The sequence below is a fragment of the Meriones unguiculatus genome, chromosome 8, assembly GCF_030254825.1.
Source record: "Meriones unguiculatus strain TT.TT164.6M chromosome 8, Bangor_MerUng_6.1, whole genome shotgun sequence".
NCBI classification, from domain to species: Eukaryota; Metazoa; Chordata; class Mammalia; order Rodentia; family Muridae; genus Meriones; species Meriones unguiculatus.
This window is the reverse complement of record NC_083356.1, coordinates 3410006-3690735: the sequence shown is the minus strand read 5'-3', so window position 1 is coordinate 3690735 and position 280730 is coordinate 3410006. Positions and strand designations below refer to the sequence as shown.

Sequence of the window (280730 nt, the reverse complement as noted above, 5' to 3'; positions counted from 1 at the left end):
GACAGCAGTGAGCATTGCTGAATGGAAGCCCTCGAGTTCCTCAGTTGACCCCAGTAACTCTACCACGCAGGGCCAGGGTCCCAGGGCCCCTGAAGCCACCCTCGGCTCCAGGTGATGGGAGTTTCTTTCCAGCTGGGGTTCCTGGGAGAAGGTGAGCCTTAATGGCTTACGGGTGATTAACTGCAAGAAAGCCAGCCCAAGACCTCTTGCCTTGGAAATTTGTCGCAGGCCAATCAGTTGTTTTCCATCCAGAAGGAAGACCATCCAGCCAGCCAAGAAGGAGAGGTAGCACCCACACTTCCTCGCGGCTTTGGCTGAGGCATCGCCCCTTCCTTGACCAGTCTTTCAGTCCAAGCGAAGGTCTCCTCTTCGGTAACTGACGCTGGTGGTCACTGTGGGGGCTGGGAAGCCCTGGGGCATCTCCCCGGGGTAACTGAGGGAACAAACAGGGAAAAGTGGGGACGTCAATCCTTATCTGAGCTCATTAATGAGGAGAACATTAGTCAGCTGTGAAGCTAAGATGGGATGATAGGCCTTAGGTGGGCAGGGGCAGGGCGAGGGCAAGGCCGCCGTCCCAGTACTCGGTCTCCGCAGGAACGCCCCTCTACCCCACGTGCCCGAGTCTAGGAGTGAAAGGCCCTATAAGTGCCAGAGGCCCAGCCTCCCCAGAGGCCCAGAGAAAGAGAGAAGAGAGAGAGGCGAGGGAGGAGGCGCCGCTGTGGCCCAGACCCCTGGCGGGCAGCATGTGGGAGCTCCGATCCATCGCCTTCTCCAGAGCCGTGCTGGCCGAGTTCCTGGCCACTCTCCTCTTCGTCTTCTTCGGCCTCGGTTCGGCCCTCCAGTGGGCCAGCTCCCCACCCTCCGTGCTCCAGATTGCCGTGGCCTTCGGCCTGGGCATTGGCACGCTGGTCCAGACCCTGGGCCATGTCAGCGGGGCCCACATCAACCCTGCCGTGACCGTGGCCTGCCTGGTGGGCTGCCACGTCTCCTTCCTTCGAGCTGCCTTCTATGTGGCTGCCCAGCTGCTGGGGGCTGTGGCCGGGGCCGCCATACTGCATGAGATTACTCCAGTAGAAATCCGAGGGGACCTGGCTGTCAATGCTGTGAGTAGCCTGAGCTTTGTCCCTTCTAAGAGGGCCAGATGCTGAGAGCCCTTGCGAAGGATAAAACAGGCGGGACAGGCCCGGAGTTGGGGAAGGAGAGCCTGAGGCCGGGAACACGGCTACCCTAGGAGGGCTGAGGAGAGGGCCGCTGAGGCACCAGGCGCAGGGGCCACCTACAGGGCCTTCCACCTGGCACCACCAAGGAAGAGTGGCCTCGAAGTTTTGTTAGACTCCGTGGGAGGACTAGGCTAGAGAATGCAGCCGGACACAGCGCCCTAGCACAGACAGGCCGCCGGGGCCTCGGGAGGATGGAGAGACAAGGGGTGAAACAGCCCAGCAGCACTGGCCGGGCGAGGACTGGATGGTGCCCTTCGAGAGGCAGACACTGGCAGCTCTGTAAAGTAGGCGCAGCCCCCGGGGGGGGGGGGGAAGTGCCACTAAGCCCCCAAATTCTAATTCCACCACAAAACCCATGATTTCTTCCCAGGCAGGATCTGGGCTTTGCCTCGGAAACTAAGAAACAGTCGTGGGGCTGGGGGCAGCAGTGGCTGAGATGGTCTAGAGTTTGTTAATGTCAGAGCCGCAGAGGCCTGCAGGAGAGGCTCCTGGAGCTCACCGGCCTGAGCTGGCTCTCCAGGGGACTACAGCACCCGAGGCACTTTGAGAGCTGAAGGTGAAGCCTGGTCCTCTCTTCTCCAGCCTGTGCATGCCTGGGGATCTAGGGATCCCTTCAGCACAACTACTCTGCACCCCTCCCCCAAACCAGGAGAGCAAGCCCCTCTCAGGCCTCCTCCTCCACTTCTCCACCCATTCAATCCTGGGCCCTGCACACAGTCCTCTGTAGAGGTGACTTTCCTCATGAGAGGGACAGAGGTCCCCCAGTTAGGGAGCACCCTTCAAAATGGAAAATAAGGCGAGGCTGGGCACCCAGGGCCAAAAAGTTTAGAGGGGCCGAGGTGAGGAATGAAGTGTGTCTATTACCATTGTTTTTTAAATCAATCTATTTACCTTTATTTTATGTGCATTGGTGTTTTGCCTACACGTAGGTGTGTGTGAGGGTGTCAGATCTTGGAGTTACAGACAGTCTTGAGCTGCCATGTGGGTGCTAGGATTTGAACCCCGGTCCTCTGGAAGAGCAGCCAGTGCCCTTAACTGCTGAGCCATCTCTCCAGCCTCCTATTTCCATTATTACATGAATTTGTTTTACAACAAGGAGACATCCAGCTAGAGTCAAAGAACTTGCTGAGAGCTTACCTCAGGCTCCCTCATAGCAGCAAGGCACTGGGGAAGCTAACGCCCTGGGAGCAGCCAGCCTCATCTTCTACCAGATCCCAGCCCTCCGGGCACTTGGGGTCAAAGGCTGCTCCTCTGCGTTGACCCATCTTGAGCGGTAGGGAGAGCCCAGCTAGCCTGGAGTGAGGCAGCCTAGGGCTCATTTGCCCTGAGGTAAGTGAGAGATCAGTGCTGACCACCCGAGCCTGAGAGCCTGAGGAATCAGCGTGGACCCCAGGAAGCTGTCATTGGTGCCCCCAATCTGCCCTGGGCCCGGCCACACGCTGTCTTACCCTGGGTACAGTGCTGTGAGTTTGGTTCTGCAGTCTCCCCACCTTAGGGTTTTAACCCACCTCAGTGGATCCACAGCACAGAAGCAACAAACTGTGCCCTGGCTGTGTGACACAGACCCTCTGAACAGCCATTGCCAGCAGGAGTGGGGTAGAGGCTCCCCCTCGTCACCCTCAGTTCCAGAGCTGGTTTATGTCACCCACGTTGTACAGACTGGGACACTGAGACCAAAGAGTCTCCTCCCAGTGCACCAGCGGCCACCAACGTGGAAGAGCCGAGTCCCTGCTCCTGTCTCTAGGAGCTGCAGCATAGCAGAGGCTAGACCCCAGAAAGACCTTGAAACACCAGGCTAGGAGCTCGGGACGTAGAGAAGGAGTGTGGGAGTTGAAAGGCTGTCATCGGGCCACCCTGTGCAGTGCTCAGCCCCAAAGGGCAGGGCGTGGGGTGCAGGATGACAAAACCTGGAGAGAAACCCAGCACTGGGTGTGGCCGGGTTATGAATGGCCTCTGAGCTCAGCCCCAAGTTCTCTCTTTACCTGGGACAGGGGCTGCAGGGACCATGGGCACCCTACGTGGGTACATGGGTACGAGGCTTCACCTTCAGTGTTCCAAAGCCTGCCCCCCTCCCTGTGCCACCCCGACACTGCCCCCAGCCTCCACGGGAGGCGCAGGGAGTGGCCCTGGGGAGAGAAGCAAGGCCTGAAATGCAATAAGGGAAGGGGGAGGCAGAGGCGAGGGGACCCAAACTCTAAGTTCCTCAGCCATGTGAGCACAGGAAGGCTGAATCCTCGCTGTACTGTTACAGCAGTGTGATGTAGAGATAAAGGCCTTTCTGGTGCCAAGTCCAAAGCTTCCCGCTGCAATGGGAACCTCTTCCCCAAGCACAGCGTTTCTTTCCTCTTGCAAACCTCAGCCCCCTCATCTATTAGGTTCTGGGATCCACATCCCAATCCCAGGCGGTCTCAGGCTCACCGCTGCCTGGAGCCAGGATCCAGAGGGAGCAGTGATTACAGTTAAGGTGGAGGAGGCAGGGTTGTGGGTCTCGGCCCAGAGGCTCCCTGTGGAGCCAGGAGCAGGGGAGCGGAGGCAGCGGGCAGCTTCCCGGCACTGATCCCCTCCCCCTCTCCCCAGCTCCACAACAACGCGACGGCGGGCCAGGCCGTGACTGTGGAGCTCTTCCTGACCCTGCAGCTGGTGCTCTGCATCTTCGCCTCCACGGACGACCGCCGCAGCGACAACCTGGGCAGCCCCGCCCTCTCCATCGGCTTCTCTGTCACCCTGGGCCACCTCCTGGGGGTAAGTCACGGCCACAGGTTCCAGCTGCCCTACAAGAACCAAGACACACGTGTCCCCCGAAGAAACAGCCCCTCCGAGCCCTGTAGAGACGGACACACACACCTCCCCACAGGGGCCCTCTCAGAATCCCAAGGAGCTCTGGTCCTAACGGGCGGGTCTCCTGAAACGCACTTCGAAGACCAGGCTGGCCTTGAACTCACAGAGGTCTTGCTGGTGCTAGTCTCACCTTTCCTGGGCTCACTTTAGGCTCGGGCTTAGCGTCCCCAGCACTGGGAAGGAGGATGAGGGCGCCCTGCCCTGCTCTCACCCCTCTTCTCCTCTCCCCCCTCCCCCACAGATCTACTTCACCGGCTGCTCCATGAATCCAGCCCGCTCCCTGGCCCCAGCAGTCGTCACCGGCAAGTTCGATGATCACTGGGTAATGGCCAAACCCCTGCCTCCCCGTTCCTAGAAATCATTCCGGAGAGACATTAGGGGCTATAACACATGCGTGTGTGTGGTGTACGTGTGTGTGTGTGTGTGTGTGTGTGTGTGTGTGTGTAGGTGGCCGGGAGGGGGATCCAATCCCGCTGCACTTGCCCTGAAGTCCTGGGAAACCTTGTCGCAGCCCCCAGAGCTGCGCCAGAGTCTGTCTTCCCTCGTCCCTTGCTATAAATGAAACCGCCAGTGAGGGTTTAACCGGCTTCCTCGGGGGAATGAACTAAGTCCGTCTCTCCATCACACAGCGCCTGGCATGGGGGCCCAGTGACCGTACTCCTGCTCAGCCAGCAGAGCTTGCTGTGTGCTGGGCATCTTGGGCAGGGCGTAGGTAGCAAACCTTAGCCCATTCAACGGCCTCAGCTCCACAAGAGAGCATTCTTGTAGGGAAAGGGAACGGGCTCGGGGAGAGTGACTCTGAGTTCGCACTAGCGGCGGAGTCAGGACGCGGGGCGGGCAGCGGGCTTGAGAAGGTGTCCCTCGCCGCGCACTGCCGTCGCCCCGGGCAGCTCGTGACCTTTACGTCAGTCTCTCCTGAGCGGGTGCTAGAGCTTCTCCTCTCCCCTCCCCCCAGGTCTTCTGGATCGGACCCCTGGTGGGCGCCATCATCGCCTCCCTCCTCTACAACTACCTGCTGTTCCCCTCGGCCAAGAGCCTGCAGGAGCGCCTGGCGGTGCTCAAGGGCCTGGAGCCGGACACCGACTGGGAGGAGCGCGAGGTGCGGCGGCGGCAGTCGGTGGAGCTGCACTCCCCGCAGAGCCTGCCGCGCGGGAGCAAGGCCTGAGCCGCAGCGCGCCAGCGCCCTCCCCGCCGCCGCCGAGCCCCGGGCGCCCGCGGGCGCCGAGCCTCCGCCAGGGGCGAGCCCCGGGGCCCGGCAGCAGGCACCCCGCCCCAAAGCCTCGGCCCCGACCACCCTCGGGCTCGCCTCCTGCAGGGCGCCGGGGAGGCGAGGCCCGGGGCGGTGGGGAGGGAAGGCGGGCGGGCGGGCGGGAGCCGGAGAGCTCCGGAGAGCCCGCGCCTGGGGCCGGGGCGTGGGGGGAGGGCAGTGCGTGGAGAGCACCTTGGGCTCTGCAGTTGGTGCGTCTGGTTTTGTTAGGGTGTGAAAGTGCTCGTCCACCGCCGCGTGCGCCTCTCCCCGCGTGCGGGGCCTGCGCGTGCCTGAGTGTGACCCCAATGCCCGAGGTGGTACCAGGCCGGGGACTTCATCCCGCTTTGGCCTCCTCCTCCTCCTCCTGCACCTGCAATAAACCCGCCCCCTCTGCTATGGCTGAGTCCTCCGTCGCAGCCGGCCCGAGGGGCTGGCGTCCAACCTCCTCTCCACCCTCTGAGAAGACTCCACAGCCCTCGGCCCAAGGACCTGCCGGGACTCACGGCGGGAAGGAACGTGTCAGCTAGAAAACAAGTCCCCTAGACGTGGCAAGGGAGGCCAGCCTGGGTATCCGAGGGCTCTCTTTCTGCCCCGAGGGAGGGCTCTTCCCGGGGAGCGGGGAGGCAGTGCGGGCGTGCTCGACTCCCCTCCCCCGGAGCCCACACGCGCTTAAAGATTAGTCTTCCTCCTGGGCGAAGAAGAAAACAAAAGCCCTCTGTGGGGCCCCAGCTTTTGTCCCCGGGGAGGGGGGATCTGCAACTGGACACTGCGTGAAAGGAGACACTCGATTTCGCAAGTAAGCCCTAGAGGGTCCCCCCTCCCCCCCGCGGCACAGGCCTAGGGCTGGCGGGACAGGCGCCCGGGCGTGCAACCACAGGCACCAGGCCACGCCCCCGCCGTCACCTGTCGTCCTTCCTCCCCGGGAACCTCTGCTCCCTCTCGCCTCCCTCCCGCCCTGTGCTCCACCCTCTTCCAGCGCCCACTGCCTGACACTGTGTGGACCTTGCAGCCCGCAGAGAAAGGAATTGACTTGACTGGGCAGAGACAGAGCCGAGCCTGGGGGCTGGGCTTCTAAGTGTCTGGGTCGAGGCAACGTTTCTCAAGTGAGATTAAGCTGGGATCAAGTGAGCCGATGCGAGGGAGTGCGCACCGTGATTCACGTGATTCTTCATGCCATTGTCGCATGTCACACTCTGTCAGGATAATTTTCAAGGCAGAAGAGGCCGGACCTCTAACCTCCTCTGCTTCTGGGAATTGATGGTTAAAGCAGAGGAGAGTCCTGGGGCCCCAAGGTCCAGACAGAAGGACATGGGTTTGCTGCTGGCCCCAGTCCGGCCTCTGAGCCCTTCCTTACTGCCTGCACCCGGGCAGTCTTCCGCTTCTTCCTTCCTCTCTCTTCAGCCCCTCCTCCATGCTGTCACCCCCACACTCTCAAGGCTTCTGACTCCATTTGTCCCCGTCATGAGCCCTGTGCTCCAACGTGTGACCATGCGTAGGGAAACCTCTGTCACCGACCTCTCTGTCTCCTTGGAGGCAAGAAGAGGGACATTGGACCTGGCGGCCACGGAGAGGACCTCCCCAGGCTCCGACAGCTGGGCGCAGTGGCTTGACCTCACAGCTGCCGGAAGGGCGGCACCAGTGCCCTCTGGGGCTGCCTCCCAGTCATTGCCCTGAAAGTTCAAAGTGTCAAGGCACTTTAGTCCCCAACACGCCCCTCTTGAAGGTCGAAAATGTGTCCGAAGCACTTTCTGAGTCACACCCTCCCTGAGAGTGAGGACAGAGGTCAAAGCAAGATTCTAACTAATGGGAGGGTAGGTGGGTAAAAGTGGTTACGCTTCTCTGTGCCCCAGCCACGGTGCTGGCCTGTTCAGGAAGGTTACTAGCCCTGGCCGTGTAAGGCCTCACCATTTCCAGACAATCTTCCTTACCTTCCGAACCTTGTAAAACAAGCAGAGCAAATGCTTCTTTCCCCATTTGATTCCGAAACGGAGGCCCTGAGGCTGGTCCAAAGACACACGGCTAACACAGTAGAGCCAACACTTGAACCCAGGACATCTTATGCAAAATGCCATCTTTCCACGGAGGCAAGCCTGCGCTCCTCCTGAGAGCCCCTGGCAGACGCTAGAACACCCAGCAGGGCTGGTCCAGCCCAGTCCAGACCCCTATAGCATAGTGGACAGAGAGCCTGGAAGAGGGTGCTGACTGGGTCAGGAGGAAATGACACAAGAACTCGTGGTCCCTGCCCTTGAAGAGCACCCAGCCAAGAAGGTGGAAGTCGGCACACCCAAACCAGACAGACACAGGACAGCATGGAGGCAGGTGGACAGGCTCCATCTTCAGGCTGGGCGCGCGCGGCTAAGGGGCTGGCAGGAGGACGTGGCTCACCACTGTCCCCGTAGCATCCCTCCCCACTTCTCAGAACTCCACAACCCCGAGAGTTGCTTCGGTGTTTGTGTCTCTAAGCTGTGAGCCTGTGTGTCTACCGTGTCTCTCTGGCAGAGCGTAAGCTCTCCAGGGGCGAGGCTTTCTCTTACCTACTTTCCCTCTTGATCTTATCTAACGAAGTGTTCTGCATGTACTCAACTCCCAACAAACGCTCGTTTGTCAATAAATCAGTGTTCTTCAGAGGGAAAATGTTAGTGTACAGGCATTCTGCTTCTGGGTTGCCTAGTAACCTATGACGTCATCATGTGTCTCCCGCCAGGTGTGTGTCAGATGCACCTGCACCTGGCAGAAGCCGTTCAGCTGTGCACTAGCTCTCTCCCCTTTCTATGTTGGGGTGCCCCTCCCCCGTCTCTGTCTCTCTGCCCTCATGGCCCACTGAGACCCTAACTTTATTCTGCTTTCCTCCCCCTGAATAAACTCTTTCATAAGATCTGCTGTGTGTATGGCATTATATAAATACGAACAGTAAACACTCAATAAATGTTCATTTGTCAATAAATGCTTTCTCCCATAACTTAGAAGTGGTCAGTACGGTCCAGGTGCCAGGGACAGTCCCAGGCCGCTAATATTTCCACCCCAGGCCTCTCCTCCCAGGGAATCCAGAGGTCCCTAATTAGGAGAGATGGGAGAAGGGTCTTTCTCTAAGAGCTCCTTTGCCACAAATGGAAAGGCGTTGTTCCCAGCCCAAAAGATCCCAGGGACTTCCTTTGAGCAGGAAGGCCAGGATCTTGAGTGCACAGGGCAAAGACAGTTTTTTTTTCTTCGACACAGAGTTTCTCTGTGTATAACCTTGGCTGTCCTGGAGCTCACTCTGTAGACCAGGCTAGCATCAAAGTCACAGAGATCAACCTGCCTCTGCCTCCCAAGTGCTAGGATTGCAAGTGTGTGTCACCATACTGCCTGGCTGAAAATTCTTATTATTATCACTTTTATCTTGTGTGTTATGAACATTTTGACTTCATATATGTCTCTGTACCATGTGTGTGTCTAGTACCCATGCTAGCCAGAAGAAGACATCCCTCAAACTTGGCTACAACTGTTGTGAGCTCCCGTGTGGACCCTGGGAAACACACTCAGGTCCTCTGGAAGAGCAGCCAGTGCTTTTGACCATGGATCCATCTCTCCAGCCCTAATTCTAAAATATAGTACCTATGAAGGCAGTCACAGGGAGAGAATCACAGTCTCTTTGTCACCCATAAGTGCCCGAGTTCCTTCAGTGTTTAGTTTAGCTTGGATCCTTGGCTTTGGCACAGAAAAGAACTCCTGGAGAAGCCAGAATAAAGCAAGTTGGAGTTCATTAAAAGACAGTTTTCTTGAAAGAAATGTAAGAACAGCCTGAGTGTATGGGCGTGTGCTTCTCAGTGACGAGCTCCAACGAAATGGCTAAGCATTAGATATATATAACATTGTGCTGACTCTCAGGGCTGTTAAGAAACTGTTTTTCTTCAATAAATGAGATTCCAGGGTGGCTCTGGATAGGATTACAATCTGATAAAATAAAACCAGAAACCACTAGGGTTATGCAAGGGGTTTTAGGACGGATTGTTTTATTGTAAAGGCTGTTTCTGGTGAGATTCCTAGAAAATTACAGGTTGACAACTGGGAAGGAAGAAGCCTTAGGCAAATGTGAATTGCGTTGGAATTATTGACTCTGAGTCCCCCTTCTATAATAGACTATAAGGCGGCTTCCGAGGCATCCTGGGTGGGGTTACACCAGGTAAGGAAAGGCCAACGGACACCAGGACTTCACAAGCTGGCTTGAACATCTTTTCGTGGTGTGTGGAACCTTTGCTTCGAGATCTAGAAACTGAGGGTTTACAGTCGGGAAAGGAGAAAGGGCGTGAGCAGATGTTGGAAATTCACAGTTCTCCGACGGCATGAGCCCCACCCACACTCCACCCACACTCCAGGCTGAGGGGCCCTTTTGTCTTCCCTTATCTTGCCAGTGATTCTATCACACCCTTTCTCCAGTAAGGGACCGAGCGACCTTGATGGATAGAGATGGAAAGGCCTCAGACACGGCCTTGGAAACAGAATCGGCTGCCCCCTGGGGCAGAAGGGACCTCCTCTGATCACACCATTCCTTGTGCCCAAATCTGTGTGACAAGCGCGGTGTCTATTCCAGGCTTCTGAGTTCTGGTTTCCTCACAGAGTTTCTTGGAATTAAATCACTAGGAAAGCAGAGAAAGGTCTGGCCTACATTTTAATCCATAAAGTGGCGAGAACTAGTTGTTTTATTTGCTCTTGAGACATGGCTGACCTAGAACTCACTCTGTAGACCAGTCTGTCCTTCAACTCAGAGATCTTCCTGCCTCTGTTCCCTAGAGGCTGGAATAGAAGGCTACCTCGCCTGGCCAAAACTAGCTTCCCCACTCCCAGCACTGGGAATTGATCTTAGGGCCCCACATATGCTAGGCAAGGGCTCTACCACTGAGCTACATTCCCAGCAAGAACAAGTCTCTGGCCTTTCCAATCCTTCCTTAGCTGGGAAAGAGTAGGCTCAATTTTTCAGGCATCTTCCTTTGATGGGTCATTCTCTAAGGGGCATTGAGCCCTGCCCACTGTATGAAGAGAGAGATTGTGAGACCCATGGATTCAGGAAGACAGTGCCTGGGCAGAGAAGAGGAATGTGTGTGTGTGTGGGGGGGGGGTGCTTAGGGAAGGCAAGTTAAGCGCAGCTGAAAGGAAGATGTCTGACCTCAAGGTCTCTGAGCCGATCCTGGCCATTCTCCAGTCTGAGCCCCAGGCCTGGAAAAAGTCCTGAATGTAACTGCCATGCCCTGCTGGGGGCGTAGCCTTGCAACTCCATGGAGAAAAGAACAATTCGCCTGACCAGAGCCGTTGGGGAGGAGTTGCCCAGCAGGAAATGCCAAGCAGAGTGGGGAACAATAGCGGGGTTTCTTTGGACCCTGTTTTCTTTGGCCTCTTGGCTGCCACCTGGCCCAGAGGCCCCCCTCCAGGTTCTTGCCTTTCTGTAGGCCCCTCCCCACACACACCTTGCTGGACACACGTATCTTGTCTCTTCCTCTGCTGCACCCTAGGGCTCAATTGCCCTGGGAGGCTTTTAAAATTGGTTATGGAGATGACTTTCCTGAGCCTTGCCCTATGGCTGGCCCCGTGCAAAGCGCTCCAGTGCAAATGGGGGGGGGGGAGCACGCATGGTGGGGGGCAGAGGCCTTGCAGCACCTTTTCCGGGATCCTGAAGGTGGGTCCTTGCCCTGCCCCCAAGCCCTGGAAAGCCCACCAGCCTCCTTCCACACATACCAAACCTGGGGAGGGAAAGATGGAGGGCTGAGAGGCCATGGAGAGGGAACTAGAAAAATAATGTGTTGCCCAGGCCAAGAGTGGAAGGACTTGGTGGGGTGGGGGGCGGGGGCCGGAAAGACAGACTGTGTGAGAGTCAGCCATGGGAGAATGACTGAGCCGGGCAGAAACAAAGACCCACAGAGTAAAAGAGACTAAGGGAAGGCGGACGGACTACCGAGTAACTACAAACAGTCATGCATGGATTGAAAAAGAAGAAAGAGGCAGAAACCAAGAGTCAGAGACTGGCAAAAAAAAAAAAAAAAAAAAAAAAGAGGAAGACCTAGGACACGAAGAGCGATGGAAGGAGAGGAGGCAGCAGAGAAAGGACTGAGGAGAGAGGGGGCAGAGAGAGAGAGACATGGGAGAAAGACCAACAGGGCTAAGAAGCAGACAGCCACTTGGAGAGCGATCAAAACTAAGTATGGGCGGAGGCTGACTGAGGGGGAGAGAAGAAAGCCGGGGTCTAAAGTGAGGGCGCTCTGGTGGGAAACAAGAGAGGCCAAGACCCTTCCCAACCCGCCTCCGGGCCTCTTCCCTAACCCAAGCAAGTCCAGATGGGCCACCTCCCCAGGGGCTGCCCGGAGAACGCCACCTCGAGCCTGCCACCTAGAGCCAGCACTGCCACACGCGGCGTCGAGGATGGCCAGGCGCAGGGCAGGCTGGCACCGTGCTCCCTACCCAACGCCCCCGCTCCCGCCGGGCCGGCCCGGGGAGAGGCCCACGAGGGCCGGCCCGCCCCCGCCACGGGCGGCGGAAGGGAGCTAAGAGGCGCCGTCCTCGGAGAATCGCATCACTCTGGCCCGGCCGTGGGTGAGGCCGGGTCAGGATGCTCCGATCGCGCGAGGAGAAGGAGCGGCTGGACCCAAAGCCCGAGGAAGAGAAAAGGGGCAGTCTGCCGGGCGCCCCGGGACGCTCGTGAAGGTCGGCCGGAGAGGGGCTCCCCGAGCCCGGGGCCACGCAGCACCGGAGCCCCGGGCGCGCACGTCGGCCAGGAGGGCGCGGGAGCAGTGCCGAGCGCGCCATGCGCGCGCCCCAGACCGCGGGGCCCGTCTACACCGCCGCGTGGGTCACGTGGCCCGGGCGGGTCCGCCGCTGCGCGGGCGGGGGGCAGGGGGCGCGCGGGCCCGGGGGTGCCGAGCGCGCGCCCGCCGGGCTCGCTCCCCGCGTGCTGCGCTGGCCCCTGGGCACGGGAGCCGCCCCGGGCCCCCCCGCGCTCTGCCCGCCGCGGGCCGCGCGCCCTCTATATAGCGCGCCCCCGCCCGGCCCGTGCCAGGCCGCCTGCGACCGAGTGGGCGCCGCACCGCCCGCGGGGCCCCGCAGACAAACAGACGCCGCCGCCGCCGCCCCGACGGCCGCCCCGCGACGCTGCCGCTGCCGCCGGGCCCCCAAGGCTACCATGAAGAAGGAGGTGTGCTCCGTCGCCTTCCTCAAGGCTGTGTTCGCTGAGTTCCTGGCCACCCTCATCTTCGTCTTCTTTGGCCTGGGCTCGGCCCTCAAGTGGCCTTCGGCGCTGCCCTCCATCCTGCAGATTTCCCTTGCCTTCGGCCTGGCCATAGGCACCCTGGCCCAAGCCCTGGGACCCGTGAGCGGCGGGCACATCAACCCGGCCATCACTCTGGCCCTCTTAGTGGGCAACCAGATCTCGCTGCTCCGAGCGCTCTTCTACGTGGCGGCGCAGCTGGTGGGCGCCATAGCTGGGGCGGGCATCCTGTACTGGTTGGCACCGACCAATGCCCGGGGCAACCTGGCCGTCAACTCGGTGAGTGTCCGCCACCCCGTGGAAGGGTGGGCAGGACCCTGGGGACGTCTCAGACCAGACCCTCCGTGCTCCTCCGTCTTGAGAATGGCTACAGGCCAAAAAGCTGGTGCACAACTTTGGGGTGGGGGGGCGGGCGACCTGTGTCCCCGGGTCGCAGCTTCTCTTCCCACTCCTCCCCCTCCTCTCACACTGCTTGGCCTGTCGCTCCCGTGGCTGCCGCAACATCCCTTCAGTGCGTAGTCTCCCCTATGGGTGCTTGTCAGCCCCTGGGTGCTGTAGCTTTAATGGACGGTCAGACGGCAGTGGCTGGTGACCACGGTCTAGGGTAACCTTGACATCCCCGGCTTCCAATTTACTCGCCAGTCCATGGAGGTGGTCATAGCACAGCAAAGGTCATGGGTTACACCTAGAAGCTATGATGTGACAAGACCCCAGCCCCATACCGGCTCCCCCCTTTCATAGCCCCTGCTCCTGCCCCCTGCTGTCTCCCCATTTTTGCAGCCCTAGATTCAGCCCCCTGTCCCATGTGAACTGGGTTCATTAATTAAACACAGAGGAGGATTTTCTCGGCCATTGTCAAGCCGTGAGTCAGCCACACCGGAGAGACGGGTTTGGGGTTGGCACCAGCAGTGGTCAGGCTCGGATAGGAGGCCAGGGGCTGTTTGCAGTAGGCAAACTGGGCAGCTGCCCACAGGAGGGAGGGTAAATGCCAGCTCATGGGGGCTGGGGATTGGGCAGAGCCGCTGACAGGATGGTGCCCAGGAAAACTCGCTGACACCCTAGCCTCTGGCGACAGGCCTGGCCTTCAGGCTTGTACACACTGAAGGACAGATTCCCCAATGAAGGGCCTGTCTGGCTTGTGCTCCAGGCTTGGCTTGCGAGAGCTTAGGCTCTGGGTGTCCTTGAAGACCAGAGCCTCTCCTGGCTGGCCCTGTCACAGTGCCTGAAGGTTGCGGGGTCCTAACCCAGCTCTCCCCTGCAGCTCAGTAACAGCACGACGCCGGGCAAGGCCATGGTGGTGGAGCTCATCCTGACCTTCCAGCTGGCCCTCTGCGTCTTCTCCTCCACCGACTCTCGGCGCACCAGCCCGGTGGGCTCCCCAGCCTTGTCCATTGGCCTGTCCGTCACCCTGGGCCACCTTGTGGGGGTGAGTAGTGCTGATCAAAGCTAGGGAGTCATGGAGATGAGCAGTGGGGCCCTGAAACACCACCACCTCCGGATGGGTGGGACCCAGCAGAGTTTAAGGCCTGGTCTTGGGGCATCTAGGCTGTAGCCTTACACGCGCACACGCACACACACACACACACACACACACACACACCCTCTCTCAACTGAGAAACCATGTGAGGAAGTGGAAGGGCGGGTGAGGACAGAGACTCCAGCCCAAGCCGAAGCTGAGAGGTCCCGGTTAGGAGTGCGAAGCCTGGGGGTCAGCTGGGCTGTGTGGACGAAGCCTGGGAGCTGGGACACGGCTGGTCCCTGCACTGTGCGACCCTGAGAGAGCCAGAGTTCTGGGGGTGGGGGGGACGGCACCCTCCTTGCTGTGACCCCCTCCCCCCAATCTACCCAGATCTACTTCACCGGCTGCTCCATGAACCCAGCCCGCTCTTTCGGCCCCGCGGTGGTCATGGACCGGTTCAGCTCCTCCCACTGGGTGAGTGTGGGGAAGGCTGGGAACACATAGTGCCCAGGACTGAAGGTCCGGAAGTGACTGGACTTCCTGGACGTTGTGGGCCCAGAACGTGGGGGTTGGCTGTAGAAGGGAGGGCAGCAGGTGCTGGAGCACAGCCGGACGCGGGTGGGCCGGTCACGGCCTCTGCTGAACTGCAGTGGGGATCTGTGGTCCTCTGTGAGGATTCTGTCTGTCCATCTGTGTCCCTGTCCTCTGACGCTGGGAGCGTGTTCTTCTGGAACTGTGTCCTCGGACAGTGTCTCCATACGCCAGCCGGGCTCGGAGCTCCAAAGAGAGGGGCAGCCCGGCTCTGCACCCTGGACGCGTGTGTCCGAGGCTCTGTCTCCTCAGGGTGCCCACTGGCCTCTCTTTCGGGTGGGGCTGGGAAGCTGTCTCTCCTCGGCTCTGCCTCCTCCTCAGAGGCTCTGTGTGTCTGCAATCCACAGCCTTGTCATTCAGCACTGGCTGGCAGTGTCCCTCACGGTGGAAAGTTCTCCTTCCCTCTGCAGACCTTCACGTCCGCCTCCTCTCGGGCCCGCGGGTCTGTGTTCTGGGGAGGATGACTTGTTCCCAGGACCTGGGCTCACCCCAACCCTGTCTTCACAGGTCTTCTGGGTAGGGCCCATCGTTGGGGCCATCCTGGCTGCCATCCTCTATTTCTACTTGCTCTTCCCCTCCTCCCTGAGCCTCAGTGACCGAGTAGCTGTCGTCAAAGGCACGTATGAGCCGGAGGAGGAGGACTGGGAAGAGCATCATCGTAAGGAGCGGAAAAAGACCATAGAGCTGACAGCGCACTGACCGGCTCCGGCAGGGGCCGGCCCCTCGGCGCAGACGGCGAAGAGAGACAGACCTCCACAAAACGGTCCTCTCGGCTGGGGAAGAGGCGCCGGACCCCCGTGCTGCAGATAGGAATGGGAGCAGAAGCCCGTGAGAGGACACTCGGGGGTAGGCCGGGGCCTCTTTGGGATTAGGCGGAATATCTGCTGCAGGCCAGACTTCAGAGACTGTGAACGCAGTGCCAGCCTCAGGCTGCCCGGGACCACATCAGGGGAGGCGGCCTATCTCACCCAGCCAACCTCTCAAGTGCCAAAGCCAGCCCCCCGGTGGGCAGGGGAACATTTCCCTGAGCTCCTCAGCAGAGAGATGATTCAGTGTATGCCATCTTATCTATTTCTGGCGAAGGGGTGGGGGTGGGGGGCGCTGCTGGTATTTGCACTGGGTGTTCCCCAATAAACCACCCATCTTCATATTCCGCCTTTGTCTCCCTCCAGAAGCCTCTTGGGACAGCGGCCTATCAGGGACCCCCCTTTGTAATGCCCACCCTCACACATGTGCACAAGAGGGTACTAAAAAGGCCACGAGGCAAGTCCTCTGAAAAGAAAGGGAAACTGAGGCTAGAGGAGGCTGAGAGGACCAGAGAGCTGCGGTGGGGTGAGGGGGAGACCAAATGCAGAAACAGAGGGGACCAGGAGAGGGCTGAGGGCCAAGAAGAAGGTCTAGATCCAAGTCACGTGTCCCCCATCCCCTCAGCGAGGTCAAGTCCCTGCCACGTGAGGAGGGCCTGCGAGTGTGGGCAGGGTGGGGAGTGGATCAGCCACAGCCCCTTGAGATTCCAAAGGGATGACGGCCAGGTTCAGTCCCGAGAGTCCTCGCCTGGAGCTAGCCCTCTGGGTCTCCCAAGCTGTGTTGGGAGCCTGTGCTGAGGGTACAGCGCCGTTCATCCGCTCACCCAGCTCCGCCTCCCCAGGCCTTCTCTCCTCTGCCCTTGTGATGCCCCTCGTCACACCCGTCACACCCTCCTCCCCTCCTGTCCTGTCCTTGCCTTGCTTGTCCAGTCGCCCACGACACTCAGGAAACTTCTGAGCCTCCACTGCTAACCTGTAAAATGGGTCACACCCTTTCTCCTCACCGGGGAATGAGGAACCAGATGAGCTGAAGGGGAGAGGTGCTGGTACCCACTGCTTCTCCGTGAGGAACAGGGTAAAGACACGAGCAGCTCAGGACCCAGCCCAGAGGCGTGGTTAAGGAGTCCAGAGTGGAAACTGGCCACTGGCATCCAATTTATTTTATTTCATTTTTATTATTATGATGTTTTACTTTTCTGGTTTTTCGACACAAGGGTTCTCTGTGTAGCCCCAGCTGTGCTGCAACGTGCTCTGTAGATCGGGCTGGCCTCGAACTCAGGTCTGCCTGCTTCTGCCTCCCAAGTGCTGAGAGACTGAAGGCTGCACCACCATCGCCAGGCCCCACGTCCGAGTCTTGCTGCAACTGCAGTGGTGAATCCTTCAGTTGGGATGTATTTAGCCGCCATACAGTTGCCCTGAGGAGAGAATGTGATCACGACTGAGGGTTAGACACCAGGAAGGACAGCACCTCTGAGAGGTGAGCCGGGAGCTCTGCTCTGTAGCTGCTGCCAGGCTCTCCCTCACTCCTCAGCTTTGCCTCAGAAGAGCGTCGGGAAGAAGCTACAGACCCAGACCGGGGCCAGGCCATCCAGGCCTCCTCCGGAACAGCGGGGGTCAGAGGGCAGTGAAGACTGCTGGACCCACGCCTACCTGCCCCACCCACAGGCGTTTCCACTCAACACCAAGCAGAGAGAGGGGAGGACACCTGTCCCGCCGGTGCCAGCTCTGGCCAGCAGGGGGCAGACTTGCCCAGCAAATACATAGTCGCCACTTGTCAGGCACTGCGCTCTGGCCAGGCAGAATCAAGAGCACAAAAGGTGTCTCAGGCTTAGGTCCCTGAGGCCACCGGGGAGCAGCCCCTCACTAGCCCACACACCTCACTGGCCAGGAGGAGATTCACAAGAGAACAGCCTCACTCCTGCTTCCAGATTTACACCCCTCTCTCAAAGGGACCCCAAGGGGTGTGTGACAGGATGCACAGGGGCCCTGCGAGGGGCACAGTTTCAGCACGGGTGGAACATCTAGCCACAGGGATTTACACACAGGTCTGCAGCTTCCTGCAGGCGGCATCTTCCCTGGCATCGGGTGAGGACGCCACAAGAGCTTTGGACTGGTTGCTGTGGTTGGGCCATTTGGCCAGCAGGGGGCACTGTGGACCTGCAAGTGATGGTCCATGGCCTGACAAAGACCCATGCCAGCACACTCTAATCCTGCACACCTCTGGGGCTCCCAGCCCTGGCAGTGGCTGTTAGCTATGCTTAAAGGGGTTATATCTCCCCTGTGTGTCCCCCTCTCCCGGCGTGGACGCGCTCATTCCAGAGGTGCGGAGCCTCGGCGTTGCCGCGCCCCCCCCCCCCCGCCCCGGGCCACCACGCCCGTCAAGGCACACACACGCCCTGTCAGCCCCCTGACACACTCCTCTGCCAGAAGACGGAATTCGAGAAGAGCCGGGGTCCTTCATTTGAAGACTGTCCCCCGTCCGCCACCTGTTCCTCCCTCCAGAAGCTGCCAGTCTCCATCGGGGGTAGGGGGAAGACGAGGTGCTGTGATGGAGGAGACAGGGTAGAGCTGAACTCGGACAGTGGTGGGCAGGGTGGATGGGCAGGAGGAAGGATGTGGGGGAGGATCTCATCGTAGGTCCTGTCCCCCTCCCCGGTCAAGGGTGAACAAGCCCATCTCCTCGACCTGGCTGCCTGCCAGTGTTCCGTTGGAGTCTGGGGGTGGGGGTGGCACAGAAAGTGTCTCGAACCCCTTCCTTCCGGTTAGGCTGTTGTGTCTTGCTGGCCTTGCCTCCTCAGGGCTGAGAAGGCTTCAGTGGAGAACACTTCTAGAAAGAGCAGCAGGCTTCCAGCTGTGGGGCCCAGGTCAAAAGACTTCTGAGCATGAGTGAGCTCAAAGCTGTCCAGGCCCAGGACGGTGCTGGTTGGGGCAGGAAAAACAGGAACCGGGCAATGCCTGCCTGCCCTCGGGGGCTGAAAGACCTTGTCCCAGGCTGAGCAGATCCTGCCAAAGAGGCTCTGTCCTCCATGATCTTGGGAATGAAACCCTCAGCGCACTTAGTGCCCTTTGGCTTCCAAAACTGGAGCAGGGCCGCAGGTAGCCTTGGTCCCAACCTGCCAGAGAGGTCAAGACCCTTCTCACTCCAGCTAATCCACTGCCGCCATGTCCTGGAGGCCAGTGAGTGCCATCTAACAGCCTTTCTGACTAGAGACACTTCTGAGGTGTCTGCAGGCACTTCTCCCTGGCACGTGGGGACACAGCCGATTACAAGCAGGGTGCTGAGATCCCAGAAGCCAAGAGGTTGGTGAGGAGCAATGGACACGTAGGCACAGCCAAGGCTCCTGCTCCCCTTACCCAAAGCTCTCCGTGCAGGCACCGCTGCTGTTAGTACTCGTCCCAAGCCAGGCTAGGTCAGATACGGGGGCTGGTAAAGCCCATCCTACCAGGCCCAACCCAGGAGAGGGCTCAGAAGCTCATTAAAGGACACTGGATGTTGTGAAAAAGACAGAACATGGGGGAGGGGGATGCAGGAGGAAGCAATTCCTCCTTGCAGGTGGCCTGGCTTTCTGGGTAGGATGGGGGGATCCCCAGTTCCAGGAAGACATAGGGGTGGAGGAGCTAGTGCAGAGAGGGGAGGGCTGAAGAATGGGAGAGATAGACAGGGGGCAGCTCCGTGAGAAAGACATCTGTGCCCAGCCTGATGGCCTGAGTTCAAGGCCTAGGACCTATGTGGTAGGAAAGAATGGGCTCTTGAAAGCTGTCCTCTGAATGCTGTTACATGCACATAGTCATACACACAATAAAATGAGAATGTAAAATAATAATAATAATTTCTAAGAATGGGAGAGAGTGGCCGGGTGGTGGTGGCACACACCTTTAATCCCAGCACTCGGGAGGTAAAGGCAAAAGTTCAAGGCCAGCCTGGTCTACAGAGTGAATTCACGAAGAGCCAGGGCTACACAGAGAAACCCTGTCTTGAAAAAACAAAGAAGGAGAGAACCTTCCGGGCCAGTGGACCAGCGGAAGGATCACTTAGCAGGGCTTTGGTTCCTGATGAGGCCAGGGGGAGCACGGCATGCCTGGCCTGGCATGGTCAGCCCAGGGGTCAAGGGTGTGCTGTCTAGCATATAAGAGACCAGAACCGACTCCAGGCTGGCCTTTCCAACAATCCTCATCATCCGGCTGTGCCACGGAGGTAAGGAGCTGGGGGAGGTGGGAATGAGAGGCTCCGACGAGACACAGGCCTCCCATGATGGCTGTGCCCGCACGGTACCCCGTCCCACCAGCCTGGCAACGCAGAGCAGGCAGCGAGGTGTGGATGAGAATGAGAGGGGAGCACCGGAGAGGATGGGGACCAGAGGCGGGCCTTGGCAAGAGTGTGCTGTGCCCAGTGAGAAAGCGGGTTCCTTGAGGAGAGAAAGGGAAAGCCAGGACAGCTGGAAGAACAGAGCGGGGGAGGGAAGGGATTTGACTGGGACAAGGGAGGGTAGAGCCCGAGGGGCGGGAGGGAGGCCACGGGTCGGCAGGCTGACCGCAGCCACCAGGACAGCCACCGCTGCCACTATTGAGTACCTAGCGTAGCCCATCCCCATGAAAGACGCTGGCTGTGGGGTGAACAGAATGTGGTTCCTTCCCCGAGGGCTCACCAGCTGGAGGGGAGACACATTAACGCCATGGCGATACGGTGATACTCGCCTGTGGGAATGCCTGGCTATGCTGACAACAGAGATGTCCGTATCCAGGACAGAAGTAGGTGACACTGGACGCTGTCCTCAGGGGTGGGTTAGGAGGTGCCCAGACACAGAGAGCAGTGAGGACTCTCCAAGAAGAGGAAGGAGGGTCTGGAGATGGCAGCGTGCTCATCCCGGGACACCAAGGGAGGCTGGACGAAAGGGACCCCAGAGGACCTTGTCCTTTGGGCCTGCAGCTCCAAAGAGCACAGCCTAGCAGAGGCTCCGGCAGTACATTTTTGAAATGTCATTCAGACTGCAGTGTGGAGAACTGACCAGAGCAAAGTGAGGGCACAGGCTGGCTGATGGCTGCGGGTGGCAGGAGGATGGTGCAGCCCCGATGCCCGCAGGATTCAGAACCAGCAGGGCTAGATGCATTTCCTGGGGTAAGGAGTCAAGGACACTTCCTAGGGGCCACCAGCTGGAGAAAAGAGGAGTGGGAGGAAGGGAAGGTTGAGGCAGACTCTGAGGAGCCTGTGGACAGAGGGGGCATGGTGGGCATCCGTGGGCAGGCAGGGCAGGGTGGGGCGTGGGTATTGTTTGGACAGCTTCACAGAGGGAACACCCCTTGAGAAAACGCCTCCTCCTATTGCTAGGGGACAGTGGGATAAAGTCTAGGCACAGGTGACGGTTTAGGACGAACATAGCCACAAAGGTAGATAAGCCATCTGATTTAATAAATCACAGGAATGAGGGGAGGGGGTTCCCGAGAGGTAGACAGATGGAGAGCCAGGGCTGTGAAGGGGGTGAGAGAAGGTCCAGAGGCTGGAACTGAGGAAGAGTCTAGGGAAATGCCCACTGGCGGATAGGTCAGGACTTCTTTTCAGGACCTCATGCTGCAGCTGGCACAGTTTGAGTGACTATGTGGCCAAGCCCAGCTTCGAGTCCCCTTCCACACAGCCAGGACCAGGTGGTCCTCAGGAAAGCTGACACCTGAGACCCGGCAGTGACGTTTTAGGTGGGAAAGGTGGAAAGAACTTAATTTCCCACCTAGGCTGGGGGGGTATGGAATACACTCCACCTCTTCAGGCCAGGCATTTAGGTCACAACACCCCGCAGCAGGCTTGGGCTTGGGGTTCTCAGCGATCTTGCTGTCTCTAGGCTGACATTAGGGACCTGGCGAGTGTCCAGCTCTCAGTGGACAGTGCTTGGCTGTCCCGGGAGGCTCCAGCTCAGTGCCCAGCGCTGCCCCCTGACCGGTCTGGGCCCCTCCTGTCAGGTGAGCCCAAACTGGAGCAGGCACGTGAGCACCCTCCCACCCCCAGACACCCATAATCCCAGCAGCGGGCTCCCCACCAGTCTGAGCAGCTTGCTCCTAGGGACAGCAGGGTGCTGGGGGCGCCCTAGCTGGGCTCCTGAGCCACCACAGAAAGGGGGGACAGCAGAGAAGGTGCAGACCTGAAGGAGAGGGAGACATGGAGGCAGTGCTGTGCAGCAGGGTGAAGCTGCTGGCCGGCAGGCTCTGGACGGCCATCAGCAAGGCTCTGTTTGCCGAGTTCCTGGCCACGGGGCTGTACGTGTTCTTTGGTGTGGGCTCCGTCCTGCCCTGGCCTGTGGCGCTCCCGTCTGTGCTGCAGATTGCCATCACCTTCAACCTGGCCACGGCCACGGCCGTGCAGATCTCCTGGAAGACCAGCGGTGCCCATGCCAATCCTGCCGTGACCCTGGCCTACCTCGTGGGCTCCTACATCTCTCTGCCCCGAGCCGTGGCCTACATAGCTGCTCAGCTGGCAGGGGCCACCGTTGGCGCAGCTCTCCTCTACGGGGTGACTCCGGGAGGTGTCCGAGAGACCCTGGGGGTCAACGTGGTAGGTACAAAGGGGCTCGGGCATGCGGCAGGCCACAGGGCACCTGAGAGAGTCAGGTGGTCGGGGTGGGAGGCCAGACAGGAGGAGAGGTGGCAGGGAGGGGGAATCCATGAGGCCACGCAGGTGCAGGGCCCCAGAGGAGTGGCCTTCAGCATTTGCCTAGGCCGGGCAGAAGTGGAAACATGGTATAATGAACACTTGGGGCAGGAAAAGGCTTTACAAAGTGTGTGTTGTGTATGTGGCGGGGGGGATCAGAAGGACCGGGCAGCTAAGGGTTGGCGAGGCCGAGTGGGGCCGGGTTGGGGCAGAGGGCCCTATGTGCTCCGGTTTTACTGGGCGTGGCCTGCCCTGCCATTTTCCCAGTGTCCTAGGGCCTGCTTCACTCCCCTCCATCATCTTTGCTCCACCTGCCTCTACCCCCTCCCACGGGCCTCCCGAATTCTACCCTCACGCTTTGTCATTCCTTTACCTTGGTGTCAAGCCCTGGATGGCAGGCCTCAGTGTGTAGGGGGGCGGGGGAGGGGCCAGGGGCTTCCACGGGGAGCAGCCTTCTGCGTGTGACGTGAGCTGGCCGCACAGACCTCCTGAGCTTCTGACCCTTCATACCCGAGGAGACGAGGCCCGGGAGCCTCGCCATCCCGTGCTCGGAGTCCGTGGCCACTCCTGTGTAACCCTCTCTGCCAAGGTTCACAACAGCACCTCAATCGGCCAGGCAGTGGCCGTGGAGCTGGTCCTGACGCTGCAGCTCGTGCTCTGTGTCTTCGCCTCCACGGACAGTCGGCAGACCTTGGGGTCCCCAGCCGCCATGATCGGGACGTCTGTGGCACTGGGCCACCTCATTGGGGTAAGGGACAAAGCAGGACATGCTGGCGCCATCCCCGGGGGAAGCTGCAGCACCCCAAAGGTCAGGAAGTGTCTCTCCCCGGGGCCCTCGTGCCCCATGACTGAGGGCGTGCCCTGGAATACAGGGGAGTGTCTGAGCTAGAGCAGAGGGGAATGTCCTTCTCCAGACTGCTTCAAACCTCCTCATACTCCCCCCGCCCACTTCCTCCCCAGATCTACTTCACCGGCTGCTCAATGAACCCAGCTCGCTCCTTTGGTCCTGCCGTCATTGTTGGCAAGTTCGCAGTCCACTGGGTGAGGACCCCCACGGGTATAGCCTGGGGTTGTGGGGATGGCCTGGGGTTGTGGGGGACCTAGCAGAGGGATAGAGATATCAGGTTTTCCCCGTCAGGAATCCAAGCAGAGTTAGATAAACCACTTCCTGCCCCCAGGCTAGTCAGGCCACCCAGGAGGGCAGATTTCCCCACTTTCAAAAAGCCAAGGTGAGCTCCCAGTGCCTGCCAGCTCGTCTCAGCTCCAACATCCTGCAGAACCCAGGCACCCAAATGGACCAGGGCAGGAGCTGCAGCCTTGGCCCAGGCTTCAGGTTCCGGCTGTTTCCATCTTCACTTTCTCCAGCTGGACCAATTTTCAAACTTGAATAAAGAAAAAGACAAACAGAAATAGACCACACAGAGGCAGAGACAGAAACAGCAATAGTCAGAGCTAAAACAGGAGAGGTGAGAGGAGAGAGGCAGGAGTGGGTGAGCAGACTGGAGCCCCGGCTCTGCCCGCACCCTCCAGGCGCCCCTGCAAGGAAGGGGAGGTTCCTCGCCCTTCCTCACAGCGCCCAGGCTCCTGCCCTGTAGGCATTTGTGAATCCCTGGGGCCAGGTTGGGGGCAGGGAACAGGAAGGGTTCCGAACCCCCATGTGCTGCTGAGAGCTCACACCTAGTCTGTCTCCTCAGATCTTCTGGGTGGGACCCCTCACAGGGGCCGTCCTGGCTTCGCTTATCTACAACTTCATCCTGTTCCCTGACACCAAGACCGTATCGCAGCGACTGGCCATCCTCGTGGGCACCACAAAGGTGGAGAAAGTGGTAGGTGTGGAGCCACAGAAGAAAGAATCCCAGACGAACTCAGAGGACACAGAAGTGAGCGTGTGACACACAGCTCCTGGCCCCTCGGGCTTCCAGGGCAGCAGGCCTTGTGTGAGGCGTCCCTGGTGTGTGGGGGGATCAGGAGGCCTGGTCACGTGTTCTAACAGTGGGTACCGATCTCTATCCCTGATGGAACACTTGGTTCTTTTTTTTTTTTTTTTTTTTTTTTTTCTTTTTTCCTCTCTTGAGATCCATGGAGCAGGCTGACCTCATAGTCACAATCTCCCCCTTTGGGATAGCTGGGACATAGGCGCTCCACCATGACTGGCTTCTGCATCCGTACACAGAAAAAATCCAGGCTTATGGTGTTTTCCTTTTTCTTTCTTTCAGCGTTTGAATTTTTACACACAAAGCAATGTGCTTCGTGGGTCCTTTTCATTCTTTGCTTTTGTCCATCTTCTCCCTGGCTCCCCTCCCTTGCCTATGGGACATGTTTAGCTCCTCCCCTCCTCCCTGTGGGTCCTCCACTTCTGCTTCACGTCATATGTATTCTATTGCCCTCTTCCTACTTCCCCAGCAACCTCCCCCAGCCCTCCTCCCCACAGCACCTTCTTCTCCCTCTCGTGGTTCTGTTTCTAGATTCATAACCTGTTTCCACTTTTTAAAAGTAGGAGTAAAAGTAGGCAGACACACAGCAGGAGTCCAGTGGGCGTCCCGGGCCTCTGGAGCCCCGTCTTGGGGAAAGGGGAATTGGTGCCCAAATAGCCATTGTGCTTGGACTCTGACAAGGAAACTTCAGAACCCCAAACTTTCCCAATGAGGAGAGGGAAACACTGGTCCTGGGGCAGTCTGAGCATCTCGCAGGGTTTCCCTCATCTAGGTGTGGTTGGGGCTCTGTCAGACCGGGGTTCCCAAGGACAGAGACGGCTCTTCCAAAGGGGCTTCATTCCTACCTCCTGAATGCTCAGGAAAGTCCCTCCCTGACAAGCTGACACAGAGGAACCTTCTAAGGGTTAGGAAGGTAGACCTGGCCAGATGGCCCTGCCCCAGGCTAGTCACCCGAAGCCTCCACCTGCTGTACTCAGCCTGTGTCCTGGGCCGGAAGCCCCTGAAGTCTGATCTCAGCATTCTGGGTCCCAGAGAAGCTGTTTAGTCCTGTTAGATGCCAGACCACGGGATGGCCCAGAAAATGGAGAGTAGATGTTCAGTGCCTCTGAAAGGCCCTGGGAGTTGATTTGTTTTTGCTAAATGTTGAAGGCTGCCTTACTACTCTGCCTAGGACAGAAGGTTGGCGGGGGAGGGGGGAGGAGGAGAAGGGGGTGTTGGGACCCTGTCTGGATTTCATCTTATCTGATGTAAAATGGGCACACTCCTCCCACTGGGAGCGCTGTGGCAACAATGAGTTAGAAAATGCTTTGGGAAGTTAAATGCTGGTAGAACGACTCCAATAAATGATGATTATTGTTGCGGTTATTGTAATTATTGGGTTTGAATACAATTGCTGTTGGTAATAGGAAGGGGGGAGGGGAAAGGGTTGAGAGGGAAGGGAGCGAAAGCAGGTTCTGCTGTCTCTCACTGGGTCAGCTTACCCAGAACCCTTCCTCCTTCTCTCTGAGCTCTACTGACCTGGGAGCTTTGTGGGGGTGGGGCTCTGGGAGGGACCCTGGAATGAGGAGATAAGCCAACTCAAGTCAGTTCTCATCTCTATGGCATCCATCACCATGGCACCCTGAGATGCAGCAGCCAAATCCATTAAAAAAAAGAGACGAGTGATGAGTTCTTTCCACATCCTCCAGGGGGCCAGGAAGGCGGGGGGGGGGGGGCTGCCCAAGTCTTTCAAGGGTAGGCTGATGGACTCAACCTGCGACCGCAGCAGTGGCCGGTGGCCGTGGCCCAGCACCTGTGTTCCGCATTCAGTGGTATCACTAAGGCTGAGTGCTAGCCGAGCCTCTCCAAGCTGAGAGACTTCTTGCTTCTTGTGCCCTTTAATAAGCAGGGACAGCCATGTGCGCATGCTTGTGTGTGTGTGTGTCCATCTGTGTACAAGTGTGTGAACAGAGGACATGACTGACTTGCCAAAGGTCACTGGAATCCATTGCCTAGAGCCCTAAGGTCTCACTAGCTCCAGATAAGAACTTTCTGAAATAGAGCTCCATGGGTCTCACCATGCTGCAGCCGGGGAAGGAGGAGGCAGGGGCTAGGGGCTCATGGCAGGAGATTCTGCAGCAGGCTCTTAAGCCTCTTGACAAATTATGTCTGTGCCCCCAGAGCCAAGCACACCCTGGGTGCTCAATACAGGTTTGATGAATTGACTGACTGAGGCTGGGTGGCTGGGGAGGGAGAGGAGGCAGGAACTGATCAAGAAGAGGAAAATTCAGAACTTGAGGCTCCGAATGAGCCAAAATGACAGCAGCTGAGAGGCTTCTGCTTCCATGAAGGGCTGGGAAGAGAGTGGTAGCCAGCGTGCCCGCCCCTCCCCCACCAAGCAGCATTGGCAATCCAAGAATTTCCTGTGCGAAGCAGGAAAGTCCTTGTGCTCACAGATAAGCCCCAGGGGAACCAGGACTGCTAAACACACAGGCTTGTTCCTTCAAAGAGGTGGATGCAGCCAGGTGGTGGCTCTAATCCCAGCACTGAGGAGGCAGAGGCAGGCAGCCCTCTGAGTTCAAGGCCAGCCTGGTATCCAGAGTAGCCAGGGCTACACAGAGAAACCCTGTCTCGAAAATCGAAAGACCAAAAAGAAGAAGAAGAAAAGGAGGGATGTATAACCTGCTATCGGCCAGGAGCCTGGGAGTGGAAATGGATAACAGCCTCGTGACCTTTGAACTATTTTGAACTCTCTGTGCAGCGGGCCAGACCACACCGGATCTTCCCCCAGATCCTATCACAAACTTGTTAGTCTTCAGAGCCCATCTTTATGGAGTGTGTCAGACTCCTGTAGTATGAGCCAACACCAGCTCCTATGTCCTGTGGAACAGAACTGCCTTCCTGCCTCCCACAGGTGGTTATGCTGCTGGCCAGGGTGGTCACAGAGATCACCAAAATGACCAAAAAGAGCAAGGGGGTGGCTTGCCGGAGAGCTGGGAACCATTTTCATGGACAGTCCTTCAGCAGCCCTTCTGCAGAGAGGGTCTGGAGCAAGGGAGGGTCTTACCGAGAAATGAGGAACCGGAATCAGGTTATGGCTAAAGAGCCAGAATAAGTGAGCAAAGGTCACAGTCTCCTTTGCAGACTCTGCTAGGACATAGGCCATCTGGTGAGGGAAGAGCTGGCCTTCGGCGCTCCAGATCTCGGCCGCTCCAGCTGGAGAAGTAGGCCTCACCGCCACAGTCCCTAGGGCTGGCTAGGGACAAAAGGTCTGGGAAGGACAGAGGCCCACCAGGCAGGCCGTCAGTGTGCAGCCCCTGTCTCTCATTTGTCAGGGGAAGTTTTTAATTAATGGTGTGTAATCTGATCTGGCCCTTCTTCCCGCTGAGTACCGCTTTCAATCAGCCGAGCCATCTGCAGTGGCAATTCATAATTCTCTCGAAGGGGAGGGGCACGCGGGATGGGTGCCTTGGTGATTAATACAATTAGCCTTTTATGTTCATGATTGTCTTAGCAGGAGCAGATGATGTGAGCCCAGAGCCCAGGCAGTTACTTCCGATTGGCTGGCAGGAAGCCCCTTCCCCCCCACTCCCCATTGGTCTTTAACCCACCACTTCAGGTATAAGGAGGACAGGCCTCATCTGGGACCATGCTTTGCAAGGCAGGAAAGCACAGAGGTGGGCTAGGCTCTGGCACACGGTTGGTCCCCTGGTCTGAGGGAAGAGACTAGCTTTCCAGAAGTCACTTTGGCTTACGAGATTCTTGTGTCGAAGCTGAAGGAAAGAAGGCTGAGCGCTTGCCTCGTGTGCAAAGCCCAGGGTTTGAAGTCCCGCACCACATAAATGTGACGCGGTGGCATATGTCTGTAACCTTAGCACCCAGGAGACGGGGACTGGAGGGCCAGAGGTTGGTTTGAGACAGGGTCTTACTCTGTAACCCTATCTGGCCTTGAACTTGAGACACGTCCTGTCTCAGCTTCCCAGGAGATTGTCAGCTTGAACTTTTTGGGTCACAGAGTCATTTCCTCCTCCAGAACTCAGCAGGGAAGAGACAGCTGGGAGAGCTACAGGAGTTCTGTTCTTCCACAGGTGACACAGATCTCACAGCCCCTGTCACCACCGTGGTAGACGCCATTTCACCCACGTGAGCACGGCTGCTTCCTGTGTGGTTCCAGGGAAAGCCAGGGCTGTTGCTAAGGAAGACACTGCCTCTTTTCCACACCCTGGGTTTAGCCAAGCTCTCTCTCTCTCTCTCTCTCTCTCTCTCTCTGAGTGTGTGTGTGTGTGTGTGTGTGTGTGTGTGTGTTCCTGGAAGTGAAATATGCTCCAAAGGTGAAAAGTCACCCACAAGAGGAGAAATAAAGCAATAGTGGCCTTCTCCGCACACTGGAGAGACGGTGGCTGGGAGAGCTGACGTGGGCGAGCTTCGAGAATGAAGAAGACTGGGCGCAAGTGACAAGGAGGGCTCGGAGGATGTGAACTTCACGTGAAAGCAGACAAAGGACTTGGATGTGGTGCGGCACACCTGTAGTCCTAATACTCCAGGGACTGAGGCAGGAGGATATTCATGAGCTCCAGGCCAACCTGAGCAATTATAGTCGTGTCTCAACTACATCAAGCCTCACACTCGTTTAAAAGAGAGAGAGAGAGAGAGAGAGAGAGAGAGAGAGAGCCTCTGGGTGCCGCTGAGCTGGACTTGCTATTGGTGGCGACCTGGAGGACTGGGAGGTAAAGTGGAAAGCGCCGAACACGCAGCCGGAGGAGGGCTGGCTGCACCATGGAGGCCGCCAGCGCAGTGCCCACATACGCCTGCCATATGGAACCCCAGCCCTGCGTGTGCGCCGGCAAGACCCAGACCCCAGACACCGAGAGCGCTTAGAGCTGACCTCTCGCCTCCCCGGGGAGGAGCGGCCTGTGACACAGCTCTGGCCCACAGGAGACCCACCTGACCCCAGAGCCTGGCCCTCTGCACCCCACGACGTGCGCTCCCTTGCAGTCCGAGCTTCTCCCATCTGCAGTGGGCCTGAGCCAGCTCCCGGGATAGCCCAACCTCCGGACCCACATCACCCAGGGCTGAAGCCAGCTTGGGGGCCTCAGGAGAAAGTCAAGCCGCCCAGTCCTGGGCTCCTGCCCTGGGCGCACAGGAGAGCCCGGCTGCTTTAACCCTTCTCCCTTCACGGAGAGCTCCTCCCCACCCCCCAGCTGACTCCCGCTCCTTAAAACGGCCTCGGTCTTCTGGGTTTCTAACTTTGTGAGGTGTGACATTTGCAGAGGACTTGAAGAGTAGTTCTGAGAGGATCCCACTTCTAGTCTGTGTTCTCACAGGACCCTCTCCCAGGAGCCCAGGCCATGGCTGTTGGTGTCAGAGAACCGGCCCAGGTGAGTAGGCCGAGCGTGGCCAAGCATGTATTCTAGTTGATGAAACACAGGCAAACGGTGGCGAGGAAGGCCGGACTCTCCCAGTGATGGCTGGGGGAGGACCTCATACATCAGGATAGCATGAGACCAGCCGTGAAAAGGCGCACAAGCAGCCCCTGGGGTCTAGTTCCTTCCATTGCCCCACTGTATTACCTCGCTCTGTTTTCAGGGGGAGTTACAGGAAGAGACTGCACAGAATTGGATAGTTAATGAATGAAGCATCAGTAGTGAGAGAGGACAGAGGCAGAGAGAGACAGAGAGCACCAATATCAGATCAGAGGTTTAGGGTATAGCATAGACCAGTATCCCTGCCATCTGTAACAGGCTCCAATGATGACAAGTTGATCAAGATACTTGCTAATGACCTTGAACTCCTGATGGAAGACTCCCCGGGTGCGGGGAGATGAGAACCTACAAGGCTGCTCCCATGGGCTGTTCTGCAGGCCTCAGACCAGTCACAGGGAAGAGGCCCAGAGAAAAAGAGCTTCATAGATTCTTTTTTAAACCTACAGCTTAGGGCTGCTGCGGTGGTGTCAGAGACAAAGGCAGCGAGGAAGTTAAGAGCTAATCAAGATGAAGCCTTCCAGCCAGGACGTGGCTGCTCTGGGCAGCCATGGCAGGGGGTCGGCGGAGCTGAGATCCGCAATCACTTCTCTCACTTCTCAGGGAGAGCTACATGAGGCAGAGTCACGTTCAGCAAAGCTGAGGAGGCCAGGCACTGCTAGTGGGGGGGCGGGTTCCAGGAGTCTGATGGCATTAATTAATAGGCTGGAGCTAGTGGACAGAAAAAGAGAGAGGGAGAAACGGAAAATGGTATTTCAGAGCTCTGATTAGGGCAGATGACGAAGTAAGGAGTCTTAGAGGAGAAGGCAGGAGTCAGGGCAGGACCCAGTAACTCCCGCCCTAACCCTGTGAACATAAATAGTGCCCTGATAGGCCAGAGTCCTGCCCAGGAACCTATGATGTCTGAGTCCAGAGCTGGGCTGAATGTTCTCCCCTGGGAACAGCTTCCAGGCCCCTCACTAGCTGGATTTTTCCCTGAATTCCAGCCTTCCGTCATGACTGCTGAGCCTGTCAGCTTCCGGCTCACCCTCCTCTGCTCCCACACACTCTACCCTGATTCTGCCCTGGCACTGAACACCTTTCTTCAAAATTATCTGAGCACCTGTCACAGAAAGGCCTTTGAAAAGAAAATTATATTTTTAATCTACCAGTTTCAGGTCAAGTTTCCTTGGCTTTAGGGTCATGTGTCCCATGCTAGAGGATTCGATGTTTCCCCCCATCAGTTTCCCAAGTCATAACTTCCCCACTCCCTCTCTTGGTCTCATTTTCCAGCGGCATGTAACTACGTAGCCCAGCCAGCTCTCAAACTTGGTTGGGTTATTTTGTTTGTTTAGTTTGTTTTTGTTTTTCTTTTGTTTTTTTGGGACAGGGTTTCTCTGTGTAGCCTTGGCTGTCCTGGGCTCTCTTTGTAGACAGAGATCCACCTGCCTCTGCCTCCCCGAGTGCTGGGATTACAGGCTTGTGCCACCGAGCCTGGCGTTCTTAAACTTGTAATAATCCTGCTGTGGCTGGAGTGGTTAAGAGCACTGGCTGCTCTTCCAGAGGTTCTGAGTTCAACTCCCACAACCATCTGTAATGATATCTGGCGCCCTCTTCTGGCCTGCAGGTGTTCATGCAGACATAGTGCTCACACACATAAAATACATAAATACTTCTCCTGCCCCGGCCTCCAAAGTGATGTTATTACCGGTTGAGTCATCATGATCTATGTCAGTGTAAGGAAGACCTTCCTTGGATATTGTGATCGTGGTGAGTAAACTGGACAAGGATCCTAAGAGACAGTCATGATGCCTGCTCTGAGAGAATCCCTTACACCCACGACTGCTCGGTGACAATGTACCCCACTGCCCTCACTCATGACCCTCTGACAGCATCTCTCCCTTCTTGTTTCTTCACTCCGGGGTTGACGGCAGGATAGACTTTGACCCTGCATTACCAGCTGCCTGTGCTTCTTTGTGCTAGGAGACTGCATAGATTCTCAGTGTCTCTGCTTTCCCTGGAGCAGCTATGCTCAGACAAGGGGTGCCCTGGGGCTTTTCTTGTTAGTTGGAACTAGGGACTGAGCCCCTGGGTTCAGTCCCCACACCTCCATCCTTAGAGTGTGCTATCTCACTGTGTCTCAGCTGCTTTCCTATTGCTGTGAAGAGATACCAAGACCGAAACAACCTACAAAAGAAAGCATTTGCTGTGTGGGTTCAGTTCCAGGGACTTAGAGTCTGTTATCACCATGGAGGGAAGCCTGGCAGCAGGGGAGCAGGCACCACGCTAGAGTGGAAGCTAATGCTGGGAGGCCGAGGTCTTTAGAGCTTGGCTGGGATTGCGCGGGCTTCTCAAGTCTTGGAGTCCACCCCCAGTGCCACGCCCCTCCAACAAGGCCACACCTTCTAATCCTTCCCAGATAGTTTCACCAGCTGGGGACCGAGCATTCAAACATACAACCTGACGTGGGCCATTCTCATTTGAACCACTACCTACTGTAACTCTTTTAATGTGTCTTTTATCATGGAAGGTGGTGAGTTACCAACTAACAGAATAGCTTATACTTCCAATCAAAATAACACGGAATATAGGAATTGATGCCATTATTTTATGAGCCAACAAGAAAAAACAAGGGACAGCTGGGTGCGGTAGTGCACACCTGTACTCCCAGCACTCAGAGAAGCAGAGGCAGGTGAATCTCTGTGAGTTCGAGGTCAGCCTGGTCTACAAAGCAAGTCCAGGACAGCCAAGGCTACACAGAGAAACCCTGTCTCAGAAAAACAAAAACAAAGAAAAAAGAAAAAAGAGAAAGAAAAAAAGCAAAGGGTACATTGTAAAAGCCATTGATTATAAAATACCCTGAATCTCCCAAGTATTAGCATGGCATTTTTAAAGTACATCTCATAACCAATGAAATGATCAGATTTCTCTTCCAAACCTTGGCTCTTTAAATAAGGATTTAATAAGAATTGAAAGGGTGCAGGCAGTGGTGCACTCCTTCAATCCCAGCACTCGGGAGGCAGAGGCAGGTGGATCTCTGAGTTTGAGGCCAGCCTGGTCTACAGAGTGAGTTCCAGGGTAGCCAGGGCTACACAGAGAGACCTTGTCTCAGGCAGGGGAGGGAGAATGAAGGGCCGAAGTGGAAAGCATGCTGGGAGGCCTTGTCCTCCTCTCAGTAGGGTGGCTACCACTGCCCTCTGTCCTCCTGCACTGCCCATCTGTTGCTGTGCAAGCTTTTAGGTTGTCCAGACTCTCCTCTGGAATCCTTCTCACAGAGGCAAGACAAAACACAAGCCATGCCATACTGGGACCACAGTTCTTCATGGCAGAGTATTTGCAGCTTACTGTCTGAAAACTTTTCTTCAGTGAGCACAAAGCCAGGACAGCCAAAGAGGAAAGGGGCACACAAGTAAACAGGCAAAGAGAGGGAGCGGCGCCTTCCACTCCCTCTTGGAGTTCCAGCAGACAGCCACACCACTGCCACAGCGGTGGACAAAGCAGAAAGTCTGGAGTGGGGATGGCCTGGGGAAAAGGCAGAGGACAGCAAAAAGAAAGGATCTCTCTACGGCCTGAAGCCCAAGCCGTGCAGTAAATGAGCTGAGACATGGCAGGAAAGAGGCCCAGGGAAGCCTCCCCAGCCTTCCCCACCCTCCACTCAGCTGGTGGCGCATGGCAGCGGGGCTGGAGAGCCACTCAGGGCTGGGTTGGAGCAAGCGCAACAAGAACCAGCCAGCCCCCACCCTCCTGCCCCCTCGGCTTGCCCTGTAGGCAGCTGTGCAGGGTGAGAGCGTGCTCTCTAGGTCTGGGGCGAAGTATGAGGACAGCAGAGGGAGGTTTGAGGGAGGTGGAAAAGGAGCATTCCCCCCATTTTACACGGGGGGAGGGAGGTGTAGAGCAGTCTCCAGGTTGGGGAGCTGCTGGATGTCCTTTCACAAGGCAGCCAGTGTGCTCTCACCACAGCTGCTCCTTGTCTAAAACGTGAAGACGGTGGCGGACCCTTCCACGCTCCGCTTCTTGCCAAGAGCCCAATTTGCCACATGCCTGTTCAAATCAAACACCAGTCATATGGTTTGGGTGTGAGCCTGGGGCCCGGGCCTCCTTGCACACCTGACAGAGTACGTTCGCTTCATTGAAGCCACCCTGTCCGTGTCACACTTGTGTCACGTCTCCACAGAGTCAGCGCTGGAACACAGGGGAGCTCCCTGGAGCCAGCATACTGCCCGAAGCTTAGCAGGGGCTCTGGCTGCCATGATTTGCACCAGCCTCCACCGTCTCAAATTGTCTCATCTAAGTTCTTGTCACACATCTGCGTGACCGCCCTCATCTTCTCTCAGTTTTCACTCTTCGGCATCGTGCCAGGGCCTCTTCCTGCCTCCTCCACGCTCGGAGATGCCTTTCCAGTCTTTACTGTCCATGTATCCCTTCATGCCTGCACCGGAGACCCCTGGGTTTTCCCAGGAACTGGGTTGTGGTGCGGGTAAGGGGGCTGCAGCTGCTGTGGGATCTCGGACCGTGGGGTCTAGCGCAGGGCAAGCTCAGCTCTGGTACTGCCAGCACCAAGATTCTGAGACGATAATAACCCAGCACTCTGCCACCATAATCCAGCCACTTCCACCCCATCAGGTAATCTTTCCCGGAGCCTCTGAGCAGCATCATGAGAAGACCCAGAGATTAGCCATCTCCTCTAACCCAGCTAAGAAGACTCCCTTCAGCTGCCGGCCTCGGGAGGTTCCCCGTTAAAGCAAAGCAGCTGGAAAGGGCTTAGCCCTTTAATGCCAGCAGCTGTATCTCCAGTGCGGCTGCTGCTCTGCTAAGGGGCTGGATGCTCTCCAGAAGCATCAGGCGTTTAGCCCTAGTCGGCACGCATTAGCCCAGGAAGGTAGAGCAGCCAGCTCCCTGGGAGGAAAGGCTTCTCTTTCCAAAGGGAAAAAAAAGCCCCAGCTCCTTGCATCTCTCTAGCTACTGCAGACCGGACAGAGCGTGTCACCTCACAGGCAGAGAGCATCCTAGGAACAACTCACCTAAGCACAAAGCTGCCTGTTAGTTTTGACAACAGAAAGACTTTGGACCATTAACCACAGACTCCTCATGCTGGAGGCTCATTCCCCCCCTCTAAGGTCTAAGGAATTCTTCTGCTCCCAGGCATGCGTATGTGTGGACACAACAGACCGACGACTTTGTGGAGAGCAGCGGGCCCCAGGGTTGATGGGGGAAAGCTGAACAGCCCTCACGAAGCCCTGGCACAGCCCAGGCAGCTCAAGAGATCACTCAGACTTCTTACTCAATGCCAGATGGTAAACATGAGTGAGAGCTAATGCCACTCAGAGGGAGAGCCAAAGAGCTAATCCGCTGACACGTTCCTCAAAGCTGGCTGATAGCTTGGCTCACACTTGTCTGTCTTTGGCTTTGAGCTTCATGCCCCAGAGGCCACGCATGGGCGGTCTGAGAACAGACCACCACCAGGAACAGCCTCACTCGCTCACGCCTGTTTATTCTCCTCCTTCCACAGAGACAGCCCAGGTTCACCAAGTTCAAGTCCTCCATTCTGTCGTGCAATACCCCAACCAGTAGGACTCTGTCCCTAGACCTCTGCCCCTGCAGTGTGGCTGCTCCTGCTCTTTCTGGGCCATCTCTTGAGAACGCTGAACTAAACCGACATACGGTTATCAGTGGAGTCTTACAGAGCTGGGCACAATGGCATCCCTTTGGTTCAGGAGTGAGAGCTAGCCAAATAAACTCCTATAACGAGCAAGAAAAACTCTGAAATGGAGATGGTCACTGACCACTTACTACAGTTTTGGTTTTGTCTCCAGAGTGTCTGTGCACGTGTCCCTGTTGTCCTTGGAAAGCAGGTGGATTCCCCCCGGAACTGGAGTTACAGACAGTTGTAAACCATTGTGTAGATCCTCAGAATCGAACCCATGTCCTCTGGGAAAGCAGTTAGTTCTGTTAACCACTGAGCCGCCTCTCCAGCCCTTTACAGCTTTGTTTGCAGTTCTGAAGACGGAGACCCCTGGGGCCTCTCACCTGCTATGGAAGCACTCTCCCGCCCAGTTATGTCCCCAGCCCTGTTTCTTAATTTTAAAATTTGAGACATGGTCTCACTAGGTTACCCAGGCTGGCCCACAACTCACTATCTCAGGCAGGCCTTGGAATGGCCCAAGTTCTCGAGATGCTAGGATCCTAAGCTTGTGCTGCCAGGCCCAACCAGCTTTGCTCATTTACTATCTGAGCATTTGTGGATACACATAGTACTGAGTCTAAGCAAAGGCAACTTAAACTATTAGGTATTAAGTACCATGAAAAGGGCTGCATTAATAATAAGTCTCTAACAGCATCGGCCATTGCTAAGGCCAAGGGCTGGAATTCCCCGGTAAACTCTGCTTTGCAGGCATTTGAGTCACATCATCTCACTGAATTTACTAACTGGGGCAAACCACCACCTTTCTGCTCCTACAGGGTACGAAGAGGTCAAGTAAGTAACAGTACTTGAATGGGATAAACCACTATGAGAGATGGCTCAGCAGTTAGGCGCACTGGCTGCTATTGCAGAGGACAGGGCTCCGTTCTCAGCACCCACCCGGTTTCTGACAACCACAGTGATCCAGTTGCAGGGGATCTGACGCCCTCTTCTGGCCTCCATGGGCACCTGCCACACTTCCTGCATGTGCCTGAGGTCATACATGCAGTACACGAATGCAAGACACAAAACCTAACTAAATCTGAGGGATGCATGTTTAAGTCCTGGAGATTTTACGGAGAATCCATTCTTAACTTCAGGGATGAGCAGGAATAACTGGGAAGTGCCTGCCAGAAGCCATTTGTGTCTGAACAGGCACACAGGGGCTGGGCAGGTAGGTGGCATATAGCAGTGTCTGATGAAAAGGGGAAAAAACCTACGGATCTGGTTCGGTTGCCTGCACACAGGGGAAACCCTGGGTTTGACCCAGGTGTGATGGCACACAGCTGTAATCCTAGCATTCTGGAGGTGGAAGCACAACAGTCAGAAGTTCAAGGTCATCCTCAGATACGTAGCAGGTTTTGAGATCAGAACGGGCTACAGGAGACCCTGTCTCGAAAGCAAAACTAAACAAAACCTAAACAAACCAAATCCCCACTTCTAATGATGAGTCCCACGGACTTTTCTCCAATCCGATATGACCACAGAGGACAAAGCTTGCACACAAGGTTATTCCTAGTGACACTGGCGGCTTTCCACCTGACCTCATGAATAGAAACCATCAACAAATACAGCTCTGAGAATCAACGTCTAATGAACTACATAATCCAGGGAGCTCCTGGCCTGGAGCCTTCTCTTGTTTACAAAATACACCAGCTACAGGAAGCATATTTTAAGAGATTACCAAGTTCTTAGGCTAAGTGGTCATTCTCCAACCCTGTGGACACTAAAAGCACAATGCTAATAGGCCCAGCTCTACAGGCTTTCTCTGTGCTAAACCTGAGTCATCGCCGAGGCCATATTAAAGTACACTGGTGAAAAACTGTGTGAGTTGAACCGACTTCAACACTGAACCCTGTGGTCACACTTACTTCTCAAAGCTGGACTTCCACAATAGCTTTTTCTCATTCACGTTAAAAGCCCTGGGGGACAAAAATAGGTAGAACAGCATACCTCCAAATTGTACATCGTAACTATAGAATAGCATTAGGAGGCTACGCACACACGCAGGGCACATCGTATGTGTAAAATAATGTATGAGGCTACCCACAGATGCATGGGTGGGTACAGCAGCTCACACTGGGCACACTGTATATGTGGAAATATGCATGCAGCCGTGCACACGAATGTAACAGCTGCTCCCATTTGTGGCTTCACTTCTTGCAGTTTCAATTCCCCAGTCAACCATGGCCCAAAAATACCAATTAGAAAATCCCACAAATCAACTGCTAAGTTTTGAGCTGTGTACCAGTCTCAATAAGCATGATGCCTTCTTCATATCAGTTCTGCTGTCCTCCCTGGGATATGAATTGCTGCTCTGCCCACTCCATATACATTACATACACTCTCTATAGCTACACAGGGGCACGCTACCAACTAATGATCAGACTGACTGCCGTGGTAGCAAGTGCTGTGTTCATAACTCTGAGGTGAATAATGACCTCAGGCACAAGGGTACAATTTGAATACACCAAAGAGAAGCCCTATGGTGCTTCCTTTAATTGCACAAAGCGTGGTGGCGCATGCCTTTAGTCTCAGCACTTGAGAGGTAGAGGCAAGATCTCTGTGAGTTCTAGGCCAACTAGGGCTACATAGAAAGACCCTGCCAAAAGAGAGAGACAGACAGAAGAAAAACAGCAGGTCAGTATGCCCTTGCCTGGCCTTTGGGACTGCCCAATAATTTAGGCATGAAGAAATGAAGAACCTCTTCCTTGTATTGGCACATTTTCAATTCACAGCCCAAAATTACTTTCTTCTCTAGTAAATCAGCTGCACACCCTAATGGTAATAAATCTCAACACTTCCTATTTCTATAAGTGGCAAAGTCACCCTTTCTTTTTTTTTTTTCCTTTTTAGGCAGTCTCACTATGCAGCCCTGGCTGGCCTGGAAATCAGAGAGCCACCTGCCTCTACACCCTGACTACAGAAATTAAAGATGTGTGCTACAACACCCAACCCAAACCCAGCTTGTTTTTTGGGACAGGGTCGCTCTTCCTTGCTGTCTTATCATTCACAATGTAGAAGAGATCCATCTGTCTCTCTCTGCCTTCCAAGTGCTGGGATTAAAGGACTTCACCACCAAGCCCAGCTACAAACTCATCTTAAGAAAAATCGGTCAACACCCAACAACTAACACAAGTTGTTGCTGTTGAAGCAAGGCAGGTAATGCTTGCCTAGTTAAGTAAATACCACTAGGGAGCTGTGCATAAATTGAGATTTAAGGTTTAAAGATTCCCTTTATTAGCCTTGGAATGGTGGCTCGTGTCTTTAATTGCAGAACCTGGAGTGCTAAACCAACAGGACAGCCATAAAGGCAGCCTGGACTACATAGCAAGTTCTAGGGATATACTGAGACACTGCCTCAAAAATAAGGAATTTTTTTCTGCATCAAAGTTAAACAGCATCAAAAGTCAAGTAATTTTAGGCCAGCCTGGGCCAAGTGAGAGAGACAGAATCTAAAACAAGGTGGATGAAGAGGCAGCATGAGAATGGGTTACAGGCCCGGCCACTTCAAAGCACTGGGTCCCTTAATTAAAAAGGCCCAGAGCTGATGCATGTCAAGGGCTGCCCAAGCTGAAAGCTGGTACATTCCCTTTGTTAACATCAGAGTCATTTCCATGGCTAAGGCCTCTTGGCTTAGCTCAAAACCTGAGCAACCAGCTGCCAGCAACGGACACACCAGACAGTTCCCTTCTTCATTACGGGCCATCAGTTCCTGCATAGGGTAGTCGTGCCCTCACTGATGTTACACATCCCATTTACTTCCTCTCCATTAGTGACTTCAAGTGTGCCTTGGAGAGACGCTACAGAGCAGGGAATGTGGAGTCGGGCTGATCGGATGCTTGCAAAGACTGAAGAAAAGAGGTATCATCTAGGACAAAGTTAGAAAAAGGCCTAGCAGGCTTGTGTGAGGAGGGAGGCTGGGAGATGGGACCCGTCTTCTGTCAATTTGCTGAGGCAGATGGGCCCTGCTGTGAGAGCTGCCCCCTCCTGGGAAAAAAGCCAGTAGGTTGCCTCCTCTCTCCACTGCTACATATTAAGCCTGCAACTGTTTGCGTTCAATCTCAGCTACATTCTGCTCACCAGCGTCAGCGCTGCCAGCGCAGGTGCCCTCGGTTAATCACCCAGCTCACTCCAGAGCCACTTCCAGCAGGGAAGAATGTTCCAGGCAGCCAGCCAGCTGCAATTTTTTTCTCTAAATCTGCCCATTCTGATCCCTAAAGACTGGTTTAAAGTTTATTTTTCGCCTAAAATGCTTTCTTCAAACAAGAAGATAACAAATCTAGGACTTCGGTTTAGAAAAGCAGACTGAATGAGGAAGGAGAAACAAAGTCTGTAGGTAGACGTCAGGACCAGGTGGGAAGTGGAGGTGAACAACAGGCTGAAAACACTTTCAGGAAAGACATTTTCTGAAAGTGCTGAAGGACAAGAAAACCAACAACACATTCATTTTGAAAAAGTCGTTTATTTTTTTCCACATAATATTCAAAATAAGTGTCTCACAGATAAGAATTAGTAGGAGTCAGAAAACAGCCTATGGAAGGAAGCCATTTTGGACACTGGAAAATGCTAATCAAAAAAGCCAACATTCACATATATGTGTCTGTTTCACGGGAAAAGTTCACCATCCAAAGTGCAAAGACAAAGCGTTTTACCATATGAGAATAGAGTCTCCTAAAAAGTTAGCTGACTATTTAAACGGGCTCCACTGGACAAGAGTCCCTAATAGAATCTGGACAGATCAATCTGGCTTTGACCAGTCCAGAGCCCCGCACAGACTGACAGAGACAGGGCCCGGTGTGGCCCGCAGCCTGCATAGCCCAGAGGACAGGGAAGCACCCCGAGATCAGCGCCTCACTCTGTGCGGCTGTTGGGGGCTCCACGCCACGCCAGTCCCTAAAGGACGAAGGGGAATCTTCATCCTCGGTCCTGAGATAACTCAGTTTTACCAAAGAGAGAAGATTTCTGTTATTGTCTAAGTGACACCAAAACAAAGTCATTCCATGAGCAGGACTTGGCTTTAAGCCAAAGGGATACTCCCCCAAGAAAGTCATAACCGACCCCTACTACCCCTTCCACCCTACCTAAAAGCGCCTGACAGCTAGTACAAGGTGCTGGTACAGGTGAGAGGGAGGATGTAATAAGGAAACTTTCAGACACATTAAACTTTATTTAAAGCCTAGAAAATGCTAAAAAAAAGTAATTACAAATACCAAACAGGCATGCTTCCTGCATCCTGCAAAAGCTGGACACTACGCAGAAATGGCTTTACTTGAGGTACGGAGCAGGGAAAAATTTGCCTTGTTGACCTAGGTTGCTGGCAGACTTGCTCTTGTTCCCAAATCTAAAAAAGACAAAAAAACAAAAAAACACACACACAGAGAATGAAGAGAAAAGTGCTCTGCAGGGCTGGCGAAGGCAATGTCAAAGAAAGGCATTACTCTACACACCTGGTACCTGGGATCATCCCTGGAACCCTAGAAAGGTGGAAGGAAAGAGCCAACAAGGCTGTCCTCCACATGGGTGCCACGGGGACACACATACTATGCACATGCACACGAATACACATTTTTTTAAAAAGTACTCTATAAAAATATTGAATAAACAATCATATTGTTATTTGATATAAAGAACTAAATATAGGATACATCTAGGAAGCTACTTGGTAAGGTGCTGCTGATCACCCAATAAGATGGGTCACAGCAAAGCCCTTCATTTTGACAGGAAGTTTCCTTTAACATGTAGTTACTTCTATTTCAATGATTCTTCATCTCTTTAGATAAGGCCCTGGCTAGCCGTGGACTCCTGGTAATTCTCCAGCCTCAGTCTCCCAAAGGCTAGGACTGTTGGACTGCAGGCATATACATCACATGTCTAGCTTCAATAAACTATTGCCGTAAAGCCTGGAGACCTGAGTTCAATTCCTAGGAGAGCTGACATACCGGGCATGCTCCTACCTCAGCCTGCTGCTGTGACTCATGCATGAGTACACAGGTACACACATGCACACGCACAAATGCACACACACGAATGCACACACACAGCCTTCGGCATACCTGGGAGTGCTCTTGGAGAGGTTGTACAATCTCTGTGACAGGGAACTTGATAAAGGAGTCTTGACAAGTTGGAATTCAGGAGTGGTCATGGGCCCCAGTAAGCTCACTTCAAATAAAATTCAGACATATTTTTAAGAGAATGGGAAGAAGAAAGCACCTTTGAAGATGGGCAATTTTACACAGACTGCCTTCTGAAGGTCAGACATTTAGCAGTTCATAGCTCATTCTGCCCCTGTTTTGTCACTTGCTCCTGAATCATTTGAACTATCCAGGCAACTACTCCATGAATAGCTGGCACTCACTTCCAGATTCAGACCATTCTTAAGCTCCAAGCCTCACACATCTGACACCGGAACATTTGTCTTTTACATATATTAGAAGAAATAGCCAGGCATGGTGGCGCACACCTCTAATCTCAACACTTGGGGAGGCAGAGGCAGGAGCATCTCTGAGTTCAAGACCAGCCTGGTCTACAGAGTGAGTCTAGAACATCCAAGACTGCACAAAGAAAAAAACAAAGCACAACCAAAACCAAAAAGACCCAACCCAGACAAAAACATCCCCTTTTTTTTTTTTAATACTTTGTTATGTATACAGTGTTCTATCTGCATGGACACCTGCAGGCCAGAAGACACCAGAGCTCACTATAGATGGCTGTGAGCCACCATGTGGGTGCTGGGAATGAAACTCAGGACCACTGGAAGGGCAGCCAGTGCTCTTAACCTCTGAGCCATCTCTCCAGCAACCCCCCCCACACTTTTCTTAGAAAGAAACTTAATGTTGATGTGGTGGGAATGAACCAATCACTCATAAAATTGCTAGCGGCAACAGAAATGGCGACTGTCACATAAGAGTCAAATGGAATGCCGGGAGAGGGCCAGTGGGCAAAGGCACTTGCCACCAAACCTCATGACCTGGATCCGATCCTTGGGACCCACATGGTAGGAGGGGAGAACCAATTCCCTCAGGTTGTCCTGACCCCACAAATGCACAAGGACATTATACACCCACACACACAATAAAATTAATAACAATTTTTTGAAAAAGAAACCAAATCAGTAAAACATGCCAACAAACCTAAAAAAGAGAATTAACACTTACAGTATTCATGGTGCTGGGTGTAGCACTCTGAATGATGTGAAAAACTGTTGGAATTTTCGGGGTAAATATGAGGCTTGTGGGGGGGCTGATTAGAGGAGCTGAGAAAATGGTCTCATGGACCCAGACTGGCCCTGAGCTCAGCACACAGGTGAGGACACCCTTGAACTCTCCCTCCTGCCTTCACTTCCCAAGTGACTACAGATGCTCTTCACCACACCCAACCCACTGTATATCAAACAGCTGGAACAAACTCAGGGAAATGGGCACCCGGCCAAGGCCCTGCAGAAGCAAGTGTGCGGCAGAACTGACCTTTAACGTCCGGTGTCCGTGGTGTCGAGTTTCCATTGCCTCGCTGGATGTCCACGTTCTCCTGGTCCACCATCATGAACTGGTTCCAGTATTCCAGGGGCAGAGAGAGCAGGCGCTCCACCACCTAAGGCACCAATGTCAGGGCTCAGTGCGTGGAGCCCTTTGTGCTGCCGTGTCTCTGAGACAGTCTCACTCTGGGTCCAGACCAGGCTGTGGCGATGCTCCTGGCACAGCCTGCCAATGCATGTGCTCAGTACGCAAGGCTTATTTCTGTTACTATGCCATGCCTGTGCATGCAAAGGTCATATTTCACGTGTGCGAGCCCGTGCACATGCATCCCTACCTTAAGCTGGCGCTTGATGTCCTGGAACACTGTCACTGGATCTGGATTAGGCACAGTGTGGGCGACTATTGTAGGGCCAAAGACTTTAGCTAGATTGGCAATATCCATCTTAGTGTTCGGACTCTGAGCCACTCTAAACAAAAGAGTATGTAAAATTAAAAAACTCACTATTCCTCTTCAATATACACCAACATAGACATTCTGTAAGAAAACAACCTCCTAACACCTCCTAACACCCAGTGCACACTACCTTCTCCTTGGAAAGTCCCCTAGCTCCCAGGACAACTTTCTGCTGCACTAACCTCTGCAAGTGGATCATGAGGAAGGCTAAGGTGTCTCTGTTGGCCTGGGGCAGTTCACTGACAGCCTGGTACATGGCGGCTGTGCTGTTGTCTTCATCTGTTATCTCTGTAATGAAAAAAAAGCACTAAGAGGCCCAGACTCGTCCCCTTGACAGCAGCTTCCAAGTTATCGACCACAAGGGCCCATCTCTACAGTGAGCTCCTGAAACCTCTGATGAGGTTCATGACAGCATCAGACTCTAGTTTCATTAACAAGCAGGACACTGGCTAACAGTTCAGTGAGAAGTCAGAGCTTCCTAAAAATCACCCTGCAGTTAGCGAAAGCAGCGGCAACCCAGCTGCTGGGAAGACGGGCATCAGCAGTGACAATCACCAACAAGGAGCTCACTCAGACTGCTATATACCAGGTGCTGTGTTAAGTGTGAGGATAAACCAAACAAAAAAAGGGCCTTGTTTCATGAAATAAACACTCTTTTGGAAGAGCTGGTCAGGAAAAACAAAAACAAAACACGTTATAAAGAAACGAAGAAAAACATATGACACATGAAATGAAGAAAAAAGAGGCCCGTGGAGTGCTACAAAGTCACAGGATCTGCTGCTTCACACAAGACGGTCAGGAATGTGGTGGTGGTGTTGTTTTTGAAACTGGGTCCCAGGAAGCCTAGTCCAGCCTCAGATTCACTATGCAGCCAAAGCTGCTCTCAAAAGTCCAATCACCCCGCCTCTACCTCCCAAGCACTGGGACTACCATGTCATACACCTGGCTTTAGAAAGCTGTTTCTGAGGGCAATATATTTGAAGAGAAGAAACAGGGGAAGGGGAATAAAAGGGCAAACTACAAAGAGAACTAGAGGGAAACAGTTGGGGCTCAGAGTACAACAAATACGATGGACTTGAGGTAGGCGTATGCGAAGAAATCCCAGTCTCTGGGCTGGAGAAATGTTCCAGAGTTAAGAGCATGGCTGCCCTTGCAGAGGACCTGGGTTCAGCTTCTAGCACCCACATGGCGGCTCAGAGCAATCTGTGACTCCAGTTCCAGGGGACCTGACATCCTCTTCAGGCCTCTACAGACCCTGCATGCATGTGTGTACAGAAAGGCACAACACCTATATTCATAAAATATAAAGAAACCCAAGACTCCAGAGTTAGAAGAGCAAGGAAAGGTATATAGCAAAATGGTGTTGGAGAGAAAAACCAGGAGCCAAGTCACACAGGGTCTTTTCAACCATGTTAAAGACTGGAGTTCAGTCTAAAAATGATGGGCAGGCCAGATGGTGGTGGTGCATGACTTTAGTCCCAGCACTCGGAAGGCAGAGGCAGATGGATCTCTGAGTTTGAGGATAGCCGGGTTGGTCTACAGAGTGAGTGCCAGGACAGCCAGGGCTACATAGCGAAACCCTGTCTGGAAAAACAAAACAAACAGACAAAATGAAATAGTAAAATAAAATAAAAATGATGGGTGGAAGACATAAGAGACATCAAGTAACTTAAAGTGTGACAGGACCACACCAGCACCTGTATAAAGAGCATCTTGTAAGAGGCACAGGCAGAAACAGGACAATCTGAAAGCAGACTCTTAGCATATTCCAGGGACAGTTAGGTACCATGACTCGTGACAAATGCCAAATTTAAGGTGTATTTACAAGGCTCTGACAAGATTTGTGGTGGAAAAGAAAGGAATCAAAGCTGGTTCTGATTTCAAAGGGACAACCTAAAACTTGACCAAGAACAAAAAGCAATAGCAAACCCTGCTAAGTCCCATCTAGGTTCATTCTTGCCTAATTTTATGTGTATGGGTGCTTTGCCAACATATATAGGAGCCAGAAGGGGCTGGAAGAGGGCGTCAGATCCCTTGGGTCTGGAGTTAAGATAGTATGACCCAACCATGTGGATGCCAAGAATCAAAATCAGAACCTCTTGAAGAGCAGCCAGTGTTTAACCATTTAGCCATCTCTCAGCCCCTCTAGTTAGGGAAGAAAAGGTATGATGAGAAGTATCCACTCAGAGATCCACCTGCCTTTGCCTCCCAAGTGCTGGAATTAAAGTCATGCACCACTGCCACCATCCAGCTTATTCATCATTTTAGACTGAACTCCAGTCTAAAATGGTTGTATGAATAAATGAATTTTGTTTTATTTAGTCAACTGTTGGAGTACCCACTACATTTCAGGCACTGTAGTGGAGAATGGAAAAAGTAGTAAAATGTGTGAACAAAGTTCAGTTCTGGAATCACAGTCAAGTTGCAAAATCAAGTTCTGCCCTTACCTGCTGCCTCCATGAAGGCTTTACTTAGCCAAAAGGTCAGAAGGGGTTCCTTGAGGTTTCGAAGGAAGTCTTTCAGGAGGCTACAGATGGCATGGATATCGTCCACTTTGCTGAGGAGGGGTACAGTTTTCACTTTGAGGAATTTCTCCTTCAGCTCTCTGACTGTTCGGTCGCAGCCTGAGATCCTGTATAAGCCTGCCTGTTATAAAGACAACACTTGCTTAGCAACTCCCAGGCTACCGACAGATAGAACAAATGCAACCTGTCCAGAGTCTCCTCTCACCTCAGTCAGGCCTCGCTGCTCAATCTCATTCACACAGCTGACAACAATAGCGGGAATCATTGGAGAAGTCTGAGACACAAAATCTGCCAACATTCCCTGGAAAAAAGAGCTTCATTATTTATCCCACTGAGGCCAAGAGAGGAAGGCCACATGCACAGAGTTGCCATTGAACACTAGTGGATTATATCACTATTTGAACTCTATTCTCAAGTACACTTTAGAACAGCCTCAGGGGATGAGAGATGGCTCAGCAGTTAAGAACATGTACTACCTTCTAGAGTACTTGGGTGGCTCACAGCCGTCTGTAACTCCAGCTCCAGGGGAATCTGGCATCTCTGGCCTCCAGAGGTTACCTGAAGTCAAGTGCACACAACACCCCACTCCCTATATAGTTTCAAGAGTAATAAAATTTAAGAAAAATCTTGGAGGAACAAGGTGCAGCTCCATCAGTAGGGTGCATGCCTAGCATGCATGAGGCCCTGGTTTTGACCCCATGTTGACAGATGCCTGTTAACCAAGCACTCTGGAGATAGAAGCAAGAGGACCAGAGTTTGGAGGTCATCCTAAGCTACATGAGCCTCAAAACAAAAACAAACAGTGTTGGCTGCTTTTCCTACTTTCATGCTGTGATTGCTTTACATATACTATATTTTTTCATGGGCAAGTAATAATGCCACCAGCTATGACTACTTCCTTTTCTTCTACACAAAGACAAGAGAAAGCAGTATTGAGGAGATTACAGCTATGAGCTGGGTGTGGTGGCACAGCCACAGCCTTTAATCTTGCAGATCTCTGAGTCTGAGGCCAGCCTGGTCTACAGGGTGAATTCCAGGACAGCCAGGGCTATGTAGAAGGACCCTGCCTTGAAAACAGGCAGACATGGTGGCACATGCCTGTAATCCAGGTGAGCCTGGTCTACAAAGCAAGTTCCAGGACAGCGAAAAGCTACATACAGGGTGTGTAAAAAATTCAGTGTATATGTTCTTCAATACTATAATATGCTATACCTTAAAATATATAATATAAAGAAATTCGTAAGACACACATGTGCTAGTTGTTTTGTGAGCTAAGGGTTAAAACTCTGCAAGGATACTACTTTCGAAAAAATCGTGATCATGGTCGGCCAAGTAAACAGAGGACAGCGGACAAGGCTCTTTCAGTTTGTAGGCTTGACCTAAATAAGCTGATAATTTTTAGAAAATAAAATAAACAGGCATAGTGGCATAGGTTTTGGTCCCAGAATTTGAGAGGCAGAGACAGGAAGATCTCTGTGCGTTCAAGGGCAGCACATGTGTCTTGAATCCCGGACAGCCAATGCTATACAGAGAAATCATCTCTAAAAACAAAACAAAACAAAACAAAGTAACAAATGGTGTTTTGCTCCCATGAATCTTACCTCTCCAATCTTAACAGGAGTTCCCACCAGAGGAGAAATGCAGGGAAGGGGACATCGCTCCCGACATTCTGGGTGAGAGACCAAACGACAGTCTCTACATTTCAGAGACAGCTTGCCAAACTTGATCCGCTTTCCACAGGGAACACAAGATTCAGGCTTAATAACCTAAAGAGAATACAGGGCAGAAGCAAGAGAATGATATGAATCACCAAGTTATTGTCAATCACATGCATTAAGCACACAGTATGTACAAAACAGCATTTCAGGGCCACTACATATTTTAATGAAATTCCCACAAATTTTGTAAAATAGGTTTTGTTTTCTTCATTTTAAGAATAGCAGTAGCCAGGCATGGAACATACCTATAACATTCAGTAGGCAAAGGCAGGTGGAGCCCTGTGAGTTTGAGGCCAGCCTGGTCTACAAAGTGATTCTAGGACAGTCGCGGCTACCCAGAGAAATCCTGTCTCAAAAAACCAAATAACAACAAAAAACAAACAAACAACAACAGAAACCAGTGGTCTGCTGGGCATGGTAGCACATTCTTTAATTCAAGTACCTAGGAGCCAAAGGTAGGCAGATCTCTGTGAGCTCAAAACCAACCAGGACTATAAAATTAAACTCCTGACTCAAAAAAGGGAGTGGTCACCAGGGGCCAGCAGCTCCTCTCTTAGGGATGGATCCCTGTGGGCCCCTCCTCCACCCGTGCAGCAGGAGGTAGGAGAGCACTGTTCTCTGGAGGCGTGGCTGCTGAGGAGTTGCTCCCGCTCACACCCATGCACACATTAGCAGCACTAATCAGACTCAGCTAATCATTAGAAAGAATACATAAAGAGAGGGCACAGGACATCACATCGCAAGGGTAGCCCAGGAGTTGGGGAAGGTAGTACAGGTGGGGACTAGGGTCAAACACATATGCGTCTAAAATTCCCCAAGAATAAGTAAAGAATGCCACACCTTTAAAGGCAGCTAAGCACAAGTTTGACATGATATAGAGAAACTGAAAATGTCATCTATTATTCATTGTGTATAAAAAACAGTAGCCACATAGGCAAAAGTCTGGAAGATCTTCAGAAAATCATGCATAGTTACCATATAACCCAGTAAGTCCATTTGCAGGTATGCAAATCCAACAGGAACTAAAATGTATCTACACAGAACCTGTTCAAATATGTAGCTTTCTTCCTAGCAGTTGAAAATGAAACCCTAAAAGTCTGTCCACTGATGAGTGGATGTGTGGTATACGCTTTCCATACAGTGAAATATCATTCACTGTAGAAAGAAAGAAAGAGAGAGAGAAATAGAGAAAGAAAGAAACAAAACAAACACACACACTGGCTGTACACAGAAGGGACGAGTAAATGGAAGCAGGCAGACAAAGGCACACAGGCTATGTGACCTCACGTGTATGAAGTGTCTTAAAATAGACAAACCCATACAAAGTACTATCTATGGTGGGAGCCTATGGCTATTGGATGTTGGTATGGCACAGCATTGTGGGGGAAATTCCACTAGGTATAGGATTTCATCTTGGGGAGGTGAAAATGTTCTAAAAATGACAGTGGTGACAGCTAGCCAATTATATACTTATACTGAATGTTAATGAATTGTGTATTTAAATGGGTGAATGAAGCCAGGCAGTGGTAGCTCACACCTGTAATTCCGGCATGTAAGAGACCAGTGAAGCTGGAGCCACACCTCAGAGACTAAGAGCACCCATTGTTATTGAAAAAAACAGAAATTCAATTCCCAGCATCCACACTAGGCAGCTCACAATTGCCTGTAACTGCAGCTCCAAATGATCTGACACCCTACATTAAGATTGCCAACATCATCAAACTAATTTTATGGGAAAAGTGTACTGCCTGGACTAGAATGTGAGTCACATGAGCTATCTTTTGAGCAAATCTGATGAAAAGCATCCTTAAAAATCTGTGTATTGGGCTAGAGAGATGGCTCAGAGGTTAAAAGCACTTGCTGCTCTTTCAAAGGTGCTGAGTTCAATTACTAGCTACCACATGGTGGCTCACAACCATCTGTAATGAGATCTGTACTCTCTTCTGGTGTGTAGGCATATGTGCAGACAGAACACTATACATAATAAATATTTTAAAAAAAATTTGTGTATTGGGGGCCAGCAAGATGGCCCCATGGGTAAGGCACCTGCCACCAAGCCTAATGGGCTGAGTTCGACCCCTAGGACTCCTCTGATGAAAGAATGATGGCATATGCATGGCCCCCACTGTATACAGAAAATAATTTCTTTTTAATAAAAAAATCATTTTTTAATTAAAAAATGATTTATATTTGATTGTATGTAAAATAAGCTCAATAAAGCCAGGTGTGATTGTGTACTCCTTTAATCCCAGCACTCGGGAGGCAGAGGCAGGCAGATCTCTGAGCTTGAGGCCAGCCTGGTCTACAGAGTGAGTCTCAGGACATCCAGAACTACACAGAGAAACCCTGTCTTGAAAAACAAAACAAAAAGCTAAACAAAAAGAAACCCAGCCCCCCGATTCCCCTAAATAAAAAGATAAACAGGAGAGATGGTGAGGTGCTGAAATCCCAGCACAAGGGAGGCCAGAGTAAGAGGGACAACAGAGCTAGAGGCCAACTCAGCCTATGAAGAACAAATCTGTCTCCAATAACAAACTAATTGCCTCAAAGGACATGAAGCCACCAGATTTACCGTCTTTGAGACGAAGTCGTGTAGGCGCGTGCCTCCATTATTTTGAGGTGTCCCTGAATTGTTGGTCTCAGTTCTTGGCTCCAGCGGCTTGCTATTTAAAGCAGAGTCACTGTTCACAGGTTGTAAGGGACCTAGAAAACAATCAAATTTAAACTTCTGTCCTGAAAATTTTCATCCTTATGAATTTTAATCCCATTTTTATTTTCTTACTTTTCCCTTTGTACCTTCACTTTTAATATAACTGGTAGCAGTGAACACACAAACACACACACACACACACACACACAGTTTCCAAGAGAAGCTACAGTCCTCCACTGGCGGCACACTCTGACTAGCCCCCCGGGGGAAAAGGGCAGCACAGATACCTCCCAGGGCAGCGGCAGGCAGACACTAAGAACCTCCTACCCCCCGCTCATCCTGTCCCAAGAGGCTTCTCAGAACCAACTCTCAGTTTCAACCAGTGTTTTATTTCTTTATATTTGGTTTTGGTAGCCAAGGCTAGCCTCAAACATGATTGATCTTTCTGTCTCAGAACTTGGGTGGTTCACTTTCAGGCATCAAATACCAAACCTGGCTTTTCTTCCTTCCTCAAAAAAAATTTTTTTGAGATTTTTATTAATTATGTGTATGAATGTTCAACTGAGTGGATCTGGCACCACAGATGTAGTGTAGTGCCCACAAAGGCCAGAAGGAGGTGTCAGATTCCCTAGGTCTAGAGTTACAGATGGTTGAACCATCCTTTGGGTGTGGGGAACCAAACCTGTGTCCTCTTCAGGAGAGGCTGGTGCTGAGCCATTTCCCCAGCTTCCCTTTGTTCTTTGGTCTCAGCATGTATGCAAGGACTGGCCTTGAGCTCAATATGAAGGCTAGGCTGCCCTCCAATTACCAAAGGAAGGTTGTTGGGTTTTTTTTCTTTTTTTAAGATTTATTTATTCAAACATATGAGCATTTTATTCGCATGTATGTCTGCATGATAGAAGAGAGCATCAAAACCCATTAGAGGTGGCTGTCAGCCATCATGTGGTGGCTGAGAATTGAACTCAGAACCTCTGGAAGAGCAGACAGTGCTCTTAACTGCTGAGCCATCTCTCCAGCCCCCTGCCCTCTAATTACAATCTCCTGGCTCAATTATAGCTGTGCGCCTATAGAGATAATGGTGAGACTTAGCCATAAATCCACCAGACCTGACTTCCCTCGGCTCCTGGTCCAGGATGGCAATGTCTCAATAGTCGACACAGCTTCAATGGGTCCGCCATCGCCGGGAACAGTCACTGTAGTTTTTGCAACTATCGATTCATTTGCCTGAAACAAAAACCATAATGAAAGAAAGATAAACAGGCTCTTGGTTTCTATTTAGGTATTTCCCACTAGGCAAAAATTCCTATGAGTAAATATGAGTAAGACTTATATTCCAGCTCTAAGCCTTTAAATCAAAATCTCATATACTGAAGGGTTAAAGATATCAGCAAAATACAATCAAACCTATAGCTAACAATTCTGATTTTTGTATGTTTGCTTGTTTTGTGAAAGGTTCTTGTTATGCAGTTCTGGCTGCCCTGGGACTATGATAAACCACGTTGGTCTCAGAATCACTGAGATTCACCTGCCTCTGCCTCCAGAGTGCTGGGATAAAAAGTGTGTGTCATTAGACCCAGCTCAGCTGACAGCCCTACTCAAAGCCCACTCATATGGACAATAAAGGACCTTACTACATAGTGAAGCTCTCCAGCTTCTCTCACAACAGCCCCGTGTAACACTGCCTGCCACCTCACTGCGCGGAGCCACTATCCCAGTTCTCTGGCCCTGAGTCCTCTTACCTGGTCTACCGTAGAGCCAATGGAGCAGGTTTTCTTTACAGGCCCAGGAGGGCCATCGATGAACTGTCGGCTATTGGAGCGCTGGAGAGGGGGTGAGAGCAACTTTAGCATCAAGTACAACTGAAGCCCAGAAAACACAATAATCCTATCAGCCAACTACATGCAAGTTCTAAGAACCAGGCTACAATAAATAACAATGTGCTTTTTCTCACCGCCTGTTTGTTAAACAAACACAAAGATGCTTTCAGAGCTATAGAAAAAGAGACAAGCTTTGGAGACAGCATCTGAAGAAGTGGAGCTGTAATCCTATCTAAGGACAAGAAGTCTTTGGAAACACATCAAATACCCTAAGCACGTCAGCACAGAGCTCCATATCCCATTATACACACACTGCATCTGAGGCATGTATTAGCGCACAAAACTCCTGCATAAAAATTCACATGACAACTCAAAAACTCAAAAACATCCTTTCCCACTGTATAAGGATGCACCCCAGACCCACACAGTAAAGCAGCATCCCATTTGAAGAGGCACTACTTCAAGCAGTACCGCCGTGGCCCCTACAGGACGGCTGAGATGGCTTAGTGAGTAAAGGCGCTCACTATGCAAGCCTGATGACCTGAGTTCAACTCCCAGGATTCGCAGGGGCTTGGAGAGAACCAACTCACCTGCACAGAGACATGCATGTGCCCACACTCACATGGCCACGTTCACAAATGGTAAGACACAAATTTCTAAAGTTAAGTATTGTCCCAGCAGCATTAACTCATTTGCATTTTGTGCTTGCTTTGAACCAGGATCTCTTGATGTGGTCTTGGCTCTCCTGGACTTGCTCTGTGGACTAGGTGTTCCAACTCACAGAGACCCACCTCTGCCTCCCAAGCGCCTGGACTAGAGTGTGCCACCACAGCTGACCTATATTTTGTGGTTTTTATGCTTAACAATGTAGGAGATGTGTCAGTTTTTTATCCAAATTTCCCAAAAAAAGAACTATTACTAGAGGGGTTTTTCTCTTTGGTTTGGTTTCTTTCACTATTTATTTTGATTTCATGTGTGTGAGTGTTAGCCTGCATACATGAGTGTACACCACATGCATGACTAAAGCCCATGGAGGCAAGAAAGGCACGGGGTCCTCTAGAACTAGAGGGAGGCATTTCTGAGTCACCCCATGGGAACTCCGTCCAGGCCCTCTACAAAAGCAGCAAGTGCTCTAACAACAGGCCCTTTTTCTTTTTTTTAAAAAGGATATCACAATGTAGTTCAACTTGGTCTCAAACTTCCTAAGTAGCCCAGGCTAGCCTCAAATTCATTATCTTCCTGACTCAACATGTTAGGATCACAGTGTGGGACAGGATGCCAGGCAAGAGAACTCTCACTTTATAAAATGTAAAGCATCTGAGCCTGAAGGCATAGGCATATAACCCAGCCACTCTCAAGGCTGAGGCAGGAGGATCACAATCAAAGCTTACCTACACAGCAAGTTAAGGACATCCTGGCACTGAGTGACAAGATATACAGTGGGACAGCACTAGCCTAGAGTGTGTGGGACTACGGGGCCAAGCCCCCGGGGAGGGGCAGCAAAAACATACATACCCTCTTTTCTCGTTTCTTCATTTTGAAATTCTTCACCGAAGAAGAATCCCAGTCCTGTTGGCAATTAGACCATGTTAATCTCTTTCTTTGGCTAGGTCACTTATAAATCCTGCACTAATAACTTTTCAGCAAACAAGCCAGACTGCCTAACCTAAAGCCTCAGGAGAAGGAAATTACAAAGGTCTTTGGAGTTTGCTCCAAAGCTGCAGTTAAGTTAACATGCTTCCTTCAAATATTGAAGCAACAGTAACAGAATCAGGAACCAATGCCACAGAGACAGCAAAAGGTTAGAGAATCAACTCCTGTCGTGACCATTACAGGAGCCTGGTTCTTTATTGCTGATTATTTTTCTAATTAGTTTTAGAACTTAGAGAATATAAGACACTGTACTGACCATCATGTTGGATGTGACCGCCATTGTCTAATTGGATATTCCATACCACGGTGCCACTTAAAAAGTCAGTTTTAAACCCTCAAGAATATCCTTGTTTTTTGGTCTTAAAAGCGAGTTTACCCTTAAATTCTGTGCTTTCTACTACAGTCTTGTTTCACGTCTGTTATTGCAGGCACTGGCATTCATTTTAGGATCTTATCTACCTTTGATTCCCTACTCCTGGTTTCCCCTAGAAACAGCCAGTACAGCAAACAGCAGCTCCACATGAACTGAACCACCCCAGTTATGGTCAAGTAATTTAGGTACAGGTTGATCAGCTCCAGTTATAACAGCTAACACAGTTGAGGTTTTCCTCAAAACTCACCTGATGTGTTTGATTCTATATTCCAGACATGCTCTATATCATTCTTCATTTCAAAAGGGGGCTACCCAATATTTATATCCTTAAAATGGGTATTTGCTTCTCTGGTTGAGTGAGCAAAAACACTCCTAGGCCTACAGTAAGCACTTGCTATTTGCTTTGCATCAAAAAAGCCAAACACACCAGGCAGTAGTGGCACATGCCTTTACCTTTAATCCCAGTGCTCAGGAGGCAGAGGCAGGTGGAGCTCTTGAGTTTGAGGCCAGCCTGGTCTACAGAACAAGTTCCAGGACAGCCAAGGCTACATGGAAAAACCCTGGGGGGGGGGGGGGAGAGGGAGGAGGAAAAGACCAAACACTAACAATTTCCTGTGTTCTGTTTTGCTTGCTGGAATTCAGCCTCCCACAGAAATGACACATTACCAGTACACTACCAGTCTCCTGAACATTAAAGACTAAAATATCAGGAGATATATGAAACATTGTCATTTATACAGAAATTCCACCAGTTCTGCATAACTATTACTTAGTCAAAGAATAATATGCTGCCCAGAAATTTAAATCATACCCTCTGGCTGAAGTTAAGGGGTTTAGTTTCCTTCTAATAGAGGTGAAGGATGGCTAAGCCTTCCTCAAGAACCAGACTAATGTGGAAATAAGGTACAAATCTATTCACCTCAGCAGCAGCAAATAAACCTTGCCTGCATCTACATAGTAAGCTTCAGAACAGCTTAAGAACAGAGGCCTATCTCAAAAATTAAAAGCAAAACACCTTTTCTGGTCAGTCTTGCTAACTTCTATCCAAGCTAAGGCTTTAACAAGTTATGAGATAATCATCTCCTACAGATTCCTCCAAGAGACGCAACCTCACAGCAATCCCCAAATTTCATATTCTTACTTCCAGAAACTAAATATTTAAGTGATTGGTCTTACAGCTCTTGTGGATTTATATTTTAAGTTGCTCACTCAGAATCTGTAACAGATCAACTAGTGAAACAGTCATAAAGGATGGCCAAGGACAGGCTAGAGATGCTCCTACAGGAGCAGATTAACAAAAGTAGATAACTCTAGAGATCAAATGTTTATTACCAATGATTCATCAGTCTTGTCAAAGCTGATATCTGATAAAATGGAACCAGATTCATCAATTGTTGACAGTCTGGATTAAAAACAATAACACAGTATTAGACACAGACAACAAAAACATAAAAGCGGCACCCCGAGAAGTCCCACAGGTCGGGTAACAGGCAAGTCAGCCCAGCTGCAGAGAGCTGTTCTCTATGGTCTCCACAGAGCAACGGGAACGCAGGAACAGCACAGCAAGTAGCACAGCCAGGACCATGCAGTCCTTTCTTGCTGAGGATGTACTACATGTGGGCTGAGGTTCAATTTGGTTCCAACAATGTCTGTTGCTGCTTACAAGCGAGTATTACCCAGCGCTGCACTTGTGGTTTGTTTCTGTTGTTGTTTTTTTTGTTTTGTCTGAGACAAGGCCTGTAGCCAAGACTGCCCATGAACTTCCTATGTAACTGCAGATGACCTTCAACTTCTGACTTCCTGGCCCTACTTTGCAAATGCTGGGATTACAGATGTGTATCTGAAGGCCCAGTTTACAAGGTGCTGGGAACTGAACCATACTAGATTCTGCTCTCTGACCTACATCCCCAGACCCAAATGCCGGCTTTTTAAGACAGTAAGCCTAAACTGGATGTAGTAACAGTTTTGAAGTATAGGCCACCTATACTTCAGGAGTTCAAGGCCACCCTGAGATATGTAAGACCCCATTTCAAAAAGTAGAAGGGTTGGGAGGCTGAGTGGTGGCTCAGTGATTAAGAGTGCAGACTACTCTTCCAGAGGAATGGAGTTCATTCAGTTCCCAGTACCTACATCAGGCAGCTCTAATCTTCCATAGCTCCCACAGCAGGGAATCCACTACCCTCTTCTGGTTTTTGTGGGCACCCTGCACATATGGCTCATCCTCTTACACACATACTCATAATATTTTTTTTTTAATCTTTAAAAAAATATAGAAATCAAGCTGGGTGTGAAAAAAGTATGTCTTCTTATAGGTCCCACATAAGCTGGGCAGAGTGGCAGCACAGCTTTAACCCCAGCGTTTAGGAGGAAGAGAACTGTGGATCTCTATGAATTCAAGGCCAGCCTGGTTTACACAATTAATTCAGGGCAGCCTGGGCTATACCCTAAGACCCTAGCGCATCAAACCAAACAAAGTAAGATTCCCCATGGACCAACCAGCCAACAAAACAAATAATTCTAAGAGTGTAAGCCTTTTCCTACTTATTGTACTAAGAGTATTACATCCAGAGCCTGGCTGAGACTACTTTAGTGGCACTATGGAACCAAAGTGATTGTCTGGTCTGAGCTCTCTGCAGCCACAAGAGCTCTCTGGAGAGTACACACTGTGCGTGTTCCTGGGCTTGCTACCTCCACTTGGTTTCTTAGCAATGTACAGGAGCAGTTATTGATGTGCAATTTAACACCAACATCAAAATTGTACCCACGGTGAAACAACATCCTAAGGAAAGCTTAGAAAATAATGAAAGCAAATGGGGGAGGGGGGTCGCTCATCAGCTCTCCCTCCCAACGCCCTCCGCTAAAGCTCTGTCTGCTTTGTTCAGCACACATCCCGGAAGCAGTGTATTTCAGAGGTCAGATAACGGGATTTTGGCAGCTGTGCTGCCTGTGATCAGATAACAGCAGATGCAGTTTCCCACCTATTGTTGCCGGCGTTGCCATTGGATGCTTGGCCGCGGTTGAGAAAAGCCAGAGCTGACTTTTGTTCCTCGCTCAGCTGAATACTGCCAGATGTGTCACACATGAGTATATCTCGAATCAGCTGAATCTGTTGTTCCTACAGACCGAAGCACAGTAAAACACCACACTAGCCAGGAAAGAAAACTTCACCTCAAATTTATGGGACAGGCAGAAGACATTAAAATACAACATTATGCAAATGGGACTTCAGGAAGGCATAACAACAGAATATTAATTCACATCAAACCGAGACTGTGGCTAGTTTCTGATGAGTAAAATCAACTCCAAATAGTGGGGTCTCTGCTATAACACTTCTAGATCAAACTGGTAATCCAAGGAGACTGATATAGAATGAGAGTTCTAAAATAGATTTCACATAGCAAAAATGCTTCAAGTGTCATTTTTATCAGAACAATTATTGGCTTCTTTTCTGGACCGAAGCAGTCACGTTTTTCTAAATGATTGAACAAAATGCATTAAGAGATACAAGGCTGTAATGCAGACGGTTTGGGCTTACTGAGGCATCTACCACTGAGCTAAGATGGATTAATCCTCTGCAGTAAAGCTCTCTACTGCACCATGACCCATCCTGACACATCAAAATAACAGTGCTGTGTGCCAGTCACATGCTCGACTCTCTGACTACATCTAGCCCTTTGTCCCAAGCTAGAGAGCGGTAATGAAGAATCAGAATTGCCTTGCCTGCATCAAAGACAGAGGTCAATCCCACCAACTCATAGAAGGAGGACACTACCCTTGGCATTTATAATAAACAATATAGGCTAGGCATGGTGGCATATACCACTAAGTCCAGTATTCTGGAAGCAGAGGCAGGAGGATCACCCCTAAGTTTGAGACCATCAGTGATTATATAGTAGAATCTTGTGACTGACAGACTGACACACACATACACACCTCTGCAAAAGAGCAAATAAATTGTGTTTGATAAGAATTCTAGAAGTTTGTTATTAATCTCCCTTATTTTAATTCTTAAAAAAAAAAAAAGAAAAGAAGTGCTGGAGTCCAGGACCTTGTACATTCTAGGCAAGCATTTTACCAACTGCACTACATCCTTAGCTGCTTTGTTTGAAATCTTTAAATTCTTATTTGAAATCTGTCTAGTGAAAAACGGTTTCAAGTCTAAAGGAGAAAATAAAATTTAAGTTAAAGCTAAAAAATAGAGGCCACAGGCTTCAATCTTATCTCAATCACAGGCAAAATGTCAAAGAATTCCTTATGCAGACAGAGAAACATTATCAATGCCTCCCTACCCCTTCACCAATCTAAGGTGCAAACCAATACACACCAGCTTCGCACACTCAGCCTCAGCCCGCTGTCTCCGTTTGATCTCTACGTCCACTTGATTTCGTGCGTGCTTCAGCTTAACGTCCAGAGCTCTCTGCCCAGTCTCTGCTTTCAACAACAGATCTTTGAATTTTTCCAGCTCCTGGTTGGTTCTTTGATACTTTTTCCGGAAATCCTCGAAGTCCTTCGCAACGTGCATGAATTCAACTAAAGACAGGTAACAACTTCAATAATCCAAGTAGCAAAAGTACAGCTGTTCAAATAACTAGGTTCTATAGTTAGCTTCACCCCAAATATCAAGTCTTGCTGATCAAACATAGCTGAAAATGACCAGGAACAAACCCTGTTTTGTCACTCTGAACAAAAGCTTAGCGGGAAGCAATTCCTGATTTACTAGGCGTAGCCAGGCCATCTACTATGGAGAACGCAGTCCCACGCACTAGTCACCTGGCTCCAGATGTCACCAACACCTAAAGCTCCTGAACAGAAGGCAATCAAAGAGGGACACCTTTGGGGCAGCTGTCACACACCAGGACAGCCACATGAAACAAAAACAGCCTCCTTTATAGTCACACAAGGCTGAACCAAAGTTAAACAGCAAATTCAGGTATAACTGCTACAATATGTCCTAGTTGGTGTAGATTAATATCATAGATATCTAAGGCCTGTAATTCCATTCAGTGACAATTATTCAAATGTTGATTAGAAAGTAAAGAGCCAGTTGCTTTTGCTGTTTAAAAATGCCCTGAAGGATAAGTAAACACTCCAGTGTAAAAGCAGAAATGATCACACTAGCTCTTGGAATGGGGACTCTGTTGAAATGTTTACAAACACAACAGAACCCCTCCTAAGCAGCATGAAGCAGCTCAAAGGAAGTCAGCCCTGGCGGCACGCATCTTATCCCCTGCTTTGGTGAAGACTTCCCTGCAGTGCATGACTGTCTACAGTTCCCAAGTTAACCTCAACCTATCTCTAAGCATCTCTATCAACATCACATAGGATGAAACTAAGCCACATTTATGTAAAGCTAGATTTATGCGAAGTAAGGTACTGAGGGTATTTTTGCTATACAAATTTACCATGAATAGAAATACACAACATACAAGCAATTTTCATGTGACTAAACCTTCAACTTAGTATACCAATTCAATCAAAAGAAATGGAGCCAGGCCCGTGGTGCTGCATGCCTTTAATCAGAGCACTTGGGAGGCAAAGATAGTTGGATCTTTGTGAGTTTAAGGCCAGCTTAGTCTCCAGAGTAAGTTCCAGGACAGCCAGGGCTACCTAAAGAAACCCTATCTCAAAGAGAAAGAGAGAGTGAGAGAGATTGAGTCATAAGGGGACTTATATTAGCAGCAGACCAATTTTAGCAAAACAGAATAGTATGAAAGTTATCTTAGGCAAAGTAAATATCAAGTATCAAAAATTAGAGTTGGAGAGAGGGCTCAAGGGTTAGGAGCACTGGCTGTTCTTCCTGTAGACCAGTTCAATTCCCAGCACCTATTCAGCAGCTCACAACCGTCTGTAACTCCAGTTACAGGGGCTCCAACACACTCACAGAGACATAAGATGCAGGCAGAACACCAATGCACATAAAATTTTAATTTTTTTTTTTTTTTGAAAAAAAAAATCAAAAATTAAACAAAGATGTGGTAGTGCACACCTTTAGTCCCAGCACTTGGGGACTAAAGGTAGAGGCAGAAAGATCTCTGTAATTTTGAGGCCAGCCTGGTCTACATAGTGAGTTCCAGGGCCAACAGAACTTGGAGGGCTGCAGCAGGAAGAACAAAGCTTTAAGCTAGCCTGGGCTACTTAGTGAGCTAGAGGCCAGCCTGTCTGGAAGCATCAAGAACAGAGGTGCGTGAGGTGGCTTTATGCTTGTAGTCAGGAGGCTGAGGCAAAAGGATTTCTGTGACTCCAACTGAGACCAATCCTCTTAAAAAAGGAAAATAAAAAACCAACATGCTTGGAAATCCAGATTTTTCCCAGTTCATGAAATAAATGTGCGCACTCGCACACACACTCATGCACAGGATTTTTTTAAAGTAACTATAGAATAAATTTTAATAGCCTTTTGAAATGAGTGCTCAGTAAGCTTTGGCCATGAGTAGCCATCATTTCCTTTCTAGGCAACCTGAAAAAACACTAACTTCCACACCCCAATACACTTTAGCATTATAACAAACCAAAGCTGAGTGTGGTGGTTTCCTTTTTATTCCATCTCCTCCGTGCTCCCTCCCCATCCTCCACAGACCAGCTCAGAATGACTTACTGCTTTCATTTCCTTCACTGATAATCTCCAACCGGCGTACAAGCTGCTCAAACAGAGTCCACAAATTCACCATTGTAGAATCCATCTTTCTGCCAAGAAATCAAATATACATTAGGGAAGCTGCCTTCTCCCCCTTGCAAAAGATTCAATACCAATCTAGTAAACCCATCGGTGACCAACGCCTACACTCTCCTACTCCAAACCACCATTACAAGAATCTCAAGCCAACAATTTTGTGTGATCTTAATTTATATTAAAAGGTTATTTTTTGTTTTGTTTCTTTTTTTTTTTTTTTTTGCTTTTCTTGCTCAATCTTTGGTTGATTTAAGAGATCTGCCTGCATGGGGATTAAAGGCGTGTAGCATCACACCAGGCTGACTGTTTATTTTTTGAGACAAGGTCTTAACACATTGCTTCAGGTGGCCTTAAACTTCCTGCCTTGGCCTTCCAAATGCTGGGATTACAAGAATGTGCCAGACCAAAGCTGCAATAAGATTCACTTATGGAGCCAGGCTGTAGTGGCTGGCACCTTTAATCCCAGCACTTGGAAAGCAGAGGCAGGTCAGCCTGGTCTACAAAGTAAGTCCAGACAAGGCTACACAGAGAAACCCTGTATCAAAAAACAAACAAACAAACAAACAAACAAAAGATTTGCTTGTGAACTAGAAAACCACTGGAAGGCCCTGATGACACACACCTCCCTGCCTACGCCAATCCCACTTCTTACAACAGCGATAACTCCTTTCAGTAAGAATGAACACGCCAGAGGGTTAGAGACAACAGCACAAACGTGGTTCTTCAAACCTAACCACATTGTTTTTGCTACTTTAATCTTTCTGACTTTAAAAACCTATACCGTAACTTGTGTATTTTTAATTTTACTTCTGGCTAACATCCTGTCACAACTGTCTCTTAAAAGGCAGGGCATGGTCAGCACATTTCCCACCAGTGGCACAGGTGACACCACAGTGGTGAAGTGGGGAAACTGCCAGCTCAGCAGCACAAGAATTATTCTGTAGTGCGGGGTTCTCCTGGACTGAACGCAGGACTGTGTCTAATAAATTTATACCAAGTATAGGCGGCGGATCACGTCCTCCCACTCTGGCAGCAGAGACAATGCACCACCTTCACAGGACAAGGGCAAAGGGAAAACCATTTGCTAGTGCGCTCTGTACCGGGAATTTCAGGCTCTGTGTTTTCCCCCAAAGACCACCTAATATTGCATTAAAAACTCAGGCCTTCCAGGCAGCTCTGTTTCACACAGACTTCAACCAGGAATGGGTTAGGAAAATAAGGTTTTCACTGAGAAGTCAAGAAAGACATTTACTAGATGTGACAAAAAATATTAAGAAGATGGTCAGATTTCACTTAAAAATAAAATATTCTTAGAAACACATTAGAGGATGCTCATGCTCTTCTCACCCCTGATGCTCTGTCTAGGCCGTTATTTTGTCTCTAAACAACAGCTTCAAAACTTTATTTTGAATTTTTAGTAATTTTGTAAATGTTTTTAAGATTGTACCACAAGCTATGACACTAAAAAAATAGAAAAAGGAAAAGAAGAAACAAACAAGCCAAACCCCACAAAGAACAAAGGAATTATGAGCATAAAACTATTCTCTATTAAACACTACAGAAATGTTCATTTGTACTCATGCAGCAACTGCTATGATAATAAATAAAATAAAATAAAGTAAAATAAAATAAATTCTATCAGTCTCCAGATTGTCTGCAGCACAACCTGAATAGGGCTGGAAACCATGCTCTGCAAACGTCAGTGTGTCTGGTTGCAAGCAACTGGCCATGGCAAGCTGCTAAGCAACCAAACTAGCTGACTTATCACAAACATCTTCCTCCACAGTAGAACAAAGTAGACTGCCATCAAGGCCAACAGGAAGATATGCGGAGAGGTGCGTGGACTTAGCAAAACCCAGACAGGTGCTGCAGAACAGAACAGGTTCAATTCAAATGATGACTTCCTCTGGCTCCAGTAAAAATGGAGGCTACTAGTCAGCAGCTAATAGGGATACTGATCTACCTCAACGTCATAAGTGAAGCCTGCTTCTTCTACCTCAACATCAGAAGTGCATCCAGCAATTCAGAACAAAAAACTTCTGCTACAGGACTCAGACAAGCAGTTTCTGCGGCAACTCTGGTGAAGATGGGGGAGGGGCTTTTCTTGATTTTGAAACCTGTCCTGGAACCCAGGATCTTCGCGCTTGCCTCTAGAATTAAAGGTGTACGACACCACAGCAGGCAAAAGCAGTATTTTCAAGCAAGTGTGGCACTTTGTGCTGCCAGCAGGAGGGCCACAAGCGGTCAGGGGGCTACGTGGCAAGGCCTTGTCTCAAGATCCAACCACTAAAAATGCAGTATAGACTGACACTAGGACCAACCTGACCCCTCTATGATTTGTCTGCACCGCTCCAAAGTGAACTGCCTTGCAGCATGACTAGGATGTTAGGGGACTAGCGTGCCCTTGAAAAAGAACCTGAAAGAACTAGGTGGTCCTATTGCTCTTCGGCCACATGAGGCCACAAAAAGGCATCATTATGGAAACAAAAGAAATCCTTCCCAAGCAATCTTAAATCTTGGACTTTCTAAACTCTAAGAAATAGTGCCTATGGGGAGGTGAGAGAGAGCGCACCATCATCCATGATGTACTTGCTGCACAAGCATGAGGACCCGGGTCTGCCCCAGCACCCAGAGCTCAGATAAGAACCCTCCACACAAGTTTAACAATCCAGGTCAATCCCATAGACAGAAGGATGACTCCCAGAAGTTACCCTCTGACCAACACATGCATGCCATGTCAGCCGTCACGTGCACACTGCCTACAACACACACACTGTAAAAGAGAAATAAATTCTAAGCTGAGCAGATGATGTGCACTTATAATCTTAGCACTGGGGAAGCAATTAGAAGGATCCTTAGCGATCACCTCAGGTCTCAATGAGACCTTGTCTCAAAATCATGACATGGTGATGCCTTTCACTCCACTGTTTAATCCCAGCACTGGGGAGGCAGAGGCAGTCAGGCCTCTGTGAGTTAAGGCCAGCCTGGGATACAGAGTAAGACTGTCTCAAACACAGCTAAAAGGCACACAGCTCCCCAGGAACACCACTGGAGGCTGGCCTGGTCCCAGTTTAAGGTATTTTGTTACAGTAGTAGGAACAGAATCCTCCCCCTTTCTCAAGCTTCTTAGTTCATCATTACTCTGGTTTGTGTGTGTACTCCAAAGAGTAAGGGTTAGAAGTTGGTTTGCTGTGGCTTTGTTGTGCTATTTTGTTTTGAGGAAAGGGCTGTTATGAAACAATTAAAGCCATGACACGCCTACATTTGCCTCCCAACTGCTAAGATTAAAAGGTATGAGCCCCTCTGCCCAGCTGAAGAAAACCACAATTTCTTAAAAACAAACTTATTCCAAAAGCACAGGCTGTGCATGAGCCCCTGTACCACAGCAGCCGCTGTACAGAGTCACACTAGCCTCTATGTCTATGGACCTGAAAGATGGTTATTTTAAATCCTAATGCTCTGTTGTATGCAGAGAGGCATCTTTTCTGTCAGTGCTTCATGGTTTTACCAGCAGACCAGGTCTCCTTCCCAGTGCCAAGCATTATCTAAATTAAACCCCAAATTCTCTGAATTTATCAAACTACTCTGCTCTAGCCACTGCCCTGATAGTGCACCAGTTTTTCTCTCTACCGCTAGTCTCGCTAATTAAAGTGCTTGGATACTCTAAATGCTGAACTTGTCTATTAGTCTTCCCTTCCCCTTCATATATATATATATATATATCAACTATCCTATTGACCCCCAGTTTTTTGTTATTGTTTTTTTGAGACAGAGTCTCACTATGTAGCCTATGCTAGCCTGGAACTTGCTTTGACTGCCTCTGCCTCCTAAGGGCTGAGACTAGAGGTGTGCACCACGAGGCCTGGCTCTGACTCCCAATTTTTATCTCCCTATTTTCTTTATCCTGCTAGCCATTCAGTTCCAAATTTCAGAAATATCTTTGATTTCCCTTCTCTGCAAGAATAACCAACAACTGTGGACTTTTCTCATATATGTATTAGAGTCTCCTCATCCCATGCAGTTGTTACTGCTCAATCCAACTGACTTTCTGCCTTACCTGTCTTTCCTGCCTCCACTGTCCCCAACCCATCCCCTGCTACTCTTTTTTTTTTCTCCCTGCTACTCTTATCTGTTGCTATTCAGACAAGTCAAATGCCCTTCACTCTAATTTAACATTGCTAAATTTGAGGGCAGGAATCTTGCATCTGATACTGTGGTGTTAAATACAAACTCAGTATTTAACACAATGGCTAGACACAAATAGATGCACAAACAATACTTCTGTCATGCCACCTTGATATCATGATGTAATATAGAGGACAGCCTACAAGACCTAGACCTTATGCATGCAGATGGGTTTACCTTTTAAGGAACTGCTAAGACTGACTATAGATGGTCATAGAATTTTCACAGAAAATTCAAAATATAGATGAAATTATATAATACATAATCTGAACCTTATCAAAAATACAGCTTAATAAACATGAAGTTGGTCTTTGTGGTTTTTTTGGGTCTGAAAGCTGTTAATTAGATTCTGGAAGAGTGATTCTCAACTCTAGTAATTTTCCCTAAGTAGTCTAGACTGTCTTCACATGAGACACCATGAAATTCAGAAGCCTGGGCCATTTTTTAAATAGTGCTACATAATATTTAATATATGCCTTTGCTGTGAATTGAGTACTAAACCTGACATTTCACATTTTTCTTCATGTGAATCTAATTAGCTAAGCTGCCATTTTACAACTTAAAGAATCAGAAACCTGAGATGACTAAATGCTGAGCATACAATGAAATGCATGTGTCTATTTTCTTTCCACCCTAACACACTAAAATGTCATAAAAATATCCACTCTATATGCTGCAGATTTTCTCAGACACCTGCAAACCATAAGAGCCACACAAAGCAGAGCCATGTGTGTCTGTGTGTGAACATAGATGTCAGCTAGAATCCAGACCTCCCCCCAAAAAAACACTGCAGACTTCTGACCTGTCAAACAAGCTGTTCTTGATGAGGCTCTTGCTTCTGAGGAAAGCTCATTTTCCCTCTCTCATATAGGTTTACATAGGAGAATCAAAACATAATGCCTGTAAAATATATTCCTCTTTATATGCTGGGGATTTGTATATTTTTACAGAGTATATTTGTATATTCTACAGAAGTGACTCTCAGGAATTATTTACAGGTGACAAAAATACCTCTGCATCAACACTAACTCTCACTATCTCAGCCAAATTGAACCCCGAGAGCAAGACCATCCTTTTCAGTGTCAATTGGGAATGGCTTTAATTTTCCTGCTGGGCCACATTTTCATTCTGTCTATTTCCTCCCTCTTTATTATCTAGCTTCATGGCTAGGCGAAGCACTAGTGTAATAGGAACAGCCGTGCTGTACAGCGCTGCTCTCGGCTGTAAAGCAGCTGTCACTTCCCACGGCAGAGGCTGCTGCCTTTTGAGAACGCTGCAGCGGCCCCTGTGTGGCACAAGGAAATCAGTTTATAGAGCGTTTTAAAGAGAAAGGTGGCCAAACCTCCACTGTTATTGATGGGGAGCCCAGAGGTGGAGAAGTCACTGTGTTACATTCCCAATCTGTGAGTATCCCTAAGGGAGCAATTTGGAGACACCAGGAAAAAGAGCCTCAGCTTGCTATGATTGCTTTGAGCCTCCAATTTAATTTCAATCACCCAGCAAAGAGACAGACAGTCCTTCAGAACAACAGACTATTACAGATCTTACTGCAGGGTATCCTGGGAAAAGCATCTATCTATACTCGTCCTACAAACAACATTATTAAGAAAACTATATATCAGGTTTTTTAGATGCATCAAGAGTGTTATATAGCGTAAGACAAAGCAATAACAGATTGCTTGATTTTTTTTTCCAGCAAAGTGTTTTAATGAAAAACATTACTATACGGATTGCTGTTCTAGAGATTCCTAAGAAATTAACAATGTAGGTTTCCTGCTGCTAAGGAAAAACTCTCCAAAGACAAGCTCAACACTAGGATGCTTTCACTCAAAAGCACTCGAGAACAACTCATGTCCTTAAATGTCCAGCTTCCACTCAGTATCAAAGGCCCCATCCAAGTGGTAGAAGAAACTCCAGCATGAGACCGAATGTTCCCAAGAGCAAACCAACTGCAGAAAGAGTGACCAGGATGCCCTCAGCTCAGTGAAGACCAAAGCAAGGGGAGAGAAAACTGGACTATGACATTTTAAGCTCAGCACACTGGCGTTCTGTTTCCTGCTAGGCCTTCCGGAGCTTCTTTAATGGTACTGAAGCCTTTTCCTAATGATTCCAATCAACTCAGGCAGACATGAAATGTCACACTGTCTCACAATGTGAATATATGTTGGGGGAGGAGGGTAACACCACCAGCCTTTAACTGGTGAAAGAAAAACCTCATCACTCTAAGCCACACCCTTTGCCCATCATACTCCAGCAGAGCTCCACTGCAGGGCACATCCATTATTTATTTATTTATTTATCATTGTTTCCATTAAGCAAGAACTACAGAGCTGATGGGCTACTACTGGTCTAACCATTCACTTTGGATTTAGGTAACTTGGTTTTTCAGTTATCCTCTGCCTGCAGTCTCTGGCATGATCTGTCATGCCATCCCGTCCAGTATCTCTCTGGCCCGCCCCAGGAATCTTCACTTCTCAGTTTCTACTAACCACCCTTTTTAAATTGCAGCCTTTTCTGAAACACCTGGTTTCTTTTGCTCCAGGTCACTTGTCTCTGCCTAATATATTTCCTTAGTTTACTGTCTGGAGAGCAGATTCTGTCTGTCATATTGGTTGCAGAGACACTGTTGTCTAGAACACTGCCCAGTGCCTGGTAGGTGACCTCACACACTAACTGAATGGGTAAGCCTCTTCATAACCAGTATTCTTCTTCAGGTCTTCAAGGACAGTCCTTGGAACAGGTTTTAAATTAATGTATCATGGTATAAAAGCCTTATATGTTTTCTGATAAATACTGCCAAAATATTTTCTTAAACAACTGTAGTAACTGAATATGGTGGCATGTGCCTCTGTAAGCTCAGCTACTCTGGCTCCTGAGGCAGGGCAATCCTCATCTGGCTAGCCAACAAGACTTTGCCAACAAGACTTTCCCAGGGGACGAAAAAGCCAATGTTAGGAATTCTACTTAAAGAAGCCTGTAGTTGTGCTGGCCTGTAGCTTAGCTGAGACTGAGAAGCCCCTGGCTGCTGTCCTCAACACAGCAAATCCTGAGAATGGTGGACCACACTTGCGATCTCCAAATTATCCTGTAATGCCTGTGCTCCAGCACTCCGGAGAGAGGAGAATCAGAAGTCCAAGGTTAGCCTTGGCCACAAGAGGCCGAGCTGGGCTACATTAAGACACCGTCACACACACTCACAGTGTGCAGTTTAGGAGTGATAGAACTTGAAAAACTAATCGGTGACTCCAATAATCCTCCAGTCCACTACTGGGAGTATTACAGTGTGTCTCTCCCTCTCTTTCTTTTTTCAGGCACAAAAACAAAAGCTCTCATCCCAAGGGAAATGAGTGTTCCTTCTTGAGCCAAATATAAGTGACCCTGGCCCTGGAATATGAATCCAGGTTACCCAAATACCATGTTCTGATATAATCAGTCTCATTAAGTTTTATAGTTAAGAACAAAAGAAAGCCACAAGTCAAGGAACTCTTAAAAACGCTCTGGTGTAACTTCACGCAGGTTTCTGATGTTCCCAGAGAACAGTGTTAGCATTTCTGGTGGTGGAATCTGTTATTATATATTAATATATCCCAAGGGGTTTCACGTGCTAGCCACAGGACGGTAGGTCAGTGACAGAGTTAGGCGACAAATTACTATTAAAAGGAGGACTACAAATCACACGAGGTGGGCTCCGAATCTGCAACATTCCAACTCTCCACACTGAAGACCGTTCTAATTAGCCTTGTGGGAGAGACAGCCTGGAAGGCGGAGGCCGCCCAGGTTCCTCAGACACCTGACTTCTCCCTCAGAGAGGCCGGTTCCTCACAGAAGCGTAGGAGGGGGCTCTCTCCCAGCCGCTCCCGCGCTCGGCGCTGAGGTTGGCGAAGACCACCGTGGGGGCGCCACACCCGCCCCCGCCCGGCCACGCTTCAAAGGACGCCCCTGACTTTGGACGGAACGCCACGCCGAGAGCAGCCCCCTCCCGCCGCCGCTCGCGGCCCTCCCACCGGCTTACCGAGGCTCCCGGCCCCGCGCACACGCAGCCGGGTTCGGCCCGCGGCGCTCACTCCGCAGCCGACGCGCCACAGGACGGCTGCTGTCCACCAGCTGCGCGCTTCACTAACGGCAGTGAGCAACCGCGCCGCCAGATCCGGTTCAAAATCGCGCACCAGCCAATCACAGAGGACCTCGTCCTGGCTACCGCGCACGCGCCTGGGCCAGGGGGCGGGCGCAAATGCAAAGTGAACATGCGCATTACGATCGGGAGACGCCGAAAGGCGGCCATTTTGACTAAGGTCACAGTTTGGATGGGGGCGTTGTGGGGCGTACTGGGTGTTTTGTGGTCCGTGTAGGACCCCCTCCCCCGCCTCCGGCTCCCTTTCCTGCAATTATTCTAATGACCTGTTGACTAATTGCGTATTATTATTGCCTCCCTGTTTCCCCAGGCAGGCAAATAGGGCTCTTGGAAATTAATAACTGAATAGTTTCGGGTCTCACTGTAGAATAGGAAGAATTCCAAAAGGAGACAGAGCAGCAATCATTATAACCATATTTACTGAGCTATAATTATCCCTTCATTCATTCACGCATTCATTCAGACTTTTATTTGATGCACAGTAAGCATGCCAACTTCATAGCAAGCGCTGTGCTAGGAACCAGAAAAAATATAGATCATATGGTCTCCGCTTTCCAGTAGCTGTGAATGGGGAGACAGCGCAAGGAAACAAACAGAAATACAAAATGAAGTGTTATAATTCCGCTTAATAAATGTCACTTAAAATTTGGCATTGTGCTGGTACAGAGGCTTTGAAACTTTTAAAGATCCGGACCCAATATTAGAAATGTGCTCTACACTGCAACCGAGTATCAGTGAACTATTCATCCTTAATCTATCGGTGGACTCTCAATCTTTCTATTCTTTGTTATTTCTCTGTGTGTTGGAGCCACTTCCTGAATTTACTAATCAATGAGGAGTGGCTACCAGCAACTGGACAAAACCCTGGCTAGCTAGAGCATAGTGGAAACAGTGAGCTAGGCACTGTGCTAGCACAAGCCTTTATTCCTAGAACTTCGGAGGCAGAGGCAGGTGGCTCTCTGTAAGTTCAAGGCCAGCCTGGTCTACATACTGGGCTCCAGGCTAGCCCACCTCTAACTACTGAAACCAGCCTGGTCTGCTTCAGTAGTCCAACCACCAAGGAAACTGTACCCTTTTTGAACTCTTTACAACTGTAGTATTTTAAAAGGCACTTCTGTGTGGGTGTGGTGGTACACACCCATAATTCCAGCACTTGGGAAGCGGGGGCTGAGAGATCAAGACAGCCTCTGCTACTTATTGAGCTCCAGACCAGCCTAAAACAAACAAAAGAACTGATCTAACCATGCCTCTTTCCTGCTGAAAACTGTTCATCACTTCTCCTCTCCTCCCTAAAAAAGCCGACGTTTTATTTCATTAGATCATTCAGAGGAATGTCTCAGACATCTTTGTGAGACGTGGCACATGTCCCAGTACAAAGTGAGTACTCAGTAAATGCCCCTTGCCTTGCTCGCCTGGCCACCAGCTTCCGCAGGACAGCGGTAGCGCTCCTGTCCAGTGTAACAGCCCGAACAAAGTCATTCAAGTGCGGGTGAGTTCAGCTCAACCTGAGGGCGGCAGCGTGCCACCCCGCCACGCAACCAACTTATTCCAAATGGTGCAGGGGGCCCGGAGGGAGGGGGGCAGGGACGGACAGCCTGTCCTCCTACACCTGCACCAGCCTGGTGAGAAGAAAAAAACAAACGCAGAGGGAGGGTGCAGGTACGGAGTCAGGGTAGGGCGGGTAGAACCCTCTCACTCCCAAACTGAGTTTTCTGCAGAGGAGCGTACTGGGCTGCAAAGGGAAAAGCAAAGGCTCCGGTTCCGGGAAGCCTAGTGTTCGATCCCAGCTCTGCCACTTACTGGAGGCGCTGGCTTTTAACCTGCTTCTTCCATCTCTCTGGCCCCTGGAGACGCAGCGGTCGCGAGTGCCGGAAAGCGGGTGGCTAAGCGTGAAAGGGCTTCCATGTGGGAATGCGCCGTGGTGGGGCGAGTCATTCCTGTCCGAGCAGGGACCCTTGCCGGGCAGCCCCATCTCGCCCTGCCCGAACCCCTCCAGGCCTCGAGCCAGAGATCCGGACATTGGTCTTTTCATGTCGCCCGCCCCACCAGTTCCTTCTAGTTTGCTCTGCTCCGGGACTCTTTCCAGAGATGCAAACCGAGCCTCCACTCGATGGTCTCAGCAACCCCTCCTACCCCTAACACACACAATCCAGTAGTGAGCACTCCTGCCCCGGAAAGGCAGTGCGCCCCGCTCAGGAAGGGGCGACAATGCGGCAGAGGCCGGGCCTCAGACAGCGCCAGGCTGTTCTGGGCCTGGAATCTGAATTCAGATGCCTGAGACTGATGTCCAAAGCACGGGCAGACCCCAACCCAGAGGATGGGAAGTGAAACAGGCAGACTGGTCAAATGAAAATGGGGATGCAGGCAGCGTGACTGGAGCACAAGGCCCCCGGAAGTCTGGGAACAAGACTGGAAATGATTTTCACAGAGCCATATGAGACACCTTAATACCAGGCCAGACTAGTTAAATGTCCTTGGTGGGGGCTCTGTTCCTTCACTTCCCTGACACTTGAATGGGTGTGATGGTAGCAATCAATTGTAAAGGCTGTTTGTTGGGGCATTCAATCAAACTGTTTACAAAACTCAACCCAGAGCTAGGCACACACTGTACTCTAAGAACATCAGCTGGGTTTGGTATTTGGTTTTGTCTGCTTGTCTGTTTGTTTGTTTGTTTGTTTGTTTTGACAGTTTTACGTAGCCCAGGTTGACCTTGAACTCACCAGGAAGCCAAGAATTATTTGGAACATCCCAGCTTAAGCCTTGCTGGGCGTGGACCCAGGATCTTTTGGCAACGCAGTGCCCAACAGAATGAGCCACAGCCCAGACCAGCGGCTACTTATTACTTTGTATCTCCTTGTCTTCCTCTGTCTGATCAGACTTCAGAAAGGCTGAGTTTCTCAAATTCCACCTCAGCTATCCTCTGGTGGGATGCGGAAAAGCATCCAGCATGAAGCAACTGAGAAGCACCGGCCTGGTAGCCTTTAGTCCCAGCACTCAGGCAGCAGAAGCAGCTGCGTCTCTGAGTTCAAGGCCAGCCTGGTCTATACATCTCGTGAGTTCCAGGACAGCCAGAGCTACGTAATAGACAGACCTTGTGGTTCCGGAGGGAGAGAACGGAGAGAAGAGCAGTACACATCCCACACCACAGAAGCGGAGGCCCTACCTATTCCACCGAAAAACTAACCAGATACAGAAAGCATTCCATTCCGACCTAAAGATCCACGAAGGGAGATGGGATTGTACACTTTCCCGGGAAAGACAGACATGCATGTACACACAAACTCAGGATTAATTTTAGCAGAACAAATGAAAAGCCTAGAGCTCCAGTCCCCAGTCACCCCCCTCCGGCTTCTCCTGCTAGATCGTGTGACTGGCTTTGTGTGCCCCTCTGTGTTCGGGCTGCTGCCATACTCCATCTGTGAACACTCATCTTTGCCTGTCTCAAACATCACCAGAGCACCACGCAGCTGCTTCTGAGCTACAGATTCTCAGAATCACTCCGTGTAACTGCCTACCCTTGGTTTTTTTGTTTTGTTGGTCGGCTGAGGTTTTTTTGGTTTTGTTTGGTTTGGTTTGGTTTGGTTTTTTGAGACAGGGTCTTACTATGTAGCCTTGGCAGTCTTAGAACTCACAAGCCCTTGGCAGTCCTGGAACTCACAAAGTAGACCAGGCTGGCCTTGAACTTAAAAAGATCCACCTGCGGCCAGGCATGGTGGCACACGCCTTTGGTCCCAGCACTTGGGAGGCAGAGAGAGGCAGGAGGATTTTTGTGAATTCAAGACCAGCCTGGTTTACAGAACGGGTCTAGGACAACCAGGGCTGTTACACAGAGAAACTCTATCTCGAAAAACCAAACAAACAAACAAAAACCCAAAACAAACAAACAAAAAGATCCACCTGCCTCTGCCTCCCAAGTGCTAGGATTAAACGTGTGCACTACCACGCCCAGTCCTGTTCCCTCTTGAACCTCTTTGCCCCTTATCTGGGCTTCAGATATCATCTGTATCCCCCAAGCTATCTGTTCTCACGTCTCTTTGCCCCATCCTCCACATATCTGACTCTTATAGAATGTCCCACTGTGTTTTGCAAACTAAGGGCTCTTTAGTAAAAAGGGGGGGGCAGCCAAAGGAATAGCAATATGGATATTTGGCCAGGTTTCTCCAGGCAGCAGAGGACAGTGACAGGCAGGCAGGCAGCCATCCCTTAAACACACATGCACTGGTTCACCACCACGAGTGAGCATATACACACACACATCTGTTGCCCTGCAGCCTTACGCTTGCTTCCTCACTACCCAGCCTGCACCCACGCAGGGAGAGCCCTGGGACCCCCACACGCCTAGGAACTTTCAGCAGTCTGGAGAGAAGGCCCTGTCAAGCCTGGCATCACTGCCGCTGCCCCACTGACAGCCTAGCCCTTCCCAGCCCTCCCACCTCTTCCCTGCTCCTCTCTACCCCCCTCCCACCTCCGTGAAGCCTTCAAGGCTGGGAGGGAGGTCAGAACGGAGCCCATCCTGGCAAAATGAGAGAAGATTAGAGCAATACATTTGCTGTCAATGGCAATAAGGCTGCCTGAGCAGGGGAGGGGGAAGATTTGATTTCCGGCTCTCCAGGGGTCTTGATAGAAGAAGGCTGGCAGCCTGCAGCCTCAGGCCTGGGCCTGACAGCATGAAGGGCTGCTCCCAGCCCCAGCCAACAGGGGACCCTGGTGTCCTGATTCTCTCATCTCCTTATCGACCCTGTACCCTGTTCTCTGCAGTTATCCGCAGGGTTCCCCGCCCTCCTCTCGCCTGCCCCTCCTTTCTCTCTTTCCTCCGACAAACTTGTTTTCCCAAAGCAGTTTTTCTACCTAGTACAGGGTGATGAAGCAGAAACACACTGCTCTGGGAGTTGGAGAGGAGGCTGAGACCCCAACCTCCAGTTGCCTCTCAGCGGGAGACAGTCACTGAGCCTCTTTAAGGCGTGTTTAAAAAAAAAAAAAAAGGTGACATTTGTCATCCGGAGACCTGGGGTCAGCGAAGCACCAGCTGCTTCAGTGTTGATGTGATGCCTTCATTTGTCCGTCTGTAAAACGGGACTGAAGAGAATGAAAAGCTGTGTGAACTCACATGCAAGTGTGTAGAAGGCTGTGTGAAGGAGGTGACACTGTGAGGTTCCATACATGTTCCGTGCTGAAGACAGGCCCAGACAGCACAGCGCCTCCAGGGAGCCATGCCAGTCCTGGGGTCCCTGTAGTGGCATGGTCTGTAGAGGAAAGGATACTGGAGCTTGGGCTTTTCTCTGCCATACAGTCCTCTGCCGAGGGGGCAGCCGTCAATGCATTATCGACTCTCACAGACCCTGAGAGACTTCCCAGGGGGATCTGGTCACGGTGCTTCCCAGCTCACCCAGCCCTCGTGTCCACAGGGGACTACTACTTTCTGGAGTCACCCTGACTTCATACAGAATGGACAACCTCCTCCCAGCTTCCAGTGACAGAGGAGGTGCTGGGGCTAGGGGGAAAGGATCAAGATTTCTTTTTTTCTTTCTTCTTCTTCAATTTTTTTTTGTTGTTGTTTGTTTTGTTTTTTCCAAGACAGGGTTTCTCTGTGTAGCCCTGACTGTCCTGGACTTGCTTTGTAGACCAGGCTGGCCTCGAACTTACAGAGCTCCACCTGCCTCTGCCACCTGAGTGCTGGGATTACAGGCCCGAGCACTGCGCTGGACTGAGCAGGATTTTTTTTAATCAGGCTAGCTTGAGCCAGGTTCCATTCATTGTTTCTCATACAATATCTGGACAGCCTAAGAAGGCATAAAATGGACGCTGAGGATAACAGTATGTGAGTCCATTGTTACCAGCTGAAAGAACCCAAGGCAGGTAGGTTAGCCTGATCCCATTGCCCCATACTGCCTTCTCTCAGTGTCTGGGCTTTCATACAGGCCTGCATGTACACACACACACACACACACATACTGCCATGGCTGAGAGCTGGAAAGCTGAACCAGTTTTTGCCTCCTACATTCCCACGATGGAGACTGAACCCAAGACCTCTGCGTACTAGTGCAAGTGCTCCCCCACTGGGCCACACCCAAAGCCCTCTTCCCCATGAACAGACCGGCTCTCACAGCACAGGGGGCTTTGGAAAGCCCAGAGCCTTCATAAGACGTTTATTAAGTGCTGCGTCTTCGTGGCCTGATTCCCGCTCCAGCCTCATTCCTCGGCTTCCTTGGATGGCCTACCCTCTGGTTGGAACTTCTCATTCCAGTTTTCACCTGTTTCAGCCTCCCCCTTCCCTTCTCCTGTGGTGCTCTCACTGATGTTTCAAGGACTGAGTAGACACCTTCAGGAAGCCTTTATGGAGCTCCTCCTGGTGAGGCCTTTCCTACCACCCTGTCCTGGCTAGTTTATGTCAACCTAACAAGCTGAAGTCATCTGAGAGAGGGAACCTCAATGAAGAAAATGTCTCTGTAAGATCTGGCTGTAGGGAGCCTGTAGGGCATTTTCTTAATTAGTGATTGATGGGGGAGGGCCCAGCACATCCTGGGTGGTTCCATCTGAGGCTATCAGTTCTCTAGGGTACATATAAGCCTGGTCCTGGGCATCATAAGAAAGCAGGCAGAGCAAGCAATGAGGGGCAAGCCAGGAAGCAGCACCTCTCATGGCCTCTGCATCAGCTCCTGCCTCGAGGTTTGAGTGCTGACTTCCTTTGATAAATAGCAATATGAAAGTGTAGGCCAAATAAACCCTCCCTCCCCCACTTGCTTTTTGGTCATGGCGTTTTGCTACAGCAATAGAAACCCTGACTAAGACACACGCTGATCTGGAGGCAGTGAGTGTAGAGTGCCTTGATTTACCGCTCAATTTTTAGGAATGTGTCCTGATTCCCCAACTGACCGTAAAATACATCTCCTACCTCTTTGCCGTCCTGGGGCAGAAGGAGGGCCTGGGACCAATCAGATAATAGAAAGGCTTTTGCAGCCAGTAGTGACAAATTTTGTGATGTTAAATGACATGGATTTGAAGGTAACGATGGTGGCTGTGGTGACAGTGACCATTCCACTTAAAACTTAGTCGTTCAAGACAATGCGCATTGATTAACTCAGTTTCTGTGGGCCAGGTATTTGACTGGCTTAAGGGGACGTCTCTGCCTCCTGTCTCTCACCAATCAGCTATGAAGGTGACAGCAGGGCCTGCAGTCTCGCCTGTTGCTTTCAGGGGGTGGTTGTCAGTGGGTGCCAAATTCATCAGGCTAAGTTCCTCTTAGCCTTTGGGAACGTGGCGGTTGGCCTGAGGCTGCCCTCCACGTAAGCCCCTCCAGGGTCTTTGCCACTGTGATCAGATGGTTCTCCTCAATGCAAGTGAGAGAGTACTCAAAATGGAAGCCTCGGCCTCAGTGTATTTAGAGGCTGACCTGTCCATCTATTCATCTGTTTGAGACAGGCTGTAGCCTGGGCCAGCTTCAGATTCTCTATGTAGCTGGAGCTGGCCTTGACCCTTCTGCCTCCATTTTTCATGGTGCTATTACAAGCATGCACCGCCGTGCTCCGTGTGGTTTAATCTGAACGTCAGATCACTGGATTGTGGTAAGTAGAGATGTTATTGGGAGCACTGCAGTGGCTCAGTGGGCAAACAGCTTGGCAGGCCTGGCAACTTGAGTTCAATCCCTAGAACCTGTAATAGAATGGGAGTGCTAACCTAAGAGATGCCCTGGGAGCACGCGTAAGTACGTTGGAGGAAGCATTTTTTCCACTGTAATATGGACACTGGTACTTTCACTTCCGGATAACCTACCATCCCAATACAACCAGTACCATTCCCTTCGGGTCATGGTCCTCACAACTACCATTGCTTCCTCCGAGCTGGATCTGAGCAGGCTCTACTACACTCTAGCCCATGCCACGTTCCTTTCCGTTCCATTCCCCAAGAGTCCATCTAATCCATTACTTCTTCTGCCAATCACCCCCCTACTCTAGGCTGCTCCTCTCCTTTAGGCAATTAATGAGCTAAGTAATGGCCAAATGGAGAGCTCTTACCACCAGCAGACAGAGGGAGGAGGGTAAACGTGGCCAGAGGCCCAGGACAGACAGGGGAGTGCTGCACTCCTTCATCCTCCCTTTCTCAGTCCTCCCACATGCTTTAAGCCACAACTTCCCTGAGTCCAAGGGCGCCCCAGGTTGGGCCTCCATCTCCAGCCTCAATCTCTTCCCACTTCTAGCCCCTACACTACCCCGTTCCTCACCTTGGCGGAGGCCTCGCCACTAAATCCGTCCTTCGCTGCCACCCCAATCCTACCCCATAGTTTTTAAGCCTGACAAACAAAACAAGCCCTCATCACGTAGGAGAGAGGTGACCAAGTCCTTGTGCGGTAGGATCTCCACACAGAGTGACAGGTAAAAGAATTCAGGCTGGGGCTCGGGATCCTGACTCTAGTCTTGTTGCTCTAAACATGTGACTTCCGCTCTCCACCCTTCCTGCACGTGTCTGCCTCCTTCTGAGGTTGGGTCGGGGCTGAACCTAGGATGTCACACATGCAAGCAAGTGCTCCCCCACCGAGCTACCGTTCCAGTACTTGGTACTTTGAAACAGGGTATTTCAATACAGCCCAGGCTCGGCTTGAATTCCCTTCATAACCTAGGCTAACCTTGAACATGAGAGCCTCCCGCTTCTACATCGCAAATCCTGGTATCAGAAGCGTGCTGCACCACACCCGGGTGAGTCCCTGCTGGTCCTAAGCTTCTGCAATTCCACTCCCCAGAATCTCAGAAAAGGCTGGAGATTGAGCAGAGAGGCGGTAGCTGTGCCAGGAGCCTGAGGACCATGTGGCACAGACAGTTTCTCTTCATCAAGAACAGTGGAACTGGCCACAGAGGGATCCTCAGTCCCATGCATCTGAGGAACCCAGAGCCATCCTCACTCTCCTGGCTCGCGTCTTTTCAGGTCCCAAGTTCACGGCTTCAGTCATCAGCTCCTCAGGGGCCTCCACATCCTGCCCACCCACCAGATCTCTTTGCCTACCTCTTTACATCCCTTTCTCTTGATATACCCACACTGCCTCATGCTTCTCTCCTGGCCTCACTGCTTCTTGTACCCACCTGCCTGGTCTGTCTTCATCCTTTCAACTAACCTTCCTCTGGGCGGTTGTCCTTTGGCCTCCGCACCTGCCTTCTTCCTCTACATCTGTGTGAACCTTGTGTGGCTTTGTTCTTAGCCATAGTGATGTAATAACAAAAAGGAAAAAAAAATAGGATTTAGCAGTGCTTGTAAAGTACCAAAGGCTTCCCATGTGTTTTGTTGATTCAGTGAGGCAAACATTATCTTCCAGTTAGCAGAAGTCAGCTTCGCCTTCATGGACTTTCTAAAACCGTCTGAAAAACTGCCTTCTCCATTTTTATTTCCATTGCCACTGCCCTAATTTAAGCCCTTAATACCTCATCTTAGAAACTTGCTTCAGCGCCCTGGCTGACAATGCAGCAGGACTTAGCGGTTGATGAGAAGGAAGGCTCCGAGGCCCAGTTAACCGACTGACCGAGGGCTTTCAGCTTAGCCAGACCGGGCCCCTCCAGAACAGCGCTAGCCAGTGGGCTGCGCTGTAAAGATAAGACCTCGGGACCAGAATCATTTGGGGGGAAAAGATTAGGGTCATACACAAAAATATCAGAGCCTGTGATTGGCCCGGCTGGAAAGAGAACAGTTTTGCATGAACTAGGAAAAGGATGAATAATGAACCCCAGAAAATTGTCCTCAGAAGCTCCCCACCAAACTCTCTCCTGTCTACCTAGTCTCATCCGGCAGTCAGCTTGTGGGAGAAGGCATAGCTTCACTCTCTAGTCTGAGTTAGGAAAATCCTATGTCTGGGAAGGAAAAAACAAAGCAAAACAATAAGAACAAAGAAAGTAGTGATAGAAATATCACACAAAGAAATTGAAATGCGCCATATTGATTTTGTAATGGATGTTTTGTCTATGTTTAATGATGTTTAAGGCTTTCAAGAAAAAAATTGAGGGATTTTTGAAGAGCTTGATTTCATTTGCAATCAATATTTAAATATTTGGAGAGATAAAAATTTGCTAATTGCAGAGGTTTTTTTGATTTATTGGTTGTGTAAGTAGTATGAGACTTTTTAGAGGAATGCTAATAATTGAATAAAGATTAGTAAATTGAACATCAAAATACAAATACACACACACACACACATCTTTTTTTTCCATGCCGGAAAGTGCATGGAGTCATTAAATAATTTATTGCCCCAATCTCTGCATCTTCCATTGATTTCCATCCTATCACCAATACCTTTGTGGTTTCTCATCTTTCCTGTGAGATAACACCACTTCTCAGCCTTCTGACTAAGGTCAAGTGTAGATTCGATGGCCTTCTTGTCTAAGGGTTTCATGAGATAATCGCCTGCATAGCTTTTAGTAAATGCCCAGCACACAAATGTTCAGTAAAGTTGACCATCTTTGTCTTCCCAGAGGTACCATTTGACCTTGGCACTTCCTGCTCACAACCCATCAATTGCCACCCTGCAACCCCGAGGCAGATCTGAGCTTCTCCACTTGACCTTAGCCCTTGACCCTCACTATTCCCCATCACCCACTAAAGAGATGAAATTACCATGTCTTCACCCTGACTTTCCCCCATCATTTTTTTTTTTCTCATACTAAAATGCCTTGCTTGGTGCTCACACCATTATTACCAATTCAGGCTGATAACAAAACCATCTCTCAAACCCTACGTTCTAAAATACTCTCCTACTTCTCACCAACTCTCCTTCCTCTGGAGTTTATCAGCTACCCAGGTGTTTAGTTCTGTGAAGCCAGGACTCAGGTCTGACTGAGGGACGCACAGGGCTGCCTGCCCAGGGCCTTGCATGTAATGGGTGCTCAGCTAACATGTGGTGGGTTCCCCTAGTTCTGGGTAGTCATGTCCCCTAGGCTGATGTCGCAGAGACTCTCACTATGCAGACCATGGAAGGCCCCCCAAAATGAAGGGAGCCAGCAGTGGACACGTGCCAGGGCCCATGGGGCAGATGGCAAGAGCTGGCAGAACCAGATTCTGGGAGCATGTGGCGCTGCGTCTGCTCAGATCAACATTCCCCAGACATCCGTCATTCAACGTTTCTTTAGGCTCTTTTCGGGGCGATGCTTGTGGTAGGCAAGGCAGACATCAGGATGGTCTCAGCTTCTGAAGAGGCGTATGCCCATGTGCCCCCCGAGCTCCATGTGCCACCTACGTGTGCCCACAGGGGCAGGGAGTTCCAGCTCACCACAAGGCAGCCTCGTGCGCGCGGCAAGGCTGAGAGGGCCACCCTACACCCTGTTTCCAAACAGCACCCCTTTCCGCGCCAGCGCTGCTGCCTCTGCCGTCTGCCCCTCGCCTCCTCCTCCCTCTGTTGGGGCTGCCGCCGATGATGAAATTTGGCTTGCAACACCCTCTTCCTCCGGTTCCTGCAGGCCTGGGAGAGGATTAAGCCGCTGGAGTCTGAAATCGGAAAGATCCCCGCTTCTGCTCCCCGGCACCTCCCCTCGCCCTCTCCCCCTCCCCGCCCATGCAAAACCAGAAAATTAATCTCCCCTTCTGCCTGTGATATGGAGGGCTGCATTACAAGCTGGGCGTCGAGATAAAGCGGAGAGCCGAGGGACTGCAGCCCAGCACAGGGGCCCCCGGGTGGGGCCGGCCGGGGAGATAAGGGCCTCCCAGCCCCATGAATTATTCACCGCCTCTGCCTCCTCCGGCTCGCTGGCCGCCCTGGGCGCTGAGATTGCGCCTTCCATGGGCGCCGGCTAGGGTGGGAGGGGGCCCGTTGGGAAGGGCAGTGCGCTGGAGAAGCCCTGCTAGGTGGCGGAGGATTGTGCTTTGCTAGGAACAGCTCCGAGACCCCAGCGCCCCAAGGACGAACTGATGGAAAGAAAGGCGAGAGCGGGCGCCTGCGTGTGTTCTCTCTCTCTCTCTCTCTCTCTCTCTCTCTCTCTCTCTCTCTCACACACACACACACACAGACACACACACACACTCACGCACCTGCACACCCTTCCTAACCCAGCCAGGACTCCCTGAGGATGGTCTTGGTTTATGCAATTCCTTCAATGCTGCACACACACACACACACACCCGCCGCGTCCCCCGCCCCCCTGCTGCTTTACCAGGTTCATGCCAGGTCTCTGCATCCCACAGTCAGAAATAAGGGTCCCCCCCCCCCCGCCAGAGTGCCCTGGATACCGAGCCCCCACGGCAGGCCAGCAAGACTTGCCTAGGCCCACCTCACGCAGTGCTTCCTCCTATGGAAAGCAAGGCAACCCCTGCTGGCTCTGGGGCATCCCACTTAAAGTGGCAGGAGAAGACAGAGGACAAACCCAAGCACCCACAGTACCCACAGTAGCAAAGGCAAGGCAGACATACAGGGGAGACCTGGCATTCATGCTGCATAGGGAATAACCAGGGAAGTTTCAGGGGGTAAGAAAAGCCCCTGTCACCGAGGACCTTCTGTCACCCTCCGGCCTTCAAGACCCAGACTTGCCGGGCAGGGAAAGGACAGAAAGATGAAGCTGTGGCTCAGTGTCCCCATCTTTTCTTACCTCCTCACCTACCCCTTCCCTCTGCGCCCATCTACCCTTTCCATCTCTACGTTGCCCCCTCCTCTTTAATGATCTTTCCCTTGTAAAGCTGTGACTTCAGAAAATAACACCTTGCCACATAAATCAGAATGTGAGGTAGGAAAGCGGTGGCCATCTGCCAGCCCCTCACTCCACGCCCCGAGTGGGGTAAAGAAGGGGAAAAAGAAAGGTTCAAGCTTAGCTGTGTGGCCGAGCAGGCAGGGGCGACAGTGGGGAAACCGCCTCCTCCTTCTGCCCCACAGCCCTCCTGCTCTGTGTGCCATCCTGCCCCTTGCACTGGCACAAATGAGAGCCCTTGAGCAGCCCAGAGAGCCCGGGGTCAGACATGGAGGCCAGAGGAGGACCCCTAGGACTCCAGGGGCAAACACTGGCACCTGGCAGGCCACCACGAAGCAGCTGACTCCCGTGGCAGATGCGGAGCCCACTCAAAAGATCCTAATTCAAGTAGGACAGGAACCGGGAAGCTGGAAGAGGAGAGGAGACCGGGAGGAGAAAGAGCAAGCCTTGACGCACACAGAGGGCGGTGACTTGGATGAGAAGGGGGAGAGGAAGAGGAGAGCTGAATGGATCAGACGCAAGCAGAGCATGGGCCACAAAGGGTGAAGGCGGCAGAGATGCATAGGAAGGGGGTGAAAGGAGCCTTTGGACCAGAAGACCGAGCCAGCAGGGGGAGAAGTGAGGGTCGTGGGTGGGGGCACAGAAGGGTGAAGTAGAGCCATGATGGGTCCCTAGCCCCTTCCCTTCTTCCTTCTAATTAACTTCTTAATCGTCTCTGCATTTGCTGAGCTGGCAAAGGCAGTGGATGTAGACAGATTGGCGTGTGTGTGATTTCACGCACGGGGGGAGCGAGAAGAGCTGCCGAGGAGTCCCAGGGGGCCTTGCCCCCCCCCGCCCTCCCCTCTTCCCCACCCATCTCCGACAGGCTGGAGGGTGCGTCTATACATGCAGCAGATGGGTCCATATGCAAGGGAATTGTCCATGGGGAATTTGCCCCATCAGCCTTTGAGGCATGATGGCGGGGCTTGGCACTATTGGTGGAGCACCTGCTGTTAGCCGGCCACACACTGCTTCATCAGCCTAGGCGCTGGTTGAGTTTTATAGTTTATGGAGAAAAGTGGGACTCAGATAGACTACATTTCTTGGCCAGGACCACACAGACCCATGTAGGACTGGAACTCAGGTCAGCAAGATGCTGAAACCCTGGGTGGGTTCTAGGCTGCCACTCCTCTCTAGTGGAGGGAGGGACCCATTTGCCTCTCCTGCCCCAGGGGCAAAGGGGTGTGAGGTCTAGGAAAGGCTTGGAGTTGATATCATTAAGTGTGAAGTAAGATCTGCCAAGGCCTGAATGAGAGAGGCAGGTGGGCCCAGAGAAGGGGGTTTGGGTGGGGGTAGGGAGAGGGGAGGGGGGCAGTAGGGCGATAATCCCAGCCCCTGGATCCCTCAGGCATCATCTAGCCAAGGCCTCCTAACCACAAAGCCCTGTCAGCATAAACACCGCTCTGCAGCCTCCCTGCCCCCTTTCACCACCGACCTGTTCTAGAGTCACTTGTCAACACACTTTGCCTTGAGGTTTTGAGAGCAAGGACTGTGCCATTGCTCATCTCGTCCCCAGGTCTGACACAGAAAAGGCTTAAAGTAGATGTTTGTTGCAAAGGATCGGGCCGGGGGGAAGGGCCGTGTGCACAGTTAGACTTAGGTGAGATGGAAGAGCTAGGCTCCTGAGGCTAGGGATTGTGAGAATTGTGGGAAGCCTCGGTTCAGAGCTACTGATTCTGAGGAGTGAAGTTGCTCAAGATGGAGTCTTGGAAAGCTCGGGTGGGGCTGAAGAATGACTCAGTGGCTAAGAGCGCTTGCTGCTCTGCCAGAGGACTCAGGCTCAGTTCCCAGCATTCACATGTTGGCTCACAACTGTTCACAACTCTGGTTCCTGGGGATCTGATGCCCTCTTCTGGCTTCCACAGGCACCAGGCACTCATGTGGTGCACAAACATACACAAACATAGTTTGACCATCTAGCCCAGGTACTGTGGCACGTGGCACGCGCCTCTAATCCCAGCACTCAGGAAGCAGAGACAAGCAAATCTCTTTGAGTTTGAGGCCAGCCTAATCTACACAGTGAGTTCTAGACTAGCCAGGGCTCACAGTGAGACCTTACCTCAAAACAAAACAAATTGGGAATCTGAGCTCCAACCAAGCGTATGATTTAATGTATCTAAGATGGATCCATTTGAAAGACTTCCCCAAGACCCTGAATTAAGAACTATCATCTCAAAGTCTGTCCTGTTTGTGGCTGTACTGCTGGCTTTTATTTCCAGATCTAAAATCAGAAAGCCAGTAATATTTGTTATTGAGAATTTAGTTACGCACACTAAACATTTTCCACGCAGTGGTTCACGTGGTCCTTGAAAAACAAAATGAAATAAATTCAGTCTTCATCATACAGATGAGGAAACTGAAGTTCAGCAAGGTCGAGGGTTCTGCCCATGGTACCGAGCACTGGGGACCAGGTCTTGGGGCCCAGATGCCTGATTCATGCTTTTTCTCTTCCCCCAGACTCCTCCTGAGGCTGCTCATTGGTCTTAATCAGCCCTCGCCTGCCTCCAGCTCTCCTCATCACCTTCCCTCCACCCCCGCTGCTCCCTGCTCCCCCGGTAACATCCCAGGTGATTGAAGCAATTTGCAGCCATTAGGGGAGGCTCCGCGTGTCACTCAGCAAGTGGAGGAATTACAGATGTTTCAAGATGGTCCTCCCCTCCCCCGAGGACATTTGGGAGGCTGGAATCAGAGCTAGAATCATCGCTCCTTTAGACCCAGCCTGCGACCCTCCTAGGGTAATTGCGACTCCCGAGAGCGGCCTCCCCATCTCCCTGGGAGTGGAGTTTAAGTGTCTGGGAGAGTGCTGTCACCCAGTGGCTGCCGAGGGCCATGGCAGCCCACCGGCTCCGCCTGCGCTGCTGGACAGCTCCCCAGTCTGAACGCGAGATTCTATCTTTATTCTGGCAGCTTGGTGCCCTGGATCCTGCTGAATGGATCTCCATCTCTCCCCAGCCCTAAGGCCCCACTCTCTGTAGGGGATCCCCAGGTTCCTGCACCGGTTTCCAGGGTACCCCTTTCTCCCAAGCCCCCACAAGTTCTCATCAGCCTTCTGGCAGGTTCAGCCCTCTAACCCAAACCCAGAATCCTGTCCTGAGATCTGCTTCCCCCTTCCTTTTCTCAGAGCCTCGCCAGCCTGTAAGTGGAGCAAAGGAGCGCTGCCGACAGAATTTTGGTCTTGCACCACACACACTCACCCCACCGGCACCTGACACCATCAGACCTCAACAGCCTCAGTGCTAAGAGCCCCTAATGAGCACCAGCAAATTAACAGCTTCCCCTTGATTGCTCCTTCTCTGCTAATTGGGTAGGGAGGGCCCCCCAAGGCCTAGGAAAAGAAAGGGGGAGGGAAGGAGAGAGGTCACAGCTATGGGAACCGCCTCCAGGCCTAAGTTCAGCGCCCAGATTTCTGCTCCATCCTGGAGCTTAATCTCTTTGCAGCCTTCCCTCGCTCTGTGCCCTTCGATTCCATCTCCCCCTTCCCTTACTTCTGCCCCAACTGCTCCCACTTTTGACTGCCTTCCTTGTCTCTGTTCTTGCTTTAGAGATTTACCAGTGAGTCACCTGCACACGCAAATCCAGTGGTACACGAATGGGGTCTGAGTGAATACGGTGTTTGTGTGTGTGTGTGTGTGTGTGTGTGTGTGTGTCACGTGTAGGTGGGAAGCAGGAATAAGCAGGTGAGTGAATATGCACAAACAGGTAAGTGCTCATGTGTGGGTCAGGCCGAGGGGCGTGTAGGCGGATGTGATGTGTGGATTGGCTGAGGGTCTGTATGTGTCTGTATCGCCACACAGGCAAGTGCTTGAATCAGTCAAGTACGACTATGACTCGGAGTGTGTGTGTGTGTGTGTGTGTGTGTCCGCGCGCGCGCGCGCGCCTGTGTGCTCGCGCGCGCGCACGTGTTCATGTGCCACCAGAGGAAGCAGAAGCAAGAGGCAGGAGCTTCGATCCAAAGAAGACAGCGTGGGGAGGGATACGCTGGGGGCAGACACCCTCCTTCCTGCGCGCACACGCGCGCTCGCACGCGCGCGCACACACCACACACATAGTCACACACACACACACACACACACACACACACACACACACACGCCACAGGGCCTCGCAAGCAGGGAGCCGGCCCCGGGATCCGAGCGAGGCAGCTCTGCCGAGAGTGGCGGGAGGAGGCGAGCCAGCCGGGGGGAGCCCTCGGTTCCGCTCCCGGGCCGGGGTGGGGGCGCCCCGCGCACGGCGGCCCAGAGACACCCTCGCAGACACTCGTAGGCGCGCACGCGCACCCTCTCCCCTCCTCCCCTCCCCTCCCGCCGCCTCCCGGCCGGACGATGGATCCCTGCAGATCCCGGGGCTGAGAGCACCGCGCAGCGCCAGCCGCGGAGCCCGGGCGGACCGAGCGGAGCGAGCACCGCGCGGGCGCCGAGCCGAGCCGGCCGGGCGAGCCGCTCCCTGCAGGGCTGTGCGCGCGTGCCGCGGCGGCCGGCGGCTCGGCTGCGGGCCATGAGCCCCTCCGCGGCGCGGCGCTGAGCCCACGGACGCCCCAGGACCTGCAGCGGCGGCCGGCTCTCCCCAGCCCCCTCAGGTGGGTTCCCGGCCCCTCCGCCCTGGGCCGCGGGGCTCCCCGGCGCCCCGGAGCCGAGGCTGTCCTCCCCTGTAGCTCTCCCCAGCTTCTGGGGAGGCTCGGCGGATGGGGAGGGGGCGGGGGGGGGCCGAGCCGGAGAATCTGACTGCGACGAGAAGCTGGACTGGGAGGGGGTGCGTTCGGGGCGGGGACAACTGGCTGTCATAGGGAACCGCGCCCCCCCTTCCTACATCCACCTCAGGCAGCCTAACATCCCCTCCCAAACACACGCGCGCGCGCGCACACACACACACAGACACACACACACACACACACACACACACACACACACACGCAGAGCCTGCGCCTGTGCCTGGTTAAGAACTGGAGACACAGAAGGTGAGGAGGATTCAGGCAGGGCCCCTCCCCAGATGTGCCCACCTCTGAAGATTTTCTGCCCTGGCTTAGCTCCTGGGGTGACAGCCTATTCCCGGGGATACCCTTGATCAAGAGAAGAGCGCCTCCTCGCCCCTGGTCCAGCCCATCGAGGGGAGTTTGCTGTTGGCTGGGGTAGTTCCTGTCCCAGAGTGACCTCACATCTGGAGGGAACTCCGCGCCCGCCTGTGGGTGCAGCGGGACTTCCCTCGTTCGCGCCGCCAGTGACTGTGTCCGGGGTCCTGTGGTCTGGGAAGCCTCCCTGCAGAACCTCCTCTCGACCCCAGCTGACACCCCTGCCTCTGTGTTTGAGTCATTATCATCTTGGCTGGCTCTCGGTCCAGCCACCTTGGAGCCTGCAGCCAAGGGAAGCCTTTCCTCGGCTGAGCAGTGACCTCCGGATGAGGCTTTCGGACGGACGGAGTTGGAGGGGTCCCACGTGTGCCTTCATCTGAGGACAATGACAGTCTTCTCTCTCCTCTCCTTCCCCCAGGACCCCCGTGGCAAGGATGGAACTGAAGCCGGAGGAGGAGGAGGTGGGCGGCGTCCAGCCCGTGAGCATCCAGGCTTTCGCCAGTAGCTCCACGCTGCACGGCCTTGCCCACATCTTCTCCTACGAGCGGCTGTCTCTGAAGCGGGCCCTGTGGGCCCTGTGCTTCCTGGGCTCGCTGGCCGTCCTGCTGTGCGTGTGCACCGAGCGCGTGCAGTACTACTTCTGCTACCATCACGTCACCAAGCTCGACGAGGTGGCTGCCTCCCAGCTCACCTTCCCGGCTGTCACGCTCTGCAACCTCAACGAGTTCCGCTTCAGCCAAGTCTCCAAAAACGACCTGTACCACGCTGGGGAGCTGCTGGCCCTGCTGAACAACAGGTGGGCAGCTCCCCTCACCCCTCTGGCGGCCTGTGGGGCGGCCACCTCCTTGGCCCACCAGAAGTCAACCGGCTCTGCCCTCTAGAGCCCCCTTAACCCTGCCACTCGGCCGGGAGGAGCTGAGGAGGCGCTGGGCACCAGTTACCCACAGGAGCTCTGAGCCAGCATGGGTCAGACATCTCTGTCCCCACCCAGCCTGACCGAGGGGATACGGGCTCCTTCCCTCGAGTGAGCATCACCGTCCTCCTGCCACTTATGCTCATCGCCTCCCTCAGGGGATGGGGTGGACCACGGGGAAGGGGGAGAGACTGCGCCGCCCTTAGCTCCTGCCCTACTCACGCTTCTCGGCCCCCCACCCCCAACAACCACCATGGGCCCTTTGTCTTCTCACATTCCATGTGTCCGGTCCGGTTGTCCTGATGAGCCCGCTCTCCTCCTCCGCCTGTCTCTGCCCGGATCTGATCCTCCGGGGACTGAGTGCTGCCCCCTTACCCCAAGTAGAGCATGAGCACTGGCGACCGCGCTGATCCCTGTGCCACTCCCCCGGGCCCCAGGTATGAGATCCCGGACACGCAGATGGCTGACGAAAAGCAGCTGGAGATACTGCAGGACAAGGCCAACTTCCGCAGCTTCAAGCCCAAGCCCTTCAACATGCGCGAGTTCTACGACAGAGCAGGGCACGACATCCGGGACATGCTGCTGTCCTGCCACTTCCGTGGGGAGGCCTGCAGCGCCGAGGACTTCAAAGTGGTGAGTGGGCCCTGCTGGGGCTGTGTCCCCCTGGTCTCCGGGAAGCCAAGCCTGGCCTCTCTTTATGGCGACTGTTCTAGGAGAGAAAGCGGGGTGTTCTCGGGTGGGCTTCTGCTGGGTGAGGACTTCCTTCAGTACATGGTACCTTTGTTCTGCGTGAAGGCTTGAGCCTCCGCTTTGCACCCATGAGGGCAGAGGAGAAACTGGGCTACATACCACACAAACCGCCCATGCGGACACTCACACACACACAAACACACGTTACCTGGGGCGGCCCCAACCCCTGCAATCTTGTATCGGGCCACAGAGGTCGGAGTCGGTAGTGGTAGGTTAGCTCTGGCCTGGTTACTCAAAGTCTGCAAACTGCCATCTGGGAGCCTGGAAGAAGTGAGTGGCTCTACCAGCCCACACTCCTAACCCCACTGCAGCTGAATCTGCATCAGATAAGAGCCTCGGGTGATAGGGCTGCAGGTCAAAAAGCTGGTGAAGCATGGGGAGTAAGGAAGCTTCCTCAAGAACAGCCAAATGGTTGTTCTCTCCACACGCTTTCAACACACACACATAGGTACTCCCTCTCCCCCTCTCCCTCTCCCCGCCCCCCCCCAGGGCAGGATAGGTTCCACACCCAGAGCCAGAGGCTCAAGATGCAGCACAATCCCAGCTGAGCTTCTTGAAAGTGGAGATGCTGCCTCTGCCGTTCATATGACCCTATAGGTGTAGCCCCATCATAGCCTCTGGGAAACTGACTTTGGCAACTGATATGTTAGGTCCTCCTGCACAGATCACACAGACTCTTCAGGCTTAAGAAAAAGTCACACAGAGCTGGCTGCAGGGTACACACACACACAGAGCTGGCTGTAGGTACACACACACAGAGCTGGCTGTAGGTACACACACACAGAGCTGGCTGTGGGTACACACACACAGAGCTGGCTGCAGGGTACACACACAGAGCTGGCTATAGGTACACACACACAGAGCTGGCTATAGGTACACACACACAGAGCTGGCTGCGGGGTACACACACACAGCTGGCTGTAGGTACACACACACAGAGCTGGCTATAGGTACACACACACACAGCTGGCTGTAGGTACACACACACACAGCTGGCTATGCGGTGCACACCTGCACTCCCAGCACTCGGAAGGCTGAGCCTGATTGGGACTTTGAGGACATCTGAACGTCATAGCTAGACCCTGTCTCAAACAAACCAAAACTGTCCTCGGGCATGTTGAAATGTTGTCCCAGCTACTTAGGAGTCTGAGGCAGGATGAACGGTCAAGCCCAAGAGTTTGAGACCAGCCTAAGCAACAAAATAAGTCTCTTTCTAAAATTAAACAAACAAACAAAAAACTCTGGCTACAATGGCACAAGCCTGTGATCCTAGTACTCAAGAACCGGGCAAGAGGATATTGAGTTTAAGGTGCATAGCTTGGGCTATATAAGGAGAACCCAGCTCAAAATACAAAGAAGAAATGCACACACACCAATATACATACACAAAGGCTAGGAAAAACCCGGAGGACCTGGAGTCTAGACTCTCAATCCCTTTGATAAATAACCATATTATGTCTATTTTACAAATGCTCACACTGAGACGCAGAGAAGCAAAACAATTTGCCTTAGCTCACTAGCAAGCTGGCTAATAGCAGATCCAGGATTAGAAACCATGTCTCCTTAGGTGCCAGTGCTCTGTGCTCTTATCATTATTAGTACTTCTGGCCTGAAGTTCCCATGTCACTTTCACCTTGACCTTCCCCCAGAACCCTGTACCTCATGCCTCTTCTTAATTCTCCGCTCTTGGAACCTCGCTCTCCTCCCTGACCATTCTCTCTTTAACTTGCTTTCTTCCTCCTCACAGTAGGAGGAAGCACAAACAAACCCTCCTCACAGCACAAACCCACTTGTTTGTGTACAGAGGTTGGAGCCCTGGGCATGCTTAACGTTGCCTGCCGAGGTTACGAGGACTTCCCAATCTCTGCGACATAAACCCACTCGCTGGCCTTTGTCAGTCCCGAGACCGAGGCTGCAGGAGCACACTCCTTGCTGAGCCGTGCTGACAGGCAGTTACCCCAGGAGCAGCCACTTTTTCTCTTTTACTTCCTCCCAACAGAAAAGCCCTAAATTCCCCAGACCTTGAGCCCAGAGGGCTCCCAGGCTCCTATCGATGTTTCCAAGAGGTGAGGATAGGGGAGAAAGGGAAAGCAGCAGTCCTGCCCCAGCCTCTGGGGCCAGGGAGGAGAGGAACCCGCTAGCTTAGTGGTGTTGGATGCAGGGGCGAGGCACGTGGCTTAAAGTGGGGAGGGGCTGAGGTATAAAATGGGGATGTAGCAAGCCTACAAGAAGGTTAGCTGGGGGCTGGCAAGATGGCTCCGTGGGCAAAGGTGCTCACCAAGCCTGATGGCCTGAGTTCAATCCCTGAGCTCCCGGTGGTGGAAGAGAACCGGCTCCCACCGACTGTCCTCTGACTTGCCCATGAGTGCTGTGGTGTGCAAGCTTGCGGCACATGCATGTTCGAGTGTGCACTCACACACACACACACACACACACACACACACACACACGCGTAATGAAATACGACGGGACCATCCTGTTTGAGGGGCAATTCTAGGCTGTCAGACAGAGATGTGTTTTGTTTCCAGTGTTCTAGAGCAATCTGTGCTTTCTTAAAATTATACTGTTTGTTTTTTTTAAATATGTGTGTATGTGTGTTTCTACATATATGTGTGAGTGCCCTCAGGGGCTAGAAAGAGGGTGTTGGATCCTTGGGAGCTGGAGTTACAGGCAGTGGTAGGCACCTGATGTGAGTGTGGGGACACAAACTTGGCTCTTCTGAAAGAGCAGCAAGTGCTCTGATCCGCTGAGCCCTCTCTCCGGCCGCACATGAGTTCTCGCTCGGGGGACAGACATGCAGGCCAGCAGCCTGAAGACCTAGCTGTGGCCCTTCTTGGCTCTGTACAGTCAGGGAAGACTGGAGTCGTTCTCTTCCTCAGCCTGTGTCAAAGACCTGACCCCATATCCGACTAAGTCCAGACTCCTCAGCCTTTGCCCGCTGCCAGCATGCTGACCTCACTGCCAGGCTCTGTGAGTGCCCTGCCTGCCTGTGGGGCCTGCGAGTTGCAGCTCTTTGGAGCAGAAGGGCCTGGGTGGCTCTCCAGTCCCAAGGAGGCTCACATTCGGTTCCTCTCCTCTCTCCTCAGTCTTATAATTAACATCTGTCTCTCAGCCTTATCAGCAGTCTCTGCTATGCCTGGAGGTGTGTCGGGGATGTGAATCTAACCTCTGAGTCAATGTAGCACTTATAAAAAACATTTGTCTTCGGGGTCACAGGGTCAGGGCTGAGAGGAGACTATCCTGGCATCTGTCAGTAGCAAGGGGTCTTTCTGTCTTCCTACTCTCTCTCTCTCCTGAGATGGAGGTCTTACTTTGTACCCCAGGCTGGCCTGAAATTCACAATCCTCCTGCCTTAGCCGCCCGAGTGCTGGGATCATAAGGTGTGCCGCTGCGCCCCGCAGAGCTGGGAGTCTTAACTGAGGGCCCAAGCCCTTTGCTCTGTGTTTGTGGACACTGTGTGCATTGGCATATGTGGACCTCTTTGTGTGTTTTCCAAAGACAGCCTTCATGTAGACAGCAGCCACTCTGTTTGTGAGGACTGTCCGGGAAGGCTCAGAACAAGGCCACTGCAGTGCCCGAGGACTCCATCTCCCTGATAAGCCGTTCCCTCCCCTGGAGGTGCTTCAACCCCAGCTCAACCGCAGGGCTTGTTGGTGGCAGGAATGTGACTGTGGGGCCTGGCTTGTTGGTGGCGGGAATGTGACTGTGGGGCCTGAACTCCGTCTGGGAGAAATCGTTCTGAAAATCATTTGGGACTGAGAAAGGCAGGAAGCAGTGGGGGATAGCTCTAGGTGATCCAGTTGGGTAGATATGGGTAGCTTTCTCCCGAGTAACCGAGTAAACGAGAAAGCTCCTTCTTTCCTGGCCATCCCCCTGCCTTCCCAGTGGGGTGCTTGGTTGCCTGAGCAACAGGGTCTGAGACTCATCTCTCCTTCCCCACCTTAAGGGCAGCCAGGCCAAGGCAGGGCAGGGGCTCCATGGGGCGGGGGGGGGGGGGGGGGCTCAGCTGCTGCTAGTCTCTGGGCGGGGGCCCAGGACTGAGCACAGTCACAGCTGGTGGCAGCCTCCAGCTGCACCTTATCCATCCCTGGCAGTGAGAGCTTGATGTGGCTGGAATGCTGAGCAGCACCAGTGGGAGGGGGCCTGCAGATGGTTGCCCAGTCCGCCCAATGCCAGCCCTACAGCTGAGACTCGGAGCCCTTGCCTGGGGAGGAAGAAGCCGGAATTCATGTCTGGGCCTTGGGAGAGACAGAAGAACTAGACAGCGGTATTCTGAGGTAGGGTGTGGCAGGAGGACCAGTCATCTTAGGCAGGGCTGAAGCTGGGGCGAGAATCTGTGGAGAGCCCACAAGATCCCTCTGGATCTTGAAGTGGGGACAGCCACCTAGCAAAGGGCTGGAGTGAAGGCGGCAGGCGTGGAAGGGGGTAGGCCTTCCTCCAGGGCTCTGAAGGGAGAGGAGAATGTTCCAGAACAGTGAAGAGCTAAGAGGAGCTAAGAGGAGGATGTGACCCTGGGGCTCAGACTAGGGACAGAAAGGCCTTCTAAGGCAGCTGGAGGCCTAGGAAGGGAGTTGAGTGGTGGAGCACTGGACTGGCCTGAGTGAGGTACTAGGTTCTACAAAAAAAAAAGAAAGAAAGAAAGAAAGAAAAAAGCAAACATTTTAAAAATAAGAAAATAATTTCCAAAACCCAAGGACGGCACCCCCTTCTCCAACACCCCTTCCTCCCACTGGACCCCACAGCCCACAGAAGCTCAGAACCAGCATCTTTAGGGGACCTGATCTTGTTACCCGGACTAATTCTCTCCAACTAGGGAGGAAGTAGCAGGGTGAGAAGAGAAAGAGGAGGAAGGTGGTCCTGATGACCCTTCCCCGGGGAGCCAGGTGGGCAGAGCCAATTGCCTTCCCCTCTTTTCCCTGCACAGACGCACAAGCTTTGGGTAACTTAGCTCCCTTCCTCGCCCCTCCCCCGCCCCCGCCCCAGCTAGTCCTCCCAGACTGCTATCTGCTAAGAGGCTACTCCAGGCTAATTGATCTCTCTGCTCTTGCCTAAAGTAATAGGGAATTGATGTAAGTAACGAAGGGCCTCTGGGGGCAGAGTCAGAAGTGAGGGCTGGGAGAAGGAGTGTTTCCTGAATGCCTAGCTAATGCCCAGCCAGCAGCCATGGACAGCTCCCTGGGCGCTGCACCCACTGTGACATGAAGACAGGAGGGACTGGTTAGGGACACTGTGTTATAGGCACGGGTCACTCCTGAGTGGCTTCAACTTTGTGATTATGGAGGGCAGGGTTGGGGGTATGGCGAGGGAAACTAGAGACTGAAAATGGGGTGATAATGTCAGATGGAGGGCTGAAGAGGGAGGCAGTAAAGGCCAGACCTCACTCCTGACCTCAGAGGACTCAGCAAGGTCCAGGCAGGATCCTTCCACCCACCCGGCAGCTCAGCTACTCCAAACATCCCAGGATTACAGCCCCTGCCACCCCCCACGCCCCGCCCCCCACCCCGAGCTGACGAACCCACAGTTCCCTCCAGCCACAGCCTTAGCCGGCCCCAAGTTTTCACTCTTTTTTTTGGTCTGAGTTGTGACTGCCAAGGCTGCTACCTCCTGGCTGAGAACAGTCCAGTCAGGACATTTGGGCAGGCAATCTGCAAGGTGGGGCAGGAAAGCAAAGCAAGAAAGAGATGTACCTAACTGGGCTGGTTGGAGGGCTGAGTTGGGCCAGGGGCAGAGGTCCACCAGAATCCAGTTCTCAGTCTCCTGTGAAGAGAGGGCTTGTGAGGAAGTGTTGTCAAGGGACAGCTCCTGCTCCTTTGATTAAAAGCCTCTGAGGTACTTCAGCCAGGCCAAGGCCTGCACATGACAGGTGTGCCACAGAACCTACCATGTGTGGGACAGCCTTTGTTTTGTTCTGTTTTTGTTTTGTTGAGACAGGGTTTCTCTGTGTAGCCCTGGCTGTCCTGGAACTCACTCTGTAGACCAGGCTGGCCTCAAACTCAGGGATCTGCCTGCCTCTACCTGGGGAGTGCTGGGATTAAAGGTGTGGGCCATCATGCCTAGCCCTGGGGGATATTTTTAAGTGAGCATGAAACTGCTGTGCTCCCTTAAGAGGCTGTAAGAACAGGGCTCCAGAGAGCGAGGGGAGAGAGAGAGCATTAGAGAGTGCCAACGCCATTCCAGAGGGAGTAGACAGTTAAGATCTTTGAGATCCTATGAGTTCTAAGAAAGAACCCTTTCCCACCCCCACCACCCATCATCGAAGGCCCTCAATGTGATAGACTGTCTGTGGGCCCCGGAGGTTGGGTTTTGCTGTTTACTGTTGCATCTCTCTAATTCGTGTGTCCCATCCTCGGCCTAGGCAAAGAGCAGGAGAGCTTGCTGCAGTGGCCTGGGCTGTGACAGCCACCAGCCCAGACTTCTCGAAGTGTGCCCACTGTGTGTGTGCCCCTAGGGAGCAAGCACACGTGCACTCCTTCATCTCCATGTCTTGGGGAGAATGCAGAATGGGCATGCGTGGGTACGCACGGGGCACACACAATTGTGCGAGCTGTGGGAGGAAGCTCTTGTGTGGACAGGCTTGTTGCAGGACAAGCCCATAGCAGCGCCTTTCAGTCTCTCGCTGTGATTGTAAATTCCCTTTCCTATGCTCATTTAAGCCTCACGATTCGTGAATCTTGAAGAAGCTTAATATCATCGCTGGAAAGATGGGGAAATGGAGGGTCGGGGGTGTTGGGTGATTTGCCTGAGGCCACGCCAGTCTAGGGCTTTTCCTCTGGATCTTCGGGGTCTTTAACTCTTCTGGCTTTGGGCACAGGTCTGTGTGGCGACAGAGCTGCTTGGCATTCCCAGCGGCTTGTGCTCAGGGGAGAAGCAGTGGGGAGATAGAAGGAGAAGGGAAGACTGCAGAGGTGACCCCACGACTCTCACCCTCCCCCCATGAGTGTACCAGATCCTTAGATGTCTGTTTTTATTTATTATTATTGTTTGGGGGGAGGCTCGAAAGAGTGTTTCTCTGTGTAGCCCTGGCTGGCCTGGAACTCCCAGAGATCCACCTGCCTCTGGCTCCCAAATGCCAAGACAAAGGCATATGCTGTTCACATGCAGCAGAACCTCTGATTTTTTTTTTTTATCTCGCCATCTTTCTAATCCCCAACCTTAGAAGAACCCACACCTGGTCCCCTGACACTGCAGTGGGTAGCCCCAGGACTGGACAGCCTCGATGTTCCAAAGGAAGTCACGCCCCAGGGCATCATGGCATCATGTCAATCTCATTGCATCCATGATCAACATCTTTAAGTTGGCCTGCAGGGCTACCTGGACACCCCACCCACGCCCACCCCACCCTGCTGTGTCATGCTGGTGGACGGGTCAGCCTCCTCAGGGATGCCTGCAGGCCTCTCCGCTTTGCCCTTCCTAGCTCTTTTCACCCCCTCCTCCTGCCAGATGACCTTGCTCCCATTTAACCAAGAAAATAGAAGCTTCAGACAAGATCTCCTCTTTCCTCCTGGTACCAACAGCTGGAAGGGAACATTCATCTTATCTAAAATAGTCTCCGAGTTCTCTGCCTGATCCCTCCTACAGTTTTTAGGACCACTGTCCCACTGATACCGCCTCTCCCTCCTCTAGTCTAGCTCAAGTCCTCGAGAGCAGCTGTCCTGTTGATGCGGAAACATGTTCAGTATGCTCCCCACTTAAAAATGCATCCCCAAGCCAAGCACTGTGATTCCCCTGTGGTAGCATCTATTTAAGTAGCTGAGGTCAGATGGTCACTTGAGACTTGGAATTGGGGACCAGCCTGATTAACACAGTAAAACCCACTCTCAAATAAGTAAACATATAGCTATAACAACAGCTACCCTTCATTGAGTATATCCTATATCAGACTTTGGGCTGATATAAAAAATCAAAACATACATCTTTCACCTCCTCAACACCCTTCTTGGTTTTTTGGAGATTTATTTATATTTTATGAATATGGTGGTTTGCCTCCATGTTTCTCTGCACTGTGTGCATGCAGTGCCCACAGAGGCCAAAGGAGGGCACCAGATTCCCTGGAACTGGTTACAATCTGGGCCTCAAGCCAGGTCTCTGGAAGAGCACTGCTTAACCTCTCTGAGTGGCTGAACTAAAGACCAATGGTGACCTTCGTGCTGCCAAATCTGCCAAACATGTTTATTCCTTTAAAAAAAATTTTTTTTATTTATTTACTTATCTGCATGTATGCCTGCACACCAGAAGAGGGCACCAGATCTCATTGTAGATGAGTTGTAAGCCATCATGTGGTTGCTGGGAATTGAACCCAGGACCTTTGAATTAGCAGCAAGTGATCTTAACCTCTGAGCCATTTCTCCAACCATGTTTACTCTCAATCTTCAATAGTTTTCAAGGCTGTTGATCCAAGCCCTGTGTAGTGGTGCAGACCCATAGCCCCAGCTCAGGAAGCTGAGGTAGGAGAAGCAGAAGTTCCAGGCTAGCTTAGGCTACCCAGTGAGACCCTACCAGGAAAAACAAAGAGGGGTTGGTGATTTGAATGAGAGTGGCCACCACCATAGGCGCATGAATTTGAATACTTGGTCTCCAGTCATTAGAACTGTTTGGGGAGGACCAGGAAGCATGACCTCATTGGAGGAGGCGTGCCACTAGGGGCAGGCCTTGAGGTTTCAAAAGCCCATGCTCTTCCCAGTTAGCTGTCTCTGCCTCGTGCCTGTATCTTGTAGATGGAGATGTGAACACTCAGCTCCTTCTGCAGGGCCGTGCCTGCCTGCCTGCTGCCCTCTCCCTGCCATGATGGTTGTGGACTCTCACCCTCTGGAACTGTGAGTCCCAAGTGAAACGCTTTCTTTTGTAAGTTGCCCTGGTCCTGTTGTCTTAGCACACCAATAGGACAGTAACTAAGGCAGAATTTGGTTCCAGAGATCAGTCTCCTCTGTGACTCGCCTTAGGGGCCTACCCCCGGCTCCAAGCAGCAGTAGAGTAGTAGAGCAGCCTGGACCTGTTGCAGACCCTCCTCTTGTTCCAGACTCCACTCTAAGCTAGCAGCTTTCCCAGCCACTTGGTGTGTGGATTGGAGTAACACACCCATTAAGGACTGTGCTGGTTGCAGGCTCCAGACTGGCCCGCCGAGCACTGACCGTCTTTCTTGATGGTGGGAGGGGCCAAGCGCAATTAGCCTTCACCTTAGAGGGAGCATCTCCGAGTGCCCCACAGCACCGAGTTCCTAGAAATCTCACTGAGCTAGAAGGCCCTTGAGTTTTGATTTGATTTATTTCGAATACTCGGATGTGCACATGTGTCACCAGTAAGTCCAGCGCGGTTGCTGCCTCCTGCTCACTTGGTCCATTAGCATAACGAGCTTCTTTTCTATTGCCGAAATAAGACAACATGATCAGGCAGCTCCTAAAAGAAAGCCTTTAATTTAGGTCTCACATCTCCGAAGGGTTAGAGGGCGTGACCACTACAGCAGGGGGCACGGCAGCAGGCAAGCAGACATGGCACTGGAGAAGGAGCAAAGAGTTCACATCTTGGTCCATACACATGAGGCGATGACTGGGCGAAGGGTATGGACTTTTGAAGCGTCAAGGCCTGCCCCCAGTGACATCTCCCCCAACAAGGCCACACCTCCGAATCCTTCCCAAACAGTCCCACCAACTGGAGACCAAGTATTCAAATGTTTGGGCCTATGGGGGCCCGTTCTCAGTCAAACCACCACAGGGAGGGCTGTGGGCCAGCTCAGCTGGAGAGGGCTTGCCTCGTGTCTGCTGGAAGCCCTGAGTCCTATCTCCAGCCCTACACAGCAGGGTATGGTAGCCTGGTCCTATAATCCCAGGACTCTGGAGGTAGAGGCAGAAGGATCAGAAGTTCAAGGTTGTTCTTCCCCACATAATTAGTTTGAAATCAGCTGGAATACATGAAACACCCTTTCTCAAGAGGGTGGGGACTGAGGGATGGAGAGGTGGGTATAGTGGCACATTCCCATAATCCCAGCCCTTGGGAGATAAAAGCAGGAAGATCAGGAGTTAAATGTTATCCTCAGCCACATAGCAAGTTCAAGACTAGTCTGAGCTACAGAAGACACTGTCTTAAAAAAACTGAAACATAAAAGAAAACAACAACAAAATAAGTAAAAAAGCAAACCTCTAAGGACCTGGGAGCAAAGGGCAATGCTGGAGCACTGGCCTGCAAGCTGGAGGCTCTGGCTTTGGCTCCCAGAGCTGCAACAGATTGACCTACCCGTTTTCTACACCGTTATGTTTCCTGAGGGTCAGGCCTCGGCTAACCTCTTACGTCCAGCCACTTCTCTGTCTCTTTGCCAGTTCAATCTCTTCTGCTTGGCTAGTGTACACAGTCTGCACTCAAGGCCCAGCCTGTGATTTTATTTCTCCCAGTATAGGGTTATAATGTAAGGGCATAGGTTGGAGAAATCTGCGCTGGTGTGTCTCACAATGTCATAACAGCGCATACTACCTTGGTATAAGTTTTCATTGACACAAAACATCTCCAGTGTCTCAGGTTCCCTCCAGTCTGCACCACCCGACAAGAGTCCACCATTGTCCTAGCCTTAGGCTAAGCTTCACCCCTCTTGACCATCCCGGAGCTGTACCTACCCTCCGTCTACTTCTTGGGCTATCCACGTTTGTTTGTGATCGTGTGAGTCAGTCGTTGATGTGACGGCCGCTTCTTTCTCAGTGCTGTGCGGTATCTCGTTATATTAACAGAATGCAACTTATTTGGCCATTCTACAATCGCCAGACATTTGGGTTGTCACCAGTTCGGGGCTGTTATAAATAGAGCGACTGTGAACGTTCTTGTTCCTGGTTTTCGGTTGACACGTGTACTCATTCCTCTTGGGTCTAGACGTAAGAGCTGCGGTTAAGTCATAAGGTAGGATTCTGTTTAGCTTTAGTGGGTACTGCCAAATCGGGTCTCATTTCCTTTCTTCCTGCCTTTTTTTTTTAACTTTATATTCTATTCTCGGGCAGTCACACCTCCACTCCTGACTTTGATCACCGCGTACACACTGCCAGCTGCCAGCTCCATGTCTCGGGCCGTCTCCCGCCTTATAACATCAGCTCCAGTGACCACTTTTCCATTAGCATCTTTACTCTGGTGGCCTTGAAGCTCCTAAAAGGCAGCCTGTACAGAACAGAACTATATCCTCTTACTTCTCAAACAAGTCCTCTCCCCGCATGTGTGCTCTGGAGAGCCACCCATCCCTTATGCGGGCATCGCTGACACCCCAGCTCCCTCGCCTGCCATGATAGTCCTTACCAAGGACCGACAAGATCTGCAGCTTCATATTTTCAAATTTTCTCATCCCCCCTCCCTCTCTTCCTTTCTGGTTTGTTTCTTTGTTTGTTTGAGACACGGTCTCATGTAGCCTAGGTTGGCCTGAAACTCACTCTGTAGCCATGGATGGCTTTGAGCTGATCCTCCTGCCTCAGCCTCCCAAGTGCTGGAATTATAGGAATATTCAACCACACCCAGCCAAAACCTAGCTTTGATTATTTCTTTTCTTTTTTTCCCCCCCTTGAGACAGGGTTTCTTTGTGTAGCCTTGACTTCCAGACTTGCTTTGTAGACCAGGCCGGCCTGGAACTCACAGAGATCTGCCTGCCTCTGCCTGAGTGCTGGGATTACAGGCAGGCACCACTGTACCCTGTAGCTTTGATTATTTCATACCCTTCAACAGAGATCGTCCATCGCTATTGAACCAGGACTCTTGAAAGCCAGGTGACCCATTCCCCTTTCCTCCCTTTCCAGCCACCTCTGCCTCTGTTCAGCTCCTCACTTTTCTCTGTTTGAAACACACTTGGGGCAGAGAAGGATGAGAGAGAGAGAGAGACAAAGAGAAATATAGCAACACACACACACACACACACACACACACACACGGAGAGAGAGAGGCAGAGGCAGAAGCCAGGGGATTATTTTGATTGCATTTTGAACCTCGCTTCCTCAGGAAACCTTCCAGGTTCCCCAGTCTGAATTAGGCTCCCCTGTCCTCTGCCCCTACTGTTTTCATAACCCTCCTCGAAGTTTGATGTATAAATGTTTTTAAATCACTAGACAGCTCCATAAGCGCAGGATCTGGCCCACTCTCTGTCCCCACTGTGTTAACGAGCAATTCGGGTTAAAGGTGTGCTCAACCAGACACAGCTATTTATTAATTTTGAAATAGGGTCTCATATATCTCACGGTGGTCTCAAATTCAGTCTGTAGCTGAGAATGACCTTGATTTAGAATGATTTAGAGATAGATGACCTCATTTTAATTGTTAATCTGTTTGTTTGTTTGTTTGTTTGTTTGTTTGTTTTGAGCTATTTTTGAACTATTTGCTCTGACTCTCCTAAAACTCACTGTGTAGACCAGGCTGGCCTTGAACTCATAGAGATATGCTTATGTCTGCCTTTAAATGTAAGCACTACCACACCCTGCTCTAATATTATTACTCGCTCATTCAGAGACTTGAATTGGTTGTTGTGGTTCAGCATTGTGTGTGTGTGTGTGTGTGTGTGTGTGTGTGTGAGTGTGTGTGTGAGTGTGATGCATGCTCATGTGCTTGTATGGAAACCAGAGGCCAGTATTGGGTGTCCTCTCCCAATCACTCTCTATTTATTTTTAAATAAATTATTCTATTTTATTATATGTATTTGAACTCTACATCTATGTCTGTGTACCATGTAAAGGGGTATAAAATCCCCTGGAATTGGAATTACAGACAGTTGTGAGCTGCCATGTGGGTGCTGGGAATCGAACCTAGGTCCTCTGAAAGAGTATCCAGTGCTCTTGACTGCTGAGCCCTTTATCTTCTTGAGACAGACCCTTTCACTAAACCTGGAGCCCACAAATTAGCTAGGACCCAGCCGGCCACTGAGCTCCAGGGATCCACTGTGTCTGAATTCCCAGTGCTGGGATTATAGACTATAGCTGTCCAATTTCTACCTGGGTACCCGGATGCAAACTCACAGTCCTGTGTCTGTATGTCAAGCCCATCACTACTGGGCAGTCTCCTGAGCTGGTTCAGTTCCGGCTTGTCGAATGGTGAGGAGGTTACTCTTCAGCTGGGCTGTGTAAAGAGCCCATGAGTGGTTAGCTGAAAATCACTAAACTTGCCCCGAAGTGGAAGGAGCTGAAATTCAGAAAGGATGTAGAGAAAGTAAGAAACCACTGGGGAAGGCACACCTGCGGGGAGGAGGGTCATCCTTGGATGGAAAGCCCCAGACTGATCACTCACTGATTAATGCTTATTTATTTTGATATAAGGTGGAGATTTATGGGACGAGGTCACCCAACCTCTGGTGTCCATACAGGGACTCATAGGGAAAGAGTGCACACACATACAAATGGATACACTACTATGTAGACCAGGCTGGCCTAGAACTCACTATGTAGACCAGGCTGGCCTCAGAGATCTGCCAGGATCGACCTCCCTAGTGCTGGGGTTAAAGGTGTGCTCAACCAGACACAGCTATTTATTAATTTTGAAATAGGGTCTCATATATCTCACGGTGGTCTCAAATTCAGTCTGTAGCTGAGAATGACCTTGAACTTCTGACCCTCCTGCCTCTACCTCTCAAGTGCTAGGATTGCAGGCACACGATGCCACATCTGGTTTATGTGGTTCGAGGGAATGAATCCAGGACCTCATTCAAGCAGGCACTCCACAACCGAGCTAGACCCTCCTCTGAGGGCCTAGAACTGAGTGTAGATCTGTGTTTGTGTGCATCTGTTCGAGCGCCCCTGTGTGTCCATAGTCTCTGTGTGTCCACAGTCTATTTATGTGTCCATAGTCTGTGTGTGTCCATAGTCTGTGTGTGTCCACAGTCTATGTGTCCATAGTCTGTGTGTCCATAGTCTGTATGTGTCCACAGTCTGTGTATGTGTCCATAGTCTGTGTGTCCATAGTCTGTGTGTGTCAATAGTCTTTGTGTGTCCACAGTCTTTGTGTGTCCACAGTCTGTGTGTCCACAGTCTGTGTGTCCATAGTCTGTGTGTCCATAGTCTGTGTGTCAATAGTCTTTGTGTGTCCACAGTCTGTGTGTGTCCATAGTCTGTGTGTCCATAGTCCATTTGTGTCCACAGGCTGTGTGTCCATAGTCTGTGTGTGTCCATAGTCCATTTGTGTCCACAGACTATGTGTGCTTCCTGGCCTTCTTACCTTTGCATAACTGAAAACTTTGAATGTGCCTACTTGAATGAAGTGAAAACAAGAACAAACTTAAAGGACTGAGGATAGAGGGGTGGGAGAAGGGCAAAGTATAGGGATATAAGTATGTGCAATCATGTTCGTGTTTGTGACTACATGCATGTGCCTGTGTGCCTATGTGTGTGCATTCGTGTGTGCATACGAATGTGTGCATATGTGTGTGACCGTTGTGGGGGGGTGAGTGTGGGCATTTGTGTGCTTGTGTGTGTGAGTGCATGCATATGTGTGTCGTTCATGCTTGCATGCTGCTGTGTAGGAGTGCAAGGTGAGTCTTGGTATGGGTCTGAGGAGGGCTTCTATCACATCACTGTCCTCTGAAGGTGCTGTCCCATTTCACAGCCTGTTCCGTGGGATCTCTCAGCCTGAAGCTCTTTTTGAATCCAAGCTACATTCAACTCCAGGATGTCTGAAGGAGGGAGCTAGTGCCCTCTAGTGGGAAAAGACAGACGGGCAACTATGGGCAACCTCAGGCAGTAAGCCAGGGCATGGAATTTACTTCTGAAACTGCCCTGAGGAAGGTCCGCACAGTAGGCTGTGCTACCCAAGAACTAAGGTCTGGCAGGCAGGAGAAAGGTTTCTATGGGCAGAGACGGAAAATGAATCCATGGATTTGTACAGGAGAGGACAACAGCTGAGGGTGGCTGGTCTCTATCCTCACCCCGTCCCTTTTGTGGGTATCACATCTCTCTAGTTTGTTTCTAGTTTGTAGGACACTGTGGTGTATAGCTAGGCTGTGGCACACTGTAGTTTGTATCTGGGCTGTAGCACACTGTAGTTTGTATCTGGGCTGTAGCACACTGTAGTTTGTAGCACACTGTAGTTTGTAGCACACTGTAGGCTGTATCACACTGTAGTTTGTATCTGGGCTGTAGCACCCTGTAGTTTCTATCTAGTTTGTATCACATCACTCTGGTTGTGTATGGCTGCAATCTATACAGGTCAAAGGACACCTTGTGGAAGTCAGTTCTCCCACCACGTGGGTTCTGGGAGTTAAACTCAGGTGTTCAGGGACAGCAACCCAGGGAGAGCCTGTCTCTTCAGAGATCAGAGGGCTGGGACGAGAGAGATGGCTGGCCACCAAAGACTGTGGCCGCCCTTCCAGAGGGTGCTTGGCCCATTCCCGTTGCTCACATAGTGGCTCTCAACTAGCTTCCGGTGGTCTGGGACTCCAGTTCCATGGGACCTATCACCCTCTTCTGACCTGAGTGATACATAGTCACATGTGCCCACAAAACACCCATAAACATAAAGCAATAAATAAATAATAAAAGTGATTAGAGGGACCAGGCAGGGCGGTATACCTTTAATCTTAGCATGTGGGAGGTAGAGACAGTTGGATCTTTGTGATGATTTACATAATAAATTCCAGGCCAGTCTGGGCTACAAAGTGAGCCCATGTTGTTGATGATGATATCACTGTCATCATCAGAGGGCCAGCAGGTAAAAGCAGAGAACTGATGGCTTGAGTCTGGTTCTGAGAGCCCAGTGTAGAAAGAGGAAACCAATTCCTGAAAGTTGTCTTCTGACTGCCATGCTCCCACACTCGCACACATGGTAACAATACAATAAAGAGATGAGGAAAAATGAGTAGGAGCTACCATAAGTCCTGGCTGTGGGCGATCCTGCCTGGGAGGGGTGGATGGATGGATGGATGGATTAGGGGCAATGTCAGAGTGAGGGTGCAGGGTATAGGACCTTCAGTTGTGCAGGTTCTTCTTAGGGAACGAGCTTTACCAGGAAGCACTGAGGGGTGTTAAGCAGGGGAATGGGGTCACATAGCTGACGGCATGGACAGGGGGACGCTCTCATTCATAGGGGAAAAAAGAACTGAGACATGTCCAAGGGCAGTGGAAGGGTGGAGAGGAGCCAGCCCTGGGCTTTCTCTTCTGCTGGGCCTCATGTCTCTAGTGGGAAAGCGGAGGCCAGAAATCGCACAGCACTCAGCTCTTCTAGAACCTGGCCTCTGCCCCTAGCACATCCCAGGGTCTTTCCTGCAAGTGGGCTAGCCTTACAATACCTAAGGCATGGGGCAGCCCAGGCAGCCCTAGTCAGCGAACACTCCCGGCACTGCTGAGAATGAGTTAATCTGCTTTGCCTCTTTCCCTCCCTCCCTTCCCTCTCTTAGGTCACCTTCTTGGCCCTAGAGACTTGGCTGCTCAAGTTCCCCAACCAGTGGCCCTGGGTAATCAGAGCACATGGGAACCAGGGGCCTGGGGGCAGGGAACGGTACCTTGAGAGCAGAGGGAGCCTCAGGACTGAGGGGTGACACTGGGATTTTGGGGGGGACGCTCTCTGCACTGGTTCCCAATGCTTCTCACCTGCTCCAGGACCTTAGGTCTCCAGATCGGCCACAGTTTCTTCCACCCACGGGAGAACTTTGCACACTCCTCCTCCGACTGGTTGTTTTGTTTTGTTTTTTAGGGGGGAGGGTAACTGGGCAGCAGATAGTGGTGTTCTGTCAGCAAGCTTTTCAGACTCAAGAATCCCTCCTCCAATGCTGGGAACTGATCAGAAATGAGTCTGTGGTCAATGAGAAAGTGCTGCTAATGGAACCTGGGCTGCCCCACAAGCCACAAAAAAGGGTGGGGGAGGGGATGCGACCTCAGTGTAGTGAGCTTGGGGGAGGGGTGTGGACCTAAAATAGAGCTGTGGGTCTGGGAGAAAGGGAGTCAGGGACTAGCTGCGTGGAGGGAGGGACTGCAGGGAGGCTGGGGGCTCGGTGGAAATGAAAGGAAACTGGGGTCAGTGACAGGAAGGTAACTAAGTGTCAAAGGAATGCTAAGAGTGAGCAGAGGCCTGAGGGAGACTGGGAGGTGTGTGTGTGTGCATGTGTGTGTCAAGGAAACAACTGGAGTGATTATAGGTGGAGGGGAATTAGAGAGGGCCTGAGGCTTGGCTACCCCAGAAGAAGATCTAGATCAAGTGAGAATAAGGAGAGAAGGCAGAGTGGGGATGGGGAAACTGAGGGCCTGCTGAGGAGCAGTGATGTATCCAGGCACAGCCTGGAAGAGGGCAGCCACCGAGGTGGCAACAGGAGGAATGGCTGTCACCTCCCGTGAGGAGAGGGTCCCAGGAGCCCAAACCCACCGCTTTCCCAGAGTTTTCACTTTGCTTAGAACCTTCATCCTGCTGGAGCCAGTCAGACAAAGGTCTTCAGCTACACGCTTCCCAACAGGCCGCCATCAATTATTCATGGGCACAGACTCCACCCTCCCTAGCAGGCCAGTCTGGGCCTCCTCCTCATGCCCTGCCCTAGCTCAGCCACACTGCCACAGAGGCTCTGGTGGGGACCAGTGGAGGCCTAGCCTAGCGGAGGCAGTAGGTGGCTGGCCCTGCTGGACCACACACCTGAAGCCCCTCCTCGGCCCCCTCCGGCGCCCTCCTCCTGGCCCCTGGAAAGGATGCCCATCCAGATCTTTTGCTCTGTGTCATTCTCCTCTGGAGAGGAGGCTGAGGGACCCATGGGAGATGTCTGGGGGGCCCCCCACCACCGGCAGCAGCAGGACAGCTCAGATTCGGAAGATGAAGACAAGGACAAGGAGACAGGAGAGGAACTTGATGAGGGAGACCCACCTAGGGACTTGGCGGCCTTTGCCAACAGCTGTACCCTCCACGGTGCCAGCCATGTCTTTGTGGAAGGGGGCCCAGGGCCCAGGCAGGTCCTCTGGGCAGTGGCCTTTGTCATAGCGCTGGGTGCCTTCCTGTGCCAGGTAGGGGACCGTGTTGCCTATTACCTTAGCTACCCGCATGTCACCCTGGTGGATGAAGTGGCCACCACGGAGCTGGTCTTCCCAGCAGTCACCCTGTGTAACACTAATCCTGTGCGCCTGTCCCAGCTCAGCTACCCCGACCTGCTCTACCTGGCCCCCATGCTAGGGCTGGATGAAAGCGATGATCCTGGGGTTCCCCTTGCTCCACCGGGGCCAGAGGCGTTCTCCGGGGAGCCCTTTAACCTCCATCGTTTCTACAACCGCTCCTGCCATCGGCTGGAGGACATGCTGCTGTATTGTTCCTACTGTGGGGGCCCCTGTGGCCCCCACAACTTCTCAGTGGTGAGTTAAACCCATGCTTAGCACAGTGCTCCCAGGGCATATGCCCTGGCACTCTCTCCGGCCATCGGCTCCAGGGGCTGCGGCTGGGACTGGGGCTGGTAACTGCTGAGCCCAGAGCTCACTGGGATGCCAGAGGCCGGAGCTAGACTGAGAGCCCGGGGTTCGCAGCCTCCCCCTCCCCAGGTTCACAGCCTGCCCTAACTAGCTGCTGCTCTGATACCTGGAAGACCCCAGACCTTGCTCTGTGAGGTCAGCCTCCGAGCTGCTGGGGCCACGGATGAGATGACTGGCTGGCCACGTGCTGGCTATCCTGATAGCTGGGGGGCGGAGCCGCCTAGTCTCCAGAGTGCAGAAGGGGCTCACAGGTGGAGGGGACAGCCCCCACTTCACCCCAGCGCCTGCTCAGCAGATCTCAGAGCAGGGACGTCACTGCATCCGAACTTTATCTCCTGTGCTCTCCCCTGTGGGGGTCCATGCCCCACCAGCAGTGTGTGTGAGAGTATGTAAGTGTGTGTGTGAGAGAGAAAGTGTGTGTGTGTAAATGAGAATTGTGTGTGACAAAGAATGGTGGGTATGTGGTGTGTGAGAGAGAATGGCATGTGTGAGAGCGTGTGTGCCTGTGTGTGGTGTGTGTGTGTGTGTGTATGTGAGAAAGTGTGGTGTGTGTGTGCTTGTGTGAGCAACTATGTGTGTGAGTGGGGGGGAGAGAAAGAGAGAAAGAAAAAGAGAGACCCATCTGTCTGTGAGGTCAGGAAGCCTCTGAATCAAAGCCTGTTTTCCCAGCCCTGATTAAGTGGCCAGGACTTTCTTCCTGGAGGAGGCTGTCACTGGAAAATGTCACCTTCCCCGTTGGACTCCCCACACAGAGGTGGGGACAACCATCTAGATAAAGAGCCACCTGCCATCCCACTGTCTCCCCAGCTCAGCTCGTGGTCCTGGCTGGCCTGTGCAGATTTTCATGCCTGGCCTTTCCTCTCCAAACCCACCCCTCTGTGCCCTATCATGTGGGAGCACGTAGGTGCCATCTCTGTCCCCGAAATGATGTGGCCTGATGGTTTTGTCCACTGGGCCTTGGGGAGGGCAAAAGATACAGCACCATCTAGCTTTGCGAGCGCCCCGACATGCCAGGCCTAGGATTCAGTCCCGAGTCCTGGGGGACGGGATAAGCTCCAGTAAGTTTGGTTCTTGGCAGCTGGGTCTGCTTTCAGGTTCTAGTGATAAGGGAACAATGGTGGGCGTGAGGCACTGACACAGGGGAGAAACTGACAGGGCTTGGCTTTGAGGGGCTTAGGTGTGGAGGGAGATCTCGGAAGGATTTAGGGGTGACATCCTAAAGCAAATATCTAAAGATCTACTTCAGAAGGCCTCAGAGGTTTGGCAGTTATAAGATCATGGAGGCAGAGGGGCACATGTTAGGGTCCTCACAAGAAAAAGATTGTCCCTTGACAGTTGAGTTGAAGATTTTAACAAAGGGGCTGTTTGTGAAGCTGTGTGCAGGATTAAGGGAGCCAGTAAGGGGGGCCAACAGAGCCAGTCATAGTGGGAGACTCTCATCACTGTTGGGCTGAAGGACCACAAAGGGAGTCCTCCTGGCAAGAGGTACAATCACAGAGGGGCTAAGCCGCTGTCGGAGTCAGAGGGGCAAAGAGAGGTACTCCATGCTTTGCCAGTGCCTGGTTCCTGGTGGGTCTCACTGGTCAAACCCACCCAGAAGCCCGTCTGCCCGGCAGACGCTCTTCACTCTGCCCTCCGCCAGGTCTTCACGAGGTATGGGAAGTGTTACACATTCAACTCAGGCCAAGATGGGCGGCCGCGGCTGAAGACCATGAAAGGAGGGACTGGCAATGGCCTGGAGATCATGCTGGACATCCAGCAAGATGAATACCTGCCTGTGTGGGGAGAGACCGGTATGCTACCCTGCTCAGGAGCCCCCTCCCTGGGCCCCTCTCACCCCGGACTCAACTAGGGCTCCACTGTGTGGCCCTGAGGCCTGACCTCGCCCCTTCTCTCAACATCTCACCATGTCTGTCTTTGCCCCTATGTGACTTCCACACTCTCCATTTCCTAGCTCCTCCTTCCTGGTTCAGTTACTCTCCAAGGTAACCAGCCATGCTCTTCCATCAGTGGCCGCCACTCACTCTATAAATAACTCCCTCTCTTCTTGGGCTGCCTGCCTGTCTGGTCTCAGGGGACGTAGGGGCAGAGAGAGAGATGGGGAGAAAGGAGAAAGGGATGAGGAGAAATGGAGAGTGGCCGAGACAGTGACATGGCAGGAGAGATAATCTGAGACATGGAGATATGTTGCAGACATGGGGTAAGAAGGGTAGAGGATGCAGAGGTCACCGGAGCGCCACGAAGCGGCTGCCACGGAGCCTGGAGCCATGCTAGGACCCCACCACCTCCTCACCAAGTCCCGGCGGACACTGCTTATGATAGGGGAAGTGTGCTGCCCCGGGCTCTGAACGTGATTGGGAACTCAGAAATCCTCCCGGCTCCCGCCTTTGTCTTTACAGACGAGACATCCTTCGAAGCAGGCATCAAAGTGCAAATCCACAGTCAGGATGAGCCTCCTTTCATCGACCAGCTGGGCTTTGGTGTGGCCCCCGGCTTCCAGACTTTTGTGTCTTGCCAGGAGCAGAGGGTGAGGGGGCTGCAGAAGGCTACTTCTGGGGTGGAGTGCTGAAACGTTAAGATGGGGTTCTGGGGAGGTGGCTCAGCGGGCCATCCTGGGGGACGGGATGCTTATTATGCAAGCATGAGGACCTCAACTGAGATCCCCAAGACCCACGTACAAATCAGGGTGGCGCAGAACTGTGACCCCGGTTCTGGGCTGGGGGGTGCCGAGACAGGTGGATCCCTGGGCTAGCTGGCCAAGGAGCCCCAGATTCAGCAGGAGATCCCGCCTGGAGATAACGAGCAGAGAGAAACAGAGGAACATGTCCAACATACACTTCTATCTGTCGACTGTGCATGGGGCACAGTCATACTCACATGTGCACAACACACATCCACACACGAACACACATACACACGTGAACACACACACACGCGCACACACACACAGAGAGGGGTGTAATTGAGAATGGAAGGAAGTCTGCAAACTCAAAGGCCTTTCGAGGCGCAGGGCTGAGGCCCCTGAGTTCTGGGTCTTGATGAGCAGCCCGTCACGGTGAGGTGGGGACACCCCACGCGCCCCAGCTCCTCGGCTCTCCCAGCAGCTCATCTACCTGCCCTCGCCCTGGGGCACCTGCAATGCTGTCACCATGGACTCGGACTTCTTCGACTCCTACAGCATCACCGCCTGCCGGATCGACTGCGAGACGCGATACCTGGTGGAAAACTGCAACTGCCGCATGGTGCACATGCCAGGTGAGGCCCCGAGGCTCCTACAGCCCAGAGAGGCGACTGGGCTATCTCAGGCTACGCTGACCCTCACCTGGGCCCTGTCTGTTCTGGCCATCCTAACCCTGGTCCCTGAGCACTCCATACCTTATCTTTCTGACTCTTGTCGCTCAGTTCCTCCCTGTGTGTGTGTGTGGGGGGGGGGGGTCTAACAAGGGTAGGCTGGGAGAACAGGTCACTTCCAGGGTTCTAGGGATGGCTACTCCATCCGTCCCACCTCCCAGCCTCCCCCTTACACAGCACCATATTATCACAAGACCTTTGACCTCCACCTGTCCTACCGCCTTCTCTCCTTTGCAGGGGATGCCCCGTACTGCACTCCGGAGCAGTATAAGGAGTGCGCGGACCCGGCCCTGGGTGAGCGCCTGTCTCCTGGGGCAGTCAGGGGGAGGGAAGAAAAATTTGGCCAGGCATGGGGGCTGGGGTCAAGGCTGAACTCCAGCTGCATCTGCCTCTAAGAGCTGAGAGCTACGCCTTCAAAAGTCCCTGTGGAGAGTCAACGAGGGTCTCTTGAGAGGGGCCTTCACCCTCTCTCAGCCTCAGATGGTCCTTGAGAAAGCTGAGGGAGGCTGGCTGAGGAGTCCACACAGGGCTGAGGCAAAAGAGGCGGGATCCTGGGATCCTTGGGGCAGGGCTCGTGTGTCCTTACCGGGAAGGCCTGGCACTCAGCTAGCACCTCTTGCTTGGACACAGACTTCCTAGTGGAGAAAGACCAGGAATACTGCGTGTGTGAGATGCCCTGCAACCTGACCCGCTATGGCAAGGAGCTGTCCATGGTCAAGATCCCCAGCAAGGCCTCCGCCAAGTACCTGGCCAAGAAGTTCAACAAATCCGAACAGTACATAGGGTGAGGGCTCCACTGTGCGGGCGGGGCCTCGCACAAGAGCTGCCGAGGGCACGGGTGGACGTCATCGGGGGTCTGGGTCTCACAGGCACAGGGAAGTTGAGGTAATTCATGGGAGGCAGCGGGAGAGTGTGGGTTGTGTGTGGGGAGATCAATCTGGAATAAGTAATGTGAGCTCTCTCCTCCCTCCCCGCTTTATCTTCTAGCTGCGTTTTCCTTGCTGTAACTGGGACCACCTCCCACTTGCCAGCATGCAAACTGTCTTTTCATACATGCCATTTACTTTAATCCTAACCCCCCCCCCCCCCAGAAGGCAGGCTTCTTCATCAGTGTCTCATTTAGGGAGATGGAAATAGCCCCAGAGAGCCTAAGATGCTAAGATCAGCTGTCCAGTGGGTTTCTGATGCAAACCTAGCTCTCCTCCTCTCACCCCTGTGCAGGGAGAACATTCTGGTGCTCGACATTTTCTTTGAAGTCCTCAACTATGAGACCATCGAGCAGAAAAAGGCCTATGAGATTGCAGGACTCCTGGGTGAGCCCTCTCCTGTGCCTGGGACACACATCTCTCTCCTGCTCAATGCTGCGTGCCCTTCTTCAGTCCTGTCCCCAGGGGCTTTCCCCTGAGAGCTCCTGTGTCAAATGAAGTGAAGGAAAGGGACTGGGCCTTCTCTCAGGACAAAGTGGAAAAGACAGGTGTCAGGGAAGGAGTCGAGGGAACAAGAGGCAGAAACTGTTTCAGATTTCCTTGAAAATGGCCCAGATACTGAGAAAGCAGTTTTGTAAAGGATTTATTTTTCTTGAATAGTAGCTGCTCGTTTTGGGAAAGTAGGAAAATGCAGAAAAGCATAGAGAACAAAAATCCTGCCAGAGGCTGGTTTTCTGATCCCTCTGTTTCGGGGCACCAATCTCTGCAAACATGGCTGGCCTGCCCACCACCCATTGGCCCTCAAGCCCTGAGCCCACTAACCTCTCCGACCTGACCCCGCAGGTGACATCGGAGGCCAGATGGGGCTGTTCATCGGGGCCAGCATCCTCACAGTGCTGGAGCTCTTTGACTACGCCTACGAGGTAAGGAGGTAAGGGGGCAGGGCTGGGTGGGGCCACCCGGGTTGGGGGTTCCAGTTCACCCACCCTGCCCCGACCTTTTCCAGGTCATTAAGCACCGGCTGTGTAGACGAGGGAAATGCCAGAAGGAGGCCAAGAGGAGCAGCGCAGATAAGGGCGTGGCACTCAGCCTTGATGACGTCAAAAGACATGTGAGGCAGCAGGGCAGGGGGCCTCCTCCCGCCTCACCCTAACCCCATCTCCAAGCCAGCCACCTTTTTTACCTGCAGCCCTTTCTGTAACCTGTTCCTGTCTTGTGTCCCTCCGTTAGAATCCCTGCGAGAGCCTCCGGGGACATCCTGCCGGGATGACCTACGCTGCCAACATCCTACCTCACCACCCCGCTCGAGGCACGTTTGAGGACTTTACCTGCTAAGCCCCGCAGGCCACTGCACCAAAGGCCTAGGTGGGGAGGGCTAGGAGAGCGAGGGGCCCCAAGTGCCCCCGGCTACCCTGGGGACTCAGCTGCATTCCTGGGCAGTGGCTCCTCTCATCTGTGGTGAGGAAGGAGTCTTGACCATGGAGTTCTCTTCCAGCCTCTATCCCATCTTTTTATTTTAATGAAATTAAACTAATATAAAAAGAGAGAAAGAGAGATCCGGCCGGGACCTCAGCCTGCCCCTCTCTGCTCCATGCTGCCTCCCCTAGCTCCAAGCCTGAATTCTGTCTGTCTGTCATCTGAGTGTCCGCCTACATTCTGCTGCCACCAGTCACCAAAACCCCCTCCTAGTGGGGGGGGTGGAGGGGATCTCTAGGGTCTGAAATTTGGCCCCAAACCAGAGAATGTACCTTAAGGGGGAGGGCTAGTGAGGGGGCTTCCCTAGCCTTAAGAGACCCTCCCAGCCCGGTGACTCCCCAAGAGCCCGAGTCTCCAGGTGAGAACTAGACGCCCAGTTCTGCTCCCTCAAGCATACGGAATCTTTAGGGGGTAGAGGATCCCCTGTAGAGGTAGAGATGGGGACTCCATGTGGCCCTGGTGCTGTAGGCCACATCCCAGTATCTGTTCCGTCACCTCTCCCCTGAAGCTGCTGGAGAGAAATCCTAAGAGGCAGCCCTCCGTTACATCCCTAACAGGCCTAGCTGGTGAGCCCCGCTCGGGGAGGGACAAGGGCGCCTGACCTCACCGGCTTCTCTCTCAGAGGCCTTTGCAGAGGGCCACATCCATAAATTTTCTTATGGAGCTCTCCCAAGTCCTCTTCCCCAGCTTCATTTGCTTCTCTCGGCAACCTCATCTGCATTTTCTATTTCTATATGATACAGACTCTATATTGCTATATCTCTGTATATACTTTCTCTAACCCTGTTTGTCTCCACCCCATTCCCTCCTGTCTCTGAGAACCATCCTCCCACCCCAAGCTCTCCCTTCTGTGTCACCCTGCCACCCCTCGTCTCTGGATGCCTTTGCCTGTATAAAGAGTTGGACCTCCCCCTGGTGTCTGTACTGTGTACACACATCCCTTTGAGAAGCACAAGGAGACGACCGGCGCATTGTAACCTTCGCACTGTCTTCGGTGGCGACATAAAGGAAGCTGTGAACTACAAGCTCTGCCTCTTTTTGGCCTCGCCCTTTGCCCCCACAACTGGGGCACCCTCTGCCCTCCCCACAGCCTTAACATACCCTCTTCCTTGCTCCACCTATCCCAGTGCCCTTTGCCTGGCTGACCATGGCCTCCCCAAGGGAAGGGATTGGTGCAAAGGTGAAGCCTACCCAGGAATGGAGCTCTGCTGGATGCCAAGCCAAGATGCTAGAGGCAGGGGGAGCTGGGGATTGGTGACTCACTCTCGCAGCTGGGGCAGTGGGTACCCTCAGCCAGAAGCTGAAGCCCTTATTGTGGCCTTTCTGTCCTCTGGGTGCCCATTGCCCCTTCCTCATGTTGGTGCCCAGGCCCACCACTTACATTTTCTAGTGAGGCAGGGTTCGCTCATGTGAGGAAAGGAGAGAGGCCCAGAGGGGGAGTTGGCAGCTCCACTGTCGTTTCCCTCCCTTAAGGAGCCACAGGTTGAGGCAGAGGGCCTCCCACCCCCACCTGGCACCATTCCCAGGCCAGAGCCCCAACCCCTTTCCAAGCCTTCTCTGCCCCCCACTGTCTCTTGGTCTCTAATCCCAAAACAGGACTTGTGGGCAGATCACCTGTGTGCGTTGGCCTGGAGCCAGAGAGTGAGGCTATAGCATCTTGGTTCCCAAGAGTTCTGTAGAGAGCAGAACTCCCCAGAAGGAAGCAGGGCCAAAGCTGAGAAGTGTGCACTGGCTGGGGGACAGCAGGAGGGGCTCTGGGTGACGCATGCCTCTGGTCTAATAAACTGGGTTTCATCCATCTCTGCAGTGTTGAGTTTTTTGTTTTGTTTGCTTGGTTTCTTGACAGGGTTTCTCTGTGTAGCCGTGGCTGTCCTGGAACTGGTTCTGTAGACCAGGCTGACCTGGATCTCACAGAGCCACCTGCCTCTGCCTACTAAATGCTGGTATCAAAGGCGTGAGCCACCAAAGCCCTCCTCAGTTGTTCCTTTTAGGTGAAAACTCTATAGGTGTTAACACTAGGATAAAGCTTGCCTTGCGGGCCGGGCAACTGGAGTAAAGACATTTGAGTGATAGCCTGGTACGGTGGAGCTTTTCCTTTTGGTTTTCCATACAGGGTTTCTCTGTGTAGCCCAGGCTGCCCTCGAACTCACCTGCCTCTGCCTCTGCCTCTGCCTCTCCAGTGCTGGGATTAAAGCACACACCACTACGCCCGGGTTTGCCGTGGTTATACTGGTAATCCCAGCAACTGGGAGACAGAAGCAGTTAATCTTCTGTCACACAGTGAGTTTAATGCTAGTCTGGGCTACATGAGACTCTACACACTTGATCAGGAAAATACTGATCCTCCTGGAAAAGGACAGGCTCGGGTTTGAATCACTGGGCAGTGGACGAGCAAAATAATCTAAGGCAACAAATTTCTAGGACTCCTCTTCCAGGAGTAGATTCAAGGTAATAAATAAATAAATAAATAAATAAATAAATAAATCATGAAATCATTAAAATCCGAAGTTAAAGGTCTGAGATGAAGGGTTAAGTTCCCGCACCGTGGAGTCATTGAACCATTATCTGTGAAATGAGGCTCGGGCTACCAGCCAGGAGACCGGAGTCCAGGATGGCTTCTCTTTTAATTTGCTGATTTGTCTTTGCCAAGACAGTTAGCTCCTTTCAGTTCAGGTTTTCCGTTTGTAAAATGAATCAACAGCACGTTTCCCTCTTTAGTACCTGGAGTCCGCGCAGTGGGAGAACGTCAACTAAAATGCTCTGGAGAGGTGGGCTGGTGGCTTTCCAAGGCCTTGTGGTCCTCCACCCGCCTGGGGGCGCTCTCTCCCGGCACCGCTTCAGCCGCGCATCTCGTCTCTATGGTGCTCCCTCCTGGCCCGTGAAGGCGGGAGGGAGTGGTCAGCACGCCTTTTCCGCTAGTCGCCCCCTCTAGCCCGTAGTCTCGCTGCCCCGAGCCGCCCGTGCCCGCCGGCGGGCCGGGCCCACAAACAGCCTAGGCGCTCGGGGGGCGCGCGGGGGGCGGGGGGAGTTCCGGTTCCGGTTCTTTGTGCAGCTGCAGCGGCGGCTCCGGGAAGATGGCGGCCCGGGCGGGTTTCCAGTCTGTGGCTCCGAGCGGCGGCGCCGGAGCCTCAGGAGGAGCGGGCGTGGCGGCTGCTCTGGGCCCGGGCGGAACTCCCGGGCCTCCGGTGCGAATGGGCCCGGCGCCGGGTCAAGGGCTGTACCGCTCCCCGATGCCCGGGGCGGCCTATCCGGTGAGTGGGGCAGGAGGAGGGGCGCGCGGGCCGGGGGCGGGGCCGAGCGAGGGCGGAGGGCTGACGAGTGTGAGGGAGAAGTGGGAGGGCCTCCCCTGGGAGGGGCTCGGGTCCTGGGTGGAGGTGGGGGAGAAGCAGTGCAGAGGAAGAGGGGCGGGGGGGTGGGGGGAGCTTAGCATCCTCACCTGCTCCCAGCGGCATTGTTTCCGTGTGAGGAGTGAGTGTGGAACCGGGGTGGGTGAAGTGGGCCCTGGGATGGACATGGAATGCAGAAGGGAATGGGCAGCCCCAGTGTCCAGAGGAACACCCAAGTTATAGCTGCAAATTGAGGTCAGCTTCAGAGGAGACAGCAGCGAGTGAAGTGCATGGAAGACTAGAGATGTGTGATCCAGATTAGACCAGGGAATTTGAATATAATCTGGTTTTTAAACTATAGTCTATGAAATCACTGCTAGGCCTGCAGAAGTTCCAGTTAGCATCTTTCAAAGAGGCAGAGGGCTGTATTTTTCTCCACTCTACCCTCCCAGCCCTGTTCGTTTCCTTCCGACACTTTTCCTTTCTTGGTGGGGCTGGCAAGGAAAGGTATGACATCTCTGGGTCCTCTCCTGTAGAGACCAGGCATGCTGCCAGGCAGCCGAATGACACCTCAGGGACCTTCCATGGGACCTCCTGGCTATGGGGGGAACCCTTCAGTCCGACCTGGCCTGGCCCAGTCAGGGATGGACCAGTCCCGCAAGAGACCTGCGCCTCAACAGATCCAGCAGGTCCAGCAGCAGGCGGTCCAAAATCGAAACCACAAGTAAGATGACCCCTGGGGTGGAGGGAAGAAGGGAGTGGGAGGAGGCCTGTGAAGATGCAGGGGGTGGGAATACCAAGCCAGAAGTCAGTGGTGGCTCTTCTTTACCAAATGGTGCCGCAGGAACTCACCCGAATGAAAGCTTTCTGGCCTCCTGGAGATGGAGTTGTTGATGGTAATGGGAGAGGGAGAGTCTTTAAATGGAGAGTTGTTTTGCAGGTCTTAGCTGTACTATAAACGTAGGTGCTGACAGCTTAGCTCTGACTAGTTCCTATCCCAACCTGATAACAGTATTTATTCCAAACAGTGCAAAGAAAAAGAAAATGGCTGACAAAATCCTACCTCAAAGGGTGAGTGCAGGCTGTAGGGGTCTTGAAGGTGCGGTGACTTTGAGAATGGAGGCGGTCAGCTCTAGGGCCCAATCGTATCTTTCTGTTCCTAAGATTCGGGAATTGGTACCAGAATCACAGGCCTATATGGACCTCCTGGCTTTTGAGAGGAAACTGGACCAGACTATCATGAGGAAACGGCTAGATATCCAGGAGGCCTTGAAGCGGCCCATCAAGGTAACTCAGGACGGCACTGGGCAAAGGGTCAGGGGAGGGGACCCAGGAACCTTCACCAGGCTTAGAGTGAGAAACCAAAAGTGCCGCACAGTTCTCCTTGTCATTTAAATTGCATCTTTCCCCCTGCCTTCAAGCCAGGAATTACATTAGGAGCGATCAGAGTAGAACAGCTGGTAGAAAAAGGGGCGGGGGAGCGTTCCATGTCTCTTGCACCAGAAATATATCTGGTCGGTGTTTTTGCTCTAACTACTTGCTAGCTTGGGCACCTGCCATACATGACTCTGCCCTCCTGGTACCCAGCACGGTTACTTGTCCTAGGCTCGGGGCCTGTCCTCTTCTAAGCAGGGTCTTTACCCACCTATAATAAGCCAGCCTGTTAGCAGCACTGGCAAACTGCTGAGGCCCTGCCATCAATCCTGTTTCTGCCTTCCTCAGCAAAAACGGAAGCTGCGAATTTTCATTTCCAACACTTTCAATCCGGCTAAGTCGGACGCTGAAGACGGGGAAGGGACGGTGGCTTCCTGGGAGCTCCGGGTGGAAGGACGGCTCCTGGAGGACGTGAGTTCAAGGTCCACTGTGCTTGGTGCTCTAGCTGCTGGGAGCCAGCTGTGTTGTCTGACCACAAGGAACCTGACTGGCTGGTGCTCACAGCTCCTGCTGGGAGCTTCCGGAGATGGGGGTGGGCTCTGTGTTGGCTGCACACTAAGACAATGGTCCTTTGTGTCTGCTCCCACGGCTTCACTGGTGTCACATGGATTGTCCTGGGGTCTCAGTTGTTGTTGACTTTGCTCTGGTGATGCTGGCCTTGGATTTAGCAGCATCAGTAGATTTTTTTCCCCCAGTGGTCCCTTATCCCCACCTCCCATCTGTATTTAGTATTTGAGGCCATGTTTCCTCTCTTAGGTCCTTGAGGTTATTTCCGTCTTCCCAGCTTTTGTTGGAGGTACCACAGTTTCAGTATGGGAGTTCCCCAAAGGGTTTGCTCTTTGTGGCTCCACTGGGAACATTAGACCAATGAGAGCCCCACCCCCAAACTTTCCACCCAGTAGCTTGTTGGAGAGACTAATTTTTCACTTACTCCTTTGTACTCTGGCACTTTTTCTGACTATGTGCAGGTGAGTCATTCAAACGCAGTTTTGCAGGAGAACCTGAGCCTCCTCTGGGTAGGTGCAGTCTGTTTGCTGGTCTAGTTCTGTCCGGATAAAGCCAGTGTTTGTCACACAGCTTTTTGCCAGTGATTTATCCCCTCTTCTGTCAGGCTCTTCTTTGTTTAGATGTGCTTTGTTATGGTAACGCTTGGCTTCACTTGCCTCCTTTCCCCAGTGGGAAGTCAGACATCCTGCCCTTGTAACAGGTCACGCCGACTGGGTGGCCGCTTTGCCGTATTCACAAGATATTTAACGGGTTTTCCCCACTAGAGTGAGAAATTCCTTTTTAAGGAACTTTGTCTTGGGGATGTCTTTCTGGGCTCATCTAACATGACACCTCCCCATTTCTTTCCTAGTCAGCCTTGTCCAAATACGATGCCACCAAGCAGAAGAGAAAGTTCTCTTCCTTTTTTAAGTCCTTGGTGATTGAACTTGACAAAGACCTCTATGGGCCAGACAACCACCTGGTGGAAGTGAGTAGTTCTGCCTTGCAGGCTTTACCCATGCTGGGAGATGATGGACTTGGGAAAGAGGGAGGAATGAAATAGAGGATTAGCCCAAGGTGCGGGGTTCCTCCGTTGCAGTTTGCACACTGACCTCTAGGTGGCGCTACATGTACTTAGTTGGGACCCTAGAACTCTTGCACTCTCTTGACCACTGTCCCCAAAGAAAGTTCCAATAGAGCCCTCTTGCACTTCCTGCTGTGTCTGCATCTTGTTTAAGTATTAGTGGGCTGTAGTTACTGACACATTCTGTTTACCTGATAGCAGTTGCTGTAGTTGACAGGTTGGCTGACAGAGTACTAGTGTTTGTCTAGATTATAGATCTATATCTTCCTTTTGATCCCTGATCCTTTAGGTTTATATAGCAAATAACCGGAAATATTTTACAGCACCTGGTTGTGCAATGTTTTGAAGACAGTGTTTGAGACACAGACCCAGAAAAGTCCAGTTTTTTGTGAACTTAACCTGCCCCTTTCTTTACCACTGTAGCTACAGTCCCTTAACCTCAACCAGTAAGAGACGTGGGAAGGTCTCAGCCACCTAAGAGGGAAGTAAGTTGTGGAGTCAGTAGGAATCTGTCAGGATAGTTGATTTTATGGCAGGAGAGTGCAGTGGCTAGGACTGTGGACTTGAGTCAGACGCTGGAGCTCAGGTCTCAGCTCCATTATGTATTGACCTCAGTGGGTACTTCCTCCTTCTAGGTAGCGCGTTTGTCTCTTTACTAGGGGTTGGGTCATACCGTCCTCAGTGGGTGTTTGGGAATTAATCTGGGTAAACGTCATAGACTCATATATAGATAGCCCTTGGTACATTGATTTCTGCTCCACGTATATTATCCATTTTGTGGGTGAAATTATCACCCTCACCCTGTACTCACTCCACAGCCTGGGCATCATGGCCCTAGAAGCTGCCCTCCTGTTCTCTGCATAGCCTTGGCTGTCCTGGACTCACTCTGTAGACCAGGCTGCCTCAGACTCACAGAACTTCAAGCCATTTTAAATGGAGTCATCCCAGACAATTAGAATTGGAAGGCTCTGCTTCCGTAGAGAATAATTCCAAGGACTTACGTGGTTTTAGAGATGCCTCATGCCGTTGCTCTTCCGCAGTGGCCTCAGTGCTCCAGGTTGAATGTTCGGTCCTTACAGAAGCTCTTCCCTCCCGCCCCAGCTCTTCCTCTGGAAGAGTACCCCTGACATCTCCCTCTCTGTAGTGGCACAGGACCGCCACTACCCAGGAGACCGATGGCTTCCAGGTGAAGCGACCAGGCGATGTGAATGTGCGGTGTACCGTCCTGCTGATGCTGGATTACCAGGTACTGTGCCCAGCTGTGGCGGGCCCGCTCTCGTGGCCACGCCCCATGAGCACCCAACAAAGCCGTTTTTCCTCGTCTTCTGCCACTTTGCTGCCCAGATTTACTAATGTCTGTTAGATGGAATGTGTTGCTATACTGAGCACCCCAAAAAGCCCCTGGAAGCCGCTCATTAGCTTCACCTGTTCTCGGTTCTCTGCAGCCGCCCCAGTTTAAGTTAGACCCCCGCCTGGCGCGCCTCCTGGGCATCCATACGCAGACACGTCCGGTGATCATCCAAGCGCTGTGGCAGTATATTAAAACACACAAGCTCCAGGACCCCCATGAACGCGAGTTTGTTATCTGCGACAAGTACCTCCAGCAGGTATGGAAAGTGCACACTCAGATTGGAGGGTCTGATTGCATTCAAGAGCCAATCTGTTGCCACCTCTCTCTCTCTCTCTCTCTCTCTCTCAGATCTTTGAATCTCAGCGGATGAAGTTCTCAGAGATCCCCCAGCGGCTCCATGCCCTGCTTATGCCGCCAGAGCCCATCATCATCAATCACGTCATCAGGTGAGCCCATGCGTGCCAGAGCCCCCTGGGACCAGCTTGCGCAGTCGTTTGTCAGGCTGCCAGAGGTCTTGCTGGGCGTGGTTATTTATTCAGTTTAAATTTCGTAAAAGCTCATTATTAAAAGTGAGAGTGAGACAAACTTCCTGCTTGCCTGCTGTTTTGTTAACCTTTGCAGAGTTTGTGCCCTGAAGGTGGCTGGTACCTGCTGTGGTTGCATGCTCTTCTCCCTGGCTAGTGCAGAACGTGAGCGGCTGGAAGTCAGCTAACTGTCATAGTGGGTCTCCGATGCCAGTGGAGACTTGGTTACCAGCTGGTCACCATGGAAGGAATCAGCAGCCATCGTTTTAAGAAAGATGGGGCTTCCAGTCAGACTCCAACTCTTGCTTTGTTTTCTCTTGATGTGGAAGATAGAGAGAGCCAGGCATCTCTAGACAGCAGCATGCCCTGTCCTCAGATATCAGCTCTTTGCCGCCTTCTTTATGTTGTATGTTACAGTGTTATAAACGCCTGTGCTTCCTTGGTCCCTAAACCCCTCACCCTGTACTCACTCCACAGCCTGGGCATCATGGCCCTAGAAGCTGCCCTCCTGTTCTCTGCATAACCTTGGCTGTCCTGGACTCACTCTGTAGACCAGGCTGCCTCAGACTCACAGAGATCACCTGCCTCCACCTTCTGAATGCTGGGATTAAAGGCGGACAGCACCATTTTCCAGCTTGGATTGCCATTCTTAAACTTTTCACAAAATGCCTTTGGTGCTGTTTGAATTTTACAACTTTCTAAAAACCAGCAAGATAGTTCAATAGGCGAAAGGCAGTGGCTGCCTGGCCTGATGCCTTATATCAGTCCCTGGAACCCGTGTGATAGAATGAGAGAATTGACTCCCACAGATCGTCCTCTGACCTACACAGGCACACACAGAATAAGTAAATATAGTGAAAACCAAAATCAGTGAGTTACAGTTTGTATATCACAAATTATACCATTTAAAGTGCACACGTCTGGAGATGCAAACTTTGTACAGCTCTCTGAGGGAAGATGGAGGGCATTTCTGCTTGCCTTTTGCACTGGCATCCCTTTCCCTCGTCCCTGGACCATCTTTCTGACCTTGGCAAGTAGGTCTCAGAAAAAGCCCTTTGACTGGACCCTCTTGCTTTCCTCCCCAGTGTTGACCCAAATGACCAGAAAAAGACTGCTTGCTATGATATTGATGTGGAAGTGGATGACACTTTGAAGACTCAGATGAATTCTTTTCTGCTGTCCACTGCCAGCCAGCAGGAGATTGCCACTCTAGACAACAAGGTAGGGGTCTCTGTCAATGGAGACAGGCTCACACATACGCATTTTGATTCTGCCTTGTTTTTGTTTTTACCATTTGAGTCAATTTCTCCCTTGTAGGCTATACCGCGCCAAAACTCAGGATGATTCTCCTACGCCCTGTCAACATTGCTAGGGTTATAGATACGAGCCACTGTGGCCAGTTTGGGGAATTTGTTTCAGTGCTATGGAGCCTCAGCCTCTTGGCTCTGACATGAAGACTAATGCCTATTCTTACACGGTTGCTCTGTACAGAAAGTGTCCCTAGCACATAAAAGGCAGCAGCGGTAACTCCTGCTGCCGTTAATGCTGCTACCACCACCATTAACATTATAATCATAGTTGCCGCAGACAAAGCCAAAGTGCTTTGGCTTTTTTTGCTTTTTGTTTTTGTTTTTAAGATTTATTTATTATTTATACAACATTCTGCCTTATTATGTACAGTGTTCTGCCTGCACACCAGAAGAGGGCACTAGTTCTCATTATAGATGGTTAGGAACCACGATGTGGTTGCTGGGAATTGAACTCAGGATCTCTGGAAGAGCAGCCAGTGCTCTTAACCTCTGAGCCATCTCTCCAGCCCGCCGAAGTGCTTTGTAAACACCAGAGATAACTAGGGGCTTTGCTCGGGGAGAAGGCAGCTCAACTAAATTTTGGAGGGTGGGATGGCAGTTAACAGGTGGAGAGGAGACAGTGGTGTTTGGCGTGTGGAAGGCAGACAACAGTCTAGAGAGATGCAACAAGGTACGTAAACATCCAGAAAGGAGAATGAGCTTAGTGTGTTCCAAGAAAGAAGCAAAGACATGGTGGTTCACGCATGCACTCCTAGAGCTTGGAGGCAGAAGCAGGCGAGCCACCACAGGTGCAGGGCCAGTGTTGTGTACACGATGAGTTCCTGGCCAGCTGGGATTACAGATTACCTCAAAACCAGCAGAAGCGCAAGAAGCACAAAGTTGTCTGGCATGCTGATGGAGGCACAAGGTTCCCCGGTGTAGGATATCGGGGGGAGAGGAAGCTGCAGGGCAGTAGGCACCTGGTCATAGAGCTTTGACTGGGGAGGGCCTGTGCACCTCCTGCAGCTGAGAGAGGAGCCTGGTAGACGCCTTCACTGTTGAGGTACTAATGCTAATTGCATAGTGAGTGGGTGAGAGAGTTGAAGACGGGCAGATCTGGAGCAAGTCCAGTTTGAAGGCTAGACTGACTGACAGTCTGTGAGATACGTCAAGGCTCTGAAGCAAAGGTGCGGACAGGATGGAGCTGATTTGAGTGGGTGAGATTAAGTGAGGTGGCCCCTGTGTGGGTGGGGCTGAGAGGAGGCCTGGTGTGGGTGGGCAGAAGTCTAAGACTGAGAAGAGGAGGAGAGGTTAGGGGAAAACGGTTTAGCTCGGGAGATTTCAGCTTAAAGTGTCTTGAAACGCCAGGAAAGTGCGTGGGTTTGTGGAAGCACGTCGGGTGGGCTCTGGACTGCCAGTGATCAGGTGTTCACAGATTGTAGTGCTGCATGTGGAAGAGCAGCCTCCCTGACCTGGGTAGAAGGAGGAGGCCGAGGGAGGGTTGTGGGAGATCCTGCCCCCAGTGGACTCTGCCCATCTGCACTGAGCTGGGGCAGCTGTGCCAATGCCAGCTTGGCTCTGCCTTTAGCTTAGAGTCTGCCTGGCTTGAGAATGGAGCGTCCTTCTTCCTTTCAGATCCACGAGACAATAGAAACCATCAACCAGCTGAAGACCCAGCGAGAGTTCATGCTGAGCTTTGCCCGAGACCCTCAGGGTTTTATCAATGATTGGCTTCAGTCCCAGTGCAGGGACCTCAAGGTAAAGAGCTGAGAACGGCCCAGAGGGCCGTAGGGAGGGCAGCACATTGCTTCATCTCTGAAGAGTTGAGGGACACATTCATTTTTACATCCCAGGGTCTGTTTTATAATGGGGAATATAGTTAGTGCTTCCTCAGTGTGGCCGCTGGGCTCCCAGCCATTGGGACTAGAGCTGAAGATCTGGGCTCTGCTCTCCCACAGATCCATCTGGAAAAAACAGGCTAGTGTGACTAAAGAACAGTAACTGGCCAAACTGACTAGAATCAGTAAGGCTGTTCAGAACAAAGGGAGGTAGATGATCGAGAATTGCTGGGGAAAGTATGGAAAATGGAGCTGAAGATGCCTCTCAGAGAGAGTTGCCTCATAAGCTCAGGCGGGAAAATGTGCAGCACGCCTTAGATGACTGCCTTGCTGTGATTGCTGTGACCAATGCACCAGAGAGGCTCTGGACCCAGCAGTGACTTCCTGGGTGCCCAGGGTAGCTTGGGGTGTCCTCCTTGTCTGCTGGGTAGCTTTAGCAGTGGGGATTTGTGTCCCAGTGGTGGAGACTGGCAGTTGAGAATGAAAGCGGCAGCAGGGGTTGGTCCTGTGCGCCCTGCCAGCTTCCCTCAGCCTAGGCTTGCCATCCTTCATGTGTCTTCACACTGTGTCTCTGTGTCTCTGTCTCCATCTGCATTTCCCTCCTTTATAAGGGACACCAGTTATACTGGATTAGGGCCAACCCCAATGAGCTCATCTTAACTTGATCATCTGCAGAGACCCCATTTCCATATCAGGTCACATTCACAGGTACTGGGGCATTAGAATTTCAGCGTCTTTGGCGGGAGACGGGGGTGGTCAAGGGATACAATTTAGCCGCGAGCAGATGTGAAAGCAGGAATCATGTTGGTTCTCTCCTCCCCTTCTCATGCAGACTATGACTGATGTGGTGGGTAACCCAGAAGAGGAACGCCGTGCTGAGTTTTACTTCCAGCCCTGGGCTCAGGAGGCTGTGTGCCGATACTTCTACTCCAAGGTCGGTGCTGTGCCCGGAGCACACGAGGGATGAGGGATGACGTGAGGCAGGTCTGTGACATCAGCTGCCAACTTCTGATGTCTCAAGCTTTCCTTCCTTCCTGTTTTCTTTTCAGGTGCAGCAGAGGCGGCAAGAATTAGAGCAAGCCCTCGGAATCCGAAATACATAGAGCTTCTGCGGCTCTAACGTGGCTGCACCAATCCTTTCTTTGGGCCTCGTGCTGCCTGCCTCAGTGTACCTGTCTTGGTCTTCCTGAGGCATTCCAGGAGATGCTGTTGGTTCCAGGACAGCATCACAATGAAGAGGGTGTCGCGTTTCTGTCTCACCGGCACCTGTTGTCCTCTTCCTGCACCCCAGCCTCCCACCTCAGTTCCCCCTACAAAGTTCCCATGTGCCTCTACCTCCCACCCCATCCCCGGTCTACATAGGACCTCTAGATAGTGTTAGAGAACCATAGTGGTAATCAGTGCTCTGGAATGGCTGGGGCCTCCTGAGGGTGGGTGGTCTTCAGGGAGACCAGCTACACTGACCCTACCCTTGCCAGGAGACCCAGGCATTGGGAGCTGACCCTCCTCTGCGCCTCAGGCCTAGGGCACTCTATAAGCTAGTTGACCTTGGCCCTCCTGGTAGCCCGACTTCCTCCCTTCCCTCCACAGGTTGGAGCAGATTCTCCTTTACTTCTTGCCCTCTAGCACTAAAGGAGCCCGGGTTCTTGGGCTTCCCTGAGCCCAGGTTTGTCCCCACCCTCTGGACTGACCTGCTGACTCAGTGCCGTCTAACCCCTCCGTGGGGTCCATGTCAGTATTGGAGTGTGTTTTGAACTGTTGCTTCCTCCTGCACACTCCCAGAGCTGCCCGGTATGGATTTCCCCACAACAGCCCCGACCCATGGCATTTGGGTAGGGGATCTTGCCTTTCCCTGTCAGAGCCCCAGGGACCGAAGCCGAAGCCGGGGTGCTGTCATTCCCAGCATAGACTGTTCCTTCCTGCTGTTAGAGGCTTGTTCATTCACTCCATCCTGCCCCTCCCTTAAATGGAGAAACAGGCCTAAAATCACACGGGTAAGGCCCTGGGCCGTCCCTGTCTTCCTGTCCCATGCTGCCCGGATGGAGCACACTCCCTGGTGGGCTCCAGGGCACTGAGGAGCAAGAGCACCTAGGGCTGGAGGTGAGGTCTGCAGTGGGCTTGTGACCCCCACCCCGCCTGCCCTCAAAGCTTCAGACCCCTCAGGTAGCAGCCGGACGTGTGTTCTTGGTCCCCAGAACAGATGGCTTTGCATCTTCCAGGGAAGCCTTGGATTCTTCCAGGTTTTATCACCCGGAAGTAGCATGTCCCAGGCTCGCAGACAACACTGCAGGGTGGGAGACAGCTGGGCACAGGGGGATTCCGTTGAGCATGGGCTCTGAACCCACAGAACTGACAAAGCCCCTGCTTCCCCACCCCCACCTCAGGCTCCTGCGAGCAGTGCTCCTGCCCCTCCCCAGCCTGTTCTTACGGGGACAGCAGTCTTCCCCCTGCCCTCCCTTGTCCTGTGTTTGCCCCTCCCACAGAGACACTGGACAACCCTGGGCGCTGAGCCCCAGCCCGGCTCCTGGCAGGAAGCATGATGAGGAAACTCAGCACTCCTACAGTGTCCCTGTTGATAACTGTTTTTATTAACTGAATTGTGTTTTGTTTTTGTTTTTATTTCATGGACCAAAACTTTTTTTTGTACTGTCTCCTTACTTATGTCACCCAGTTTTAATAAAAGACTTATGAAGAGCAGGGGCCCCTACTGTCTCTAGGGTGGCTGCAGGTCCCCTGCTCTCTGTGGGATCGCTGTGGCTCTCCTCCTGTGTGTGGGGTCGCTGCTAGGGTGAGTGCCATCTTCTTACCCAGAGCCCTCTATTTGACAGGCGTTTATTGAGTGCTTGGTTCGTGCCAGTGTGCCAGACTCTGGGGCAATGAGTCTTTCCCCTGGGGCTGTCCATAGAGGCTTGTGACTTCAGCCTTCAAGCAAGCAGTGCGCCTGCGCTGGTGGCTCCCACTGGAGTCCACCAGCCACAGACTAGGGCACTGCTGCTGTCTAGTTCCTGAAAGCCCCAGGTTGCTGGGACAAGCCTGTCCTTGGCATCTGGGGCCCCTCAGGTTGACGAAACTGGGCTCTGTCCTCCCTGGGCTCATGTCTGTTCAGCTGTTGCCAAGGCCCTGATGACAGCAGTGTCTTTACAAAACCGCCAAGCTCATGCTTTCTGGGGTTTCACTAAGGACCCCGAGATACTAGGTTTTCCTTGTGTTGTATTCTTGCGATAGAGGTCTGTGTACATAACCAAGACTGACCTTAAGCTCACTGTCCCCTGTCCCAGCCCCCCAAGGGGGATTACAGGTGTGTGCCATTACAGCCCCTGTGGAAGAAGTCTGTTCTTAAACAGGCTTACCCTTGTGTCAGAGGGCTGCTCAGGAATCGTTCCCCTTGGTCACAGGAAATGCCTGTAGTTCTGCCTGCTTCCGCCTGGTGGCTCACTGCTTCCTTCTGTGCCCTTGCGCAGGAACAGGTGTGGAGGTGTCTCCTCGTGCTGAAGTCACACCCGTAGCCAGGTGCAGTGGCACACACCTGTACCCCAGCACTAGGGAGGCAGGGGCAGGAGGACCTCTGAGTTTGAGGCCAGCCTGGTCTACAGATCCTGTCTCACGGGAAATACAGTTTTCCCCATTGAGTAGATGTGCGGCAATGTGTCAGCATTGTCTGTCTGCTCCCAACCTAGAACATACTGGTTTCTCCAGGTGTAGAACTGGGAAGAGAGCAGATGTCAGGGCACTGAACTGGCATCTGTTTTCACCCAGGCCGAGTGCAAGTGTAATGAGTGGCTGGTGAATCATTAATTCCAAGCAGATACTGTCCAGCTTGCCCTTGGGGAAGCTTTGGCGGTACAGACAATTTCCTGTCACGACCGTCTCCTTTACCCCTGTGTAAATGGCTACATGCCTTGTCTGTACCCACCCGATAAGGATCATAGGGGCAAAAAGAGATGGGAGCATTTAGGCAAAAACAAGGCTTTCATTTCAGGCCTAAATGCCCATTCTTTAGGGTTCCTATCCTACGTGCCAGGGACAGGAACATCCTTTCTCTTCCACCCTCATAATCAGTGCTCCCAGCTGGCAGCCTGGCACCGGAGCCTTCATCTCAGTGCCAGAGTGATAAAGGAGTGGGCTGTGGGAGGCTAACTCCACATGAGGCAGAACTTGCTGTTTGTTCCCCTTACAGAGCCTGCCGGGCCATGAGAATATGGCGGGCTTTTTCTGTGCGATCCCCAAAGTGAGAGAGGACATGCTTCCCGTCTTGACCTCCTGCCCACTCATCTGACCACTGGTTGCACTCCCCTCTGGCCTAGTGCTGATGACTGTTGCTGGCCAGTGGCCGCCTGGGGGTGGCAACACTCCCTCCCTGGCGTGCCAAGCCGGGAGGTCTGCACATGAGCCTAGGCTGGCGGCTGCCCGGTGGGGCAGGGTGCAGCACAGCGCGTGGAGAGCCTGCCCTGTGCTTTCCAGAGTGGCTTGGAAACCTGAGCTCCTCCCCTCAGTCAAACAGATGGCGGCGGAGGCTGTGGGGCCCAAACTGCTGGAGATGGCCTGCCCCCCCCCTCACCAAGTCACATCAGAGACCATGAGCTCCAGAGAGATGCCACCCTTGAGTTTGGGGAACTGCTGCTCTAAGTCCAGCTGCTCCCTTCCTGGTCTCTGTAGACTAGTGTTTAACGCAAAGGGTCCAGTGGGATGGGCAGAACCTGAGAGAAGAAATGGAAGGAAGCATCAAGCTTCCCCAGGTCAGGGCAGGTGCCAGCCGCCACCTCTTCTGCCCTTCCTGAAGCCTGGGAGAACCGGGGGCCACGTGGCAGCAGGCTGTTACCTTTGACCTTTCTTTCCCTTTAGAGACCTTCAGACGGGGGCGGGGGGTTATCTGAGGTGAAGGTGCTCACACTGTAACCAAGATGACCTTGCTCTTTTTGGTTTGTCGAGTCAGGGTTTCTCTGTGTAGCCCTGGCTGTCCTGGAACTCGCTGTGTAGACCAGGTTGGCCTTGAGCTCAGATCTACCTGCCTCTGCCTCCCCAGTGCTGGGATTAGAGGCGTGGGCCACCATGTCTGGTTTCTCCTGGGGTATTTTGTCCTTGGTCTGGTGCACAGCAAAGCAGCCCCTTGCTTTGTATGTGGTATTACCCTGTGAAGGGTTCACACTCCCTGACCCTCTCCCCAGAGCTCGTGTACATGCATTTTCCCCTGCTTCTCAGGTGCTGGGATTGAAGACATACACCATCACGCCCGTCCCTGTTGGCTGCAGTTATCTCAGAGCTGTGGCCTGAGGGAATAGTGGAGATGTTTCTTGACTGACCTCCAGATGAGCCCATTGCAAGAAGTAGGTGGGAAACTAAGCTGAGGCCAAGGGAAGGAAGCGGCCAGCACTGTCAGCTGCGAACCAGAGGAGAAGCTGGCCTGGCCTCTGCCTCTCCTGTTCCCCACCTGTCTCTACCCTTTCCCCCCCTTTCTCTGGCCAGACTCCCTGTCCCTGGGCTCCAGCCTCTGGGCCACCTCAGAGGCGGAGCTTGGCTGTACCCACGTGTGGTGGAGTTAAATACTCAGAGCCTACACCCGCCGGGCAGAGAAACAAGCAGCAGCATGGCTGGAAAGAAAGTCTGTATTGTCGGCTCCGGCAACTGGTAAGTGGTTTTGTGAAGGGCACGGGGGAAGGGCTGGCTCCTCTGAGGGCAGAGGGGCTCCCCAGAGAGAGGCTGGGTGGGCAGAAAGCAGGCAGTGGGTAGGAAATGCCACAGGAGCCTGCTGGAGTCCAGTGCTTACAGTGCACAGGACAGACTGTGCCCGGCCCTCCCTGCTGTGCCGGCCAGGCAGCTGCACCTGTTCACCGTAGGGAGGTAGGGAGGTGAGCAGGGTACTCTTCTCTCTTCCCTGCCTGCAAGCTGCTCGGGCTTGGGTGGGATCAGGCTAGCCCACCTTCCAACAGCACAGACCAGGGCAGACTGAACCTGCCGTGAGAGGCACATTTATCACGGGAGTCAGGAGGGGGAGGGGGCGGTGACAGGAGAGGTGGGAAGCAAAAACAGCAGACAAGCTCTTTGAGGCGCTACCCACGAGGCTGTTTCCTCCCTCTCACCCTACTCCACTTTCCTGCGTCTCCTCCCAGGGGTTCAGCCATTGCCAAGATCGTGGGTAGCAATGCAGCCAGGCTGGCACACTTTGACCCACGCGTGACCATGTGGGTGTTTGAGGAAGACATCGGGGGCAGAAAGCTAACGGAGATAATCAACACGCAGCACGAGAACGTCAAATACCTGCCGGGGCACAAGCTGCCCCCCAATGTGGTGAGCCCGACTTGCTGAGAGGAAAGAAAGGGAGGCTGGGGAGGCGTCTGCAGCTCCTGACTAGCCCCTTTGGGCTCTTTCTGGAATCTGAAACGTGCCACCCCTTAGAGGCTGTTAGGTGGGGAAAGGGGATGGGGGGGGGAGAAGTTGGTCTCTGTGGCAACTGAAGGCTGGTTCTCAGGCTCCTAGACTCGGGGTTCAGCCTCTCATGCCTGCCCCGAACTCTGATCTTGTTACTCATTCACTGGTTATTAGCAGATTTGAAGGCCAGTTGTTGGACCTTTGGTCTTTGTTCTAATCCATATAGTGCTCTCTTCACCTAGAGAGGGGGAGCCCCGAATAGGCAGAAAGACCAGGGCTATGGCTGCCAAGTTAGGGCCCCAAGAAGCAGTGATGAAATCTTACTTGGCCTCTTCCTCCTGCCAAGCTGAGCTGCCTTTGGCCGTCTTCACTGACCCATAGCCAAGGGCTAAGAGTGTGGCTGTGGTGGAGCGTTCTAGGAGGCCTTGGGGACCCAGGAGAGCCAGAGTGAAAGAGGCATGATGGCCAGGGACAGGGACTACAGGAAGTTCTGCTCTTCCCGGTTCAGTGTCAGACACCTTCCCTCCCCCACAATCGCTCCTTGGCTTGAAGATACTCTGAACAGGTTTCCCCAGGCCAGGAGAGCTCTCCAGGCACGTGAGCGGTCTGTCTCCCCGCAGGTGGCTGTCCCAGATGTGGTCCAGGCTGCCGAAGGCGCCGACATCCTGATCTTCGTGGTGCCCCATCAGTTCATCGGCAAGATCTGTGACCAGCTCAAGGGCCACTTGAAGGCCAACACCATCGGCATATCGCTTATCAAGGTGCCAGGGACACCGTGCTGTGGATAGGGTGGGGTTCAGCTCCCTGTGGTGGCCTTTGGGGATAGAAGCAAAGAGACCAAGAGCTGGGAGGCCCTGGCTGTCGAGAGAGTTAAGAAAGCAGGTGGGGCTGGGAGTGTGCCTTAGTGGTGTAGACTTTGTTAGCGTGCCTGAGGGCCTGGGTTCAATCCCCAGCACCGAAAAGAGACTGGGAGCCAGGCAGAAAGGAAGGGGGGAGCAGAGCAGGGAGGGGATGATGGGGTGGTTGGCTTGGATCAGTCCTTGGGCTGGAAGTGGTTTGGGGTGTCTAGGGGACTCCTTAGGGATGTGAGGAGCACACATGCCACATTCGAGAGGTAGGTTGGTTGAGAGTGTGTGGGAGGGAGTGTGATGAGCCGGGTTGGTCACTGCTCCCTACCAGCCCCGCAGCAAGTCTGGGCCGGGTGGGATTGAGGCAGGACCTCTGGACAGGGACACAGATGGACTTGGAGGAGGCCGCTCTTGGGTGGGGAGCAGGACAGCTGGCCTGAGCTCCGTCCTATGCCCAGGGGGTAGACGAGGGCCCCAACGGGCTGAAGCTCATCTCTGAAGTGATTTCGGAGAGCCTGGGCATCCCCGTGAGCGTGCTGATGGGGGCCAACATTGCCAGCGAGGTGGCCGACGAGAAGTTCTGCGAGACAACCATTGGTGAGAGCCCCTGCCACGCCACACAGCCTAGCTGCCTCCCAGGTCCCTTAGCTGGCTCCCTCCACAGGGCAGGGAAAGAGGTGGCGGGAGGGGGAGGGCGTGGGGGGGCATCCCAGGGACGGGGCTGAGAGTCTCCCTTTGGCCGGTGTGTGAGGGACAGTTGTGTTTCCGCATGCCCCCGTAGCCCAGCTCCTCAGGAGGCTGATGCAGGTGGATTTCTTGAGGCCAGGAGTGCCAGGCCAGCCTGGAAGAGCCCAAGAGACCATCTTAAAGATAAAAGTTAAGGCGCACATGGTGGCGTAGGCCTGTGGTCCCAGCACTTGGGAGGCAGAGGCAGGCGGATCTCTGTGAGTTCAAGGCCAGCCTGGTCTACAAATCCAGTTCGAGTCCAGGACAGCCAGAACTACACAGAAAAACTCTGTCTCAAAACAAACAAACAAAAAGATAAAAATGAAAAGTTGTCCCTCAAGGCCTTACCCCTTCTCCACCTTAGGCTGCAAGGACCCAGCCCAGGGACAGCTCCTGAAGGAGCTGATGCAGACACCCAACTTTCGCATCACTGTGGTACAAGAGGTGGACACGGTGGAGATCTGTGGGGCTTTGAAGGTGAGTGCGCAGAGGCCGCTTGGGGGGAGCCCCTGCAGCGCCCAGCTCAACTCTTCAGGGTTGCTGGGGCCAACTGTTGCACTTGGGCAGCATCCCCCTTGTCTCACCTCATCTTCCCTTACACACGGAAGACCCACAAAGCGAGGCTGGGCACCGGGGCCCCCTGATTCCTGGCCACTCAGCAGCCAGGCCTTCCTCCACTCCCACCTGGGTCCATGTGATGGTCCAAGGGGAACAGATGTCCAGGTTAAAGGGGGACAGGATATTCAGGGTACACAAAAAAACTGATGCCCAGAACTGTGGTGGCATGTGCCTTTAATCCCAGCAGAGGTAGGTGGATCTCTGAGTTTGAGGCCAGCCTGGTTAAGAAAGAGAGAAACAAAGAAAAAAAGAAACAGGGAAATGAAGGGAGGGAGGGAGGGAGCGAGCGAGCGAGCGAAAGGCATGCAGGGCTGGGGAGATGGTGCTGTTGGTAAAGTGCTTGCCATGCAAGCATGAGGACTTAGAGTTTCATCACCAGAACTCGTGTTAAAGAGCCAGGCTCGGTGGTGCACTAGTGAGTCCAATAGTGAGGAAGCAGAGGCTGGAGGTTCCTGGGGCCTGAGAGATGCTGCCTCAAAAGCAGGTTTGTCTGAGCATGGTAAGGCACGCCTTTAATCCCATCGCTCAGGAAGCAGAGGCAAAATAATAATAATAATAATAATAATAATAATAAATAATAGTAGTAGGAGTAGAGGAATACAATGTTAGTCTTTTTTTTTTTTTTTTTTAGACAGGGTTTCTCTGTGTAGCCCTGGCTGTCCTGGAAATCTGTAGACAAGGCTGGCCTCGAACTCACAGAGATCCACCTGCCACTGTCTCCGGAGTGCTAGGATTAAAGTTTGCACCACCACCAGGCACACAGATGTATCAACACATCTAAAAGTACACACAGACACACACACACACACAAACACACACACGGGGAGCCGATACGCATGCATGAAATGGGAAAGCAGGAAGCAGAGGACATAGTTTAAGAGGCTACATCACATCTCATTTACGGCTATGTCATGGCTGATATGGGCAGCGCAGGGGAGGTGCCCAAGGCTCCATGTGGAGCCAGTGGAGAGGAAACTTCCTCACCCATGCCTTCTCCTCAAAGAACATAGTGGCCGTTGGGGCCGGCTTCTGTGACGGGCTTGGCTTCGGTGACAACACCAAGGCGGCCGTGATCCGGCTGGGCCTCATGGAGATGATCGCCTTCGCCAAGCTCTTCTGCAGAGGCTCGGTGTCCTCTGCCACCTTCCTGGAGAGCTGCGGGGTCGCCGACCTCATCACCACCTGCTACGGTGGGCGCAACCGCAAGGTGGCGGAGGCCTTCGCCTGCACTGGAAAGGTAGGCAGCAGGGAGATGGCAAGGTGGGTGGGGGCAGTCGGCAGGAAGGTGGACGGGCCTGGTGCCCCGTGGGAGGCTGAGGCAGGACCTGCCGGACCCTGTCGGAGAAGCGGGCGCAAACAAGAATGGATGTGGACGGGAAGGTGGCGTCTGCCTGAGGCCCGGGGTTTATTCATGGGGAAGGAGAGGTTTTTGGAACAGTCGCATCTCTCCCCACCCCCAGAAAGTCCCCCAGACTTTCCTGCCCACACAGCCTTGCTCTCCCGCTTCCATCCACATGTCGTGTTTTTCACAGTCCATTGAGCAGCTGGAGAAAGAGATGCTGAATGGACAGAAGCTGCAGGGGCCGCAGACGGCCCGGGAGCTACACAGCATCCTCCAGCACAAGGGCCTCGTGGACAAGTGAGTGTTTGCCGTGGCCCTGGGGGAGGGAGCCGAGGTTGGCTGGCACCTCCTCCCCCGTCTTCTTGAACCCCACCCACAAACTTGTGCGATGGACAGAGAGCCTGACAGTCTGCGCGCCGCCCTGCAGATGGATCACCCTGCGATCGGACCCTGCTCGGACCCTTCTGTGCAGCTTCCCCTACTGTTCTTGTCGCCTACCCCAGGGGGCGCTACCACAGGAAAGCTCACTTGACCATCCTACCTTTGTTCATTCCCCTAACACCATCATTTCTGTCCCCCACACCTGTCCTGGGTGCTAGGGAGAGCGGGCTCTGCTTGGGGTGCTGCTCTCCAGGGCGCACGGAGAGAATCCCAGATGAAGAGGGCATGGTACGGGCTCAGTAGAGCAGCTCGTGGCTCTGGGTGAGGGACTAGCCAGGCGAGGATGACAAAAATACCTGGCCTGGCACACTCTCTCGTGAGGCCTAAAGGACATCCTCGCTACTCTAGCATGCTGGACCCGTTACAACCACTGACACTGAGGCCCGGTGGATTACATGGTTACCCAGTCAGAAAACCACAAAAACCATTAAAGCCTGGGCCTCAGATAAGCAGTGTGGTAAGGATCAGGGTGGATGGCAACCTGACCCCAAAGCCTACCCTGGGAATTCCGGTTCCTAGCAGGCGGCAACTGAAAGCCGGAATCTGCCGGACTCCCGAGGCGGGAGGCCGGGGAAGCCTGGGTCAGCCCGGGAGTGTGGAATGGGGGTGGGGGGGGTAGGTGTTAGGGGCGGGCTGAGAGTAGGGACCAAGCGCAGCTCCCTTCTCTCTAGGTTTCCCTTGTTCACTGCCGTGTACAAAGTGTGCTATGAGGGCCAGCCGGTGGGTGAGTTCATCCGCTGCCTGCAGAACCACCCGGAGCACATGTGAGTGGGGCCGGCGCCCAGGACAGGCAGCTCCTTTGTTCCAGCGGAGACGAGCCGGAGCGTGCCACAGCTGTCATCAGGACGGTCTCCAGGACTCCCCATTCATCTGAGCCCTCACCGAAGGACACTGAGGACGGGAGGCCGGGCCTCAGCTGCACACCTGGGGATGCGGAATGGCTGCCAGAGCCTGCACGCTTTCTCACTGTCCTCTGGGAAGTGCAGAACCAAGCTGCCTGCCCGGGGGGGTGGGGTGGGGGGAGGGAGGGTGCCAGGTCAAGGGCCGCTGGTTGCTGCCTCACGCACACTGGGAATATATCCCAAGCCCAGTTGTTAAGTGACCGAAGAAGTACTTTAGCCACAGGCAGGCTGAGGCAAAGGCTGCCAAGGAGAGGGTCTGGATGCCTCGGCTGACAGACCCCAGAGACCCCTTGGCCGACCTCTGCCAGGGCCCCGGGCAGCGTCAATGATCTCAGTGTTTGTTAACAGAATACAAACGCCTCAAACAACTTCTAACTTCTCCTAGCAACATTCGAGTCCTCAGAAGCCTCTGCTCATTCTGCCGGCCCCTCCCCCAGGCTGCTTTGGGACAAGAGTTGCCCGACACTGGCATCTCTGGCCCCGGGGCTCACCATTCTCCCCACCGACTTCCTGGTTCCTAGAGCTTTGCCAGCGCCTCCCCACCCTGTGTGACCTTTCCGAGCCTTCCCTCGCCTGAGCCAGGCTGCCAGCACCCTCTTTGGAGAGCAGGAACTTAATCTGCTGACAGAGCCACACTTTTTCAGAGCAGGCTCAGGTCGCCCAGGCTCCCTGACCTTCTCTCTGTCCCTCCTCCCCTGGTCAGAGCTCTGCCGGGGGAGTATCAGCCTGACCCTCCTGCCGCTGACAGGTTCTGAGGAGGCATCCCGACCCCGTGCCTGCTGCTCAGGGTCCTCCCCACAAGGCCGCTTCTCTCTGGAGTCGTCATCAGCCCCTTCGTCCCATATTCTTGATTCCACTCTGTCCTCTTGCCCAACCCAGAACCTGTTTCCGCTGCTCTGCAGCAGCCAGAGCCACGGGCGGCTCAAAGGTTCAGTAAGCTTCCACAGGGGTCGGTGGGCCTCGAGCGTCCAAGGGCAGCTCTCCTTGGAATGAGGTCCCCATGAGATCCTGACCCTACCATCAGGAGCTGGGAAACAGCCTGTCTTGGGGGGAGGGAAGAGCAGAAGGGGGATGGGACGTGTGCTTTGCACTGGCCTTTTTCCAAGGCTGGGTGGCTGCAGGAGAATGTCACAGATCAGCAGCTTGGAGCCCTAGCTATAAATAGTCCCCAGGAGCTGAGGTTTCTGCCTCCACTAGGGGTCCCCGTGGGTGGCAGCAGTTGGCACATGGTGGCTCTGGCCCCTCTCTGCTCCTAGCCTTTAAGAGCTCGGTCTTCCCAGTGAAGGTCAGAGCTGTTGGGTAAGGTGAAGAGGGGGGGGGGGTTGGCAGGACCGCTCCCACACATTGACTCAATTCAGAGCAGTCTCCCAGGAGGCTGGGCTGGGGTGCAGAGAGATTCCGACACCGACACCTAAGTTTGCTCAGTCAACTGTGAATCGAGGCCTTCCGCTGGTCTACCCAATAAAGTGTGGTTTTTCCAGAAACTCGGAGTCGGAGTTTATGTGGTAGGTCATGCGGCAGTGTGTGGAGTCATGTATTACTGCATGCATGATTTCCTCAGTGTAAGGCAAGTGAAAAACAGGATCATCTCTGTTTAAAAGCACCCACTCAATCAGCATAGGCGTCCACCCCTCCTGTCTCCCCGCCCCCCTTACGCCTTATACCCCTCCTCCACCCAGGCTGTCACCCAGTCTTCCCAGCGCTTCTTGGGGGTCTGTCACACCGCCTGCATACGAGGAAGTCGCTCACGAGGCAGAAACATTAGCGAGTCACCCCCATAGCGCAGGTCCAGTCCCTACGCCACCCCCGATCACCCAGCAAAGAGCCGCTCTGGGCGCTAGGGGGTGCGCGGTCCACCTCTGGAGGATTCCGAGGGAATCTACCTAGCTACATGTGCGTCACTGCTACATAGACTGGGGATTGGCTGATTCTGAGCTACATTTTTCTCCCCGCCCCCGGTGTTTTCCAAGGAGGGCTCTCGAGGGAGCCGAACCACAATCCCCAGAATTCATTGGGCCTTCTGGAGAGGAAGACTAAACTGAGCGTGCGGAGAAGGGAGGTGGCGGAAGCCGGAAGTTTAAAGCCGGCTCTCGCCTTAGTAGGCGGGTCTTCGCAGGGGCTGGCGGGTCAGGGACGGGGCAGCGCGCCGGTGGTCGTGACGCTCGGTGTTCGGGCCTGCCTCTTCCCCGCTTCGGCCGCGCGAGTGGCGGACAGAGTGGGAATCCCTGAGACGCGGCCGAGCTGCAGCATCCAGGTAGGCCGCGGGCGGGCGCCCCGCTTTCCTGCTCCCCGCGTCCTCGGCCTGCGCCCTTGACGGCGCCGCGACCGCCGGCTGCCCGGGCCGCCTTGGCCCCGCTGCCTCCCTGCTGTGCCTGCGGCCGACCGCCCTCCCTCTCCTAAATCTGCCGGTCTTTCTTTCTATCCAGCCCAACCGCGCAGCCCATCGCCCGCTTCTCACGGCCCCTCCAGGGCGCCTCTCCGCGGTCTTCGCCAGCTTCTGCCGACCTAACAGAATACGGGTCCGTCATAGCTTACCTTCGTCGGCTCCGTTAGGCAGGAGTATCTCCTAAGAGGGCTAAATGGCGGAAGCTGAGGTCGGCTGATTGGGGGCTGCGATTTTAATTTTTTGTGTGTTTGATTTATTGGGCGGTGTTTCGGATCGAATCCAGTACTAGAGCGAGCGCTCTATCGTACGGGCCTCTGGATTCTCCAGAATTACGAGCCTTGAATTTCTCTCACGTGTAGGGGGCGGAAAATCGTAGTCACATAACCTTTGCAAACTGCACCCCTATGGCATTTATCGTCATTATTCTTTCTGTGTTTTTCTTGTTTTTTTCTGAAACCTACAGTCCATTCCTATATTTCCTAACAGCATTTGTGTTTTATTTTTGTTTTGGTTTGGTTTGGTTTTCCAAGACAGTATTTCTCTGTGTAGCCCTGGCTGTCCTTGAACTCACTGAGCTCCGCCCGCCTCTGTCTCCCCGGGTGCTGGGATTACAGGCGTGGGCCACTGTGCCCAGCTTCCTAACAGCATTTGTAAAGGGCGCCCACCAGATGAAAACGTTCTGACAATCTCAAGAGCTTCTTTTATTTGCAGGGTTAATCTTTGCTTCTCACTTCAGCTTTGGTTTGGTTTGTTTTTTGAGGCTATCCTGGACTTGCTTCTCTCTGTATCAGCCCTCCACCCCCACCCCTTTGACAGAGTCCTGTGCAGCCTATACTGGCCTAGGATTCGTTAAGTAGTTAAAGGTGATTTTGAATTTAGGGTCTTTCTGCCTCCACACCCTGAGTGCTGGGATTTCTGGCATATACCACGTGCTCCATTTAATGCAGTGCTGGGGACTGAACCTCTGGCTTGGTGCCTGCTAGGCAGGTACTCTACCAACTGACTACATGCCGTTTTAAATCATACTCGGATCTCCTTTATCCGTGAACAGGATGAAATTAGCATTTCAGCAGGGTGGCTACCCGTGAGAAGGTAGAGTCTGGCTACCAGAGGACTCAGGTTTGACGCCCAGCGCAGTCCAGGTGGCCTAGTCACTTTTTAAGCACAAACATTAGGGGGCCAAGTGTTAGCTATGATGGCATCCAGACGCCCGTTTGCAGCCCTCTGTGTACTCAGGTGCAGGCTTTTGGAGTCAGCGCTCTGAGACTGCTGTCCTCAACCCTTGTAAGACCAGCCACACGTGGGGTCACCAGCTGAGGATACATCAGTAAAGCAAGGAATGGCTCCAGTAGGGAGGCGAGGCCTGTGCTGCAGACCAACTCCAGTCTGTCTTTGTAGGGGCAGACATGCCAACCGCCAAGCAGCTCGCCGACATTGGCTACAAGACCTTCTCCGCTTCCATGATGCTCCTCACCGTGTACGGGGGCTACCTCTGCAGCGTGCGAGCCTACCGCTTCTTCCAGCTGCGCAGCGCCAGGCGCCAGGCTGCAGAAGAACAGAAGTCCTCAGGGGTCCTGTAGAGCCCAGTCTTCCCCTCTGAGCAGGGAGGCTTGAACATGGACTGGAAAAGACCTCCCTGGCATGCCATCTGTGGCAAGAGCTAGGCCACGATGATTCGAGTCTGAAGGGCAAAAGTACCGTGGTTTCCGAAGCAGCACTGCCTTGTGCCCTTCTGACAGTTTGTGGAGGCCATCAAATAAATGGGAATAAGAGGGTGAGGTTTATTACAGATATTTTGCCTTGTTTGTGTCTTAGTTTTTTTGTGTACTCAAAGAATGTTTAGATTATAGAGTTGGAGCCTTAAGTACCAGTTTTGTTTGTTGGTTGATTGGTTGGTTGGTTTTTTAAGACAGGGTTGCTCTGTGTAGCCTTGGCTGTCCTGGAACCCACTCTGTAGACCAGGCTGGTCTCCAGTTCAGAGTTTCACCTGCCTCTGCCTCCTCAGTGTTTTTGTTTTGTTTGTTTGAGAAGGGTCTCTTTATGTAGCCCTACCTGTCCTGGGACCCTCTGTATAGGCTAGCTTGAACTCACAGAGATCCTCCTGCCTCTGCCTCTACCTCCCAAGTGCTGGAATTGAAAGTGTTCGTCACCATGCCTGGCAGTATCTTTCCTATTTCTGTGAAGGCAACATGACCAAGGCAACAGAAGAGTTTATTTAGGCTCACCATTTCAGGGAGTGAGTCCATGACCATCATGGTGGGAGCATGGCAGTGGGCCGGCAGGCATGGCACTGGGGAAGGTGAGAACTCACATCTGATCAGCAGGCACAAGGCAAAGAGCTGCCTGGGAATTTTCAAACCTCAGCCCACCCACAGGGACACACCTCCTCTGACAAAGCCCCAGCCCCAATCCTTCCCAAATACTCCCATCAGTTGGGAATCAAATACATCGATGAACCTAGCGGGGGCCATTCTCATTCAAACCACTATATCTGGCTTGCTGGACTGGAGTTTTCATCACCCATGAGACCGGAGGCCCAGTTTTGGCAGCAGTATCAGGCCTTAAGATCCTGGAGAAAAGCTGTTGCAGCATTTGTTTATTTGCTTAATTCTCTCGGTGAAGGGACAGCAGAGCCTCCTTGTGCATATAAATAAACATGCACCCCACTACTGAAATACACCTCCAGCCTCTGGCCTAGCATTTCTGCAGATCTCTTGGAAAAAAAAAGTTCCCTGGGCAAGTGACCGTTTCTAGCCAATTACTGTGTCTAAGGAATGGGATGCTCGGGCCAGCTCAGCCAGTTGCGAACCTGTGGGTCAGGGAAGACAGGCCCCTGCATCAGAGTGGAAGCAGCAGCTCACAGAAGGGTTGTTGGCTGGCTGTGGTAAAGCTGCTCGCCTGAAGCCAGCGGCAGAAGGCTAGACCCTAACCCTGCTACTCAGCAGAGTCTGCACGTGCAGTAGCTCTTACAGATGGAAAGAGGATTCAAAAGAAAACTTCTCAAGGTGAGATGGCTCAGGGGAGCCTGCTGTTGAGTCTGATGGTCCGAGTTTGATCCTGGAGACCCGCATGGTGGGTGGAGAGAAACTTCCTGAGACTTCTGGTTGCTGCACTCCAGCCCCCACCAAACAAGGTTAAAAACAAGTGCATTCAAGTAGAGCCTCACCGAAAGGACAGATTCCTGCCGCCATTCCGTTTAGAGCTCTGTTTACCATAAACCATATGTTTACTTCTCTTTACTTAGTTTTTTGAGGGAGGGCCTCGTGTAGTTATGTAGGCCGGGCTGGCCTTGACCTTGCAGTGACCTTCGGCCTGTTTCTCAGGTGTGGAGATTACAGTTACATCTCTATACCTGCCATATATTTTATGAGTTTCTACTTTTCAAAACCACACCCAACAATCCAAAGAAAGAATTGAGAAGCAGGGTGCAGTGGTGCACGCCTATAATCCCAGCACTGAGGGAGGCAGAGGCAGGCAGATCTCTGAGTTCAAGGCCAGCCTGGCCTACACAGAGAAACCCTGTCTCAAAAAACAAACAAAAAATGAACTGAGGATTTGCTCTGGCAGAGGACCCAGGTTTAGTTCTGAGTACCCATGTGGTCCACTAACATATGACTCCCTCTTCTGGCCATCATGGGCACTGCATGCACATGGCACAGATACACATGCAGGTGAAACGCCCATACACATAAAAATAAATATTTAAAAATAATTTAATTAGCTAGGTGGTGGTGGAGCACTGGGGAGGCAGAAGCAGGTAGATCTCTAAGTTAGAGGCAAGCCTGGTCTAAGAGTGAGTTCTAGGATAGCCAGGGCTTCACACAGATAAACCCTGTCTTGAAAAGCAAAAAGTATAAATAAAAAGTACAACTTTTTATTTTTAAAGGTTTCTTTTTATCTTATGTCTGCTTGGGTTATGGGTTTATTCATTTCAGTGCCCAACCCATCAGGGAGAGGCAGGTAAAACCAGTTAGAGAGCAAATATATTAGACTGTCCTAGACCAAGGTACAATTTGTTTGTGTCTAAATAGCGACACTTGCTTGGTTTGGTGACACCTGACTTTAATTCCAGCACTGAAGGAGGCAGAACGGGGATCTCTTGATTGTTCCAGGCCAGCCAGGCTTCAGGCTGTGACCCTGTCCAGCTCTAACAGTAGTAACAAGATCACCTGGGCTGACCAGGCTGAAGGAGGGCTGTCTACTAGAAGAAGCAGAAAATAGTTCATGGTTTAAACACCAACCAGCCTTGCTCTTCAGAATGGCCATCTCAAAGGATCTAGGCTTTCAATATGTATTCTTTAACATACAAAGATCCAGATGACTGGTATGTTTCTGTCTCAGAGTAAAAGGTGTGATAATAATGTAGAAAAGACCACATAATATAGAGAAGCTGGACTGTACCACAGATATTTAAACTAAGCTTATAAACTATGCCAAGTGCCAGCAAGATGGCTCAGTGGTAAAAGTGCTCATGGCCACCAAGCCTAATACCGAGTTTGAGTCCTGGGTCTCACATGGTGAAAGGAGAGCTGGCTCCCACAGACCGATCTCTGACCACCACATGTGTTCTATGACATGCACACACATACACAAAAATAAACTGCTTTTTAGAAAACAGTATCCCAGCCAGGCGTGGTGGCACATGCCTGTGATCCCAGCACTAAGGAGGCAGAGGAGGTGGATCTATGAGAGTTTGAGGCCAGCCTGGTCTACACAGAGTTCCAGGACAGCCAAGACTTTGTCACAGAAAAACCCTGTCTTGAAAAGACAAAAAGAGGGGCTGGAGAGATGGCTCAGTGGTTAAGAGCACTGTCTGCTCTTCCAAAGGACCTGGGTTCAATTCCCAGCACCCACATGGCAGTTCACAACTGTCTGTACCACCAATTCCAAGGAATCTGACACCTTCACACTAATACACATAAAATAAAAAAAAAAAACACAAAAAGAACATTAAGAGCCTGGTGTGCTGGTGCACACCTTTATTCCCAGCACTCAGAAGGCAGAGGCAGGTGGATCTCTGAGTTCAAGGCCAGCCTGATCTACATATAACTTCCAGTGCTACATAGAGAGGACCTGTCTCAAAAAAAAAAACCCAAAAAAACTGAAAATACATGTCAAAAATAAAGACCCAGCAGGTGGAATATTAATATACTTCTCTTGATTAGCACAAAACATCCTATTTTCTGTATTACTTTTCTCAAGATTTAAAGTATAGGTGAGTTAAAAATATTTCTGATTGCCGATCATGGTGTGAAAGCCTTTAATCCCAGCACTTGAAGCAGAGGTAGGAAGACCTTGAACTCTGAAGCCAGTGTCATCTACATAGAGCGTTCCAAGGCAGCCAGGACTGTTCTGGGTTCAGGAATAGCTATACACTGACCACTTGAACACCAGACTCGGATTGTTGGAAGTTTATTGAATGCTGAACAAAGACTGACCAGTCAGGGACACAGTCTGGGCTATGGACCAGACTCTGATGCTGGTCTGTTTCTAAGGTATGCTTTTTTTTTTTGGGGGGGGGGGGGGCTGTAACCAGGTAACAGACAACCAGGTGGGAAGCAAGGGAAGAGCTGAATTTTATCACTTTGACCAGCTAAACAAAGCATTTCCAAGTACATTGTATAAAGGTACCTAGATAAAGCATTTTAAGCTGATTGGCTAGGATGTAAGCTTGGGCACTTTCCAGTTCCCCATCATTTTGGGAGAAGGGAACATAGGGTATTGTGGTTTTGTTTAAGTAAAACACATACATACATACATACATACACACACACACACACACACACAGTTAATTCAAGCAGAACACTCAGCAAGTATTGAATTGTAAGTAAAATACTGTTCAAGTTAATTTCACCCTATGATCAAAATGGAGATTTAAAAACAAAATGGTTTCTGTCATGCGAAAGCAGATGTTAACAGGAGCTACTATTATGCTAAGTAGGTCTCAATGGAGGGGCTACAGAGTTTAAGGAGGTTACAACAGGACTACATAGTGAGACCCAAACTTTTTATTCCCTAATAAAAATTACAAACTCACTGGGTACAATGGAGCTCTAATAGCAAAACGTAGGATGCAAAAGCTAGGCTCTGAGTTTGAGGCCAGTGTGGTCTATAATGGGAGTTTCAGGCTAGCCAGGGCCACATATTGAAACCCTGTCTCAAAAAAATAAAGCCAGGCGAGGTGGCATACCTGTAGTGTGTGTGTGTGTACATCCTCCCAGCACTTGGGAGGAAGAGGCAGGTGGATATCTAAGTTCGCGGCCAGGGCTACAGAGAAACCCTGTCTCAAGAAACCAAAAAGAAATATATATATATACATATATATATATGTATATATATATGTATGTAATAAAAATCAGGGGCTGAAGAGATGGCTCAGCAGTTTAAAGCACTGACTGCTCTTCTAGAGGACCTGCGTTCCTAGCACATGGCCACTTAGCCATCTCCAGCATCCTAAATTAAGTTTAAAATAAAGAAACAGAAATAGACTCAAGTAGAGGAGAAAAGGAACAGAGTTATGCTTAGAAATAATGTAGGAGTGTTAAAGATACAAGTTCTGGCTTAATGCAGACTGAAATATACTGAGATAAGCATCCAGAAATAGCTGAGTTTCCAAGAAAGAGACAGACAATATGACTTAACATGGCTTCTTGGGGAGGATGAGGCAAAGTACCTTAAGGACTTTGATTTCAATATACAGTGGGGCTGGAGATGGCAGTTAAGAACATGGTTGCTTTTCTAGAGAAGCTGAGTTCACCCACATGGCAACTAACAACCATAATTCAAGGAACCTGATGCCCTCTTCTGGTCTCCCATCATGCACATAAGTACACAGACACAAATACAGGCAAAACACCCATACAATAAAATAAAAACAAATGAAGCCACCAGCACTCAAGAGGCAGGAGCAGGCAGAACTCTGAGTTCGAGGCCAGCCTGGTCTCTAGAGCAAATTCTAGGACAGCCAGAGCTACACACAGAAACCCTGTCTTGAAAAACCAAAAATAATAAAATCTTAAAAAACAAAACAAAAAGCTCATAAGGAGGAAGCTGATTTAGAGACCTCAACCCCCAGTTAAAGTAGAGACCCCAAAAGAACAATAGTCCCGGTGATAGAGGGAGATTTAAAACAGCAAAGAAAAAAGCAAAGAAGTTTGAATGTCTGGGCTGTGGAACCAGATGCTGGAGAATTCTAAAGCCTCCCCCTACCACATGTGAATTTTGAGAACCCACAGGTGTGTTTTCCAGTGTAGTCTGGCTTGTTTTCTTCATCTGCAGCCAAGTTGTACTGAGCCTGTTGGGTGGTGCGCGCCTTTAATCCCAGCACTCGGGACGCAGAGGCAGGCCAATCTCCTAAATTTAAGACCTGTCTGGTCTACAGAGGGAGTTCCAGGACAGCCAGGGCTACACAGAGAAACCCTGTCTCAGAAAACCAAAAACTAGTAAGAAGCTGCACTGAGGTGGTTTCATGGCTGGAGGGATGGCTCAGCAGGTAAGAGCACTGGCTGCTTTCCCAGAGGACCTGGGTTTGATGCTCAGCACCTGCATGGAGCCTCATAACTGTCTGCAGCTCCAGTTCCAGGGGATCTGACACCAGGCACACATCTGTTACACAGACATGCATGCAGGCAAAACACCACACATGAAAAACACAAAAGAAACTCATCTCAGATTGTCTGCCTGGACCTTCTCAGGGAAACGTGCATGACGCTGCACACAACATTGAGGGTTCACCACCACCAAGCTCCAGATGGCACAGAGGTGAAGGTGCTGGCTACTCACACCTGGTGAGCGAGCTCAATCCCCAGGATCCACGTAGAAGTGGGAGATGAGAAACAGCTCTAGCACATTGGCCTTGGATATCTGTGCATCAGGCACATGACTGCACACATACAAATATACAGTAATGAAAAAGCAAAATAAACACAAGCATCGAGTGTCTTCTACAGAGCAGAATGGAAACCCCCAAGTTATCTGTTGAGGTGGCTCAGCAGGAAGGCCTCACACCAGGGTGGAAGGAGCACACTCCTTCCTACAAGTTGTCCTCTGACCTCCACCCAAGTGCCTTCACTCACTTGTACATAATAATAAACAAGTAAACAGCTTTAAAAAGCCAGGGAAAGGGAAAGGGGTGGAGCCAGGGAGCAAAGGCAATTCTAACGGGCTCCTGTTTTAGTCCATTTCACTTGGCTGTGCTGTTTGGAGCTGTCATGGGAGGGATGTGGGGCACAGCAGAGATTCTCTCACTGAGGTGGCCAGAAAGCAAGAATGAAGGGGTCAGACCTTCAAAGGCGCACCCAGTTCAGTCCTGCTCTCCTCACACACATGCTCGGGCCAAATTAAAAATACAGTTAAGAAATACAAATGGGATGTATCGGCTTTAGACAGCCTTACTATGCAGCCCTGGATGGTGTGGCCCCAGAGTCAGATCTGCCTGCCTCTGCCTCCTGAGCACTGGGATTCAAGGTGGGCGCCATCACATCTGGCTTGCAGAAGTCTTTTGAAGTTCACTTACAGGGAATGAGAGAAATCCCTTTCTAAGCAATAAAAGCACCAAACATCCTACCGAGGAGGCTCAGGCCGCAGGATTTGCAGACCCTGTCTCCAAACCACCCCAAACTTCTCCAGGGCGTCGGGGAGAGTTACTAAATAGAGTCAGTAGGGGAGAGGTGAAACACTTTAATCACAGAAGAGTAAACAATAGTAGAAAACTCTTGACAGCACAACTAGTGGCTGCTGTTCTCATGTCTCAGCTCATCCTCTCCCATCCCCCTCCCTTCATCCCACTGATTAAGAAACAGGGCATCAGCAGTTGGCCCTGTCATTACCAGGTGTAGGAAGGGCCACAGCGACCCTGGGCATCTCTCCAAAGTCTTTCATTAGGTGAGATCTCTCTTCCTGCCCCAAAAGAACAGTTCCCAAGGCGCGAGCTCTGGTGGTACTCCTTATTCAGAGGGACAGGAGCTTAGAGCCTCCAGAGCCATGGGCCAAGGACGCGGGTGGTCTGGAGACAGACAGCGCAATTCAAGATGCAGTCGACGCTGGATCTGAGGTGGGTTCAGAATTGACTGGGCAAGGCCTAAGAGTCCAGAACTGTGCCCCAACCCAGTCGATGAAGCTTGTCCATATGCACAATGCATATATGTGCACAAACACACAAACAAAAAACACAGAGCAAATAACATTACTGAAAGGACCAGGGGCATTAAATACAAAACGACAGTTTCTTTAAAACACGAAACCTTTGTTTCTTTGGTTCCCCTCAGTGCCTTGTAGTCCCTCTAGTCTCAGGACTGTAGATGTGGGGAGGCCCTGAAGAGCGGGCTGCCCTTGGCCTTACAGGTCCCACGCTCTTCAGCCCAGTGGCTGCTTCCCATGTGGCCATTCACGCAGTTGGCACCATTGCTGGAGCTGCTGCCTGAGAGGCTGTGTGTGTGGGTGCTCTCCTCTTCATCTTCTGAGCTGCTCTCCACGTCACTGCGGTCATCCTTAGACACCTGAGCGGGACAGGACCAACGCCGTGAACACGCACTCTTCATAGACTCAGGCAGATCACCTCACAACGCCCACCTCTGCACGCTGTTTCCAATCTAGCCTGTTCAGGTGACAGCTGAGCAGGATGTTACCTGGACCACTGGCTGTGACCATGAACACATTCTGCCTGCTTTCTGTTTTGCTCTCATCTATCCCATTCTATGCCAGAAAAGCTCTTTAGTAAGGGCGTATTCATTAGGAAGAAAACACAATTCACTGAGTCCATGTTTAGGAAAACCCCAGCCTCTTTTCCCTCCGCCACCACAAACAAAAGGGAGGCCTGACGCAAGCAATGCACATGGCCGCCACCATGGTTGTATATGCTGGTGACTGTGAGAACCGAAGCTCTTCACCCTGATTATCCTGAGTTCTGCTATTACTGGGCTCAACATGAAGTTCTGGCATCCCAGGACACCACAGCCAGGAACGGGTGGGCAGTCAGCGTGGAGAGCCTTCCTCATCCTACCGAGGACCCTGTGGCTTTTCTTTCTCTCTTTTTTTCTTTCTTCCTTTCCTTCTTAGATTTATTTATTTTATGTATGTGAGTACTCTATCTTCATGTACACCTGCACACCAGCAGAGGGTTCCAGGTCTCACTATAGATGGTTGTGAGCCACCACGTGGGTACTGGGAATTGAACTCAGGACCTCTGGAAGAGCAGACAGTGCTCTTAACAACTGAGCCATCTCTCCAGCCCCTTGTTTTGTATTTTCAAATGAAAGGTTTGGATTAGGATGGTGTTTTTCAATGAGTCACCACCCTGCACATCGAATGGTTCCAAATTCTGTATACTGGGCCATAAAAAGAAACAGAGAAAACCCAGTGACACATGTGTTAGGATAATGGCCCAGCCTGCAACATAGAGTGACAGATGCATGTCATTTAAAAAGCATTGGTGGTGAAGGGACATGGCTTCAGCTGTAGTTAGGAAGGAAGGAAGGAAGGAAGGAAGGAAGGAAAGGAAGGAAAGGAAGGAAAGGAAGGAAAGGAAGGAAGGAAGGAAGGAAGGAAGGAAGGAAGGAAGGAAGGAAGGATGGATATTTGCTTTAGATGAGCTCTGTTGCTCTGCAGAGACTGTAGCTCTTGACTCTACTCAGAACTGTGAGGACCTGATGTCTAGGGGATTTCCACCAGAGGGCAGAATGTCTCCAGAGGGAGGGAGGAGAGGCTGCAAGGCAAACCACATGAAGACTAGATCTTCATTTAGGGGAGGAATCTGGTAACATCAGCTCCAGTCAGCAGCAGCCACATAGGTTAGGCAAGTGTGCATGCTCTGAGACAGATGGGACCAGGAAGGACAGCAGGAAGGAGAACCCAGACAGCTGCTTCTCAGTACTAGAAGCACAGATGCACTTACATGCAAAGGATGAAACTGTCCAGCTCCCACCAGGCATAGAAAAGAGGAAGGAGGTGGAAAAAGAGCAGAAGGTACAGAGTCTGTGTCTAATCCTTCTTGGGTAGGTCACCTAGTCAGGAAAGAAAGGCAGGGAGAAGACAGATGTCCAGTAGCTACAAGACACAACAGGCACCCACACAAGCCCTGAAACCAATTACTGCCATCAAGAACAATAAGAGATAACTGCTCAGGCCACATTCCACCTGCGCAATCTGGAACTAACATCCCTCGTACTTGGGGTTCTGCACAACTGACAGCTTTCTGGCCTGACAGAGTGTGACTGCTTTAGAACTTGCAATTTTCAATTATCTTCTATTATTACATGGCCAAATTTAGGGCTGAAATTAGCTGAGTGATAGGATGCTTGTTCTGCATGCATGAGGCCCTGGGCTCAGCTTCCAACACTGTCTCAAAAGGCATGGGTACCTTTCTTTGTGATTTTTGCACTAAAATACAGAACACATCAGTGCTCACTGAAGACTTGGACTTCAAACAGTGAGTGAGGCAGATGCTTAGTTCCCAATAGGAACCAACCATGTGTATCATTGCAAGGTCACTTTAGATCAGCTAGGGAACTACTACAGCATTCCTGGACAGCCCAACCCTCTGGCTTCCGGTCTGTACCCTCAGCTCTACATCAATAGTCATCCTTCCTTTTTTTTTTTTTTTTTTTTGTTTACTTTTGAGACAGGGTGTCAAATATTCCAGGCTGGCCTCAAACTTACTATGTAGCACATAGGATGACCTGGACCTCTGATTTCCCTGCTTCACCTCCCTAACTCAAGGATTACAGGCACACATATGCCACCATGCCAGTTTATGTGGTACTGGGGTCAAAGGCAGGGCTTCATGCAGCACTGTAGTGCTGAGCCACACCCCTAGCCTTACCATGGCCTATTTGTATAGCGGAGGCTCCCCAGGCTGGACAGAGGTCTGTAGAGTAAGACCATATTCCTATGGTCCAAACAGAGGAGAATGCTTCACCCTTACCTTTCCCCGGATCAAGGCTTTAAAAGCAACTCGTGCAATTAGGTAAGACCAGATGACATGCAGAACCTGCAGGATCAGGAGAAGGCCATTGAAGAGCCACCAGGAGGGATAGGGCCCAATCATTTCCCAACTCTCAAAGAGGGTTGTGTTCAGAATCCTAGAAGGAGGAGACAAGAGTCAGACTCTACAGTACAACTAGGCAGAAAGAGAAGAAACTGAGCGCCCAGGACACAGACCTTCTGTGCCTCTTCCACACACTTCATGTTAGTCCCAATAACGGCGATGATATTTCACAAGGAATAAAAGAGAAGAGACAGGAGCCTAAGGTGTTTTTTACCTTCTGAGACAAGCTGGAATCTAAGGAAGTGATGGGCTGTCTGACTGTTAATCACTTCACACATGAACATCACAACATCGGGACAGCAGTAGGCCTGCATCTTAGGAATGATTTGGTTCTAAGGTACAGAACAGTGAGCGGCTGATTCACTGAGACTAAGCAAAGTCTGCAACAGTCAGTGACTTTGTAGTCTAGGGGATGAGTGTAGAAGGGTAATGTGGGTGCATGTCTGTGCCGGCCAGGAAGAGGGCACAAGAGCAATAGTGACTTAAGTCTAGACTCGAGACTGCCAGCTTTGGTGAGCAAGCAAGGCCAGAAGTGAAGAGCGTGCACACTCCGACTCACTAGAAACGCTATGCAAGGCGGCCGAGGTCCTAGGAGGCCACAAGGCCAGCCCAGGTCAGGGAGAAGGCACTGCAGTGGGCTCTCAGTGCTAGACTGTAAGAGTACAGGAGAGAATTGAATTGGCAAAAAGGTCTTACTAGCTGCCTACCACAGGTCACAGCCTGGAGACTTACCACAATGGATAGACCCCAAGACGAGTCACCATGAAAACAGCACTAAAGGCCACAAACAAGGTGTCACAGAGCCGCTGGTATTTGGCATAATTGGCCAGCTTGGCAGCCTGGATGAAAGATAGAAATTGAGTTAGGGAGAAAGCTCTCACATGTCCAGGAGGGGAGAGGGGAACAATGCAGGATCGTGATGGGTTCTTACCTCCAGCAAGAAATCTGAGGCGTCGTGTAGACACATGACCAGGGTTCCCACTCGAACCATGTTGTTGATGTAGGAGAAAGTGATAAGTGCAATGGTGGCCAAGTGATGCACAAACATGATCAGGAAGTCCTAGGGAGAAACGGCAGTAGAGGTGAGGCTGCAGAAACTGAGGCAGCGCTCTGTGCTATCCTTGGAGGGTATCAGCTAACAATTAATCTCTATGTAGCCTTGACTGTCCTGGAACTCACTCCATAGACCAGGCTGGGCTTGAACTTACAGAAATCTGCCTGCCTCTGCCTCCCTGTGTGCTGGGGTTACAGTCATGTACCACCATGCCCAGCTTCTTTCTTTTTCTTTTTCTTTTCTTTTCTTTTCTTTTCTTTTCTTTTCTTTTCTTTTCTTTTCTTTTCTTTTCTTTTCTTTTCTCTTCTCTTCTCTTCTCTTCTCTTCTCTTCTCTTCTCTTTTCTTTCTTTCTTTCTTTCTTTCTTTCTTTCTGTCTTTCTTTCTTCTTTCTCTCTCTTTTTCTCTTTCTCTTTCTTTCTTTCTTTCTTTCTTTCTTTCTTTCTTTCTTTCTCTCTCTCTCTCTCTCTCTCTCTCTCTCTCTCTCTCTCTCTCTTTCTTTCTCCACCTCGCAAGAATTTATCATAATGCAAATACTCTTGGCTTTCAGGTTTAGGTCTGTCTTTATGCACAGGCTCAGGTCTGTCTTTATGCACAGGCTCATGCTCTCGATGCCTTTGCCCAGGCACTGGCGCTATCTTGGGAGGCTGTGGAAGCGTTAGGAGTCGCAGCCCCAACTGGCAGTAGGCAGGCAGGGCTGGCATCTGAAGGCCAAACCGGGCCGATGGTTCCAGGGCACTTTCTCTGTTTACTGTTCAGTGATGCAGTTCGCCTCCGAGACTCCTGCTGCCAGGAGCTAACCACTTCACTGCCATGGCGGAGGAAAACTGCCAAAGCAAAGCTTTCACCTTCACATTGTTGGTCAAGTGTTATGGTCACAGTGAAATGACAACAGCTGGAATTCTTAAATCGTACTTCTCTGGCCAGTGGAAAAGAATGGGTAAGACAGGTAAACAAAGATTCTCTTCCTGTCTGGCTTTACAAAATACAAGTTATATCGAACTATCACTGTGGGTAAGTCAACTCACTTTTCTGAATCTTAATTTTTTTTAAATCAAGCCCTTTTCCGAATCAGGCGTTGGTACTCCAGGTTCCACCTAATTCCCTGAGCTCTGGTATAAAAGAACAGGAGTGCAAAGAAGGAAAGGCCATGCTTATCTGCAGCCTCACTGCTGCTCTCCCTACTGGCCCGACCACCGTAAACACACTCCATCACTCCTTATGTCTCATCTCTGGAAAGATACTGACAGCTTGCCACACCCACCTTCTCTCATATGAGGGAGTGTATCACGATGACAGAGCTGTCAGAAAGCAGCCCAGAGGCTGATGTCCTTACCTTTCTTTTAACATCTGTAAACTGAGAGAACATGAGTGACCAGTAGAAAGCCAGCTCCATGATGTAATAGTGGTAAAGCTCTCTGGAGAGTGGCTGGAAAAGAAAAGAACAGTCAGGACAGCAGCTAGTCAGGGCGTTCCAGCTCTGCAGCAACCCACACTGCTTAGTCCCTTCTTCTTCACTGCTTCCCAAGAGCCCCAGTAGCCAAGCCTGGACCTTCTGAGACGTCAGCCCTTTCCCTCTGTGCTTCTGTAAACTCATCTCGGCTCTCGTCTTCCCATACCACAACCATTTGGTGCATCTGGACAAAGTGGGCTCTGGCCTCCTTCTTCCACTTTTCACTTCCCTGATAGTTTTACAGTATAGCATAGACTCAGATGGGATCTGAGTTAAGGACCTTATTAGTAGCAGAGAATTGCTTTTCTTTCCACTACTGCAGGGGCATGCAGAGGCTCACTGGATAAAAGCTCACAGTATTTCTGCCATCAGTGCTGGATAGAGATGCCTTGGATCTCAAAAGGACTCACTCACCATGTCAGAGAACTGTGCCTGTGCCAGCTGTACTAGACTGACAATGCACTGTCACCCACCTCACCTCACACAAATACAAGGTCTGTCTTGAAACAGCTCAAGTCCTACCTGATATGGATAGTTCTGCCAGCACTGTCGGGTGTCCCAGAACCAAGGCGACTAAGAAAGAAAATAAAAACAAAAAAACAACAGATAATACAGGTTGGCCTTTAGTCCCCAACGCAGCTACAAGATCTACCCTGTATATTCCTTTTCTCCCAAGTTAGGGGTACAAGAAGAGGGAAGCTAGGTGTGACGGTGGACCAGCAATCCTAGCATGTGGGAAGCCGAGGCAGCAATTTCAAGTTCGAGGCCAGTTTGAGCCACAAAGCAGGTTAATGGCTAGCCAGAGCTACCTAGCAAGAGTCTGCCTCAAAAAACAAACAAACAAACAAACAAACAAAAGCAAACAGAAGAAAGGACAAGAAAGCTCAGGCTGGCCTTGAACTCACAGAAAGCCTCTCAAGTATTGGATTTGGAGCTTAGTCTAGGCTGCACAGTGAGTTCTGGACTAGGTGGGACAACATAATGAGGGCTCGTGTTAAGACTAGCTGGGTCTGGTGGTACATGCAGAAGCAAGGGATGACTGAGTTCTAGGCTAGCCTGTACCACAGAGGCACTGGGGACCCCAATTCAGATCTCAGTGCTTTGATGGGAAGCATTTCACCAACTCAGTTACCTTCCCAGTCCCAAAAATCAATCTTCCTCTCTCCCCAAGACAGGGTTTCTCTATGTAGTCTTGGCTGTCCTGGACTCACTCTATAGACCAGGTTGGTCTTGAAATCACAGATGCTCTTGCCTCTGCCTCTCTGAGTGGGATTAAAGGTGTGTACCACCATGCCCAGCTTCAATAGTATGTAAAGGATCTATAGTGATACCCTCTTTATATTGGTGATACACATTTCCCTTATCTGTAGTTCATCAATTTTTTTTTTTTTTTTTTTTTTTTGGAGACAGGTTCTCCTTGTACAGCCCAGGAGGGCCTTGAACTGTGAGGACTGCATCATGGGCAGGCGCCGCTGCGCCTGGTACGGAGTTACCAGTTATGAAGGAACTTTTTCTAGAACTGACACTTGTCTAAGGACTACTTCATCATTATTTTGCCCCTCTTCAACTCACAGTCCTGTGATCATATCCAGGACCTCACTGAGTGAGCTATACTTCTAGTCACTATGTTGATTATTTCTTTTCTTTAATCTACTTTAGATTTACTTTGTTCTTTTTTACATCTTATACCTTAAGATTTTTTGTTTGTGTATGGACCTGTATGTCTGCCATACAGGCGTGGGCACCCAGAGAGGCTAGAAGTGGGTGTTGGATCCCTCTAAGCTGGAATCACAAACATTTGTGAGCCACAAATCACAGGTGCTGGGAACCAAACTTGGTTCCTCTAGAAAAGCAATCACTCTTAAGCATGAAGCATCTCTCTGGCGCCTTTGCCTTCCTTCCTTCTTTCTACACTTCTTTCTATCTTTTTAATATATTTTCCAGCCCTCTTTTCTTCGTTGTTCCTTTTTAAATTGTTTGTTTTTACCATTTTAAAAAATTAGATATGCAGCCATGCACGGTGGCACATACCTTTAATCCCAGCACTCAGGGGGCAGAAGCAGGAGTTTCTCTGAGTTTGAGGCCAGCCTCATCTATGTAGTGAGTTCCAGGACAGGACTATGTAGACAGATCCTGTTTGGAAACCTGCCTGGTGTCTTCTCAATTCATGGCCTCTTTTTCTTTAATTATTATTGTGTGTACGTAAATATATAATACAATACAAGAGTCCATTTAGTGCTGCTTGTATGTCTATGACTTCTGACTGACTGCTGGGTACTGGGTAGCCAATTAGGGGGCTCATGCCTGGAGAAGAATGATTCTCCCTGTCTCAGCAGGCATCAGTGGCCTGCAGTCTCTGTGTGGGGTGGGCCCACGAGATCAGTCCCTTTTCTGCATCCTGAAGCGGAAAGCTCACAGACTTTAAAGTCCCTTCTTTTCAAATACAAGCACACAGGGGCTGGAGGAGTTTAATGCTCACTTCTACAAACTGTGGCACCTAAACAGGGTTAAACCCATGAGCGCTAGAGAGCTGGCTCAGAGGTTAAGAGCACTGGCTGCTCTTCCAGAGGTCCTGAGTTCAATTTCTAGCAACCATATGGTAGCTCACAACCATCTACAATGAGATCTGGTGCCCTCTTCTGGCATGCAGATGTACAAGCAGACAGAACATTGTATACAATAAGTAAATACTCTTAAAAATCAAAACAAAACAAGGGCTGGAAAAGTGGCTCAGAGGTTAAGAACACAGGCTGTTCTTCCAAAGGTCCTGAGTTCATTTTCCAGCTACCACAGGCGGCTCATAACCATATATAGTGAGATCTGGTGTCCTCTTCTGATGTGTAGGCAGAATGCTGTATAAATAATAAATAAATCTTTAAACACACACACACACAAAACGAGAGCACAGAAAAAAATTTATAGACTCACCAACCAGAGAAATCTAATTCCATAGCAGAACACACATAAATAAAAAGTGAATCTCCACCTGTGTGAGCAGAGAGTCAAGGTTAGATAAATGGCCACTTTCCTCACCCCTTAGCCCCCCCCCCCAAAAAAAAAATCAGGCTAGGGAAATCAAGGTAGCGTAGTAAGACAAAACTGATCTCTAAAAAGCCAGTGTCAGCTCTGAGCCTTTGTTTACAGCAGATTCCCAAGGAATACACTGGCTTGTTCCCTTTCCTATCAGCCTCCTTCATGGTACTCAATTTTAAGACTGTATGGCAAAACAAAACAACAAAACAAACCTGCATGACAGCGACTAATAGCCATTTCTAGAGAGTCAAAAACTCTGGATTGCATGACAAGGGTGGTGCATGCCTGTAATCCCAGCACTTGGGAGGCAGAGGCAGGTAGATCTGAGACCAACCTGGTCTACATAGTGTGTTCCAGGACAGCCAGGGCTACACAGAGAAACCCTGTTTTAAAAAACAAACAAACCCCTCTGTGATTTCAAGTATAATATTTCTCAGAAGAGTGAAACTTCCTATAAAAATGTAGATATAGAGCAAGCTGGTACTAGTCTGTCAAGATGGGCGGGGGTATACCTACCTACCTATATAAATGCAGTTACTGGAATTCATTGCCAATCTTTTTTTTAAAAACAAAAAACAAAAAACAAAAAAACAAAAACAGGGTTCTTTGGTGTAGCCTTGGCTGTCCTTGAACTCTCTTTGTCTACCCACCTCTAAAGGCATGTGATACCACACCTGGCTATAATCATTAATTTTCAATGTGTGTGTGTGTGTACCTGAGGACAGGTGCCCAAGGAGGCCAAACATTTCAGATGTGGATTTGGAGTTACAGAGGGTTCTGAATGCCCTGATGTGGCTGCTGGGAAATAAGCTTGGATTCTCTGGAAGAGTATCGAGTACACTTAACTATTGAGCCACCTCTTCAGCCCACTTTTTTTTTTTTTTAATATTTATTTATTTTACATATATGTGTGCTCTAGCTGTATGTACACCTGCACACCAGGAGAGGGCACCAAATCCCTGTATAAATGGATGTGAGCCACCATGTGGCTGCTGGGAATTGAACCTGGGTCCTCTGGAAGAGCAGACAGTGCCCTTAACCACTGAGCCATCTCTCCAGCCCTCCAGGCCACTTTAAAACAAAAAACAAAAAAATAGGTAGGCAGACAGCGTGTCACTCTATAACCATGGCTGGCCTGAAACTGGAGATCCACATGGCAGTCTCCGGATGCTGTGATTGAAGGTGTGTGTCACCACACCTGGCTCAAGCTATCTGAAAAGAAGCAACAGAATGGAATCATCTTGCCATAGCGGCAAGGATGACTAGGGGAACAAATGTGACCAGTTTCCCAATTCTGTCCTGGCCAACTTCTACAAGGGTTCTCTATTCACTCACTTAAAAGACCTGACTGAGAAGCACCAGGACATGAGCTTGATTTCCACGGCTCCTTGCCCTTTTAAATTTTCTCTTGAACATTCCAGTCAAATGACTGTCTTACTACCCTAATGTAAACTAATTCCCCCCTCACACACAAAAAAGTGCAACTGTCTCCCACCCTTCCCACTCTCCACTCCCCTGTGCACACATACATGCTCTCACAGAACTTGGTGAGCGTTGGGGGCTTGCCCTGGCTCCTGCGATGGCGAAACCAGCACTGGATTCTTCGGACATCCCAGTCCAGCTGCTTGGACAGGCCTTCCAGCCTCTTCTCGTCAGGGTACTGGGGGTGAAAGGCCAGAGTTAGAACTCTCCCTGTCCACAAACTCCTGTGAAGGCCCTCTTACTAGCTGAGTGGCAAAAGGTGATAACCACAGTGGCTCACATGCATTTACCATTTCCAGGTTTTATCCCCAAACCAGTTTTTAATTAAATCCACTTTATTAATTAACAAATACATACAAATTAACTTAGAAATACAAACGTCCCTCAGCGGGTTTGAGGAAGCCAAACACTTGCCCAGTGTCAGCTCTATACAGCTTGGGGAACTTCTACACAGTTAGAATAGCAGCTCTAGAGCAATTGAGCTTCACTTTATACTTCACACTTTCACTACCAGTTACATTTCCACTCCCCCACACCTGATAAAACTGCAATGATTTTCCCCCAATTTCAACTCCCAAATAACTTTTTAGTAATAAATAAATAATCCCTATCTCACGCATTCTTCTTTAGCCTTCTCTCTCCCCAGCTCAAGCTGAATTTAAAAAGGGCATTCAAAATACAAACTGGGGGCCGGAGAGATGGCTCAGTTAAGAACAGACTGCTCTTCAAGAGGATCACAGTTCAGTTCTCAGAACAATCCCCAACTCCAGTCCCAGGGATCTGATGATGTCCTCTAAAGGCACATGTAACATGAAGTGTGCTTTATATACATGCAGGCAAAATACACATACGTATAAAATGCAGAAAGCAATTAAAAGCAAACAAACTGCAGGGCCAGTGAGATGGCTCAACAGGTAGAAGCACTTGCTGCCAAGCCTCATGACTTGAGTTTGATCCCTGGACCCACACAGTGGAAGGGTAGTACTAATTCCCAGAAGTTGTTGTCTTATTTTCACACACACACAAATTTAAGAAAACACAAACAAAAAACTGAGGCTGGAGAGATGGCTCAGTGGTTAAGAAGTGCTCTTGCAAAGGATCACGCACAGTTCAAGTCCCAGCACCCACATAGCAGCTCATATCCTCTGTAAGTTGGGTTCCAGGAGATTTGATGTCTTCTCTCCTCCACCAGGACCAGGCACACATGTGGGACACATTACACATATGCAGGCACACGTGGGGCACACTACACACATGCAGGCTAAACACTCATATGTTCAAACAAAACCCAAGTACAAAATACACTAGAACCACTCTCCCCTTGATGAGAAGCTGGACAAGAAAAAGTGAAAACAAAACATGATGTGTGTTTGCGGAAGAGGACGGGGGTAGATGCTAAGGAGCAAGCCTAAAGGTGTGTAAACACAGGGGTTCTGTCAGAAAAGTACCCTGTGAGGCCAAGTTCTCTACACAGGTACAGAGCTGACCTCCCAGCGTGAGGCCGCCTCTTCCTGCCCTGACCATTCGTACACTCGCTATTCCCCCATGTGGAGAAGCCTTGGTGTGGCTTTCCGCCCCTCGCTCCCCGAGTGCTTACCTTAGTAATACACAAGAACACCTTCTCAAGGGTGTCATTGGACTCCAGCTGACAGAGGACACCATCTTCAATGCCAACACGGAGTGCACAGGGCTTGGCAATAAATCTGTAACAGAGGAAATCTAAGGTCCAGTTCTAAATATGGTTTGCTAAGCGTGATCAGAGTCCTCACTGGTAGATCCATGTGAGAAGAAGCAGAAACACAAGACTAGGATCCAGAAATCTGTTATTTGATTTCATATTCTGCCACTGACTTACTTGAAAAGACCTATATTTAAAGGGTAGATTGGGCTGGGCAGTAATGGTGCATTCAGGAGGCAGAGGCAGGAGAGTCTCTGTGAGTTCAAGGCCAGCCTGGAGTATAGAGGGAATTCCAGGAAAGCCATGGCCACACAGAGAAACCCTGTCTCAAAAAACAAAACAGTGGATTGGGCTTGGTGAGGCCTTTAATTTCAGCACAGGCAGAGGCTGATGTATCTCTGTGAGTTCCAGGCCAGCCATGGCTACAAACACTGTCTTAAAAAATAACAAAAAAGCAAAACAAAACAAAACAGTTGGATTGCCTGGTGTGGTGGTGTACTATACTAGGTGGTGCCTTTAATCCCAGCACTAAAGGGGCAGTCAGACCGTTTCCCAGACACAAGTAATAAAGACAATGTTTGTGAAATACTGTCACAAGCCAAGTGTTAGTAAGTTCCCTCACATCAGAAGACCAAGCCAGGTGTGGTGGCACATACATGTGGTCCCATACAGGTGTTGGTTCTTCCTTCTAACTTCTTTGAGACACAGCTGTGAGCTACTCCACCTCACTGCAGGAACACTGGGAGTGCAGCAATGCTTGCCCTGTACAGCTTCATGTGGACTCCGGGGCGTCAGTGAAGGCCCTCAACACCAGACCTTTACCCACCACTGTCTCCATGGCTCAGAACTAAGTTCCCAGCCAGCATCTCTGAGGATTGAGAATGAGAAATGGTATTGTTTTCTTCTATAAAGAAACACCTATATTTTCTATGAAAACCTCGAGCAAATACTTTTCAGAGCATGGCCTCAACTACAGCTATAGACTGCTTTCTAGGTGGCCATGCCCATCTCCATACTGGTGATGCTACATTACTATCTGCTAGTATTTTACCTCCAGCTCAGCTCACAGTCCTCATAAACACAGATATCGAACATTTTTTCTTACTGAAGTTCTGTGAACCAGTAAGCAGCGCTCCTCCATGGCGTCTGAATCGATTCCCACCTCTGCATTCCTGCCCGAGTCCCTGCCCTGACTCCTCAGCGCTGGACTGTGACACGGAAGTGGAAGCTGAAATAAATCCTTTTCTTCCCAGGTTGTTGTTGGTTATAGTGTCTTATCACAGCAACAGACACTCTAACCACAGTACTCGGCGATCAGAGTAACTGGTCTAGAGAAACCTGTTCCGGCTCTACTGGATCTCAATTTGGATCTGGTGTTAAGTAACACTCAAAAGGATAATCAACGCAGCCATTTTGTTGTTGTTGAGACCAAAAAGTTCCCTATCATATGCTCTTAGCAACATTATTGTACAAAGATCCAAAAACAGAAGACAGCCTTTGTGGGTCCCACCCTTCGCCCCTTACCCACGTCCCTTCCTCAGGCCAGAGGCACTGAAAGCTGAATAAAGCTCAGAGCTGGAGTTACACACTGGCAACTAAGAGGCCGTAAGGAAGTCAAAAGCTCAGAGTGGGAGGCATCTAGCAATGCTTATTATTTACTTATTTAAAAATATTTCTGTCCGGAGCTGGAGAGATGGCTCAGAGGTTAAGAGCACTGCTTGCTCTTCCAGAGGTCTTGAGTTCAAATCCCAGCAACCACATGGTGGCTTACAGCCATCTATAATGAAATCTGGTGCCTCTTCTGGCATTCAGGTATACATGCAGACAGAACACTATACACATAATAAAAATAAAAAAATATATATATTTCTGTCCATGGAAGCCAGATGTGTCAGATGCCCCTGGAACTGGAGTTACAAGAGGTGGTGAGTTGCCCAGCACAGATGCCAGCAACCTAATCAGCTTCCCTGGAAGAGCAATAAGCATTCCAGCGCCCAGCCATCTCTCCATCCCAGCAAAGGTTTTGTGGTTGTTTTTAAGGCAAAGTCTCCCTCTGTGTCCCCAGCTGGCCTGAATCTATGCAGACCAGGGTGGCCTCGAAAGCACAGAGAGCCAGCCAGGCACAGTGGCGCACACCTGTGATCCCAGCACTCAGGGAGGCAGAGGCAGGTGGGAGCTCTGTGAGTTTGAGGCCAGCCTGGTCTACAAAGAGAGTCCAGGACAACCAAGGCTATCTCAAACAAATAAACAACAACAACAACAACAAAAACCCAAAATAAAACAAAAAGAATGCCTCTGCCTCCTGAGTGCTGGGGTTAAAGGCCTTTACCCTCACAACCAGCTCAGAGTTTTTATGAAAACAAAACAAAACAAAACAAAACAAAAACCATTTTTACATTTATTTGGTATACATGTTCGTGTGTGTGTGTGTGTGTGTGTGTGTGTGTGTGTGTGTCGGGAGGATATACACCTGTACTACGGCATATGTATGACAGTTAGAAGAGGAATTGTGGGAACAGGAATGTCATCTACAGTGTAGGTTCTGGGGATGAACTGAGGTTGACAAGTATGGCCGTCACGTCACAGAGGTAAAGATGAGATGACAAGATCTGTAAGTGGTCTGGTACCTGATGGTAAGTGTTCATTAACAGTAGCCTGTAACGAACTCAGAATATAGTTCAGTTGGTAAATAATGTGCCTAGTAAGTAAAAACCCCTGGGCTTAATTCTCAGTACTGCCTTAATCCTAGCACATGGGAAGGGGGAGAACCAGGGGTTCAAGTTCATCCTCAGCTATACAGTAAGAGCGAGGGCAGTCTGAGTTTACATGAGACTACTGTGCTCAGGCATAGCTACTGTCATTTTCACTATAAACAGATTATTTCAGTCTGGGTGCTCACTCTACACTCAGCAGGGCCTTATTCACAGGTAAGACCAAGATTCTTATTATTGTTACCTGACTTTAGAATGCACTCAACATCCCAAAGTTAACACGTTTCATCTCTTGCCCTCATTAGTTCAGCGTTCAGGGAAACACTGTGGGGCCAGCCTGTTCTATATAACAAGGTCCAGGCCAGCCAGGGCTACATACTGAGACCCTGTCTTTAAGAAGAAAAGAGACAGAGACAGACAGACAGAGACAGAGTAAAATCTGTGGCTGGAGATAGTGCAATCAGTGAAGTGTTTGCAGGTGTGAAGCTCCTCTGACCTCCATTAAGGAAAAAAAAGCCAGGCCTGGTGCACTTGCAGCTCCAGCACTGGAGAGACGAAGGGCTTTCTAGCCAGCAGCCTGGCCAGCTTCAAGCCAGTGAGCCCCTGAATCAACACCGTGGAGGACGGCGCAGTGGCCTGGCTGAGAGCACTTCTGCACGCTCTTCCAGGCGACCCGAGTTCGTTTCCTAACGCCATCCTGAGTGGCTTACAGACGCCCAGGCGTCCAGCTCCAGGATCTGCCAAACTCTTTTGGTTTCCATGGGCACCATCACACACACGTACACTTACATGTACACTTTTTTCCAGCCAGCTCTGGTGGTACACGCCTCTCATACCAGTGCTCGTGGGCAGAAGCAGGTAGATCTGGGGCTAGCCAGGGCTACATGGAAAGAGCCTGTCTTAATTAACAAAAAAACTTTAAAAAGTGACTTTATTAGTGTGGAGGTTTTCTCCTCTGACCACGTGGGTCCCAGAGATCAAATGCAGACAGTTGGAGGCACGTGCCTTTATCGAATGAGCCGTCTTACCTATCCAGAATTTGTACCCTTCAGAAGGTCTGTAAAGCCAAAACTGCCTTCTTTTCCCCATACGTGAACAATGAAAATACCCAGCTGCATGGTATATCCACACTGGGACGGAACGAGTGCAGCTGACCTCAGAACATAGCTGCCAGGCAGCAAGTAGAGCATACACAGCTATCAAGTCACAACTCACTCTTCTTTTTAGTTTGGAAAAGTTATTTTTCACAAGATATTAAATTACCGTGTAACACGCTCATTATTACTGTAAATAGTGTAAATGTGTTTTAAAATTTTTAATTTCTCTAGGGTATACATTAGTAGAGCTTATTCACATGACTAAATCTCGCTTGAGATGCTGCTGCTGAGGAGCTGGCTTGGCGCAGTTTGCTCCCGAGTGTTACGCTAAGTCCTTAGAGGCTTCTCTTTGCTGCCTGGTCTGGAGAAGTAGGCAACCAAAGCTCCTGGGTGCACTGCTAGCAGAGATGGCCTCAGGGCACAGTCCTTTCACCTGGTTAGAGACAGAGCTTCTTTGTTCACGATTGTGAAAGTCAGGCTAGCCGGCCTACCAGCTTCCCAGGATTCTCCGCTCTCCACCCCATCTTTTCTACCATGCAGCACACACAGGGATAGCGGTCCAGTTTGTTAGGTTGTTCAGCAAGTGCTCTACCTGAGCTATCTCCTCAGCCTGAAAATGACTTCAAGGTGGTGGTGGTGGAGTCAGGATCTTGCTGTGTAGCCCTTGCTGATCTAGAATCCACAGCAATCCTCTTGTGGGACTCCTGAGTGCTGGGATTGCAGCTGAGCCACCATGCCTGTCTGGAAAACTATTCTTCTCCCCCACTACTTCTAGTGGATCAGCCTGAAGGTAAGGAGCACTCTCATGGTAGAGGTAATTTCATTCTGCCTTTTCTCTGGATTCTTAATACCGGAGCAAGTCAGTCAGTACAGAGCCACCCACTGCTCTGCTTCTCGGCACTAATAATTGTATTGTGTTGGTGATTTGCTCCACCCTCAATGGTGGATGTGAGCTAGTCACAGACATTCAAAGTCTAGACCATGCTTCTTAGTTGATGTTTTGTGGCAAGTGATATAAATAGGCTAGTTTCGTGGGACACCTGTCTTGGCTCTCAAGATGGGCTATGGGGCTGGGGAAACTTGGGATCATTAGGTTAATTATGCTGTCTCAACCGAACAGACAGTAAGATAAGCATTTGAGAGTGACAAATCAGTTGATGTATGCCTGAATGTCAAGTAAAATGTAACTGATCAGGAGACAGATAAACTTGAAAAGGGGGCCTTGTTAATAGACGGGATAGGGAGAGGAAGGATATATATGAGCATGAGTTAAAAGAATGTGATAGTTAAATCTGCAAGGGTGAACACGGTTGTACAAAAAAGGAATAATGGGGTGTTGTGGTAACACACCTTTAATTCCAGCACTCCAGAAGAGGAAGGTGGATCGGAGAATTCAAGGCCACAATGGTCTACAGAGCAGGGCTAGTCAGAACTACGGACCTCAAAACAACCAAAGGGACTGTACACAAAGGGATCAGGGACAGTAGTGATGGCCAAATAGAGGAGCTGCTTCTCTACTGTCATAGAAGTATGTTGTCCATGCTCAGGCAAGAAACCCTAATTAAATTCAGTGGATCACACAGTAACAAGAGCAAAACAAAATCAGGACAATAAAAAGGGTGGGGGAAGAAATGACTGGGCAGAATGAGAAGGGGATGGGAGAAGAAAAAAAAATGACCCAGTGCCTTTTTGGGTGACGCTATCTCACCAGCCACAACCTCCTTCTCCAGCTGCTGCTCCCACCCCTACTTAGCAGCTTCTTCTTTTTTCTTTTTGGTTTTTCCAAACAGGGTTTTTCTGTATGGCCCTGGCTGTCTTGGAACTCCAGGTCTGCATCACCCCCAGGTAGGGGCTGGGAGTTAAGCCTGGGTCCTCTGGAGGGGCAGCCAGTGCTCTTCCCTGCTGAGCCATCTCTGCAGCCCCGCTAATCTTCTAATGATGGTGAAACTTCGTACATCTGCTTCAAACTGAATTACACAAGTAGATTATGGAAATGGGTAACAAAAATGTCCTTGTCAAGAAAGCTTTACCCCCCTTCATATTCCAGAAACAACTTTCTGTGAGGCTCTGAGCCTGTATTGCACAACTAAATCCCACTTCTCTAAGCTTAACAACGCAGGCCTCATGTAGTCCACCAACAGCCTATGTAACAAAAAAAAAAAAAAAAAAAGCTTGAATCTTGGCTCCTCCTACCTTCAGCTCCCTGTGACTATAGGCACTACCACCCTACTGGACCACCCTGTCCACACTGACTGCACTTTAATTGCTGGCTTTATGGTGGTCCCCTAAAGACTGAGAGCATGATTACTAATGGTTTTAGTGGGTTTTGTTTTTTGTAATCAAACCCAGGCCCCTTTGGATGCTAGGCAAACACTTTAAAGCCACATCACTTACCTTTTTGTCCCTGGAATATATGTGATAATTAACCTCTCAATAATTGCTGAGTGAATAATTCTTCGATAAGGCTTGGCAGCACAGGCTTGTCATCTTACCTACTTGGAGACTGTCTTAGGGTTTTATTGATGTGAAGAGACACCATGGCCAGCTTAACTCTTTTATTTATATATGTATGTACATATGTATATGTGTGTGTGTATATATATATATTACTTACATTGCTGTTCTGCCTCCATGTATGTCTGTGTGAGGGTGTCAAAAACTGGTATTACAGACAGTTGTCATGTCGATGCTGTGATCTGAACCCAGGTCCTTTGGAAGAGCAGCCAGTGCTCCTAACCACTGAGCCATCTCTCCATCCTCACCGCAACTCTCTTACAAAGGAAAACATTTAATTGGGGCTGGCTTACAGTTCAGAGGTTTAGTCCAGTATTGTCATGGCAGGAAGTGTGGTTGCATCTACACAGACATGGTGCTGGAGAAGGAGTTGAAGTTCTACAGGCAGCAGGAAGGAAGACTGAACCACAGGCCTGGCCTGAGCTTCTGAGACCTCAAAGCCCATTCCCCTGAAGACACGCCTCCTCCAACAAGGCCACACCTCCGAACAGTTCCACTCCCTATGGACCTATGAGGGCCATTTTCATTCAAACAACCACAGAAACTGAGGCAAGATAATCGCAAGTTCAAGGCCCACCTAAGCTGCAGAGTGAGATCAAAGCCAACCAGGGCAGTTTATTAAGACTTGTCTCAAAATAAAAAGTAAAAAAAAAGAATTAAAAATGAAAAGGGAGGGGTACAGACGTAGCTCCGTGTAGAAAGCATGCCTAGAATATGAGGCCCTAAGGTTCAGCATCTAACACTGACAATCAAACACACCAAACCAAGAATGGTGATGCTCCTCCAGTCCATGACATGGAGGCCAGCATGGATTACAACAGCAAATTCTGCCAGCTCAGCCTATACAATGACACCCCGTCTCAATGAATGAATGGCTAAATGAATAAATACATTCCTTTCATTAAAAAAAAAAATCCTTGTTAGAGGTGAAGTGCCACCTTTAGAGACAAAGCACTTCCTGGGTCAACTCTGTGCATTACCAAGTGTAGGAGAGATTGTTGACTTCTGAGAAATCAGAAATCCAAGGTGAGCAAATTTTTATTTTACGTGCATGTGTGTTTTCCCCACAGATGTGCTGTGCACATGCATGCTAGTAGCTGAGGTGAGGAGGAGGGTGTCACATCCCCTGGAAATGGAGTTAGGGATGGTTCCGAGTTATCACGTGAGTGCTGGGAACGGAACCCAGGACAAGAACAACCGTGCTCCTAACTGATGAGCAGCTCTCCAGCCCCAAGTTAACCAATTTTAAGATCAGAGCTTTCCCTAAAGACTTAAGCAATCATCACAGTCTGATCTAATAGAGACACTCTGTATCTGTGGAGGAGACCTCTAAGACAGCCAGCACCTGCCAGGTAAGCTCTACAAGGACTATCCTTCCAAGCCCAACCCCGCCTCTGCTGTGTTTTTGGACACAGACGCTCTATAGCCTAGACTGTCCTCAAGCTTGTGATCTTGCTTCAGCCTTGCAAGTGCTGGGATTACAGGCTCGTTCCAGCACACTCAGTTAGAAATCCTGGATATTTATACCCCTCAAGTCCTCAGAGCTCAACTAATTCCAGTTGCCAAAGCTCCGCAAGACAGTTAACAGGTGTGGACAAACTAAAATCCCCCCACTTGGGATTATAACAAAAACATGTTTACTACCATAAAGTGCAACATCCACAACTGGCAGGTGGCGCTCTGGTCTATAGAGCAAGTTCAAGGTCAGCCAGGGTTACAAAGAGAAACCCTGTCCCAAATAATCAACAACAAAAACAGTTTCTGATCTGTTTTATTACATGGCACTGAATAAATGTTATTACTTTCTAGCAGTGTGGGGTGGGGGTGGGCTCTTCTGATCCTCCTACCTCCACTCTGAGTGACGGGATTACAAGTGTATGCTATCACACCTAGTTTTTATTTGTTTGAGACAGAGTCTAGAAAGCCTGGCTGTCCTAGAACTCACTGTTATCGGGCTGGCCTGGCCCCTGCTTCCCTGGTGCTGGGATTTACAGGTATGTGTCACCGAACCCAGCCTGTGAGAATCTAAGCTAGAGAGATGGCCATTGAGTAAGAACACTTGCTCTTTTTGGAGAAGAACCATTTTTGGCTCCCAGGATCCACACAGTACCTTACACCCTTCTGGCCTCTGGGGATACCAGGTTCACACAGAGTATACTGAAATATATGCAAGTAGGACACTCATACACATAAAAATTTAAAAATACTTTTAAATGTCCTATTAAAAAAAAATAGAGCTGGGCGCAGTGGCACACACCTATAATCCCAGAGAGGCAGGTGGATCTCTGAGTTCAAGGCCAGCCTGAAAAACCCTGTCTCAAAAAAAAAAAAAAAAGAAGCCAAACCAAACCAAACCAAGCTGTATATAATGGTGACTGCCTTTAATACCCCCACTCAGAAAACTGGGGCAAGATGATCTCTGTGAATTCAAGGCCAGCCTGGGTCTACAAAGAGAGTTCCAGGGCAGCTGGGCAACAGAGAGATTCCTTTAAAATGAATAAAAAGTTGTTCTCTGACCTCCATGTGTGCTATGGCATGCATGCACCTGCACGCATAGACTCCAAACACAACAAACATACTGATAATAAAACAAATGATAATAGTAAATAACATTTATGAACCACAGAAGCATATTTTTAATAGCCACACTTCCTTTTACTACTGATTTTATTTTTAATCATGTATATGTGCACCTGAGATCAGGTGCTTATGGAGGCCAGGGCTGTTGGATCCCTTGGAGTTGGAGTGACCAGAGGTTGTGAGCCACCTGATGTGGGTGCTGGGAACCCAACTTGGGTCCTCTGCAAGAGCAGTGTACCCTCTTAACCACTGAGCCATCTCTCCAGCCCCTACCAGCCACAGTTTAAGAGAGGAAAATAGAGTTACGCTCAGTACCACCATCAGGCTAATTTTTCATTACTGGTTTTATCTGACAAATCTAAAATACTAACCCTGGGATGGCAGTGCATACCTGTAACCCTGGCACTCTGGAAGTGAAAGCGGGTGGCCTTGGAGCTCAAGGCCAGCCAGCTTCCGACACATAAGAAGTCTGGGGCCAGCACAGGGCACAGGAGGCCCTGCCGCAAACAAAACAAGACAGAAGCTGTATAAGGGACTGGCATGTCAAAGTGTAGATGATGCAGAAAGTTAAGACTGGGAATGTAGCTCACTAAGGGAGCCCTCACTTCATAAACCAGACAGCCTGGGATACAAGAGACCCCGCCTCAACAAAAGTGAAGTCCGAGATACTGTTTTTAAAGTCAGGGCGTACTTTGTATTTGCTTTATATCTCAACTCTGAGCTGCGTATCTGAGACCCTAAAAGCCACGTGCAGTGCGCGGTGGTTACAGCGCTGCACCACGTTAACTCTAATTACCCTGTCTAGGAAACTGGTTTCACCATTTGTTTTTGGAAATAGTTATACTTAACTCCTTTTCCAATATGATTTCAACCTAATGATAAAATTGGAATAGATTCTAGTACAAATAGTCAAAACTGTGTATATTCTTTATAAGATTTTATTTGCCTGAAAATATCTCTGGAGAGAATTCAAAATAGGCAGATCTCCCTTCCCACTCTATAAAGAGGGGACAGATGTTCTTTCTTTCTTTCCTTCAGATTGATTTATTTATTATGTGTGCAGTGTTCTGCCTGCATGTATGCCTACAGGTCAGAAGAGGGCAGCAGATCTCATTATAGATGGTTGTGAGCCACTATGTGGTTGCTGGGAATTGAACTCAGGACCTTTGGAAGAGCAGCCAGTGCTTGTAACCTCTGGGCCATCTCCAGCCCCCAGATGTTATTTCTGCTTTCTTCCATTAGCCTCTTCTTTATTCACTGAGAAGACTCCACTATTATTTTGAATCAGGAGGTGCCCACAAAAAATAAGTAACATGTTTGTTTTCAGTGACAAAAGCCTGGTCTCAGGCCTGACAATGTTGGCTTGTCCACAGCACACCAACACCTACTGAGAGGAGAGAAGATTTCCCAGAGTGAGGAGGGACTCAGAGGGCTTCTGACCATCTGGAACTGAACAATTGAGAAGAGAGTTTTAGCTGCTGGGGCCACGTGAGCATTTTCCCCAGCCTCACTCTGCTGACCAGCAAATGTTGTTTAATTCTGTGATTTGCAATTCAACAGTGCCCAACCCAACAGGATCAGGGAGGCAGTGGAATGGGGTGTGTTCCTTACAACCCAATCAGCCTCTCCAGCTGGTCCTCTCAAAGGCTCTGTCCTCTGCAGGATGCACTAATATGGACTAAACTGAGGGGACAAGAGACATCGATGGGAGAAGGACGGCCAGGATATTTTTTAAAAATTTAAAAAGCTGCACTTAGAGCTGGGCATGGTGGTGCATACCATTATGCCAGCACTGGGGAGGTAGAGGCAGGGTGAGTTCAATGTCAGCCTGGTCTACAGAGTGGGTTCCAGGAGAGCCAGGGTTACACAGAGAAACCCTGTTTGTGGGGGAGAGAGAAAGACAGGCTGAAAACATGCCAGCAAGCAGTGATGGTGCCTGCTTTTAACCCAAGCACTCTGAAAGCTGAGGTAGAGCTCTTGAATTTGAGGCCAAGCTGATCATCTACATATCAAGCTCCAAGCAAGCCAGGGCTTCACAGCAAGACCATCTCCAAGAATGAGCGACGCATAACCGGCCGGCAAGGGAGCCTTTCCAGACCCCAGTGACAGAGAGTGGTGTCCGGAAGGCACCCTAAGTGACCAGAGACGATGAAAGAATAAGCAGCAGCAAGAGTGGCCACCATGCCCACAGTGCTTCACAAAATAACTGTCTTCTGGCAACATGAAGCTCCTATTGTAATAACATCCCCAAAGTAAATTAGCCTATATAGATCTGGTGGTGTCAGGATCCCGTCACAGGCTCCTTCCTACTTGATCCGAAGGAACAGGTATGCAGGAAGCTGGGAATCAAGTTTCATACAAGGTTATATTAAAGCTGAACTTAAAAATCCAGAGTAGTTGCTCATGCCTGAAATCCCAACAGTCAGGAGGAAGAGGGAGGGCAGCTTGAGAATGAAAGAGAGCCTGTCTGTCTCAGAAGCAAAACAAACAAAAATAAGAGACAACAGAGCTAGTTTAAACCATTCTCCCAGGTTTCATTAGCAATATCATATTAAAGAAAGCAACAAACCTGGAAGAGTTAGCACTTGTGATATATCATGAGGGTCAGGAGGGAAGGTACAACATGCTGAGATTTAGCCAGAGAACTTCTCATCTTCCTCTCTCTGATTCAGCACAAGTGTCTGTGTCATATTGAAATCTCTCCATCCCTGACAGTCCTCCTGAACATGTGTGCAGATGAGCAGACCCTTTCCAAGCCTTCCGTGAGCACTGTGCACGGCACAGACCTCCCACTCTTGTGGCTGCTCAGCGAGCACTCTTATCTCTGAGCTACACCCTCAGGTGCAATTATGCAGTGGGGACAGGAAGAGCATCAAGGGTGAAAGGCCAGGCTGAGTGACACAGTGAGTTGGAGCCCATCTGGACTTCAGGAGACATATTTTATTTATGGTCAGATAGTTTTTCAAGTAGTCACTATTAGAAGAGGCTCCAGTTCTCTAGGGACTATGGAAAGAAAACAAAAGCACTGTGTCAAGAGCAGGGGAGGAAGTAACTGTGAGACAGCACAAGCAGGCAGGCCTAACGGCCTACCCCCATCCCAGCCCATGGAGGCCAAGGCAGGAGGACTCTGAGCTAGCCCAGACTACTCTACTCGGCAAGACCTTGTCTGGAGAAGGAAGCTTTTAATCAAGCAGGCTAGGGTTAAGACTCCTTAAGACATAAAACATAGCTCTTGGGCTGGAGAGATGGCTCAGAGGTTAAGAGCACTGGCTGCTCTTCCAGAGGTCCCGAGTTCAATTTCCAGCAACCACATGGTGGCTCACAACCATCTATAATGAGATCTGGTGCTCTCTTCTGGCCTGCAGGTATACATGCTGACAGAACACTGTATGCATAAATAAATTAAACAAACAAACAAACAAACATAGCTCTTAACCCCAGGACTCGGGAAGCAGAGACAGGCAGATCTCTGAGTTCAAGGCCAGCCTGATCTACAGGTTCCAGGACAGCCAAAGCTACACAGAGAACCCTGTCTCTAAGGAAAGAGAATTCTGTCAGTTCAAGGCCAGCTAGGCTGTAAAGTATCAGGACAGCTGGCTTCATAGGCCCCTGTCTCAAGCAAGCAAACGAAACACATGGAAGGTGGCTAAATGAAAATATAGTGAAGAACTCCACAGTAGGGAAATGAGCAAAATACTGGGTCTTTCACCCAACACTGAAGTGCTGGGAATCAAACTCAGTGCTCTAAGCAGAGCGTGGGCTCCAGCTGTCGTTAAGCTCAGCTCAGTCAGCAGAAAGGGCTTGACACTTGCCACTTACAGTCAATGCTGCATCTTTTGTTTCTAGAAAAAATAGGCAGGATTGGGAAAGGGGAAAATTGCAGGAAAAACCAATTTCCCAGTTATTTTGGATAGGCTTTTCTGTTAGGTCTTTTCTGTTTGTTTCTTTTGTTCTTTTTCTGTATTTTTGATCTCATGATTATTCTGTAACTCACTATCGTTCAAAGTTGGCTTTGAACTCAGAGATCCACCTAGGTGTGTGCCATTATGCCCAGCAAAAATTCCTATTTCACTATTTTATATACATCAATTGTTTTGACTGCATGTAAGTCTGCATCATGGAGACTGAAAAAGGCCTTGGATGCCCTGGAACTGCAGGGTTGTGGGCTGCCATGTGGGAGCTGGGAATCAAACCTGGGACATGGGGGGGGGGCTTCTGGATGGCACAGTTCTTAATGGCTGAGCCATCTCTCCAGCCTCCGATAGGCATTTAATGTAAATACAGCTTCTATTCCCTTTATGGGAGACCAGCACACAAAGAGTAGCAGCCAATTCCAAGCACTTTCTGAGCTAGTGCGTCTTAAAGGAAAACAAAATAGCACCGACTTTTCCTAAGATCACACACTAAACAAACAAGGTACTTGCCCTTACTAGACGAGAAATGTCACAGCAGACAGAATGCTTGCCCATCCCCTGACACTCAGTACCATAGAAACAAGCAGACAGAACCCCTGGGAAGAATTCTTTCCAGTTGCTCCTCCAGGGACTAGTTGACAGCCATCTGGGGACCTTTAGGATCTGAATACAGAACTTTCTATATGTGGGTGTTTATCAATAGCAGGGGAAGTCACAAAACTGGTGTATGTCTGTATGAAAAACGAAGACTCCCTGTGACAATGAAAACAAAAGTTATATCGGGCTGCCTGTTTTCTGCCATGGTCACTAGTTTTGTGTTCAGCCTTCAAACACTAAGAATGTGCAGCTCTCGCCTTCTCCTAAGCCTGCACCTCCACCTTCAGGGACACCTAAAACAATGACTACCCTGAAAAACTTCAAGTTCCTGGGGGCCCAGAAAAAACTTCTGCGTTTCATTTACTACATATATTTATTCCATATTTACTTTTGTACTTGAGTGTCTGGCACAGCAACTTTTACAAGAGACAAACAGTATTAATAAATACAGATAAATCAGACATAGACAAATCAAACCAATCCAAAACAGTTATTTCGGAGTAATGGCTTATTTTGTCTAAACTACACCTCCACGATAGATAAGGCGATTCTTGCATTACAGTCATGTTGGCTCTAGATAAAGTTTTTTTTTTTTTTTTTTATTTAAAAAGACGCCTCTGCCTGCCTTTGCAGTTAAGTTCTTGGAGTTTGAGTAAGCTTTATCAAATACACACAATGCTGTAATAAGTCCACATTATAAATCACATCAAATCCTCGCTGAAAACTACCTCTGTGGCAGCAGATAAGACCCACCATTCAAAGAAAGGGGGAAACTTCAGCCCAGAGCACATGGTTCGGCAAAGATGTGGCCACTACAACCTTAGAGGGTGGCTCACAGAGCTGTTTCCAGTAACCCCGCCGGGCTCCACTGCCTTCAAAATGACCACTCCGCCCATCTCAGGCCTCCAAGGCCTGCTCAGCAGTTCCTCTTGACACCTTCCCCAAACTTTGGAAGCCTCAGGCTTCACCACACCCTATCCTAGCTAGCCGTCGACTGTCATACTAACAGGCGTCCACGCGCTAACAAATCAGGGCTTGGGGCCTAACTGATCCGGTCCCAGAAGCGACAGCAACTTCAGCGAACAGCACATCCCATGCATCCACCTCCGTCGCTCCGAAGGTCTGGCGCCCGCACGGAGCCCCTAGGCTCCCGCGGCCCCAGCTAGCGCCGGTTCTCCCGGGCCCTTCCTGTTGCTCGCGTGGGGCTCCGCGGGAGCGCGACTCACCGCTAGGTCCCTGGAGACCCGGAGGCGGCCTTCCGGATGCCCACGCAAGCCCGGGGCGTGCACTCGGGGGGACCCGCGCCCCCGGACCCTCTCGCCCACACCCCGAGGCGCCGTGTGCACGCGCGTCGCGGGCTCCGAGCATCCCCGCGCCGCCCGGCCCGCCGCCCCGGCGCTCACCGCTCGAACAGCAGCCTCACGGAGAAGACGCCCGCCGCCAGCGGGAACACCGACAGCATGTGGCGGGCGCGCGGGTAGCCGTAGCCGTCGCCCGGGCCCTCCAGGTCCGCCCAGCTCACGTTCTGAGGCAGCCAGAAGCGCTCGCTCCACAGCCAGCCCCACAGGAGGCCCAGGGCGCCCGCCGCCGCAGTCGCCATCTTACGCCCGCCCGGCGGCCGCCGCCGCCACAGCCTCCGCGGCAGCCACGGCCAACGGAACCCGCTGGGAGGCGGCCCCGGGGCGGGGCCCGGCCCACGGCCACCCTCTTCCGTCCGCCGGCCCTCCCAGCGGCCGCCCGGCCCGCCTCTCCCGCAGGCCCGCTCTCCCCGCCCATGTCGCCCGCCCGCCCCCGCCCCCGCCCCCGCCGCCCGGGCCCGGGCCCCGCCGCCCGCAGGTGGGGTCCGCCTCGGCGCGCGCCCTTCGCCCGGCCACGCCCTTCGCCCGGCCACGCCCCTCTCACCTGCGGGCCCCGCCCCGCCTGCGCCTCGGTCACGCCCGAGCTGCGGGGTGGTTCTCCCTCCTGCAGGACCTTCCCAGTCCGGTAGACTCGGGTCCGCTCCGGCCTTACAGTCCTGCTCGTCACTCACGGTCCCCGTGTCCCAGCCAGTCGGCCGTGTTCTAAGCACCTCCAGAAGTTTCACCCCCTTCTCTAAGGCTTTAGGCCTTAAAAGTTACCTCCACTTTTTCTGATAGAAAACATAGGGCCCTAAAATACCCTTAAATTACAAGCCTGTAATTACAAGCCTCCACTGTAATTGCGCTGCGGGGGGTTGAGGTTGGAGGGTCAAGAGTTCAGAGTCATCCTTTGCTACCTAGCAAGTTCAAGGCCAGCCTGAGCTACACGAGACCCCCCCCTTCCCCCGCCCCCAGTCCCTTTTGAGCAAGGGGAAATGGGCGGAGGTGGCGTTTCACGACTTTGGTCTCAGCACTCCGGGTGGCTGAAGGAGGAGAACTGTCATGACTTTAAGACCAGTTTATATACAGTATAGTACAAAAAAGTTCTTCCTTTTTCGGGGGTGGGGAGGAGCAGAAAGGGGTTGGAGAAAAAGCAACACGGAAAAACAAACAAACAAACAAAAAAACAACAACAAATGACTGTCAGTTTTTAATGAGGTCTGTCCTGTGGCCGGGACTGCTAGAACGTTTCCCACAGGCTCTTTCTCTCCTGCATCCTACGAAATCAATACCATTATTGCCCATTCTTTTATGGAAACAAACTCAAGTTCAAAGAGGCAGAATAGTTTGCCCAAAGTCATATAGATAAGCAGCTGTAACTAGAAACTCGAGAACCCTGATTTCCTTGTCCTACAAACCACCTCAACTTTAAGTGCTCCAAGTTGAGCTCTTGTGAACATTGAACTCTTGTGAGTCTACGCAAACAAGGAAGCAAACCATAGACCTGGCACTTTCAGAAGACTAAATTGTCCTTCCATTGCCAAAGAACCCTGAACCCGATTGCTTAAAACCTAGCTACAAGGTTAATAGCCAGAAATTAACTAGAGATGGTGGTGAGGGGAGTTCCAGGAAGGAAATCTCAACTTAATGGTCTGAGGATAACAGATCAAGTAGCTTTACAACTAGGAAGGCACGCTGAAGGTTTGAGGTGAGGGGCCGTCACGGAAGAGCCATCCAGTGAGTCCACTGAAAAGGTTACCCCACCTCAGTGCTTCCCAAACCTGCTTGATGCCTGCTGTGTGGAGTGTGCTGACAACCTTCTGGGCCCAACCGGAGATATGTAACACGAACTTTCATTCGCCTGTCTCAGTTGTTGTCTTGGAGGCTCACCGCCTCTGTCTGCTGACCTAGGCCTAGTCCTGGAAGCTTCTAGCCTCCACCATGTAACCTAGGCCTAGAATGTCTTCAGCCTCTGAGACTCACTGCTTAACAAGCTCACCCTTTCTTGTTCTTACTGAGCTCTGGGCTGGCTGGTTCAACTCAGCTGTTCTGGCTCAAGCTCCTCTCCCAGCTGACTTATTCAATCTCATTTCTCTCTTGGCCTCTGAATTGGTCTGCTTGGCCTCAAACTAATTCAAGCAATCTGCTCTAATCTCCTGGCTCCTTCTCATTCTCTGGCTCATTCTGTCTTCACCTGAGTTCCCTCTCTGCAGCCTGTCTCCCTATTATTGTCCCAGTAAAACTGCCTCCTCTTTCAGAATTGCCCCTTAAATAGCTTCCCTTTCCTCTCTCTTCTTATGAGAGGTGGGCATATCCTATTCTGTCAAATATTCTCTGATTTATCACTATCTCTTTCCACCACTCAGTTAGACTTTCAAACTGGGTGCTTCCTCCTACAAACTAACTTTACCCTCATTGTTCAGGATTAAAGGCATGCACCACCACACCTGGACCTAAGCTTTTCTTTACCTGAAACTTGCTCTATACCAGGCTGGCCTTGAACTCCAAGATCTGCATGCATCTGTCTCCTGGATTAAAGGTGTGTTTGTATTCTAGCCACACGACATAGACCTAGAAGGTCTTGGGATGGGAAACCAGGTTCTGAATTAAACTTCCTCTAACTACTTTGCCCATGGGGCTTCAGAACAGAACCCATGGAATGGATTTATTTATTTTTTATTTTTATTTTTTGTGTTGAATTGCACCCCACCCCGGGCCTCCCACATGTGAAGCATATGTGCTGCAGGTGAGCTGTTACCTCCTCTCTGAATTTCGCATTTCTAATATGCCTAAGTGACAGTGACGTCACTGCCTCCCGAACCATTGCTTGAAGCAATGCCCATCTGAAGGCAGCACTAGGTCAGGGCAGCTACTCTGTGTGTGCATGTGTGTGTGCACACGTGAGCATGCATGAATGTGTGTGAGCATCTGTTCATGAGCACGCTTTCCCGAGTGTTTGTGCCTGCCTGTATGTGCATGTGCACACGCTAGATTTTTTATATCTGTGTTTTGCTTGCATGAGTAGGTGGTACCACAGATGTGCCTGGTGCCTGCAGAGGTCAGAAGAGGGCATCAGATCCCTGGAACTGGAGTCACAGAGCTTCGGGGACACTCTGTGGGTGCTAGGAACCTGGATCCTCTGCAAAAGTCATAGGTGCTCTTGGCAGTGCAGCCATCTCTCCAGCCCTAGGCACCTTGTGATTTTTATAGACTTTGTAAAAATACATTAATTATTAGTCTTATTTTTCATTTTCATTTTTTGTAAGTACACAGCACCAATAAAACTTTTGTTTCTAACAAGGAATTCAGGTCTTTTTATCTTCTCCTTCTCATAGGACTTTTTTTTTTTTTTTTTTTTTTTTTCCCTGAGTATCCCTAGCTGTTCTGGATCTCACTGCCTAGACCAGGCTGGCCTCAAACTCAGAGATCCCACCTGCCTCTGCCTCCTGAGTGCTGGGACTAAAGGCATGCACTATCATCACCCAGGCTAGGCCAATGTTTTAACACCTCCTCCCCAACCTGTTTACAAAAAAGTCCCACTGCACTTGGAACTTAAGTGACTTAATGGGAAGACACCTTCCCTCATTTCCTTAGGCTGATTATTTTAAAAACTAGCCAATTAGCCAACGTTTGCCTGTGTGTGTGCCACCTTTAATCCCAACACTTGGAAGACAGACGGGCGGATCTCTGAGTTAGAGTTACAGGACAGCCAGGGATACACAGAGAAACCCTGTCTTCCAAAAACAAGCCAAAAAAAAAAAAAAAAAAAAAAAGTAAGCAAGCACCAGGGATTTTAAATGAGCACTAAGAAACAGAAAGCATGTCTGCTGAGCATGAAGGAACAATGGTCTTGGTCTAAGATGCTATTCTAAATTCCCCCCAGATGTGCTTGTACCAGTCCCCCACGTTTATTAGAGAATATATTCCTATTGGAATATATGATTGAGACAATATATGATTGAGAGGCCAGCGCTAACATCCCCTGAAGGCATCTGTCTAGGGATTAGACGGACGTTGCTAAGTAGCCTTAATAATAGGCCTGGTTGTAAGTATGCTGATAGTCACTTCAGCCAAGCTGAGCTTCGGAGGACCTGCCAGTTTCACCCTCCAGCTGACAGTGCTCAGACTTGTGTCTCCATGCCTTGGCTTAGCCAAGAGCCACCGCCCTTGCAACCAAGCCACCCTTTTCTGATGATCAGCTGGACCGTCGTGACGTCCAGCTGCTCCAGCTTGCAAGACCTCGGCCACCGTGGTTAATCACGGCCATGGCGCCTGCCGCACGAGTCCCGCTCCAGTCAGGACTGTTTCAGACAGCTTGTATTGGCTTTGCAGAGCTCCCTTCTGGGAGAGAGAACCCTCCAGCTTCTAGGTGACTGCTTACGGTGCAGCAGGCCTCTCAGAGCAGGACAGGGGCAGGGAGGGAAAGCATCTCTCAGGGACTCTGCTAAAAGCCCCGAATGGGCTTTTAAGGCTCATGAGTGGCAGTACATACAAGACCGGAGCTGGAATTATAATCCGACCAAAGTACGCCACACCCCTCTTGAGGTGCAAAGCAAGCTGCTTGACGTTCTTTTTTTGTGTTGGAGTGGGAGGCTGGTCTCCTGTTCACTCAACCCCTAGTTGACAACACTAAGCCACTAAAGACTCTTACGAACAGTCTTTATCATGAATAGAGCAGGCTGTAATGGTGACACAGAACAAAAATCGAAACACAGACGCAAAACGAAACAAAACAACCCGTGCCTGCCATGCGTGCTAAAGACCCCAGTGCTGGGGCGGAGACAGGTGGATTCTGGAGCTTAGTGGCCAGCAGGCCTAGCTGAATGTCAGTGAGAAACTGTCTAAAGATAAAACGGAAGGCTGGAGAGATGGCTCAGGAGGTGAAGGTGCTTGCCATGGAGCCTGATATTAATCCGAGACCCACACGGCAGAAGGAGAAAACTGACTGGGGCACATTCTCTTCAGATGTCCACACCCCAGCCCTGAGACACAACTGAATTTTTAAAAATTGGGGCTGGAGAGAATGGTTCAGCAGTTCAGAGTACTTGCTGGAGGTCTGGAGAGATGGCTCAGTGGTTAAGAGCACAGGCTAGTCTTCCAGAGGACCTGAGTTCAATTCCCAGCACCCACGTGGTGGCTCACACCATCTGGAGTGAGAACTGCTACCCTCTCTGTCATAGAGCACTCATATACAGCAAATAATAAAGAGAGAGAGAGAGAGAGAGAGAGAGAGAGAGAGAGAGCTCTCGCTGGTCTTGAAGACAGGGCTGGGGTTCTATTCCTAGTGCCCACATGTTGGCTCACAAACATCTGTTCCTTCCATTTCAGGGATGCAATGACTTCTGCCGGCTGTGGTGTAAATGCATCCATGCAGACAAACATGCACACATAAAGATAAATCTTTTAAAAAAAAAAACGTAAATAGCCACACTCAGTGGCGATCGCCTGTGATCCCGGGACTTGGGGAGGCAGACGCAGGTAGAGCTCTGTGAGTTTGAGGCCAGCCTGGTCTACAAAGTGAGTCCAGGACAGCAAAGGCTCTGTTAAACAGAGAAACCCTGTCTCGAAAAAAAAATTTTTGAAGGGCTGGAGAGATGGCTCAGTGGTGCATTTACTGCTCTTCCAGAGGACCCAAGTTCAATTCCTGGCACCCACATAGCAGATCACAACTCTGTAATTCCAGTTGCAAGGATTCAATGTCCACTTCTGGCCTCCATGGGCAGCAGCCACACACGTGGTGCACAGACACACATACACACAAACACACAAAATACTCACACATAAGACCTTACACAAAAATACATTTCCTCCTGATTTACTCTCAGTAAATGTCTTATTTGTATTCTCACACATCTGCGTACCTGAACTCACATAAAAGCTGGTGGGAGAAAAGGACTTATGGCTGAGCTGTAAAAGGCCGGACCTACAGCAGATGCAAGAAGCCACGAGTGGAGGCAGAAGTATCTAGGAGATGAGACACGACAGAGAAACTGAGGCCAAAGTTGTGAAGCTGAGTGCTGCAGAGATGGCTCAGAGGCTAAGGGCACTGGCTGCTCCTCCAAAGGTCCCGAGTTCAATTCCCAGCAGCCACACGGTGGCGCACGACTTGCTGCCCCCTTCTGGCCTGCAGGCACATGTGCAGGTAAAATGCTTTATTTATTTATTTATTATTTATTATGTACACAGTGTTCTGCTCGCATGTATGGCTTCAGGCCAGAAGAGGGCACCAGCTCATCTTTATAGATGGTCGTGGGCCACCATGTGGTTGCTGGGAATTAAACGCAGGACCTTTGGAAGACCAGCCACTGCTCTTAACCTCTGAGCCATCTCTCCAGTGCAAATAAAGAAATCTTAAAAAAACAAAAACAAAAAAAAACCTAAAACCCTATAACGATTGGCTGCAGGGAGAGTTTAAGACTTGGAAGTATAACCTTGGCGTGGTGGTGCACACCTGTAATCCCAGCGCTTGGGAGGCGGAGGCAGGCGGAGCTCTGGTCTACAGGGCAAGTTCCAGGGCAAGTTCAGTTTACACAGAGAAACCATGCCCCCCTCCCCCCCAAAAAAGGAGGAGATGCTGCATGATGTAATAGACTGCCTCCAGAGCTCACCTACCTGCAAAGAAATCCTATCGTGGAAAACTAAATTAAAAAAAAATTGTAGACACGGTCTCCCCTGTAGCCTAGGCTGGCCTTGCACTTCTGGCCCTGCCCTGGCCTCAGCTCCTGTAAGCTGGGATTACAGAGTCACCTCTCCAGTTTTTGTTTTAAAACCTTCAATCAGGTGCATACTTTGCTAGTGTGTATATCTATGGATGTCGGTAGAGGGTGTCCAATTCTCCAGAATTGGAGTTTGGATGGGTGTGAGCCACCATGTGGGTGCTGGGAACCGAACCTGGGTCCTTTGGAAGAACTGCGATTACTGTGAAATCCTGAGCCAACCCTCCAGCCTCTTGAGTGGGTTTGTTTGTTTGAATGAGACAGGGTCTCACTTTGTGGCTTAGACTGGCCTCTAACTGACAGTAATCCTCCTGCCTCAGCCTCCTAGCCACCAGAGCTGATTTCCAAGCTATGATTAAAACAACAAACCAACAAGAGCAGCAAACACTTGGAGCAGTTGGTTCTACAGAAGAAACTAACAACTGTACACGCTCACACCTAGAGCAGAGAATGCACGGTTTAAGCAGAGATGGCTGGAACCCTATTTTGTGTGTTAGGCATAATTGTAAGGTGAATTACCAAATGTTGAGTACAATAAACAGTAAAAACCACCACTGGAATTTGAATTGGTAAAACAAACAGTTCATTTTGAACGCACATACTAATTCTCTTGCCAAATTACTTGCAATTTTACAGAAAAAAAAAAATTGTCTTCTCTCAGGGTGCATGAAAAGTCCACCGTTCAGCTCAACATCACCATCTAGTGGCGAGACGAATTCATAGCACTCTCCCTCTCGACTGCGCAAATAAAAGTTGGTCCCAACAAATAAAAAAGACACAGCAGAAAAAGAACCGTGGAAAGCTGGAATGTAAATTAAAAGCTTTATTGAATAAAAATGTTTCAGGCTGAACAAGACTATCAGGAAACATTATTTTACATCTCTAAAGCCGAGCTAAATCTCTATAAACCCAAAAGGACTCTACCTTAAAAACACCCCCCTCCCATACACGTAATTTGGGATATGGATTATGTACAGTAAATGTACTTGCTTATAACGTCATCATCCTAGAGAACTCTCCCTGTGGTGGGCCGCAGGCGGCCTGTGGAAGAAGGCCAGCCCGTGAGCGGCGCCCCTCCGAGGCCTCCGCGCCCCTCCTGCAGCCCGGTTCCTGCCCCGCTTCCCTGGGCCTGGCTGGACTGTGCCCTGTAAGAGGAAAGGACCCTTCCTCCCCCAGGCCACTTCTGCCCAGTGTTTTATCAGAGCAACGGAGAATCAAACCAGGACACCACCCAAGAAGGCCAAAAACTGATTTAACCCTGGAAATACCATCTGCCACCAGAAGAGGAGCCCAGCGGCGGGGCACAGGGCAGTGCCGCTGGCCCGTCCAGCACCGGCGGGCAGGTGGCTCTGTCTGGAAGGCATTGGGAAGGTTGGCTGCGTGTTCTTTCTTGTTTATATCACCGTCGACGGGTGCCACGGGGGGTGTCCGTCAGAGGACAGCTCTGCGGAGGCTCTCACATGGGCTGGGGTCAGGCGGGCAGGTCGGTGGGGCCGGCGCTGGGCCAAGGGCGGCCGACGGTGTCATACCTCAGTGATTAAAAACGCCGCGAGTAGGAGGGAAGGCAGTAAGTTTCCCGTATCTACCAGAGGAAGAAAATGCATTAAAAAAAAAAAAAGTTTGAAAGACCAAATATTTGATTTCGACAGCTGAGTACTAAAACCCGAAATTGGTAAAAATATCTACACTGTCCCTTTACACTGAAGTGCTTCCGGTCACGGTATGCAGGCCCCTGGACTGTTCTGCGTGCGTCTAACCCGCAGAGGTGTTTGCAGTGTGAAAAGCTGCCTCTGCGCAGCGCCTTGGTGCTGACTTTGGGGGAGGCAGAGGACACGGGCTGCGCCGGTGAGAGAACTCACGGCTCAGCCCTCACTCGTCCTCACCGCGGAAATGGAGTTTCCTCCTTTGGTTTTTCCAGACGGGGTTTCTCTGGGTAGACCAGGCTGGCCTGGGACTACGCTGAAGACCAGGCTGGGACTAAGGGCGCACGCGCCACCCTGCGGGCCCGCGATGGACGGCCGCTAGCCGGTTCTCTGTGCGTGTGTGTGGTTTTGGTGGTGGGGGGTCGTTCCTAAGGGTGCGCCCACATAGGTGACGGCAGGCGCCGGGCGGCCCGCTTTGAGCACCGTGACAAAGGGCAGCGATTTACTAGCAGGACGGCAGGCGCCGCGGTCACTCCTCGTCCTCGTCGTAGTACCGGTTCCTCTTGATCTGCTCCTCCACGGACAGCTCCCGGACCACCTCCCCCTCCCAGAACCCCCCATCCTGGGGTTTCGGGTTCTGGGTGGCGGTGAGGTCTGCAAAGCCAGGCCGACCGGGAGGCTGCGGCGCCGGGACGGGGCTGCCGTCCTCGGCGGACCCCCTGCCGCGCGGCTCCGGAGGACGAGCGTCCTCGCCGCCCCTCGCGGCCTCCTCGCCGCCGGGACCCCCCGTTCTGCCAGCGCGGCCTCGCGGCGTCGCCGCCCTCCCCCGCGGCGCCCGCGCCCTCCGCCCGCCCCCTCCCCCCCTCCTCGCCCTGCTCCGCGCTCCAGCCCTTCCGGAGCGGCGGCGACCCAGCCTTGGGGCTCCGGGCGGAGGCTCGCAGGGAGGCGGCCACCGTGAACGGGCGGCTCCGCTCCTTCAGGGACGACGACCGCCTCAGCTTCTTCAGGTCCACGTCCTCGGCGGCCTCCGTCTTGGCGCCGTCCTCCTCGGGAGGCCACTTGGGCTTGCACACCTTGAGCCCTTCCTCCATGACACTTCCCGAACTGCCCAGCTCGGCGGGGGGCGGCCAGGCGATGCGCAGCTTCTTGGTCTCCGCGGGCCTGTCTTCCTTCTCGCGCGGGGAGGAGGCCTTGGCTTCCATGCTGGCGGCCAGCACGCCCACTTTGGCGATGGGGGCATCTTCAACCCCGGGGCTGTTGGGGCTCTCCCCGGCCCCGGCGTTTGGCGGCTGCGCTGGTCTCTCCGGAGTTTCTTCGTTTTCACTCTTGCTCGCCCACAGATCCTTATGTGGCCTGTGCCCAAAGCCTTCATCATAGTTGCCTTTAGACTTGAAGAGCTGGTTGAAGTGGGGCTTACAATAGATTCTTCCGTGTAAAGACGCATATGTTCCTAGACTGCCGTCAAGAGAGGAAACACAGTCAGTGAACCTTCCTTTGTACTCTCGTTTATACCAGCAGGCTTCAATCTGGGAGTTCCAGGGTTTTCTGAAGATGGTGGAAGCCCCTCCTCCCCCTTTGGGGGTAGAGACTGTGAGCCAGGCGTATCCCCAGTCCAAGGAAAACATCTTTAAAAGCACACAAACACCTTACCCTCTTTTGAGAGCCCCCCCGGGGAAGGCCTGAACTCACTATGTAACCCAGGCTGGCCTCTGCCTCCTGGGTGCTGAGGTGACAGGCGCGCCTTTTTCACCTTTACACAAACAGGCTCACTCCCTAGACTCAGCCTTCCCTGGTCCCTCTCCTAACTGATCTGTAGGTCCTCATTTTCAAGTGATTTCACGCCACTCGGCCTTAGTGTTTAAAATTGCTTTTTCTGTAAGTCTTCCCTAGGTGACCCTGTATCTCTGGTCACTCCTACATTCCCTTGGTATTCGTAACCTGCAACTCCTATCTTTTTCTTTGTAGTTTCTTCATTTGTGCCAACTTTAAACATCACAATGGATACAATACGCTTCCAATGTTTGGCAGCAAGTGCCTAACCCTGACTGGGTAAAAGTGGCAGAGAGGAGAACGAGCCAGGAGATCTGTTTTACCCAGCTTAACTTTTTATTTTTAAAGATAGAATCTCACTAGGTAGCCCTGGGTGGCCTTGAACTTCCTGTGTAGAACAGGCTAGACTTGAGGTCACAGAGACCCCGTGCCGCTGCCCCTCGGGTGTGTGTGTGCCACCATGCCCAGTCCACTGCGGGGGCTTGTAAAGGATCATGACTGAGGCTTGTGAGGCTGCTCAGTGGTAGGAGCACTGGCCTCTCTTCCAGAGGACCCAAGTCTGACTCCCAGCGCCCACACGGCACCTCACAACCAACTGAAACTCCATGTTCCAGGGGATCGGATGCTTCCTTTAACCTTTGCAGACACTAGGCAAGCATGTGGTGAAGACACACACGCAGGCGAAAACACCCACACACGTAAAAAATGAGACGGTCAGAGCAATGATAGCATTTCCCCATAAGATACATGTTTTGTTGAAAAAAATTAATCCAAAGCTGGGTGGTGGTGATGCACATGCTTTTAGTCCCAGCACTCAGGAGGCAGAAGTAGATGAATCTGTGAGTTCAAGGCCAGCCTGGTCTATAGAGCAAGGTCCAGCACAGCCAGGACTATACAGAGAAACCCCGTCTTGAAAAACAAAATACAAACAAAACAAAAAAAAAAAAGGAGAGACCAAAAAAAAAAAAAAACAGAAAGAGAGAGAGAGGGAGAGAGAAAAAGAAAGGAAGAAAGAAAGAAAGAAAGAGAGAAAGAAAGAATTCAGTGGCAGAGAAATAACAGGCATGGAGGCCCCAGAGGCAGTGTTTTGGGATGCTGGAAAGGTGCATTATCTAGCTAGAGCTACCTCTGGTCTAGCTGTGGCAAGGTACAAAACCCATCAGTATCCTGTAGATGCCAGGACATCTTTCAAGAGTATTCTAGGAGGATACTTACTTGGGAAAGAAAAATGGGAAGGTGACACCTTGGATACTTCCTTGTCTCTGAAACTATGCAATGTGAAATACTTTCCTCGTCTGCCATAGCGGCAGTTTCACTGTGAGCTCCTTTCTCCCCACCTTCCTTCAGTGCTGGGGATTGAACTCAGGGATATGTATGCCTTGCGTTCTACAACTAGACCACACCCTCGGCCCTCTTTTTCACTTTTTGTTTTGACACAGGGTTTCACTAAGTTGCCCGGTAGGCCATGCGCTGTGATCTTCCTGCCTCAGCTTCCTTGGCTGGGATTCCAGGCCCATGGTCACCAGGCCTGGTGCATATTGGGATTTAAGTTTATGTGTTGGGGGTTGCTCTGATGCTTGTATTTTGATGCTAATTACTGGCCCTCAAGAGCTGGTTACTGCCTGGATACACCTATCCTGGTTGTGTAAACCTGTCTAGGACATTAGGTTGATTAAAGGCCTATACCTGGGCAGGGCAGAATGGGGTAGGCATAGCTAAGGTTCTGGGGCTTTGGGTCCAGGAGAATCATGGGAAACAGACAGATGGATGGAAAGGGAGGAGAAAGAAAGATGCCATGATGGGTTAGTGTGGAGAAAGAACCTCAGAGGCTGGGAGGAAGGACTAATAATGGCATGGAAAGGCCCAGATGAAGAATACAAGCAAGTATTCATAAGGTTATGGATGGAAGGCAGCCAGATGAGGATGGTTAAGGCAGATGGCATTGGATGGGAGCTGGGAGGTGAGTGAAGAGGTTATTGAGCCGGCGTAGGTGAAATATCTGCCCAGCCCAAGGTAAATAAGGCAATTATAAAACCTAACAGGTGTCCGTGTCTTATTGATTGTGACAGTGGGTTAAATACTTCCGTGATAATTATAGGGCTAATAATAAACATTATATAGTCCAACACCCACTTTTAAATTTACAACACTTATGGTTCTGTGACACCACAGGAAAACATTCCACCAAATCTGGTCGTGGGTGAGGGGCTTCAGTTCCGACACCAGGCGGCCCTGCACCGTCATGGGTCTGTGTGAAGGACCTGCCACCCACGGGGCTCTTCCTTCACCAGGAGCCCCAGCACAACCCGAACAGTAGCTTTTAGTGCCAGTGTTCTAAAGGCCAGAGTCCGTGTGCAGAGAGAGGGCCTGCTTGGGCGTGGCTCACCTGAGCTTGTTGTTGCAGTAGGAGCAGCGGAAACAGCTGATGTGGAACACCTGCTGGTTGGCCAGGAGCCGCTCCATGGGGTACACGGTCTTCTGGCACTCCACGCAGCTCTCTCGTGCTGGTGCCTGGAACTTCTAGAGAAGGAAGCAGACGGTTCAGCATCAGTGGTGAGCATGGGCGGTCTGCTGACGGGCCTGTCGGGCCTGGCTTTAACACATCTACGGGCTGTGCTCCTAGGAACCACACCTGCCCAGCCTATGGCGGGCTTGGTAGGTCGGGGAGCTCTCCTGTACATCTGAACCAGACTGTGTGGCTGCCCCACAGCTGGGGCAGCTGGGCTCGGGCTGAGTGGCAGAGCAAGATGCAGACAAGCTGAGACAGGCACACAAACTCATACTCACACACAGACGTGCGCACACACACACACACACAGAGCACACACAAGCACACAGACGTGCACACGCGCGCACACACACACACACTGACAGCGCACTCACACAGCACACATACATGCACACTTGTGCACACACACACCCCACACACACCCCACACAGAAAACACTAAGCAGAAAGGAGGAGAAAATAAAACCACAATACAAAAGGGAGAAGTCTAATCCAAATGACAAGTGAAAGGAGCCGAGGTAACCGCCTGGGGGTGGGGCTGGCTCTCAGGCAGCTCAGAAGCATTAAGCTTGGGAATTAAGTAAGGCGTTTCACTTTCAGGGGAACATCTTGTTACTCTCTGGACTGGTTTTATTCTAGTTTTTAAAGACAGATTCCCATGTGGCCCAAGCTGCTCTCAAACTCATCGTACTTCTGGGGAAGGCCTTGATCTCCCCATCTCTACCTCCCAAGTGCCAAGGCTGTGTGGAGAAGCCACTACATCTTAATCCGGTGCATTTTAACAGACGCCGCTTGCTCTCATGTTTGCTATTATTCTGTTTCATTAGTGGCCACGTGCACACAGCACAGTGGCTGTATGGAGCTGTATGGACAGCCCTGGGGAGTTTGGTCTCTCCTTCTCCGTATGGACATCAAAGTCAGGCCCTTAAGCTTGGCAGTCAGTGCCTTTTCTTGCTAGGCCATCTTGCCAGCCCCAAGTTAGGCATATTCTTAAACAAACCCTAACTGACACAAAGATGGAATAATTTGTAAGTGAAACAAACTGCATTATCAGGCTTCCAGAAGGAGGCACAACCTACTAAAGGTTCATTGCCTATAACACGTCTGAAGGGTAACAGAGAGGGAAAGCAATGCCCTGGGCAACAAATTAGTTAATGACAACTTTGGGAACTACTTGCAAACTGTGGAATAAGAGTTGTCACATTGTGCAACACTATAATTTAACTTCTAAAACCAAGAGAGCAGGAGCTGGCTGTTGCTTGGTTGACAGGGAGCTTGCCTAGCTTGCATAGAGCCCTTGGTTCACTGCTCAACACAGATTAAAACTGGACGTGGTGGTACATGCCTATAACCTTGGGTGATGGTATCAGGGTCATAAGTTCGAGGTCATCCTTGGCTATTCCATCAAGTTTGAGGCAAGCCTATGGTTCATGAGCCCCTAAACCTCTCTTACTCCCCCAATATATACAGATTTGTTATTGTGGCCCCGATAAAATCAGAATTCTGAAAAAAAAAAAAAAAATATATATATATATATATATATATATATGAGCACGATGAAAATTGTTTCGTGGTGGGCCAGAAGTCTACCTAAGTGTGAATGCCCTGGCTTGCCCCAACACAAACACCTCAGCCAGTGCGAGAAGAGGGCAAAATTAGGTGGCCAGGCACCTCTCACGAACGAACGTTGCTGCCCCCTCTGGGGCCTAGATGATGAGCTCAAGTTCCCAGCAGAAAACCGTAAGATGGTAAATAATGCAAATGAATCCCTAGGCCCAGGACCTGAATTGAGCTAAGCCTAAAAGGACCAGGTTATGGGCAAAACAGACTCCAGATTAAAAAACAAACAAACAAACAAAACAATGATAGGGGAGGTCCTTCTCCCCTTCCATCTGACCCTAGGAGGGGAATAGGAGAAGAAGAGGGAGGGAGGAGATTGGAGAGGAGGCTACAGCTGGGATACAAAGTGAATAAACTGTAATTAATAAAAATTAAAAAAAAACAAATACAATAAAATTAAAAATTAAAAAGCTCCCTACTTAAAAAAAAAAAAAATCAAGCTGGGCTGGAAGCCTAAACCTATCATCCCAGCACTTGGGAGCACCAGCAAGAGGGAGGCTGCAAGTTCAAAGCTATTCTGGTCTAAACAGCGAGCGCCAGGCCAGCCAGGCTAGAGTGAGACCCTGTTGCAAATAAACCAAACCACACCAACTGACCAAACAGCCCCGGAAATGGACAGACCTGCAAAAAGTTGCACTGAGTGTTCATTGGCTACAGGAACAGAATTTTTAAAACAGGGATGTTAGGAAATGGAAGGAGAACACACACGTGGAATGGAAGTGAAGACCTATAAAACAAAGTTTAATAAAACGATCGGCAAACCCTCCAATAGCATCCAAAGGTCACAAGAATAAAAGAACAAAGCCGAAAGGAAGTGGCTGGTTGACAGCTGCCCACACATCAGGGCCGAGTCCTCGGGAGAAAAAAAGTTGAACTACCAAAGACCAGAGGGTGACCTCATTCACCAGTCATGAGGGAAGGGCAACCCAAGTTACAGCAGTGAGTGTGGCTTGGCAGTTGCTAGGCCATCATTTGAAGAACAGATTTTTTTTTTTCTTTTACAGACACAATTGGATTTAAAGGGAGATGCTGTTGCCTCATTTTAATAAGGTTTTCTCTAAAAGGACTCAGTGGGTTTTTTGCCCAAAAAGCAGGACCTCGATTAAAATGTGGAATGAGATCTGAGACTAACAGTGCAATGGAAGCTACTTGAAAGAACATGTCCAAATCAGAATCCGATTGTGTAACTGGATAAATGTGTTTACCAGACTGAGAGGTTTCTCAGTTGCGCAGAGGGGTCCTGTATTGTCAGCAGTTGAAATAGATTTGGGAGAGCAAGGTGAAGGTACACAGCCTGCTTACAGACACACACACACACACACACACACACACACACACACACACACACGCGCGCGCGCACGCACAGGCACGCACAGGCAGGAATACACCGTGAAGGGTGCAGCCTAGGGAATAGAAAGGAGAACTGAGAGACAGTGAAGGTTTTGCTCACATTAGAGGAAAGTGGAAGGCAGGAGCAGAAATTAGGTGCCAGGAGCAGGACGCAGAAGCTGGAAGAGACAAATAGGAACCTTCAGTGAGTACACAGCAATTGGTGTGCCCCGGAGCACCTGGACCGCAGCTGAGCTGACACTCAGACTCGCGTCCAAGAACGAGACCATGTTCCCTTTCAAACAACTGTGCCGGGAGGCGAACTCTGGCCCTCCATGTCTACCCTGATCACATTCACGCTCAGGAGAGGGGAGGCTTACATAAGCCTTCACCCACACAAGGCTAATAATTTGTCAGGGCTTTGTCACCTCCCACACCTGACCCACAGGTGTGAGGCCTCGCCCACACCTTCCTCTCTGACACCGACTCAGCAGGCTGCTGCCTCGCACAGCTGGATGACCAAGAGCCCTGCCAGGCCCCTGCTGCTTCTGTTCAAGGTTCTCCGTCTTCACTTGCTATCACTCAAAGCTTGTGTAGCCTCCATCCGAGGGACCTTCTACCGTCGTAAAAACAGCAGCCGAGGCTCCCAGCGAGGCAACAGGCCAACGCCCGGCGGCTATGCTGTGCCTTCCCTGTAATTCTCTGTCCTGGGCTTGCAGCCACTTTTCTGTAATTTCCCCTGTGTCTATTCAGGCAACAGGAAGCACAGTCAATGCCTAGCGCTCCCTCCCGTTAGCGGGGGCCTGGCATGCACGCTGCCCATGCCTCCCTGAGAGGTTCAGGCCTGGCACAGGGTGTCCAGAACTCTGCCAACATGGTTTGTCTTTATAATGCATCTTCCCACTTAGTAAGTGAAGACCTTCTTTTTCATCCCCCTTCTTCTGCCACCTTTCTCACACGTACACACTAAAGCACCAGCACCGCCAGATGCCTGGCCAAGGTCACAGACACGGTCAGGGACAGTAGAATCAAACCCTGGAGCTCCTGACTCACAGACCAGCGCAGAGCGTTCTAAACTGCCCCTGTTGGGTGTCCATAACTAAAGGCAACTCTCTGGAGAGGAGAATAGATGTTAACACAGTGAAAACCTCACCCTCACCCATTCAACAAGCTGGAGTCTCCACTTGGCTTCCAATTAAAACACGTAGATATTATCTCCAGGACGTTCGGGATTGAATGGGTAATATATAAATAATTTATATTAATCAACTCGGTCTTTCCCACATGAGGACCATTACAGACCTCCTGTGAATGAGGGGAGAAAGGGAAACAGCTGGCAACGGGAGGGGAAGCTAGGCCTTCAGACATAATGGAATCGAAAAAGAATTCTGCACTGATGTCAGCCTTCCATTCATCAGATGAATACCACAAATGCCGTTCATTCCTTCCTTCCAATTTGTGGAAAATGGCTGGGTAATAAAACTGAGGATCTTCGCCGCTCACTCAGCGGCTGAGGCAGCTCTGAGCAGCCTGCAGCGTCTGGGTGAAATCTTTCTCAGGACCATTCTTGTCCTGAATAGACTGCCTCTAATAGACTGTCTACACGAGAGGAGAGGAAGGCGTGCTGGGAAAGCAGTGACAGGATTCCAGCGGCCTTCCATCATAATCCCAGCTTTGGGAAAGAACATAAAGCCAGGCTTGGAGGTGGGGCGTAGCTGGGTGGAAAGAGCTTACTTATCGTATTGTATGGTATACAATAAAGCCACAAAGCCTCTTATCCCTGCCCACAAGGGACAGCAAGACGGGTACCGGAAGGGGCACGGCGAGGCATGTCCTTCCGAGCGGCATGCCATGCTCTTTCCACGGCCACCCCCAAGGATTGTCTCAGGAAATCGGGGACTGTGATGTCTCAGCGCAGCGGGACAAGCTGGTGACCCTCCAGGCTGGTCACATCTTCCCGCCTTTTCCTCCCTTCTGGGTCTTAGTCTGTCCCCCACATGGCTTCACTGATAACTGAAGACCCCGGGTAACGGGTGTGGAAGTCTATGCCTGTAATCTCTGTACTTGTCCACATGTATGTTACGTGCGTGGCATGTGTGCTTGGTGCTCAAGGAGGACAGAAGGGGGCGCTGGGTCCCCTGGGACTAGAGTTACCGATCTGTGTGTGCCTGTCTGGGTGCTGGGAATTGAACCAGAGCCCACTCTGGAGCAGCCATCTCTCTCCAGCCTTTGCAGTTTTTACTTTCAGAAACCAAACTCTGAAACTATTTGAGTCCCCTGCCTAGGGTGCCCTAGTTTTCAGTAACAGATAGGCACTAAAAACAGATTTTTTTCCCCCTCTCAGGATGCGTGGGACTCAAAAAAAATCTATTTTGAGTGAACAAATGTATTCTCAGCTGCATGTAATTTCCCAAAGCAGAGAAATGACTTCTGACGCAAAGTCCAGGCCTCGAGACCAGCCGGCCAGCAGGCCTTTCTGCAGACATTTGCTGCAACACCTCTCTCGCTCACGGACTATGAGGGGACTGTGAGCGAGAGAAAACAAACAGCCCTTAAGTGTGGAGGTGAAATGGGGTCCCAGGTTCTGCACACCCTGACTCTCTGTGCTTTGGAATGCTACTGCTGCCCGAGACCAAGGAGCCCACACAAGCCCAGGAGAAGCACAGACAAGCTTCCTCCCAGCAACCCAGGAGCACCTGTGCGATGCGTCCTCCATCAGCCAGCACTGGGCCGGCATAGAATTTGCTATCTTCCTGCCTCATCCTCAACATTCACTGCTATGCCTGGCTTTGCTACCCTGTCCTGTGTGTGTGTGTGTGTGTGTGTGTGTGTGTGTGTGTGTGTGTGCGCACGCGTGTGAAACAGCACAGGAATTCAAAGGACAGCTTGCAAGAGTTGGTTTTTTTCTTTATGTGTGGGCTCAGAAGCTTTGTCAAGTATGTATCTGCTGAGCCATTTCACTGAGGGTGCTGGCATTTTTCTGTCAACAAGTTAGAGTCATCTGAGAGGAGGGAAACTCAATTGAGTAAACATCTCCATAAGGCCGGGCAAGCCTTAAGAACATTTCACTAATTAATGATTTATTTGGGGGGAGGCCTGGCCTGTTGTGGGTGGAGCCATCCCTGGGCTGCTGGTCCTGGGTTCTTCAACAAAGCAGGCTGAGCAAGCCACAGGGAGCAAGCCAGTCAGCAGCCCCCTCCATGGCCTCTGCATCAGCTCCTGCCTCTACGTTCCTGCCCTGCTTGAGTCCCTGTCTGGATTCCTTCAGTGACGGACTGTGATGTAGGTGTGTAAGCCAAACAGACCCTTTCCTCTCCAGCTTGCTTCTGGCATTTCCTCATGGCATCAGTAACTCTCACCAGGACTGTTCTTCTCCACATTCCCTGCCTGCTTTTTACTTGCAGAGATCAAGAATGGAATCCAGGGTCTCAGTACAAAAGCTCTACCAAGGTCAGGTACCCTGCCCCTCCGTCATTTTTAAAATTTATTCTTATTACTTTTAAAAGGCTTTGGATCGGAGTTAAGGGCAACTAGAAGCTGCCAACCTGGATGCTGGGAATCAAGCTCAGGTCCTCTGCACCTGTGAGTGCTGCGAGCTCCTGCCCACCTCTCTAGCCACGCCTTCCCCCCTTTAACTCTATTTCTGATGCAGAACCACAACCCAAACCATTGCCATCCCTGGCAGGGTTTCAGACAGGACAGGAATCCTGTGGCCCTGGCTCCGAAGCGCTGATGACAGCCCATGTGCAAGGCGGGCAGGGTCAGGCAGAACACGGACGCAGGCTCCGCCCCTGTGGCTCTTCTTTCCCTGCTTTTGTGCGCTCAGCCTCTCAGCTCTCAGCTCTCAGTTCCCATTCTGTCTGCACCTCTTCTTTTCCCTCTCTTCAGCTTTTGTTCTTTTCCCGTCAGCCTCGCTCTCCTCATGAATTTCTGCTACCTTTAAACGTTTCTTGGTGGCCCTCTCCATTGCCTGCCCACGTAATCTACCCTCTCAGTGCTGGATTCTTCTGCTTCCTCTTTTGGTTCCAAACACTCACCGTGTCCTCTTTTCTTCAGTTCATCTGGGGACGGATCGCGGACACACGAGAGGAATAGTCACAGCAGCTGTGTGCTCGGCGTGGGAGCAGCGCACGGTCTAACTTTCAGTTTCTCTCAAGCTGAGATTTCTAAAACACCTCAGCTGTGCAAAAGATGTCCCAGGAGTGTGAGTGTCATCAGTTTATGCTCTAGCACTACACTAGCCAGTATTCAATAACAAGCACATAAGCAACTCTAACATGAGGCGTAGGAAAAAAAATTTAATCCTTCATATGTCCGTGTGTGTGGGCGCATGTGAAGGTCAGAGGTCAATGCCAGGTGTCTTCCCTGGTTCCTGAGAAGCATGCCCTCGCTGGCATTGTGTCCGGCACTGCACAAACAGGCAATGTGGAACAGAATGCTAAAAACCGCCACAGGAGATACCGGGAATGAGAGCCTAGGTGTCACCGAGCACGCGCTGCCATACCTTCACTGTTTTAGAAGAACTTTCCGAGAGACCGGAGGTTCTGGGGTCAGGACTCAGAGGCTTGGGGTGGACAGGCTGCCGGGCCTCAGTCGTCAGCTGGGAGTCACCTGGTTGGGTCACAGAAGGCACGCACGTTAGGGAAGCTCCTGGAAAGCGCCGGGACAAGCACTGCTTCTCTGTGGAGGAGGGCTCTAAACAGAGAGGACCCTGCGCTCCTGGGGAGCCACCCTGCCAGCCTTCCGTACTGTAGCACGCGGATGGCCCCAGGCCACCCGAGGAACATCGGCTCCGAAGCGTTTGCCATCAGGCTGTGTGTAGATTTTGATTTGTTTTTGGTAGTTTGTAACTTCTAGTAGGGTGCTTCAGCAGAGACCAATGAGGGAATATGTGGTAAGTCTTTTTTTTTTTTTTATTTAATTGACACAGGGTCTAACTGTTTAGGCTTGGGGCTAGCCTGGGACTTGTTATATAGTCCAGGCTGGCCTCAAACTCAGAGATCCTGAGTGCTGGGATTGAAGCAGCGCACCACTATGCCAGCTTGCTTTTTCTTTTCTTTTCTTTTTTTTTTTATTATTCTTGATAAAGAATGAAATGCCACATAAAGGTTTTCTTTATAATTATTTAAGTAAAACATACAAATTAACTTCTTGCCATGTATTTACCTCATGATGAAACTCAGACAATCCTGAAAAGCCACTCACAGATACTAAGGGAACATTTAAACAAAACTCCTGAGTCTAGAGCTCAGCCGGCAGGATGGCTCCATGGGTAAAAGCATTTGCCCTTGAGCCCGAGGACCCGGGTTCAATCCCCAGAGCCCATGCAGTCAGAGAACAGAGACTCCTGAGAGCTGTCCAGGTCCACGTGGCAATAAATAAATAAAAATATAATTAAGATGTTTTGTAAAGTCTGGAGTCAACAAAGCAACAAGGCACTAAAGATTATGGTTTGTTCTGGAGGAAGGAAAGAGAAGGAAGAATGGTATTGCAAACCTGGACAAAAACCTCAAGTTCAAGGAGAGCGAATGTGAAGGGCATGCTTTTAATTTCAGCACAGAGCGTTTCTGGGCAATCCAAGGGTAGTTTTACCAGCGATCTGCCCGGCGCATGCTTTTGCCTGAGTTTTGAGGGTTTCTGTGTCCAGTAAACTGCCCTGTTGTGGGGGAAGCTGGAAATCCACGTATTTACAAACAATTCACTGTTGGAGCTTGGCCCTCTGTGTAAACCTGCCTACGTCATTATGCCTGATTGGCTATTTGAACAGCCCATACCTGGGCAGGGCAGAATGGGGTGGGCATGGTTAAGGTTCAAGGGCTTTGGAGAATCCCAGGAGGACTCAAGGAAAGGATAGATGGACTGGAAGCGAGGAAGGATGTCAGGATGGGTCAGGCTGAAAACACCATATGGTCTGAGGAAGGACTCCAATAATGGTGTGGAAAGGGCCGGATGGAGCATATAAGTAAGGGCCATGGGACTATGGATGGAAGGTAATCCAGATGAGGAGGATTAAGGTGGGTGGCATTGGAGGGGGGCTGGGAGTTGGATGGTGAGTATGTTGAGACCATGTAAGTGAAATATCTGCCCGGCCCAAGGTAAATAAAGCTATTATAAATCTAACAGGTGCCTGTGTCTTATTATTTGTGATAGCGGGTTAAATAATGCCGCCATGATAATCTTAGGGCTGATGATAATAAATAAATGTAGCCGACACCTCTCTATTTTTACTACAATAATTCACTGAGCTAGACAAAGTGGTGCCCTTGGAGGCAGAGACAGGTGGATCTCTGTGAGTTCAAAGCCGGCCTGGTCTTACATGGGGAGAAGGGTGTCTCCAGGACAGGCAGGGCTATGCAGAGAGACCCTGAAAATTGGGATCAGAAGTGGTCACAGAACCACAAGCACTGTGGCACACATCTCACAGCCCTGACTGAGGCACGCAGGAGGCAGAGGTGGGAGACATCAGCCTCTGACTTCCAGGCTCATCAGTGCAATGAGACTGTGGCCAAGAAAAAAAAAGAGACAGTAAAAGCAAACCCCAAATCTTTTCTCTTTGAGAAACCAGTCTTAAAATAACACCAAGACAGGATAAAATTATGTCAAAATGTAGGACTTCGCAGGGAAGTCCCCAGGCCTTTAAAATCTTCTCAAATATTGATGCAATCTTACTTGAACACCCTCTACTAAAGTCAGACTTGAAATCCAGTTCCAAGGGATCTGATGCCATCTTCTGGCCTTAACGGGCACTATATATAGACACATGGGACACAGACAGCATTCAGGCAAATGCCCATACACACAAAAGAAAAATAAATAAAAATCTAAAATATTAAAATATCCTCTTTGTCCCATGTTAACCATATTTAATTTTTTTCTTTTTGATTTTTTTTTTTTTTGAGACAGGGTTTCTCTATGTAGCCCTGGCTGTCCTAGAGCTCACTCTGTAGTCCAGGCTGGCCTTGAACTCTGAGATCCATCTGCCTCTGCCTCTTGAGTGCTGGGATTAAAGGCATGTGCCACTATGACAGCTAAAATATTTAATTTAACTTCTTCCTCAGCAATGAAATGTGTGATGGGTATTCAGGCACCAGTCCCTAAAACACAACAGAAACTCTGAGCTTGTTTGCTGGGGCTGTTATGTTCCTTCCTCAGCAGACAGCAGTTCGGAGAACAAGGACCCCCCCAACAGAGAGCTCAGAGCACATGCTTACAGGTGTCATCTTCAGCAGGGACAGAGTGGGCCACCAGGCTATTCTCAGCTGCAGAAACCTGCAAGGAAAAAAAAGAGAGAGAGAGATTAAGGGGCATTAAAAATAAAAGAGCAAACTGCTGCCAAGGCCATAAAAACCTGCTGACTCCAGTTAGTCACTGGCTGCCTGAGGGGAAATAACGGCCCCAGAACAGCTGAGCATTTAAACAAGAGGCAGCAAAACGTCTTTTATGAGGATATTAACGCGCCTCTCAATTACAGGGGAACACTAGAACAGACTGCGCTCGCTCGACTGCCAAGAGAGCATCATCTCCCTCATAAAGAACTCACAAGCCATCTCTTAGGAAGCAGTAGCAAAGGAAACCCGAGGGAAGGAGAGCAAACCCCCTCACGCCTTGCCGAGCACGCTCACAGCAAGGGGAAGGCACACATCTAAATACAGGAGCCATTCCTCCTCTTCTTTTCCTGGTTTGTGTGGTTTTGGTGGAAAGGTTGAGACTTGGAAGGTGGAGGCAGAGGGTAGAGAGTGGGCTCACCTGTTAAGAGCACCTGCTGCTCTTTTGAAGGACCCAGGTTCGATTCCCAGCACCCACGTGGTGGCTCACAGTCATCTGTACCTCTAGTCCCAGGGGATCCAACACCCTTCTTTGACCACTTCGGGCACAAACATGGCACACAGACATAGATGCAGGTTAAACGCAGACACATAAGATAATAATATATATAAATCTAAGAAAATAAAACAAAAACAAGGCGTTGCCACACCTGGGGACAGGGACACAACAAAAACCAACGACAAATATTCCAGCCTCAAAATGTCAGCTTTTTGTTTAACAGGAAGCAGATCTTCTGTGTTGGTATGCATCCGTTCCTCAGCAGCCATCAAAGGTAACTGAAAGAGCTGGCTCTCCCTTCCTTTCCACAGGCCAGCCTTTGCTGGTGCACACCTCCCACAGCTAGGGCCCTGCTGGTGGAGTCAATGGGCGACACCGAGTGCATACAGCAAGATGTCTGTGAACTGTGCACATGCACACTGGACACTAGGCTGTTGGCTGGCCATCACTGCACAGGGCAGGAGCTCCCGGGCAGCAGCTCCCGGGCAGCAGCTCCCGGGCAGCAGCGCGGAGAGCAGGTGCAGATGCAGAGCGACAGCGTGACAGAGCATGGCATTTAAAGAACGTGTCCTCGGGGCTGGAGAGATGGTTCAGCAGTTACGCACACTGGCGCTCCTGCAGAGGACCCGGGTTCCATTCCCAGCACCTACAGGAGATCTCGCAACTGCACACAACTCTAGTTCCAGGGGATGCAATGCCCTCTTACATTCTCAAAGGATAAGTAAAAATGTGTGTGTATGTGTGTATGTGTGTGTGTGTGTGTGTGTGTATGTGTGTGTGTGTGTTTTGTTTCTTTTAAAGAATGTTTCCTTCAGCAGACTAAAGCTCAAACGGTGCTCAGGTACTGGTTAACAAAGGGAGTCAAGCAGCCAAAAGGAAAGCCAGGGCTCTGAAAAGCCTGCAAGCATGAAGGCAGTCAAAGGCCACACACTCACAGGACGTGCCTGAGAGTATCAACTATCTTTATCCCTCTCCTCCCCACCCACTCTCCGATTTATGATTCACTTGCAATTCGTGTTCTTTTACGCTGTAATTAAAATGTTCTGATCTCGCAGTTCAGCCCAGAGTTCTAATTTCAGATCAAATCAGCGTGAAGACAATTGGGCATAGAGCATAAAAACAGAATTAAAAACACCATGGGCACCATCTTCCAGGTAAGCATTTCTTCAGTTACGCTCTTTAGGTAAAGATGGGCGATTTCAATGCTGGTATTTTTTATTTTATTTTATCTTATTTATAGACTATAAGGAACATTCCACACATATTTACTTGTTACATTTGAGAAACAACTTTCACTAGCCAAGACATACGTTCAAGAGGTAAGCGCAGTCAGATCTCTGTGAGTTTTGAGCCAGCCTGGTCTACATAGCAATTCCAGGGCAGCCAGGACTACAGGGTGAGACCCTGTCTAAAAAAAAAAAAAAAGGAAGGAAGGAAGGAATGGAGGGCCCACTATTGTAAAGATACATACAATTTATTATTCTTAACATTTTCTTTTATTTTCCATGTGAGTGCTTTGCCTGGATATATGGATATATGTGCAGCATGTCGGTTCAGAAGAAGGAGTTGGAATAACTCACAGGAGTTACAGATAGTTGTGACCTGCCATGTAGTTGCTGGGAATTGAACCCAGGTCCTTTGAAAGAGCTGCCAGTGTTCTTAACCACTGAAACACCTCTCCAGCCCAGTATGAAATTTATTTGAGGCGTCTATGACCATCAAGTAAACTATCTCCATAAAGCTGTTACTTGTTTCAGCTAAACCGTCCGTCCAATGATTAAAGCTCAAATCACAGATGTGATTTGCTGAAACTCTTTTCGGGGCTTCCCACCAACATTTGGTTGTATCTAAGCCCCTGAGGATGGCCTCGAAGGCCTTTCCAGATCCGCCTTGGCTTTTCCTGCCCCCTGCCCCGAGTTACTGCCTACTTACCACCACCACCTTGCCTCATCAATCAAATGGCGGCTCTTAAGAGGCCAGTCCCAGGCTTCTGCACTCTGCGCATCTATCCTTTTCCTCCACTCACTCCGCCCCTCCTGCACATCCCTCAAGGCTTGGCTCAGACACCCCCTCCCTGAAGAAGTCACCTTAGCTAGTTTTGAACTAGCTCCACCATCTGCCAGGGCACCCGTTGCAGCTAACATGCTAGGAGGCTGGCTTGTCAGTGTTCTTGCACATGGATTGCAACTGGATTGCAGAGTGGGAGGGGAGAGGGAGGGAGGGAGAAAGGAAGAGAGGCAGGGGGAGAGGGAAAAGGATATGAATGAGAATGAATGTTTGTGTGGTGTCTTTCTTTGTTTTCAAACAGGGACTTGCTGGCCTCAAACCTGCTATTTACACCATGCTGGCCTTGAACTCAAGCTGCTTTCACTTCCTTCACTGGTTCTAGGATTACGGTATTTGCTGCTATGCCTGGCTCCACTTTAGCTCAGTCCTTATATTAACTGACTGATATTTATATGTGGGGCGAGGACAGCGTCCATGTGGTGGTCAAAGGACAGCTTGCAGGAGCTGGGTCTCCCCTTTCATCGTGTGAGTCCTGGGACTGGACTCAGTTTCTACCCTTAGCACTTCTTACGCTTACCATACTACCTAGGAAGCCTCGAGGGAGGGCTGGAGGCGTGAGTCAGCGGTGTGCACGAGGCCATCGGTTAATTACTAGTATAACAGAACCAAAACCAAACGGGTAAACAGCCTCGAGTGAGGCCATAAAAAAGGTTTTACAAAGAGAAGGAAGAGTATTAAGCCAGAGAGGTGGTGCCATGAGCCTGTAGCTTCAGTTACTTAAGAGGCGGGAGGGCTGCTTGAACGTACAAGATGGAGGCGAGCCTGAGCAACAGGCTCTTCATCTCAAAACAAAATTAAGACAAAACAAGCAAATGGAAATCTTAAAAAACACATTCAGTGTGTACTTAAGAAGGACATGTGAGTGCTTTAGCAACTATCTCGGGGCTGGAGACACGGCTCAGAGGTTTAGATCGCTGCTCCTGCAGAGGACCTGGGTTCAGCTCCCGGCACCCAAGTGGTGGCTACAACCACCTGTGACTCCAGTTCGAGGGGATTCAGTGCCCTTTCTGGCTCCGAGGGCCCCAGTCGCGCGTGGTGCAGGTACATGCATCCAGGCAAACATGGATGCACATGCAATAAAATAAATCCCAAACAAGTTTCAAAAACTAAAATGACAGCCCTGGGCAAACAGATTTTTATGAATGAGTTTAGTTGTTTGGTTTTTTTTGCCTTCTGAGCATTTGCTGAACAAAAGAATTTTCCATTGAAGGCCCATTCCTCGGCCAGCTGTGAGCTGCAAAGCTTCCCAACTGAAGCTATGCGACCTGCAAAAATGACAGTCTGCCCTGGCAGCTGCCACCACATTCCCAGACGCTGCAGCCTGCGCTCAGAGCCCCTTCTAACGTTAAGCTAATTTACAACACTCGCTTCCTTGGCAGCTGGACCGAGGCATTCCTACCTTCTTCCCTTCCTGAGGGGAGACCTCAGGACCCGGGGGCACGTTCTCCTTTTGTTCCGACCTCTGGGTTCTGACTTCGCCGCCGCTGGCTCTCAACTCATTCTACAAAATGAGAACAGCCGGTGAACTCAAAATGCTCCCCATTCCATTCTCCTCACGGCACATCTTTCAAATAAACTTGGAATGTTTCTTATTAAAAAAAAATGCTTTCTCCTAGAACTCAGGTCAGATCAAGCCCCTGTCACAAGCAGAACCCGCTGACCAGTGAAATGACAAAAGCAGCTGTGTGAACACATACCACCGAGTTAAATATCTGTGCGCCTGTGTCAAACTGGATGAGCATTAGAGCACAGACACACAGACACGGACACACACAGGCCGTCCCATCCCCACACGGCATGCCTGTGGTTCACGCTCTAGTGGCACAGCTTGTGAAAATGCAAAGCTTGTGAGTTTGATCCAGAGAAGACCATTCTGGAGCAGGGAAAGAAGATGCCAAGTGCCAATGATTGAGAAAACATACTGACCATATGGACAAATGCCCGGCCTGGAAAGAAAGACAGCAATGATAGACACATATAAAAACCAAAATTATATTCAGTGATACGATAAACAGTCTTTTTTCTATGGCGCTTTCAAAAACGAGTTTTCAACATGAAATTCATAAAGATATACCTTAATCTACCTGTCATGTCTGAGCCTCAGCGTGAAAACCACGCACTCGTAGCATGAGGACTAAGGAGAACAACCATGTCTTTTTTCTTTGCGGAGGAGAACATTAAAGTTAGCTGACGTACTAGAACTGAAACCGAGCAGGAGGGAGAGGAGCACGGCACTTCCTGCCTTTCCTGTGCTTTCTTTCCTGGAGTCCCCACACCCCTTTCTCTCTCTTTCTGACAGCATAGTCTAGGCTGGCCTCAAACTCACTATGTAGCCAAGGATAACCTGGACTTTTCCAACCTTCAGCCTCCGCCTCTCATGTGCTGGGGCTGCAGGTGTGCGGCAGCACACGCAGGTGAGAGTGGATGTGATGAGCTTGCTAAGCACCCTAGGGTGGGCAGTCTCCGCTCTGGCAGAGGCTGGTGAGGAGGAGATGCCTCCTGTGCCCACCTGCAAGGCAGAGCACACAGCCGCGCCCTTGCTGTGCGTGTCTCTCGGAACTCACTCGAGCTGCCTTCCAGGATGGGCCTGTTAAATCGTATATTCGCTAAGGAATTTGAGACATTCTTTGAGGATGAGATAAAACACCACGCTTCCCACAAGAACTTCAAAAGCCGCCTCAGCTCTTCCAATCTCCAGAGCAGAACTGTAAAGAAGAAACTCAACAGGAGTACGTTCTTAGAGACAGGCTCGCTGTGGCCTGGCGGCCCTGGATCTGGCTTCAGAGTTTCACCCAGCCTGTGTCGCTCTACCCTTGAGGCTTTGTTCTGTTTCCAAGGAGGTGCAAAGGCTGTCGCTCCCCTGGTGCAGTGCTTGCCTGGCCAGCATAAAGCCCTGGGTTCCACCCCAGCACCATAAAGCCATGTGCAGAGGAAAACCCTCTTGGGAGCCGGAGGCAGGAGGATCAGGAGTCCAGACCAGCTTTGGCTACACAGGCAGTTTGAGGTCAGCCTGGGATACTCCAGACTTTCAAAATGAAGAAAGAAAGCACAGCCAGCAGGAGGGTGCTTTATTCCCGCCAGGCCTGCTGCTCTTTCCAGTGTGCTAAAAACAAAACAAAACAAAAAACAAGGTCACTAAACAGGTTTCTCCACCTGAGGAGTCAATTGGGTGGGATGTTTGCAGCAGGAGGGCACAGACAGACAGACAGACACCTCTAGTAACAAGCTCTGCTCCTCGTCGTCCTCTCTGTTCCTCCTGATCCATGTTCTCAAAGAAGCTTAGTCTTTATTTTCTGTTTGTTTTTTGAGACAGGGTTTCTCTGTGTAGCCTTGGCTGTCCTGGACTCTCTTTGTAGACCCAGCTGGCCTCAAACTCACAGGGACCCTTGTGTCTCTGCCTCCCAAGTGCTGGGATTACAGGCGTGCGCCGCTACCCGGCTCTGAGGGAAGCTTCACTCTGCTCCCTTGTCCCTGTGTCAGCTCTCACTTGATTCAAAAACTACTGTCAAACCCTGGGGTGAGAACGAGGGTATCATTCTCCCAACGTGGTTAAGACCTTTGGCCATCAATAGCTCTTGCACTCTGAAATCACCCAAGGGACGCTGGGCTAGGGATGCCGCTCAGCAGTACTGGACCTCTCCAGCCTGCTGAGGGCTTGGGTTCAGTTGCTGGCACTACAGCAAACAAACAGGAGATTCTAAGAACACAGAAGAGGCTGTGATGGCACACTGTGCGCCCGTCACCACAGCACGTGGGAGGGAAGCAGAGTTAAGGCAAGCTTGGGCTACAGAGTAGAATCTGATCTCAAGTCAGGCGGTGGTGGTGGCAGCAGCACGCGCCTGTAATCCCAGCACTCACAGGCAGAGGCAGGCGGGTCTCTGAGTTCGAGCCAGCCTGGCCTACAGAGTGAGTTCCAAAACAGCCAGGTCTACCTCGTGAGACCCTGTCTCAAAACAAAAACAGTAAGATAAAAAAAGAATAACAGGTTTTGGGGCTTCGGCGCTGCTGAGTGGAAAACTGTCTTTCCTGAATATGTGACGTTCTGCTTTGATTCTTAGCACTGTGGGGTGGGGGCGGGGGGGTTGGAATGCCAACTTTTTCATTCCTCAAGCATGTCATCTTCCAGTTAGTCCCACACCCTCTTTTCTTCTTCTTCTTCCTTCTTCTTCTTCTTCTTCTTCTTCTTCTTCTTCTTCTTCTTCTTCTTCTTCTTCTTCTTCTTCTTCTTCTTCTTCTTCTTCTTCTTTTTCAAGACAGGGTTTCTCTGTGTAAACTTGGCTGCCTCCTGAGTGCTGGGATTTGAGGCGTACACCTCTACCACCCGGCCACCCCCTCTTTTCTATACACTCTTCTTCCTCTGCAGGAAAGCATTACATCATAAGAGTTAAAGATTCAGCAGACTGGCTTAGTGTCACAAGCCTGTGATCTCAACACTTGGAAGGCAGAGGCAGGCAGAGCTATGAGTTCGAAGACAACCTGGCCTACAAAGTGAGTGTCAAGACAGACAGAGCTACACATAGAAACCCTATCTCGAAAAACCAAGAAGACTGAGTAGACCATGTAGAGCTCCTCTTACACGGGGAATTAAGTCCTGAGCCTCAGGCATGCTAGGCAAGCGAGGTATCATGGGACCACGCCCCAGCTCCCATAGAATTGCTTTTAACAGAATGTCCAGGGAAAGCAGATTAGTGCTTCAGTGGGTGACTGTATAAACACGGTTTTCTCTGGGGGATGACAGGAAGGTTCTGGACTTAAGACAAGGTGATGGTTGTACAATCTGTGAATACACTAAAAAAGTTTAAAATCACCTAAGTATGCTCTTGGTCTATTTTTCCTTGTGGAGCTCAGACCCAGGGCCTCAGGCAAGCTAGGCAAGGGCTCCCCCAGTTAGACCCATCATCAGACAGCCTGTGCTTCAATAAAATGGTGATTTTATGCTAGACGGACATATTTCAATGAAAAACTTAACAAAAATACCCCACATTAATGTTCAATGCACTTACTATTTTTTTTTTTATATTTCCCATGATTCTCTTGAAAAGGGAAACAAGAGTTGAAGATGTAACCCAAAGTAGAATGTTTGCCCAGTGGATGCAAAGGCCTGAGTTCAACCCTAAGCACAAAACCGAAAAGGAACTCATAGTCCATGTTCCTGTCAAAGCTAAGGAGAGACCACTTCTTCCTCAGTGACAATGAAAAAGCTCTGCAGGAAGTCCTGACACCACAGCTGGTGACATTACCGGAAACCAGTGAGGTGGACACGGGCATCAGCTGGGGACCAAAATCAAGACCAGAAAATGTTCGCTTACAAAGGAAGCAGGGTTGGGGGGCCTGGTCAGGGGTTGGGGGGCTGGGTCAGGGGTTGGGGGGCTGGGTCAGGGGTTGGGGGGCCGGGTCAGAGGTTGGGGCCCAGGAGACTTTCCTGGTTGCCCTGTCAGGGGATGAGAACGAAGCAGGGCACGTACCGTGTAGCTGGCGGAGCTGCTCTGCTTGGACACGGCAGCCTGGTACTTGGCCATGCGGTCCTTAATGGAGGTTTCGGAGAGGCGCGGCCGCTCCACACTCCGCTTACCCTCGATTTTCTCCGAGGTGAGTGCAGAACACGAGAACTGAGCTGGGGGTGTGAAATCACAGGCTTTGTTAGAGGAACAAAGGGTGACTGTAACCTAGCGCACAACCGTGCCTATTACAAGCACAAGAAAGGCCAGGTATGGCGGTAACACGCCTTTAATAACAGCCCTGGGGAGGTTGACACAGGAGGGACACAGGTTCAAGGCCAACCCCGGCTTTTTAAAGAGAAGCAAGCAAAAAAACAAAGCCAACAGCGGAAAGAACACAAAAGAAGAAAACCAGAACTATAGTTGTCTTTCATAAGGTAGTTTTAATTCGCCTTCCCAGTATTAAGGGAATACCTCCAGGTAAATGTACATTTTATATACACACTCACACACAGGATTTACAGTGTTGTAATTCACTTATTTTTTTGTGTGGTGCTGAGGCCCAAACTCGGGGTCTTGTGCACACGAAACCCCTGGCTGGCACTAAGGTCTAGGGTGGGCAAGCCTGGTCAGGGATTCAGGGAGCACTGCCGTCCCCCACTCCAGATGGCTGTGGAGCACATCTCCTGCGGCCCCTCCAGGCACCCAGGGACAGATCACGTTTGCAGAGAACGTGCGCTGGGTGTGGTGCACTCCTGCCTGTATTCCCAGGGCCTAACGGTGCCTTTCTTCTTCAGAGGCACGGGTTGTGAGTGCAAATCCGCTCGCTTACCTGGACCTATTTCCAAGTCATCCTGGGAGCAGCTGTTCTCAGAGAGCCTCCTTCCGCCTGCGCTGCGGCTTTGGGTCCAAAGACTCTGTCGGGAAGACAGGAAACACTGACTAAGGTCCCCGGCTCTCTCATTAGGAAAATCCAGACTAGAAGCCACACACTCACGGGTGTTCGCAGGTTAAAATAGGTAACTATGCACACAAAGCCTTTGCTCTTGCCCGCCGCCCAGCCAGCTTGCACGGTCGCTGGAGGAGAGTCCTCCCGGCTCTCCTGGCAATGACGCCCCTCGAGACCGTGAGGCGCAGGCAGCACCCGCTGTTCTCCCTCGCCACCTCACTGTGGCGGCCTCCATCTCTGCTTTCTTAATGATCCCATTATCTTCCTAATTGGTTCTCTTTCCACCTCCTCATCCAGCCTTCCTGAGGCTGCCAGCAGCCCAGCTCATAAAGTCATTATTCTGAAGCCGAAGCCTCCCCTCAACTCCCCTCTTCACACTTCTTCCAGAATTCCCAGTAAGACCTTGACCGCCATCGTGAGTGAGCAGACTCCGGTGACCCTCCTGGGATGCCCAGCGCCTCCCTCACCTCCTCTCCGGGTATTCTCCGCCACATCCTTTATCCTTCAGGGAACTCAAACTGCTCTGAGGACCACGACCCAGCAGATGAGACTCCGTGTGTCGCGTTTGTCCTTCTGTCTAGCAACAGCTATCCTTTTTCTACATACATTTAGCTGCTCCTTCCCAAAGACCGAGGGCGGCCAGCCCAATCTTGCTAGACCACTGTGCCGTCCTTTCGCTGGCCTGCAAGCTCACTGGGGGGACCATGCCTTGGCCCTCGCTGGCCTGCAAGCCCGCTGGGGGGACCATGCCTTGGTCTTCGCACACTTCCAGGACATGTAGCTTAACGTGTTTCTTCAGTGCTGGGGATTGAACCTGGGACCTCGCACAGGCCAGGCAAGAGCTTTGTGTTAAGCTATGCTGCAGACACAGCACAGATTTCCGAATATTCTGATTCCTGAAATCCCCACATTCTGTGTGTCATATTTTCGATAGACCTTTAATTATAGTTACCAGGTGGCGCACATCCCTGTAGTTAATCTGTCAGAGGCTGGGACCAGGGAGTCAAGGCAGACTCGGCAAACACGGGGGGCCACGGGAGACCCCCTCATAAAACCCAAGGTATGTAATGTTTTCAATTACAGTTTCTAGGACTTGACAACCTGCAGAGGGAATTACTGAACGCCAATGTGCCGAGGACATTAGAGACACTTCCCTGCAACCCCCCCTCCCGACTCCCTACTTCCTTCCAGGCTGAGGATCAAACACAGTGCCAGTGCCCCAACTTCCTGGGTAAGTGCTCTGCAGCTGAAGCTTTTTAGTTTAATACCTGAGAAGCTTTTTTTTTTTTTTCTTTAAATCAAAAGGAGTTAGCCAGGCAAGGGCAGTTAGCCAACCCGGGCAGCCTGTGATGCTGAGCTCTGGACAATGCTAAGAGACGCAGTCACTGCCTTCCACAGGGAGAAAAGGTGGGAGCCACTCCGGCCTGTTGCGTTAGCTCCAGAGACCCTTTTCACAAAAGCACTGCCTTGCTGAGATCATTTTGATTCCTTTGTAGGAACAGAGGTTTTTATCGTGTTTGTCTCTTATTAGTAAACACTAATAAAAGTAATTAAGCTTTTAAATACAGTGAGCTTACTGACTTCATAAATTTACTATGTATTTAAAACAATTTATTCCTTGTTAGCGCCAATTATCCTATAATAATATACTTCAAATGAAAAACAAAATAAAGCTGAGGATGGTGACTCAAACCTGTAATCCCAGCACGGGGAGACCGAGGTAGGAGGAGTGTCATGGCTTCCGGGGGAGACCTTGCCTCATAAAACCCAAACAAAGCCCTACCTCTGCCACATCATACTCGGGTCGGGCTCACTCACATTAGCTACAGCTAGAGGACTTATTTGGCTCTGGGAAGAGGAAAACGACAGTCAAGGTGGGCATCAGGGTTGGCAGGACCATCCACATTACTGGCTTTGCAGTCCGCTCGGGCCCAGCTTGATGCCGGAGGACGGGATGAAACAGGTCATGGGGTCCAAGAAGGAGAACCAAAAATAAACCTTTTCCTTTATAAGTTGGCTATCAGTTCTTTGGTACAGTGAGACAATTAACAGTGATCACTCAGGTTCCAAAAGTTCAACTCCAATGGTCAGTGTGCTATGAGACAATTAGAGAAAAAGGTCGGAACTTAGTATTTTTCAGGACTCAAAAGAGGAAAACTCCTGAAAATTACAAATATATCTCAAACTAAAGGAAAATGATTTTTGCAGTCTGTCTCTTTCCCCCTACCCTTCTTCCCCTTCCTACTTTCTTTACATTTATGAGGGCAGAGGATGAGATAGGGTCTCACCATATAAACCAGGCTGGCCTTGAACTTATGACTCTCGGTTATACATTCTTCTTTTTTAATGTGTGCATGTGTGAGTGCATGCATGTGCACATACACACGAATGCACACATGTTCCACAGGGTACATGTGGAGGTTGGAGGCCAACTCGCAGGACTTGGCTCTCCTGCCACTATGGGTTCCCGGGATCTGAACTCAGGACCTCTGCCCGAAAATCTCGTGCTTTTACCTGCCCTGCGCCTTGCTAGCCCTAAGTACTTACTAGTTTTTAAAAGCAAGTATTTTCTCACATGAATTTTAACAGTCACGTACGTGCAGAGACACACTGTGATCAGGCTCTGCTCTCTTCTTTTTCTTTTTTGAGACAGGTCTCACTATGTAGCCACGGCTGGCTTGGAACTCGCTATGAAGAACAGGGTGGCTTTGAACTCACAGTGTGACCCCAGAACCCCACTCCCCCTTTGTAAAGCCATCCTGGGGGTGTACACTTGCAATCCCAGTGCTGGGAAGTGGAGGCAGGCGGCTCCCTGACGCTCACTAGTTGCCTCACTAGCCAGTGAGATGGCTCAGTAGATAAAGGCACTTGCACCAGGCCTAAGGATGACTTTGGGCCCCCTGCCTTCCTGACTGCCACACAGTAGTCTCCGTAAGTGTGCCCTTCCCCAGTGAATGATCTGAAAACCACAGACTAAACCACCAATAAAGGTGAAGACTGGCCCTGGAGGCCTTCTTCTGAGGCAGGGGGATTCGGCTACAGGTCCAGCAGGGAGACCTTGTCTCACAACAAAACCAAAACTCAAAACAGAACAACCCCCAAACCAGCAAAACAACAAATCCTAAAGACACTCTGGGTTCCACAGGGGCCGTGGAGACACTTCCTGGATGGTCTGGTGTGGGCAGCTGGGAGGTCAGGGCTAGCCTGGGGCAAACCTGGGAAGGAGGGCGTGGACTGGTTCTGAGGGGGAATGTGATGCAGGCAGCCGCAGCAGCCTCTGCTGTCACTTCAAAGTTTCACCTTCAGACCAGAGGTGCTAAGAACGAGGATCTCCAGCACATTTCAGATTCCATGTGGACTCCAGTTTACAAGATTGTGAAATGCAGGGGAAAAGTAGTATTTCCCAAGGATGTCAGGGAAAAAAGCCCAAACAGAACAAAACAAGAAGGGGTGTATGCCATGTAGTCACACACACACACACACACACACACCACACACACACACATACATACACACATATATACATATACACTTTCACACACACACACTTACACCACGTATATACACCCATACACCATACACACTACATACACCACACATACACACATGCATATACACATATACACGCACTCACACACATACACACCCACATACACACTTATAGACATAAACACACCACAAACATACACCCATACACCATACATACCAACACACATATACACACATACACTCACACACAGACATAAACACACATATACACATATACACACATACACTCACACAGACATAAACACACACATACATACATACACTCACACACAGACATAAACACACACACACACATACACTCACACACAGACATAAACACACACACACATATACACTCACACACACACATATACACTCACATACACACAGACATAAACACACATATACACATATACACACATACACTCACACAGACAGAAACACACACATACACACATACACTCACACACAGACATAAACACACACACACACATATACACTCACACACACACAGACATAAACACACATATACACACATACACTCACACAGACATAAACACACACATATACACGCATACACTCTCACACACACATATACTCACACACACACATACACACATACACACACATGCACACATACACCAGATTTGTGTATCATTTCAGCCTTTTTTACTTGGACACAAGGACACCAGAGGAGTGCTACTCTTTGCCAAGGATCAAAAAGACACTTCAAGGCTCTTCGGAACTTCCGAGGGCGGGGCTCACCCTACCCTACAAGCCCTCCCTCCTTATCAGCTGACTGAGCATCAAGCCTGGGGTGAAGGTCTCCTAGATATTTCCCCTGAGCCCACCAATCAAACAGACCAATACACATCAATAAAAGGTGAACAGGTGAGACTTTTATCCAGGAGTCTGTAGAATAAGTTTCCTAGAAATAAGGAAAGAAAGACAGAAAGAAAAAAAGAAAGAAGAAAGAAGGAAAGAGAAAAGAAAGAAAGGAAGAGGAGTTAGGTCATAACTGATTAACAGGGCGAGATTTCTTACCTCATCTACCCTTATCTTTAAGAACATTCTTCACTCTCTCTTTGTAGCTCACACTTGCCTGACCTCAAGGCAATCCTCCTGCCTAAGCCTGGAGATTGTTGGGGTTATAGGCATGAGTCAGCATAAGTTAAAACCAGGTGTGGTAAGGTGTGTGTGTGTGTGTGTGTGTGTGTGTGTGTGTGTGTGTGTGATCCCAGTGTGAGCACAAACACAGGTGTGGCAATGTGTGAGTAATCCTAGTGTGAGCTCGGACACACTCGTGATCACTGGAGCCAGTCCAGTTGAGCGCCAGGTCCAGTGAGATCAGTGAAAGACCCGGACTCAAAAACAACAACAACAACAAAAAAGGTTGATGAGACAGGGTTTCTCTGTGTAGCCCTGGCTGTCCTGGAACTCACTGTGTAGACCAGGCCGGCCTCAGAGATCCGCCTGCCTCTGCCGGGATTACAGGCATTCACACTGAGGCTGACTCAGAGCTTATGAAGAGTCCCTTACTTCACTCCTTCACTTCCTTCTACCTTTCCATTGGGCCTTCCTCCAGATTCTCGTATTTCCCAGAGCAAAGGGTGGGGAAGCATGGGTTTTACAGAAGAATGGGATTGTGCTGACCTGTGTATAGAAATTGTTAGGAATTAATGAACTCTCTTAATTTCTCAGACCATTAAGCGATAAAAATTTTCTTCTGAACGAAATGGTTTGTTGTGTAAGAAATGTACATAAGCGAATGTGCTGGCCAGTTCAGGTCAACCAGGCACAGGCTAGAGTCCACTGAGAAAATGCTCTACCAGACTGACCAGGGACAGTCTGGGCTGGTCTTCTTGATGGATGGCTGACGGGGGAGGCCCAGCCCATGGTGGGTGGGACCATCCCCGGGCTGGTGTCCTGGCTTCCATAAGAAAGTAGCTGAGCCAGCCTTGGGGAGCAAGGCAGTCAGCAGCCCCTCCATGGCCTCTGCATGAGGAGCAAGCCAGTCAGCAGCTCCCTCCATGGCCTCTGTGTGAGGAGCAAGCCACTCAGCAGCCCCCACCATGGCCTCTGCATCAGCTCCTGCTCCAGGTTCCTGCCCTGCCTGAGTTCCTGCCCTGATTCCTTTGATGATAAACTGTGATGTGGAGGTGTAAGCTGACTAAACCCTTTCCTCCCAGAGCTGCTTTTGGGGCTGGTGCTTTATCACACCGATAGACACCCCAGTGAAGACGGAGAAGCACTCACCTCCACACAGGATGGCTCAACACTTTCTGCACTTCCAAGTGTTCTATAAATATTGTGCTAGCCTTACAATAAGAAAAAGCAGAAAAAGAAAAGGAAACTGATATTTAGTATCCAGTAAGCTAGTTCAGTAGTTAGAAATCTGAGGCTGGAGAGATGGCTGAGCAGTAAGGGCGCCTGCTGCCCTTCCAGGGGACCCGGGTCCCGGTGCCAGCAGCCACATGGCTCACAGCCATCCCTTCAGATGCTGCTTCTGACCTCCATGGACACCAGGCACCCATGGGTGCACATATATAACGTGTAGGCAAACATGCACACACACAAAATAAAACATAGTTGCTGGGTGGTGGTGGCCACAGGCCTTTAACCCCAGCACTTGGGAGACAGAGGCAGACATATCTATGAGTTCAAGGCCAGCCCGGTCTATAGAGTGAGTTCCAGGTCAGCCGGGGATATACAGAAAAATCTTGTTTCAAAAAAATCAACACACACACACACACACACACACACAGAGACAACTACTACCACTACCAAAAAAAACAAAACAAACAAACAAAAACAACAAAAAAACCCACAAAAACCTAAAAGACAAGAAAACAACAAAATAGAGATATGTGTGTGTATAATGATAGCACTTATAGCATCTTTGGCTCACCCTGGTTGCTAGAGATGCCACGGATAGGCGCTTCTGAGCGCTTCCGGGGTGCACACTGGGCATCCAGAGGCGGAGGGAGACGGCCATGCCCTCCAGGGTCTGTGACACCCAAGTCCAGACTGAGCCCCACGCAGGAGACACAGCGCTGCTCCAAGACGCTGCCGTCCTAGCCCCACAGACACACGTGTCTCGTTGCAGTCTCCACACTGCGTTTCAGCATGTGTGACTGAAACGGAACTGGCTGGAAGTAGGAAGCAGCTAACTGGCATGAAACAGAGGAGATGACTGACCTCTGGCTGGTAAGCGACAACAGCCACATGGGGCGAAAAGCCATGAACAGTATCAGGATTCCCCAGGGGGCACCTGAACATCTAGACCCGCCATTGCCTCCCCACAAGAGTCTGCAGGATTGCACGAAGCCATTATCGTGAAACTCCAAGAAATGCGTAGCTGCCACGAGAAATCAGTTACCGTGCTCCTACGTGGTGACTAGTAACTCAGTAAAAAAGGGGTTCAGTAGGTGTGTGAACACAGATGTGGTGATGGACATCAGTATTCCCTGGAGGAGGCAGGAGCAGAAAGAGCTCAAGGCAAGCCTGGCTACCTGGGACTGCTTCCAAACAAAACAAAACAACCCAGGGTTTGGTTCTCAGCTCCCACAGAGAGGCTCACAACCATCCCTACTCTGGTTCTGGGGGATCTGACGCCCTCTTCTGGTCTCTGTGGGCATGTGCACGGTGCAGAGACACACACGCTGGCAAAGCACTCTACACAGGAAATAAATACATGTAATAAAATACGCCCACTGCCAAGAAGGCGTGTGTAAACTGTTCCTGTGACGCGGGCTTCGGCTTGATGCTCACGCCCTCTCACAGGCCTCGCTTCACTGCAGCAACACGTGTGTGCCACCACAGGTCACTGTTATGCGGAACTAAAGAAAACACCCTCATCGTTTCTGGGATCTGGCTTATTGTCAGACTGGGTCTCACTGTAGGGTCCAGGCTCCAGGCTGGCCTGACATTCCTGAGCGCTGTCTTTGTAGCTGTCACCGACCGGTTCTGAGCTACAGTTACACAGTCTTACCCTGAGAGGGATCTAGTGCCCCTCACTTCTCAGACCCAGATACTCACACATGTAGCTTCTGACCAAAGCCTCATCTGTGTGCTAAAGACAAAATGGTGCCAGCCATAGCCACAGTCTAATTGCAAACAGACTGGTTGTTCTTCAACCCAAAATAGACAAAATCTAACAGCTTGACTGAAATATTGGACTAAACAGCCAGGCACAGCGGTACATACTTTGAACCCTAACGCTAGGGAAACAGAGGCAGAAGTACCTCTGTGTACGAAGTAAGGTCCAGAGCTAGCTAGGGCTATACAATGAGACCCTCTTTCAAACACACAACCAAATACCCAAACACACACATCAAAACGTAACAAAGTATGTGTGTGTGTGGTGTGTGTGTGTGGTTCTAGAGACTGAGCAGCCTTGCAAATGCTAGGCACACACACAATGCTAAACTATAGTCTCAGCCCTGGTCAAAACTTTTTAAAGGAATTCATAATTTCCTACGTTATGCTTGTTCTGAAACAGTTTTAAAGCCAAGTGTCAAAGGACTATTTAATTTGGGAAATAATAGACACACACACACACACACACACACACACACACACAGAGGCCTAAAAAGTTTAGATAGCCACAAGGTAGGAGGACCTTCCTCTTTCCCACCCTCCTCCTTCCCTTCCTTCCCCTTGCAGGGTCAGGGGAACTGCAGCTCGCCCGCCTCAGCCCCCTGAGCGCTAAGCTCGTGAGCGTGAGTCATCGTCACCATGCTTGGCTAACGGTTGCTCTTCCTATGGCGGGTTGTCCCCCACCCCACCACTTTGACTCTTTCTTTAAATGGGCTTGTCATGACCCATCTCTCACTAGGCATTTATGAGAAAAACTGTCTCAGAGTCTTCTATATCATCAGCATTTTCGTTTGCTGCTGTCCCACTCATTTCCTACCTTGGGCCAGTTCTGACACGTGCAAGCCCTTCACACTGAATCCACAGTGTGTGCGCTGTGTGACGTCAGCCCTCCCACCCCTGGCGGGGTCTAGGAGGAGGCTTACAATGGTGCTTTGAGTCCCAGCAATGCCCCTTCCTCTCTATTTAGGATTGCTTGCATTTTTTTCATTTCCATTTAAAATTCTTCTTCCCATTTAAATATTTTTTTTTTTTTTTTTATTAAGAGCATAAAGGAGAAAAAAAGGAGCTGGCAGGCCCAGGGAACTAAAAAAGTTGAGAGGGGAGTTTAAAACTGCTTTGTGGTTCCATCTCTTGCCAATTGCTTCCAGCATTAATGCAGTTAAAGCACACAGCACACACAAAAGGATTCTATCTAAAAAAAAGGCAGCTGTCCTGGGAGTTCCTGGAAGGAACCGGCAGCACCTCTCCTGACAGAACCCAGGGTTCCAGGATTCCACGAGGAGTTATCTATTTTCTTTATCTCAGGAGGGGTGCTTCACACCATTACTTCGCCAATACAGGGATCTGGGCCAAATATTTAGCTTAAGAAAAGACAGCTTTTCCGTGTAGTTGGAATCTTAACTAAATGATGGCTTTGCTACCCGTCAGATCTGTTTATTTCATTATGAGGTCCCTCGTAACAAACCATTCCGTGTACAACGCCAGATACGTAGGAAAGTATGAGAGAACTGGAAAAACTGACCGGCTCTGCTGCCCTGGAGTGTGCTGGAAGGCAGGAGCATATGCAACTCATTTTCTAGTTAAGTAATTCCCTCTGGGGATTTGGTGTGCAATCCACATGAAGGATCGAATTTCATTAGCAGATGCAGGAAAATGCAACCCTGTGCATTTGCAAGTCAAAACTCCTGAAAGCTACACTGGTCCGGCTCTCAGCAGGGATTTTTCCTGGGAGAGGAGTTTGGCTGATAAAAAACATTTGTTGGGAGGCACAGATGAGCAAGAAGAGAAGGGAAGGGGCTCGGCTAGCCCTGAGACACTGAGCCTCAGTCTCAGTGCTCAGCTCTGGCCTGAGTGCTCAGTCTGCAGCTGTGTCCGAGCCATAGTGAGTCCAGCAGCCATTTCACCCCAGGGCTGCAAACGACAAAAGACACAGGAAGACAAATTAAAAGGGTAAGTGTGTGGGAGCACACGGTCCCATCAGTGTCCAGTTCTTTTCATTTTCAATTTGTAGGTGCTGAGCCACATCCCAGAATGAGCTAGACTTGACATGAGATGGGGGGAGGTGGGGCACTCACATCTCAGCAACCGTGGAAACAGTTCATTTGAGGCTTTTGCTAACGAAACTCGAACCAAAAGACACACTGACCACACATTCTACTCTGTCCAGCTGACCAGGCTTGGAAAACCAGACTCTGTCACTACGGGTTTCCAGGAGTGAACTCCACACCCGCCCAGCTCTTACCTTGGCTGGAGTGTGTTCGCCTTTCTCAAACATCATCTTCAGTCTGGTCAGTGGAACACTGTATTTCTCTATTTTGCCCGAAGCTTCCGTGTTTTCACTTATCTCAGCTTTCTCCACTTCATGCCTGGAATCTCCCAGACAATTTTCCATTTTCTGACTTTCTGTGGCTTTCCGATCCTGGCTGTCCTCTGAGCAGGGATACGGACACTGAAGGGTGGCTTCCGGATGAGACCCAAGGCTAGGCTTGGGCTGGGTCTGTTCTTCCTGGTCAGCTCTGGCTCCAGAAGAAGTGCTGTGGGTCCCCTCGGCAGGGGGGTGATCTGGCGTGAGGCCCCCCTCTCTGCTGATGCCCGGCAATGTGTCTGTGTGGGGCTCCGCTCCGGCCACGGGGCTCTCCCACTTCTTCCTCAGCACTGACAAGGCCCCTCTTCTAAAGTGCTGGGGGAGGTTTTCGGTGTTCTAGGAGAAGGAGAAGTAAGTACCAGTTATAACTTGCCTTCTGCAACAGCCAAACACGCGTCTTCGTAAAATGAAAGTTGAGACTCCAAGCCGCGCCTGGCGCACGGCTGGCTCACAGCTGCGAACAGTTGCTGCCCGGCCGCAGGGCTGGAGCATCAGCCAGGGCCCGGAGAGGGGAAGAGGGAAAAAGCCAGGAGCTGAAGCAGGAAGTGATAAAACAGGATAGCCTTATAAGGACAAAGTGAGCAGCGTGGACAGCCTGGATCTCCTGTACTTACATCGGAAAGGAGAGGTTTTTTTTTTTTTTTCCTCCCAAGACTCACCCAGAAAGCAAGAAGAAAAAGCAGGGTGCTAGGTACCTTCAACCTTGTAACTAACTACACTTGAATAAAAGTTCACCTAGGTATGCCACAAAATATAAAAGAGTATCCATGCTAGGAATTTTTTCCTTACAAAAAACAAGACAAAGATTCGGTACCTATGCAATTCCAATTATGGTTATGGAGATTAATGTCAAGGACTTGCCCTCTCTATAAAGTGTATAGACTTACCGTTTTTGCATGGGTGGTATTACTGGGCAGCTGACAGAACTTACACGCACAAAAACATGTTTTTCCTGGGTCAAACAGGGACCCTGTGCATGGCTGGCAAATGCTCTACCACTGAGCAGCAATCCCAGCCCTCAGATTCTATTTCTGCATAATAATCTAATCTTTCCTCCGTTCCCCTCTCTGTTATTTATCTATATCTAATTTGTAGCCATCTTGGAAAATTCATCATTTTGCAGATCCTCTGGCTGAGAAACACACGGGCCTCATAAGAAAAGAGAACCACCACCCACTCTGATACTCACAGGACACACATTTACACGCACACCGAAGAGGGTCAAAAATGATAAAGCAGAGCCGGGCATGATGGTACACACCTGCAACCCCAGCACTCGGGAAGGCTGAGGCAGGAGGATCTCTGCGAGTTTGAGGCCAGTCTGGTCAGCCACAGAGACACAGAGAAATCCTGACTCGAAAGACAAAACAAAACGATAAGAAGTGATCCAACAGACTGAAAACAACCTGCAAACTGTCGTGCTGCTGAGTAACAGTGGAGAACATGTCTGCTGAGGTAAAATTAAGCATCCTTTGCCTTGAAAGTCCTAAAGGAACCAACCGCCTCTGGCCGCCAGTACCTTCCTACTTTCATTCCTGCTCTCTGAGTCCTCAGGATCTCAACAGGAAAGAGAGGGCAGACCGCGGAGGACCGGAGGACCGGAGGACCGGAGGACCTCGGGGAATTAGCAGGATTAGCAGCTATATTGGGAATTAGGTCTCTCACTCATACTCTCCTGAACACGGAGACAGTCACTTCAGCGAGGTGCAGTGAGGCGTGGGTAGCCAGGGTTACAGAAGAACCACGGGCTGGAGGCTGTACACCCAGACACAGGCAAAAGAGCACAAAAGGCTCCTGCCAGGCGTGACGGCACCAATCCGTTTCCCAGTTACTGGTAGCAGCTGGGGAATCGCTTGAGCCCCTGGTGTTTCAGACTCACCTGCACAACACAGGTGAGTCAAAAAAGAGGAACAAACGAGAGACGTCCCCCAAAGCTACAGCAGCCAGCAGAGCTATGACCTCCTGCCACAGACTGGATGAATCACCAGGGCTCTGCCTTCGCCTGCCCTGGCTGGCCTTCACGGGAGCCCTGAGAGGCAGAGCCACGGCTGCTTCAGTGCCCCGACCCCACTCCTCTCAGACACACCCCACGGATCACTGTATTTTTACTGACTTAGAAAGATGCTTTTCAATTAAGAAAAAAAAAAAAAAAAAAGCAAATTATAAGTCAGGAAGATCTCATTTTACATTATGAGTGAATGTAATTATGAGCACAGAAAAGCGGTCCAGGAGTCATTAAGATGTTTACAGCTCATTATGTGCACGCATGTTTGTGTATGTGCGTGCACACATGTGTTCATGTGTGGAGGCCAGAAGACAGCCTCAAGTGTCACTCCTCAGGTACTACCTAACTTTTTTCTAAAGATGTCTCTCTTTCCCCTGGAACTCAGTCAGTAAGCTTAGACACTGGCTGGACCCCGAGCCCCGGGAATTCTCCTGTCCCCAGCCTTCCCAGAGACGAGACTGCAAGTGAGTGCTCCCACAGCCCGTTGCTTTTTTAAACATAGATTCTGGGGATCGAACTCAGATCCCCACGTCTGCAAGGCCAGCCCTTTACTGAGCTCTCTCCCTAAAGAGCGACTTACGGCACGAATGCCCTCCTTTTCTAATAAGTACATGTTTATAATAACAAGTGTGAGAACAAAGCCAAAGTGAGAACTAAATAAAGCTGCTGTTCCCATTAGCAGAGTGAAACTCTCCTCTCTGTTACGAGGAACAAGCACAGAGGGGGTTGGCTGGTGGAGGACTAGCAGTGTCCCAGACGTGGCTGGACGGAAGACATCCTTTAGAGAGCGCCTTCAGGGGGCGTGCAAATCCTCCTTTATTCAAAACTGCTTCATCTCTGCTGTGTCCGTCACCTGCCTTCTGACCCCACCCCCTGAAATAGCTACTAGCAGCATAAAGCATATTGTTTCTCTAGTCCTAACTGTATCATGATTTTTCCTTTTTGGTGGTGGGTAAGTGCATAAAGATATCTGATAGTCAGAGGGTGAGATCCAATGCGAGGCTCCGCATCTTTGGAATGGTTATTCTGTCTGCGTAGCATTTCACTGACACCCACAGACTTTGGGGCTCATTCATTTCAGTGCTTGTTATTTTTTTATTGGCAAATTTTTCAGAAATAAATTTAATTAAGCAAAAAGGAGCTCCTGCTAGGGAAGGAAGAGAAGGACTGTAATCCCAGCACTCTGGAGGCTGGGGCAGGGGGACCACAAGTTTTTAGCTAGCATGTGAGACTATATCTCAAAAAACAGAAACAAAAACAAACCAGAAAGCCGAGCATAGCGACACACACGTGTGAAGCTAGTGCCAGGAGGGCAGGCCAGGGAGGTGCTTAGGGCTTGCTGGCCAGCCAGGCTAGCCTAGCTGGTGGGCGCCAGGCCAGGCATGGAGATGCTACCTCAAAACACCAAGTGTGTGGTGCCTCAGGAGGAGCAACACCTAAGGTTGCTCTCCCTTCCACACGCATGTACATGTGTGCCCATGTACAAACATACATGCACACACACATGCTCACACACACCCCAATCAGAATACATAAAAGAGGATGGGCTCTTAAAGGTGCAGCTTCGAGAGTGTTGAGGTGGGAGACAAAGGGGACGCACGAGGCAGTGAGGCGTGACATGGTTAAAGACCCCACGCCCTGAAGCACCCCTGGGAGAGCCACCCGGGCCATGGCAATCCTCCACCCACGTCTTTAGGACTAGAGACGAGCCAAGACAGGGAAGAGAACTACAGAACAGAAAGAACAGATGAAGCCAAAAATGAAAGAACGTTGGATCGAGAGGCCCGCGGTTACCGTGGGGTAATCGTTTACATAGATAACCTACTTCTTTCCTTGCTTGTTATTCTTTATATAACAATTCACGTGTGGGATCTGCATAATCTTACCCCATCTAACCAATCAAATTTGGACACGTTTTCCAGTTTCTATAAACTATTATAGAGGGCTACTGTGCCCTTTATCTGTGAGCCTCACTGATATATGTAGTATAGCATTTGACATCGGTAGGCTTCTGGTAAGTGGTGGTAGCATTATCAAATGGGTACTGCCAGGCTTGATGGCACAGCCCTGTAACCCCAGCTACGAAGGAGCCTAACACAAGATGGTTACAAGTTGAAGGCCTCCTTGGGCTAGAGTGACTTCAAGGTGAGTCTGGATAACTCAGCACGACCCTGTCTCAGACTGAAATGGGATAAAGGGCTGAGGATGAAGCTAAGAAACTTTCCCAGAGTGTGCGGGGCCTGGATCCATCCCCAGGACACACATGCAAACACGCATGTTTGCAATAGTAAAAACAGAAGAATGACACGGCTCTGCACACCTGCAGTGGAGCACAGTGGTCCGCCCTGCGCCTGGGCTCCGCTGTTCTTCTTCCTGTTCTCTCTCTAAGGAGGGGTTAAACAGCGCAGATTAAGGTCAAACTCTGGTTGCCGCCATTCCTGTCGAGGCTCTAGCTTTTCCTAAATCACCGGCAAGCCGCCAAGGCTCCGAGTTTTCAAGGGCCACGGTGGCTGCTTCACTTCCAGAGCCTCTTTTCTGCGAGCAGCTCCTTGCCCCAGATCCGCTGTACTCAGCAAGCCTGAGGTCACACAGAGGTAAGGCACAGGGTGCCCTCCTGTGAGACCATCCGGCCTCCAGGGGCCAGAACTCAGTCGCTTCTTTCCTGTCTGTGAGACGAAGATGCTGGACCAGTGAGCTATATCATGTGGAAATCCTGTCGGGGGTGGGAGGGTCAGTATTTTAAAAGGTAGAGGGTTGGCAGCACACACCTGTAGCTCCAGCCTTGGCAGAGGCTGAGGCAGGAGGATGAGGAGAATTTAAGATCAGCTTCAGCTGCTTAGAGAGTTGAAGGCCAGCCTTGGCTATGTGAAACACTGTAAAGCTAGGCATGGTGGCGAAGCCTGTAATCCCAGAATTTGGGAGGCTGAGGAGGACTGAGTCATATCTCAAAGAAAGAAAGAAAAGAAAATGAATAAGGGAAAGGAATGATGCCAGAAGAGGAACCAGGCACAGCGGTTGCACGCCAGTGACTGGAAGGTTGAAGCAGGAGTCTGTGCTATGGAGCAAGACACTGTCTGTGGACAGTTCAAAACAAAGGCAGCCATGACCAGAGAGCAAGTTTCTATGCTGACTAACAGGAGGGTGTGACTGCTCCTCGGGGGCTGGCGTTGGGAGAACACAGCCCAGGCATCTGGAAGAGTCCAGACCGAACATGCCCAGTGAACGGAACAGGGTTGTGTAAGGAGAGGGGGAAGGAGAGAGATGAGAGACAGGAGCCGGGAGGCAAGAGCAGGAGGGAGCCAAGAGTGGAGGCCAAGAGAGCAGTGCAGCTGACTGGCTGGGTCATGTAGGAATCAGACAGGGTTGGGGAACCAGGGATCGAGCCCAGCTCCTGGCTCGACAGCTCAGGGTAGAAGTGGGGTACACCAGGCACCAGCAATTCGGAGAGACTGGCAGAGAGCGTCTACTCTGAGACGGAACACGTGCCAAAGTGGCCGGGTTGCACACACAGATGGCACGGAGGGGAGAAATCCCCAGGCTGACAGGTGCCAGAAAAGCAGGAGCCAGAATCTGGGTGCATGGCTGTGTACATGGCTGGGTGCACGTGGCTGGATGTACGGAGATGGGTACGCATGGCCGGGGTGCATGGTACACAGCTCAGGAAGGCACAGTGAGAAGACAGGAAGATATAAAAGAACCACTTCTCTGTCATCCTGCTGTTTCTACTGCCCCCCACCCCGACCTCCTCCTTCCAACCTTTAAACCACACACCTCATACAAGTGCCACTGAATGGGTTTTTTGGGGGGATGAGGCAGGGTCTCTCTGTAGCCTGGCTGTCCTGGAACTTACTTTGTAGACCAGGCTGGCCTTGAACTCACAGAGATCTGCCTGCTTCTACCTTCCAATTACTGGAATTAAAGGTGTACATAACCATGCCGAGCAGTTCATAATTTCTTTTCTAAATCATTACAATTGTTTCTTTTCAGACAGTCTCAACACATAGCCCAGGCTGGCCTTGAACTCACTCTGCAGCTAAGAATAACCCTGAATTTCAGATCCCCAGTTGGGCATTTCCACACCTGGTTTTCTCTGCACTGGGACCAAACCCAGGGCTTCACAGAGCTAGATGAGCCCTTGGCCAACCGGGCTCCGTTTCCAGCCCAACACTGTCCTTCGCTCCTCTTTGCTCCTCAGCAGCGTAAGCTGGGTCACATCAGTCCTCTGCACATTCCCCTGAAGTCCTCTCTCACGTCAGAGTAAGAGCCCCAATCTCCCTGCGGATCCTGCAGAACTTTCTCTTTCTAATCCTCAAGTACACCAACTCCGCCTTCCCCGGATATCTGCATACGACGCTCTTTCTGCCTGAATCTTTCCTCTCCTTGGCACTGACCTCAAATCTGGGTTACCTAACAGGTTCCAGAAGAGAGGCCACACCCCAATTCCCTCTGCAGCCCCTTGAGCCAACAGTCTCTACCTGGCTTTTTCTGTCATTATCTCCTCCACTAGGATGAACGTCCCTGAGAAGATGTAGTCCAGAGTTTTAGAGTCTACGGTTTAGCACCTAGTAGGTGCCCTACAGAAAACTTGTTAATGAAACAAGTAAAAGGAAAAACAGAGGAAGTAGGGAAACAGGCAGGAAAGAAAAGGCAAGAGCAACCGGCTGCTGGGTGGATCATGTTGCCTTTTCTCTTGTTCTGTTTTTGTTTTGACAGGGTTTGTTTTTTTTAATTAAAATTTTTTCATCATTATTTTATTTATCGACAGGCTTTTACACTGCAGGCAAGGCTGGTCTAGAACTCATCACATAACTCAGGTAGGCCTCAAACTAGCAGCAATCCTCCTGCTTCTGATTCCCAGGTGCTAGGATTACTGGCACAAATCACCACAATCAAATGCTTTTCTCTATTCATGTACAGGGGAGCTCAGCTTTCAAACCCCAGGAAGATTTAGCTGGAGACCCAGTTATTACCGCTCTCCAGAGAGAGCAAAGCCACAGGGAACGGTCTTAAGGGGCCTCTCTAGCCCATGAGTTCAGAGTCAGCCTGGGCACACAGAGAGTCAGAGCAGGAGAGTAGAGGACAGGCTGGCAGAGCGGGGAGAGAAGACAGGCTGGCACGCGGTTCAATGGACCTGGCCCCTGCCGGACTTGCTAACTAGACGGGGTCAGGCTCAAGCAGGGAATCCAGCCGAGGGCACAGCTGCCAGGCTTCCTTTTGAACGCACACCCCTCCGTGTGGGGAAGGGGGGGGCACCAGCTCTCCTCTCAGCTGCTCTCATTTGGTCATTTTACTAACTTAGAAAGCACTTGGCCTTCTATCCTTTCCTCAGTACTAGAAAAAAAAAGGGGGCAGCTGTTTCAAAAGTAAAACACTGAAAATAGGATTCCCTGAACCCAAGCCAACGTCTCCCAGCAAATGGCTTGCACACCAGACACGCTGGCGCAAATGCCCAGCTCAGCTGACATGGCACCCAAGCCACACACAGGGGCAGGTGGCCGGGCCACACAGCCCGCTTAAGTTCCACCTGCCCTGGGCTGCTGAGTACTTACATTTTTCTTCTTTTCCATGTTGGCCTCTTCAGCTGCTTTCTGGTACCTTCAGAGAAGGGAGAAAAAAAAGATATCTTCAAATTAAACTTTACTTTTACTCTCTCCGTTTTTAGAACACCATTTTGCACACCTGTTCCTGCGAGCATCTGTCTTCAATGCTCTCGGCAAAGGCAGGGAATCAGAGCAGCTCCACTCTTCATGGGGCCTTCGGGACAGTCACATGCTCTGACATGACAGGTGATTCATGAGGATGAGGTAGAATGTGAGAAACAACTGTGCAGGGCAAGGGGCTGCAGATGGAGGTCAGCCGGGTGTGTGTGCCGCACCCACAAAGCTCTGGACTCCATCCCCAGCACTGTACAAACTGGATGTAAACTGGATGTCAAGACAGGAGGGTCAGGGGTTCAAGGTCATCCTCAGATACTTTATGAGTTTAGGTCCAACCTGTACTACATGAGACCTGTCTCAAAACCAAACCAGATCAGGAGCTGGAGATATGGCTCAGAGGTTAAGAGCACTGGCTGCTCTTCCAGAGGTGCTGAGTTCAATTCCCAGCATCCATATAGTGGCTCATAACCATCTATACTAGGATCTGAAGCCCTCTTCTGGCATGCAGGTGTACATGCAGGCAGAATACTGTATTCATAATAAATAAATAAATCTAAAACAACAAACCAAACAAACAAAACCAAAAAACCCTTTGGAATTAGTTAACTAAAAACAGGGTTCCATGAACTCTAATGCACAGACCCTCACACAGAGTGACATTTCTGAAATCTGAGCTGCTCTTGGCCCATGTCTGTGATGTAGTCCCACTGTCGGCAATGCCTGAACTTAGGCCAAGCTGAGAAAAGGATATGAAAGACACAGTCACCCAGCTCCCTTACACAAACTTGATGGTGTGGGGTTTTCACCTCTTCATCTGAGGGGGATGTATGCATGTGGGCGGAGGTGCACATCCCCACAAGGGCAAGCACTGAGGCCACAAAAGGACACTGCGTGTCTTCATCTATCACTTTCTGCCTTCTCCCTCAGAAAAGGTCCCTCCCTGAACTCGGAGGCAGCGAGCCAGCGACAGTCCCTTCTCTGCTCCTCCCTGCTCTGGGGTTACAGGTATATGGGGTCATGACTGTTTTTATTGTTTGGTTGGTTTGATTTTTTGAGACGGGGTCTCTTTATGTTTTTATGTAGTCCTGGCGGGCCCAGAACTCTATATGTAGACCAGGCTGGCCTCCAACTCACAGAGCTCCACCTGCCTCTGCCTCCCTGAGTGCTGGGATTAAAGGTGTGTGCCACTGCACCTGGCTCCCTTCTTCTTTATAAAAATAGAAGTTAACTGTAGACCCCAGGTTGGCTTTGATTTTTGACTCATTCCTGCCTCAGCCTTCCCAGTAGAACAGGTACGTGCCCACCAAATCCAGCTAAGACATTGACGTTTTAGGTATGATATCAAAAGATCAAGCAGCCAAATAAAAATAGTTGAATTGGACTTCAACAAAATTAAAGACTTGTGTGCACCAGAGAACAGTATCATAGAGTCAAAGGTTCCCATAGAATGGAAGATAACATTTGGAACTTACATGCCTAACAAGGGCTTAATAACCAGATTATACAATAAAAAACAAAACAAAACACAAAATGAATTCTGTACTCTGTATTAATTTCAGAGAGAAATTTAAAACAGTCAAAGTTTTCATTCAGGAAATAAGTATTTCCAGGCACCGCAGAAGCTGAGGGAGAAGGACTGGGGGTTAAAGGCAGCTTTTAAAAAGGGTTGAGAGGCTGGAGAGATGCTCAGAGCATCTTCAGCGTCTGCCCCAGGCGATCTGATGCCCCCTTCTGGCTTCCTGGGGCTACTTCATGCACATGGCACACAGCCGCACATGCAGGCAAAACACGAGGGAGAGAGAGGGAGAGAGAGGGAGAGAGAGAGAAGAGAGGGTGTGAGTGTGTATATAGCCTGCCTTGCATACATAGAGTCTGAATTTAATTCCTGGTACCAGAAGAAGAAGAGAGGAAAAGGGGGAGGAAGGAAGTGAAGGGAGAGGAAGGGAAGCAAAAGAAATAGTTTCTGGTGTCCACTATGTCCCAAACAGCAGGAAAAACGTAAAAGAAGAAGAAAACAACTGCATGTGATAGCACAGATCTTTAGTCCCAGCACTCACGAGGCCCAGGCAGGGAAGCAAATCCAGGCCCTCCCGCTTACCAAGCAAGCTGCCTACAACTGAGCTTAATCTCCAGCCTGTAAGAAGACTGTCTGGAGTTCAAAGCCAGCGTGGGTTATGTGAGGCCCTCTCTCAGATATGGGGAGGGGGAGAGGAGAAACAGAGAGATAGCAGACAGAAAGGAAGGAAGAAAGAAAAAAGGAAGACAGACTGAAAGAAAAGAGCCAAAGCTGACACAATTCCTGTTTCAGACACCCTGCAATTCAACACAGAAGCACCCCCAGCTGGGCCAGCTAACGGCGCGGTTGGTAAAGGTGCCCGCTGCCAAGCCTGACACATTCAGTCTCCAGGTTTCACACGGTAAAGGAAGACAGCCTCCTCCCAAAGGGTGTCCTCTGACCTCCGTGTGTACGCTGCGACATGTGCACCTTGGAAAACATCCCCGTGGCCACACACTCATGCACCATCAATCATTGTGATAAAGAACCTTCTATATAATAATCTGAACAACGCCATGCAGGGTTGTAGTGTGGCTCCTGCTTAGGCCTTGTAAATACCTGGATTTGATCTCTGAGGTAGAAAAAAGAAAGAACTCTAAACAATACATACACCCACAGTACTGAGTCCATCAGAGAAAAAGAGCCGACTGTTAATGAACAGCTCAGCGTGTGGGCAGTGCTGCCCTCCTGCCCAGTACCCAACAGACCTGGAAAAAGAAACAACTTAATAAAGAGCCAGGCTAGGGCTGAGAGGAAAGCTCAGGCAGCAAGCTTGCCTAACCCCGCACAAAGCCCAGGGTTGTGTAGTACCAGGGCACCATGAGCCAAAGCTGATGCCACACGCTTGTGACTCCAGCCCTGGGGAGGTGGAGGCAGGGGGAGCAGAAGTTCAAGGTCATCCTTGGCTATAGAATGAGCTAGAGGCCAGCACTGCCTAAAACGAAATGAACCAAAATGGAGGCTTCCAGGATGGAGGCACACTCCTTTGATCCCAGCACTCAGGGAGGCAGAGGCAGGCCATCTCTGTGAGAGCGAGGCCACCCTGGTCTACAGTGGGAGTTCCAGGGGATCCGACTCCCTCACACATGCAGGCAAAACACCAATGTACAGAAAATAAAGATAAATAAATCAAAAAATCCAAAATGAACAAAGTGAACAAACCTTAACTCACTTCCAGGTGATCCGATGCCTGTTCCTGGCTTTCCAGGCACGGACATGGTACACACACATGGCACACACACACACATACATGCAGGCAAAATGTAAAGTAAAAAATAACTCAGTCTTAAAGTGTTCTGCAGAGAACAGCCTGGTGGGGCCTGGAAGTAGGACCGTCCTTAGTCGTGGGCAGCACTGTTGACCTGCCCAGGGTGCCCAGGCAGCACTGGAGGAGAATGGTGGACGGACTTGCAGTTCAGAGATGTAGCCAACAGCTGCCAACGAGAGGCGGGAGAGGAGCAGGAAAGCCAGCCACGAGTGCGTCTCAAAGCGGGTGTTGGTGGCACACAGCCTTAAGCCTGGCACTCCGGAGGCAAAGGCAGATGGGTCTCTGAGTTCTAGGCCACCTGGTCTACATTATGAGTTCCAGGACAGCCATGGCTACACAGTGGGACCCTGTCTAAACAAAACAAAACAAGCAAGCAAGCAAGCAAACAAAAAAACTAGTCTCGGGTTTCTAAAATAAATCAGTGGAAATAACGTTTGCTGTGAGGGGAATTCTGAAGGGAGCAACTCTGGGAACTGCGCTGGGTAATTCTGTCAGCTTGACACAAGCTAGTGTTATCTGAGAGAAGGGACCTGAAATTGAGAAAATGCAAGATCAGGCTGTAGGCAGCCTGTAGAGCATTTTCTTAATTAGTGACTGATGTGGGAAGGCCCAGCTCATTGTGGGTGGTGCCATCCCTGGGCTGGTGGTCCTGGGTGCTATAAGAAAGCAGGCTGAGCCAGCCATGAGGAGCAAGCCAGTAAGCAGCCCCCTCCACGGCCTCTGCGTCAGCTCCTGCCTCCAGGTTCCTGCCCTGTTTCAATTCCCGCCCTGACTCCTTCAGTGATGAACAGTGATGTGGAACTGTAAGCTGATTTCCTCCCCAAGCTGCTTGGTCATGGTGTTCCGGCCCAGTACCGATAACTCTAAGTCGGAGAGAAATCACGAAAAATCAAGCGTTCACTGTCAGCCGTGTTGAGAGTCCAGTGGTGGCTGCTGTAATTATTATATTTAATATGTGTTTGTACATCTTGCTCATCCAGGCGGGAGCAATTAGACACAGACATCTGAGCTCAGGAGAGACTCAAGAGCTAGCCACCAACATGGAGGCCTTGGTCACCCACACAGGGCCATCTGAGGACTGACATATGCAGAGTGGATAGTGCAAGAAGATACCCAGAGCTCAGTGCTGGCAACTTAACCCTTAGCAGTTCAAAGAGGGCTAAGTTAGGAGAACGGCAAGGAACAGACAGATGCAGGAAAACCAGGAGACTGACAGGGGCGCCAGGGAAGAAATATCTCCTCAACCTAGCAACACAGATGTCGGCGTCAATCTTGGCAGTTGTCTTCCACGAGAAACAGAACTCAGTCTTGGCACCATGACCACTGCTACCACCCCCTCCTCCCACGGCTGCTCCTGTTTTCCTTTTGTTGAGACAAGGTCTCCCGTAGCCCAGGCTTGAAATGTGGCATGTACTGGAGGTTGGTCTTCAGTCCTGATCCTCCTGCCGTCATCACAAGTGCTAGGGTTACAGGCACAAACCGTCAGCTTCAACCTCAGCTATTTAATGGTCATTTAAGTTATTTCCGATTTTTCACCACTGAAAACATTTGGTGAATGTCTCTGTACATTTGTTTGTTTGCTTTCTCCAACTTAACCAATATGACTTAAGAGACTGTTTTAAGTAGGAACTGAGAAACACAGTGGACTGTAGTTAAACTGCAACTTAGACAGGGCCTTGAACTTGTGTTTCCACACCCTGTGAACAATCATCTACTGTTTATTACAGCAATAATACAGTACAGAGAGCCAGACGCAATCAGCGCACAGGCTTGGAGTTGTTAAGTTGTTCTTACAGTGGGCTTGGCTGATAAATATTCGGAGGTTCCCTGCCCTCAGCCAGAAGAGAAGTACAGATCTTAACATAGCAAACACTGTGGTTGCCGGCTTTGGTTTTCTTTTGTGAAATAGGTTTCCCGGCCTTGAGCATGCTATGTAGGTCAGGCTGCCCCCTCCTATTTCCACCCCTGGCTGCTGGGTGTCCACCACCAGGCCTCATTTTTGTCTTTTAAATGCTGCCCATCATTTATGCTGCCTGGCGTCCAAGGAGACCAGAATCGGCATCAGATCCCCCTGGACTGGAGTTACAGATGGCTGTGAGCTGCCAGGGGATGCTGGAAATAGACCCGTGTCCTCTAGAAGAGCGGCCAGTGCTCCTAACCAGTGAGCCACCTCCCCATAGCCCTCTCCTTGAGGTGGGCTTTCTCTGTTACTTTGGCTAGCCTCCTCCTTCTGGCTCTGAGAACATTCCGCCATGAAGGCTGGTGAAGCCCAATACACCCAACCCTCCTGCCCTGTCCAGAGTTAAACCTATGGCCTGAACCTGTGTGGGGCAAGTGCTCTACCACTAGGCTTTCTTACCATCTCTGAGTGTAACACCAGAATTCAGGCCTCACACTTCCTCTGGAAAAGTGGGGGAGGGCCCTTTGAAAACTCAAAGGATTAAAAAAGGATTTTCAATGACATTTCTCTGAACAAGCGTAGCACTTGATGCAATCCCAGCACTCAGGAGGATGTGTGTTCCAGGACAGCCTGGGCTACCTTTTAAAACCTGCTCACAAAAAGCCCCCAAATCCCTAACCTCCCATCCCTCCTCCCTTCTCACAGTCCCTGGGCTCTCCTACCCCTCACATATGGAATCTCGCAACTGTTCGTTGATGCACAGCTGTGGGGCAGGCAGCTGACAGAGGATACTAAAATTATCTGGGGAGCCATAACAGTGCCTCACGTAATTCTAAGGCCAGAAAACAGAGTTCCTGAGCCATGACTCTTGCTTGTATGCGCTCAAATAGAGCAAAGGGAACTCTGAACCGAAAGAAGAGAACCTGGGAACTCCCAAAGTTTAGGCAACATATCTTCTCCTGAAACAATTTTACCACGAAAATGTTAAAGAGAAGCAAAAGAGGAAGTCACCTGGGGAGCGGTCTGAAAGCCCTTTTCACTGTTATCATTAAATAAGGACACACACACACACACACACACACACACACACACACACTGTCCCTCTTTCGCACAGGGATTCAGAAGTGAAGGTGTGCTGGATCAGTAGGGGCCATGAAAAGGTGAGGACACAGGGTGGGGGCCGCAGGGTCAGTGCACTGGGCTGATCAGGCTCACATCTAGCGAGTGACCTTTAGTCAGGGCTGCTGAGCCCTCAAGTTCCTTATCTGCTGGAGCGGGACAAAGGTTAGGCAGGTGTAGTTTCACACTCTCATCCCAGGACCCTCCTTCTAGTGCTGTCCTACTCGGAACCTAAAATATGAAAAGACTTCAGTGTAGGGCGCTGGCTCAGCCCTTAAATCTCTCCCGAATTGGCTCTGGAGCCTCTTCTGAAGACCTCGGGGAAGACCGCTGAAAAAGAACAGGGCTAGATTCCCTTTAACTTCTAAAACACGGAGTCAAACAGGAAACTTGGGCAAAGAAAGCAAACTCGGCCAGCTCAGCTAAACCTTTATCAAGAAAGGTATCACATGATGCTGAGGTCACGGGGAAGGGAACCAAAGCTGGCTCTCCAAACTGCCCTTTAGGAGCCTTCTTACGCCAGGGCCAATGATTTATAAAGCAGGGTTTTGTAAATTTATAATTTTATATACAATGAAAATTATGGCTGTGAGCTGCCATGTGGTGGCTGGGAATTGAACTCAGGACCTTTGAAAGAACAGCCAGTGCTCTTAATCGCTGAGCCATCTCTCCAGCCCCCTCATTGCTGATTCTAACTCCAGTTCCAGGGCATCTGACACCCTCTCTGGCCTGTTTGGGTACCAGGCACACATGTGGTGCACATGAATGCAAGCAAAACACCCATAGATATAATTGTTTGTTTTTTTTTTTTTTGAGAGGTATATGTAGCCCTGGTTGTCCTGGAACCCACTAAGCAGAACAGGCTAGCTAGCCTCAAACTCACACAGCTCCTGCCTGTGCCTCCCAAGTGCTGGGATTAAAAGCATGCCCCACTGGGCTCTGCTCTAACTTTACTTACTGACTTTACAGTAGATCTTTAAATAAGTACACAAGTAGTACCTTAGCCATCTTTGGGAATGCATCGTGGGTGAACTCTAAAGTACTTAAGCAATGTTTCCATCTAACGTGAAACCTGGGAAGGAAATCCAGTCTGAGCCCTTCATTTTACTGCCTTAGGTAGGTAGCACTGCCTGTCCCACTTCCGGATTTTATCATTAATAATACTATTGGTGTGTGAACGCATGTGTGTGCGTGAGCTCAGAGAGGCTAAAGAGGGCACAGTGTCCTCTGGAGCTATAGTCACCTGATGTGGGAACAGAACTCCCGTCCTCTGGGAGAGCAGTCTGCACTCCCAACCTTCTCGCCACCTCTCCAGCCCTGGCTGTCCCGTTTCCATGCCTTTATTTTCTGCTCCCCTTCTGTCCTGCAGCGCTCCCAACCCACCAAATCAACTCCATTCATCTCTCAAAACCAGTTCAACGTGTTAAGATAAATGCCCCAGGGAGGAAAAAACGCTAAACAGAAAGACAACTCAAATGTTCACCCGAGCAGGGTTTCTCAACTACAAAACAGGGACGAAGGTCCTCTCCCACAGGTTTCGTGAGGGCTGGAAGTGCTGAACGTTTACACCAGGAGTCTAGCAGCTGAGAGCTTAGGTCTGTGGAAAAGTGTGCGCTCGGCTCACACCAAACATTGGTCTCCTTGCCAGGGAGACCCCATTGTCACTGTACAGGAGGAGGCGCATGAGGGCCGAGCTTGGCCTGCAGGAAGAGGCACCTCACGCAGCAGGGACAAAGGACAGAGGACTCAGCCTCACAGCCTGAGGACTGAGTCAGCCTTCCCAATCAGCTAGCCCCAGACCCCCAGTCAAGGCAAGTTCCCTGACCCGAATACTGGCCTGCAACAGCAAGTATATACTAACTTCAGGTTCTAATGAAGCCACTTTGCCGAATACTTTCATATTTTATTTCCTATGCCCCTGTACTCAGGTTTTCATTTTCAAAATGGAATCCCACCAGATTAAATAAAGGGTTTTTTTGTTTTGTTTTGTTTTCAAGTCAGGGTTTCTCTGTGTAGCCTTGGCTGTCCTGGACTCCCTTTGTAGACCAGGCTGGCCCCGCACCCACAGAGACCGGTCTGCCTCTGCCTAAATGCTCAAAAACAAACAGCAGAGGGGAGTGAGTGTCACGGAAGTGAGGGACCATGTTGGTTGGTCACAGGGCAATCCTGGTGAGGTTCAGGCTTGGAGCCTGTGGGAACAGGGGAATGCAGCAAGCAGCAGCAGAGGCTCTAGAGGGCGCTTTGCCAACTTGTCCTTTCTGAGAAGGATTTCGGGTAACAGTAGCTGGCAGCTGGAGGCGGGGCGCAGAGACATGAGAAGTAGAGAAGATGAAGAAATTTTAAAGTGTGAGGTGACGTGAACCAAAGACTCACTGGTGCCAGCGGCAACTAGAAACATGGAGAACCTTACTGGTTTTTCTCCTGCCTCTTTTTTTACCTTTTTTTTTTTTTTTTGGTTGTCAAAACATCTACATTTGGAGGAGGAAAAAAGATTACTATATTACATAAGGAAAATACGCCTTACCTAAAATGACTGAGACATGCACACACAGTGGGAAATAGCAAAAAGACCATGCTGCAAGCTAGTGAGCGCACTGAAGGCAGGAGTGAGGCTTGAAGCCTGGCGTGCCTCTCACTGCAGCAGAGTGAGGGCTAGCAGGGCTAGGGGCTCAGTGAGAGCAGGCCTGGGGACCTGAGAACAGACAGGGCAAACCACGGGAGCTGGAACTGGTGATGAAGGAGAGCGGCCGCTGTGACTCCTGACCCCAGGTATTTCAGGAACACGTGTGCAGAAGGAGCAGGCAGCCACTACTCAGGCTCAGAACTCACATTGTGAGGAAGCCAAGGGTAGTCAACTGCAGGGGCCTGAGGATGAGGACGGGTAGGAACGCAGAGCAGTTTCTCTGCAGAGGCGGGGGTTTCCAAGGCCCATTAATCATTATCTCTGTGCTGTCTCATATCCCTTTCTTTCTTCCCATTCCTGCTGGCCCCCACACCCCAGCAGCTTTCACTTGGGCTCCCATGAAAGCCCCATTAATTGCCTCCACCATACGGCTCTCTCACTATTCCGATAAATCTGTCAGGCTGTTGCCAGAGGCATCTTGGGAAAGCACAAGTTTCATCTTGTCGGTCTCTTGCACGAAAACTTTCCATTGCATCTTGCTGCTGATCCAACTGAACCCTAACCACAGCACAGCATTCAAGCTTACCATCTGGCCTAACTGAGCCGAACCAGCCCTTTCCCGCTTGCCTTACTACTGTCACGCCCAGTCTCCACTCCTTTCCTCATTCACTTGGCGCTACATTCCAGTCTCATTTCGCAAGGCCACCACCTACACTATCAGTGATTGCTCAAGCTCCCTGGGGAGGGGGAGGGGGGATAACCCAGGGAAGAGGTGGAGGCAGGAGTTCAAGGGTATCTGCAGCTACATAGCAAGTTCAAGGCCAGCCTGAGCCTGGAAGGGACAATGTCTCAACAAAACAAAGGAGACCCCCCTTGAGATAGTTGGGCCCTGCTGCAGACACACAGAAGTAGAGTCTCCAGGAAGGCCTCAGAGGCCCACAGAAGATGGGTTAAAAAACGTGTTCAAGGGAACTGGTATTGTAGCTCGGTGGTAGAACTCGTGCCTGGAATGCCCAAGGTTCTGGGGTTCAATCCCTAGGACTTGAGAAGGGGGACAAGTGCCAGGCACGGTGGTGGGTGCTGGGCTTTGGCATCTGGGTAGCAGCAACAGGGAACCCAGAGGTTGAAGGTCTACATCATGAGATCTAAGAAGCTGTCTCAAAAAAAAAAAAAAAAAAAAAAAGGTTCAAAAGGTTGAAAATATCTTTGCCATCCATCCCACCAGAAGATGGAGCCAAACTCCACCCCTTCCTCTGGAATAGGAGCCAGCCTCAGTGCCTCACCTCTGAGACTATGGCAGCCCAATAGGGTATGGCTTCCAAGGCCAAGGTCATGGGCAGGCACAGAGCTTCCAGCTCCTCTCCTCTTGCTGCCCCCCTCCTCTCAGGGCTTCTGCCTGTGGAACCCAGCCGCCAAGCCAAGCGGTCACATGGACTGGCCGTGTGCAGGTGCTCTAGCCCTGGCTCCAGCTCTGCTTCCAGACAGCAGCCAGCGTCAACTTCTTATTTAGTGAGTGAGTGAGAGAGTGAGCGAGAGAGAGGGTAAGTGAGAGAGTGAGTGAGTGAGGAGCGAGCGAGCTTTCAGACTCCGCAGCCCCCAGCCTGGGAGGCACCCCAGCTGGTGCTAAGTTGAGGACAGACAAGCCCACATTAGATAGTTACAAACAGAATACTGTCGTTCTTCTAGCCTGTGAGTTTTACAGATTTAGTGAGGCTGGGCAGGGCAGGCAAATCTGTACTGTTGAGTTACTCCCCTAGAGCGACGAAGCACTGGCTGGCCTGGAATTCCTTTTAAGCTTGTTTTACGTCACCCGTATGTCTGTGTACAGCATGTGTGCCTGGTGCTGGCGGAGGCCAATGGGGGGTGTCGGTGCCCTCGATAAACTGGAGTTTATAGAGTGTGATGTGGCCCATGGGTGCTGGGAATTGAACTCGGATCCTCTGGAAGAGCCGCCATGTGGAGAGCATGTAAAACACAGAGGAGACAGTGCAGTAAAAGGCTCATACCTCATTGGCTGAAAGGGGTTGAGGAAGCCTACAACTCTGCCCGGCATAGACAGGGTCTATGAGCTGCGCACAAGCTGCTTCAGGCCGGTCATGGTGCTTACCGACTAAGACCACGTAGCTGTGCTGAGAGTTAGACACGCGTCCCCAAGCCCGAAGACCCCCCCGACAGAAACACTCCAGACCAGTCTGGGGCCCAGACCTAGAGAAGGTTTTTGCTGTCCTCTCTCCACCCTGTTTTACGTGGTCTCTACAAGTCAGCGTTCCTAACTACTGAGCTCTCCCCAGCCCCCATTCTGGAATTCTGCGTGAACCAGAATGGCAGTGATCCTCCTGTCTCCGCCTCCCACGTGCTGGGATTCCAGGCCCGCAGCCTGTGCCCAGTTCACTTATTTGGCTGGGTCTTAGCAACGTGTTCGGACTAGCCTTCAGCTCAGCTTGCACCCCCGGCAGACCCTGAAGCTGCGATCCTCATGCCTCACACTCCCAAACGCTTGGAATTCCAGATCTCTGACTCTAGGCCATGAGTTTTGTTTTTTGAGACAGGGTCTTACTATGTAGCTGATGTTGGCCTCAAAACAGTGATCCTTCTGCCTCAGCCTCCTGACTGTGGGAGCATAGGCACCAGCTACCATGTATATCAAGACTTAAACAGAACAGGGCATTGTGTTATTAATAACTACTCTAGATGAGTTGTTCTTTCTACCTGCTGAGCTGTTTCACCAGCAAAGCTTTACATCAGGTCTGTCTTAAGACTTCACAGCTTTCCATCTTCATCATGTCATACCTCAAATGCGTTTGTTTCCTTTTTGTGGGAGACGGACACTTTTTGACATAAAATTGCAGCAACAGAGAATGCATTACAAACAGAAGGACGAATTGAATCTGGTCTGTGTGTGTGTCTGTGTCCGTGTCCATATATATGTATGTGTGTCCATGCGTGTGGTGTGTCATGTCTCCATCCCCCGCAGCCCCCACTCCACCCCGGGAGACAGCTCAGGAGAGCAGTGTTTGCCACGTAGCAGGCACACAGGGATTTGTTGTCAAAGAAAAGGCAACACTGGTTACAGAAACTTCCTGCTGGCATTTAACTAGATCCTAGACACAGCTCCTGGATCCCTGCCTTGACGTTTTCACTCTCCTCGGGAGCGCAGCAGCTCCCGGGCAGTGCCCGGTGAGGCCACCACCTGAGCTGGGCTCTGCCCACCGAGGCAGTGCTGTTCTTTCTGGTGTGGCGGCTTGTATGGACCATCCCTTTAGCACGTGTGTGCTCCCTGTGAGCTCTTCAGGGCACAGACAGACGCAGAGAGGGCAGGAAAGGCTCTCAAGCGGAAGGTCTCCGTTCCCACCCCCCCACAGGATTTCTCTGTGTAGCCTGGGTATCCTGGAACTCCTTCTGTAGACCAAGATAGCCTCCAACTCCCAGATCCTCTAGCCCTTGCGTCCCCAGTGCTGGCCACCACACCCAGCTGGCAAATATTTTCTCATTTTTTTAAAGGGCCAGATGGGAAATAGTTTTACACTTTTGAGGTAATAGCCTCTGTTACATCCAGGGTCTCTGCTGGCTTAGCACAAAAGCAAATGGATGTCTGTGTTTCACTAAATCTTTATTTGCCAAACCCTACTGTCTGTCAGAGCCTTGAAATGCTACAAGTGTAACTGATGAGCTTAATTTTAAATGTTATTTGAACTCTTATAGGAGGGGAATGCAGCTCAGGGGTGGAGTGGGTATCTGGCATGTGTGAGCCTCTCTGGGTTTGAACCTTGGCACTGAAAAATAAAAGTTATACTATTTTTTTCACAGGGCACTGTGGAACATAGCGCTCAGGAAGCTGGGGAAAGACTTTTGTTCATGAGTTCAAACTCAGTCTGGGATACATAGTGAGTTCCAGGCCACCAACCTGGGCTACAGAGTAGAGAGTTAAAAAAAAAAAGTATAAAACAAAAAACGAGGCATGGTGGCACACACCTATAACCCCAGCGTTTGCGAAGCAGAGGATTAGGAGTTCAAAGTCATTGTCAACTGAAGAGTGGGCACAAGGACAGCCTGGGCTACAATACAAGCAAGCAAACCAAGGAATGAGTGAAACCAAACAAAGCACACTCCATGACAGCTGCGGCCATAAGCGACACCCGGGGCCCTGCTCCCTCATCAGCCCCGCACTGCGCTCCACTCCATTCCTTAACATTTTGCTTTATACTTATGTATTTTATAAGAATCTTTTGCTTGTTTGTTTGTTTGTAACTTTTTCTTTCCCTCAGTTAAACAAAAGTTCAAAGACAGAAGAGGGCCCCTCTTGTTGTTCCCTTTCTTTTCTTTACAGTGGACTATAGGGCGCAAATCCAGGGGTGCTCAAGCCATCCGTTTTACCCTGCTTCACCAATTTTCCTGACGCTCCAGACAGACGGTCCTTTTGGACCAGGACCAGCACTTACTTGGAGAATATTTCCACAATAGCCGACGACTTGTTCTTGTTGACAAGAGAAAGTTCTTTGGCTGTCACCCTCAGTGATAGGGAAGACCATTGTCTTCTACTGAAGGGAGCTGACTCCATCTTGTCTGCAGACTCTGCAACACCTGTGGAGCAGAGAAAGGGAGAGAGTGTTAAATGCAGGACCCGATTCCCAGCACTCAGGGGTGGGCAGCAGCATGAGCAGAGCGAGGGAGCCCAAGTCAACAGTCCTCTGCTGCTTTCCCAAGTCTGTGTGACCTCCATCAGATGCGTCAGTATTTTGGGGTACAGTTTCCTGTAAAAGGAGGTCAGAACAGATGATCTCTAAGGTCCCTTTTCAGTTCCATCATTTTATCACTGGCCCTACTGTGCTAACATCAGCTGGCCTTTCTCTGAACTTAAGTTGGTTCCAAAGCCACATTTGGAGTGAAATCATCCCCTCTTTGGAATAACGTCCCAGGAGATACAATCACCATCTCAGAGTCAAACCCGAGCTAGGCTCTGCAGAGAGCTCAGTGGCAGAGAGCTTGCCTAGCAGGAGCAAGGCTCTGGGCTCCAGCCGCAACATTGCAGAGCAGACAAACGGATACAAACTACTTAAAACTGGTGGAGCCTTAAGTATGAAATCGTTATCCTGAGTGAGTGGGCAACCTACTCCGCTCCCTCTCACACGCAGATCCTAGCTTTGAATTTTTAGATTTACGTTTTTAAGTTGGAGTGAATGCCCACAGAAGCCAGGGGGCAAGAAAGGAGCCATGAGAGCGATGTGTGAGTCTGGGTCTCAGTCTCAGCCCAGTCTGGGCCAGGGAAGCTTCTTCTTACATCAGCCATGGGACCTGTCAAAGTGTTGACAATAAATGACAAAGTGGTTGGGGGAAGTCTTTGGTGGGTGGGCAGTGAAACTCATGTGGCATGAAAGTAAAATGGAGGACTACCACAGGCGGAAAGTTTAAGATGGGGGTAAATGGGTTTGGGGGACAGAGGAAATGTGGGGGTGAGGAGGAGGATCAACCAAAAGGGAACCCACTATTTTAGTTTGGGTGGGGGCACCCTGCTTGGTTGGGTAATGCCGCTCCCGGAAGCTCCAGGGGGGTTTGATTTGCTTTGGTTTTATTTTTATTTTTATTTTATGTGTCGGGGTGTTTTGCCTATATGTATGTCTGTGCATACACGCCTGGTGCCTGTGGAGGCCAGAACAAGACATCAGATCCTCTGGAACCGGAGTTATAGACAGCTGTGAGCTGCCATGTCAGAGCTGGGAATCGAACCTGGGTCTTCTGCAAGAACAGACAGTGATCTTAACCCCTGAGCCATCTCTCCAGGTACAGGACACGCCCCACACACAAGCAATGGTTACAGAAGTTCCTAGACACCCCGAAACAACACAGGCCATCACCGCTGCTCTTAACCCTAGACGTCAAGACCAACTGCTCAAGGTACCACAGTCTGGATGCAGGATGCCAGCATCCAGGTAGAGCTGATCCGGGAGCCGCCTTCCTGCTGCCTAGCATTCACAGTTCGGGACGGGGCTGAGCAGGCCACTGGGAAGAGATGCCATCAGCTGTCTTACCAAGCCATGAAGCCTATGTGCTGAGATGCCAACCTGACAGGCAGGATATGGCCACCTGGGCCACAGGGCAGGACCGTTTCGGATGCTGGCTAGGGGAGGGGTTTAACCAATCACTTCCTGATTGGATTTGAGGTCTCCTCTATAGGAGGAAATTCATGTCTGGTGCTGTAAGCTTGGCCAAAATCCACGGCTGGGCCCCAGAGGGAAAGCACCACTGATGTTTTGCTAAATGGACAAGTGGACAAACTGCCACAGAGCAGTGCTGGTCTCAGTGTGCGTCAGAGAAGCATCTTCTCACAGCAGCCATGATTAACGCAGAGCAGAGACCTGTTACAGTGCTGATGGTCAGGGAGTACAGCGTGTGGGCCTCAGCCCTAAGCTGGACATCTGTACCACACCTTCCGAAACCCAGGGGCCGCTGTGGAAGGGGAGGGGGAGAATGTAAGCGCCAGAGGACAGGCAGCAGGGCCACAAAACGCTGGCTTCTGGATGTGACTCGGCTGCCGCAATCATGAGCACACAGCCGCTGTGGCTACCTGCACAAGGCACGCACACGCACACACACACAGAGGACGTGCAGCTGGTGAGGTGATGCCACCAAGCCTGGTGCCCTGAGTGTAACCCCAGGACCTATATGGTGGAAGGAGAGAACCGACTCCCCAGAGGGGTCCTCTGGCTCACTGCAAGCATGCCGTGGCAAGCGTGTGCCCCTTCCCAGGACAACCAAACGAGAGCTGACCTCTTGACTAGTAAGACACAAACCAGGAGAGGAACGGGTAGGGCGAAGCAGGGGGTCACTGGGAGGGGGGTAAGAGAAGGCGATGGGGCGAATGATTACCCTACCCTGTGTGTGGGCGTACCACTGTGAGGATGTTTTAAATCACGTAATCTCTTTAGCTTTGGTATCTTCAGATGAAAAAGGAGGATATCATTGGTCTTTCTAGGACTTTCCTGTATATTTAAGGAGATAATATATCTTAAATATTAGGCACACTTTGGTATTGTGAAGACCATTTTAAGTGGAATGTACTATCCTAATTATAAAGCCTTTTAATGGCTGGGGAAGTGTGTATTTAAATTCAGAGGGTAAATCCTATACACTTAACGTTCTTTTCAGGAATCCCTTCAAGCTCTAGAACGTACAGAGTGTACTCTTGACATCACTCAGTCCCCACCTCCTAACCTGGTGGTTGGCTTTTCTTGCCCTAGAATGACCAAAGGAGTTCCAACCTTTGCCCCAAAGAGGAGATCAGAATCATGCCAATACTTCCTTATTTGAATAGGGGGAAAAGGTACAGATAAAAGAACCGTCCTCTTAACAACCACAGAGCAGGACCATCTGTAGACTGCACTCATCAGGGCCGCTCTCCACGGCCTTGGCCATAGCGGTGTGCGGGCCCGGCACTCTGGAAGCCTTGTAATGAAAAGCAGCTGGCCGCCGACCTTCTGAGACGCCCCACTTCCCCACGTGCCGTATTCTGTCTTCCAACTAAAGCCTTCTCTGAAAGTAACAGTTGTGTTTTCAGTGACTCAGGTCTCACGCTGGAAGGTAGCATCCCAGTCACGACCAAGAGCCTTGGTGTGAGAGCTGGGTATATCCAAGCACAGCTGTTGCTTTCACCACGTAAAGCTTGTGCTTTTATCTCAAACTTAGGTTTAAAAAAGAATTCATAAAAATGGGATGAATAAGATGAACAACACTCACACTTTTAAAAAAAAAATGTCTCCTTCTAGAGTGAGTTGTACGGTAACACTGCTCATGTGACCTCAACCTGAGCATACCAAACAAGGCAGGAGGCACGCTCGGTGTCTGCTCTCCCAGCCTGTGGCTGACAGATTCATCAATCAGCAGCAGCATTCATGGTAATCCAGCTACGCGTCAGCACGGGAAACCACAGCACTTACCCTTCGAGCCAAACTCAGGAAATGTTGACCAACACTTGAAGACAACATTTGGAAAAATTATGCTTCCAATGTGGGTGTGAGTATAAATGTTGTCTGTTCTTCTACAGTGAACGATTATGGATAAAAGAGAAAAAATAAACAAAGCATGTTCTCAAAGCTGTTCGTAAGGAAGAAAATCACGGAACCAGACGCGGCTGCGCAAGGCTACAGTCCCAGCTGCTTTGGAGGCTGAGGCGGGAGGGGCTGAGACTTGCTGGGCAGCCCATTAGGGCACCACGCAAAGCGCATGCATGTGCAGCGTAAACCGCCAGCAGCACTCCCAGGCCGTCATACACCAGGGTCTTGCTAGGTAGATCTCTCTGGCTGGCCTCAAACTCACAATCCTCTTGCTGCAGCTTTCCCAGTGCTGGGATTACAAGCATTTGCTACCATGCCTGGATGTATTATTTGGGGGATTAGAGATGATAAAGTTAAAAAAAGCAATTCCCAAGTTCAAGTTCATGGTTTTGATTACTTTTGTCCAACGTGCCAAGGAAATTTGTTATATATTCACTGTAGCCGAAAGTCAGGAGAAGCACACCTTATGTCTGAGCCATGCGCAGAACAGATCCTAAAAGACGAACAGAGAGCCCCTCTCAGAGAGTGCTCCCAGTTCTGGACTCTGCTGACATCTGCACAATTCCGCACAAGGCAGGGATGTGGTCAGAGGCGGTGCATACCTCTGGCTCGGTGGGAGGAAAAGACATTCGCTTGGCTTGGGATTTGCAGAATGGAAAGAATCTGAAAGTGAGGGCAGAGGAGCCTCCGAGGTGGGAAGGGCAGCTGGAGCTCCCAAGGAAGAGAGTTAGATGAGGCCACGCTGGGAAGAGTTTCGAAAACCACGCTGGAGAATCTGGGCCATAGTCCAACAGTGGAAAGAGCTAGGGAGGGAACAGACATGGAGGCTAATCTTCATACGCATGACCTTTAAGGCAAATAAAATTTCCCTCAGCTTTAACATTCCCGTCTGTAAGACAAGAGTTCTGCCGTGCACTGCAGTCTGAATCAGGGCACGGAAAGTTTCTGGAAGGGCAAGTAACATGTTCTAAATGATTATTTCAGCTGGCCATGGTGGTGCATGCCTGATTTCCCAGCACTGTAGATGACGAGGCAGGAGGAACACCGCAAGTGTCAGGCCAGCCTGGGTTACAGAGCTAAACCCTCTCCCAGAAGAATCCAGCCTGTGCCGAGACATAGCTCAGTGGGTACAATACTGCCCAGTATGCATGCAGCCCTGGTCCCACCTCTAGCACACAGCCAGGCATGGTGGCACTCGCCTGCAAGCCAAGCACTTGAGAAGGGGGGCAAGAGGATCAGAAGGTCAAGGTCACACTCTGCTGTATGTGAACTTGACCAGCTTGGGATATGTGAGAACCTGTCAAAGAAACAGAAGGAAGGAAGGAAGGAAGGAAGGAAGGAAGGAAGGAGGGAAGGAGGGAGGGAGGGAGACAGGGAGGGAGGGATGGAGGGAAGGAAGGAAGGAAGGAAGGAAGGAAGGAAGGAAGGAAAGAAGGAAGGAAGGAAACAAAGAAAAAGAAAAAATATGTGGCAATGTATAACTTGCTAAGAGCAACACACATAAATCTAAATTACTGGAAGATACTACAACTGTCTAAGTGAGAGGTAATCAAAGTTCATGTTAGCATAGGGGGGAATGGAAGATGAAAACAGTTTTAAAACTGACTGTCCAGCAAGACGGGCTTGGAGTAAGAGAGGGAGTCAAAACTGGCGCTGTTAACTGAATTGATGAAAAGGCTGAGCGTAAATATAAAACAAGGAAGAGAATGGCCAGTTTTACTTTAAATTTATTTGTTTCTGTTCTTTGATACAGGGTTTCTAGGTGTAGCTCTGGCTGTACTGGAACTCGCTCTGTAGACCAGATTGGCGTCGAACTAACAGATCCTCCTGCTTCTGCCTCCAGAGTGCTGGGATTAAAGGTGTACAGCACCACCACCTGGCATTAAATTTATTTTTATCCATATGTGTATGTATTCCGCAGGTGTACAGGCATGCAGAGGCCAGAATCGGGCATCAGGTCCCTTGGAACTGAGGTTACAGGCAGTTATAAGCTGCCTCATGTAGGTGCTGAGAATCAAACGCAGGTCCTTTGTAAGAACAGCAAGTACTTTTTTTGTTGTTTTTGTCTTTAGAGACAGGGTTTCTCTGTGTAACCCTGGCTGTCCTAGACTCCCTTTGTAGACCAGGCTGGCTTCAGACTCACTGAGATCTGCCTGGCTCTGTCTCCCGAGTGCTAGGACTACGGGTGTGCGCTACTGTGTCCGACCAGCAAATACTCTTAGCTGCTGAGCCATCTCTCCAGCCCCAAGAGCAGTTGTGCTTTTCACAGGATGAGACACACATATAATGAAGGAAAATCCAAATGACATAACAGGAAAACTACCAATTCAAAGGACTATTGAGGGCTGGAGAGATGGCTCCCTGGGTAAAGAAAGTGCTTGCCACACAAGCTGGGGACCTGAGTTCAACCCCAGAACCCACATTAATCAGGGAGCAGTATCTGCAGTCCCTGTATCCCTATGGTGCTATGGGAAGCAGAGAGAGACAAAAATTCTAGAAGCACAAGGCCCAGGAAGCTCGCCCTGTGCAATGGCAAACAGGAGCGTCTCCTCTGACTCTCTGCTTGTGCCTGCAACACAGATTAAAACATTACAAAGAAAGAAATCAGATTCCAGAGGTGGGCATGGTGGCTCACTTGGCATCCCGGCACTTGGGAAGCTAAGTCAGGAGGACCACTGGAAGTTTTAAGCCAGCCTAGGCTACACAGTGAGTTCCAGACAGCCTGAAATACCCAGCCACAAGAAAACATAAACAAACAAACAAACAAACAAAAACCCCATAACATTTGAAACAGCAACTTTACATAAAGCACAAATCTCAGTCACTCAAAGAACTCTGGTTTCATTAATATATGCATATTAGGTTTTTTATTTGTATTTTATGTGTGACTGTTTTGAATATATATACACATGTGTGTGTGTGTGTGTGTGTGCACCCTATTTGTGCCTGGCCGGCAGAGGTCAGAAGAGAGTCAGGCCCCCTGGAACTGGAGTTATGGACAGTTGTAAGCTGCCATGTGGATGCTGGGAACTGAACTCTAGTCCCTGAGGAGAGAAACAAGTGCTCTTAGCCACTGAGCTAGCTCTCCAGCCCTCATTAATTTATGATAATTAATCTGAGAGTCATATTTAACATGTAATCTTACAAAGTTAAATCTACTTCTAATGTAGCAGGGCTGGGTCAAATCCACATGTCATTTGGTTCCAGACTCAATTTGTTTACATCAAAAGTCAAAATGATGGTTAAAACAGCCATTTTTAGCCAACACAGTATGTTGATCGCTAAGAAGGAAGAACGATTCAGTTCATTCCTGGACCACCTCTCTGCAAACCCATACAAATTACTTTTTGGTAAGAGAACAGTGGGTCAGCACAGCAGCGCAGTGAGAAAAAGATACTTTCTACTAAGCCTGATAACCTGGCTTTGAGCCCCAGGAAGCTACATGTTAGAAGGTGAGAACTGATTCCTTCAGGTTGATCTCTGACCTCCACACCTGTGCCATGGTGCACCCACATGCGCGCACAAGCACACATAAATGTGATTAAAATATGCTGAAATACAACAGTGACAGCTGCAGATTGCACCCTACACACTTGGACTCTATTGGTGGAATAAACCAACTGAGCGCCAAAAAATATTTTCAAAAACTTGCATATGGCGGGGTATGTTAACACATGCCTGTATTCTCAGTACTCAGGAGGCTGAGGCTTGCCATGGACAGAAACAAGAAACAGTGTTGCGCCTACACCAAGCACCCTGACTTGTGTCACCATTCCGTAATCAGTGAAGCAGCATCTGTTTGCTAGTAGCTAGTCTAGTGACAGTGTGGCAGAGTGACAGAGTTTATATATATATAGTAACAGAGTTTACTATACTCCCCAAGGTATAGTAAACACTTCACTGTGTATACAAGGGATTTGGGCACCTACAGCCCCAAAGACGTCAAGGGACAGCAGTTTGTTTTCTCAGAGTTGTGCGAGAAACCTGGTTAGCCCTGGCCAGCCTGCACGCCCTCCGAGGCCACAGGGATCTCGGCTTCTGTGGGCCCCCATAAACGTGCGGTGTGACTCTTCAGCCATCCAGTCTCTCTGAGACGTCATTTTCTGACCCATCCGCTTAGGAGATTAGTCTATTGATACTTCACCCAAGAGGAACCACCACTGGGTCAGAGGATGGCTCCGTGTAAGCACGGAGAGAACCTCATTGAGCCATCTCCCCAGCCCTTACTTGGAGCCTTCACATAAATGTAAACCATGTAAAAAAAATGAAGCCTTCATAACTTGAAGCCAGGCGTGGTGTTACAGGCGTGCCCCGTAACGCCGATAAGGGGCATGGAGACAGGAGGGTCACTGGTTTGAGCACAGCCCAATCCAAGTGTGAGACACTGTCCTTGCCCAACAGAATAGAGGTCTGAACGGCAAACAAGAAGCTTCACCACCACACATAAAGGCTCACTGTCTTGTTATTCAGAAACGCGACGGACAAGTCTCCAGGCATGCGGGCTAGGCGTTGCTGGGTGGGCCTCAGCTAGCTGTCTGTGGAAACATGTATCTAGACAATAAGATCATTGTAACAGCAACCACGTTCCCAGAGTCAACAAGGAAATAGATGTTTGTATGAGGACAGCGCCACTTGGACATGTCACCCATCTTTTATCACCTTTTATAGACTTTTCGTGTAGAAGAGTGGCTGTAAGTGAGGAGCAATTCACGGCAAACCACGAAGGAAGGATCGAGGACAAGGTTGCGCTCCCAGGTTTGCAAGCGCTGACACTGGTTTACTGAGCCACACTTTCCCAGGCCAGGGATGCGGTGCCAAAGCACAGGAGCACTCTAATTTCCCCCTCTGGCCTACATTAGGGAAAACCAAGCGTCTCAACCTTCCAGCTAGGCTGCTTCGCCATCCCTTGCCTTGTGCTAGAGATCTAGCCCAGGGCCTTGGACATGCCAGGCAAAGGCTTTACCGCTGAGCCACAGCGTCCAGGCCCCGGTAAGCCGATTCATCTTCCCTAAACCCTCGTCATGCCTCTATCCCTCACTTTGCCTGTCTACCTAAGACGTGAGCCATCGCTGATGAGCTTGTTTCTATATCTATGAAGACATATCTGAACTCACACATAGCTTTTTAAATACCTTTCTATCTTAAGCTTTTTTCCTCTCACCCTCCCCTTGCTCCTATAGCACAAACTACTGCCCTCCAAAACAAAATAAAACAACATAAAAACAAAGACCACATTTTAGTTGTTGTTTTTCCTGGGACTCAGGGCTTTGCCTGTTGGGATTAAAGGCTCATTACCTATCCAGCCATGCTTTAGATCTTGCCATCTCCACGGCTGATTAGTCCATCATTTTTAAAATTATCTTTCCAACAGCACTCTGCTGATTCAGGTCTCTCACTACCGCACAGGACCCTTCCTCCCTCCGCCCACCCCTGTTCCTAGCAGGGCTCAGTGGGTAGAGCCGTCAGCTCGATGACCTGAGCTGGATCTCTAGGACCCACGTGGTGAAGACTGTGGGTAGACTTCCATGAGTTGCCTCTTCCTCTCCAAACATACCCTGTGGCGTGCAGGCACGCATGCGGCACGTGAATACCGCATTTCCTCATCCCTTCACCCACATAAGGACCCACGGAGGACAGAGCATGGTAAGAGGCTGCCGGCTGGCCGCAGACCTGAGTCTAGCTGTCTGAATCAGATCTTGCATGGTTCCCCTCTGTAAATGAGGGATAAAGGCATTTTACCCATGGTTGTAAGAAAGTTACAAATTACTAAACAGCAAGTGTGCACAACACTGCTTACTACCTAATCAGCAAGGAAAATGATCAGTAATAAGTCTATCAGTCCATCATGTTATTTTACAACTCATTTTCTTTTATATACAGACTTTGCACAAACTTTCCCTCATATTATTACTCTCTAAACTTTTGAACTTTAAACCTTTTAAACTTTAAACCTTGCTATGCAGCTTCAGTTAGCTCCACTTGCGGCCTTCCTGCCTGGGCTTCCTGCATGCAGAGATAAAAAGCAGCACCAAGCCCTCCTGGCTCCCTCACAGCTTCAGGAAGACCCAACTCACATCTCCGTCCAAGGCCTCTCGGAGAAGCTGGCTCCCCCAAGCACAGTGCCGCTCCCCAGGGAAATGCTCCTGCTCCAGCCACTGCTGTAGCTTAGACGGCACTTCACCCCAGATTTCCTCCCCCACACCTCAAGCCTGGGGTAGAAGGGTCCTTAAATGCTGGGGATACAAGCCAGGGCCTCACACACACTAGCCAAGCCTTCTGCCACTCATTCCCTGATTCTTAAGCTCTCAAAGAGAAAGACCAGCCCCAACACCAATCACAGTCTGTTGCTGTTTCGCTTCAATTAAAAAAATTTAAAAAGATTTATTTATTTTTATGATATATGTATGCCTTGACTGCATCTATGTATCTGTGCCATGTGTGTGTAATGCCTGAGGCGGCCAGAAGAGGACATCAGCTCCCCAGACCTAGAGTTTCAGACAGTTGCAAGATGCAGTGTAGGCGCAGGGAATCAAACCCAGGTCCTCTGGAAGAGGAACCAGTGCTGTTAACTGCTGAGCAGTCACTCCAGCCTCTGGTTTGTTTGTTTGTTTGTTTGTTTGTTTGTTTGTTTTTGAGACAGAGGAAGTCATGTAGTTTAGGCTGGCATTGAACTTGCTATGGAGCTGAGGCTAACCCTGAGTTTCTGACCCTCCTGTCCTCACCTCCCAAGTGCTAGAATTAGAGGCCCTAGTTTACGTAATCACAAACCCAGTAGGTCTTAGTGAAGTAAAGCCCACAGGGTCTGAAGTCATTTGCTGGAGTGAGCTTATTTGTACAGACTATGCTTTCAGCCAAAAGATAATGAAAAATGCAGTTTGTTTATTGCAAAATAAGTCATTGCAAACTATGAGAAACCACTGACTATAACAGCAAAAATGTGTTTAGCACTGAACTCAGAGCCGACTGCCCCAGTCAGTGCTGTTGACACAACTCAGGTGTTCCCTTATAGATGCTAATGAATAACTGCTGCTCAGCAGATGACAAAGCCAGAGCGAATTCCAGGAAACCAAAGGGAATTAAGACAGAAATGAAAGAGAAGTTTGAATTGGGTAGGTCATAAACCTGAGGGTACACAAGACTCACCCAGGAAACTTGTTTAAAATACTGACTCTCCAGGCCCTTTCCCATGACTTATCTGGCTGGAGAGGAGCCCAGGAAGTGCACATTTCAAACCGAGCCCTGCAATGACTCTACTATTTAATGTCCCTTTAATATGGGACATTAAAGGCAGAAAACACAGAATTAAAGGGCTGGAGAGAGATGTGTATCCCAGAATATGGGAGTATTCTTTGAATTTTCTGGGGTCGGCCAAAAATAGCCCGCTCCAGTGTGGGGTTCCACGGCTGTGTGCCTTGCGTGGGAGGCTGAGGAAGGAGGCCTGCCAGGGTCTCAGGCCCTGTCTCCATACAAAAGCAAACAAACTAGCAAACGAAGCGAAGCAGCCTGAACAAAGCACGGTCCGTGGCGGAACATGCCTGTGATCCCAGCTCTCAGGAGGCAGGCCATGGGTTCGAGGCCAGCCCGGGACATGTAGCAATCCACTGAAACAACAGGACACAATTCCTAAGCTCACCTAGAACTCCCTTGCCTAGACGGCATGAAATGATAGTGTGGATGAATGATCTTCATAATAAAGTCAGGTTCGCTTTAGTTATTTTTCCTCGTCTGGTTTGATATTTCATTTTAAATGATGGTTCAGAAAGATACAAAATTAGCCAGGTGGGCCGACATACACCGTAACCCGTCACTCTGGACTCGGAGGCAGGAGAATCGAGAGCTCAAGGCCAGTCCTGGCTACAGAGCAAGCTTAAGGCTTGCCTGGGCTACAGAAGGGGCTGGTGGGGTTGCTCAGTGGTTAGAGGATGCAAAGGACCTGAGTTCTCTACCAGCAGCCCTGTCAGGCAGCTCACAAACTGCCAGCGGCTCCCGCTCCAGCCCCTTCGGGCACCTGTGCGCAGCACTCACACAGGAACGCACACATGTACATGATTTAAAGATAATGAAAGAGTGGGCAGGACTGCTGGCCCTGCGGTTCAGAGCACCGGCTGCTCTTTCGGAGGACCCTGGTTTGATTCCCAGCACCCACAGGGTGGCCACACTGTCTGGAACCCCAGCGCTAGGGGACCCTACACCCTGCTCTAGCTTCTGGGGGGCACTGCACAAATGTGGCGCGCAGACATCAGCACCAGTGAGACACCATCCTCACAAAATACTTTTAAAGAACATAAAAACAAACTTAATTTTTTTTTTTTTTTAAACTAGAAAAAGAAAGCACACTAGGGTCAGCAAGATGGCCCTGTGGCTAAAAGCTCTGGCCATGCAAGTCTGGTGCCCTGATTCTGACGCCCAGGACCCATGGTGGAAGGAGAGACCTGAATGCTGAAAGGCGCCCTCTGACCTCTACACACACGCCACTGGATGCACACATATCCACACACCCACCGCACAAGCAAATAATAAAATAAAAATCAAACATTTCTTTTGTTAGAGGCATGGCAGCGTACACCTGTAATCCCAGCACTCAGGAGGCAGAGGCAGGTGGATCTCTCTGAGTTCGAGGCCAGCCTGGTCTACATAGGGAGTTCCAGGTCACCCAGGGCTACAGAGTAACACTCAAAACAAACGAGCAAAGTATTAATGTTTTAATGTGAGCGGTTCAGCGGCGGAGCTTGTCTGGCGTTCACCAGGCCCGGGGTTCGGTGCTAGCTCTTGGGGTGGAGAGGGATGGCAAGGGACAGAAAAATACACAAATATAAAAATGAAGGAAGAACCAATCCTCCCTCGCCACCTGGCTAGCTTCGTGCACACTCTCAGGCAGTGAGGCACACGGCAGTCTACAGTTCTAAAGGGGGTAATTAAAAACAAAACAATTTAGAGGCCGGGTAGGTAGCCCGGGGTGCAGCGCTCGTGAGGCCCTCTGCTCCATTCCCAAGACCGCAAAATAAAGTAAAATGAAATCAAAAAGCACCTCAGTGATTCGGTCTGTGGCCCAGAAGTGTGTCACATTGGGTCCACGTGGGGATGATGGTCTCTCCTTGGCGAGCCACGGTTACAGGGCCTGAAGAGAGCTCACAGCAAGGCCAGGAACCGATCATCTGAAGAGCAACAGCTACGAGCGGCATTGTGCCGTTATTCCAAAATCAGGGTTCTCCTGCCTATTTCTCAAGTTCTCCAGGACATTCACTCCATGCTACGTGAGCCAAACCTGTATGACCCATGGTGCCGGAGACTGCAAAGATTTACAAACACAAGCACAAACACAAACACAAGCCACTCTTTTAGGAAGGGCTCGGGGCATATCCTGCTCTGATTTTGCCCCTGCCACTAATCGGCCGAACGGCCTGGAAAGACTGTCTGAGCCTTGCCCTCCCTGTGTAAGATGAAGACACTCACAATGGTCTAGTGTTTTTCTAACTCCAGGGCACTATTAGCGAGTTTCAAAATCGATCTTCAGAGTCAGAAACAACAGGCTTTGCTCTTGCCCTTGTTTTCGCAGAGCTGAATACTGAACCCAGAGCTTCCGGCTTGCTGCGTGGTCAACAGCTCAGGGAGGAGGGTGAGCATGCTCGCTGGGCTACAGTCCGGCTGCCAGTCTTAGTAGGAAGTAGAAACCACGTGTTTCATCAGACTGCAGGTGCGCGTCCTTACAAAGCTCGTGTGTGTGAGCCGCGTAGGAAGATGAAATATGTCTTTTTCTTTGCTTTCTTCCTCTGCTTTCTTTCTTACCTTTCTTTCTTTCTTTCTTTCTTTTTCTTTGTTTCTTTCTTTGTTTCTTTCTTTGTTTCTTTCTTTCCTTCCTTCCTTCTTTTTATTTTATTGTTTTTATAGACAGGGCTTCTCTGTGTAGCCCTGGCTGTCCTGGAATTTGCTCTGTAGACCAGGCTGGCCTCGAACTCAGAGATCCACCTGCCTCTGCCTCCCGAGTGCTGGGATCAGAGGCGTGCCCACCACCACCGGCTAGAAGATGAACTATTTCTTACTGTGAGACTTGCTCCTGGAACTGCAGTTTGACACGTGCTGGTGAGGACACGTGCTGGTGAGGACACAAGCCACTGGAATGTCTGTGCCCTGTGGGTGGGGAAGGACAGTGGTGCAGCCGCTTTGGGAAAGGGCATCAGTTCTTCCAAAGATCAGAACTTCTACATGATGCGGTAATTCTTCCCCTGAGTGTGCATCTGCACATGTATGAGAGGATCCATGTGCTGAACACACGTATATGAATATTCAAGATAATGTGTACACACATCAAATTACCATGTCATCCATGCCTAACAAATATGCAGTTATTGCGTGTCAATAAAGAACAAAAATAAGGCTGGCTGTGATGGTGTACACCTGCAGCTCTAGCCCTCGGGAGGCTGAAACGGCAGCACTGTGAGCTGGAGGCTAGCCTGGGCTACCGAGTAAGACCCTGTCTAAATCAACCATGATGAGACAACCATGTACACCTGTGTCACAGTTCACGGCAATGCTATCCACAATAACCAAAAAGCGGGCATAGCCCGGGTGTCCACCTAGGGATCAGTGCATAAAGTATGCGGCATAGCCAAGCCATGAAATAAAAGCTGCCACGAGAGGGGGTGATGTATGCTGTGACACAGACGCACTCTGAGAAACACTGTACATAGGCCGCATGTTCTATGACCCCTTTACACGGAAGGGCCAGCACCGCTATGTCTATGGTGATGGAAACCGGGTTGGTGGTCGCCTGGCTGGGGAAAAACAAAACAGGACCGACAGCATACAGTACCAGGTTCTTCTGCGAGGTGACAAAATGGAAAACTGATTACGGCGATGGCCTCACGGCCCTGTGAGTGTATGGAATAGTTAAAGAGATGGATTACCTGGTATATAGATTACATTTTAATAAACTCTTATTTTTAAGATTATAGTTTCAGGACTGAGGTGGATTAGTAGCAGAACCTATGATGAACATGCACCAAGTCCTGGGTTAAATCCCAGCCCCCAAAATAAAAGAAATTATAGCCTGAAAGTCACGGGGCCGGAGAGACGGCTTGGTGGTTAAGGGCACTGTCTGCTCTTCCAAAAGACCCGAGTCCAGTTCCCGGCACCCACATGGTAACTCACAACTGTCTGTAACTCCAGTTCCAGGGGATCTGACACCTTCATACTAATGCACATAAAATAAAATCAAACAAATTATTCTTTTTAAAGAAGGTAACTAGGCATTGAAGACAGCTGTGCCCTCCCTCGGGGTACGCATCACCAGCCATGGTGACCTGGAGGCAGGACCATAAGACGGAAGTACCAGCTGGCTCTGCCTGTTTCCAGTGCTCACCAGGCTCCCGGCAGCCTTCCCTCCAGGTAAGGTCGATGATGACTGGCTTTGCCCCTATAATGCCCCAAATTCCAGTTGTCTCTCCCAGTACTAACAGTTTTAATCAGATCAGTAGCTCAGCATCTCCACACCTCTGCCTCTCTCTCTCTTCCTCCTGTCAGGGGGACCCCCTCCTGCAGATCTAAGCTGAGAGAATTGAGAAGCATGAAAGTCAGCACAGCTCAGAGGTTAAGAGTACTGTCTGCTCTTCCGGAGGTCCTGAGTTCAATTCCCAGCAACCACATGGTGGCTCACAACTATCTATAGTGAGATCTGGTGCCCTCTTCTGGTGTGCAGGCACACATGCAGGCAGAATGGTGTATAAATAATAAATGAACAAATCTTAAAAAAAAAAGTCAACACATATTTAAATAATGCAATAATAGCTTTGCAGGTCATGATACCTCATGCTTGCAATCCAAGCACAGAGGAAGCTGAGGCAAGGGGGAAGGTGCTACCAGCTCAAGACTAGCCTGGGCTACCACAAGCCAACCAAGATTATACAGAAAATCCGTGTCTCACAAACACATGAAAAATACCCAAAGGTTTTTGGTTATGTCCTTGTTTAACAATTGTTTCTTCCCCTCTTGTCTGCTTTCCTACCTCAGGACATAAAGATAGACCCCACCTTTCAGAACCACGTAACACCACAATCTAGGACACTGTATAACTTATTTAGTAAGGCAAGGTCAGTGAACACTATGTTACTTGGCTCTTTATCATGAGCAACACAGCAATGTGTGGGGTGACCACCTGGAGGTACATATTTGATGGACAAATTCCTAGAAGGAGCATGCAAAAAATTCCAGACATTCCTGAATTTCTCCCAGAAAAGTTGCACCAACTTACGTATTTGAAACAGCCACTCTTCGAGAGCCTACATTGTTTTAATTTTTCCTCAAACTGATAGGAGCTGTGTGGGAAATGGCGAGCTGTTTTATTTTCATTCATTTAAATAGTGGTTAAGCGCATCCTCAGATGCTGGGAGCCAGTTTCCTCCTTCCTCTATGTGGGTCCTGGGGATTGAACTCAGGCTTGGGGGCAAGTGCTTTTACCTGCAGAGCCAATTCACCGGCCCCATATTTTCACATGGCCACTGTATACAATAGTGTATATTCCCCTTTTGAGACTACGTTTATTTCATTTTAAAATTATAATTCTCTGTGTGTGTGTGTGTGTGTGTGTGCAACTTAATTACGATTTTTAATTGCATGAGGGCGTTCTAAACATCACATGTAACTCCTTGTACAATTAAACTGTCTCTGCCAGCAGCTGTCCTTCCCCGGTGTCTGATTCTTATCCAGGTCTCATTAATATTCTTTGCAAGCATAAATGGCGCTTGACAGTACAGATGAGAACCCTGCCTCTGTAGATGTCTCTTTTGTAGAGTACCTGCATCTTACTTCTCATTAATTTTCTCTCTCGCGCCCAGCCCAGCGGGGCGCCTGGCCTAGGCTGTGTGACCTCCCAGCTTTAAGAGAAATTCACTGGTGGAGGCCTCAGGCACTCCCTTCCCGGCAGTCCTGCACTTCCCACACAGGCGGGGCTATGCAAATTCATCTGCATATTTGGCTCCAGCTCTTCTGAGCTAGACTCTCACTGTGTGATTTAGGCTGGCCCCTGGTCCTCCTCCACCAGCTGTGCTGGCACCACAGAATGTGCAAGGACGCGGGGCTAACCCAAGCTTCTCACAGGGGTCTCAACGTGACTCTGAAGTGGGTGCTCTAGACTCCAGGGCAAACGAGCCCTGGGAATTGGCTCTGGCCTGTTCTCCAGGGATAGTATCCCGAGTAGGGAGAACAGAAGATCCTAGCCACCTGCCTAGGGAAACCATGTCCCTGCCAGGCCGCCGTAGCTTCACCAGCCTGGGGATCAGTTACCGGGTGCTAGCCATATGCCACATGTCTTACACACACTGGCTCCTCATTCTACCTGATCCCATTCACTTAGTGTTTCTGACGTCTGGAGCAAGTATTCTCATCCACAGAGGAAGAAACCGAGGTTCTGAGAAGTCATTTTCTCAGTGTCACACAGTTGGGGAGTTTTAAGATCGGGCCCTGGAGGTGGTTTAGCAGGTAAAGCTGCTTGCTGCCAAGCCAGGTGACCTGCGTTCAGCTCCCTGGGAGTCACACGGGGAAACGGAAGAACGGACCCCCGCAAGCTGCCTTGCCCAATAAATAAATAAGTAAATAGTAAATAAAGAAATAAAAATTAAAGTAGTGAAGCCAAGCAGACCTTGTGATTCTCACCCGTTATCCCAGTATTCCAGATGCTAGGGCAGGAGGGAGGAGCGCCACAAGTTTTAGCCAGCCTGGGCTCTGGAGTGAGACCTGGTCTCAAAGCAACAGAAAAGGTGACAGAGCCAGTATTCAGAACAGACCCTGCTTCCCACAGGCTAGCAGCTGCTGAGAATCACGCCTGTGGTGTCCAGGCAGCCTGGACGGCCTTCTCCAAAGCTGTCAAGATTGGAAAGGATAGAGGCCAGAACCCCAGGTCTGCAGTCAGGCTGAAATGAGGGTGTATAATGTCTACCTCCGGGTGCCCTGAGGGAATCTCCTGAAGCTCTCAGCACATCGCCAAACTGAGGGTTTAGTAAAACGGTGGCTCTATGACTGTAAGCACACCTCATACCTGGGCTGAGGCTAGAGCTGAGTTGGGAGAATGCTTGCACATCCTGCACAAGCCCACAGGCTCCATCGAGAGCACTGCAGAAAGCTTAGGCATGGGGGCACACACCCGTAATCCCAGCACTCAGGAGACAGCGGCCAGAGGTTCAGAAATCTAAGGGGCCTGTAAGGTGGCGAGGTGGGTAGCAGGTGCTGGCGGCCCGATAAGGCAAGCCCTGCAACTTCTGGGGTCTCTCCTGGGGAGAAGATGGACTTCGAAAGCTACCCTCTGACCCCAGACAAAAGCTGTGGCATTTACGAATGTGCCCCACCCCCAACAGGCACACCCCACCACATCCCAGAATAACTAAGCAAAAGTTTAGATCATTAGCTGTCCTCGCAAGTTTGAGGGCAGCCTAGACTACTTGAAGGCCTGTCTTAAAAAAAAAAAAAAAAAAGAAAACAAACAACTCAACAACAAAACAAAACAAACAGAAAACCCAAATCCCTAGTATCTAGTGAGGTTTTTTTGGTTTGGTTTTTCCAGACAGGGTTTCTCTGTGTAGCCCTGGCTGCCCTGCAACTTGCTCTGTAGACCAGGCTGGCCTCGAACTCCTTGGAGCACTTTATTTTGAAGGCAGATTATTACTACCCAGCCCTGTCTGTCCAGGAACTCCCTGTGTACCCTGGGCTGGCCTGGAACTCAAAGCTGCAGTTCTCCTACCGGCGCCTCCCCAGTGTTGGGATTACAGGCCCCTGCCACCATGCTTGGCCAGTTTCTGTTTTGTTTCGTTTCCTTATTTGCTTTTCAGACAGGTTTTCACTCTGAAGCCCAGGCTGAGCCCGTACTCACTACAGAGCCCAGAGGCCTCGTAGGATCTTCATCCTATTGCTGTGGTTACACGGACATTCTTTGTGATTCTCACATAACGTACCCCAGTCCACTTATCTCTCACACCCCTTGTACCCATCTTCCACCCTTGCAGCCTCCCGCCAACAGAGGGGAAAAAATCTGCTGTGCAAGCTGTAGCGTCCCGCAGTGTCTCACAGTGTGCACAGTCGTCCACGCTGCTTTGCTTGTAAATGTTCTTTGCTGTGAGTCGGTGTGGTTCGAGGCCTTTGGCTCCTGCTACACCATCAATACTGGATCCTCTCGGACTCCTCTCGGCTAGCCTGTCGTTGCCCTGTGTCATGGAGATCCTGCAGCTTTGGATCTGCAGGACCAGCCCCTTCATGTGCTCCATCCAGCAGCTCACAGATGGGGCAGATGTTGGGGTGGGCCAGCTCAAAGCCTGAGAGGTATCTGGGATGATGAGCTCGCCAGCTCTCCCAAACCCACAGCAGCGGGGCGGGCGCTCCTGCCCAGCCCTGCCCCGCCCCATCCAATGCCACGGCCAGCAAGGGGCAGGGCCAGTCCTCCTACTCTCATACCCTCAACTCTGGCTCATCTGTGCCCACGCCATCAGGACCAGCTCTCCTGGGCTGGGCATGGGTAGTTGTTGCTTTTTGTTTTTGTTTATTTTTTTTCGAGGTAGTTTCTTTGTGTAGCCTTGGCTGTCCTGGACTTGATATGGAGACCAGGCTGGCCTCTGCCTCCCTGAGTGCTGGGATTACAGGCATGTGCCGCCAAGCCCGGCTCGGCTCGAATGGGCAGTTTTAATTTAATTCCACATTTAAATGTATTTAATTCTTACAGTAACACACAAGGAAATTATATTGTCAGATCGGACTTAAGTTGCTGAGTAATATGTTTGGGAAAAACTGTGGGCTCAGAGAGGCAACGGAAAATGAAACCCTGTTCATTTTAGGGGGTGGAGCTAGAAACAAGATGGTTTCCACACAAAATGGAAAAGCAACCTTGGTACATGGGTACGGCAGGGTCACCCTACTGCATCAGAGATGAGGCTGAGGCTCGGGGTTGGCATATAGCGTGGTGACAGAGACCCAAGTCAGGGCCAGGCAGCTCGGCAGGTAAAGGCACTTGCCTCCAAGCCTAAGGACCTGGGTTCAATCCCCGGAACTCACATGGTGGAAGGAGAAAGTTCAGTCCAAAAGTTGTTCTCTGACTTCATGTGTGTCCACACATGTATATGCATGACAATTTAATGTGAAAAAATTAGAGAGAGAGAAGAGAGAGAGAGAGAGAGAGAGAGAGAGAGAGAGAGAGAGAGAAAGCAAATGCTGGGTGGTAGTGGCACACTCCTTTAATCCCAGCACTTGGGAGGCAGAAGCAGGTAGATCTCTTGGGTTCCAGGCCAGCCTCGGCTACAAAGTGAGTTCTAGGACAGCCAGGGCTACACAGAGAAACCCTGTCTTGAAAAACCAAAGAAGATGGGCTGGAAAGATGGCTCAGTGGTTAAGAGCACTGTCTGCCCTTCCAAAGGACCTGGGTTCAATTCCCAGCACCCACATGGCAACTTACAACTGTCTGTAACACAAATTCCAAGGGATCTGACACCTTCACACTAATGCATGTAAAATAAAATAAAATAAAAAAAAATATATATATATATAAAGAAAAACCAAAGAAGAAAGAAAGAAACCAGAATTAGCTTGTTAGATATATTATTGTGGTCATTTCCACGCATCGTCTCTAAACATAGAATACAATGTATGGCTTTTAAAGACTCACCTTGACCTTAAAGTTTTAGGTCAGCAAAGATTACCCAGGAACCTTTCTAAATCTTTTCTCCCCTTAAATTAAACAATTACCAGCTGTAATCTAAGCTTACCTCCCCCTCCCAAATAACCTGATTGGTTTTTTATCCTTAAGCTTCCTCCCGGCCTCTCCATTTCTGTTGATAATTAACTCAACATAAAGGACAGGCAAAGCTCACCAGAGGTTTTTTTTTTTTTTTTTTTTTTTTTTTTTTTTTAACATGAAGTAAAAGAAGTTGCCAGAAAAAGAGATTCTGTCGATAATTTCAGATTTAAGATGAAACTGGAAGAAAGTATAGGGGAACAGAGAAAGAACGGAAGTGAAGAGTTGACAAGATTATTCACACAGATCTTCTTTTCTCTCGTTTCTGCGTTCGCCTTTGCACCACTGCACACGCCGCCGCCAGCGGCCTCACCAAGTGTGTGGCAGCTCGGGGAACAGTGTTGTGCTGGAACACGAATGCCTTCGATCACAGCTCTGGGAAGCAGAGGCAGGCGGAACTCTGAGTTCGAGGCCAGCCTGGCCTATAGAGAGAGTGCCAGCACAGCCAGAGCTACGCAGAGAAACCCTGTCTTGAAAAACAAGCTGACCTGAGCAGCCGTCTGGAAACCGCGTGCTCATAGGTTTTGGCGATTACGCGCTAACAGAGACAACGCAGCCAGCTGGGGGAGGTGGCGCACACCTTTGTTCCCAGCACTGGGGAGGCAGAGGCAGGCTGATCTCTGAGCTCAAGGCTTGGCCTGCAGTGTGAGTCCAGGACAGCCAGGAATACCCTGTCTTGGGGTGGGGGAAGGCTAATAAAGCATCTTCACAGTGTGGACACAGAGAACCATGCCTTTTTTAGGAAGGTCACTTCTCCTTACCCCAGTCCATGTCCTTAAGAACTGGTCAAGATCCCGCAAATACAGGCCTTCCTAGTCTCACTGTTGGCCTTCCCCAGGACAGGCCTGCTTCCATTATTCTTATCTGAAATTTTAGATAATTTTTTTTCAGCACTTGCTCAATCTGATTGGCTGAGCCGGCTCCTTCAGGCAGGAGCACGGAACGGCCTCACTGAGGAGAGACTGTTCTCAAGAAAGGTCTCTGAGCTTGCCTTGAGGGGCACAGGACAGTGCTAGCAGCAAGCAGGAGTACGAACAGCCAGGCCTTCCTGAGACTCCTTGATCCCACAGCCACAGAAGCAGGAACGCTGGGCGAGCCCCGGGAACTCTGTGCCTCGTTTCTTAGGGATTAATCTGCTAATATGGATGTTTTATTTTTGGCTCCCCCCACCCCCTTTTATGGGTGTGAAGAGCCTACAGCTGTTCGCCATGTGTGCGCAGTACCTGTGGAGGTCAGAAGAGGGCATCACATCTCCTAGAACTGGAGTGACAGCCGGTTCTAAGCCACAGTGTGGATGCTGGGAAAGGAACCTGTGTTTCCCGGAATTGTGGCCAGTGCTCTCAACTGCTGAGCCATCTCTCCAGCTTCTTGTTTTGTTTTTATATAACCCATGATAGCTCAAACTTACTGTATAGCCTAGGATGACCTTAAACTCCTGATCTTCCTGTGTCTATGTCCCAAGTGCTGGGAGTACAGGCGTGAGCTACATTTAGCATTAACACCAACGTTTTAATTAGATTTTAATGTTCCTTTCTTAATGCATGCCTTTCAGCTAACATGGAAAAGTCAACTTCATTGGTTCTCAGTCTTACTGCTTAAATCTTTGCCTGTGGATTGTGTGTGGGCAGAATGCATGTGTGTGCACACTTGTGTGTGACTGCAGGTATGGATGTAGAGGTCAGAGGGCAATCCCAGATGTCGGTCTTCACGGTCCTCCTTCTTTGAGGCAGAGTCTCTTTTCTTCCACTGCTTATGCCAAGCAATCTGGCCACTAGCTTCCAGGACTCCTGGCTCTGCCTCCCACCTTGTCATAACAGCAACGGGGTTACAGAAGAAACATCGAGTCTGGCTTTAGACGGGTTCCGGGAACCCAGACTCAGGTCCTTATGCTCGCATGGCAAGAACTTTCCTCACTGAGTCTTAATCCCTTCATTTAAACACCAGGGATTAAATGACACAGACTATTCTGAGGAAAATTGAGAGGAAAACTGCGCTTTCACTTTGAAAACTTAAGTTGCAATAAAAGGCATTTATGAAATAAAATCTGAAGGCAATATTAAGAAAAGCATGAAAAAGAAAAGAAAAACATGGAATTAAAAAGTCCACCCAGTCATGAAAGCAGAAAAAGGCTGGAAGTAAGTTACATCTGTGATCCCAGGACTGGAGAAACTGAAGCAGGAGGACAGCTGTGAGTTCAAGGCCAATCTGGCCAGACCACGAAGTCCTAACTCAAAATAAAAACACCACAAAGAGACAGAGATAAAGGAAGGGTGTGGGAGACTTTGTTATGATGTCTGATTCAGTTAGGGGTTGGTGAACCCAATTCAAAGCTATTGCTGAAGAGTATTTCTAATCGGTCTCATTTCAAGTAGGTAGAAGGAACGTAATTCCATCATTCCTGGAGGGCTCTGGAGAGTTTCTTCCCCAGAGAGGGAAGCAGAAGCCTGCTGGTTCCTCAGGCATTACCAGCAGGATTCCAGGTTTTAAAAGACAGTAAGAGAGCAGGGTGGTGGTGGTGCATGCTTTAATCCCAGCACTCTGAGTGCAAGGCCAGCCTGGTCTACAGAGTGAGTTCCAGACAAGAGCTACACAGAGAAACCCTGTCTTGAAAACAAAACAAACAAACGGGGGGGGGGGGGGGGACAACGCTAACAGGAGCCAAAAAAGCTACCTTCTCTCTGGGTGGCAGGCGGGAGCATACAGTGGTAGCAAAAGTGTCCCGGTCCCTGGATCACCCTGGAAATCTGCACCCAGACGGAACCAAATCCCAGCTGCCACTGTACCCAGCCTTTGTCCTCCAGAAATCCTCAGAGAATGCCACCTGATGTGAACCCACATGGAACCACCCGGGGTTTTGTCCGTTTGGAAGATAACACCACACCTCTTTGGACGGCAAACCCACACAAGACTTGTTAAAACGAGAAGTCTATCTTCAGTGCTTATTCATTCACTCAGCAAATATTTACCTACGCTGGGCAGGGTCTGAGGCTGAGAGTCCACAATGGTGGGCAGGGTCTCCCTCCTCATGAACCTCCCATTCTGCTGGGAAGGCACACAAAGAATGGCTGGGCAGGGACTTCAGCGTGGCCAGAGAAAGCCCAGAGAATGACATTTGAGTGGAATGCTGAATGAGGGGGAGGTGAGTTCTAGGCAGAGGAGAGAACAAATGCAAAGGCCCTGAGGCAGGAATAAAACTGCTGAGGAGGGAGGTAGGGCTGACAGAGAGGAGCTCAGCCAGATGAGACAGGGACTTACAGGCCATCTCAGGGGACCTTAACTGCTGAATGCTGTGGGTGCGAGATCAGATAAATCTCATATGCCGTGAGTATCTGATTGCTCACTGTATGCATTACAGCCACGATGAAAAAACAGCCTCCCGAGTATGGTGCCTGTAATCTTACAAGGAAGCAGTAATTCAGCAAGAGCAAAGGCAAGCTCTGAAGTAAAAGACAGCCACCGATTCGAAAGTCAACACCAGAACATGCTTTTTCAGTATTTTAAGTCACGCTTTGTTTGGAACCTTAAGGAACAGGGGCTCATCAGGAACGGGGTGGGAGTGGCTTGGGGGCTGCGGGACTGCCTGAGCAAAGGCACAGAGGCAGGAAGGGGACTGGGCGGGTCCAGGAAACAGTGAATCACTGGATTGCCACAGTGCCAGGAGGGTGGGTAGTGGCGAGTGATAAGCCTGGAAAAATATGCTGGGGGCATCTTGAAGGACGTGGATTGAAATTTCGACAATATCTTTGGGTGCTGGCTCCCTGTACAAGACGCTTGAAGAGCTGTTAAAACTTCCCATTCCCACACCTCTAACCCAAGAGGTCTAGGTGGAACCCCCACAATCTACACTCACCAAGCCTGGGCAGTTTGTCTGCAGGGAATCCAGAAAAGCATGCTTTGAAAATCCATGCTCTTGACTTTCTTCTTTGTTTTTATGACAACCCTGCTGGACTGAAAGGGGGAAGTCTGAAGCCAGCTCTAAAGGTTATTCAAGGGCTCTGGCAAAAATGAATGAATGAATGAATGAATAAATAAATAGGTCTGTTAGGTGACTGATGAGAGCCATAATCACTGATGGACCACACAACTGTGAGTTCAAGGCCAATGTAGGATACACAGTAAGGTCTTGTCTCAGAAAAAAACAAATTAGGGGCCTGGAGAGATGGCTCAGTGGTTAAGAGCATGTACTGTTCTTGCAGAGGACCTGAGTTCAAGTCTCGGTGCCCACATCAGGCAGCTCACAACTTTATCGAACTCTAGCTTCAGGGAGCAGACCCCAATAAGACGTCCTTGAGCATATACACAGATACATACATTCACATTAAAAAAAAAATTAAAAAACCTACGACTGATGAGATGGTTCAGTGGATGAAAGTAGTCGCCAAATAAGCCCAACAACCCGAGCTGGCTCCGCAGATCCCGAGGTAGAAGAGAGAACTGACTTTTGAAAATCATCTTCTGGCTGGGAGTGGTGGTGGTGGCGGCGCACGCCTGTAATCCCATCAGGAGGCAGAGGCAGGTGGATCTCCAGGTTCGAGGCCAGCCTGGTCTACAGAGTGAGTTCCAGGACAGCCAGGGCTACACAGAGAAACCCTGTCTCAAAAAACCAGAAGGAAGGAAGAAAGGAAGGGAGAAAGCAAGCAAGCTGCCCTCTGACCTCCAGGTGTGCACTGTGGCATACTTACATACATACACAAACATTAAAACAAAATAAATTTAAAAAACTAAAATTAAGAGGGAAATAAAAATGAACATTTCTCTTATCTTTCTAAAGTTGCTTTTTTATTTTTTGAGATAAGTTCTTCTTATAGCCCTGGCTGCCCTTGAACCCACAATCCTTCTCATCTCGGTTAAATGTAGGAGTTATAGGCATAAGCAACCATGCTCAGCTCCAAGAGGAAACCTTCTAAAAGGAAGCGTCTACAAGCCGCAGGGGACTACTAAGAGCAGCTTCTGTGTGGAACAGCAGATACTGTCCAGTAACTTGCCGTGGCAGCATACTCATGGGGTGAGGCTGTCCGAGCTACGAGGTATGGCAGGATTTGTGCAACAGGGCAGCAGGGCTCCCCTAGCTCATTTTATGAGGCGCCCAAGGGTCAGGCTACGGGAGCTCCTAAACGCACTCCACCCAGTTTTAGTTTGACTTCTACAGTCCTGAAAGTTAGCAGACTAAAACAATTATGTCAGGGTTCCATTAAGCCCTGCCAGTCCGGGGGAGACTGCCTTTACTGCATCCCGTCAGTCTGAAATGGGGAGCGGGGTAGGGACAGGGCTAGAAGAAACTCCGGAAGGTCTCTGCTAACTGCTGCTCTGCAGAGCGGACTTTGAGACCAGGAGCCCAGCCTTTTCCTCTCCCAGAGACTCCAAGGCAATGAGTGATTTCTCTAAGATCACCAGCCGGCCGGTGACAACACAAAGCCAGGCTCCTTCCTAGGAGGCTGTTTCCTCTGTGTGGTGCTGCTTCGTGGGTCACCAGCTCTGTCCCCACGGGGCGGTTACCTTGCCACACGCTCAACTTCTAACACTTCCCACTTCTTCAGCCCACTCTTTCCTTCTGGTCTGGAAGCCCGTCTTTTCCCCACGGCCTCAACACTCCAAATACATGGAAGAGCCACAAAAAAACGAACAAACAAAAACCTTAAGCACGAAGACCAAATAAAAATGAGAATGAGATGGACCAAAAGGCAAGCCACTGAAAAAGAAAGGAAATGGAAATGAGTGTGTGACAAATGTTCAGTCTGAGAAGCAACTAAGGAAAGGCAAGCAGGCCAGGGCGATACATCTGTAATCCGTAATCTCAGCAGGCAAGGCTGCTGCATTCAAGGCTGGCCTAGGCCACGGACTGTGTGACTGTCACACTGAAAAAGGTGAGTAGATACAAATTAATAATTTAATAAATTAATAAGATGCACTTATTAAGCCAGAAAACCTTGAAAAGTAATGTCCAGTCACTGTTGCCAGCGAGGCGAGCCCGGTGCTCATACCACTGCAGGCGGATTGCCCTGCTTGAGTTCCTGTCCTGACTTCCTTCAGTGAGGGGCCTCGATGTGGAAGTGGAAGGAACTAAACCCTCTCCTTCCCAGCTTGCTTTCGGTCGCGGTGTTTCCTCACAGCCGTAGTCACCTTAACCGAAACAAGGCTGGAACAGAGAAAGCACTTCTCTCTACTGAGCTGCCTCACCAGCCCCCTTTGCCTGTTATTCCCAGACTTATTCTCAGTGCTGTCCAGGCTGGCCCCGTAGCTCAGGACTGCCTTGAACTTGCTGTCATTTGCTCAGTGTCTAGAGTTGGGATTAACCCTACATCGCCCAGCCTGGCTCGGCACAGGGTGTTAAAGATACACTAAGACGGACGCACTGGTGGACCGGTCCTGCAGTCTCAGCGCTTGGGAGGTGGAGGCAGGAGAATCAGGAGTTCAAGGCCAGCCTGGGCTACAGGAGGCCCGTTCTCAATTTTTTAATTTTTTATTACTGTTATTGTAAGTGGTAAATTTTTATTAATAGTATTGCTGCTAAGTGGTAGCAAGGAAGACAGAGACAGGGCATTAGAGAGAAACCAGAGGCTTTCTGTCCAGACAGACAGACAGACAGACAGGCTCAAGCTTCAAACACTGAAAGGTTATACGGGGCTAGGGTACACCTAGGTGGTTAAGTTTGCCCGCTGCACTCAAGACCCTAGTCTTGAGCGCCAGCATTTCCTCACACAGAGAAGTTTATAGAAATCTAAGATATAAGCATCTCAAGATCATTAACTTATCAGTAAAGAAATGGAACAAAACTGGCAGTGCTTCTGTGTACATAACGGAATATGTCTGAGGAATTATAAAATGGCCCATATCTCTCCGTTACAGAACATGTGAAGGCTCCGCACCTGTTATCAGAAGTACGAAATGTTGGAGATTTGCTGGTTCTTTCTCTTCTTTTGTATCACGTCTCATGGGGCGTCACGTATGCCAGGTTGACCTCAAGCTTGACATGTAGCTGAGGATGCCCTTGATCTTCTGACCGCCCCCACCCTGCAGTGCAGGGACTGACTGCGGCCATGTATCCCATGCCCAGATTTAGGGTTTGGGTTTCTTTCGAGTATTTAATAAATCATTTATTTGCAAATAAGTAACACATGTATGCCACACCTCAGAAGCACTTAGACACTCCACCACACTACACAACCTGAAGGGCAGCGTTGAGGGAGGCTTCCCTGAGCTGAAGGCTGACTAACACCTCGTTTCCTGCCTGGATGTTACGGGTGCTTCACTGTGGGGACTGGGGCGTCGGAAGCCCTCAAGCCAGCAAGGTGCTGTTAGCACAAAACTATCCTTTGTTTACTCTAAACTCACAGTGCACACGCCTTCAGTTTCTACACGTCAGTGTGTGACAGTACAGGGGCCTTTACACGGAAAGATTCCTGTCAGGGCCGAGAGGCTGTCTGCGCGGTTGGAGCAGTATCTAACCGACTATGCATGCTTTAAAATGAGTTTTCTTTGTCCAGGCTCTGGGTTAATCCTTCTGAATTCTGACTGTTCTTCTCAGCCTAGCATAAATGCAGGCCTGAAGCCTAGGCAACCGTCAGGGACCATTCGAAGTCCAAGAGGGTGCTTCTAAGGGCCCTGGAAATTTCAACTTGGGGGAAACAGTGGATCTCCTGCCCTGCACTATGTATGACAAAAAGGCTGCAAAATTAGGGGGTTTTGTTGTTGTTTTTGTTTGGTTGGTTGTACTTTGTTTTGTTTGTTTTATTGAGACAGGGTTTCTGTGTGGCTATCCTGGAACTTGCTTTATAGACTAGGCTGGCCTTGAACTCACAGAGATCTGTTTTGCTTCTGCCTCGTGCGTGCTGAGACTAAAGGCGTGCGCCGTGGCACCCAGCAAGGAATGTGTTTTCACTTACAGATAAACAGCTCACACCTTAAAGAGAGATCGTGTGTGCAGGCTGTGGGCGGTGCCGCAGGGCACCTGTGCAGATCAGAGACAACCTTACAAACTCGTTCTCTCCGCCCACCTCCACCCTGTGGTGCTGGAACCGCAGCCATGTACCACTGCACCCAGCTTTAGCTTCTGCTTCTTCCTTTCTTTCCTTCTTTTTCTTTCTTTCTTTCTTTCTTTCTTTCTTTCTTTCCTTCTTTCTTTCTTCCTTTCTCTCTTTCTTTCAAAATTATTTTATGTGTGTAAGCGCCCTGCTTGGACATAAGTACACCACGTGTGTGCCTGGTGCCCACAGAGGCCAGAATGGGGTGACAGAGGCCCTGGAACTGGAGTTACAGACAGCTGTGAGCTGTGGGGGGCGGGAAGGGAACCCAGCTCCTGTGTGTGAGCATTCTTAAGTACTGAGCCATCTCTTCAGCCTTTTGCTTCCTTTTAAGTCAGGGTTTCCTCAGCTAGCACAGGCTGAACCTAAACTCACTGTATAGCTCAGGTTTACCTCAAACTCCCAGTGATCCTTCTGCCTCAGCTCTCCAACTGTGATTATAGTCTTGCATCCCAGGAAAAGGCAAGAGGATCATGGGTTCCAAGCCAGCCTGAACCATCCTGAAGCCTCTGACTCGGTGGTCCTTGGCCTTCCCAACGCTGCTGCTCTTTAACACAGTTCCCCATGCTGTGGTGACCCTCCCTCCAACTGCTTCATACGTGTAACTTTACTACTGCTATGAATTGTAATGTAAATACGGGTGTTTTCTGGTAGTCTTAGGTGACCCCTGTGAAAGGCTCATTCAACAACACAAAAGGGGTCGTGACCCACAGATTGAGAACCACTGCTTTAATCCCAGCACAGGGAGGCAAAGGCAGGTGGGTCTCTGGGTTCAAGGCCAGCCTGGTCTACAGAGTGAGTTCTAGGCTAATAAGGGCTACACAGAGAAACCCTGTCTCAAAAACAAACAAATATAAACTAATTCTAAAAGAAAACCAGGAGGATGTATAATTTCATGCCACTGCACTAATTAAGGTTTTATAAGTGGACATGTGCACCTACTAAATTTTTTAAAGTTAACTCTTATTTGGGCGTATGCATCTATCTGAGTTTATGCTATGTGTGTGTGGATACTCTCAAGGCTAGCAGAGGACATCAGTCCCTCTGCAGCTGGAGTTACAGGTGCTTTTGCCACACCCAGTGTGGATGCTGGGACTAGAACAGCTCCTAAAGATGTTTTAAAGTGACAAGAAATCATTTCACACACTAACGAATAGATTGTTGCGTGAGACCTCCTCCCTTGGATGGAGCAATAATTTAACTCTCAGGGGCTGCAGAGATGGCTCAGTGGTTAAGAGCACTTACTCTCTTCCAGAGGACCCAAGATCCATTCCCAATCCCCACCTCAGGCAGCTTGAAACCTCCTGTAGTCCAGGGAGACCTGATGCTTCTGGCCTGTGTGAGCACCTGTATTCATATGCATATCCCCCCCCACACATATACATGTGCACATAAAAGTTAAAATGAGGCCCAGGCCTTCACCACCAGCCACAAAATAAACCCACTAAAAGAACCATTTACCAAAGACTGCCCAACAATAAAGCAGAAGCCACCTAAAGCTACTACCTCGTTACTGAAAACCTTGAGAGCGTGTATTACACGATTAACCACACCCCGAAGTTACTGCGCAATGGATAAAGCAATGGAGTGCTTTATCTCCCTGTGAAAAGCTCAGGCAAAGACCCCAGCGACTTCTAAAGATCTGTCTCTTCTTGTGTAACTCATCTTCTTAGAGACAAAGTTAAGCGTTTCCTATCTGTGGAATGGGCACCATTCCGTCTAAGTGAAAGTGATCTATCGTGTAGTGATTCGCAATAAAGTGTGGAAACTGGGACCCAGCTTGACGTTTCCGCAGTAATGGCACTGGCCATCAAGGCTGACGGCCTGTTCAGTCCTCAGGACCCACACTGTGGAAGAGGATTCCCACAAGTTGTCCTCTGACAGCCAAAGGCATGCCACGGCATGCATTTGCATACACACAAATACACACACACAAATACGCTCACAGGAAGGAAGCATAATATAAAATTAAAACAAAGGGAAAGCTTGGAATCTAGTTTCACTTTCAACTTAAACAAGGACAATTTTTTCCCCAATATGTGGCAAATTAGTCATTTATAGCGAAGATGCCTAGTGATCTCCCACAGTCAACATTTCTTCTGATGTGTGTGTGTGTCCAATAAACCTTTGGCATAGAATTTTAACATTAACTATACCTGATTACGGTTGATTGATGTAAATTGAAATTGTACTTGAAAACATTCTAATAAAGCATTTGTGGATATTCAAAATACACAATACATACAAATAAGCCCGACGCCTTTACCAAACTTTCCATCAGAAGATACTTCACAGAGCACAAAGGAGGTGAGTCAAGCAACGTGGAAGAAATACTCTAAGTGCCATGGCTCAAATCGGCAAACAAAACAGCCACCACAAGCACTGCTAACTCAAAGCTGATACTCTAAAGAGGAAAACAGTCCTATAAGAGGGAATGCACCATATCCATCCTTTGTATATCAGGGCACTGTCAAGCAGCTGGAATTGTGAGGCACACCTACAATACCAGCACATAGAGAGTGGAGGCGAGACATTCGGGAGCTCAAGTCTAGCCTGTCTTACATAGCAATCTGAAGCTAGCCTGAGCTCCATGAGACACAGTCCCCCAAAAATCCAAAACAATAACAAAAAGCCTGCAGTCAAATGAAGCATTTCCAAAGCCTACCATAAACTTCAGATCATGGATCCTCAGACTCTCCAAAGAGTCCTCAAAGGCTCCGACCTTTTCTCCTAGCTGGCATAGGACAAGATACACTTTATAATCTGTGTGTGCATGTGCCGAGGACGGCCGTGGGCTTTCACACATGCTAAACTCATGGTCTACCGCTGAGCTACACCCAGAGTCAAAACAAGACATTTAAAGAGTGCCTAAGCGGTGAAGTATCGCTGGTGTTAACACAATTGTTTTCATTCCTGAAGCTTTCTCTTCCTAGAATTATTAGGTTGAAACTTGGCTCCACCTTTAACTAGAGCCGGGAACAAAGCCTGAATGTACCAAGTTAAACAAAGTTATACAATGAGGTAATTTTTACAAGATGGCACTATTCTGGTAATGTTGCCAACATGCTGTCTCGGGCCAGAGACTGTGCATGCAGTTCAGGGACTACCTGTCAACACGGCTTCTGAGTGTCACACCTCACGGTGAAGACAGCCCCCCAAACTACTCACTGAATTGCCAGAGAATCAAGCAGGCTCTAATCCTATTTTCCAAAGGCTACAGAGTTGACTGATCAAAGGCATGGCAAGAAATCCAGGTGGTAGAAGCCCATGGCATTGGAGTGCCTGGCTAGATGCCCCAGGGTTTGATACCCAACCCACTTGAGATTTTCCCGGGGAGGGTGCAGGGAGAGAGAAGAAATACCAAAACCGTAGCAGCAAATGATTTCACCAACACTGTGAGCTGCATCTGCGTGTTGCCTAACCCATTCAATGGCTCACGCTTAAAAGAACAGGGCCTTTTGGAATTCTGGATCCACGAAAGAACTGACATAGAAGTCACTGACAAAAATGCACCCCCGATTTCCTAACAACTTAGGACCATATCACGCTGTTCTACCAATGCAAACATATGTGCACGCAGACCTTTAAGAGGAGGCAACCCTTTCCAGGCTGGTAAGATGGCTCATCAGGTAAAAGGTCCTTGCCACGAAGCCTGACACCTTGAGTCCAGTCTCCAGAGCCCATTGGTGGGAGAAAAGAACAGGTCCCACAGTTGTCCTCTGACCTACACCCAACACAGGTGCCACGGCATGTACACATGCACACAGTAAGTACATGTTAGAACATGAAAGAAGGAAGGAAGGAAGGAAGGAAGGAAGGAAGGAAGGAAGGAGGGAAGGCTTTTCTAGGAAGGCAAGGTGGCTCGACAGGTGAAAACAGTTGCTACACAGCCTGGTGGATGAGGTTTGATCCTCAAATCCCAAGGTTGAGAGAAGCAGCTCCTATAAGCCGTCCTCTGACCAACACACGTCTGCCGTGGCATTCGGCGCTGGTGTTCACACACACGCATCACACACAAACGGTAATTTAAATATATATATTGGCAGCCAGAGACGGTGGAGCACGCCCTTAATCTGAGCGTTCGAGAGGCAGAGGCAGTCCATTCCAGGCCAGCCGGGAACTCTTTGAAGAAGCAGAAAGGAGGAAAGGAGGAGGAGGAGAGGAAGAGAAAGGACAAGCAGAAGAAGAAAAAGAAAAGGAGGAGGAGGAGAATAAAGTTTTCTGCCAACTTTATAGCGTTTTGAAGGTTGCTACACAGGTACCCCGGAAGACAGAGTAACTGGAGTATGCAGTATGTAGCTGTGCGGATAAAAAGCAGCCCATTTACCCACTTAGGTGCAAAGGATGATCTCTCCTCCAAGTGGCGCTGCCTTAAAAACTGATACTCTCAGAGCCTTTGGCTAACTTGTAAAGTCAACAGACCCATTTGGGTTAGGCAGATTTTTGAAAGCTGGAATTAGTTGCAAGACAATAGCAGGTCAGTATCTCTCACCAGGATCAGCTAAGCTAATTGTTGTGAGCACCAATGAGGAGGCTAGGACGGGTGCCAGATGGTTCGCTCCTAGCACCTACAACTTCAGGCTTTGGTGTGTGTGGCCAGGGTGTACAGTTACCGAGTATTAACACCCCGAGATGTGAGCGGGCCGTGGGTCCCAGCTCAAGTACAGGATAGCGATTTGGGAAGGACACAGCAAGTCGGGACTGCTACGTGAAGTCTTAAGCGGAGGTCACCTGGAGGAGTGGAAGGGAGAAAACCCGGCGGGGGAACAGCCGCGGGGCAGAAGGAGAGAGCTGCTGGATTATGTCCCTGAGAGGGAGTTTTGACTTTGATGGACTGCCGCTTTTCCCCCATTCCGTGGGAGCCCAGCGGCCCGAGCAGCCGAGGCTCAGCCCCGCGCGCTTCCCAGAAGGGAGGGCGAAGGGTGGGACGCTCCTCGCCTCCGACCCCAGGGGGACTCCCGCTCCCGCCACCCCCGGCCTCAGAGGGCGCGGAGGCAGTGCGGGGCGCAGCCGGGGTCTCCGCGCACCCGCAGGCTGCAGAGGGTGAGGGGAGGGGAGGCGCTTACCGGACTGGACGGCGGTGGGTGCTCGGCGGTGTGCGGTCCCGGCGCTCTGCCCAGCGCACCTGTCGCGACTGGGCTGCGGCACCTCCAGCCCCGCGGCCACGCCCCGGCCACGCCCCGGCCACGCCCCCGAGCGGGGGCGCGCACGCCTCCCGCCTCCCGAGCGGCCTCCCGAGCCGCCTCGGCGAGAGCGTGCGCGCTCCCGGCCGGCCTTCGGGCGAGCGTGCTCGCTCCCGGCCGTAGCGTCGCCCTGGCAGCGGGGGCGTGGCGGGGGCGTGGCGAGGGGCGCGGCTCCTGCTTCGGCCTCGAGCCCAGAGGTCGCACCGCTGCCTCAGCCCGGCTCCCTGAGCAGTTTGATTTGAGAGTCACGCAGAAGTCTGGTCCAAGCCCAGCTTCAGGGGAGTTCCCGGTGCTGTCGGGCTTAAGTTCTGTGCAGAGGTGTTTCACACCAGCAGGAGGCCTTGCCCCGTGCTGCAAAGGGCTGCCAGGGAGACCTGGCTCGGACCAGCCTGAAGTCACCTCAGCTCAGTGGACTCAGTTTCCTCAGGGAAAGAAGCCGTTGGAAGAAAGTAGGCGGTGTCCAAGCTCCCCACGAGCTGTGTTTGTTTGTGTTAAAGGCTTTCCTTTATCCTCTGGGGCAGAGGGCGTCGTCTGACAGCTGAGATTGGCCTCCGGCCCTCGGAGTAGCTGAGCATCGCTTCACGCTGCTGGCTCACGCGCACACGCAGGACGCACACTCACAAATCCTTTTCAGAAAGAGGAGAATGGCACCAGCACCCGCCCTGGCGTGGACTCACTTCTCAGCGGTGTCTGCAAGGGCCGCTGTGTTTCTACGCCTGTGGAAAGGCTGTGGAGAGCGTGAGGAGGCGAAGCGTTCCGCCGCCGAGCAGCCCTCAGGTTCTGGCTCAGGCACCGTTCTCTGCCTGGTGCCCTTTGAGAGTGTCCTTTCCCGAAGTGCAGTGAGGTATCAAATGAAAGGAATTCTGAAACTGTTCGTGTGAGCGTTGATGAGTGTGGTAAGGGCTGGGGGTGGGAAGATTTGCACAACCCTCCAGAGCAGTCTCTGACGCAGGGTACGATAACACGCGGCCTTCCTGCTGGAGGGAGGAAGGCTGCCTTGAGGCCGTGGACAGCCCGTGTTACAGAGTGAGACTGTCTAGCACAAACAAAACAACAGCGGAAAAGCAAAAAACCCGCGAAAAGCAGTTGGCGAACAAAGTCTAAGGAGACTGAACAATTTCCCAGAACAGAGAATCTTCCGTCATCCAAATACTGACCTACGCTGATTTCTAGATTAATGTGCTTAAGAAGAAAGACTTCAGGCAAATTAACTTTATGCAGACATTGAAGGGCTTTTTGGTTTTGTTTTTTTGAGTAGGGATCGGCAGCTGCTCCAAAAGCTTGGGAACTAAGCTGGATAGGCTGGACAAGGAAGTAACGATATTGGCTCCTGCCGGGTTCTGCCTTACTTGATACGGTCACACGGCAGCTCCCCAGTTACGTAACCAATTGACTGACTGGCTGGCTGTGAATGGCTGTCTCGATTCAGAATTAATCAGTTAGAAGGACTTTCTGGTACAAAAATAACCGTAGGCTAACAGCCTGCTTATTTTGCTTTAACCCAGCAAGCATGAATAATCTAAGGGATGAGAATGTATCTCGGCGATACAGTGCTGGTCTAGCATGTGCGAGGCCTCAGACTCACTCGCCAACCTGTAAACACCAGCCCTCGGCCGCAGCCTACGTTCAGTAAGCTGGGAGCGGACCCCAGTGCCTCAGGTGTGCTAGAACCCAACATGCACGGATGAGAACATTGAAGAGTATATGACACCAGTATGGGATCATACTTCCAATAAATTCATTCTGCCGCATGCGGTGGCGCACACCTGTGAGCCCAGCACTCTGGGAGGCAGAGGCCGGCGGATCTCTGGGACTCCAAAGGGAGTCCCGGACAGCCAAGGCTACATAGAGAAACCCTGTCTTGAAAAAAAAAAAAAAAATCAAAAGAATAAAAGCAAACAAACAAAAAGAACAAGACCAAGCCAACAAGGAATCCATTTGCCACTGAACAAACTAAGAAATTTATCTTGTGTTGCGTTTTGGATTTAAATCTTGTTTCAGCCACTTAGCTATGAGACCATTAGCTTAACTTCTCTTCATGTATGTGAAAGTCTTTCTGTACTGGTACACACACACATATGTACACACCATGTGAACACATAACACACACAGCATTTTTGTACTAGTACACACACAGAGAGTTTTGGAATATTCGTTGTTAATATCTCCCAAAATTTTACTGCAAGCTCTTTGCCAGTGTTCATTTTCTGCCCATAATTAGGCAATTTCAGCATCATTAATAAAAGGTACCACAGTTTCTCCTGGTTCTATTTCTGATAATTGACAGAGTCTTATTTTTCCTTTCAGAATCAATTTATAAACCTTTTCTACATAGGTCTTTAATCTTTTTACTCTGTTTATGTGCTAAAAATATTCATTCTAAAACACTATCTTCTCTCTGCATAAGAATCCCCGTGGGAGAATGAGCAGAAGGCAAAATAACCAGAATAGAATGCAATTTAGGATCCTGGCGATCCACACTGTTTTTTCTTTAATTTCTTTCCTGTCAGAGCCAGTTCTCTCACAGGCTCAGCTGATAACTTTCTTGGACTGTTTAAGTCCTTATCACTTTGAAAGGTTTTAAATTAATTACTCAGCTCTTGAGCAGTTAATCCAGTTGTGGGAAGTAGCCAGTTAATATCTCCCAACAGTTTAAAACATTTTATTTATTTATTTTACATCTTGAATGCGCCCTTTCCATCTTCTCCTTCCCACCCCACCCTCCTACCCTCTCCCAACAATTTTTGAAAATCATTAAGAGTTTGTAATTGATCTCTCCTGATTGGCTCTTTCTGTGGTCAGATTTTCTGTGGACCTATGATATATCCCAGGTAGTTAATAGAATCTCCGCTTTGCATTTTTTTCAGGAGCAACTTGTAATACCCAGAAAGGCAAAATTCTCTTTACTTCATCAAACATTTTTTTCTAAGGTCTGAATCAACCAGCAAAATATCATCCATAGAATGGTAAATTATAGATTTCGGGAACTGCTTGTGAATTATTGACACACGGTAGAGCTGTTTACACATTTTTTTGTGGCAGGACCTCTACTGGTAGCTTTTAACAGGCGGAGCATTATTATAAGTAGGCAGCGTGAAGGCAAATTTTCCTCCCTCTTGTTCTTGCGAAGGTATAGTATACAGCCTTTAAATCATTCACTGTAACAGGCCATGCTTTAGGTAGTAAAGAAGGCAATGGGATTCCAGGCTGTAAAGAGCCCATTGGCTGGATCCTCTATTTATGGCTCTGAAATCTGTTAACATTCTCCACTTTCCAGATTTATTTGTAATAACAAACATATCAGAATTTCAAGGACTGGTAGATTCTTTAATGTGCTGAGCATTTAGCAGCTCCTGTCCCAGCTGTTCCAGAACCTGTGATTTTTCTTTTGTAATAGACCATTGATCCACCCATACAGGTCTGTCATTAGCCATTTTAAAGGCAGGGCAGTTGGTACATTTGAAAATCCAACAACATCTGTTGTGTCCTGCTTATGGACAACCTGGACAGTCTGTGACTGTTCTTGGAGAATACCTTTCAGTATTTTTCTCAGAAGCATTCTTTATTTTGTGGTTTGTTTCTGAGATTGGAGGAATGTTAACCTGTGTTTTCCATTGCTGTAACAAATCCCACCCCCATAAATTCATGGCTCTATTAGCCACATATGGCTTTAAATTTTCTATTTGTCCTTCTGGCCCTATGCATTTAAGCTACCCCACACTTTGTTTTACCTGAGATAAAGTTCCAATCCCTAGAAGACAAATATCTATCTCCAAAGAGGCCAATCTGGAGGCCAATCTTTTGGTGAAATGATTGTTACATCTGCTCATGTGTCTACCAAACCTTCAATTCCAATATCATTTATGAACACTTTTAGTTATGGCCCCTGGTCATCTATAGCAGCCAAAATCCTTGTTTTCTGCTCTTGAGTTTTCTGTTTTATCTTCTGAAGCCTCTCTGACTTTGATATCTGGGCTGTTATGTCTGTATCCAGAGTAGTCTTGTTTAATTGCTCTGCGGATGGCTTTCTGCACTGTGACCTGAAATGGCTGACCTGAATTTGATATGGGGTCTGCAGAAGTCTCTCTAGGGCATTTCCCCACAAGTTACTGTGTTTGTCCTTGGATCACATTCATTAATCCAATGCCGGCCTTTGCCGTACCTTCCACATATTCCGGAAGGCTCGGGTCTTTTTTCAGAATTAGCTTGGCTCTGCCTACAATTCCTTTTGAAATGACATTGCTTGCCACAGCCAAAGCATTTGGCAGTTTGGCCTCTCTCAGAACCTTTAGAGATTACTTTTTCTAGAAAAGTTGCATCATAAACGTGAGATCCGACATCAGCTGTATTTCTACTTTATTCACCGATTGGTGCTGATCTTTCTTGCCTTTAGAAGCCTAATCACCTTTTTGCCTTCAGAATTAGCATTTTTAAAATTTTGATTAATACTTGCCTAGCTTCTGAATCAGATACTCTCTTGTTTACAGCTAAAGTCAATCTCTGTTTTTTTTTTTTAATCAGTGAATGCTTCCTTTGTATCTTGTATAATTTTAAAGAATGATCCAAACCTTTTTCCTGTTTCTTCAACTTTGTCCCAAGCACTTAAAGCTGCTGTACAACACGGTGCCAAGGGAGTACGGTCACACTCAGACTGTGTTTCCACCTCAGCATACTGGCCTTCACCTAGCAGCTCATCTTGGGAAATATTGATACCTCTAGCCCTATTTCTCTATTCTATCTCCTTAGCTTCTTCTTTGCACCAAGATCTCCTTTGTAACTGAGGACCAGCTTCTAATATTGCTTTTGTCATATCTTTCTAGTCTTGGGGGATTACTTTATGTTTGAGTCGCTCAAGAATTTAACATCTGCTTCATATGTGGTAAACACATACTATAGGAAACAATGGCTTGGATTTTTTTAGGTGGCATTTCTATGGGATGCCATCTAAATTCTTCATAACCTTCGGGGTGCCTGTCGTCTGCTGGTATTTGTTGTATAGTAACCAGAGAAGCTAAGGTTGGTTTTCCAACAACTTTTGGCTGACTTTCTTCAGTTTCATTACATGGTGGCACAGCAGGCTCTTGTCTTAATTCCTTTGACTTTGTCTGAGTATCTCTCACTTTTATTTATAAGTCTTTCTAATTTTTCTTCTAAAGCACAAGCATATTTTTCCTGTATCTCTAAAGATTTTTTTCTTTGAGAGGGCACAGGAATCTGCTATGGCTATTAAGAATAAAATCTGAAATATCAGAATGGTAGTAATCGTAATTGGCATTAAGCCAATCTCAATTAAGTAATTTATCTTTTTATTTTCTGTTTCTGTTTTTAAACCATCTAAGGTAGTACTATACAGGGTCCTAATGCCCTGTGTTATGGTATTTCCTATCCATAATCCACGTGGGTTATTCTTTTTCAATTTTATTTATCTCTCTCTTTTAGGACTTCCTGGGTATTTTACCAAGTCTGATGACTTCTCAGCTTCTTCCGCTGTTTCTACATGTCTGATTTCCGACTGTCCCGTGGGCTTACTGCCTAGCGTTTTTCTGCCTGATTTGTCTCTCCGTGTGCTTTGCCGCACCAATCCTCTCCCCCTACCCGCTTTCCATGAGCGTAGGCTTTCACCCGTGGGCACCCACTGGCAGTCGCCCTGCTCACAGGTAAGGGGAGACTCCGCTGCTCTGCGCCGCCGACTGGAGAAACCACCGCTTCTGCGCGCTGGGATCTACTCCACCCCTGTGCCGCCAGCTCTTGGGCTCCTTCTTCCACCGAACTCTGGCTGCAGCCACTGTCTGCCTGCTTGCTTGTCCCGGCCCACATGCCCCCCTGGGCTGGGCCGCTGTTTGCCCTCCCATGGCTGCCACGCTTCCAGCTTACAGGCACTGGTGGGGAGCCACGCCCACCCATGCCCAGCATGGAACGGGTTTTGTTTTGACAGGTGTGCTGGCGTTTGCCTTCATTGCCCGCTGGAGACAGATGCAGGTGGATCTATGTGAATTCAGGGCCAATCTGTCTACACAGTGAGCTCCAAGCCAACCGAGGATGTTCAATGAGACCGTGTCTCAAAGCAGCAAACAACAAATCCCAGTTCTTAGCTGGCGCGAAGACTCTGTGGAAAAGGTGCTTGCTACCAAGCCTGATGCCTTGGGTTCCGTCCCTGGAACCTCATGGTGGAAGGAAAGGATCGGTTCCTGAAAGTTGTCCTCTGATTTTCACACACTTGCTGTGGCACACTCACTCTGAGAAGGTGTGATCTGCACTCCTAGAAGGTGACCCTTGGAATGATTATTAGAATAAACCATTTGTTACAAGAGACAACTCATAACTTTTTAGTTAGTATGTGAGCTAAACAAAAATACTGATGTCATCATAGGCCTTATCTGCTTGCAAAGGGAGCAACAGAATTAAGAGGAAAATGTGGACAGAGGTAGCTTTTTACGCCAGGAGATCAGAACCCATTGTCTGCTTTTGCGGTGTGGCTTTAGCCTTCTCTGGCTGCCCTGGGAGGGTGATGCTCTTGATCCTGTGGTAACTTAGAGGGAAACTCTCACACGGTGACTGGAGCTCTTGGGGTTCTGCAGATGGAGGAGAGCACCCCAGATTCCTGAGCGAGAGCCTGCCTAGGTGGCAGCAACCTTGACGTGCAGATGGACTGGTCCAGCTGTGAGAGGAGTCTTACATGGCATCTACGCCGTAAATCCCAAGATAAGCTGGGAGCATCTGCCAGTGGCGGCTAGTGCCATGCTGCCAGCGCCGTCTCCTCCAGGAACAGCAGCTGCCACTGGGTCGGCTCCCGTGGCTGGCTGTTTCACCAGACAGCCTTCCTGGAGCCACGGCTTCTGGTGGAGACTGAGTCCGGGGCCGGCCACTGGCTCCTCACAGAAATGTCACATGTCAGCCCCCCACCATCTTTCCTCCAGGCCACGTGGACATTGCCACCCCGTGCAAGGGCAGCAGCTCAGTGGGCCTGGTGTGGCAGATGCTTGCTCAAGATAGCAGAAGTGATGCCATCTCTTGTGAGCATCCACGGGGAGTCATGGCTGATCTCCACTTCTACAGCGATCCTGGAGAACAATCCACTGCTGGAAAGGCCGTGACCAAGCAGGAATGTCAGGGCAAACAGACACTGGCTCGGAAGCTTACTGCTGCTCAGCCGGCGGCAGTCCAGCTGGAAGGCATGTGGGTGCCCCCTGCGAGGTCCCTGAGTGAAGACGAGGGCCCGGCCAGCCTCTGAGGACCAGGCAGCGATGCTGGGTTGGAACAATATGCTCATAAACTCTTCTGCAGGCACCAAAGCAAAATGGAAAGAAGGATGGAAAATAAACAGTCTGCAAACGCTGAAAAAAAAATGTGGTTTTAGTAGTGGGTATCCGAGCCAGGCATGGCTCAAAGCCAGTGATCCCAATACCCAGGGGACACAGCAGCCATTTTGGCACGAGAGTTTTAGGTACGCTTGGGCTGTATGAAACCCTGTCTCAATCAAACAACCAAACCAAATATTTGAAATCTAATAAAACATGAACTTAATTATATTTGTTCTAATGGTGCTTGTATAATAACTGGTAATACTGAAGCGGGTGTGTAACAAGCTCCAGACCTTAGCACAACCAACACCGTATTAGTGGCACCATTCTGACCTTAAACCCCGCACGTAGCTGGGTGGTGGTGGTGCTGGCAGCAGCAGTGGCACAGGCCTTTAATCCCAGCACTCAGGAGGCAGAGGTAGGCAGATATCTGAGTTTGAAGCCTGGTCTACAAGAGAGTTCCAGGACAGCCAGGGCTACACAGAGAAAGCTTGTCTTGAAAAAACAAAACAAAACAAACAAACAAAAAGCCTAGCACATAGACCCCAACACTGCCCAAACGGGAACAACGATCTAATCCATCCAGGGCCAGGTCCACAGTTCCAGGATCCAGGAAAGTCCCTAAATGTACCAACCCTGCTTTTTGGCTTCTGCACTTTTGCTTTTCACTAATTTAACACTGACTACAGTGTGTCAACCAGGATGTGGTTTTTGAGCATGAAAGACAAAGAACTGTGAAGATTGGGCTGCCTGAGTTGGGAAAGCTCCCTCTGCAGCAGCCGGCTGGCGAGAAAGGCTTTCTGTTCAGCTCTAGGAGTGTCCATGTGATAGTCTCTGGCAGGCTTACAGCTACAATTTTTAAAGAAAGTTTTTCTAAGCCAGACATGAAGACACATGCCTCAAATTCCAGCTCTTGAGCCAGGCGGTGGTGGCACACACCCTTCATCCCAGTTCTGGGAAGGAAAGCAGGTGGAGCGCTCAGTACCCAGCCTGGTCTACAGAGCAGGTTCCGGGACAGCCCAGGCTACTGTAGCAAAATTACAGCTATGAAGTAGCAACCAAAACAATTTTAAGGTTGGGGGGGGTCACCACAACAGGAGGAACTGTGTATTAAAGGGTTGCAGAGTTTGAGACCCCAAGTCATACAACAGCAACAAAATAACAAAGTGTAATCGGAGAAGCGTTTGCTACCAAAGAGAAGCCTGACAACTGTCTACAGTGCCTGGCTTTGCCCCTGTGGGTGGCAGCTCACGCTACAATCCGCCCCGGCCAGCCGCTGACCTCCTGGCCCGGAACCGGGTAGGCAAGGCGGTCACTGAAAAGTTCACCAGGAAACCACTGCCATGATGACAGAAAGCGTGAGAGGGGCCATGTCTGCATCACCCAGGGCTTGGGGAAACTGCGCCCAGCTCGAAGGAGCTGCTCATTACCATGAACTGTGTAAGATGGCCCCGTGCGGTGTCAGGGCAGTGGCCCGGTTCCCCGCTTGTCCTGCTGTGACTTCTGCAGAATCTGGACTCAGCACGGACGTGGTAGCAATCACATCGTCAGCACTGGTTGGCCCACGTGCCTCTCAGATCCAGGGGTGCTTTGCTGCATCCTGTGGTGATTTCTCCAGGAGCCTGCGGTTCCATGGTGGCTTGGGGGCACACCCCGAAGTGGAGGGACCGCACCACCCTGCCCTGGTGAAGGGAAACAGAAGGGTCACCTCAAGTGTGGACAGCTTGAGTGCGGGTTTGCTTTGACTGGTGAAGAGAGAAAAAAAAAAGCAAAAGAAGTGAGCCCGTGGGTCTACCAGGTGTGGGAGGGTCACCCTGGGGGCTGGCACAGCTCGGATGTGTGCCGTCTCGTGCTGCAGATGAGCGACCCTCGGCCGTGCCAGCAGGTCACGCCACCCTTGCCCACAGGCTCTGCCTATCCCTAAAACCCGCACTGCTGCCTCTGTCCCCAGCTCAGCTCTACAAGAGAGACGGAAACCCTGCCCCGAGACTGATGGATGGGCATCTCAGTGACCTTGCCTGGGCATCTGTGTCCCTCCTGTTCAGCCACGGGACGCTCTAGAATGGGACCGCCTCCTTCCAGGGCTCTCCGCTTTGTTTGTCCGTCCCCTTGGCAGGAGGACTCAGCACTGCTCGGGTCGTCGGCGAAAGCTTCAAGTCTCCGAGTGCGCTGGGGCTGCTTGTCCACAGAGCAGCCGTCTCTGTCCAGCGTTCAGGAGGAAGCAGTGGTCTGTGGTCCTTAAGGAAACTGTCAGACTACACTTCACGTTTCTTCCTTTTCCCTCTGTGCCGCCCTCCCTGTCCCGGAGCTCTCTCCGTAGACCAGGCTGGCCTCCGACTCCGATTCACCTGCCTCTGCCTTCCAAGTGCTGGGGTGAAAGGTGGGGCCACCATGCCTGGCTGTTTTTATCTATGGAGGTGATTTTCATTGTGGTGGTTTGGTTTCGTTTCGTTTTGGAGTGGGGTCGGTCACTATGAAGCTCTGCTGTCCTGTAACTCCGTCTGTAGACCGGGCTGATCTTGAACTCGCAAAGATCTGCCTGCTTCTGCCTCCCAACTACTGGGACCAAAGGCGTGCGCCACGTGCTGTTCTTTGAGGTCACAGTTTTCGAGTATAAAGTTCCAGCGTGGACACTCATGGCCAATGGTAACTTCCGGCCAAAGGCTTCTGTGTGATGACACGGGGGAAAAGCCTGTGTCTGCGTGAGGCCCTGTGTAGCCATTCACCTCAGAGAGAACCTTAGGGAAGTCATCCTACTGGCTGGGGACGTGGCTGGGATCGTAGAACTCCTGCCTCCCCTGAAGGTCACATGAGCAAACACAGATGAAGACCCAGCACATGCACAGTCGCACGCGGCGACACACGGTGTTAGGGCAGCGCCCGGGGGTGGACGGCCCAGGGAGGGGGAGCCCTGGAGCCGTGTGGAGCGCGGAGGGAGCGCGAGCTCGTCCTCAGACCTAGCAGTCGCTGTCTTTGCACACTGAGCCGTGCCTCGAACCCTCGCTCTGTTATTCTGTTTTAAACAAGGACGAGGACTACTTTAGTTGAGCCTGAGATGGTCCCTGGGAACATCAGTTTTTGGAGACATTAGACACACTAAGGCAACGCAACTCTGTGTCGTCCTTCTCTTTCACTTCCCTGAAACTCTAGCACTGTGTCCGTGAGGACCGAGGTTCAGAGGGCGTCTCAAGCTGCTTCCGGTGAGGACCGAGGTTCAGAGGGCATCTCTAGCTGTGTGGTAGGCTGGTTGCCTCCCTGCCCACTGCCCTCCCGCAGGGTGCTCGGTAAGCCTGTTTCCCCGATTGTGGTCCCAAGCAGGCATCCGTCCTCCCCTGCTGATCCTGTCCCTCTGTCCCTGCAGAGCCTCCTCCTCAGCCCGTGACCAGCGGGAACTGGCTGTGCAGTGTATGACACGTGGAATAGGAAGGGAAGACACAGAGGGACCAGGATGGAAATCTCTGCCCGGCAGGTGTGTTCTGTGGATGACGAAGAAGTTATAGCGACGGACGAGATAACAACAGAAGACGTAAATGCAGTCAGCCAGCGTCTGGTCACACCGGCGCTTGCCCCTGTCCATCCCCAGGAAGATCTCCCGGTGAAGCGCCTCATGTGCTGTCATCCTGTTCCTTCGGTTCACATTCTTTAACTTCACGCTCTAGGCTCCCACTAGGGACTCTGCTAACCCCTAAATACCTGTCCACAGTCTCAGCGGGAGAGCACTTGTCTTGCACGTGTGAGCCTTTGGTGTTTGTTTGCCTTATTTTTGAGGCAGGGTTTCTCTGTGTAGCACTGGCTATCCTAGACTCTTTTTGTCTAGCCCAGGCTGGCCTTGAACTCACTGAGGTCTGCCTGCCTCTGCTTCCCGAGTGCTGGGATTACAGTCATGTGCCACCACGCCTGGCTGGCTTTGGTGTCTGTTGGTTTGTCTGTCTTGTTTTTTAAGACAGCGTTTCTCTGTGGAGCCCTGGCTGTCCTGGGATGGCTCTGTAGACCAGGCTGCCCTCGAACCCACAGGCCCAGGTTAAAGGTGTGCAGGACTGTACCTGCTGGGTAGATTCCCACACTGCAATCGGAAAAGGTACTTGCAGTGACATCATATCCCTGGCTTCATTTGGGAAACAAGCGCGGTCACGGGGCTGAAGAGGCAGCCCTGTATCCAGAGCACCGGTTGCTCTTACACAGGACCAGGGTTCAAGTCCCAGCATCCACAC

The 280730-nt window shown here is 50.6% G+C and overlaps 10 protein-coding genes across 18 annotated transcripts; 7 read left to right on the top strand and 3 right to left on the bottom strand.

The window, feature by feature from the left end:
* The first annotated feature begins 650 nt into the window (after positions 1-650).
* On the top strand, positions 651-8182 carry Aqp2 (aquaporin 2). Its single transcript, XM_021634981.2, has 4 exons — positions 651-1103; positions 3798-3962; positions 4300-4380; positions 5014-8182. The coding sequence occupies exons 1-4, from the start codon at positions 744-746 to the stop codon at positions 5221-5223; spliced, it is 816 nt and encodes a 271-aa protein (XP_021490656.1). The 5' UTR covers positions 651-743; the 3' UTR covers positions 5224-8182.
* Positions 8183-12309: 4127 nt separating this feature from the next.
* On the top strand, positions 12310-15738 carry Aqp5 (aquaporin 5). Its single transcript, XM_021634980.2, has 4 exons — positions 12310-12817; positions 13800-13964; positions 14388-14471; positions 15096-15738. The coding sequence occupies exons 1-4, from the start codon at positions 12455-12457 to the stop codon at positions 15285-15287; spliced, it is 804 nt and encodes a 267-aa protein (XP_021490655.2). The 5' UTR covers positions 12310-12454; the 3' UTR covers positions 15288-15738.
* Positions 15739-21203: 5465 nt separating this feature from the next.
* On the top strand, positions 21204-25320 carry Aqp6 (aquaporin 6). The gene is made up of 4 exons (XM_021634915.2): positions 21204-21932; positions 22618-22776; positions 22989-23069; positions 23723-25320. The coding sequence occupies exons 1-4, from the start codon at positions 21540-21542 to the stop codon at positions 23918-23920; spliced, it is 831 nt and encodes a 276-aa protein (XP_021490590.1). The 5' UTR covers positions 21204-21539; the 3' UTR covers positions 23921-25320.
* Positions 25321-39525: 14205 nt separating this feature from the next.
* Racgap1 (Rac GTPase activating protein 1) lies at positions 39526-68755 on the bottom strand. 3 transcript variants are annotated; one of them, XM_021634982.2, is made up of 17 exons: positions 68613-68755; positions 60341-60429; positions 58070-58275; positions 56724-56860; positions 55078-55147; positions 53235-53288; positions 51642-51722; positions 51009-51126; positions 49825-49955; positions 47136-47300; positions 45740-45835; positions 45457-45655; positions 43192-43297; positions 42890-43022; positions 42547-42670; positions 41137-41242; positions 39526-40424 (listed from the first exon to the last, which is right to left on the bottom strand). In XM_021634982.2, the coding sequence occupies exons 2-17, from the start codon at positions 60423-60425 to the stop codon at positions 40349-40351; spliced, it is 1887 nt and encodes a 628-aa protein (XP_021490657.1). In that variant the 5' UTR covers positions 60426-60429; positions 68613-68755; the 3' UTR covers positions 39526-40348. The 3 variants fall into 3 exon arrangements, with proteins under 3 accessions (XP_021490657.1, XP_021490658.1, XP_060244615.1); XM_021634983.2 differs by having other exon boundaries at positions 60341-60425; positions 68613-68735; XM_060388632.1 differs by lacking the exons at positions 58070-58275; positions 68613-68755.
* A 16582-nt stretch (positions 68756-85337) lies between these two features.
* On the top strand, positions 85338-114067 carry Asic1 (acid sensing ion channel subunit 1). 4 transcript variants are annotated; one of them, XM_021634936.2, is made up of 12 exons: positions 85338-85994; positions 86902-87279; positions 87834-88029; positions 108157-108307; positions 108914-109041; positions 109619-109769; positions 110103-110159; positions 110496-110649; positions 111087-111178; positions 111635-111714; positions 111798-111902; positions 112022-114067. In XM_021634936.2, exons 2-12 carry the CDS (start codon positions 86918-86920, stop codon positions 112124-112126), a joined length of 1581 nt encoding a protein of 526 aa, XP_021490611.1. In that variant the 5' UTR covers positions 85338-85994; positions 86902-86917; the 3' UTR covers positions 112127-114067. The 4 variants fall into 4 exon arrangements, with proteins under 4 accessions (XP_021490611.1, XP_021490612.1, XP_060244613.1 ...); XM_021634937.2 differs by lacking the exon at positions 85338-85994 and adding an exon at positions 86308-86372; XM_060388630.1 differs by lacking the exons at positions 85338-85994; positions 86902-87279; positions 87834-88029 and adding an exon at positions 92243-92423.
* Positions 114068-115149: 1082 nt separating this feature from the next.
* Positions 115150-126293, top strand: Smarcd1 (SWI/SNF related, matrix associated, actin dependent regulator of chromatin, subfamily d, member 1). Its single transcript, XM_021634950.2, has 13 exons — positions 115150-115518; positions 116130-116317; positions 116622-116664; positions 116758-116880; positions 117316-117438; positions 118385-118501; positions 119742-119843; positions 120043-120204; positions 120297-120394; positions 121558-121693; positions 123397-123519; positions 124432-124533; positions 124649-126293. Exons 1-13 carry the CDS (start codon positions 115342-115344, stop codon positions 124700-124702), a joined length of 1548 nt encoding a protein of 515 aa, XP_021490625.1. The 5' UTR covers positions 115150-115341; the 3' UTR covers positions 124703-126293.
* Positions 126294-129084: 2791 nt separating this feature from the next.
* Positions 129085-139021, top strand: Gpd1 (glycerol-3-phosphate dehydrogenase 1). 2 transcript variants are annotated; one of them, XM_021634971.2, is made up of 9 exons: positions 129085-129224; positions 129707-129884; positions 130586-130726; positions 131272-131410; positions 131904-132016; positions 133161-133394; positions 133690-133796; positions 134612-137096; positions 138627-139021. In XM_021634971.2, exons 1-8 carry the CDS (start codon positions 129184-129186, stop codon positions 134706-134708), a joined length of 1050 nt encoding a protein of 349 aa, XP_021490646.1. In that variant the 5' UTR covers positions 129085-129183; the 3' UTR covers positions 134709-137096; positions 138627-139021. The 2 variants fall into 2 exon arrangements, with proteins under 2 accessions (XP_021490646.1, XP_021490645.1); XM_021634970.2 differs by lacking the exon at positions 138627-139021 and adding an exon at positions 133927-134397 and having other exon boundaries at positions 134612-134750.
* On the top strand, positions 138635-139021 carry LOC110547421 (cytochrome c oxidase assembly protein COX14). Its single transcript, XM_060388631.1, has one exon. It carries the CDS (start codon positions 138635-138637, stop codon positions 138806-138808), a length of 174 nt encoding a protein of 57 aa, XP_060244614.1. The 3' UTR covers positions 138809-139021.
* Positions 139022-145892: 6871 nt separating this feature from the next.
* Cers5 (ceramide synthase 5) lies at positions 145893-173096 on the bottom strand. 3 transcript variants are annotated; one of them, XM_021634959.2, is made up of 12 exons: positions 172786-173096; positions 157889-157994; positions 156339-156469; positions 154705-154762; positions 152299-152349; positions 151660-151752; positions 150203-150331; positions 150004-150110; positions 149143-149305; positions 148727-148733; positions 148120-148214; positions 145893-146725 (listed from the first exon to the last, which is right to left on the bottom strand). In XM_021634959.2, exons 1-12 carry the CDS (start codon positions 172980-172982, stop codon positions 146516-146518), a joined length of 1347 nt encoding a protein of 448 aa, XP_021490634.1. In that variant the 5' UTR covers positions 172983-173096; the 3' UTR covers positions 145893-146515. The 3 variants fall into 3 exon arrangements, with proteins under 3 accessions (XP_021490634.1, XP_021490632.1, XP_021490633.1); XM_021634958.2 differs by lacking the exon at positions 148727-148733 and having other exon boundaries at positions 146583-146725; positions 148120-148228; positions 149149-149305; XM_021634957.2 differs by lacking the exons at positions 148120-148214; positions 148727-148733 and having other exon boundaries at positions 149149-149305.
* Positions 173097-180243: 7147 nt separating this feature from the next.
* On the bottom strand, positions 180244-269201 carry Lima1 (LIM domain and actin binding 1). The gene is made up of 11 exons (XM_021634974.2): positions 269102-269201; positions 235641-235782; positions 222129-222174; positions 214452-214910; positions 204467-204551; positions 203662-203810; positions 199596-199697; positions 195517-195574; positions 192810-192916; positions 185235-185368; positions 180244-182533 (listed from the first exon to the last, which is right to left on the bottom strand). Exons 2-11 carry the CDS (start codon positions 235757-235759, stop codon positions 181507-181509), a joined length of 2286 nt encoding a protein of 761 aa, XP_021490649.2. The 5' UTR covers positions 235760-235782; positions 269102-269201; the 3' UTR covers positions 180244-181506.
* Between the last annotated feature and the right edge of the window lie 11529 nt (positions 269202-280730).

What these genes read in the sequence shown, in the direction of transcription:
- Smarcd1 (XM_021634950.2), top strand. Translation starts at nt 115,342, where the DNA reads ATGGCGGCCCGGGCGGGTTTCCAGTCTGTGGCTCCGAGCGGCGGCGCC. An exon ending in CAGACAACCACCTGGTGGAA is followed by an intron (nt 118,502 to 119,741) that starts GTGAGTAGTTCT and finishes CCCTCTCTGTAG; the next exon opens with TGGCACAGGACCGCCACTAC. An exon ending in TGCTGATGCTGGATTACCAG is followed by an intron (nt 119,844 to 120,042) that starts GTACTGTGCCCA and finishes GGTTCTCTGCAG; the next exon opens with CCGCCCCAGTTTAAGTTAGA.
- Racgap1 (XM_021634982.2), bottom strand. Translation starts at nt 60,425, where the DNA reads ATGGATTCTACAATGGTGAATTTGTGGACTCTGTTTGAGCAGCTTGTA. An exon ending in TGAAGAAACGAGAAAAGAGG is followed by an intron (nt 51,723 to 53,234) that starts GTATGTATGTTT and finishes CCCCCTCTCCAG; the next exon opens with CGCTCCAATAGCCGACAGTT. An exon ending in TTGGCTCTACGGTAGACCAG is followed by an intron (nt 51,127 to 51,641) that starts GTAAGAGGACTC and finishes TTTTTGTTTCAG; the next exon opens with GCAAATGAATCGATAGTTGC.
- Aqp2 (XM_021634981.2), top strand. Translation starts at nt 744, where the DNA reads ATGTGGGAGCTCCGATCCATCGCCTTCTCCAGAGCCGTGCTGGCCGAG. An exon ending in GGGACCTGGCTGTCAATGCT is followed by an intron (nt 1,104 to 3,797) that starts GTGAGTAGCCTG and finishes CCCTCTCCCCAG; the next exon opens with CTCCACAACAACGCGACGGC. An exon ending in CCCTGGGCCACCTCCTGGGG is followed by an intron (nt 3,963 to 4,299) that starts GTAAGTCACGGC and finishes CCTCCCCCACAG; the next exon opens with ATCTACTTCACCGGCTGCTC.
- Gpd1 (XM_021634970.2), top strand. Translation starts at nt 129,184, where the DNA reads ATGGCTGGAAAGAAAGTCTGTATTGTCGGCTCCGGCAACTG. An exon ending in AGATCTGTGGGGCTTTGAAG is followed by an intron (nt 132,017 to 133,160) that starts GTGAGTGCGCAG and finishes TTCTCCTCAAAG; the next exon opens with AACATAGTGGCCGTTGGGGC. An exon ending in CACAAGGGCCTCGTGGACAA is followed by an intron (nt 133,797 to 133,926) that starts GTGAGTGTTTGC and finishes GCCGCCCTGCAG; the next exon opens with ATGGATCACCCTGCGATCGG.
- LOC110547421 (XM_060388631.1), top strand. Translation starts at nt 138,635, where the DNA reads ATGCCAACCGCCAAGCAGCTCGCCGACATTGGCTACAAGACCTTCTCC.
- Asic1 (XM_021634938.2), top strand. Translation starts at nt 105,750, where the DNA reads ATGCCCATCCAGATCTTTTGCTCTGTGTCATTCTCCTCTGGAGAGGAG. An exon ending in GCCCCCACAACTTCTCAGTG is followed by an intron (nt 106,401 to 108,156) that starts GTGAGTTAAACC and finishes GCCCTCCGCCAG; the next exon opens with GTCTTCACGAGGTATGGGAA. An exon ending in GCCTGTGTGGGGAGAGACCG is followed by an intron (nt 108,308 to 108,913) that starts GTATGCTACCCT and finishes TTGTCTTTACAG; the next exon opens with ACGAGACATCCTTCGAAGCA.
- Cers5 (XM_021634959.2), bottom strand. Translation starts at nt 172,982, where the DNA reads ATGGCGACTGCGGCGGCGGGCGCCCTGGGCCTCCTGTGGGGCTGGCTG. An exon ending in CTTGGGGTCTATCCATTGTG is followed by an intron (nt 149,306 to 150,003) that starts GTAAGTCTCCAG and finishes TCCTCCTTCTAG; the next exon opens with GATTCTGAACACAACCCTCT. An exon ending in GACAGTTTCATCCTTTGCAT is followed by an intron (nt 146,726 to 148,119) that starts GTAAGTGCATCT and finishes TGTCCCGCTCAG; the next exon opens with GTGTCTAAGGATGACCGCAG.
- Aqp5 (XM_021634980.2), top strand. Translation starts at nt 12,455, where the DNA reads ATGAAGAAGGAGGTGTGCTCCGTCGCCTTCCTCAAGGCTGTGTTCGCT. An exon ending in GCAACCTGGCCGTCAACTCG is followed by an intron (nt 12,818 to 13,799) that starts GTGAGTGTCCGC and finishes TCTCCCCTGCAG; the next exon opens with CTCAGTAACAGCACGACGCC. An exon ending in GGTTCAGCTCCTCCCACTGG is followed by an intron (nt 14,472 to 15,095) that starts GTGAGTGTGGGG and finishes CTGTCTTCACAG; the next exon opens with GTCTTCTGGGTAGGGCCCAT.
- Aqp6 (XM_021634915.2), top strand. Translation starts at nt 21,540, where the DNA reads ATGGAGGCAGTGCTGTGCAGCAGGGTGAAGCTGCTGGCCGGCAGGCTC. An exon ending in AGACCCTGGGGGTCAACGTG is followed by an intron (nt 21,933 to 22,617) that starts GTAGGTACAAAG and finishes CTCTCTGCCAAG; the next exon opens with GTTCACAACAGCACCTCAAT. An exon ending in GCAAGTTCGCAGTCCACTGG is followed by an intron (nt 23,070 to 23,722) that starts GTGAGGACCCCC and finishes CTGTCTCCTCAG; the next exon opens with ATCTTCTGGGTGGGACCCCT.
- Lima1 (XM_021634974.2), bottom strand. Translation starts at nt 235,759, where the DNA reads ATGGAGTCAGCTCCCTTCAGTAGAAGACAATGGTCTTCCCTATCACTG. An exon ending in ACATGGAAAAGAAGAAAAAT is followed by an intron (nt 214,911 to 222,128) that starts GTAAGTACTCAG and finishes TCCTTCTCCTAG; the next exon opens with AACACCGAAAACCTCCCCCA. An exon ending in GCGAACACACTCCAGCCAAG is followed by an intron (nt 204,552 to 214,451) that starts GTAAGAGCTGGG and finishes TCTTCCCGACAG; the next exon opens with AGTCTTTGGACCCAAAGCCG.